Source organism: Doryrhamphus excisus, linkage group LG2 (genome assembly GCF_037039965.1).
Source record: "Doryrhamphus excisus strain RoL-2023G ecotype Guam linkage group LG2, RoL_Dexc_Guam_v1.1, whole genome shotgun sequence".
In the NCBI taxonomy this organism is placed as follows: Eukaryota; Metazoa; Chordata; class Actinopteri; order Syngnathiformes; family Syngnathidae; genus Doryrhamphus; species Doryrhamphus excisus.
This window is the reverse complement of record NC_136358.1, coordinates 21619207-21860985: the sequence shown is the minus strand read 5'-3', so window position 1 is coordinate 21860985 and position 241779 is coordinate 21619207. Positions and strand designations below refer to the sequence as shown.

The following is a 241779-nucleotide window of genomic DNA, read 5'->3' as shown; positions in this document are numbered from 1 at the left end:
TGGTTAATTTTAGTATAACATTAAAAAGGATGCAGATACTTATAATATTAAATTATTGGTCTTGTGTCAAAATACATATTTGTATTCAGTGTTGAAAATTATATGGTGCTCACAGAAATACATTTTTCAAAATTTGGCTGTCATGACTCATAGCCAAAAAGTTTCCCAACCTCTGCTTTAACTACAGTTGTAAAAATATAGATGTAGACATTTAAAATATGTATCTCTATTTCTTGATCTGTCTAAAAATAGAGCTTTATTTCATTTGTATATCTATGCATGTGTGCATATATACACTGCTCACAAAAATTAAAGGAACACTTTTTTTATTGGGCCTGGCATGAATTAAACCTGTCTGATAATTTTGTGGTTGGTTAAGCAGCTGAGGGCCTCGTTAATCAGTTTCAGCTGTACTGGTGTTCATGGAATTAACAACAGGTGCACTTCAGTGGCAACAATTAGAAAACCCTCAAAACGGGACTGGTTTTACATGTGGAGGTCATTTCAAGTTTCTCCCTCTTGATCTTTTTTGGCTGGTTTTCCACTCGTGCTGATTTTGGCTTGTATAATCATCTCTACTGGCAGTATGAGGCCATTCCTTAACCCTACAGAAGTTGCACAGGTTGTCCAACTTCTCCAGGATGGCACATCCACACGTGCTGCAGCAAGAAGGTTTAATGTGTCTCCCAGCACAATCTCCAGAACATGGAGGAGATTTCAGGAGACTGGTGGTTATTCTCGGAGAGCTGGACAGGGCTTGGTAAAGTGTTAAAAGCAAGCTAACTCTTACTTGTGAAAACGCGCCCTTGATGTGATTGAACAGTGGGGGGCGGGGTACCGCGACTACGTGTGTTGCGGGGTCCTCTGCCTGACTGTAAATCATGCGGTGGAAAAATACATCGGCAAACCCACGCGCATATCGGCCGATACCAATACAAGGAAAAAACACAAATATCGGCCGATCCTTAATATATATATATATATATGTATATCTGTGTGTGTATAGTATGTACTGTGTGTATATGTATACACACTGTATAAGTAGAGGTGGATAGAGGCCTCTTTATAGTGGATGGTGAGCATGTAGAAAGAAATGGAGGAAGGTGAGGTGTTTAGTTTAATGAGTTGATAAACAGCACATGAACATGAATTATCATTGGTCACAGTGAAGTAGATTCTATTTGCACATAAAGTATACTGTACAATACAAGTGGTGACCTTAGTGAAAGAGTTTCATTTGGTTATCCAAGAATCATTTGTTGCAACAAATTCTGTCCTCCATCTTCACGCAATCGGATGCTAAAGTTGCTGAGGTTGCTGAGGTGGAGGTGCGTGCAGTGCTCCAGGTGTGGTATTTGAGTATTTCCTTGCCAGTGAGGTAGAGAGATTGCCTTTTGTCTGTACTCCTGGCATATTAAGAGAATGTGTTGCTGCCCAGGTCTGGGTACGGGTCCAGGTATTGCGGGTGCAGTGACACCACACGGCCTGCAGGCGATCTCACCCTGTTTTTAATCAGGTCATCTTTGGTTTTGTGAATGCGAGAGAAAATCTCCCTAAAAAGTTCCTTGTACTCTGGCTGGTGGACGTCATCCTCGCTGCCGAGCGATGTGGTCTGGACCCCTTTGTGAATGACACCCTCCTCTTCATCATCGTCGTTGTCGTCAAGGTGATGCGTCTGGCTGAGGCGTTGTAGCAGCTCGTTGTACTTCACCTGCAAGGCGCTATATTGGGCGTCCACCTCGTTGAGCAGCGAGATGCCGCGGTGTTTGATCACCTCGGCTCGCCTGGCGCACCAGCACTCATGCTCCACTGTGGTTTCGTGCATCCGCGTGCCCTTCAGCAGACACTCGCTGGCCCAGCGCTTCAAAGGACGCCGGCTTCTGAGCGATTCCTCCTCCTCCCCCTCCTCTTCCGGATGCAGTAGCAGCAGGTTGCCCCTGGCCAAGGTTTGGGATTTCCAGAGGTGATGTAACTCCTCGGCCTCTTTCTCCAGCTCTGACACTCGCACCTGAGCACACATGAGGCAACGATTGACTACTACTTTTCTCATCATTTTCATCAACTAAAAGGTACTGAAAAAGCTCATGTGAAACTGAAAGGCTTTGAAAAGGTGCGAAAAGATACATTTTTAATGAATCACACTAGCTGTTTGGAAGCTGAAGCTGGACTGAAACGCTGGGGAAATATGTTAAAATGTAGAATTAAAGTACATGGAAAGTAGCAGTTTGAGCTCAAATCGGGGATTGGGTCTGGATCCAAACACTATTCCAGCTGCGCTGTACACCTTACTACTTTGCCACAATAGGGTATGCCAAATAAGTAATAGTGCAATCATGCTTTGCAGCACTGATTTTTAAACAGTTGTTAATGTGTTTCATGTTGTGCATTAGGTTTTTTTCCCCCATTCTAAATACAGTATGTATTTGCTTATTTGTTCTCTTTATCTGACACCATGACTATAGTTTGTGTTTGACTATAGTTTCTGTGCAGTTGTTACTAGGAAAGGTCGCCATTTAAATCTGACATTCATTTCAAAAATGACACCAGATGTGGGAATATTTTTGAAAAACCCAAATAGGTAGCTCACCTTTCAGCATTCACACAACAATAAGCATTGGTACGTCCTTACCTTGCACGTCTCCATCCCCGCCAGCTGCTGCTCCAGCGCCATGTTCTCCCGGCTCAAGAACCCCGCTTGTAGCTCCGCCTCCTCCCGACGAGTACGCTCGCCAGCATAATGAGCCTGGAGGCTGCGTAGTGAACGTTGCAGAGATGCTTGCTGCTCCTCATGCCACTGCTGCACACCGTAGCACTCAAGGTCATTGGAAGGTTCCTCCGGGTGTCTGCAACAGTCACAACAATAGGTACAGCTGTACTGCCCCATGACATCAAATACTACTTTAGTGAAAATAACCTAATTAGAAACTGTTTTCGATTTGATTAATATAGTACATATAAAATGTGATTTGATAAATACATATATAAAATACAAAACAACAAGACTACATTTTTCAATTCATTTATGATGAGTGGCATTGGTCACGGGGGCACCATTAGACAATTCCAAAGGCAATTCCTGGCAAAACTGCAAGCACAAAATTGGGCTAGATTGCTTTTTTAAATTTGATGCATAATATGAATAAATGGGAAATAAAGTGTTCTAGTTTTTTTAGCTCAAGATAGCATTAACAGCACAAAATAAGGGAATCAAGGGTATATTATTAAGATATGTATTAAGTTAAAAATACTCATAAAAATACTAATTTTAAATAAAATATTTAAGCTAGAAAAATACATTAAAAAGGATGAATAATTACACATGTAAAAATATACAAGTAATTTAAATATTCAGTCAATCCACAAAAATATTACAATAATTTTTAAAAACCTGTATACAAATACTGCTAAATTAATGAAAAGAAAAATAATACAATAATGGCGAAAAAACAAATGGCTGGTAAAATGAAATACTAAAATATATAAACATCTTTGTGAAGGATTAGCATTATCTTGTGGGTTTGTTCAGTGATGAAAGCCCTTCAGTACTGTTGATGTAATACAAATTGTCAGTCGGGTGCTATAATTTCATGTTTTATCGAGAGTATAAAGTCGAAGTGAGCAAAGCACGATGCCAAATGTGGAGGAGGCCGCGATAAGCTGAGAAAAAGTGCAAAGTTTGCGACATTTATCAGCCGGACAGGAGATTAGAAACCATGCAAAGACTTTGACCTGCAACGTCATCCACCTGAGTGGTGTTCTAACACCTGCGCTGACCTGGATGTTTTTAATCCCTGATTACACATGCTGCTAATTAGCCAGACACACTAGCTAAAAGACGTGAAAGAGGCTGAAAGCTCTCGTGACATCATCCAGAATGATGGCACTTTAATGGCTACAAAGACATCAAGACAAGCCAACCTTTGCAACTCCTCCAGGCAGCTCACACTCTGAGCCCCACGTGTCCTCCAACGGCTCCCTTGAGCAAACTGAGACGCTCCCAGCTTCATGTCATCCACTTGATGCTGAAGCTCCTCCACCTGAGTCTGCAGCAGCTCCACCATTTCTGTCAGCCTGCACCCCCAAACATACAAGTCAGTCAGCTTTCCACGCATTCAAAGATGACATGTATATATTCCTACCCGTGGATCTTCTGCTGGGACATCCGGTTGTCCTGAGTCAGCTTGCGGTTGCTCTCCTCCAGCTCTCGTGCCGCCACGTCCAGCTGCTCGTAGACTTTGGCGTGCTGGTCGTTCACCTGCCTCAGGAGGTCCACCTGCTTGGTCAGGTGCTGAACGAGATGACAAGTTCAGTATCATCATGGCTCAGCATCAACTGACTTGCAGTAGTGTTTGCCAGATGGCTTGCTCAACTGGTAAGTAGAGTAGTAGATTCATGCTGCAGGGTATCACGGTTAAAAACCCGCTGAGTGCACGTGCTGTTGTTTGGAAGTCGAGCATGTATCACAATCATCACCTCCGTTATAACATCATGCATGTTTGCCATTTGGTTAGCTCAACTGACAGCACCGCAGATTCATGGTGCAGGGAATCGGGGTTCAATACCTGGTGTGGGGAGGTGGTGTTGTTGGTCATTTTTGTATTTCTCTAGGTCCAGCACGTATGTCCGTTATAACATCATGGAAGAAGATGACAAAGAGGAGGAGACAACAAGGAAAGAATGTGCCTCAGAGATCTTTCCCGCTGGAAAACGTAAAAAAAAACAAAACATAAAAGTAGAAGTAGCTACCAGCTGAGCTAGCCATCTGGCAAGCATGATGATGTTATAACGGAGGTGATGATTACGATAGATACGATAAAAATAAAATAATAAAACAGCAAATCATTTATTTGTACCCGGCGTCATAAGCCTGTAGCTTCACTGCTAATCCAATGTTGGAGTTGTTGTTGGACCAGACCATCTTTTGATTTGGACACAACAAACACTGCTATACTCACCAGAGACAGATGGACAGGCATTTAGCAGCTGAAATAAAGCACCTGGAGTTTAGTTTCCTGACTGGAAATCCTGGTGCTAACCCGAGCTTGCAGGTCCTCACACTGAGCCTGAAGTACCGCTGGAAGCTGCGTCGACCAGGCGGAGCTCTGGTAAGAAGCGTTGGAACCAGCCGAGCTCTGTGCGCCTCCAGAGGGTATCATGTACCCAGAAGTGACAGCGGAACTTCGGCCTTTCAGAGCAGTACAGTGCAGTGACTTTGGTGATCTCAGTCATGGATGAAGAGAGAAAAGCGGGCTTGCTCGCGTATGGGCGGGGCTAAATCGTGTCAATTGTGTCCGGTGTGCACACAGCTTTAGGTTGTCATTTCTGGGTACATGATACCATACAGCATCCATATCAACATTAAACTTTCATATCAAGGCAGGGGCCTAGGCCCTAAGGGCCCTGTGGGCCGCGAGTTTGAGACCCCTGCTATTCATTATGTCCGAAAAAAGATCTTCCTATACATCATGTCCGATAAAAGTACCTTACTATACATCATGTCTGAAAAAATACCTTACTAAACATCATGTTTAGTAAGTCATCATGTCATCTCTCGCCCGAAGACAGCTGGGATAGGCTCCAGCACCCCCCCGCGACCCTCGTGAGGAAAAAGCGGTAGAAAATGAATGAATGAACATCATGTCTGAAAAAATACCTTACTATACATCATGTCCAAAAAAATGTCTTACTATACATCATGTCCGAAAAATAGCTCACCATACATCAGGTAAAAAAATGCCTTACTATACATCTATAATCTATGCCTCTTACGTTTTTTGTAAAAAATCACCACCCTCAAACTTTTGGATGATTCTGGGGCCCCTGTTGAGTGTGTGCGAGGTTTCCCCGTTTTTTGTTGTTGTTGGGGTTTTTTTTTTACCAAAAAAGTGCATTGAGGGTTATAGAATAGATAGATGGATTAGGCAGCTGGTGGTTTAAGAAAAATTATATCAAGATTTTTCTTTCTTAAACCCACATTCAAACCTGGCCGGGATTTGAAACAAGATCCACTGTACCATAAGCTGCAGTGCTACCAGTTGAGCTAAACAGCTCACACACACCATAATGTTATAACAGAGGTGATGATTATGAAGGGTGCTTGACCTGGTGAAATGTTAAAACGAGCAACACCTACAGTCGGCCTCAACAGGTATTGAACCTCAATCCCTGCACCATGAATCTGCAGTGCTACCACTTGAGCTAACCAGCTCACGAACACTACGATGTTATAACAACTGCGATATGTGCTGGACCTGAAGAACTAACAAAATGACCAACAACAACACCTGCCCACACCAGGTATTGAACCCCAAGTCCCTGTACCATGAAGCTGTGGTGCTACCAGTTGAGCTAACCTAATGGGAAACATGGTTGATGATTACGATAGGTGCTGGACCTGGGGAAATATTTAAATGAGTAACAACTACAGTGAGCCTCACAAGGTATTGAACCACAATCCCCGGCACCATGAATCTGTGGTGCAGTTGAGCTATCCATCGGGCAAGCACCATCATGTTATAACGGAGGTGATGATTACGATAGGTGCTGGACTTGGAGAAAGGTTAAAACAAGCAACACCTATATTCGGCCTCATCAGGTATTGAACCTCCATCCCCTGCACCATGAATCTGCGATGCTACCAGCGAGCTAGCCATCTGGAAAGAACCATGATGTTATAACGGAGATGATAATTACAATAAGTGCCGAGAGTTTGATACCCCTAAGTGAAAATGTTGTATTCTCTGTATTGTCATATTAAACGAGTTTCAGATAATAAGGTTTGCTCATTTGGAAATGAGCCCTGAAATGGCTAGTTTGGGAAATCCTTGGGTGGAATACATTAAAACAGTTTTCACGGGAAACACAAAATCCAAAGAAATACAGCTGAATAGGTGCAGATTCTGGAAGATCTAGAAAGCTTTCTGTGCAGGTTATCGTGTGTAGCTGCTCTATAGGAGTCAACAACTCAACACAAAGGGATGAAAAATTAGCATAATAGGTCCCCGTAAGCAGAATGTGTTTTTCAAACATTTTATGTAAAATTTGTGTTTCTCCAGTATTTTTTAAGGGGCCATCCATAATTTTCAACATTTTCACAAGAGTACAAAGAGTACTCTTTTGAGCAACCCCCCCCCCAAAACGAGTAAAATCCCAAATGAAAAATGTTGATAGGTCCATGACCAACTGACCCAATACAGCCAGGAAATTCGAACATATCCAATCCAATAGTGTTCTCTGGCTGTATTTTGGGATCAGTCAATCAGTCACTGCCCATCAACATTGTATTGAACACGAACAAGATAAAACATTATATCAAATGCCTCTTTTTTGTACAGTAAACCTCGGATATATCGGACTCGGATATATCGGAAATTCGCTCACAACGGACATATAAAAAAGAACCAATTTTTCTGTAATGCATTTCCAATAAAAATTCATTGCATATATCGGATTTTTTATAACGGATTTCACCTATTTCGGACAAAATCTCCAGTCCCGTTCCAATTTCCCTCACATACATCGGATGGCCGCATCGTGGCCTTTGATCCATGTTCACAGCCAAAGCTGAAGATTATAACATCTTTGTATGAATTACAGACATGTACAACGAAAAAAAAAAATTCTCAAATCTACAGGCTATTGACAAGTCGGCAAGGTCCCATACATTTCAATAGCAATACCATACATTTCATTATCGTTTGCACTTACGTTTATCGTTTGGTTTCTAAACCTCGCTAATAGCAACAAGAAGGCATTTCTACAGATTTGAGATTTTTTTTTTTTCCGTTGTACATGCTCATGTACATGTCTGTAATTCATACAAAGATGTTATAATCTTCAGCTTTGGCTGTGAACATGGATCAAAGAAAGTTCCCCCATGGCATTGCGCGTCCGTGTAATGAATGTGGCGGACATTTTCCGGTATACGCATATAACGGATTTCGCTTATATCGGACAAAACCAGCGGGAACAATTGAATCCGATATATCCGAGGTTTACTGTATTTTTCTTTCAAGAAAATACAAATGTATTACAAATTTGGTCTTTTTGTATTGTTCTTTCTATCATGTAGAAAAGTCCTGACGCAACAACTGTTTTCCACAAGGGAATACTTCTTGTATACACACATGATTACTCAAGGAGCAGAAGAGTTGCCCATGGTTTCCAAAAGCCTGAGGAGATAAAATCTTCTTAGAAATGATGGACACAACCCTTGAACTCAACTCAATGCAAAGTATGCAATAAAGATGCCACAACTGTTTTGAAAAGGCTTAACAATCACACCTATAGTCTAGTCAGTGTATCACAGGAAGTGAAAATCACATTGATTGTTACTGCACTGTCCACAAAGTCAAATTCACCACCACAGAGTCATTCAGAAAATGGCAATCACAGCCAGGTCCATGCCCAAATATAGAAAATAAACACAGAGCTGGCGAATAGATTCAGGATGGTCGGTTTAGCTTTGATCTTCTCCATTTTCGCAACGGCACTTCGGAACAAATCCGCCCTGCTCGATTCCTTCGATTTGGAACCTTTCCAAGCCGCCTGGCCAGACGCAACAGCGTCCTTCCGCTTTCTTTCCGAACGCACAAAGCAGTAAACATTGATTTATTGTTCGTATGCATTGCTCGGTGAGCGATGAATGGCAGTAATTCTCTTTTTGATGAACGAAAATAGGTAATCGAAATCACCGAGGTCGGCCATTGTCTGATTGTTGTGTTGGAATGCGAAGCGCGCAGAGCTACGTGGAGTATCGCGTGGATTGGTACGTTCTCGCGCGAGCATGCGACGACAGGGGACCAGTCTATTCGCGCTAAAATTTGACTGCGTCCCGCGGTTCGAACATACAGACATCGACATTTTCTGGTTTTCAAAAAAGCGTACGTTGATGTCTTAACCCCCTCTCCCCCTCGTACGGTTTGTACGCTCGTGAAAATGTTGAAAATTATGGATGGCCCCTAAGCACATTTTAATTCTGCATTTTAAAAAGAATCATGCGTTTTTCAAGCAGAATGTTTTTCCGACATTAAGACAGAACTAAAGTTGGTTTTTTTTTTTCATTTTAATAAAAATGTTTTAATAAAATGTTTCTAGCACTTTGGGCTCAAGTCATGTGTTTTAAGGCTTTTCAGGGCAGACAGAAGCATTTTTAAGCAATTTGGTTGCTTGGAGAATCCTTAGAGAAAAGCATCTAAGCTCGACTTACATGCTTTATGGGTGACAAAGAGTTTTTGTGCAGACGTTGGTGACATTGTAGCGACAGGGTATGCGTTTTCATACCTCAATCTCCTGCACTTGCTCCTGGTTGGTGTCGCACATCTGCTGCAGACCTTGCTCCAGCTCACGGTTCCTCTCCAGCAAGGACTTGCCGAGCTCTGCAGCCAGCTGAAGGTCTGAATAGAAGACAGTGTGTATGTGTGTAAGTGTAGTGATCTGCTGACCCATTTTGTGCTAATTTGCGCAGGACGTCCAATCTAACCGGTGCTACTGCTATGGTTTTCTTCAATTAAAGAAAAAGGTTAGATGTTAGGACACAAAGCATGGAAGGAGGCTCCAGCCATCAATGTCAAAGCTGCTTTTTTTCTACATTTTCCACAATTCTGTCAGGTCATCTCAAAACATCTCACAGACGACGAGGAATATTTTACCATATTACATAATAGATTTACATTGAAACTGCTGCTCCTCGCCAGTGAAGGCGTGATAAAGTGTTAAATGAAGGTGACGGAGATAAACCTTACCGTGTTCGAGGTCTTGCTTGTCGTACCAAGGCTCTTCCTCCTTCAGCTCGAACTCTTCATCCACACTCATGTCCGTCAACATCTTGTCTGCTAAAATATATATTTGTAAATTCTCCACCGAACTTACATGGCGAAAACACACTTTAACGTCTTTTTTTAAGGAGCCGTCTGACTGCACCGGTAACCGGCATCATCTCCCCGACAAGACGCTGATGAAAGTCTGGTGTGTAAAGTCCAACTATTTCCGCTTTAATGACCTCAAAATAAGAAATGACAATTTAACCAACCACGTAAATCGGTACATTGACGTCTCAAAACATAACGTTTTTTTCAACAAAACTTTTATTATATTATATTTAGTGGTTAAAATTGGTCTTTGAAATGAATATATTACACCCATAAGTCAGGCATACTTTTTACTTTGAAGGTGTAGCCATACAGTTTCCGGTGACCCTGAGAGGCTAATTACACCTGCGTCTGACGACTGTGCACCACGTGTACTTGCCCACAAGAGGGCGCAAATTCAATGACAAATGAAAGCTTTAACTTTGAAATGTTTTGGATTGATTTGGATTTGTACTGTCATTGGTTGGTACTTTCTAATCTTTGTGTAGTTAGGATAATCACGTCATTCCAATTATAAAAATATACATTATCTTACGTTAACTTGTGTCGATTTTCTTTATTTATATCATTTGCCAGTAAAACAGTAGCATGTTTAATCATCCGGTAATGTAACCCTGCCCTGCTGAATACTTGGTATTACCCAACCCACATTCTTGCCCCTTTTCTGTATATAACCGCGGAATGTGAAAGGAGCACTATAAGGCGGACAGACAACAATCTTTCATTGTTGGTTGACACCCGTTGGGTATGGAGGACCAAAACTGCCAAAATAATAAATAAATAAATAAATAAAAGTGAAAATAAAAACAAAAATGAAAAAAAAAATCAAAAAATTAAATACAAAAAATAAATATAAATGGAAATAAAAACAAAAATAAAAAAATATATACATAAATAAATAAAAGCAAAAATAAATACAAAAATAAAAAACAAGATTCAAAAATTAAAAATAAATACAAAAATAAATGTAGAAATAAATACAAAAATAAATATATAAATAGAATTACATATCAATAAATAAATAAAAGCACTCTGCTCTCATATGTATTTATTTCATGCAGCAGACAATGTCAGCTTGAAATGCAGAAGGAAAAACTATTCAAATGAGGGGGCGGTCCTAAGTGTGTCTTGGGTTGAACTGTTCGCCTATTGGTTGATCGACATGTGAGTGCGAAAATCGACTAGGTATGCCTGCAAACAGCCACAGCAAGAGGAAGTCACCACACCACTCTCAATGGCGGTAAATATGGCTGCAATCTCCAGGGATCTCCGTTTGCTAGCAGATATTTCGGATAATGCTTCCCCGGATTACCTGCTTTTCCGGGTGGAAGCCTTATTGGAGCAGTTAATTCACACAAATGAAACAACAGACTCAGAGGTCGACCCTGTAGTTTACAGGACCTTGTGTGAAGTTGTGGAGTACCTAAACATTCAAATCGCAAGTTCTGGTGACAGTGGACAAGTTGGTCGTCCATCGCTGGAGCTGTCCATGCAAGCCGTGGAGACTTACTTGTAACCAATAGGCGAACAGTTCAACCCAAGACACACTTAGGACCGCCCCCTCATTTGAATAGTTTTTCCTTCTGCATTTCAAGCTGACATTGTCTGCTGCATGAAATAAATACATATGAGAGCAGAGTGCTTTTATTTATTTATTGATATGTAATTCTATTTATATATTTATTTTTGTATTTATTTCTACATTTATTTTTGTATTTATTTTTAATTTTTGAATCTTGTTTTTTATTTTTGTATTTATTTTTGCTTTTATTTATTTATGTACGTATATGTTTTTTTATTTTTGTTTTTATTTCCATTTATATTAAGTTTTTTGTATTTAATTTTTTGATTTTTTTTTTCATTTTTGTTTTTATTTCCACTTTTATTTATTTATTTATTCATTATTTTGGCAGTTTTGGTCCTCCATAGTTGGGAGGGGTCGGGGATGTACCGTGTACCGTGTAGGACCAATGTCAGTTTTGCTGTCTTTGCTCCAATACAGAGTATTGGCTAGCGGGGTTGCTAGTTCAACTACATTTCTCGGTTGAGTGATCGTAACATCGCTGTTTTCCACATCATATATCTTCTCAGTAGGATGAGGGGCCTGGAGGATAAGCGGTATAGAAAATGGATGGATGTTGCTTGTCGAGAGCGGAGGCCCATCCCACTTTGTTTAACAGTCCTTGAACGCACCATTGTACTTCATCACTGAGCTAGTATTTGTTTACTACATCGCCACAAGGTGTTTGCCATGTTTCTGGGGGACTTTTGTCAAGCCTGAGCAGGCTATAGGGAGGGACATGGAGTGGAGACGTCTAATACTAATACTAATACTAATACTAATACTAATACTAATACTAATACTAATACTAATACTAATACTAATACTAATACTAATACTAATACTAATACTAATACTAAATAAATACTGTCGTACTGAAAAATGATGCTAATAAGATGCTATTTCCTATACCTTCTTGTTGCTGGTGTTATTCCCACTACTCCCACTACTCCCACCCACCCATCCATCCATCTTCCGTCCCCCTCCATCTGTGCTTTGCATCTGTCAGCAAGATGAGAGAGCAAAGCCAGAGAGAGAATGAGCATCTGCACTGGGGGGCAAGGGGGGGCATACAGCATCTCTGATCTGATCTACAGTCTTAAAACCCAAATGAAGAATTGGGAGTCCTCTTCATTCCATCTGAACGCCACAAGTTCCCAAGTATCGCACCCCCACATGGAAATGTCAGCACAGGTGATTCAGGTAGCACTGTCGTGTGACAGGAAGTTAGATCAAGCCAGGAGCAGGAAATCGAAACAGACGGACAGACACGGCCAGAGTGTGTGTGTGTGGATCCGAGTGTTAAACTAGCAACTCCGTGGACCTCCTGACAGATTTCTCCTCATCCCCTCCTCCAGCGATGGCGTCTCTCTCGCTGACATTAACTGTAATGACTTGCCAGAAGAGAGAATTTGGTGTCCCGTTTCCATAACAACCATACGATGAGGATTGGATGAGGAAAACGAGCATGAAATAGGATTAGAGATAAGAAAGAAACAAAAAGCTTTGGGTAAGAACTGTAATTTGTAGTCACTTTTGAATCATCTTGCATGTTTCTATTACACATCAACACCCATAATGAAAGATGTGATGTAGAGAGGAGGCCGTGTGTGTGTTGCCATGACAACCCCCCAACCTTTTTTGGCTATGACATGAAAGAATGAGACAATGACACTGGCCAAGAGGCAAACAGATACCAAGCCATATCATTAGGTACACTTGCACGCTGCAGATGCATCGACAAATCAGCCTTTACAAAGCTAATAAGGCTTCATTTTGATTATACCTGACAGTGCGTGTGTTTTTATTGTGGCTGTAGCTTGTACCAACCCCTGTGGACCACAACAGACCATTTTCGCGGGAAACCTGAAATCCAAAGAAATACAGCTGAATATGCCGATTCTGGAAGAACCTTTCTGTGCTGGTTATTGTGTGTAGCTGCTCTATAAGAGTCCACAAGTCAATACAAAGGGCTGAAAAATGAGCATAATAGGTTCCCTTTAAGATGTGTGGCTGCACGGCAACCAAGTGGTTAGCCCAGGCCTCACAGCTAAGAGACCTGAGTTCAATTCCACCCTCGGCCATCTCTGTGTGGAGTTTGCATGTTCTACTACTGTACATGAGTGGGTTTTCTCCGGGTACTCCGGTTTCCTCCCATATTCCAAAAACATGCAAGATTAATTGGCAATTCCAAATTGTCCATAGGTATGAATGTGAGTGTGAATGGTTGTTTGTCTATATGTGCCCTGTGATTGGCTGGCCACCAGTCCAGGGTGTACCCCGCCTCTCGCCCGAAGGCAACTTGGATAGGCTCCAGCACCCCCGCCACCCTTGTGAGGATAAGCGGTAGAAAATGAATGAATGAAAGGTCCCCTTTTTAAGAAAAATCCCAGGATACATCACTGAGAATGCATCCCAGTGCATGAAGGATATATTTCTTTCATAGTGGGAATACATTCAAAATATTATATCACAAAGCTGAGATGCAGTTAATGAACTGTCCGGGGGGGGGCATATGCAGCAAACCGATCCAACAGCAGCAATGAGACAAACAAATGATGTTGGAATAAAGCAAACACCAAGCAGCGATAACCAGCAAGATTTGGGTCAAAGATAGCAAGCTTATAAAAAAAACCAAAAAACAGAAAGCCTGTTAGTGTTGGCAGGGGAAGCCTTAAAAAGGAAAGGAAATCATTTTCCCAAGTAATCTCCCAGCCCGGAGCGTGTGCGGGTAAGACTAAAGTGTGTGTGAAGTGGATAAATTTAATCTGCAGCTCAGAGCTTGAAGGCATCCCAATGGAGGAAAGATAAAGAAGAGGAGGAAGAATGCTCTGGAAACAAAGCTCTTGGAGGAATTCTAGACAGTACTTTGACGCTACGTGAAGGAGGTAGTTGATTGTCGGACGTCGCTGACCCATACGCTGACCCATACGCTGACCCATACGCTGACCCCTTAAATCAGCATCTTGGTTCACATGTTGACAACTTCAAGGAAATTCAAGGAAACAACATATATAAATATTAAAAATGGACCCAGAATGACTCATCACTCACTAAAAACATTAACAAAATATAGAAAAAAGTGAACAAAATATAGCAAAATATTAATATATATTTTAAAATATATAATATATAATATTAAAATAGTAATATAATATGTATATTATGTATTCATTAAAATTAAAAATACACCATGAAGACGGTCATACTGTAATACTAATACTGCCGTTTGATGGGTTCAAACGCAGAGGTCAAATGTGGGTTTATGCATGTAAATATATTCATGACAATAACGTTTTTATGAAATCTTGATGTCTACCCACCCCCGCCACACGTGGAAATGAATTTGCATAGATAGCAAAAAAGAGAGAGATGTTTCTGCAGAGCTCAACACAATGTCACTTACGCTTCATGCGCATGCGTGCGTAATGTGTGTTTGTGTTCTGTTCTCCATCCCATTTTTTTTTACTGCCGCACCCTGAGCTCAACGTCTCGAAACACCGCCCTCCTCATCACCATCCTCCTCCTCCTCCTCACGCAACAGCACCTCACGTCCAGCAGGGGCCGCGCTCGGGTGCACGGCCACGGGGGTGGAGGAGCTTAGTGTGGTCTGACGGACGCGGGCGGACACCGAGCTGCAGGGCGGGTAAGATGGCTCTCAGCGGCCGGGGGCTGTTGTGCTTGATCGCGGCAGCCTGCTTCTGGCTGCCGGTGGGCTGCGGGCAGGTAAGATGAGCCTCTCCGTATATTTTATCTACATGTGTGTGTACAGTTGATGTATTGAGGATGAGGAGGATGAAGGGTGAGGATGATGGTGCCTTTTCTTCGCGCGTCTTCGACTGATTGATTTCATTTCATTGATGATGTCACAGATCAATGGAAAGACAGTAACGGCATGGAAACAAGCTTTGCTTTTATGCATCATATTATCATTTCTTCTAGTGTATGTCGTCATCCATACTGCGTTATGTTTCATTTTTAAATTGGAATTATCTTGTATTACCCATAGGCGGATGTACCACATCTTTATGCATATACTTAAATCACTGTGTAATATATTTATTTTTAATGTCTGTGCAAAATGTATATTTAATAGTGTTTTCTGCACGTTTTAAACATTTACTGTTCCCTATCGATCCAATATTAACTGGAGAGTCAACCTGCAGAAAAACCCCCTTGAGCCAATGAAATCTACTCTACAATCTAACGCACGTGAGTCATGTGAGGCGTGCTCCTCCTGTGCTCCTCGGGGTGAAGCCTGCATGCTACTGCAGCCCGCCACAGCAGGTCACCTGCAAAGAAGATTCAGCCATCCAGGGGTGGGGGGGGGGGTTAATTAGAGAAGTAGCAGACTGCAGAGGACTTCCGCCCCCCCCCCCATCAATTCAACACCGAGTACAACACCCCAAAAGATGTTAACGCTAATATGCTAAAGTTACAGAGCAGGGAAATGAAAGTTTCCGTTATAACTCAAGCTGCCGAAAACACCCGTGATTAATCTGGTATTCTTAACACGTTATAAAATTAATACAGCGTCCCCTCGCAATGTTATGGTTCATTGTGCCACATTGTGTTCTGTGTCCTTGTAGTGTATTAGAGCAGTGATTCTTAACCAACTCTGGCCTCAAGCGCCGCAAAAAACTTTGCACCAGTGGGCCCACAAGGACCGTGGGACTGTGTAGTCGGCTACAAGTGACGACACCAGAAGGCTAGCTGCTATGCTACGATATGTTATCCATTACACACTCAGGCCGACCAGATGGTGGCGGTAATGTGTCTAAGTTGTTTAACAAGCTCACAGAAGATCAGAAGAAGACATTCAACTACAACTAGCAATGGATACGTTCATTCATTCGTTCATTTGCTGGAGCCTATCCCAGCTGTCTTTGGGTGAGAGGCGGGGTACACCCTGGACTGGTGGCCAGCCAATCACAGGGCACATATAGACAAACAACCATTCACACTCATATTCACATCTATGGAGTCACATCTGTCTCTTCAATGGTTCGATACCAGGGGCGTCACTAGGTTCTGAAGGGGGTGGGGGGGTAGCCCCCTGGAGATGCACAGGATATGAATGAATGTAGTAGACATTAAAAAAATAAAATCCAAATAAGGAACAAGAACCAGGATATAACTTTCCCACTTTTGGACAGATTTAGTAGAGATACTCAATAGTTTTAGGCCACCATTAAATGTACACAAGTACACACAATCTACACTGCAAAACCGCTGCAAAAAAAAAAACTACACTGCAAAAATCTATCTATCTATCTGTCTATCTGTCTATCTATCCATCTATCCATCTATCTATCTATCTATCTATCTATCTATCTATCTATCTATCTATCTATCTATCTATCTATCTATCTATCTATCTATCTATCTATCTATCTATCTATCTATCTATCTATCTATCTATCTATCTATCTATCTATCTATCTATCTATCTATCTATCTATCTATCTATCTATCTATCTATCTATCTATCTATCTATCTATCTATCTATCTATCTATCTATCTATCCATCTATCCGTCTATCCGTCTATCCGTCTATCCGTCTATCCGTCTATCCGTCTATCCGTCTATCCGTCTATCCGTCTATCCGTCTATCCGTCTATCCGTCTATCTATCTATCTATCTATCTATCTATCTATCTATCTATCTATCTATCTATCTATCTATCTATCTATCTATCTATCTATCTATCTATCTATCTATCTATCTATCTATCTATCTATCTATCTATCTATCTATCTATCTATCTATCTATCTATCTATCTATCTATCTATCTATCTATCTATCTATCTATCTATCTATCTATCTATCTATCTATCTATCTATCTATCTATCTATCCGTCTATCTATCTTCTTCTGATTATTACTACTATTAGTAGGCTAGTATTAGCCTGCTTATTGGCTTGCTTGCCCTATTATATAATATAATATATAAAAAAAAATATAAAAAAACAATCAATAAAAAATATCAAATTATTTAGGGGGGGCTTAAGAACATTTTAGGGGGACTGAATGTCCCGTGTTATTAGCACCCGTGTTCACGAGTACAGGCCACGTTCCTGCTCTGATGTTGGTACTGTACAGCAGTACCACTGTCGTGTGTGTGTGTGTGTGTGTGTGTGTGTGTGTGCAGCAGTTTGAAGATGAAAAGTCTTGTATTTCTATGCCCTTGTCAACACCCCCCCCCCCCGTCTCCTCTATATTGAGTCGCTGGCATGGAAACAGGCTTTAAGAAGTGGGTACAATATGGCAACTGAAGTGAAATGTCCGTTTAGTGCATTAAAACGCTAACATTTGGGGGGGATTTTTTGTTTTTGTAGGTGGTGGCTGAGGACAGTTACTTAAACGAGGTGCAGAACTCAGGTAGGCATCCCATAATGCTCTCTCCTCAACCAGAACCACTACCACGCCGCCATTACACCCAAGCATCCAAGCACCTTCATTTTCAATGATGCAATGTAAGCCGTATTGACGCAAAGAAGCGTTTCATTCATCTACCCGCCTCTCCTTTTTCAGTTCTGGCTCCTTCCCTTAGAGAAGGGGTGAGGGGGGAGAGGCAACGATGGGGGTGGGGCCCCAATAAATCAGGTTGCTTCCACCAATGAGCACCTGCAGGCATGAATGAATGCATGCCGCAGATGTTAGCATTGCCATGTTATTTATTTGTAAATGTGTGTGGTTTTGTGTAGTCCAAAAACCCCAAATACACACCCTGCCCCCCTCCCTCCTTCATACAGCAAGTGTGAACCGTGTCAAATATTCTTTGGAGGGGAAATGGATTATACGAACAGAGAGGCTGTTCCCATGGCGATGATGAGCAGAGTGCTGTTGTCGTGGTAATGATGTATAATGTGTGTGTGTGTGTGGAGAGCTTCTTTGGGGGGGGCGGGGGGGGGGGGGGGGTTGGAGACAAATTCATTATTATTTCTACATTAATTGTTTATGAATGGTGATTATTTTATTCATCTATTCATTTTATTTGTTTTTATTTACTAACATCTTTTAACAGTATGCTTTTTAGCCTGGATATGTTTATTTCTTCATGGCCACAACAAATTATAATGTTGTTCCATGCAATGACATTAATTAGTCAATTTCACTGCTGTGTTATTCTACCTACCTACCTACCTACCTACCTCCCTCTCTCTCTCTCTCTCTCTCTCTCTCTCTATCTATCTATCTATCTATCTATCTATCTATCTATCTAAATCTAAATGCGTAGTTACATATTTGGAAGTCCTCGGGAGTGCTTGGGAGTGTGACCAATCACCGGGGCCGGGGGATGAATAAGTTAAACAGACTATTTGGGTCGGAAGCAGGAAGTCAATTGAAATACTGCAGAAATAGGTGCAGAATCTGGAAGATCTGGAAAGCGTTCTGTTTGATAGGAGTCTTCGTGTGTACTTCATGTGTATGGAATAATAGGCGAATAGGTAATAACTGGACCTAAATAGTGGTGCTGATTCTCACATAAAGAACGTGTTCAATCACGTGTTTTTTATGGAAATTGGTAGATACTGATCGGTGGCCGATCATCCCTACCACCAAGTACTCAAATATGACATCACATATGCACGAGAAGTCCATTTTTAACATGAGATCAGGGTATTTAAAAGTAGCTATGTTGGAGCTGGAGAGCATCATTAGTCATGAAGTACAAGAAGACAGCAGAGTGATATGAAAACAGTCCTAATGGGGTAGTTGTGTACTTGCTGTTGCAAGCTAAATCCAATCACTCTCAAAGCCTGCGCTGCTACAACAAATAGCAGCAAACCTTCCATTTCTTACCTGTTTGTTTACACTTTGTGTTCTTTATTGGATGTGTGTGTGTTAGAGATTGACGGATAGCGATTATTAGTAGTGTTAGGAAGCCCATAATTTACATGGTTTGTGTCATTGATAATCTTCAGTTTTGGGTGTTGTTTTGTCCTACTGTGTTCGGCGGTCAGTAAATGCACCAGAGTATGCCGTTGCGTCAGATGAGCTATTTATGACTTTATCTGGAAGATCTGGAAAGCGTTCTGTTCGATAGGAGTCCACAACTTTGTGTGTACTTCATGTGTATGGAATAATAGGCGAATAGGTAATAACTGGACCTAAATAGAGGTGCTGATTCTCACATAATGAACATGTTCAATCACGTGTTTTTTTTAATGGAAATTGTTCTAATAAGCGTCATACTTACTTAATTCCCTTGTTGATTTCTGTATGTAATGTGCCTTTGGCTTATCATTACGTTTATGTAATATGAATTACGTTACTTTACTGATCATTTATTTGTGTATTTGTATTGTATGTATGTATGTACACCTTTATACCTTTGACCGCTCCAAACCAGTGCATCCTCCATGCCGAGAACCCTCTCCGTTTCAAGTAGTTAAAGGGAAATTTTGGCCATCATCCACAATCCTTATGTGAAACATGAACACATATTTATATCCCTTTTCTGTGCATTCTACCCTAAGAAATATAAAAAAAAAATGAAAAGTTAATATGAGCTAGGTAACAACAGACCTCATGGGAAATATCTACAGTATTTTGATGCTAAAGCCCTCACAAAAAAACTGTTATTATTGTAGCAGCTAACATGAAATCTGTCAAACGAACACGACACCTCACTCACTCACCGCTCGCATCATTCACAGAAGACGGAAGAGTGGATTCCTAGCTCTCAATTTGGCTACCAAGACTCAACAAGATGCTGGTTTGCTCCTTGTGCTGGAAGACACAGCCATCTCAAGGAGAGCAGACATCGTAAATGTTGTCGCTGTATCTATGCTTCTGTTGTTGATGGAACTAGCATAAGTATGTGAAGTTTGGGTAGTGTTTTAAATAATCAAAATAAGGCAAGATACTGCAACTATTACACGTTATCATCAGTGTACGTGTTAATGCACGATCACAGCATGGACATCAAACCATGCAAAGTTGTTGGAGGGTTTTTTTAGAGGGCTTTGTAGTCGAAATAGGTGTTAATTGTTAGCTAGCTCATATTAACTTGTTTTCTCGTGTTATAATGCATAGAAAAGGGAAAGAAATATGTGTTAAAAAGTGCAGTTTCCCTTTAAGGAGGCCGACAACAAGCCAAAAAAAGTACAGGGCGTCTCAGCTCCAGGCTAAGCCTCATGTTAGTCTTTAAGTTGATGGGTATTTCAGAGCAGTCAGTCACCTTCCTGTTCACTTCAAACAAGTATTAAACGTGACCTAAATATGTCCTGTCTCCTCTAGTCCCTCTGTCCTGCTCCGAGGGATTCACCGAGCTGGGCTACTACAATGGCACCGTGTCCCAGACGGACTCGGGTGTGCCGTGCCTCAAATGGACCGAGTTCCCAGACTATGTCATGCAGTACCCAGGCCGGGGGCTCGGAGACCACAACTACTGCAGGAACCCGGATCGCGAGTCCAATCCATGGTGCTTCTTCCGGCAGAACTCGGGCGCCATTGGCTGGGCCTACTGCGACTGTCACCAGGGTACACGCACAAAGGACACCCACTTTGCTTTAAGTCCTATCAGTCCTATCTGTCACAATCACCCATCAAAGTCTGTGGGCAGGACTTACTCAAATCTAGTCAAATGATAATGATAATTCAGTTTCTCAAGAGTGGGTGAGAGGTATTTTAAACCTTGTGGAGTATGAGGGAGCGGGATCTGCTGACCTGGAGAACGTGGCAATAAAGACATTTAAAGACAAGTATTTCCACACTTGATGACTATTGTATTGACTGAAAATTTAGCAGTACCCAAGCCCTTTTCCACTAGGGTTCATTTGGACCACACACGCAAGGACCAGCGTTTGGCCTTTTACATACCGAATCACGTATATATTTTGATGACAAATAAGCCAAGAAACCATAACCACAAGCACAGATAGTCCTGCAAAAAACCTTTCATGACCAAATGTACACTACTGATGTGTCAAGATTGTCTGGTTGTCAAGATTGTCACTCGAAAAACATGGATCTATGTTACCACTGAGTTCACTGAGTACCGGGAGCTCCTAACTACTTATCAACTCCTATACCAACAAAATTAGAAAGTGGGGTTCGGCAGTAGTTTGGAAGGAATAGGTCGTAGTTAGGAAAAGGTAGTTTGGGTGGAATAAATTAAAACAGACCGTTTTGGAAAGCCAGGGAAATACAGCCGAATAGGTGCAGATTCTGGAAGATCTATAACCACACAAAGGGCCAAAATGACCATTATAGGTCCTATATAATGGTTATTCTTCTGAAATGTTCATTTCTGTGTGATATACTACGTAAAACAAATGCACCTTTCACTCTTTCATCCTTGCCGTTGCACACTGAAGGTCAGCAGACGAACATGCGTGAACGTAACATCTTGTTTTCTGACCTTCAGGCGCGACTCGGCTGGTCGGCGGCACGTCATCCACCAGCGGACGGGTTGAAGTCTACCTGAACGGCCAGTGGGGGGCCGTGTGCGACTCTCACTGGACTGACAGAGATGCCAGCGTCATTTGCAGGCAGCTAGGCCTGAGGTAGGCGGAGCCAGAGCTAGCGTAAATGCCTGATTTGAATGTTCTTATCAGGTTGGATGCATTCTTGACAGCGACATTGGCACGGCGGTGCAGCACACCCAGTTTGGCTCGGGCTCTGGCCTCTTCCACTTTGAGCGTTTGGGTTGCCGGGGCGACGAGAAAAGCCTCAGCGCCTGCAGGAGCAGGACATTTGTCACCGGAGACTGTAACCATGGAAATGAGGCGGCGGCACGCTGTGTGCCTCCTGAAGGTCAGTGAGGACATTTTCCAGTCATCTGACAGGAACACTCTTATATATAGTCATTGGAATTGCATGAATGTTAATATTCAAATATGACAACAATGATCTGAACCTGAACCACAGCCTTTGTTGTTTACGAAAATGTATGTGAGGTTCATTGAAGTATAATGAGTAAATGGTTTACCTTCCTAAGCTCCTATACCACCATGCTAATTTAGGCTAAACTCATAACATGATGGACTTTCAGCTTAAAATCGGCTATGGAAGATCCACTTTATTCCAGATTAAAAAAAAACTTTTTTTTTTTAATCTTTGAAGCATAGTCCCTAATCTCTAAATATATCTTGCTTATAGGTAGATAATATTAGGGAATGCTATTTTTAAAAAAAATTCTCCATGACCCCTGAGGAACCTCTTAGGGTCTCCATAAATGGTGACACCACCTCCGGATTAGTTCAACAGTGAAACAGTGGTATTTTCATAGCAGATTTTACGAGTTTAGCCTAAGTGTGTCATGGAAAAAGTTGCGTCATCGAAAAAGGTCAGAATGCAACACTTGACATTTCTTCCCGTCAGGCAGCGGACCTCCACTGCGACTGGTCGGCGGTGAGGAAGACTTCGAGGGTCGCGTGGAGGTCTTCCACAGTGGGAGGTGGGGCTCTGTGTGCGATGACCAATGGGATGACAGAGATGCAGCAGTGGTGTGCAGGCAGCTAGGCTTCAGGTTGCTATAACACACACAAATATTGGAAGAACATATCTATACAACATGCATTAAATATGTCTGCGTGTGTTGCAGTGGTGAGGCTAAGGCCTGGTCCTGGGCCCACTTTGGTCAGGGTTCTGGTCCCATCATGCTGGACGCTGTCTCCTGCACCGGAAACGAGCTGTTCCTGGATCAGTGTCCCCACGGCGACTGGGAGCAGCACAACTGTGACCACATGGAGGATGCCGGCGTCTCCTGCAGCCCATACACAGGCACAGCACACTTTTCCTTTTACTTCCTGACAAAAATATTGAGAAAAAAAAAAAAAAAAGTGTGTACACAAGCCTAGTAGATGAGGCTCCTGGTGCTGATTAGATTAAGGGTCTATTTACTTCAGCTTTGTATGTTTGAATCTTTCCAAAATACATTTCCGTGCACCTTGTGCCCATCTCTTCATCTTGGGGTGACGCAATACTCTACAACCTGACACACAGACTTGAAACTTCTATTTATATCCTCCGCATATCCATAAATCATTAGCAGTGTTGATGGAGGGAGCGTACTGTAGCTCCAGCATCTCATATATGGAATATAATGTAAACAAGACCCCAAATTAATGTATGCCATGTTCAAGGTCCCTAAATAGAATAAAAAAAGCTAAAATCCTCATGTTAATGTTGTTTTCAGATGGTGTGGTACGACTGGTGGGTGGAGACAGTCCCTGGGAAGGCAGAGTGGAGGTGCTCCACAACGGTGACTGGGGCACGGTGTGTGATGACCACTGGAACCAGCAGCACGCCCAGGTTGTGTGTGGACAGTTAGGCTATAGGTACATACAGCATAAACACACGGAGGCGCTTGACAGGACATCCTGAATCAAAAAGACGACTTTACCTCCCCTGGCAGCGGTCACGCAGAGGTGGTGTCGGACGGGACATTTGGTGAAGGTGCGGGTTTGATCCTGCTGGACGACGTTCACTGCGATGGTTCGGAGACGTCCCTGCTGGACTGCCGCCACGGCATCTGGGGACGCACGGACTGCTCACACGGCGAGGACGTGGGGGTGCGCTGCAGAGGGCAGGGCAAGACAGAGACCAACGAACTGCCTGCCATCGCTCCTTCCACAGGTGAGGAGACCAGTCATGGCATACAGTGTATAGTTACATAACAAAAAAATCAACTGTTCTTCCTGTCAGGTCCACTGGTGCGTCTCATGGGTGGCAGCAGCAGGAAGGAGGGGCGTGTGGAGGTGTATCTCCATGGCGAATGGGGCATCATTTGTGATTCTGGATGGAACGACCTCAATGCAGCCGTGGTGTGTCGGCAGCTTGGTCACAGGTGACCGCTTCACTGTGCACAAAAAGCGAGCTAACCTTCAGGAATTGGAAGAACTCAAAGACAAACCTTGACATCCTTCTCTCCCAGTGGTGGCGCTGTTGCAGCTGGGGGCTTCGGGCAAGGCAAAGGACCGGTCCACCTGGACCAGGTGAGGTGCACAGGCAAGGAGGAGTTCCTGGGCGAGTGTCCCTCTCTGGGCCAGAGCGTCATGGGGTGCAGACGCAAGCAAGCGGCGGGGGTCAAATGTGATGTCATAGCACCGCAAGTTGAGTTGGTGGTTCAAGTTCGGCCTGAAGAGCTGAGTTGTGGCCTGAGGAAGCTGCATGAGGGAAGAGGAGGAGGAGGAAATATGCTCAGGTAGGACATTAGAATTATTCAAAGTACACATCGTAACCTGATCCAAGAGTGGAACTTACAGCCACATTGGTTTTCATTGAGAAAAACACACAGGTTGTACAACAACCGTCCTCTAGGGGGCAGTGTTGATGGTGTTTTTTTACACGACTGCTGACCTGTCATAGGACGGCCTGGCCCTGGCAGGTGTCGGTGTGGCTTCAGTCCCAAAGTAAACATGGCGGCAGTCCTCTCTGCAGCGCCACTCTGATTAGCGCGTGCTGGGCGCTGACATCCGCCACCTGTTTCAGCAGGTAAAGCACACATTTAAGCTTCAATATCAGAGTAGTGCTGTTGAATAGTCTTATTATTGTCGTATTAATCTCTCCTGCCCACTAGGTTCAGCAGAGATCCATCCAAGTATTTGGTGCGTGTGGGGGCATCGTCGCAAACCGTCACCCCGGAGCAGGTGGTGGTCCACAGGAAGTTCAAAGGTCAAAGTGGCAGCCATGACCTGGCTTTGCTGAAACTGCCCAGTGCTAAGGGCCACTGTTTGACCTTTGACCCCAACGTCAACGCTGCCTGCCTCCCCGCAGCCGACACGGCACCTGCCAGTACGTTGTCGTCCTGCGTCGTCATGGTTACCACCGGCTGGAGCGGTGCAGGTGTGTATTCTGTTCAGCCCTACTGTGGTTTGTACAGATAGGATAAGATATAGTATTTGGGGGGGGGCAAGTTCCACCGTGGGTAGTGATGTTCATGTTGCATCCTAGACTCCGTGCTGGCCTCTTGGGTCCCCCTCATGTCGTCATGGCAATGCAAGAAGCGCCACGGTGACAGCTTCTCCAGTCACGCCACGCTGTGCGCCGGCAGCCCCGCGGACACCAGCCTGCTCCACGGCGACGGTTGTCAGGGCAACTCGGGAGGCGGGCTGCTGTGTCAGGGAGAGGCAGGCCAATGGGTGCTGGCGGGTGTCGTTGCTGGCGCGTACGGCTGCGCTGACCCCTCCTCGCCGTCGCTCTACACCAGAGTTGGACGCTTCCGGGGCTGGATTGATGAGGTCACCAACACCAAAATGGGAGGAGAGGAGTTGAGGGTGGAAACGAATGACATCGGCGACGTTAGACGACAACACGCACACGGAAATCACAACAAACACGCACACCCCGTGGTGGACGATGATGCACAGATGGATTGATTATCATTGGCTCACTTCCTGTGCCATGTGACCAAATTCAAATCTGAACTCCTGTGTGCTGACTGGCCAGGTGGCTGGGTGGGCGGAGCTTGCTGTGTTGCCAGTACAGCTCCCGCCCCAGCATGTGTTTTCTCTGTAAAAACAAACCAATTCCTGTACAAACATGCAATGATGTTTCATTCAAACAAACAAAAACAAGAAAAAGAAGGGCTTTTCTTTGCATTTTGTTGATGACTATGAGCCATGACCAAGCTACTTAATAAGGGCCGTACCAGTGTTTCCAATAGCCAATCCTTCACCTTTTTCATCACCAAACCACTTTAGACTGTTTCAAACACCAGCATGTTGGGGTTTTGTTCAGGATACAACAACTATATGCGTTTTCGACAAAGATAATGGCGCTCATTAAGGTATTAGCATAACATTATGTATCCAATATACAATAGTTATACTATAGTAGTGTAGGTGTAGCTAATCTTGTGGCCAGTGCAGCAGTCGTTATGTTTTAAATTGTTGTATTTGCTAGAGTTAGTATTCCGAATGAAGGTCCAAATACTTCAAGAAGTCTTTCATTGGGGTGGCCAAGGGTACCCGTGTAGGGGTGTCGATGAGTTGGCCGGAGACTTTCCATGCGGGGGTGGCCGCTAGCAAAATGTTGTAGAACAACAATCCATGTAAGCCACAGTAGTGTACTAAAAACACTGGTACGGCGATTTAATTGTACAGAATCTGACATTGAAAGCCATTAAAAGCGACTTCTAAGGATTGATGGGATCCTGTTTTGTTGCTTTCCACCACAAGATGGCGAGGTTGCGTTGTTGTCGTGTTAATTTTTTACAAGCCGACAAGGCGGTAAAGTTATTTGGGACTTTATTGTGCTTTGTTGTGATGTTTGTGTGTGTGTGTGTGTCACTTACTGTGTTGTAACTGCAACATGGACCCCCTGTGTACATGAAGCCATTAAAAGTCATCCAGTCAAGGTTCCTGCAGCAGATCCGAGCATCTTGTCTTCTTCAGCGAGACCAAACAAACAAATATGGCCGACTTTCTATTAAGTGGTTTACATGAGCGGCACAACCGACGGTAGCGGCAAGCATGATGTGGGTGTAGCCCCGCCCAGAATTGTGGTGAACAACATGTTTGTTTGCCTCTGGATGCCCGATCAATGATGAAATATGAAGAGCTGTTAGTACATACAAAAATATAGCAGCATTTATCTTTCTGTTCTGAAATACAGCAAAAATGGGCATCTTTCAGACAGTTGATTAATCACGATTAAATATTTTTAAACATAACGATTAATCTGATGACCATTGTTAATCATTTGATGGCAGAATGACGTATGAGACTTGCCAATTCCTGACCGCAGCCATCAGCTCTCTTTCCAAGGTTGCCCCCTGGTCTGGGGGGAGGTGCTGGGCGAATCTGTAAAGGCCGAAGAAGCGGTCCCACAGCTGACAAAGGAAAACATGTCAATTTTGTGAAGTCATCTGTGACCACATCCACAGACTTGTTGTGACTGTTTTCAGCTGACCAAAAGTCAACACACAGACAAACTCTCCTTTTTACTCTCTGGTGGAACCCTTGCTGGAGGCTGGGGTGTCTTGCTGAGAACATATTTGTCAGTGCTTCACATGATGACGGACATCCTTCTCCATATGGTACCAGGAAAAGTGAGAGGGTAGGGTTCCAATGTGTGTGAGTCCAATCCTGAAAAGACAATTTTCTGAAAGTGCCCACTCGACTTGCCTCGACAAATGACCTGACCTGCTGTGATGATACGGCCGTCCTCTTCCATATGGTCTGCCTTCTTTGAAAGCTGAGATGACCTTTGCGTTTTGGTCGACTGAGACAACACTGCTGAAGGGGAAATCATAAGCGAAGTGAAGTCCAACTTGGCCTTGGAGAAGACATCTTTGTCTTTTGTTGCTAGATGTTCCGCCCTGCGTAGTTCAGTCATTTTTTTCTAGTCGGACCTTTTTGAATGACGGACATATCAGTGGAGCAGTCAGTAGCAATGCGAACAGTCACGTGTGAGTGCTTCATCTCGAAGAGTGGTCAGATCTTTGTCTGTGATTAAGCATAAGATTGTGTATTGTTATTGAACATAACAAGATTGTGTATTTTAATTGCATATTTAGTGATGTCTGTAATTATTCGTGACCGTGTTCTAATTTAGTTATTCTCGCGGTGACACTTGCTAGCATGTGTAATGTATAATTCGTCCAGCAGAGGTCGACAGAGCTACGTCTTAATTAGAATTACGTCTATTCAGCCACATGTATGCATACTAGTTGTGAAACCATATAAAGGACATTTAGTGGTTAGCGCGCAGGCCTCACAGCAAGGAGACCCGAGTTCAATCCCACCCTCAGCCATCTCTGTGTGGAGTTTGCATGTTCTCCCCTTGCATGCATGGGTTTTCTCCGGGTATTCCGGTTTCCTCCCACATTCCAAAAACATGCTAGGTTAATTGGCCACTCCAAATTGTCCATAGGTATGAATGTGAGTGTGAATGGTTGTTTGTCTATATGTGCCCTGTGATTGGCTGGCCACCAGTCCAGGGTGTACCTTGCCTCTTGCCCGAAGACATCTGGGATAGGCTCCAGCACCCCCCCCAACCCTCGTGAGGATAGCTATATCCTATAGCTAAAGAATAAGTGTGTTGTCACGTGATAACTTTATGTACATTTTTCCCCATCAGTTTGTTGAGATGGGTTCCTGGCTCCCTAACACTTCATCCAGATGTTCTTGAACCTCGGCTACAGCTGCCCTCAATTGAAAGGACATGGCGAGACCAGGGTCAGGACAGTTATTAATGAACATCGAGATCACTTCAACAGGTTTGCCCCGCCTATGGAGACACTCATCAGCAGCGTCAATGGAAGATACCTTCCAATATGTCAAACACGTCTGTGGGCAGGTCAGTTCCTCTCGATAACGACTTGTGTGGGCTCTGACACCGCTCTGGGAGTTGGCGTGGAGCTTGCAGTGGGGATTGGTTTGAGCTAAGAGCTGATTGATTTATCATGAAGCTGGACCTGCCTGGAGAGGCCAACGTACCCCTTGACCTGATGCTTACGACCAACCCAAAAATGGATGAGCTTTTTAAGCTAATACAGTATAGCAACAGTACAAAATAATGACCAATTATTCACCTTTTATCTCTCCTAGAAGATTATTTTTTTCCTACAGTATCTGTTACATCATACTGTATGCAAACGAGCGACTTCTGGCTATTTCTGGGACAGCCAATAACGACTTTTCTTACTGAGGAGTTGGCAACAGTGCACCCGAGTTGTTGACTTTGAGAAAGCTAAGCAAGGACTCATTAATCATACTAAGAGTGGAGCCAGAGGGAACTGTCCTACATCACATAGACCCGTGGACATGGTCTTAAAATAAAGTGTGTGTGTGTGTGTGTGTGTACATGAGGATGTCGTCCAATGAGGCGGCAGCATTACTCAACGCTGTGGCTAAAATAAAAGACAGGGGGTGCTGAGCGATGAACAAATTTGTTGAGGGCAGTGGTTGTGTATTCGTGCCATGGAGGATTAGTTCAGGAAACAATTTGTACCGCTGACAGATTTGTGCTAAAATCACTATTTTTTATTATTTTTATGAATCTGCACCGTATTGGCAAGATGTGTAATGTAATTTATCACCACTGTACTGTTAAATACCTTCAGTGCTTTTGTCACGTTCATCTCTTACTCTACTATGAATTCTATATTCTATATATATTCTATTCTATGAATATATGTTTATAGTAATTTTCCTTCATAGTAGAGTGCTATCTTTGTTGTGTAGGTATTTGGTTTTACTGTCCTTTTTGTAGCTTTCTGCTGCTGTAACATGTAACGCCACCAAATTCCGGGAAGCTATCACAACAGAAGACTCAGGCACAGGTGAGACCTGGAGTAAGGACGAAGAGACACCAGTTCCACCCGCCTGCGAACTGAATCCAGCACCAACACCAAAGTTAGTGAGAATGGACAAGGGGTAAGACAGTACCCCCCCCCCCCCCCCCCCTCAGCAGAAACTGCTTGAGCAATATGTGAAGGCGCATGCAACAGCTGCATGACACGACGAGTGGTCATCTGGTGGAGAGCAGCAACGACCAGGTAGGAATTGGGAGTTGTCCGTCTTGATCCGCCCCAAGTGGAACAGCACCTCGATATGTTGGAACCACATATGCGTGTCGTTCTGTCAGAACTCCGGGATCTTCACAGCAGTGACTACAATTGGAGTTGGGGCAACATGGCTGACAACTCATCCACCGCTTGAAACATGGACCAGGGGGGGAACCAATGTCGCAGTTGGAAGAAACTGATGGTTTATCACATTATCAAGCTTCTCACAACAACCCCATGACAGAGATGGAACATCTCTTCATAGTGTTAACATTTGCACGTCCAAAACTGGGATACACCCCCCCCCCCTCCCAACCTGACCATGTTCCATCTTTGTCATGGGATTGTTGTGAGCAGTTCGATAACTGCACAAGTTCTGCACAAGACCATACCTTGAGTGTTTCTTGCAACTACCACATTATAATAATACTAGCACAAATGTAATCATGGTTGTAATCAGTCACCGTGAAGTAGTTACACATACTGTAAGTTTCACTTTTGCATCTCACAGCAATGATGGTGTGTTCAAGGACCTTCGAAGAAAGTGCAAAATCGCAAAATTTGACAAAAAAACGTAATCAGTAAAGCATAAAGACAAGAAATTGTGGGCTTTTTAAAAACAGTGACATACAGTGGAAAATTATTTTTTTCCAGAACATCAAATTAACTGAAATAGTCAGTGACAACACAACTGTGAGAATCATTACGCACAAAATCCCAAAGAAGTGCAAGCCTCACCTGCCTCAGTTACGCCGGGATCACATCTAATCATCCGCTGAAGTACTCTCATCATCATATCAATACAAGAAATTGCTAATAATTACAGTGACGATTTGAGAGCAAACAACAATAAAACGTCATTAAATGCTATTTAATAACAATAATAAACATGGAAAAAGTTTTGTACTTATACTCATTGTATGAAGTCAAAAGGCACCAACATCCCCACAATAATCTACGACACTGCAGCTGTGCAGACAAATACAGCTATTGTTTACAAGAACTTCCTGTATGCAAGGCTAATTATTGCCAGAACATCTGCTCGCGTGAGCGCGGCTTCCGCAGTCACAGTGGACGTACAGTCGCCGTAGTGCCTACCGGAGTCGGTGTGATCCCCGCCATGACGTAAGTGTTCATGACTCCACCATTAAAAAAAGCTCTGGGCAAAAATGGCCACTCGTCGTGTCAAGTTCTAAGATGAAAATGACAGCTGAACAAAAAGAATATTTAGGCTCGTCTTAATTTTGACACCCCCCCCCCCAAAAAAAAACTCTTGATGATCCTCAAGAGCTTTGGAAAAATACTCTGTGGTCTGACCAGACAACAGTTGAAGTTTTTGGTGTGTGTCCCATTACATCTGGTGTAAAAGTAAAAAGAACATCAAACCAACAGTAAAATATGGTGGTGGTAGTGTGATGGTCTGGGGCGATTTTGCTGCTTCAGGACCAGGAAGACTTGCTGTGATAAATGGAACCATGAATTCTGGTGAGAATGTGTCGGTGACCTCAAGCTGAAACCTAATTGGGTTCTGCACCAGGACAGTGATCCAAAACACACCAGCAAGTCCACCTCTGAAAGGCTGAAGAAAAAACAAAATGAAGACTTTGGAGTAGCCTGTCAAAGTCCTGACCTGAATCCTATTGACGTGCTGCGGCATGACTTTAATAAGACGCTTCATGCTCAAAAACCCTCCAATGTGGCTGAATTTAACAATTCTGTAAAAATGAGTGGGCCCAAATGAATAGGCCACAGTGCTTTAAGAGTCTCATTAGAAGTTATTCCAGTTATTAGGTTTAGGAGGTACTTTTCACACAGGATCATGTAGGTTTGGATGTTTTTTCTCCCTTAATAGTAGTTTCATTTAAAAAGTGAATTTTGTGTTGTCATTGACTAATATTTAAATTTATTTGAAGTAACTGATCAGGAAGGGTGAAACCACTTCCACACCACTGTATGTCTCCTGCACATTTTACCTGCATTGTCACGGATTTATTCATTAGGGAATATCAAGATGAATTAGATGTGTTTTCGCATTTGTGGAGCTTTTGTGGGGATGTGAGGACCAAAGCGCAGCATGCTGCATTAATCATCATAGTTGTTATTTGCAATATACTGACAGGGCTGGACAGAGGTCAGAGTTCAAGCATCCATGCCTGCTCCTTGCTCTCCTGCCATTGGAAGTCGGAAGACAGGAATAGAACAGAGACCGGTATTGCGTGAAGGCGCTATAAAAAGCCACCGAGGACGGCGGGGTGGGGGTGGGGGTGGGGCGGGTCGAATGTCGAGTGGTGCTGACATAGTATTTTTATTAAATATTTTCAAGATTCAAGTGTGAAGAATAACAAAGTTATGCTGAAGACCGACTAACACTCAGACAAAGACTTTATAGTTGTCAAGTTATGGTTGTATTTCATTGTACATCATGACCATCATGCAAAAAAACTCCAGCGTCCGCATGAAGGCTGGCAAGGGGGAGGTGGGGGGCAAGGGGGAGAAAGCGCAGTCCAATATTCATACCATTACAATGCGGGGAGAAAACATAGAGGGCCTCATACCAAGCTGCGGCTCCTGAATCCTTTTTTTTTTAATGATTTCAATTTTGTTTCGTTTTTTTTTTTAATAAAACCGTCATGTCACCTAGTCAACATTCGAGATGGAGGACATTTCAAAAGATGCAAGTATCATAATAATATTAACATTAGCGCCATCTTCATTCAGGTACGTACATGGTAGAAATGCGTAACTGAAACATGCATAATAATAATCATCTGAATCATAAGAACTAATACACCCCCTTGGCTGCCCGAGGGACCCCCACCCTAACTCACTGAGCAGGAACAATTATTTTTAAAACCATCAGGGGGCAGCAGATTGTTGGTCACGGTAATTGAATGACCCCACCCCCCCTCGAAAAAAACCCCATCTCTGCCTGTTGCGTTCACTTCCTGCCTCACGTGCAGAACTCCAGCATGGCAACTTACTAAGACAAAAGCAAAATAAAAAGACAAAACTCCCCAGGAAAATGAAAGCTCGTGGAGGTGGATGGGGACAAAGAGCACAGCGAGAGTGGGGGCGGTGGTCACACAACATTAAGGAGGACTGGTGGGTGGCGGTGTGAATATGTTTGAACACAGCACCAGGCGTGCTGTGGGATAGGTGATGGTTTAAAAATGGCGGCCTCCTTTGTGGCCAAAGGAATCTCTCTTCAGGAGGGTGGGAACAGTCATGAGGTGAGGTGGGTGAGGTGAGGTGAGTGGGTCCCCCCGCCCCATTGTGTAGGGTGCACAGGATGCATGTACATATGATACACTTTTCTACATACATCTATACACACACTGTTTGCACACAGTGATTAGAACCAAACTACCCTGGCGCGTAGCAGGGGGGCGGGGGAGCAGGGGGGGCGAAACAGGCAAACAAACAAAAAAAGGACGGCTGAGGACGAGACAAAAGGACCAACATGCAAACGCCTAACCCTAAGTTTCCCCGCCTAAGCGCCCTCTACCTGCTGCATACGGACAAGACAGGACGTGCGTGGGAAAAAGCTTACACAATAAAATCCCTTCTTTTTTTCCTCTAAAAAGTGTTAAAAAGTAGCTTAGAATATCAATCGGACAAAACAAAAAAAGGCTCGTCACGGGACGCTAAAAACACAACAGAACACGCAACCTTAAATCATTAAATCAGAGCCCCCCCCCACAGTTCTACACTTTGGTGCTTCATGTTTTTGATATCAAGTTTTATCATCTCTGGCTCAACACCCTCCACCCCAACCCGCTTCCCCGCCTCGATGCGTTTTTTTTTCCATCTCCTCTTTTCCGCAGAGGGACGTGGGTCGTAATGTCGCTCCGTAAACTTCCGGGTCACAAACGCTTCATGCCTTCGAAAAAAAAAACAAAGAAAAAGAATTGAATATAAATGCTTGGTTGGGTTTTGGTGGTTTCTGGAACATCTAGCAATAATTTACAGTATATTCATCATAAGTTATAAACTGTCACAACTGGAAATCAGCTCCTCCCCTGGGACGTCCCATCTCACGAGGGCGCAAGAAAGATGGTTGCCGAGGGGGAGGGTCAAAGGGCAAAGACGCACCCTCCGCAATCAGTCAGGTGCCAAGATGCATGCATCGTCCCACGAGAGTGGGGGAGGAGTGGCGGCGGCCAAGGGAGGGCGGGCTTTGTCTTGTGCTCAGCTGAAACCGCCCCCAGCGGGTCAAAAGAGAGACAGGATTGGTTGGTATTGTGGAGAGGGATGCAATCTGGCCCGGCCGGGCCACTGGCACAAGCCCGTCCAAGCAGGGGACGAGCCCCTCCGCCCCCGAAACACGCTCGTCGAAAAAAACTGCCCCCCAAAACGCCTCCAGCAGGGTGGAGGCTCAGGACCACTGAAGGGAGAAGACAGGGGGGGGACAAAGTGACCAAAATATTAGAAACAGCTCTCAGCATGATGCAGGACTTGGATTGCTTCCATACCCGACCGTATTCCGTGAATTTCCACAAGGTAGGAATGCTTATTTACAAATGCTATATTTTTGTACCACCTTATAAAAATAAAGTTTAACATTATTAGAACCCTCTAGACATAAAATAGTCACCTATAGTCACCTTTACACCCACATTACCCAATATAGTAGACATGAGAGAAAATAAGACAGACATAAATAAGACGTAATATAGAGTCATACATGTAAGCATCAGGAGAGAAACGAATTGCATCACGTTACCTTCTATTTACACTTGGGTGGCCACTGTTAATGTTATCAAAGACTTTGATTGCACCCTTTCTATTCATCACAAAGGCTAGGAGTGCTTTAATATTTTTATATCACACTGGCTTCTTCTTACACTTGTTTCACGACTAAAATTGCCTGTCCAGAGACAGTTCGACCCCGGAAGGGCTTAACACAAGAACAATTTTCTAAGGGACATGTTAAGAAGTCCCTTTGGCCACAAATACACAACACATTGTAACAAAACTGTCTGTGAATGTCACATAATGCTTGTAAATAGACCTAACACCCGCAGGGGCCTCTTACACAAAAGTAGGATTAAGACATCCAGGATAAATGACTGAGCTGAGCTCAACCAACCCAAAACAAGAGCGTCTCGACTTAATTGGTAGCACAAAGCCCAAGGCGGGATTGAATAGACACTGATTAATGAAGCCAGGTGAAACCGAGCCCGGATCAGTGGGCGTACACGTCTTCCTTAAACAGACCCCGCCTATCAATCACAGAGTCGCCGTTTCACCACGCCAACGAGAGCAATAATGTCAATATGGATATTAAAGAAACATTCCAACTTCCATGCCACTTATCGAAATAACTGAGGAACTTAGCAACTCTATAGACCAGGGGTCGGGAACCTTTTTGGCTAAGAGAGCCATGAAGGCCAGATAGATGTTTTCGTAGTCAAACGATCGCTGATTGGTTGATCGCAAACAAGAACGGGTGTGGGTAAAATGCGGACTGTGGACTCCAGACCGCGGTCTAAATAAACGATTCTGATTGGTCTATTTCAAGATCTGCAAGGATTGGTTTGCAAATTACCACCGGAATTACGCAGTCCGTGTTTTACCAACACCTAACAAGAACCGCTTTAAAAAAACTCTTCGCAGTATGGCATGCCAAAGTGTACTTGCCCGTATTGTTATTGTTTTGTACAATTGAAACTTGTAATAAAATATAAAAAAAAAAAAGTGCACTTGCCCGACGGGAATATCACTGATTGGATTTACTTGCCGCAAATTTTGTTTCAACTTTCCCCAGACCATCGGTACATCGTGATTGTCGAGCCCTGACATCAAATATGTCATGTGGCGTACCCCAAGGGTCAATACTAGATGCCAGATATGCCATGAAAACACAGCATGGATAAACTCATTTCTTAACATTCATTCATTCTCTACCGTTTATCCTCATGAGGGTCCCTGGGGTGCTGGAGGCTATCCCAGCTGTCTTCGGGCGGGGTACACCCTGGACTGGTGACCAGCCAATCACAGGGCACATATAGACAAACAACCATTCCCGCTCACATTCATACCTATGGACAATTTGGAGTCGCCAATTCATTCATTTTCTACCGCTTTTTCCCTCACGAGGGTCGCGGGGGTGCTGGAGCCTATCCCAGCTGTCTTTTCGGGCGAGAGGCGAGGTACACCCTGGACTGGTCGCCAGCCAATCACAGGGCACATATAGACAAACAACCATTCACACTCACATTCATACCTAAGGACAATTTGGAGTCGCCAATTAACCTAGCATATTTTTGGAATGTGGGAGGAATGTGGGGAGGATTTTGGCCGTGAGTGGGATTGAACTCGGGTCTCATTTCTTAACACTCCCTGTGAAATATGTCAACCAGGGATGCATTGTGGATTGCATTCTTTATGGGCCTGTGAACATCACATTGTAGAAAACAAGTACACAATAAAACTGGAAACATAATACTTAGAAAAAACAAAAGTGTAAACAGTACAAAAAAATTGACATTTGGCCAACAAGTGGTTAGCATATTGGCTAGCACACAGTCAGGTTCTCGGGAAGACCTGGGTTCGGATCTTGGCTTGGGCATCTCTGTGTGGAGTTTGCATGTGCGTGTTTGGGTTTTATCCGGGTTCTCCAGTTTCTCCCCACATTCCAAAAATATGGTTAGGTTATTTGCTGAGTCCAAACTGTGAACCCACAAAATTCAAAGTGCAAAATGACAAGGGTTTACATAAGTCTACTAAGTCTCTAACTACTTTTTTATATTCAATACCCATGTCACGTGTGTGTGTGGCTACCTGATCACTGTAGTGGCGCGGCAGGCGCTCCCGAGCAGTGGAAGTGAACGTTGAGCCACTTTCCGTCGCGGCGGTGCCACACCCGGGTCTCCTCCGACTGGCTGGAGCGTGGGCGGCCAGTGACGTCTACGAACTGTGTGAGGCGGATGTAGGCAATGCAGGCGGCGTCCTCGCCGATCAGGTGCACGTGGGGGTTGAGCAGTGTGGTGTGCACTGGCTTGTTGTTCTTGCTTAGCACTGTGTGTGGAGGGGGGGGTCGAGAGTTAAGTCACAGGTTGACATGACTCTTGTTTGCAGGGTCACTCGTAAGTGTGCTAGATGTGAATTTTTAGCAAAAAAAAGGCTTGCAGTCACTCGTCTTTGTAGCCTATCTTGCAGTCCATCTGTCAGTTTCAGGCAGTAAATCCATAGCACTACTCTAGGAATCTTAGAATAATAGTATGGGGGCCCATTCCAGGGCTATATACAGTAAGCAACGATCGCTTCTCTACACAATATCAGTATTAATGTTATGAATATGTCACTTTCTTGGCTTTACCGAGTTCTGGTTCCTGGAATGTGTTTTGGTTGTGACGCCACAGCCAAGATGGCTGCGATGGCAGATTTGAAACTTGCTGGGGGCATGCCAAAATCATGTCAAAATCACAGTTCATTTCCCTCCTATTTCATGGTTGTCTATTTATCTTTGGCAGCAGTATGGAAAAAATGATTCATTAAGTGAGTACTTTCATTTTCTTATTGTTTTTGGTGTCAGGAACATTTTTAGGCATTCGCTATTACATCAGGCAAATAAGTCACAACAAATTGACATGAAAATAAAAAACATTATGTTGATAGCCGATGCTTGGCTATAATGCAATAATGTGTGTGTGTGCTCACAGTTGTCAAAGTAGAACTTGTGAAAGTCCATGCCCTCCACCAGGTTGCCCAGGGCCTCAGGTTCAAAGGAAGTAAGTCCAGGATCACAAATCCTTCTGCGCAGGAAACGTCGCGGAGAGAAATGTGTGAGAATTTTATCGGTCTATGAAGTAAAAGATCATCTTGCTCGTCGGCTCACGTGTAGGCATCAAAGTCGCCATTGTTGATGGCTTCGATCAGCTGCTCGGTTATCTTGATGATCTCCTGTTTGCGAGCTAGAAGACGCAGCAGAGAGAGACACAGACGGAGAGGATGGTCAAACAAAAAGGCTAACAACACGCCAACTGTTCTTTATCACTGCGAAGTGGCAGTCCAACACTTGGATCCTTGCCTCCTTTGTGCCGCAAAGGGCAAAAAGCTGACGGGTCACTTGTGACATCCATCTGGCTAACTGAGCAAACGTCTTAGGGGCTTAGTGACAGCTAAGTTATAACGATATCAAGGCAGTATCAGTTCAATACTAGCGTGATGATAGCTATTCATTCATTTTCTACCGCTTATCCTCTTGAGGGTCGCAGGGGTGTTTGAGCCTATCACAGCCTATCCCGGCGAGAGGCGGGGTACACCCTGGACTGGTGGCCAGCCAATCATAGGGCAAATATAGACAAACAACCATTAACGCTCACATTCATACCTATGGACAATTTGGAGTCGCCTATTAACCTAGCATGTTTTTGGAATGTGGGACGAAACCGGAGTCGCCAGAGAAAACATGAGAACATGCAAACTCTACACAGAGATGGCCAAGGGTGGAATTGAACTCTGGTCTCCTAGCTGTGGGGCCTGCGCGGTAACCACTCGACCGGCATGCAGCCCACTTTTCCCACAAATATATGTGCTTTTGTTGTGTTACATTATATTTTATATATAGTATACATTTAATTTAAATATACTGTATGTTATTTAGCAACAGAGTATATTTTTCTTCTTCTTCTGGCTCAGAATATGCTAATTATCCGTTTTTAAAAACCCAAATATTAACCCTTTTCTAACCTGAGTATTGGGTTATGTTTACACCTATTGGGATATCCCCATCAAAAGAAATATTGATTTGTTTTCTGTACATGTTCCATTCGAAAGGAATCTTTGGTGACAGGAAGTATTGAAATTGAAAACATGTCGGCATGCAAAATTGCACAAATTTTGGAGCAAGGAGGAAACTAACCATCTTATTAATGTGGTGAAAGACAGAAAAATGTTGATGTCCTTAATAGACTGTCTATAGACGCCTTTTTTTTTGTGTTTTTGTTTTTGCATGCAGGAAGAAGTGGACATGAAACGCATTGTGTCATGATGTTCTCCGTGTGTGGAGATGTCAGCGGGCCACTGTTTTGATCAGGATATCCTGATTGTTTCCAATTACTGTGTATACAAAAATAACCCTGTATGCTCAGGCATGTAAACGGGTTATTCCGAATGTTTCAGAAACCGCAATATTAACCTTAACCGGAATATACACTGCAACGTAGTGTATGTCTCCTTTTATTCCCATTTCATACTTTTAAGAGTCTCCCTCTGCAATTCTCTTTAAATTGGAATCATGGAATTGTTTGACTGATCTCTCCATACAATTGACAAAATCTTCTTGATGAGAGGCTCCAGTTAAGGGGAACCTGTGTGCCCTGACTGAACGGTCACTGATGGTACGTAGTTGGGGGAAGTGAAAGGCCTGGGGATTCTCATTTCCATGGAGGACATCTACCTAATCGGAACCATGTCAACAGATCTGGTGCTGTTTGGATTATGATCACAATGTAACATATATAATCATATATATATGATGTATTGTGATCATATATATTATATATGATCACATATATGTATATAATATTATAATATTATAATCACAAGAAGGAAAACAACTTGGAGAAGCTTTTGGCAGTGCAAAGGCAGATGGACGATTGAGAGACCAAACAGAGTAGCCAGGTCTATTGGAATGTGGCTACTTGCACCAACACTCCCAAAATCCGCCCGCCCAATATTTCCGCCCACCCCCCAACCCCCCCAACCTCTTTTCCCAAGTCTCCCAGGTTACTGCAGCAGGACGCTCTGACCCTCCACTACATCTTCACGGACACCTGTTATCTGTTGTCCCTGACCCATGGACATCTCCATGGAAACTGCTGTGTGTGTGGTTTTTTTTTCTTTGGGGGGGGGGTTGATGGGAAGAAAGTGAGAGCCCTATCCTGAAACAAAGGACTCATATCAGTATATAATGTAACCCAGCAGCATAGCGTGTCACAGATACGACATGAGAAAGCAACAGCACACAGCATTGGCCAGCAGGGGGAGTGAAGCAGGGTGGTGGTGGGGGGGTGGGGTCAGTTAGTGTGGACTTGTTCTTACTGTGCTTAGTGTTGTTGCTTTTAGTAGGGACAGTGTCACCCGCTATGGAAGCAGGGAGTTCCGTGTCAGGGCAGGAACTGCTGTTGCCCATGCTGTTCCAAGCCATGCGCTTTACATCATGCTGTGGTACTGAAACACACAACGGATGTCAACACACACACACACACAAACGGATGCAGGCTAACAAAAGATGGATGGAAATGAAGACTGAAACAACACGGCTGATGCAAAATGAAAAGAGATTCAGGGTAGTTGCTAGGCATCATTAGACAAAAAAAAAACCAACACACACTGCCAAGTGCATGCGAGGTGAGGCCACACACACACATACACACGCAGCCCACACCAGGATGGCAGCTGGAAGCAGGATGAGTGAAGCTCTGATTATGACGCGGGCGATGTCAAGTAACTGCTGGCCCTATTGTAATGCTCAATACGGTGTCCTCTGACCAAATGTCCACAGCAGCGAGGACACTTACAGGTAAGGGGGGTGCTTAAAGTTTAAGAGGGAGGCAAAAACGGTTGGTGTTCGGTGCAGGTGTGTCTGACAAGAGGTCAAGAGCGGGGAGATTAGCGCGAGGAGAGGACCTCAGAGAAGGGAATTAATAGTTGATGAACACAAAAAAGATTAAAGCCACATACGCCAAAGTGGGGGTGGGGTGTATACTAGACCCCCTAACAGGAATGGGCATACAACGAAGAAAGTCACTCCTGTGAAAAGAAATCGCCATGACGATGACAAACTAAAAGAATTGCCTACACCACCTGAAAATGTATGCCTGTTGGAGCTTTAGAGGAGGAACTGAAAATAAAAATTAACATAAAAAAACAAACTAGTACAGTATATACAGTTGCATTCCTCACTATCTTGAGAAGGTTTATCTAGTTTGTCTGTGGAATAAAATCATAGAGTACCTGCAAACATTACAGAAGTCAGAACAATTAGCCATGCATTTTATAACCGATTATACCCACAAGAGCCCATCCCGGGTACTTATGGTCTTCCAAATAGACAAGGAAGGGGCCTCCTTCAGACCCATCGTCAGCAGCATTAACTCTGTAACTTACAATATTGCTAAGTAGGCGGCCAACATCGGAGAACCCTGCGGTGCAAAAATTTAACTATGATTTAGTTCAATGTCACCTCTCTGTTCACCTGTATTCCAACCAAAGATGCAGTGGAAACTGACACAACGTTTACACCTTGACCACACCCTCCAAGACTCTGCATCTCAAAGAGAAAAAGCAATCTCTCTTGGCAAACTAGGCTTAGCCACCTTGGCAATGACCATCATTACAAACGAATGGGATGCTAACGAATGTGACACCGTAAAACGACCATCATTGGCAAGCAGAGGCACCACTCCACTGTATCGTAACAATCATTTGACACCACTAAAGAACCCAGCATTCCTGTCTGGATTCACCTCCTCCTTTAGAGGATAAATATTGTAGACTGCAGAGCACCAGGCTCTCAGACTAGAGCTGTCCTATCTAGTCTGACTGGTGTGTGCTCCACCAAGTCTTTGAACATGAACTAGACTAGAGCCGTCCTATGTAGTCTGACTGGTGTGTGCTCCACCAAGTCTTTGAACATGAACTAGACTAGAGCCGTCCTATCTAGTCTGACTGATGTGTGCGCTTCCAAGTCTTTGAACATGAACTAGACTAGAGCTATCCTATCTAGTCTGACTGGTGTGTGCTCCACCAAGTCTTTGAACATGAACTAGACTAGAGCTGTCCTGTCTAGTCTGACTGGTGTGTGCGCCTCCAAGTCTTTGAACATGAACTAGACTAGAGCTGTCCTATCTAGTCTGACTGATGTGTGCGCCTCCAAGTCTTTGAACATGAACTAGACTCAAGCCGTCCTATCTAGTCTGACTGGTGTGTGCTCCACCAAGTCTTTGAACATGAACTAGACTAGAGCTGTCCTATCTATTCTTTGAGCATGAACTGATGAAGCCTACTCAGATGGGAGGCCAAACGTCCTCCAAGACAACCTGGACAGTCAAGTTGCGATCAATTGAATGCCCTGAGAATACAATGACCAGCATGAATGAGAATATTCACAGGTCTAGAATGTTAGTACACAAAAGAAACACCCATTAACAGAGCAGAAGAGGGAGGGGTGGGGAGAATGTAGCTATATTATGAAAGTGGCGAAAAGCTTCTTCAGACAGGCCAGACTCGGAGGCCAGTTTGGGCAGGCGGGTGCAAGGGTAGACAGGCTTTGTCCAGCTGGAGCTGTCACGTTAGGGCACAAGAGGGGAAATTGCAGTCATCACAAATGCACACACACACACAGACAGACAGACACACACACTTCAGGGTTCCCACAGCGTCCCTGATGACTTTTGCCTGGATTGCATGAATTGCTCTTAAGGAGTGCAGTGTGTGCGCTTGGAGACTGGATGGTACAAGGCTCTCCCAACGCTTCACCGCTAGTTTGGCTCTTCACGGTTTCCTTTTTCCAGTTTTGAGATTAAGTTGGTCACAATGACATCGTGTGGTGAGATTTTGGGAACACGGTGACACCACCTGAGTGGATGGGACCTCAGCTTGTAGCCACGTCGCCAATTATTAGCAGGGTTCCATGCAGACAAGTCCAGATGGAAGGGAAAGAGGGCAGGCAGATTTGAGGTGTAAAAATTTGAGTCAATCAGCACATTCATAACATTTAATTTACTAAGTCAATCTGATAATTTTACTTGATTCATATCAGTTCATTATTTTAAGTCGTTATGCAAATCTATTCTCTTTATTTGTTTGCCACAATAGTCTTAGAAATTGATGACGACATAATTCCAAATTATGGCAAACAAAATTTATATATTAGGGACACTCCGATTGATCACTACCTGTTCTTTTGAATGAGGCAAATTTTTAAAAATAAGGATATTTTTTAAATAAACAGGGGTCCTCAACCCCCTGAATGATGACATCTTCGTCCAGCCACAAGTGCACACCTGAAGTGAGTGTGGTTGCCTCATGTGTTCTTGCTCAGTCATGTCCGTTCCTGGGTCTGAAGCTGTGCCATCAATTGTCCAGCCACCTTGCATCGCCGCCCTTGCAGGCTCTAGGGGTACGTTCCTTTGTTGACTTTTCGTAGCCATTGGCAAGTATCTCCAATAAACTGAGACAGTATTAGAGATTGTCATCATCAAAATAGTATTTTGCGTTCAGTTGCGTTACCATTGATTTGTTTGATGAGCTGTCACTCATTTTATTAGTAATTAACTATTTTTTGGGCCCCCTGGCAGCTCCAGACCTTAGAATTGTCCTGACTCGCCCCCCTTATATGGCCACCCTAGCCAATAGCACTCATCATGAATTGAAAAATCCCTGATCGGAGCATTCCTAATATATAGGTTCATGTACCTTTTCTATATATTTATTTGCTCACATTACAGGTGACGGCAGGGCCATACCGGTCAAATTGGGGCCCCCAGCAGACTTTTATTTACAAAATGACAGTGTTACCAACCGGGGAAGAAATGCCCCCACTGGGCCCTTCCTGGGCCACTGTGGTCCCCACATCTGTACGACCTAACTGACTCACCAAAAATTATGTTTACACTACATGACTTGACTAACAGACCAGTGAACTGGTTGGTGTGCTGTCAATCACTGCGACAACGAAGGTGGGTGTCAAATTAGTCACTCGTAGCTTCATGGTGCCATGCGCCCCCTTCAGTCTGTTTGCAAATCAAGCGCTCTTCAAACCTTTCAGGCATTTAGAGAACGTCAAGCCCCTGTGGGAACCCATAAAAATTATTTTCTAAAAAGGTTTTTGCCAAAAGCGTTGGGAACCCGAACACAGTAGCTTGGCAGGTCAGAGTGACGGGGGATAGGGGGGCGACTGAAAAAGGTGTAAGAGGTCACTGCTTGGGAGTTTGAGGGGGCACGTGGTGGTGGTGGTGGTGGGGGGGGGTGTTGGTCAGGGTGAGTTGTTAGCTCCTTGCCAGGCACGGGATAGGGTGGGAGTGGGGGCCACCGCATATCTTCCTGTGTTAGAAAACAAACTTACTGGCAGGTGAACTTTGAGGTGAGGGCAGGAGCGGGGGCATCTCCTCAGTGGCGCTGCTCTGACTCAGCGCTGTACTGTCGGCTAGAACACACAATGTAGCCAGACGCACAACATGTACAAACATCTACACAGTCAAAAGAGACACGAGCGGTGGTCCAGGGTATCTCCGCACACCTGTCTGTAACCCGATTTCAGGTGAGGGCGGGAAAAAGGAAAAAGAAAGAGTGGGAGTACCTTGCCTACCTTTCATTTCCTCCTCATCATTGGTGGCGTTGCTCTCTGTTGATCCCTGCAGCAGAGAAAAACACACACACAAAAGGCAATAAAACTATGTGTCACAAGTGAGAGTGTTTATTTGGAGATTCAACACACACACACACACACACACACACACACACAACACACCTTGACACCATCAGGAGGATTGTGCACCACTGTGCTTTGAGATTCCTGCAAAACACAACACAGCAGTTGCTGCACATTGTGGAGATCTTGGGAGTGGCAGCGCTTAACGTAAGCCATGCTTTAGTCCCATAAAAGAATGGATGGGTACCAATTTTTAATACCCTTCATGACTTGTTCGACTCAGATGGGTTGTCAACGTAAACATACTTAATACTTATCGTGCGGAATTGATAGTGTATTAAAGTAAAAAATGAGTGCAATTGTTGGCTGCAACCAGCAGAGGCACTGTTTAGTCCCTAGTTTGTGGTCTAAAGAAGCCCGACGCCATGGCTACAACTCCTCCAGCTAGTATTATAATATGAAGCAGGAGTTCAGAACATTCAAAGAGAATACTACATCACATTTAATATTTTTAAAACAAATTGCCAAGCTATTTACGCCACATAGGTTTTTTTGGTTTGCCCTTTCAAACGATACGGTACTAAACTGGACCCTCGATGGAAAGCTAGCGTTGAAGTTAGTCCATCAGTCTGTGTGGTCTTTCCGGCCATCACTAAACTTCTTAATTTGAAGCACATCGTCCCGCCCGACTTACCCCCCTCCAGCTGAAAGTCACTACCTCAGCAGACAAGACTGCATTACGTAAGCCACAAGATGCAATGCGTGCTAGCTTCCCCCCCACCTCGCACAAAAAAATATTCAATAAATCACAGCATGCCTCTACAAGGACAAGAACACAGCAGTCAGGTTGAGTGGGTTGTTATGGAGGGGAAAGAACACCAGGTGAGCACAGACGTGGATGAAGATGAAGTGAGACGGATGGAGCGATGGCAGAAAGGGTAGTGTTCATCTTGACAGGAAATGACGTTAATGCTGGCAGAATTAATAAAGTATCTACCTAATGGCCTTACAGTCGCTGTGTGGGGGTGTCACCATACACTCAACTCACGAGACGAGATGATATTTTAACATTACTTCTAACAAAACTACATTGACAATACATTTACTTAAAAAAAAAAACTATATTGACAAAATACAGCACAAAGTACTACTGCTAATCTTTTATGTTGTGTAGTTGAAGGGGACCTATTATACTCATTTTCAGGCATTTGTATTATTGAGCTGTGGACTGCTACAGAGCAGCTACCCATGATAACCCGCACAGAAAGCTTTCCAGAACTTCCAGAGTCTGCACCTATTCCTGCAGTGTTTCTGTGGATTTCCTGCCACCTGCCCAAACGGTCTGTGTAATTGACTCCCCTCACCCCGGTCTCTCCTCCAGGCACACCTCCTGCTGAGCCCACTCTGCTGTGATTAGTCACACTCTCGAGGACTTCTAGACAACTGCCGACAGATCCCTTATGTCTGATGACTTACACAAAATAAACAGTTGGGCCCATGTTCATCAAAAGTGTGAAGTGCCATCGACAGATGAGCATATTTTTCTCTTGCTGGCCAATAACCAGCAACTCCAACCAGTTCTGCCGGATGCTTGCTTATATTAAATATTTCCTGGTAGCCATTAGTCCGGGTTGCAGTGACGTAGGTAGAAGAAAAAAACTAACAAACAAACAAACAAAAAGCTTGTAGAGCCATCCAAAACTGCTTTCAGGGCTCACTCAAACGGTCAAACCTCATTATCTGTTGGCAATGTTTAACATGAGAATGCAACATTGCAAGAACATTTATAGGTCAGAAAAGAGGAAATGCATAATAGGTCCCCTTTGAACTTTTGATTATTTGACTATTTCACTTTAATACTTCTAATTGCACACTGCACATTCTTGCATTTTTTTTGATCAGAAGAAGAACTCTGCAATAATTAAGATCATTTGCGGTGGCTACAATACAACACTGATCGGGCTAATGTTCTAGACTGGAGCAAGGCATGGGACTACAGTTCTGTACAGATGGAGATCATGCTCCTTATGCATCTGAACAAGGTGAACATGTACATCCTGACATTCTATGGAATTACCCAAATGGTATGTGGAGAATAGTACAGTGACACACATATCAATTGGTCAGTCTTTATCTTAACAGACATTTTAAATGGAGAACTCAGGAAGACATGTGCACCTCAGAGGGTAAGTTGATGGATGACGGAGCAACAAGCACTGACGATGATGACACAGTGATCATGAGGGTAAAACGTACAACTAAACAGGGTGCGACACTGCGGCGGCCTACTGTACCATCTGGGCGTTGGTGTCTTTCAGGGCACTGATGGCGCTCACTATACTGTTCTTACTGTTGTTGGTGGAAGGCTGGGGCGAGAACGCAAACACTCACAGATTAAATTGGCAGGCCTTGGAGGAAATGGGGCTCATGTTAGTCAAGGCTTGCAGTTGTTGAGAGCTAACAGGGCAAATAAGAGGGTGAGTGCCACACAATGGCCTCTAGATCATCATTTTTACTGCCTCGATAACTCCCTATGCCTCCACCACTTAAGTGCACACACCCCCCAGGGGCAGAGGAGGTAGGCAGGAGGAGAGAAAGACGCTTAAGAGCGGCACAGATGGCCGTCATTGGAAAAAGAGGAGTCTAAGACGAGCTGAAAAAGTATAAAACTCTTAAAAGAGAGTGTTTTGTTAAGGTGTCCATAGTGAGGCTGGGGGGGCCTATTCCAAAAATAATTAAAATAAATGTCAGGGGTGTGCAACCCGCAGCTTTTTTTTTTGCCTACAGTGGCATCCTGTCAATCCACTCATATTTGCAATTCAGAATTCGCAACACCGCAAATTTGAGAATTTTTGGTCCAAGAAAATTATTTATTCATCCAAAAATAGGCCACATCTTATTCACTATAAGTCATCAATTTAAAAAAAAAATTACAGGATACATGTACAACTGTTAGCAAGCCATTTTTTTAAAAGAAAGCCCATCATTTTTTGTTATCCTTCTTTAAAAATGTTTTTCATCTTTCTTTAATATATATATATATATACATATATATGTGTTTTTTTTTACCAAGCGTAGATATTTAGCATTATGTTCTGCGATCCAACAATGGGCATTGTTGTGTCTAGAGAAACAAAAGTTAATCTTATATACAGAACAGTATTCCCTTGCTCTCTTATGCTTCCAATTTGGCAGTTTGGCAAAAATAGATGAATTTGCTACCAGCATTGTTGTGGCCTTTGGTATAAAACGTTTGGACACCACTGATTGGGTGTATTTACCTTATCAGGATGCCTGATTTGAGTGGTAAACAAAAAGGTAAAGAATATATTCTAATGGACATTAACTAATGGAAATAAAAGGAATCCAGTGTGGGGGCATTCTGGAAAGAGTCCACCTGAGCCACAAAGACTAAAACCATTGGAGAGAAAAACAGGGTGGACACAAGGCAACCTTACCTTAGCAGAGTCGGATTTCTTGTTGAGTAAACTTTTGCATGCTGTGAAAAAAGGGAGAAAAAGATGGGGACAAAGGAAGATAGAAAAAGAGAGAAACGGGCAAAAAAAGAAAGGAGTTTAACATTGGAAAGCACTCTGGCTGGGCATTGAAGAGGCAGTGATTTTTCAAAGTGCAAATGCAGTAAAGACTTGAGTGACCAAGGCATCACGTGCTGTATCACCCCATCCCTCCATCCCACCTTGCTCGTACAGTTAGCTAACCTCCGCTAAACACATTCCCATTATAATCCATTGAATGCCACCTGGGGATACCCAGAAGAAACATGAGAGCAAAGTAAACTTCCTGAAAACCATTTCCTGTCTAGAAGACCCCCCAGTACAAACTAAAAAGGAGAGCAGTGAGTTATCTTAATGTAAGCATTGATTTCTCTTAAAGGGCCCTGCTCACTTCCCACACAGCAGTCTTACTTATGACACACGTGCACATACACACTCGCATATCATATATTCTGTTTCTTACCTTCCAATTGGAAAAGGGAAGTGTGGGAGGTGGGGGGGGGGGGTTGGACACAGGAGAACAAAGATAAGGGGCACAGAGTTTATAATAACAACTGGAAAGTCGTGCTTTGTATTCTTAGCTGTTAGTATACTTTTTTATACTTTTTTTAACCTCAACTCTGCCTTGCAGCACCCAACAGATAAATAAAAACAAAAACACTTCATCACTGCAGACAGGAGGAGAGGTGGAAGATGGCTGTGTTCTTATGTTAAACACGGCCCATCACCATCTGCTGGCGGCGGGGGATGAAGGGATGCATTAGAGAGAACATCTGAGACGGTTCCTCCTGAGAACATGCATGTGATACCTCAAAGGCAGAACACTGTAGCAGCTGTATAAGTAGGGTTTGTTTAGCATTTTTTGGGTAGTTTTTAAAAAATTTTGCAGGATGTCTAAAAGTTGCCACCATATTTAAAAAGGTGGCAGAGACCAATATGAAGAAAAATACAGGAAACAGGAAATGGAACTGTCCTGGCTGCTCAGTCCAATACGTCTGAGTATAACAGCAATAAAAAGACCGAATGTACAGTGCAGGGGTGTCCACAGTGTCCAGAATTAACAACTTTTAACGTTTATTCCAGTGAAATTGTGACTTTTATCTGGTTACAAAACTTTTTTCCTTTTAATAATTTGACTTTATTCTCATAAAATTTAGCCTAATTTTTTTTACCTTTCTTCTTGTGAATGTTCTTATAATTATGACTTTATTACCATAATATTTTGCATTTATTCCCATAATAATAGAACTAGCGATGCTCCGATCGATTTCCGTGAAAAAGCATGATTGGCCTATGCCTTTCAACCGCTGTCAGTAAGAAAAGTAACTAATAGCCTGCTAGACGATGTCATGAACTAATTTGCATATTATGTTGTAAAATGCTGTAGGAAAAAAACAATCTCCCCGGAGAAACAAAAAAAGTGAGTAAAAACACCTTCACACCGCACTTTGGACACCCCTGGGTTACAAAATCAATGATATTGCAGTGATGAGTGACACCATTGGAGGAGGAAGCTAAACAATGGAGAGTTGATGGAAAAAAAAAAAACAACAACTTACAATACGTGGTCCAGAGAGCCCGCAAACCTTTCAGGGCTCTAGCTGACAAACCTTCACAAGCACCCTCCATAGGAATCTCAGCACAGCACTCATCAGACATTCCCAAAGCAAACCTGCCTCCCTTTTCACACTTTCATCTGCCTCATTATTCACTCGAATTCATGCACAGTGTAGAGCAAAGGAGATCCTCTCATACGGGGGGGGGCGAGAATGAACCCACTCTGCTCTACACTGTTCTATATTCTATCTATGGAGCCACCTTCGGAATCGTCGACCTTCGTCACACATTCCCACCCAGCGGGATGAAAGCAATCTGATTCGAGTACTTCCAATGCAAGGGAATGCAAACCCTTTACGGTAAGTACTAAAACAGATCTCAGGAGGAAGTGAGATTGGGGAATCGACTCAGGATGCTCACTTCCCACTCCCCCTCTTCCTCCTCTTGCAACATCCATCTTTTTTTTTATCCCTCCCCAGCAAACCCAGGTCCGACGATGGCAGCACGCCAACCCAGCTCTTGCCGGCCCCCTGCAGTGTCAGTGTTCCCGCCCCCAGGATACAGGCCCCTCCTCATCCCATGCCTCCACCCTCGTGTCCTCCCTGAACCCTGCCAGAGGGTGTCGGGGCAAACACAGGGTCAGCTGGAGGTCAGGATGGAGCTTGGCATGATGGAATGGGTGTGGTGGTGGTGGTACTGTAGTGGGAGGGTCAGCGGGGAGGGGTCAGTGGGCAGGTGGGTGCTGGTATGGGGTCTGAGAGGAGGGCGAGGGGGCCGAAGTAGAGTGGGGGTGAGGTGTAGATGTAAAAAAATGAGCATTAAATGATGCTGTCTGCATAGATTGTGTGCATTATGGATGGGCTTCACATGTGCACATGCAGATGTGTGCAAGGGTTGATGGAGGGTCTGCATGCATAAGTCCACCCGTTCCATGGACCATAAAGTGTATGTGCGTGTATAGAGAGGAAGTGGATGGGCGTGTCTTCTGGGACGTACCTTCCTGAGCCAGTGAGGCAGTGGAGGAGGCGGCAGCAGCAGAGTTGGTATGCTGCCGGCCCACTATTGGACAGAAATGCTACAGTTGGGAGGAGCTATGCAAATTCGGATTCAACCATGGGCCTCGGAAGCTGCTGGCCGTGCAGATTAAAGCCCAAATATATCACAAGCGCTTGATAGAAATGGACTGAAAGCAAAGACGTGCACCCCCGCGGTTTCCGAGGCCTGGGGTGGAAATCGTTAACCATCGACGGAGTCAATTATTAAAAACAAAAAGTTGGGAAATAAGCTGGACAAATAAAATACGAGTCACTCTCAGCAGGCTCAGATACAAATCGTAGGAGACATCTTGTTTGTAGCGGCACACTTGCCCCGTCATAAAAGAAAAACTCATTAAAGTTGAGACTAATGTTGCAAACATGCAAATGCTCCACGGGGAGCAGAGGGACACTCACGCAAACACACGCACACGCACAAGCACAAAGGGAGAAACATATTAGCATGGACAAAGACAGCAGTGGCGTCCACATGACGCATTGTCAGCCTACATACATTGGTATACATCAGTTGTTTGCACACAGCTTGTTATTTCAAGGTGTGTGTGTGTGTGTTGAGGTGGGGTGGGGAGGGGGTGGTGCAGAGGACTCTCCTTGATCTGCATGTTCTGCGTGGGGAGCGGAGAGTGAAGGTCACACCCACCTGAGAAGTTTCTGGACACCAGCATGGTGGTGAGGATGGCTCCCTGAGGACACACAAGCGAGGGAGGATGGAATTAATGCCAGGATTTGAAATAAATAAATAAATCATCTCTTGCTTACCCCGCTGTATTCTATTTGTAAATGGAACAAGAAGGGTTTTGATCTACCTGGCTGGGACATGTACTAGTGTACTTGAATCGTTTAGGATTAGGAGGTAAAAAGCAGATCCATGCACGGGCAGAAATGAATGCTAGGCCAGATTCATCCCAGATTCCCCCAATTTGGTGCTAAAAATATATCATACACTTTTTAAAAAATGCATAATAATAAAAAAAGTAAGGTGAAGTAAATGAGCACCTTGAGTTTTCGGCGAGCGTTGAACTTGCGGAGACACTCGACAGTTTCCTGTCTGTGCATCATAGACGCCACTGTGGAGCGGTGCTGCAGAATGAAACAACAATTTCACGTTACGCACCCAAAGGCAAAAAAAAAAACACACAGCAAAGGGGTCCTAATATCACATGGAGTTTCCATCTGAAGTACTCACGCAGACCCACGGGTGCTTGAGAGCCTGCTCAGCAGTGATTCTCTTGGCCGGGTTGATGGTCAACATCTGGTTGATCAGGTTCTTCGCCTCGGGGGTCACCGTGTCCCACTCGGGGGAAGGAAACTAAAGCAGGAGAAGATGCAAGTTCATGAAGGAAGATAAGAAAGGAGACAACACTAATAAAAAATATACAGCTCATATCATGTATCTGTATTGTTATCCAAGTCACATGACTTCAGTCAGCTAAAGTCAAAGTCTCCCTGTGATTCACTGTTGCTGGTCCGTGGCAAAGAGTTTAATTAGATTAATTGGTGACTCCAAATTGTCCATAGGTATGAATGTGAGTAGAAATTGTTGTTTGTCTGTATGTGCCCTGTGATTGGCTGGTCACCAGTCCAGGGTGTAAGACAGCTGGGATAGGCGCCAGCATACCTGTGACCCAAGTGCGGCTAAGAAAATGAATGAATGGATGGATGGATTAAAAATCCTCTTATTGGTTAACCCTTTAAGCGTCAAACCTCAAAATGAAAAAACAAACAAACAAAAATCCAACACTAAAAATTTCCGTATGGTTGCACCCTTACTAATTACTCATCGAATGGCTAATTAGGATGTGCAAATCGATGACAAGTGCATCTTCTTCAAACACGCATGCCTCTGCAATGCGCCAGGGAGGCTGATTGGATCAATAACTGTGGCCCAACTCTCCATTGGACACAATTAAAAATTCAAAAACTGCTTTGCAAAGCCTTGCACTGCACCCTTCCCTAACACACACATACTTACGTCGTAGGCCCCAGCTTTGATCTGCTGATAGAGTTTGTGCTGATCTTCATCCCAGAATGGAGGATAACCAACTAACAATATATAGAGAATAACACCTGATAAAGGGGGAAAAAGTAGAGAGACCTTCATTAGAAAATACACTAAGGAGAGAACTTGACCAATAAGGCGTCTGACACTGAAATAGTGCTCATATAAATAACATAGCTGGGATTTTCACAAAAGTCGATACAGCAATTAAAAAAGGGCAATCCGCTCCTAAATTTTGAATGTTAAGAGACTGAAATTGAGAGTGGAGATTTATAAGAAATGACTAAATTGACAATAATGCTGGAAGGGTATGGACTTGAAACACAACAATAACAATATCAAAAAAAAGAATAATAATAATAAGAGACGCACCACAACATTAGTGTGGCGCCCAGCATCCAAACAGAAGTCTATACCAAAACTCTTTCACCACAGCAAAGTTAAAAGCCATTGCTCATGGAGGACTCACCACAAGCCCATATGTCCACGGGCTTGCCGTAGGGGTCCTTCCGAAGGACTTCCGGGGAGAGATAGCCAGGCGTGCCCGCAAAGCCTGCCAGAAAGAAAAAGCCAAAGGACACAATTAAGGTCTTTTATGACTCATCAAGGCTATTTTACTGTAGTTATGTTGGGGGGGGGGGGGTTCTCACACTGCCACAACCTCCTGCAGTGTGGAATGTAACGCAAGGCCAGATGATGGCAGCGTGGAGTCACAAGCAAATGCCTATTAATCATCTGGCCTGTGCTTTAAAGTCAGCCAAATGCTTGCAAGCTCGGCTCTTGGCCAAGACACTGAACTAAGCATGAACTGGAAAGTGTGTGAGGCGCGTACACGCCCGTGGGTTTTATGGCTTCTTAGAGCCTGTGCTGCAAATGTGCACCATGCAACAGGACCACCAGGGCTGCTATAGATGTTACATTTAATAACATTCATTATTTATTGTACACATTTTCAGTAAATTCCTACATACAAGATTCGGGAGTTAGCTGTAGCCAACATTATTTTAGTTACTGTATTAAACATTATTATATTCATTCATTCATTCATTCATTCATTTTCTACCGCTTATCCTCACAAGGGTTGCGGGGGTGCTGGAGCCAATCCCAGCTGTCTTCAGGCCAGAGGTGGGGTATTTTGGAATGGGGGAGGAAACCCGAATACCCGGAGAAAACCCACACATGCAAACTCCACACAGAGATGGCGGGGGGGTGGATTTGAACCTGGGTCTCCTGGCTGTGAGGCCTGTGAGCTAACCACTACCGTGCAGCAGCTGAAAAAGTTACTAAATCAATTTGGCTCATATCATTGTAAATGTACCAATATTGCCCTTGAATCGTATCGGCAACCACGAATCATGAATTGAATCGACTCATTATTAAAATGAATCATTACAATCCAATCAAGACTTGCAATAATTATATTTATATTTATGATTATGGCAAGATATACAAAACAGACATGAAAAGAACAGATGTGAACAGTGTCTCAGAGTGAACTGTGACCCTAATCGCCCACCCCCCAACCCTTGCCCCCTGCCAACAACCACATCCTGCTTCAACAATGCATGATGAGTCCAGTTCTATCTCCACCAAGACCTGAAGAGGATGCATCACATGAACAGTGTTCAGACTGAAAATGACCGCTTCCAGACATGCACTGTCACTTGTGTCCTGATTGATGCTTAGCCAGTATCCGGTGATTGACGACAAGATGTACAGGATGAGTGGGGCAATGGTGTAAGGAGGGCATGCGGGGAGGTAACAACAGCCCTGCGTGCGTTTAGTCAAGTTCACTTCCCTGACCACTGAAGAGGACGTTTGCTGACGTTTCATGGTGATGACAATCAATGGTATATGGCCTACTCAGAACTGGATGGTGCACTCCTTGAAATCAAGGACAAGGGATGCACCAGAATCCATATTGGGGCTACAGATGGCCTCCTGGAAGAATGTCACCCAGAAGGCATACTGGGACAGCAATATGACCCTGTCATGTGCAACAAAAGGAGACGTTGGATCAAAGACTAGATGGAGAGATTCCTCAACAAGCATAGTGGACTGAGGCAAGGAGATGGGGCCTGACAGTATCATGCCGACTCTGACTCGACTCATCTGACAAACACTGTCCTTTTCTATCTTGGTTTACATCACCTCCTCTTGCTGATAGCTACTGTATGCAGGATATGACCCAGTCTTCTGTTTAAGAAGACGATAAAAGAAGACTACAGAATATGGCAAGGCTAAGCTACTACTAAGTATGGGTGCTCCGATCCATTGGCCATTGATTGGTATCAACCGATATCATTGAAAAAGCACGGTATCGATATCGACCGATACTTGCTGTAAAACACCGATCAGCTCCACCCCGCTGCAGCATCCAGAACAAGCATGTCTGCCATGTGTGGGACTTCCTTTGGGGGGGCGAGCATTTGGGGGCGAGCACTTGGCAGGGTGTGGTGGTGAGTTTGATGCTCACGATGTGATCATCCATCAGGCAGGGGCTATAAAGCCTCGGTCCCAAACCACTGTACTTGCAAGTGTGGGCAACATTTGGGGATGGGTACCACCTCAGGAACTTGCGTCTGGCTACCTGCCCCCTGCAACCACTTCTGATTCCATGGTGGGTGCACGTCGGATTCAGCACTTCCCTAGTTCAGCTGTCCAAGTCATCTGGACCATCATGAGTGAGCGTTGGCGTTGTGTACACGGATTTCGGTATTTTGCTTCCTCTCTGGGCACAGAAGAGGGGAGTCGGCTGCATCTGCACTTCAGAAGGCAGTGGATGCGGCTGGAGGGGCCCAGCAGAGGCGGGCAAACCTGCTTTCCATTGAGGTTTTCAGTGAATAATGTGAGAATACTAGAAATAAATGCATTGTGAAATAGAAAAAGGTGAGTTGTAGATACTAGCATTTTGTTTATGTTCTGGTAAAACTAGCATATCGGCTTTGTTTGGCCTACCATAAGCTAATAAAATAAATGTTAAAAAAATGAGTAGCTTATGGCACATTCATTTTGGAAAATTTACACTGCATCTATGTGATTGGTATTGGTATCTGTATCGGCCGATTTCACTCATGGATTATTAGGATTGGTGTCGGCAGCAAGATTCAAACTGGTGACATGAATGTAGAATGTAATTTTTTTACACGCAAGCATACATGCACACAATATTACTTTTTTCAATAATGGGTAATTAACAAAATTTCAACACCCTGTTACTGCACGTTACTGAAGCCGCCTAAAAATATATCACCGACTTCATAAGCTGCAAGGCCTCGGACTGGATGTTACTGCAGAGAGTGGTGAGGACAGCGGAGAAGATCATTGGGACCCCGCTCCCCCCCATTAAGGACATAGCAAACACCCGCTGCGTATCAAGAGCACTCTGACCCCACACACCCCCAGCATGGACTTTTTTTTCGTTTTCTCGCCTGGCGTCAGGGAGAAGGCTCTGCAGCATCCGCTGTAGAACAACCAGGTTTAGAGACAGCTACTTCCCCCTGGCCATCAGACTGCTCAATGCCAAATAAGCCCCTCTACCTGCCCCCACGCACAACCAAAACTTTAAATTATTGTTATTTATTCTAAATTATTTAAATTATTTGTACAAATTACTGTTTACCCTGTACATTGTTCATATTTGATGTAATCTATTTATTCTCCACATTATTATTCATTATTTATTATAACACGGGAGCCAGGCAACAACATCGTTGGCAATTTCACTGCTGTGTTATTGTGCAATGACAATAACGAAAGTCTATGTCTATAACTAATCTGCAGCGCAATGAGAGTGCAGAATGCAGAGTGACAAGGGAGGGTTGTGAGATAACCACATAAGTAATGAGGATTGGCTGAGGGGCGACTAATGCAATAGTTACTTTTACTGTTAACTAGTTACTTTTGTAGTGGAGTAACTCAGTAAACTTTTTTGGAAAAGTAACTAGCAACTATAACTAATTACTTTTTTAAAGTAACGTGCCCAACACTGCTGAAATATGACAATAATTGTTTAACATGTACTAACTTTAACCCTGTAACTTATAGACATGCATGGTTAAGTCTGTCAAATCTAATTTTACACTGTTTAGGAACCCTGCAAATTGCATTTACACAAGGTTCCACCCTTTTTTCCCTGTAAATTTGGGTCCTGAAAAGCCAATGTGTAAATGCTGCATATACATTGACTATAGTATATAAATATAGACGTTAGGAGGAAAACGAAACCTGACATCTGTTAAATTAAATTTGCATGCATGTGATTATAATAGTCGTCTAGTAAAGAAGCTTGTTTCTAGTATTATGGGTTCGTATTGGTACTTGTAACGTGCATGTAATCAGGCAGACAGAATAACCAATGCGTGGATGGGCAAACAAAAGCAAGAAGAGAGGAAAATAAACCCCTGACTTCTGTGTTTTCTCTTTCTTACCAAACCAAGCCTGCTGGTCTCCTTGCACTTCAATAGCGAGGCCAAAGTCTGCCAGCTTCACTGCAGCTCCCTTCATCTTACTGGCCAACAACAGGTTCTCAGGCTGCAGAAAACACACACACACATTGACACACACGGTGAATCAGAATGTAGGACAGGAGCTCAAAACTGTGAGAGACAGAATCACTGTCTTTTCACTGAAGCTGTTCTTCAACAATGTTGATAATGTGATGTATTCAATGTGGCTGTGTGTGCGTGCGTTTGGAGGGGGGGGTAAAGGTGTGCGAACGCAGCGGTGGTGGGAGTGGAGGGGGGTGTGCATGACGAGGAACTAGTATAAAAGGGTTGGCAAAAGAATCTCCACAGCACCTTATATGGACGTGAGCCTGTAGCCATAGTAACCACCAGGGAGTTATTTAGGCAGCGCTGCAGACGGCATACTAAATGGAAAGTATACTTAGCAAGCGGCGGCGAGTGTGGTGGCGTTCTAAATGGCCGTTGTTTGGGCAGGAGGACATAAAGAAGCTGCAGTAAAAGCCCACTCAGGATAAAAGGCAGACAAATCAGACGGGCGGCGCTTGCAGATAATAGCTGGAGTGTGGGTGGTGCACGCACAGCATGCCTTTTTTTTCCCAGAGACATCATCATTATTATCATTATCATCATCATTAAGCCCTTCAAGATTACACCGTCACCATCACCTTAAAAAAGTAGGCTATGCAGGAAAAGCAAGACAGGAGCCATTTGAGCCAACCAGCATTTTGATGAGGCAAGCCCCTCCCCCTCAGTGCTCCATGGGTGATGTGATGTCACATGGGTTGTCCTGGCAACTCCTGAGGTTCATCTATATCGTCTCTCAAAGAGCGCCCTCCCCACTAGTGTGTGATGTACTGTATGTGTGCATGTTGAGTCTTGGTCCTTTCCTTGCCATAGGTGACACATTTGTCGCATGACAATGACTCATCATCTCTATGGCACACACACACACACACACACACACACACACGTCTGAGAACAAACAGGATGCAGAAAGAAAGAAGAAGCAGGAGAAAGGGGAAAAAAGGAGAGCCATAGAAAGCAAGTGGTGGAGCAACCGGGAGCCATCTGTGTGTTGCCATGGCCACGAGCAGAGGTGTGGGTGTGTGTTTGAGAGAGTGTGGTTGTCACGGAAACGGGCAGTCACTCACCTTGAGGTCTCTGTGCACAATATCATGCTGGTGGATATGATTGACACTCTCCAAGATCTGACTAATGCAATGACTGTAGGGGGATGGGAGGGGAGGGGGGAGGGGGACAAAAAAAGAAGCAAAGATAGATGTGTCAAATGCGATCATTTGTTCCAGAGCCTGCTTACAATACTCATACATTACACTGCATTTGTTAGATATGAAAGAGGAATTGAAGAAAATGAATGAACGGGAGCAGTGGCTACTACGGCACAGGAAACATAATAGGCTGCTATACTTCACGGCTGCTAATGGTTGCAGTAATGTGCATGAAATCCTCGACAAACACAAGAGGGAAAAAAAAGTGCACTCTGCACATCCTGGGCCGCTAAGTTGTATAATAAGCCTTTAGCAAACAGACATTCCAAGAAACAACACAGGCGCTGCAGTTTAAACAATCAATAATACATCTTAATAACGGGGGTGTCCATACGCGCTGCAATTATTCCTCAATCCTGGCCACCGCCGCAACAAGCCAGTTTTCAATTTGTGCTAGCAAGTTCTACGCACCACCAGCAACCGACCACCTTATTACTGTCCTACGCAGTGCTGCATCAAGCCCACGCCGGTCCCTTCGCTCCAGGCTGGTGTTCATGTCATGTCTCTGCAAAGGTTAACATTGGCAAGGTCGCCTGAGAAAGTGGCTGAGGCCTAATTCCAATGTGAATGTGAGCAAGGCACACAACGAGAGAGAGAGAGGGAGGGTTTCGGTGTCTCTAAAGCACCCCTGATGTGCAGGAAGAGACAAAGAGCACTAAACAAGTTGTGGGACAAACTCTCTAAGCTGCATGCCACCCAGACACTGCCAACACGAGGGGAGAAGATGTGAGCAATCGAAATGTCACGGTGTCGAGGAATATGCCAGGAAATGTTGGAGAAAGAAAAAGAAATAGAATAAAGCAAGGTGGTCCACTGTGCGTGGTAAGGGGGGGCGGTCGACGCCTCAGAACGGCTCATTTGTCACGGTGAATGCCAACGTTGAAGCTACAAGGCCGTAAACGAGAGCGGTGCATGAAATATAAATGACGCCACTGATGAAGCACTCACCTGGCGTCGGCCTCACTGTAGTACTCTCTGGCCACGATGTCTTCAAAAAGCTCCCCTCCTGTCACCCTGGGGGGGGGGAGGAGAAAGTGTGTGCTCAGCATACACATACAAGCTGCAGGCGCACACAGACAAAATGTCAAGCCGTGTGTGTGTGTTCACAATATACTCACAGGTCAAAGACGAGGTAATGAAAACCTTCCTCTGAAATGCTGTCATGCAGTCGCACTAAAAAGACAACAGGAAGGGGAGCAGTCAGACCAAGGCAGTAGCTTCAATGCACAAGGGTAAGGACTAACCATAATCATCAATTTAATGATGTGTGTGAGCACTGTTCATTCAGTCTCCACTCAATTAGTCTAAGGCATTGCTTCTCAATTATTCTGTTATACCTCCACTCCACTAGGAGGCAGACATTTCTTTCAAGCCCCCGCTCACTCATTCCTATTGAGAACATGTACACTTTATTTATTGTGCTTTTTCCACTTTTCTGACCTATAAGCGTAACTATGTATTGAATGTTGTATTCTTGTGCTAAACCAGGGGTCTCAAACTCAATTTACCTGAGGCCCACTGGAGCTAGGGTCTGGTTGAGGCTGGGCCGCATCAAATTAAAAAAAAAAAAAAACACGCATTTATAAAAAACTGAAAAATAAATTTTAAAAAGTGTCTTCAATACTTTGCTTCTGCTATTCCTCCACTTTGGTTCCGGTTTTCCACAAGAAAAGCTCTGATAAAACATTCCACTGTTCTCAAATATCCAAATTTTTATTTTTCTACACAAAATAAGATGAAATAAATAAATAAACAAGTCAAAAGAAAATAAATCAATCAGTAAGAAATAGTAATAAAAAGTTGAGCCAAGCCATGGTCGTACGGCATATACAGTACATGTAAATATGAATATAAAAATACATACATACACCCTTAAAGTTGTGTTTTTATTAATTGTTTAGAATTTGTATCATTTGTCGGGTCCGGGTTGCGGGGGCAGCAGTCTCAGTAGGGAAGCCCAGAGTTCTTGGTCCCCGGCCACCTCCTCCAGCTCCACCGGGAGGACACCAAGGCGTTCCCAGGCCAGCTGTGAGACATAATCCCTCCAGCGTGTCTGGAGGGCTTTTCCCGGCTGGGCATGCCCAGAAGACCACACCAGGGAGGTGTCCGGGAGGCATGCCCGAGCCACATCAAGTGGCTCCTCTCCATGTGGAGGAGAAGTGGCTCTACTGAGCCCCTCCCGGATGACTGAGCTCCTCAACCTCACTCTCTCTTAGAGTGAGTCCAGCTACCCTACAGAGGAAACTCATTTCAGTCGCTTGTATCCGCGATCTGGTTCTTTCGGTCACGATCCAAAGCTCATGACCATAGGTGAGGGTGGGAACATAGATCGACCGGTAAATTGAGAACTTTGCCTTCCGTTCTCAGCTCTCTTTTCATCACAACGGTTTTCTCTCTGGGTACTCCAGTTTCCTCCCACATTCCAAAAACATGCTGGGTTAATTGGCCACTCCAAATTGTCCATAGGTATGAATGTGGGTGGGAATGGTTGTTTGTCTATATGTGCCCTGTGATTGGCTGGCCACCAGTCCAGGGTGTACCCCGCCTCTCGCCCGAAGACAGCTAGGATAGGCTCCAATACCCCCTGCGACCCTCGTGAGGATAAGCAGTATAAAATGAATGAATGAATAGTTACATAATGCCTTTGTGCTCTATTTCTACACTTTTGCTGGGTTTTGGTTTATTTCTGCAATGAGCTACTCTTCCCAACATGGCCCCTGCCCCACACTTTGGACACCCATGCGTGTTTAGCAAACTCTGTGGGAGGTTTTTGTTTTTCAGACATGCATTATACGTCATTACAGAGATAGAGCTCGGCTGTTTAGTGGATTCTTCACTTTTGCTGATTGCTTGTATTTAATGCATCAACCAAAAAACACTTACATGCACACCCTCAATCGCTAAATATAGCACTATGGTGTTAAATTGTCAACACGGATCTCTTCTGTGTATGAGGTGTGTTCAGAAACTGAACCAGTGATTGCCAGTAGTTGAAAGTTGGTGCTGAGCCAGATGAGCATCAATAGACCCGCTCAGGGATTAGGAGTGCGGATAAGTCCAAACATCTACGTGGGTTGGTTTGACAAATCTTTAAGTAAAGTTGATCAAATGTAGAATTACTACAGATTCTGCTTGGCCATCAACAAATAGCAAGCAGCCACACATTACTTGCTGACGCTGGGAACCCCGTGGTAGGTTGATTTGCAAGGTTTGCCTAAACCACCTAATGTGCACTTCCGATAACGCCTCGCACACTGCTGCTTACATATTGCGATACAGCTTTTCTCTACACAAAAAATGTCGAACACAATGTTGGAAGCCTTTTTAGCGAAAGATATAAGTGTGTGGCATTAAAGTGATATAAGCCAGCCTGAGACGCAGTTTAGGTCTAGTGTCAGCACATCCTGGCTTATGGTTACGTAAAATGAATATCAGTTGTATAATATGGTGAAGTAGGAAGGCCCTGCAGCAAGAAACGAGAGTGACTGCTCATTCCTCCTCTTCCCATCTTCTCGCTCCTTACTCCATCTGTCTTCTTCTTCACGCTTGTCTCGCCATCTGTCTCTCCTTTTTTTTGATGCCCTCTTTTGTCCAAAGTTTCAACACAGACCATGCCAAAATATGTCCAAACCAAACTAGAGCATCCATACAGCGAGGGTGTAAACAGGAAAGAGGACGGACGGGGGGGGGGGGGGGGGGGCAAATGACTATTCCCGAGCATTGGAAAAAAAAAAAAAAAGGATAATGGGGCAGGGGGAAATGCAGTGAGAAGGTGTCATTGATTTTGTCATTTCCTCCTTCCCTTGACCTTTGAACATCTCCATTAGAGCCCAGGCACCTATTCTACTTTGTAATCATTGGTGCACACTCAATCTCCAACAGGTTAGACTTACCGATGTTGGGGTGTTTGAGCAGCCGGCAGATTCGAGCCTCACGCTCCAGCTTCTGATGGTCTGAGGAGAGAGGAGATGCATTATTAGACTGGGTCCGTGACGGCATTGTGTCAGAATTGTATTAGCTACACCAAGTCAGTTCATGTTGGTAGCACACATATATAAATCCTCACAAGGGTCGCGGGGGTGCTGGAGCCTATCCCAGCTGTCTTCGGGCGAGAGGCGGGGTACACCCTGGACTGGTGGCCAGCCAATCACAGGGCACATATAGACAAAAAACCTGTTTTTGTTCCAATGTTTTTGGAATGTGGGAGGAAACCGGAGTACCCGGAGAAAACCCATGCATGCAAGGGGAGAACATGCAAACTCCACACGGAGATGGCTGAGGGTGGGATTGAATTTGGGTCTCCTAGCTGTGAGGTCTGCGCGCTAACCACTCGACAGAGTCATGAGCATGTTGGCCACACAGTCAGAAGATCGGGAGGATCTGGGTTTGAATCTCTGCTTGGGGATCTCTGTGTGGAGTTTTCATGTTCTCCCTGTGTGTGTGTGTTCTCCAGGTACTCCAGTTTCCTCCCGCCCTATGAATGTGACCCTATGAATGTGAATGATTGATTGTCTTTACAGTATGTGCCTATTGATTGGCTGGCGACCAGTCCAGGGTGTAGCCCGCCTCTCGTCTGAAGACAGGGGGAACAGGCTCCAGACCCGAATGAGGATAAGCGTCAGAATTATTTTAAAATATTAAAAATAAAGACATTGAATAAAACAATTAAAAATTGCCATCGTCCCTGTTAATACCCAAACCTTGTCCGAGTTTGCACTCTTATTTCATGACATGTTTCATGTCCAGAAAGGCAACTCTTCCAGCTCCTTATCATAATGCAATCATCCAGTCGAACATTGAAGTAACGGTTTACCGCTTGCATCGTTCAAAGGTAACTGAACTAGGCTAAGTGGCAATGAATGTGTTCATTGCATCTGGTGCAGCAGTGTGAAGCGCAGGCGTGGAACGCTGTGTATGCACTTTTGATCCACAGACACACACCTGCTGCCTGACCAACATGCACCTCGTCTCCCAAAGTCTCCCAAAATCTGAGCCCCTCCAGGATGGCAGAGTTCCTCCCCCTATCTATCTCTAATAGTCCAGCCACCCTGCCCCCTATCAATTAAAAACATCAAGATGGTTTATTAAACCTGATTTCAATGTATCTAGCCCCACCCAGGCTTGGTTACTGCTGTTCTGACCCCCCCCCCCCACACACACACACTTGAATAGGACCTGCCCAACAAAGTAGAACCAAAGATCCTCAAAAGCTAGACATCATGTTGCGATCTAAAGAAATTCACAAACAAATGAGAAAGAAAGTAATTGAGCTCTATCAGCCTGGAAAAGGTTATAAAGCCATTAAAGCTTTGGGACTTCAGTGCAAAGCATTGAACAGTGGAGAACATGTGTTGTGCCCCCCCCGACCAAACAGCATCCATATTTTGGTGTTGATCACCTGAGACGACGAGGAATGCGCCACAATATTGACAGGACAAGAGCATGTTATGAAAACCCACACCGCCACCGACGCCACCTGTCATGTGGCTTCTATGTTTCATTTTTGCCCAACTTGTTGCTATGTCGGAGAGCTTTTAAGCCACAGTTGGATACTGGAAGCTCTGTTTTTCGCTTTTCCTCCAACCCTCCCTGCAAGGTGTGTCCCCCCCCCCCCACCACCTTCATCTGGGAGGAAGCCAGAGAGCAAGGAAGGAGACCTGAACCACATTCTAATTATGGCAATGATGCAGGATGCCGAGACAGACAGCGAGAAGGAGGGAGGATTACATGCAGCGTCCATTTACGAGAAGAGGATCACAAGCTCCTGTGTGTGTGTGTGTTTGTGCGGCCTGTCTGCTCCGCATGGTGCAGTGTCACTGCACCACTCACTAATTCATTCAATCTTTCCATTAGTTTGGTGTGCGAGCGTGCTGGAAGAAAACAGGAAAGCGAGGGATAGAGGGTAATTATACCGGTACTTCCTGCTGATCTCTAATTGGCCAGCTGCTTTGCCAGGGGGCGGGCCCCGCAGCCATCTTACATCACTGACAACTGAGGAGGGGGGCCCAATGATCCACTTTTGGGCAGCACTGCATCACTGCATCCAAAGGGTGCGGGCCAGGGAAAGGCAGTGCACTGACAATAAGGGAGAGGCAACAGTCATTTGTGGATGCGCCGTAGTTTACTAATAACCACTAAATTGTTAAGAACCACTACATGATTCATACATTATATGAACCATAATGTTGGACCAAGGTGTCGTTTGCCTTTGAGTGTGGCACTAATGCACTGCGGGTGAGTGTGTGGTGAAGCAAGTCAGAGCCACAGGCTAGTAGCTAGCCGCTGTGGCAAAGTGTCAATACACCAGTAACGATCGAAACTCTCTTCCCCCAAGTGTCCAAACCATGTGGCCGCATGTCCAACAACATGGCTCCAAAGTCTGTCAGTGAACTGCGGCCTAGGGTGTCCTGGTGCAATCAGGACACCCTCACTGTTGCTGCCGACATGAGCGTTGAAGTCCCCCAACAGAACAGGGGAATCCCCCGATCCCCCCAATACTCGGTAACACTGCACCACACTTGTGGCAAGGCAGGGAGCAACTACCTCTAAATTCCAGGGTCATTGCCGGTTGTGCTGATGGTCGTAACCATCCACTCAGAAGTGAGTCACATTTTTTGTTTTCAAACTGTTATAGTACAGTCCAATTGTGCAGCATTGCGTATGGTGCCGTGCAAGAACGTATTAAGCTAGCTATCCAAGTGTCGGCGCTTGTAGTCATGGCTTCACACATAACTTGAGTAAAGTCGGCTGTCAATCTAAAACAAGTGTTTTGACTGTTGCTTCACACGCAATTTGCGTGTAGTCTGCGGCCAACCTACAATGCTTGGCAGTAAAGTACAACTCACAGAGTCCGAGTAACACACTAGCATGCTCCACTAAACTAGGCTACCCGGCTAGCCTTGCTTCAAAGTTTTTTTTCCCCCACCAACTTCCCTCTGTTTCTGGTTGCCGCCTTGACATAATTAATTCGGGAGGGGCCTGGTTGGTGTTCATGAGGACATGTCGCTATTAATGAGTGGTCTGATCTAGCTATCCGAGTGCCTTTGTAGCCACGGCTATCGTCCCTATTTCACACACAACTTGAGTGAAGTCGCCAGCCATCCCAAAACGCAGAGTTAGATTAATAAGCACTAAAGCACAACTCATAGAGTCTTAGTAGCGCACCCAGTTGCATTAGCCAACCCAACTGACCATTGCTGTTCGTGAGGTTCACCAATGTTTCCTCGACATGTTTAGTTAAGGAGGTGGCTGATTAGTGGTATGTGAGGACATGTCGCTGCGCTGAATGGTCTACCTACTGTATATGTAATTAACACTCTTTATTTAACCTATATCTTTTCATGTATTTGGACTGCGATTCTGTTTTGTTCATGGCTCCAGTAGTCAAGTCCACATCTGATTGTTAAAGCAGTTGTCATACTCATTTGGCCACAGTCAGTCCTCAGCCCCCAGTGCGTTACATAACCCTACATATTGGAGCTGATGTTTTTGTTTTTGAGTTTGGAATAGTTAATGCTAGGTGTAGGCGTTCATTTCTATGTTGCTATGTGAAATCAATGCACCAAGGAAGGAAGTTTTGGTAATGCTTAAAAGGACTAAAATACTGCAAGTATTACATGTTAATATGAATGTGCCCGTTAGTACATGATTACAACATGTAAATAACACCATAAAACCGTGTTGGAGGTGTTTTAATCGCGGTCTTTGTAAGTGGCATAGCTGTGTCCCATTATGTGCTGTAAGGAGCAGTAATGAGCTGTGTCTTTATCTGTTTTTATATCTTTAGAACACACAGAGAGAAATATGTGTGTTCAAGTCTCACGTAAGGATTATAGGTGGAAAAAATTCCAAAACCAGCGCAGTTTTCCGTTAAATTGAGTACAATTGTGACTTTTTCTTGTAATATGACAATTGTGAATTCTGAAAATTCTTTTTTTTCCCTATGTGCTTGCTTTAATGTTCTTCCTTGTTAAGTTTCCCGCTTATAATATTGTTTTTTACAGATGAAATCTATTCTATTTCCTTGTAAAAACACTTTCTACTCATAATATAAATATAATATAAATAAATAATTCAATATTTTTCCCCTCAAAGAATCAGAATCAGAAATACAAATGTATTCCTGGAGAACTGCATCTTTTTTGTAACATTACATAATTATTCTTTGACAACTTGTATAGCGCTTGTATTGGATCCCTGTGCCTAATGTGGATTCCGAGTGTGTGTAAATATGATCCCCTGTGGTGGTCCTCTGTACACACTCTAAAGCTACCGCCTAAATAACTGCAGGCAGGAAGATCCTACAACAAAATAGAAAAAAAAAAACCCTCTAACCGCACTTCCCTTTCCTTCGCTTTGCTGCCCCCCCTTCCCCTCTCAGATTACTGCAGTGTTTACCAGAGCTTTGAGAGACTTACCCACTAGGCCACGCATGAGGTCACACTTGCCCGATCAAGCTAAAAAAAAAAACCCTAGTCAAATCCTCGCGGGCAAGCTGCCTGTTCATGCAGCGCCTGGCTGGGAGGGTGTCAGTCAGTCATTCAGTGTGCGTACATGTTGTGTTTGTTGTGCATGTAGGTGCATGTCACTGCACACCAACACTTTGCTCTACTGCACTACTCTACTCTCACTCTGTGCACTTTCGCTCCGCCCATCTTCCACTCTATTCTGTTTCCTTGTTTCCTTGCTGTCCCCACTGGGGCGAGCCAATGATCTGCCCCTTTGTAAGCCACTCTGCCTGGTCACGATATTAGGTGCACCTGCATCGTCAAATTCAAGTATGAAAAATGCAGATGAATAAAAAAACAGAGCATATAGTTCAACCCAGTGTTCCCCACAGGACTGCAATCTATTTGTGATGCGACCAACGCAACATTGTTGTCTAATTTGCATAATGGGCCTTGACAGGTGCATGTCAGTGTAATGGATACTGTAGGAGAGAGAAAAAGTTGTTCCTCGCCACTTTGCGGTTGGAATATTGCATTCGAATTTTTGTATTTGAGTAAAATAATAAAACAAATTAAAACGATTTTTACATTTTACATTTATTAATTTTTTTAAATGTATTATTCAATGAAAAAATAAATAAAATACAAATAATAATAATATTGATTAACTGGGAACAAATTGACCAATATTTTTTTCCATAAATCTACCAATGAACCTGAAAGGAAACAGCCATTATCTCATCGATGGCTGAACCAAAAACTACAAAAACATCAGTGTGATCATGAAACCCAACCCCCCCCCCCCCACACACACACACACACTTAACTTTACTTACTGTAACAAATACCACCCAGAAGTGCATACAATTCTACACAAGTTCCCAAGCCTTACTTACTTTAAAGCCAATGTGAACGTTACACTGTCAACAGCCTTAACGTTAGCCAGCTAATGCTAAAACAGGAGATAGCCCAATTGCAGAAGTAAATAGCTACTACGTAAATGCAGCGCAAGAGAATAATCTCCTGGTCAAACTCCGCTATTACTGATGGTTGAAAACAGCATCTGAAACCCAGTTGAGGTGAAAGGTGGTATGTTCACAAAGCAAAATACGGATGCTACTAATTTCAGCCTCCTCCTCTGCCGCAGCTCATTTAAAAATTGTTATTATATTAATCCTCTCCAGGATCAAACTTCTTGACTATTCAGTCACCAAACAAGTGTAAGAAGCAGCTAACCGGTGGAATATAAACATGTTAAATCACTTCTAGATTTTATGATGAATAATAAGGGTGCAATCAAACTTTAACGGTGGCGACACAAGTGTAAATAGACATGAATGTGATGCAATTTGTAAAAATTGGTCATTCAATTAGTAGCAAGCAGCTAATAGCTCACTGGTGCATACAAGGGATGGGCATCATAACAGATTGATCAATCATTAAGAATTCTGTCAAATGTGTGGAAATGATGTTGACTGGAAGCAATTATGGGTAAAAAAATGAAGTGCACTATGTGGCTACAACAAGCAGGGTGGCCGTTGAAGCAGTCTCATTATTCTGCTGACATGGACATGAAAACAGGAGTTCAGAACATTCAGGGAGAGATTGTCATGTCATTCATTCATTTTCTATCGCTTATGCTCACGAGTGTCGCAGGTGTGCTGGAGCCTATCCCAGCTGAGAAAACCCACACATGCACGAGGATTACATGCAAACTCTACACAGTGATGGCCGAGGATGGAATCGGATTCTGGTGTCCTAGCTGTGTGGCCTGCACGCTAACCACTCAGTCGCCATTTTGGACTGTTGGATCTTATAGGACAACTGTCAAAAACTGTGTACGCTAGTTTTAGCCAGTTGACCAGCCCCCAAGTGTTAACAATTCACCTTACTCGTTAGTTTCACGTTGGACATTTATCTATATTTTATAACATCTGTCTTTGTTGCTGTTCATTTCTTGTTGGCAGAGTATATGGCTGCGTAGCAACCGCTGCGTTTACACCGCTACGTAGTTCCCACTCACATACTGGGGAGCGTCAATAAACTACTATTGAGTTGAAGAGAGCTTGTTTTAGTGATACAATCTAAATCAAGCCATCAACCGCCTATTTAAAAAAAATTCAGACATTTCATCCAAGAACTTTGGTTGGCTTAACTTAGGTTAACTTTTTATGATCTGACTGACCCAAAAATATAAAATGATTTTTTTTATAAAAATAAAAATAAACACATTATGAAGAATAATTCAAATTTCATACTCAAGAAGACCATGCTAAATTCTAAATGAAGAATGGATGGAACTTATTTAACTTCATCGAATGGCTGGCACTCATAACTGTCTTTGGCCCCGTGGTGGGTTATTTAGCAGTCACACTCTAAAAATGCATGGATGGTGAGTCAACAAAGCATAGGGTGCTACACTGTGGCTACAGTTTAGCAAAAATTTACAAAAAACGACTCCTACAAAAAGTGGGGCGTAAAAAAAGCATGGGGTAGGAGATGTGAGGCGATTCCAACATGACCACATATTAGCCGCACGTCTTCATAAGCCGCAGCGTACAAAGGTTGAGAAAAAAAACCCAGCAGCTATATACCAGAAATTATGGTGCATATTATGGTATGGCCCACACTTGGTGGAACAGTTGCTTTGCAGGCCATGCTGGACGTCGGCGATAGAACAACACTCGCAGGCATGCTATATTAGTGTTCAGACAACAACAGGGCAAACGGGGAGGCACCTATGGAATCTGTGGGGTCTTAGTGGTTGATGAGATACATTTAGCATAAGTGGATTAGCCTCAATCCCCCTTTTACACCAAGACAAGAGAGGCTGCGAGGAAGAGGAGTGAAAGACAGACTTTGACCAGAACAAAGGCAGCCGTGTGTATGCTAACGTTAGCAGGGAGGCCAAATTGGAGGCCGGGAGGTAAAAAAAAAAAAAAAAGAAAAGAAAAAGAAGGCAATTAGGTTTGCTAAGCCAGCAGAGGCAGCCGCGTCATGGTTACAACATGGCAGCAGGCAGGCAGGCGTGCGCACGTGGGCGTGGAGGAGCTGAGAAGCCGGAGATGCGACGGTATATAAAATTCAGCCGAGAGCTGCAGTGCTACACGGAGACGCCACGGCAACAATTACATTGATTCACATCCTGCCGACTGCAGCGGTTTTATTTCACTCTGGCCCCAGCGCCACCCCCCCTGCTCTCCTAGAAATCCTGATCAATTGGCGGCACAGAGAGGATGCGCGCTGACATGGGCGAGGAGTTATTTAACGCCGCCACTAAAGAGAGGTATTATTAAAAGCATCAAAAGGCTGTTGATAACAAGCCCCGCAAGGCTTAATGATTGAATCCAACGCTGCCACCTCTGATAGTGGAATTACGTGTGCAGCAGTGAAAGAAAATGCACAGAAAATGCTGCATTATTCATTTGTTTTACACATATCTCCCCATTGCATTAAGTACACCTGCACAGCCAACACTGCTGTATGCTTCTACAAACATCATCTCAGTTTTTCAGAGGGATTCAAGATGTTGGGATGAAATAAAGCCAAAGTGCTTTAAACACACACAAAGTTACATTCGGTGAAACAGGCATCTTCCAGGCCTTGTACTACATTTCAAGTGGGTGCATCAACCTTGAAGCTATTTTCATTCTTTCAAAACAAAAGCAGAGCGGTTACGTGTCATTAGCATACCTCGTGCAGACAGCTTCTTGGTGTTGATGATTTTTGCTGCGTATTCCTGTCCGGACGACTTCTTCACACATCTGCGCACCACTGAAAAAGCTCCCCTGAAAAGAGAAGGTGACACAGTCAGCAATCACTTCCAGGCTGTTCACATGTGTAAACAAATGACGGATGTGTAGCAGGTGGACTAGTCTTTCAAGTAAACACGTCACACCATAATATAACTAGTTTGATGCACCATGTCTATTACAAAAAGAAGTCCATTCAGTCTTGTGGTTTTTTTTCTATAATCATCATGCTGTGTCCACCAATCAACAGCCTGCAATGTGTCTAGCTCCACCCCTTTCAGTGCCCTACTGCAGTGATAGCACTCAAACACAACGACCTAGCTAAACTGTGTTTAACTCCACCCCTTTGGTACCCTACCACTGCGATGGAGGACTTAAAGAATTCAAAGAAGTGACACGGATTTGCTATTTAGCATTCTTCGCAAAACCTTCCGGGATCATTCTCTGTCCACCAATCGATGGGAAGCAGTGAGTATAGCTCCGCCCCTTTAGGTACCCTACCACGATAGTACTGAAACAATAGGACTCCCAAAGGTGTATACAAATTGGCTAGTTTAGCATCCGTCACAATATTCTGAAAGGAACTATTCTCTGTCCACCAATTGACGGGAAGCAGTGAATATAGCTCTGCCCCCTTTTACAGTGACAATGCCAAAAAGTGGATGGTATTTTAGCATCTTCATCAATGTTCGAGAAGTGACTTCACCGCCCACCAATCAGCGGGCTATAGCTCCGCCTTTAGGTACCCTTTCCACAAACATGGATGGATGGGGTATTGCTGGTATCCTTCACAACTTGTGACTATAGAAAAAAATGAATGTGTAGCAAAGCATACTTATAGCAAAAGACAATGATATCATCCCAAAGCATTCCGTGCTGAAGTGGACTGGACCACCTGGCGGAACCATGTCCTAAATGCGCTCACCGGTGCCCATGGACTAATAGTTGTCCGACATGCACGGCAATGCTCCCAAAGAAATTACATTTGTGTCCCAAAGCCACAATCTCGGGCAGCCTTGTTGCCTTTCATGGACACACATCACCCTGAATGCAACGCTGGATGGTGGAGGCCTTTGTGTAAGAGTGGTTCTGCTGGTTCCAATTCCGAGTCGCCAGCAACATCGAGGCCAGTGGCCTGTCGCTGACAGGAGAGTGTCTGCAGCACTCAGCTTCCCACCAGCAGCAGCAACTCTGCTATAGCTTTCAATTATTTAGCAGCAAATGAGAGCTGACGGGTGACAGAGGCCCACGTTAAGACGACTTGACGTTAATGACCAATAGCGGAAAGATGCATTAGAGACAAATTTTTAAAAATGAATTAAAAAAAGAAGAGGAGGGGGTGCAGAAGGAGGAGCAAGTGGGCAGAGTGTGTGTCATTGATTACTGTCATTTATTCCACATGGAGCGCAGTCTTGCATGGCTGATGCTGCGTTTTTAGGGCGGACTAGGACAGCTAAAAACGCCTTTATCACATGATGATGATGAGGATGATGATGAGGATGAGGATGAAACACCAGCCAGCGGTTCTGATGTCGTCATCACAATAGAGAGAATTCATGTCAGCGCTTCGTAGTGACGCTAAAATGCTGGATTATTAGCTCTGATGCAATCAGGAAAAAGAGCCGGAATGAGGGTGGCAGCAGGTGGTGCGCGGTGCAAACATGAATAAAAGCAGGCCGGACTGCATGACTTCCTCATTAGGTGATCCAGGGCTATGTAATGTTACTCAACACGCGAGCACAAATCAACTGCAGCTGCTCAAAGGAGGAGGAGGGGACGAGAGGGGAGGGGAGGAGGCGGAAAAAAGCAGCAGGTCGGCCTTAGGACGAGGGAGCCAGTGCAGGGCTGTCAAGAAGCTGAGGGCCAGAGAAATGTCACTGTGTCTCCGGAGGGCCCGGTTGACAGGCTCTACTAGGGCACTCGAACGCCGCGGAGGCGAACGGCTGTTGCCGTGCACCACCGTGACAGTAGGTGCACGGCAAAAAACAACAACAACGAACATGTATGCGCTAACTTGGCTACCAAGAGCGTGGTCGCTCGGGAGCTGGTGGCCGACAAGAGCGCGTTCTCGCCTGCTATTGCGTGAGCGGCTAGTCGCTCGCTGCCATTAGCGCTAGCTGACACATTAAGCTGCGACAGTCGCTCCGGGAGTTATCTCCAGTTAGCATTCGCCTGCTAGCCAGGGCCAGGCAATGATAAAGTGAGCCGAGGTTGTTGCGGGGGTGGGAGACATGACAAGCACGGTGCTTGTACTGGTGTGTGTGTGTGTGTGTGTGTGTGCGCGCGCGCGCGCCGCTTACTTCCCGAGCTCCTCGTACAGCTGGTACTCGTCAGTGAACCGGGTAGACGTAGCGGTGGTCGCCATGGTTGGAGCGCCCGAGCCTCGGGATGATACGACGACGAACAGCGGTGGTGGTGGTGTTGGTGGCTGGCTCTCGTTCGGGGGGTCCGAGAGGAGGGAAGCCGAGCCTCCGACACAGCAGCAGCGAAGTGACAGGCAGGCGAGTCAGAAGACGAGGAGGAGAGCCGAGCGCACAGAGAGGGAGGATGCCGGCAGGAGGAGGAGTGACGGTGGTGGTGGTGGTGGCGCGTGTGAGTGTAGTAAAGGGGAGGAGTTATCGCGAGATTTGGCCCGAGTAGACGAAGTCACCGAAAAAAGCTTTTTGCTTGTACAGTACAGTGTATTGTACTGTATTATAAGCCATCATTTAATAAATCAAACGATATATGCTGACATTTTTTAATAAATTAGCGTGAAAATAAATTGTGCCGTGTACCAACATATCATTTCAACTTTTACCACTGAATACTGGAAATAAATAATTTTGTAAATACCTCAAACGTTATATATCCCTTGTATTATGTTGGAAAAAAACTACATTGATTATGTTGCGGGTCATTTTGACCCATACTGTGTAAATCCACTCAAAACAGTCAAAAAATCAGGTTAACCAATCACAACTTTATTTTAGATTATATAAACATTTAGAAAAGAGACATACAAAACATTTTTAATACAAACACTATGTTTAAGAACTATTTAGTTAACGTATTTCCCTCTTCACAAACACTTTTTTTCCATTTAACTTGCCCAATTTTCTCAGATTTTCAATGTTAACAGTTTCAGTGTTCTCCACATGATGGACAGAATGTAACTGTATGCTTTCTGCAGATGTAATTCTTGCATTTCACACAAGAGGTACTTGTTTTACTGTCTTCTCGGGAGGGACAGACCTGGCATCTTTTCCGTTTCTTTACACCTGTATCCACTGGATCCATTGCAGATTGGTCAGATGACCTGAGCTTGACCTTTTCAATGACAGCTGCAGCTGCTGGGGATTGAGGTGGCCTGGCTCGCCTCTGGATCTTGGGAGTGACGAGTGCTTTGCCGAGTTCTTCCAGGAAAAGTCGACGTCGATACAATTTGCCGGCATTCCACTGCTGGTTGATTTCAGTCCACAGGACATAGGCATTGTAAGCAGACACGTCCACAATGTTGTAGAAAATCACCAAGGGCCAACGAGCAGTCCTGCGCTGGCAACTGTATGTTGCTGTGACTTTGTCCAGATTGTCAACTCCTCCTTTGGTGGAGTTGTAGTCCAGGATCATTTGTGGCTTCATGTCTTCTCTTGTGCTCAGAGATGCATCTGCATGCATTGTGCTCATGACAAGAACATTCTTGTTTCTCTTTGGGCAGTATGAAACAACTGCTGCTTTCTCAGTGAAAGCAAATATTGAGGAGTGCCGAGGTCTGCCCTTCATCTTCAGAATTTCACTGGGAAGTTCTGGCTTATTTCTTCTGACCGTTCCCAACATAGTCAGCTTTCTCTTTAGAAGTTCATCTCCGAGGCGGTAGGATGTAAAGAAGTTGTCACATGTGATGTTATGACCTTGCAGGCCTTCACTCATCTCCAGCACCACACGCATCCCCTGATTCTTCTCAGACGCTCCTCCACGTAGCTTTCCTGTGTATACTTGCATATTCCATGCGTAGCTAGATTTTGCATCACAGGCTGCCCAAATTTTGATGCCATACTTGGCAGGCTTGTTGGGCATGTACTGTCGGAAAGGACAGCGCCCCCTGAATGAAACAAGGCGCTCATCTACAGTAACATGCGGACCAGGATTGTACAACAAAGGTAGAATTTCAACCCATTTATCCCATACATCTCTGATTGCAGCTAATTTGTCTCTTTCACGTCGACCAGCTCTGGTGTCGCGGTTGTCAAATCGGATCACACGAGATATCATGTGAAATGTCTCCAGAGACATTGTTGCTCGAAAGATTGGCCTCCCATTTTCTTCATTCCATAGACTTGCAGTTGCTTCTCCCTTTGACCTGTACACTCCAGCTAATACCAGAATTCCAATGTAAGCATGCAAGTCAGTCTGATCCAGTGGCTTCCATTTCTCTTGACATACACGCCTCCCCTCCAAGTTGGTCATGTCCAGTATAATCCTCTCTATTGGTGGGGATATGAAGAGCTGAAATGCTGATTGAATGTCATCAACTCGTGTGACAGCAAATCTTGTAGGACCAGGAGTCATTTTGATGATATTGGAAGATGACAGTCTGCCTTGGCTGTGGTGTGGTGATGTTGACCATTTTACATTACCATCTTTAGATGCCCATGTCTCCTCTGTGGATGATGATTGCTGCATTCCTTGGTTTTCATCTGATGGAGCAGACTCGTCCTCTGAATCCTCCTCATCACAGGAAAATTGATAATCTGGATCATCAATAACATTGTCCTCAGCCTCTGAAAGATCCTCTGTCTCTGAAATATCTTCCTCTGCATCACTATCACTATTCAATATCTGTGAAGTTTCTTCCGCTGTAAACCTTCTGGAGCTCATTTTTGGTGTGCATCTCAAAGAGATGACAAGAGAACAGTGACAAGGACAAGGGAGAGAAAGTTCCTCCTCTACACACACCTGGGTCTCTGGGTCCGAATGGCTCTTCAAAGGCAAAGTACATCAAAGAGATGTTTTTTTCTGGATCTGAACAGCTATATACCCACATTAAAGTGTCTGGGTCAAAATGACCCGCAACATCATCTTTGTATACAAACTCAGCACAGACATACCACGACACCTCAGAGTGTCCAAATTTTACACACCAGTTCATGACCCTAGATGAGGAAAAGTCACAAAATTTCATGAAAAAAAATAAAGGATAACCAGTACTTTTGTCAACACAAAAACTGAAATGGGTCAAATTGACCCGTAACATAATACAAGGGATATATTACAAATATGTGCTAAGTAATTAAACAAACTTATTTATTAGTACCAACATTTTTCATCATTATGATTACATTTTTTTGCCATTTATTGTGTTGCATGGTATTTACACGGTTTAACGCTAACATACAAGCGTCAATGACGCATCCCAGCTTTGCTGATGACTGCTTACAGCCACTAGGGGGCTCATTGTCATTGTGTTTGGAGATGACTATGGTATGCTGTGATGTATCTCCCAGTGTTTCTGTGACATTTGAAGCTGCACTACAGCTTGTTGCTGTGTCACACTCGACTGCAGTAGCGAGGCGAGTGGTAGCTTGTTGCATAAGTAAAATGCACATAGAGATAGAGAGACAAACACACACACACACGGGATCAATATTGATTAATGCAGGTCTTGTTCTGAACACAGTTGGCCTTTCCGAGCCACTGATTTCGCCTCTTGCATGCGTGTTAGTGAAGGGGTATGTGTGTATGGTTGGGGGGGGGAGTACTAACACTAGCAAGTTATCTAGCAAAGGCAATAATGGGACTGCTGTGTCAGGTGTCCCGCAAGGAGCATGCGCCTATATGTTGTGTTTTCTTCCTTTTCCACGGCAATAGCTTGTATGCGCTAAAAGACGGCTTCACGTGCACTGGAGTGCCTTGCTAAATGTTTAATGTGGCGTGAGTGGGAGGCCATCACAGGCCAGGTTTAGGGTGGGGCTGGATGCTGCACTCCAGAAAAATGGACACTTTAGTAGTAGTTGGGACGTCAAAACAAGCCTGGGTAAATAACATGAAAATAATAAAATACAGCTTTTATTATATGCTTATTGCGGTGATTAGCTATGTTTTTTTTTTCTTTCAAAGGTCCTTTCAAGCTCCTGGTGGAGGATTTCTGACTCTTTTTAGTCGTCTCAAATGTTTGCCTGCTCAGCACTCACAATAAAGACAAGTTTTTTGTCAATATATATTACTTCTAGTTAGTTATACTATCCATACTATCATATTTCCAATGTTTTGCAGCAGTCTTGAATGCAGCATCAGAGGTCCTCTTTCTGCCTGCTCAGCAAAGAAAAAGCCCAAATGTAGCACCCGTTTCTTCCGTCAGCGTGGGAACACAAAAGCCGCATACAACACTGAAAAGTTCCAATATGATGAAGCTATATCGCCATATCTGCATGTGCAGCTTGGCCAATGTGTGATGGAGGAAAAAAAGGCTAGCTCGTGTGTGTGTGTGTGTGTGTGAAGACAAAACCAGCTCTACAACAACGTAGGCTGCTGGCCCGCTCCTGCCCTCCTTTTCCTACGTGCTAACCCTGCCGCCTCTTCTCCTCTTCTTTCTCCACCTCCTCAGCCTCCACACCAGTTACATAACGGCCAACTCCTCAGCTTTTGTTATCTCACGCCGACCGACCACACACTGCGGCTTGGAGAGCCACGGAGGAAGGAGGGGAAAAGGGAGTGAGGCCACGGACGGGAAGGCCCGCAGAGGGAGGAGGAAGTGGGAAAAGAAAGACTCGCTTGTCAGTGAAGGAGCCAAAATGAGCATCATCGTTATCATCGGGTGCACTCGTGTTGTGTTTAAGGTCCCGCCCAATCGTAGTATGATAGCCCAAGGTAAGGTCACAACTTCCCTACACGTTTGGGTCTCCCACGCCTGTCTGGTATCCTCCCCCGCCATTATCCAACTGGTCATTTGACAGCTCAGCCCCTCCTTGTAATCAAGTGTACTCGTGGACATCCTTATGTTCGGACTTGGTGTTTGCTATCAAGTTCAATAACACTGCCGGGGTTCAGATCAGGGAGGCCATTCCTCCCAATCCCCCCCCTTCCAGGTCACACTGTCATTGCCCACATGGGTGTTGAAGCCACCAAGTACAACTACGGACTCACTGGTTGGTAGACTCCAAGAAGGCTGGGTACTCACAGCCAACAGTCAGGACCTTATTGCCCAAAGGCATAGGGGAGCAACCCTCTCATTCACTTGAGATGACTCCAACACGATTATTAATAAGCCCACAGCAGTTCGCTGCAACTCCACAGTAGAACACGGTCCAGGCTAGTGGTGTGTCGGTTATGAACAAACGGATCAAAAGAACTAGTTCGTTTTTGTGAACGGAATGAACGAGGTCACCGACAGATGACAGTGTCGGTCAATCTCTCGGTCTTGGTCTTTCAGTCAGCTAACCCCACCCACCCACAGAGCGGGGCACGACTATGGGATAAGACAGGCAAGCACGCAGATAGCAACTGCACGGACTGAACGGGTATTTTAAGGGCGGTGACCTCGTTCATTCCGTTCACAAATATGAACTAGTTCTTTTGACCCTTTCATTCATGACGTACACACAAAGTTGGGGGTGGTGGCTCAACCTTTCACACAAGCTTGGGCTCCTTCCCCATCAAAGAAGTACAGTAACAGGTTTGTTGTGCCTTGGTGGAGGTCTTCTCTCTACTGATGTTGCAAAATTAGAATAATGCGAGCCAACAGATGTCCATGACACTTCGGAGATGTGTGAGGAAGAAAGGATTACGTTTAGTTCACATTGAGATATTTGTCCCTCTCACTTTTGTGAGTGGGGTGTCCAAAGTATGTAAATACGGCACTTTACCTTGTCAGTGTTACGAATACACATAAATCAGTGTAAAACTGTACATTGTCATTGGAAAGCAAAGCTTCCTAAAATAAATAAGCAGAGTATCATTTTAGTCATTTTAAGTGTGTGAACGTACAAGCAGCGCTAAAGCTCACTTGGAGTAACACTTATACATTTCTTTTGTTTTGCAAGATTTGATGAATCACTGAAGTCCTCGTGTGTGTGCGGGCGGAGCAGCAGCTATTATTAGCGCCAAAGTAGAGGCGTTGAAACGACACGGCTGATCTTAGTGGAGTAGCATCATGATGCATGAACACAGCAAGAGAGTATTTATCTGACATGGTGACTAAGAGGGACGGCGATGCCATCTGTTACATCATCACAACCGGGGGGGGGGGGGGGGACGCTGGACTCAGCCACAGGCAGCTGAGTCATGACACATCACGCCTCTTGTTGTACTTTGAAGACATAATCAGACCAAGGGATGTGAATAAGCGTGCATGACAACAATTGAAAGTGACACATTCCACCGACAGGAGGTCAACAAACAGAAGAGGTCAAAAGTAACTCATACTGTCATACGTACGTACATGCCTGGGCTTCTTCCACACCAAACTCCCCCAAGCATGCCTTTAAGGGTCACACAAGGGTCGCACGGGGGTGCTGGAGCCTATCCCAGCTGTCTTTGGGCGAAAGGCGGGGCACACCCTGGACTGGTGGCCAGCCAATCACAGGGCACATATAGACAAACAACCATTCACACTCACATTCATACCTATGGACAATTTGGAGTCGCCAATTAACCTAGCAAGTTTTTGGAATGACGGAGGACACAGAGATGGCCGAGGGTGGAATTGAACTTGGGTCTCCTAGCTGCGAGGCCTGTGTGCTAACCAGCTCAAAAAGGCAACATTTGAGGCCAACATCAGTGCTTTCGATCATCCGCGGCATTCAGGTTCACCCAGATGTTATTCCTCCACAACACAACCTTCCAAACATGCGTACGATCATCCAAATTGGGGATTGAACCTCAATGTGTAAGAATGACACATGCCAATTGCAGCTACAGGTTTAATACCATAGTAAATCAAAGAGCTACAACTGCAGAATAAGACCTTCAACAGCAGTCCACAATACAAAAATGTGTTCAAATATATTCATAAATATCATTTGGAAGGGACTGGTTGACCAACTATGTGAAAAGTGTGCTTTTGCTGACCTCCAGTGGCTTTCTGCTGAGGTAGCACAACTACAGGCTTTTACAATGGGGCCCTATTGGAGCACATGTATGTTATAGGTTGAAATTATACATTTACATTGAACCTGTCCCTGTGGCAACGAGGGGCTACTAGTGTGCTTTTGCAGCAGAAAGGCCGGCTGTCATCATGTTTTTCTTGACAGCGTCCAAAAGCGTGCATGCTCACTGTGCCGTGCAGTCAAATCCTCGCCAATGTCATCCCAACCCAGAGAGCTTGAACCTGCACAACAACAAAAAAAACCTGACAGATGCAGGATTAATACTAATAACTCTCTCTCTGCTATTCATGCAGGGAACCAGGAGACACCCCCCCCCCCCCCCGTCAAAATTAATCCACTTTTTTTCCTTTCCCCCCCTCCAACAAACAAAATCAGGATAGATTTAAGTATTTTCTTGATTTCCTGTGGCTGCAGCTTAACAGGGCTGGGTCAGCTGCCAAGTGGAAGTGGGGAGGGCCAGGGACTTGTTGGAAATTCCAGCTTGAAGGAATTATTTAAACCCTTTGTGTTGAGTTGTGGACTCCTATAGAGCATCTACACACAATAAACCGCACAGATCTTACAGGATCTGAACCTATTCCAGCTCTAATTCCTTGGATTGGTGCTTCCCACAAAAATGGTCTATTTTGACTTATTCCACCCATTCCATTGTAATTGGTTACACCCCCAAAGTGCTCCCTAACTACGAACAAAACCAACTTTCTAATATAGTGTTGATATAGGAGTTGATGATAAATGAATAGTCTTTGGGGAGCTAATTGAATAGTGTTTAGGAGCTACTGGCTGGACACCCCTAAAGAGTAGGCACCGCTGGTGCTCCTCCAACCTCGCCTGCCTGAGGAGGAGCACTCATTGTCAGACACACTTTGTCAGAGGCAGCACTGATGCCGTGGAGCTCACCGCGTTTACTAATGCACACAATCTTGGCGCAACATCACAGTCGACTAATTCCGGTTATTGTATTTTCGCTCCTGATATAAAATTAACTTTTACAAAAGAACGTTTACGTTAGCAGTGGGAGATCTACCTCCCATGTTAACTGTTCAAAAAAACTCAATGTTGAAACCCCTTTTAACAATCATTTTTATTAGCAGTCCCAAAAAGCAATGAAAGAAACCCCAAAACAACTTAAAGACAAAAAAAGGGAACAAAACTAAAGATTGTAGTCAAAGTAATGGGTTTGAAATCATGTCAGTGGACAGAAGGAGAACAGAGGGCTTCACATTCACATCAGCACTAAAAAATGTATTGACTTCAATTTGGTAGGTGGGTTTGTTTTAGAGGGGCACTCTGTTCCTCAGGACCAAGCACACCCACGTATGCGCGCAAGCACGCACATGCACACACACACACACACACACTTCAAAAAACGCCGCCCTTCCTTATTCGTAAAAGCTGTCTGTTTTATTTATATTTAATCAGTGGTCTTCACTTAAAAAGGTTAATTATTCTATACAGTGTATACTTCGTGTGTGTGTGTGTGTGTATACACACATACACACACACTTCATTAGGTACACCTGCGAGGGCGGGGCCTTCTTTTGGCAAAGACCCTCAGAAATAAGCATAACAAGAATGAAATATTTCTGCTAAAGCTGCCTGCGTTGATGGCGCTTCTTGTCTGGGTGTACCTAATGTTATGGCCATATTCACCATGTTGCCAGGCAAGGAAAACAGGAGCTGAAATGTACATTTAAAAAAAAAAAAGAAAATCACACGCACACACCATTAAGGAGGTGCTGGGGTGAGGGGCTGGGCTGGGTTTACAGCATTTATTTGATTCCATTCATGTCTTGCTAGTAGACATCCTTTAACTCTTAGGATGATTATTGATAATTATTAAAAAATTGCCTTTTCAGTGCTAGTAAATACAGTCAGTTGCATAACACATCATTCTTTACGTGTGTTTGTTTTTATATACATCATTACTCTCCCTTCTCCTCCAGCCACAGTAGATTTGAGGCAGAGTAAAGCTCTATTAACATCAGATTATCTCCTCACGCATGCGCACGCACACGCGGCAGGGACTGCGACAGCGTATCTCCGTATGACAGTGAGGAGAGCTTTAAAGTTTATTAGGTTAAAAAAAAAAAAAAAAACTTAGGAGAGAGGAAGATGGAAGGCGGGACTTTGTGAACCTAGCTGAGGAGCTGGCGGATCTCCTTGTGCATATGACACAGGAAGTCCACGTAGGACGCTCCCCCGCTGGCGCTCTTGTCCTCCACCATAAAGTGCCTGAAGATGAGCTCCGAGCGGTCCTCCTGCTTTACCACCATTAGCTGCGGGGCAAGCCATTGCACACACAGTTATTATATTCATGTACAACACCAAAAACATGATAAACAAACCCTTCTCACACATTTACCTTCATGTATCGCGACCGCTGTGCTCTGAAGGAGTCCACAATTTCTCTGAGTCTTTGTGAAAATGGGTTGTCCAACACCGGCAGACTTGTCTGGAAGTTCACATGAATAATATAGTAAAGCTAGCGATGCAACATTGTAATTACCTTGCTTATTTCACCGAATTGGTCCCAGACGCCACCGCTATAGGTCAAGTTCCGTGTCTTATTACTTGTATGCACACTTTGTATGTCCAATTTTCCCAACTGGGAAAAACAATATACATAGCTGGAGGTGTAACATTGCTATTTGCTGTACGTTAAGCCGTCCGTTGAGGTTTCATACACATGCATCCATCCATTTTCTATGCCATTTATTGTATTTATTGTTGTGTGTTTTTATTGGCATGAGAGATTGTGAGTTTGATTGAAGTGCAATTTTATTTTCACTGGCCGTTTTTTGTCTATTATGTTGTTTAATGCATTTTATTTAAAAGTGCTTGATATTCCAATTACAATGTTAAGGTTAATTGCTTTTTATACAAATTATTCACATTATTATGCCATATAAATAAGAAAAAATGGTAGAAAAATGTTTTCAATAATATCAATTATCACCGTTAACTTGTAGGACAGTTATCTATAAAAATTTAGTATCTATGTCCACTATATTGGTAATAGGAGTGTAAAAGTGACCTTTCGGGGTGTTATTTCATGTCTTGAGGGCTCTAATAATGGTAAAAAGAGTGCTACAGGTTTTCTGCTCTAACTACAAACATATTAAATTTATTAATGAATCCTATTTCATTTATCACGGTTGGCTCTGGACCACTTAACCACGATAAACGAAGGACCACTGCAAACCTAATTTTCTACATTAATTAAATATCAGTCCAAGAGGAAAGACTGCTTTCACCATGGTGGAGTCGATCTGGCTGAAGCTGGACATTCCAAAGATGTTGAGCAGCAGCTCTTGTTGAGCGTTGGCTCCCACCCACAGGAAGAGATGTAGGCCCGTCTCCAGCAGGTAAACGCCGCCTTTGGACAGCCTCTCCTCAGAGTCCCTCACCGCCACCGGCAAAGAGCCACTTTCCAGCTTCATCTGAAATATATCCATATGGTTTGTTTTTTGTTTTAGAATCCCATAAAAGTGAGAATATGGGAATGAGGACAGACCAGTGGCAGCAAGCGAGGGTAGAAAAAGACATGGGTCTCGGCCACATCCATGCAGCTAATGAGCTGCCGCAGGTATGCTCGGTCATCCAGCGACACATCAGCGCCAGGCAGCAGCACGTCACTCTTTAGCACGCAGTTCAGGTAGACTGGCAGAAGCTTCATGCACTCGGGGAGGATCAACTGGAGGGAAAAATAAATGTCTGGAGATCTTAAGATACCAGAGTGAGGTTGAGACCAGGGAGGTTTTGCTACCTGACCAACTGATGAGGGATTTGCACAGTTCTTGCGATAGCAGCCCAGAATCTGAGCACACTGGTTGACCAGAGTGTCCCTCACCGCCTTGGTGGAGTTGTTCAGGACACCACGGAAAGCTGACAAAAAAAACGCTCAGTTAGTAAAAAGATGGGGAAAAAATCTGGCTACAAAAAAAAATAGTGACCATTAAAAATAATCAATTTAAAAACCAGTCACAATAGTACAAAAATATATTTTTAATTATTAACAATTATAATAATAATTATTATTATATAATTTTATTGTGTTCATTATGTTTAATTATTTTTAGACGCATTGATATTATTATTGTACTTATATGGTGATTGGCTGACAGAAGTCACATGGTTCTACTGCACTACAATAAAAAGGCATGTGGCGTCCACTGAATTTGAAGCCGTGTAAGTCCTCACCATATTTGGAGAGGAAGTTGATGATGGTGTCTGTCTCACAGTTGCGGTAGACGTCGGCCAGCTGGGAGCAGCAGTTCACCGCTATGTTGTGGATGCGCAGGCGCCTTTGGCCACCGCAGCTGGTGTAGAGGACAGCGCACTGGGGTGGGAGGTAGGGAGATAACGAGTTTAGGCAAAATCACATAAATCCAATAATAAAAAAATTCTTCTAAAAAAAGACCTGCAAAACATACAACTTTTCCCACCTCTGCTAATAGTATCAGGCAGGGGTGTCTAACTTATTCCACTGATTTTTTTCATTATTTAAATGTAGCTATGCTAAGAAGTTATATATATTATGTCATCTTTGTGTAATTAGTAGGTAAGTGAGATGTCTTTCTTGCACTCACCTGGACGAGCGCCCCGGTCTCCTCACTAAGCTTGTCGTCGTGTTTGAACTCCACCGTGACCGCCTTGTCGCAGTCCAGTCCCGCCAGCTCCACGTCGGTTGTGTTGCTCATGAAGAAGGAGCCGAAGAAGTCCGTCGCTCGAATACCTTAAAAGGATAGACTTGCAGCAAGCTCCTTCTGGCTAGCAGTCTTCTTTGGATGTGGAGACTCACCTGTGCTGGTTCGAACCCTCATGACGGCGTCAAAGCCAACAGGCTTTTGAACGTCTCGTCTCAGGTCGTTGAGGAATCTCTCCTGGTCTGACTGAGCCTGGAATTACAAAGGAACTCAAATGAAAACACGTTGAGGTTTGGAAGATACAGTACATTTCAGGATGAATGGCAAGAAGCTTATCCCACCTCGAAGTAGGTGTACTTGTACACTGAGCCTCCAGTGGAGACAGGAACCACACTTAATGTGGCTACGTCCACATACTGGTTGGGGAAGAGGAAGAGGTCCACGCAGCAGCCTTGAGCGACGCACTCCTTAGCCAGTGTGTTGTAGGAAGATACTTGGGGCTGAAACAGAGACTGAATAAAACCACAAACATCAGTCCATCAATCAAGCCAAGTTTCTACATAGAACACGCCCATATACGTACCTTTTCCTTATCAGTTCCAATCAGCTTCTTGTCGTCCCTGTTCTTCAGTTTACCAGGAGCCTCAGCAATGGGCAACGAGGTGTGGAACACAAACAGCTTCCCTGCGCAGTCTGCGGCCTGAGGAACACAATGCACTAGTACACACGCAAAGCACAGAGCCCAAAGATCCATGCTTGCTCAAAGTTGCACTACTTCCTGCGCAGGTTACCTTTAGTGCCTCCAGGCCGGCCTGTATTACAGGTCCAAAGACTGTCTCGGTCTCTCTGGTGTCTGCAAACATCACCGGGATGTGGTCCAGCAAACTGGAGAACACAACAAGTGCATGTTTGACCAAAATGGGACATTACTGAGGGCCCTATTAAATATTTGGATTTTCCCATATTCCTTTTACATTTTTTTGAATTCCATTTAACTTTTACACCTAATTTACCACCACAGAATGTGTGTGTTCTGACTTATTGAATTAAATGCAAAAATCTTTACATTTATTGATGCATCGCGTCTTTGGACAGTATTGCCCAAGAAAGTCATTTAGAATTGGATGTAGCTTGGCTAACTTTTATTGCCTCTGCACACATTGAAGCAAAATCCCCCCAAAAATGTAAAGCATAATCACAGATGCAATTCCAATTGCTCTATTTGAGTAAGGTATTTTTTGGAGACACCTTTATTTTGGGATGTTGCGCACAGACCTCTTATTCTCAAGGCCAGAAGTGTGCTGAGAATGTCTCGAGTGCTGGGTGCCTGGGCATCCTTGAATGCTTGCCAACATTAACAAGCCGTAAAACAGCACAGCGTGAACACACTCATACAGCCCGAGTCACAAGCACACATCCGAACCAGCTGCTAACCTCAGCTTCCAATAAAGATCCATAGGAGCATTTTGCTCGCCTATTTTAGGTTGCTGAGGGTTGGCTTAGTGGAGGTTTGTTGGGAAAATTCCCCCCCAACATTCCTTTTCCCCACAATGACAGCATTCCATTCACATTACACGAGTTTCCGTGTGTAACAGCAATTTCTATTTTCATCGGCCAATTCTCCAATTCTATTAACGCAGAAATCATAGGCTCTTACTAAGTGTGCTGACCTTTCGATGACCAGGCGGCTCTCGTTGACATTGACAAGGAAGCCGTCCAGCAGTGGCACGAACATGTCCGACACGTCTGACACCACCAGCATCTGTGGCTGTGCCAGGCTGGACTTGACATTGTAGAAATGCAGGACCTTGTTGTAAGTGACAAAGCCCACTCGGACCACTGAGTCCGCGTCTGGGTTCTGTCTGTGGACGACACAAGGGCATCTCCTAACCATCCAAAAAGTGATTGTTCCTTTAAAAGGGGACCTCATATGCTTTTCCCACATTTATGTTGTATTTTCGTGTTAAACAATGCCAACAATGTTTCAGATAATGTGGTTTGCGCATTTGGAAATGAGGATGGAATAACTTAACACAGACCGTTTTGGAAATCCAAGGAAATAAAGCTGGAATAGGTGAAGATTCTGGAAGATCTATAAAGCTTTCTGTGCGGGTAATCATGTGTAGCTGCTCTACAGGAGTCCATAACTCAACACAAGGCAGAAAAATGAGCATAATCGGTCTCCTTTAAATGCATTACCAATACTTCACATTTCCCTTTGTTGCGTGGGCTTGAGTACCTGGGCAGGTGGTCCAGGAGCGTCTTAAGTTCTTGACAGACAATGCTGACCATGCCGCTCTTCACCGCGTTGTAGGACACGTCGATAAAGAAGATGAAAGCCGGAGGCTGAGGAAGCTTGTTGTTCTAAGGACAAAAGCTCCATCAGTGAAAGATGAAGTACAGTCGTCCATCGCTACATTGCAGTTTGAACATCCCTCCCTTACACCATTGTGGGTTTTCAAAAAATTAATAAATGATCACTGTTTAGTGGTTGACGATGGCCTATTACTAAAAGATATTTAAGGCATATTTAAGCAAATTGAACGCATTTTTGCCCCAAATTATGCATTTTAAACATAAAATGGCTAAATGAAGGAAAATACAATATAAGCCAGTAAAACCACCAATTTGTGAAAGACACTGGGACGTACTTTACAGTAGTCGACGGTAGCCTGGAACTCGTAGCTGCCCAGCGAGAGCTCTGGTCGGTCATAGAAGTCTACTCTCTTCCCAGTGTGGTCGAGATGCTGGAAATAATGCGGAGGAACTGCACACAAAGGAATATTAATATAATAAAACCAATATTACATTATTTATATATTGTATTATCATTAACTTACCTTCTGTGACACAGGAGCAAAACCCACACTGGAAGCGACGCCCCCCTTCGATGAATTGCATGTATGGACACATGTAGGCTTTGCAGCGGTTGCAACGGACAGGACCACCTTCTCCGTGGTCCACTAGGTATGGGGGTGTCTGATGACAAAAAAATAACCCATATAAAGTGTGTTTTATTACTATATTCTTGCAATTAAAGCTTAAAGAACAGGAGCACCGGGGTTCACCTCATCTGGCGGCAGCGTGGCAAGGGGCTTGATGACGGCCGCCAGAGGCACCTGAGACTGCTTCGCCATGTCGGCCGTGCACGGCATGTTGTAGGCCGTAAAGCGGATGAACCTGGGGCTGGCGCTCCCTGCATGCAAAACAACATGGTGGATAAGGTGACTCCCCCCCCGTGCCGTCCCCTTTAACTGAGAACCCGCCAGATGTCTGAAGGAGCCACCTTGGTCTTTGACTTGAAAGTTGGTGGTGACCAGCGGTGGGGCTTGTCCCCTAACTCCAGTGCTGAAAGGCTCTGTGCTCTTGGCCTTGTCGTCCTCTATGACTTGGATCTGCAAAAGTCAAAAAAGAAAATAAAAACATAATTTTCATATACATATATTTGGGGTATGAACTATACACACACAGCCTTTTAGCAAACATGCCAACGCACAGTGACAAAACAAATCTTCCAGGCATGCAGACCAACATGCAATGAATAGAGTGTGTGTGCAGGGGGGGAGAAAAGAAGAAGAAAAAACCAGGATGGCCTCTGTACGCCCAACAAGAGTGACAGCGGAAAGATCAAGTGGTGGGTTTGTGGTTGTGTGTTGAAAAGCCAGCACAGACAAGAGCGAGGGGACAAAAGGGGACACACGGGGAAACTTACTGGGCTGGGAATAGCGTCTGGATCTATTCTATGTCTTGATTTCTGCACAGCTGGCATGTCAGATGCTTGCTTTACATTCAAAAGTTTTGTCCGGCCACGAGGTGCAAAACAAGACAAAAACAATCAACACCAGAGAGAAAGAAATTGAAAGAGGGGAGCAGTGTGTGGCGAGAGAAAACAGCCAAACGTCACTGAGTGGCAGGAAGAATGGTTATTCAGATAGGAACTGTCAGTCATACAGCATTGATTATTGTGACTACACAGCGTCAATCATGCTCATTATAGAAAGTAATACAGTAGCAGACAGTCTGACACACATGCTGCCCATCATATGATGCGGTTTTCCATTGTAACTATCCAACCTGCTTCATAGGTTAGCATGTTGCATCATCAGAGTGACTTACTGGCAGTTAAATGAAACAATACAAATATGTCTTAACCAATGTAGTGTCCTCCTTACCGGGCTAGGAATGCTGTCCGGGTCCAGTCTTTTCTGTCCGGGGGGTGCAGGGGTAGGTGCTGGTGCAGATGCGCCGTAGTTTTGCAGGCCAGGATAGGGGCCCGGGTAGCCAGGCTGAGGGCCTCTCGCCTGCCCAAATGCACCTGTGGGGAGTTGACCAACTTCAGCTTTACACCAGTACTATTTCTACACAGTATATAGCATTGTATATTACATATCACATAACAGTGATTGTCAAGTGGTTGGGATGCAGGACCCACCATCACCCCTCAATGAGAAGAGGTGACCCAAACTGCAGGAATTTTTCAACTCAAACTGTCTCATTATGGCGCACTCCAGCAGATATCTGCAACTATGTGTCGGACAGACAGCACGTTAAAGGGGAACTGCACTTTTGGGGGCAATTTTTGCCCATCATTCACAATCCTGATGTGACACAAACACATTTATTTCCTTTTTCTGTGCATTACAACACAACAAAACGAGTTAACTTGAGCAAGCTTACAATGCTGTGCTTGGGAAACACTTGTGCTCTTGTGCTGGAAGACACAGCCATTCCAACATTGTAAGTGTTGTTGACATGCACCTCACAGGCCATAGTAAACGATTGGCATAGACAAGATCATCAAGTGCATTCATGGAAATTGAGTCATTCATTTTTCCCCCCCGCAAAGACCTGACCCACCAGTTGAGAACCACTGATATTAACTATTGTGTACTACTTTCATAAACACTAAACACACCAAGACATTATTTCTAATGGATGTCAGGTACCCTCTGCAGTAAATAGAATAATCTATTCACCATTCTGTTGGGGTGGGTACCCCCCTGGCATGCCAGGCTGAAGTGGGGGATGTTGCATCAGTCCAGGAGGGCCTGGTGGCCCCTGTGGTCCTGGAGGTAAGTGGTTGCTCTGATGCATTGATGTGGGGGGCATCTGTGGTCTGGGGGGAAGGGGACCTGCGGGGAAGGGTGGCGGCTGAGAGGGAAGGTGTTGATGTTGCTGTTGAGGCGGCATGGGGCCAGGGTACTGGCCAGAGGGCAGTGACATTGGAGGGGGGCCAGGCAGAGGATTTGACCCAGGTTGAGAGAAGGAAGGAAGGGGCTCTCTTGGAGGGAAAGAGCCCTGGCCAGAGGCAAAAGAGGTCTGGCTGACAGGTGGAGGGGCTGAGGAGAATGCAGGCTGAGAGGGGGGAAACGGCTGCTGAGGCTGCGACACTGATGAAGAGGGAGCTTGGTTTGGCGGAGAACCAGAATAGGGGCAAAGAGGAAACGGCTGTTGAGTGGAGGGGGAAGGCGGCACAGGGGGGGCAATCTGCTGTTGAGAGGTAGGAGGGAGAGAAGAATTAAATAGCTGCTGGGAGGGAGGGGGGCCTCCGTAGTATTGCAGATGAGCAGCGGGCACACTGGGCGGGGGTGGCTGCTGGGTGGGCTGTGGTGGCTGCTTGGTTGGAGGGGATGACGTGAGGGGCGGAGCTTGCGTGTAGGTTGAGGGAGGAGGTGCTGAGAAGGAAGCGCTGACTGGCGGCTGGGAACTGTGTGGCGGTGCTGAGCAGAGAGTGACATGTCAGTCTTCATCAAATTACTATCATCATTGTCATTCTCATTATTAGGGCTCGAGCACTGACCAGTGCGAAAGCCCTATTGTAATCGTTCCATTTTTTATTCTGACGAAAGGACGGCCATTTTGAGGGCCTTAACATGCCCGAAAACTCACCAAATTTTGCAAGCGCGTCAGGTCTGGCGAAAATTTCGATCTGGTGGGGGTCCCGAAAACAATGTTCCAAAATTGACTCTCTAGCGCCACCTTTAATTTTTGAAAAAATTGGCCCCCGCCACCAGTTTCACCTATCGTCACGAAACTTGGTGGAGACGTCTATCGTGACAGGACGGACCAAAAAGTCTCAAGAACCCATATTGGAAAACGAACAGGAAGTCGGCCATTTTGGATGGCGGCGGCCTTTTTCGTGCCAGAAGTTGGGGTCGTATCTCGACGAACTCCTCCTAGGGGGTTTGACCGAATGAGTCCGTTGTTGCATCAACGGACACTAGACGGATGGCCGACGTTAAATTGCGAAGGATTTTGGGATATTCCATACGATGTGGGCGTGGCACGCCCCCAAATTTTGCCCATTTTCATATGTCCGGGCCTTGCACGCTGAGCGTAACTGTAGACGTGAATAACTTGGCTCCACGTGGTCAGATCTTCATCATACTTGGTACATGTGATCATGGCCCCGCCCCGAAGGTCCCCGTAGGTCACTTCCTGATTTCGTCGCAGCGCCACCTATTGGCGACAGGCTAAAGGCGTGTCATCTACATGAGGCCTTTTCTGCCAGGAGATTCATCAGATGAACATCGGGGTCACAAGGTCACTGCCTGACAGCCTGGTGAAGCCTGTTGATGGACCATGATGCAGGAAAAGCGCACGTGGTGGGCGTGGCCTGGCGGCGAATGCTCAGGCCTCGCCATTTACATAGAAAAGGTCATCATTCGCCCGCAAAAGGTCGCATGGGCTTGAAAACTCATAGGGGGGGTCAGAATCCAGGCCTGAGCGGCCTGGTGTGGCCCCCATATGAAACCAAGCCAAATTGACTCACTAGCGCCACCTAGAAGTTTTAAAATAATTATCCCTCGCCTCCCGTTGCACGTATCGGCATGATTTTCGGAGGAGACATCACTCGTGACAGGACGCACAAAAAAGTCTCAAGAACCCATGTTCTAAAACCAACAGGAAGTCGGCCATTTTAGGTGGCGGCGGCCATTTGGGGGCGGATGTATGGGTCGTATCTCGACGAACTCCTCCTAGGGGGTTTGACCGAATGAGTCCGTTGTTGCATCAACGGACACTAGACGGATGGCCCACGTTAAATTGCGAAGGATTTTGGGCTGCTCCTTAGGATGTGGGCGTGGCACGCCACCAAACTTTGACCATTTCATATCTGGCCCTGCCTGGTGTCTGGCCTTGCCTTGAAGCAATGTACATCAAAGTCAATACACAGTTTGACTGACAGACTGATGATGTCAGTTGATGGACTGATGTGTGTAAAGCACATGTGGGGGGCGTGGCCACGGCGAATGGTCAGCCTTCGCCATTGACCATCAAAAGGTCATCATTTGCCTGCAGAAGGTCACAGGCTGCTGAAATCTTAAACGTGAGGCCTTAATCCAGGCCTGAGCGCCCTGGTGGTGCTCCCATGTGACACCAATCTAAATTGACACACTAGCGCCACCTAGAAGTTTCAATTCATTATCCCTCGCCACCCGTTACACGTATCACTATGATTTTCGGTGGAGACGTCTATCAAGACAGGACGCACTTAACGCTCCAGAAGCCATGTTCAAAACACAGCGCCACCAACTGGTGGAAATGTATATCTGCCGTAACTTCCTGATTCATGGTCAGATTGTCTTGAAATTTTTTTTGGTGTGTTGGGTCAATCTCTGGTTTGTTATACTGTGTGTACATAGACTCTATAGCGCCACCAACTGGTGGAAATGTATATAGCCGTAACTTCCTTCCACATGGTCGGATCGGGCCACAAATTTTTCTGGTGGTCTGGGGTACCCTCTGGTCTATGTCTGTGTGTGTTCATAGACAGTATAGCGCCACCAACTGGTGGAAATGTATATAGCCGTAACTTCCTTCCACATGGTCGGATCAAGCCCAAATTTTTTCTGGTGGTTTGGGGTACCCTCTGGTCTATGACTGTGTGTGTACATAGACTGTATAGCGCCACCAACTGGTGGAAATGTATATAGCCGTAACTTCCTTCCACATGGTCGGATCAGGCCACAATTTTTTCTGGTGGTCTGGGGTACCCTCTGGTCTATGACTGTGTGTGTACATACACTGTATAGCGCCACCAACTGGTGGAAATGTATATAGCCGTAACTTCCTTCCACATGGTCGGATCAGGCCACAAATTTTTCTTGTGGTCTGGGGTGCCCTCTGGTCTATGTCTGTGTGTGTACATAGACAGTATAGCGCCACCAACTGGTGGAAATGTATATAGCCGTAACTTCCTTCCACATGGTCGGATCAAGCCCAAATTTTTTCTGGTGGTTTGGGGTACCCTCTGGTCTATGACTGTGTGTGTACATAGACTGTATAGCGCCACCAACTGGTGGAAATGTATATAGCCGTAACTTCCATCCACATGGTCGGATCAAGCCCAAATTTTTTCTGGTGGTTTGGGGTACCCTCTGGTCTATGACTGTGTGTGTACATAGACTGTATAGCGCCACCAACTGGTGGAAATGTATATAGCCGTAACTTCCTTCCACATGGTCGGATCAGGCCCAAATTTTTTCTGGTGGTCTGGGGTACCCTCTGGTCTATGACTGTGTGTGTACATAGACTGTATAGCGCCACCAACTGGTGGAAATGTATATAGCCGTAACTTCCTTCCACATGGTCGGATCAGGCCCAAATTTTTTCTGGTGGTCTGGGGTACCCTCTGGTCTATGACTGTGTGTGTACATACGCTATAGCGCCACCAACTGGTGGAAATGTATATCTGCCGTAACTTCCTTACGCACGGTCGGATCGGCCCCTAATTTTTTCTGTTGGTTCGGGGTACCCTCCGGTCCGTTACCGTGTGGGCCAACCACTCTATAGCGCCACCCACAGGCGGAAACGTATATCCGCCGCAAGGACCTACCGCGTGGTCCGATCGTCGTGAATTTTTTTATGGCGGTTCGCGGTGTCGGACGGGACGTGACCGCGCACCCGCCTCGCCGCCGCTGTCGCCCCCTCCTGGCGGAAAATTGCAAGTGCCGTGACTCCCTTACCGCTTATCCGCTCGCCGCGGTTTTTCGTACGGCGCGTCCGCGCGCCCGTCCGGTCGCGCGCGCGACCCCGACCCGCGCGTACCCCCGACCCGCGCGTACCCCCGAGCGCGTCGGGGTGCTCGAGCCCGCTCATCACTGCTTGCAGTTTTAATTATGATTAGTATTAAAAATATGTCTGTAATCATAGCCAACCATATCCAGGCACGGCAGGGCTGGAGGAACCAGAGGAAATCTGCATCCCACCCATCTGATTGGTGACGTGCTGCATTGTGTGTGGGGGCCCGTAGTGTTGAGGGAAGGAGGTGGGTGGCCCTGAGTAGGACTGAGACACCGCAGCAGGCCTGGAAAACAAAACAAAAAATGTTTTGGTCACCAGGTATCTTAATGACTGCACTAAATGTTTACCTGGAGGGCGCTTGCGTCGATGGGGGGGGTCCATTCTGCATGTCCCCCTGATGGTGACCATACTGGTTGTACACTTGAGTAGCTGATACTGGCGGGGAGCCAGAAGTGGGTGGAGCCCTGCCATGACCTAAAAATACACAAAATCTAGTCAGACAAAAGAGACTAAATACTGGCACTTGTCTGTTAGCTTGGCACCACTGCTGAAATCAGTGTGTACAATGGGCCTTTCAAGCGCGGCATAAACGCTCACTCGTCACGGTCCACACACGCTGTGCACACTCATTGGACAGCCGAACTGGGGAGGTACCAAGACTGACATGCACCCACCATACGCGTGCTCAGGGAGTCAGAAGTGGTTGCAGAGAGCACACGCGTCACACGTCATCCGCAGACTGACGCAGCCCCGCAAACAAAGTTCCTGCTGCACTAAAAGTGCTACATGTATCAGTATGCTCCCATATCCGTACTGAGGTGGTACCCATCCCCAAATTATGCCCACACTTGCAAGTACAGCAGGTTGGGACCAGGGCTTTATAGCCGCTGTCTGACAGATGATCACATCATGAGCCTCGAACTCACCACAGCCTGCCAAGTGCTCGCCCCCCCAAATGCTGCACCAATCTAAAGCTTTTCAAAGCACCACACCAGTCAGACATTTTTTGCAGGGTGCAAAACTTATATCACTCTCACAAAGACAGAAAGACCCACACGGGGCAGACTGGTTGTGTTGAATTCTACAGTGGGGGGAATCAGCATCATAATTTTTAAAAATGCAGACACACTTGACACGACAGAGCGGCGGCAGTCCGCCCTCCCATGCAGTCCACCACCACAGATTTTAAAAAAATCCTGCAGACGATATGTGGAGTGTGAAACAGGTGAGGAAGAGAAAGAAAGGAGGGTGTTACCTAGGTCAAGAGGAGAGGAGAGCTCAGAGACTGGGTTGGCTGCCGTAGCCTTAGAGGGAAAGGTGGTGAAAGATGAATAACCTGAAATACAACAGAGGAAAAAGTAGGCAAAGGAAGGATGATGTGTTGGCAACACAAAGGTATCCTAGATTTAGATTAGCATGCAAAGGTACAGAGACAAAAGGTTATTAGTGCAAATAGGATAGGAACTTGACTTTCTTTCCCCACCACGATTACAATATAAATATTTCTTTCTTGTGACATTTCGACTTGGCCAATTCACCGTCTAGTCTGTCTATCGCCCATAGTCAGCTAGGATAGGCTCCAGTTTCCACGTGATCCTGAGCAGGATAAGCGATTACAAAAAGTATGGAGTAGTGACTTTCCTCTTTCTTAATTTAGTTCAAACATGCATACGATGTCACATTAATATACATCAGATATACTACTAGGGCTGGCTGGTATAGACCAAAACTAACTGCTACTCCAGAGTGTAAACAATGAAGCAAACGGCAACTGCACACTGCACACTTGCTTAAGGGGTCGGCATGGCACTAAAAACAACACACACGTAATAAATATTAAATACTAAAACACTATTAAAGACTAAAAACGCTGCAGAAGACACAGAGCTGCCTTAACTAGCTTGCACTTGGGCGGCACCATTTTTAAACATGAGGGCTCGGAAATTACACATTACAAAAACTTAATTCTCGCAGTCTTGATACTGACTAAGACCTCTTTCCAGGTGTATGCACTACTTTACCTTGTGGTGGAGCTCCAGGTTGGTAGGCCGACATGGGGCCATTGTAAGGTGCGTATGATGATGGGTATCCCCCTCCATCCAGATGGGTAAAGGTGGGCTGCCCATAGCCGGGCTGAGGCTGGCCGTAAGGAGAGGCCATTGGAGTGTGCCTATTTACATTCATCTTCAGTTCATCCCTAAATCTGAACAATATAGAACATCATCAAAGTCACACTTCACTGCAAAACCATGACAGCAGTCTCCGGAGGAAACACTATTGAGACTGGTGGTAGTGTTGCAGCGACCTTTATTTAGCATAAAGATGTTAAAACTGGCAACACCCTTGTTTGCTTTGCCTTATTTGACCACGCCCCTTTCAACTTGTGTCAAACTAATAAGACGTTTCTGTATTTTCATGGTGGCATTAAGTTATGTATAGCCACTATTTATCGGACGTTCTTTCAACAAATGCACGTGATCTATGACAAGAGCTGTGCGTATCGTCTGACAGACAAGACAGACAAGAGTTAAACGAGCAGGGTTTTAAATAATTCAACTGTTCAGGTGCTACGAGAAACACAATCGCCGCGCTTAGTGTGTCGGGCCTACTCAGTGACACACATCTGGGTTGCGGCTTGTGATGTCTCAACCATATCGTCATTAAACCCGGCTTACACCAGACTAAAAGTGAAATATGTTGCTGATAAAGTAAAAACATTGTACTGTGAACAAAATGCAACACACTAAAGCTCTCAATGCTAGTTAGCAGTGTGCGGAGTGAATATAGCTTCAATGCCGCATTAAAACTAGCTAACTCGGTAGCTAACATTAGCTCAGACAATAACACTGATAAGCAGGTTACAAGGTGCAAAGCAACACTGTCGACTCGGCAAAAGTCTCAACTAGGGGGGGGGGGGGGGGGGCTAACGTGCGCTAGCCGACCAAGTTGTTCGTGGTGACAGCAGCGGCGTTTGAATCAGCTGTGACCGGAGCTAGCACTTAGCATTGAAGCTAAAGCTACTCTCAGCTAGCGTGAAAAAGCATTAGCAAACAGCGGCTGACATATTCAGAAAATCCGGACGTGGATGTCACACGCTGCCTCTGTATTAAATCTAAACCCACCTCCAAAGTGTCGTCAATAATAAGGCTTCACTTGGCCCTTCGTAAGCTTGTAAACTCGACAAGCGACGGGGTTAGAAAGTCGATGTCGTCCCGAGTTGTTTCTGCTAATCCCTTCTTGGAATAAGAAACGGACATTCAGCGGAACTGCTGCAGCGGTATGCCACGTCCACTTCCGGCCAATGGCGCACATACTTCCGCCTTCCCCTGTTGATTAATACATTTACGTGTCGTAACTCTTTGAGCTTCTTTAACACCGACAAACATCCACGGTTGAAGTGATTATGAATTCATTATAATTACTTTATTAGATTTATTAGATTATTAGATTATTAGATCACCCATTTAACCATGTAATTTTTAACCATGTAATGTAACTGAATTATGCTGCCATTTTAGCTGCTAGTGGCTTTTAACATAAATAGTAAACATACAGTAAAATACTTTTGTTTGGTGTAAAACCAAACATATATACGTAAATGCTGCATCACATACAAGGTATATATACAGTATGTATACTTGTATGAGTACAAGTGCCTGGAATCTTTGCTTGGGCATCTCTGTGTGAGTTTGCATGTTCTCCCCGTGCTTGAGTGGGTTTTCCGGGTACCCTGGTTTCCTCCCACATTCCAAAAACATGCATATTAGGTTCATTGGCGACTCCAAATTGTCAATGGAATGAATGTGAGTGTGAATGGTTGTTTGTCTGTGTGCCCTGTGATTGGCTGGCGACCAGCCCAGGGTGTATCCCGCCTCTCGCCCGAAATCAGCCGAATAAGGATAAGCGGTATTGAACACGGATGCATGGATTGATGGATGGATGGATAGATAGATTGAGTATAAATGTGCTGTGTTAAAGTATGGCAGAAGTGTTGCAACAGCGCCTGTTACTGGTGAATGGTGACATGTGCAAGCTGCCGTCGAAACTATCCAGAACTGTGGATTTTACACGGTCCGTGATATTTCGTGGTTTGATGTTTACTGTTTGTGTATATCTTGTCATTACAATGTGATGTGCATTTGAACGCGTTAGCTAATTGATATTAGCCCATACTGCACTTTGGCATGAAGTTACAGGCTGAATGCGCTTTGTTTATTGAACTAACTTGAAATGATTAACGTGCAATTTACAGTAGATTATCCCGTGACACAAGTCGACGCTCACCTGCCATTACTCTGTCAAACTCTATTTGTTACAGGTATTACTCCATCAAACTATATTTATTACAGGTATTATTGTATATAACTGTAATGATTTTGTTCCAATTGTCGCTAATTTGCTAATGCTAAATGTTAGGCATCATTTAGCATAGCATGGTGCACTTTGTGCAGCAGCAGCCATGTTGGCCACGTGAGATATGTTCAGGGACATCACGTAAAAAAGAGTGATGACTTTGTCCTGTCTTTTTGGTTGGATTACAAAAGTTTTTGTTGTGTAGTTGCCAGTTAACCTGTAAGGAGTTGTGATATATTAATAAATTTAAACACTTGTTTTGTAAAATGGAATTCAGGTTGCCATAGAATGCGCTGTTTAGGAATGAGACATGATCATCACCTGATCAAATTTGATCCTCACTTGTCATTCCTCTGTCAAACTGTTTTTCACCTGATCAAAAGTTTAAGACTCCTTCAACGCCACAAAACTGCTCATTTAGACTTTGCCAGGTGGAATCAAACATGGGGCACTGAACGGTGGAAAAATGTTTTATTCTCTGATGAGAAAAACTGTAACCTTGACAGTTCAGATGGCTTCCAACGTTACTGGCATGGCGAGGAGATCTCACCTGAGATGTTTTCTCCCCGGCACAGTGGATTAAGGTGGTTGAGGAGAGAGAGACTCGTCAATGTAGACCCACATAGGCAACAGATACAACCCCTGCGTGGGTGAGACTGCAGAACAGCATTACAGAATAGGCGCTTCCTAGTTTGAGGGTTCTTGTCATGGAATGGACTGAAGTCCAGCACTGAGCTTTTTGACATCTTCCAGACAATTACTTCACTAAAGATTGAATCTCTTCTTGGGATAACCCAACTTATACATTTTCATAATATAGCTGTGTGGATTACGTTAGGTGTACCTAATGTTATTTCTTAGGACAGACAAAACAGGAAACCAATATTGACAATTACCTTCCCTCCCCAACTTTCCCCTGCTGCTAATTTTGACATGCTTTGGGTAAAATGGAGGCAAAGAGCTGGCTGTTGGACAGACCCACGCCCCTTGCCCTGCCTGCCTGAGCCCCTGTTTAAGAGGGAGTCACGGTCTATGGCGGTTATTTTCGGATGGTGTATCGGCAAGCATCCCCTCCCTGCAACATGTGTTGAATAGAGGAACACACACAGACCTCTGCCCTCAAATGAAAGCCAGCAGCGTCCCTGCCCGCCTTATCCTGTTTTTATGGGTGGTGTTAAATATTCTCAAATTGAGTGAGAGGAAGTGAGGAACTTTCTACCGTCACTTGGCAGACCTTGAGCAAGAATGGTGGCCGAGGAGATTGTGGTCTCTCTGTCAGGGGGGTCCCCGTGGGGCTTCAGACTTCAGGGAGGAAAGGAGCAGCAGAAACCTCTACAGGTGGCAAAGGTGGGATGAATTAATAATTACTACATATACCAGCATCATGCTATTGACTCTATTGCTATGGTGAATGTCTTTTGTGGATAGCCCGCTTTAAATAGATGAATGACTGGGAAGTTACTGAAAGTAATCCTTTACTTAAACAAAGCTGTGTGACCATACAGTATAACCTTTAACCACCACTGTAACCAGTTAGAGCAGGCGTTCCCAACCAGTATCACTCGGTATCACTCGGTATACAGAATTTTTTGTTGAATTTTTTGAATTAAAAATGGCTGCCAGGGTTTGTTCAGGCCTCTTTCCCACACTTTTCAGCTTTGTATGCATCCTGATTGTGTCACGTGTCTACTTTTGTAATTTCAGCCATACACACAGTGGCTCATTTGGCCGCAACCAGTGTCCACTTATTAGACGCCATTGTGCTCTTTCTCTAGACGTTCTAATAAGGATGTATCAAATGGATGTCATAGCATTCTATTAAATGATGCTCAGTGTGCCTGCAGAGATTTTTTTGAGGTTTATGGGTCACAAAACATGAACACATGTCTCTGTTGGATCCCGGCTCAGGTTTCATTTCAGTGCAGCAACACATATTCAATGTTTGGCCTTTAGTGATTCAGATTTTATGCTGTTGACAATTGAAAGGCCTCAAAAAAGGAGAATGTTCTCTGGTAAGAATGAACATTTTGCAGTGTTGGATCTTAAGGAGGTTGTAAGTAGGGCTACAGAATTCAATAAGAATTCAATAAGAGTTATACATAAAACCTTTTGAGTAAGCAATTTATTGCAAACAAACCTATTATGCTATTTTTTTGTTGTGGACTCCTATAGAGCAGCTACACACAATAACTTCAGCCCTCTGAGAAGGGCTCACTCCCAAATAATCCTTTTGAATTTTTAAGCTCTATTTCGAACCTCTTTAAGATCCAATAGTGCAAAATGTAAATATGCAATGCAGTTTCTCTCTTTGGGTCTTTAAGGTTGCTTGTGGCTGCTACTCTGGAACTTCTCAATCACAGTGTGATGCAACACTCATGATGTACAAGTGTGTGCATCCTTCTGTTGGTGTGTGTGTGTGTGTGCATACCTCAGATAAGCCTGGGTGGGAATGAAGTGCAGAGCGCAGGATAAGAATAACCTCTTTAAGAGGAGCTTGTATGTGCCGGTGGAAAAACAGCAAGATAGATTATCAAGCAGCATCATTGGTGAACGTTCTTCTGTGTTGTGTTACAATACACACATATCTCTGTCTTGGAATGTGCTTGACATTCCTGCAAGTATTTATTTTTGGATATGTGGATAACATATGGTGAATGACAGACATGACACCCCCCCCCCTCCCGTTTGGTCCAGGCAGCTGTTCAAACACCCTCTTTCATTATGCTCACATGTGTTGCATGCCGTTAGATGGACTTCTTGGTCCACCAATGGAAAGGTTCAGGTGTCTTTGCATGTGTGAGATTATTACTGATCAAAGCCAATCTTACATACATACAATCCAATATGTAGGAAACACATTATCCATATATCTACTATTTGATAAGATGCGTGTTTAACGTGTGAGGATTAATAGGCAGCGCGCTCACATATTCAGACTTCCAAAAAAATCCAGTGATGTCATCTCAGTGACCTCCAGCTGACATTTTAACATAGCGCAAAGGTGTATATTAATTATCTTTATATATAACTTTAATATCTCTTTGTAGTAAGTAATGTGATGGGAAAATTTATATTTCACAGGTATAACATAGGTTACACATTGTGTGAATTACTTTACGGCCTTTTGTAGAGCTTCAACGTTTGCATCCGAGCACATCCTGCTGTCCCTTCAAGGATGGTGGCACAGCAGGAGGCTATCTGTAACCTGGGGTTAGGGACAGTGTCAGAGGAGGTCATTCTTTGATCAAAGCTCCCCCTTCACGGGACAGGGGAGATCAGGAGGTACCACCAAATGGTTGACCCTAGGAGGTTATCTCGCATGGGTGTGACAAACCGTGCCAGAAGGTTGGGTGTGTAGGCTAACCCCATACATGACGGCGGCATCGGGGAGTGACAAGAATGTCTCCTTTCTATTGTAATGTAATTCATTTGCATGCTATGGAGTATAAAAGTTCCCGCCAAGAGACCACTCTTGGCCAGACACCTACAGACCGCCATGCATACTGTGTGTTGTCTGACCCCTTTGTTTTGCAAAGGTAATAAAAACTGCCAGAGTTATGTATTTATTTCAGGCATTCTCTATCCTACTTAGGATTATAGAATTTTTTTCCACAACAGTAACGAGGTACAGTAATAAAAAAAAACTATATACTGTACAGATATTTTCCTTGTGAGGGCAGCACATTGTTGTTGATTGTTGCTTACTTGCAGGTACGCCGGCGCAGCACAGCCTGCAGAGCCGGACTGAAGGAGCATGATGAGCTGGTTGCCATTGGCAACCAGATGTGCGCAGAGCTCAGTCATGCTCAGGCCATGAGCCTCATTGATGGACAGAGCGCTATTCTTCACCTAAGGGTGAAAAGGTGACAACCACAGTATCGCCATGTCTTCTAAATTTTTTTTTTCATCGACAGCACTTCGTTCATTGTGTACTTCCTGTGTTCAGGACTCCTGCTGCATTTCACTCCTCCTCATACTCTGGTCGCTCCTCACCTCCCCACCTCTGTGCTGTTTCCTCCTTGTCCTCCATCCTCTCCCCCTCCACTGAGCCCAGTGGCATCACCTCTCCTCCGGACAGCGAGGCCTACTACGGCGAGACGGACAGTGACGCTGACACGCAGTCGCACACGCTCGGCCGCCAGCAACGTACGCCTCCTCATGCCCGCTCACCTGGTCGGTCTGACAACCACCATGACGATGAGACATCTGAAATGAGCGGGTAAGGGAGATTAGTGCCACTTAATGCTACAATAGACATTTGTTGCAGACTTAGACATAGACTTGTTGCAGACATTCATTCATTCATTCATTTTCTACCACTTATCCTCACGAGGGTCGTGGGGGGTGCTGGAGCCTATCCCAACTGTCTTCAGGCGAGAGGCGGGGTACACCCTAGCCAGCCAATCACAGGGCACATATAGACTAACAACCATTCACACTCACATTCATACCTATGGACAATTTGGAGTCGCCACTTAACCTAGCATGTTTTTGGAATGTGGGAGGAAACCGGAGTACCCTCAGAAAACCCGCGCATGCACGGGGAGAACATGCAAACTCCACACAGTGATGGCCGAGGGTGGAATTTAACTCGGGTCTGCTAGCTGTGAGGCCTGTGTGCTAACCACTCATCCAATGCCAATAGCTTTCAAATCTAATTTGACTTTTCTTAGGGTACTCAGGTTGTTCTCATCTTGTGAATTAGCATAAGCAGTTTCAAGGAGTTGGATTTCATTAATAACTAGAAAATTCCCGTGGAAATTTTGATGGGCTTGCCACCTGTGCTGTGAGCCTCAGGCCTGGTGTGCCAATAGCTACCATGCTAGCACCTAGCAAGAAGGCCTCAAGTACCGAAGAGGTTGATGCAGTCCCATAGTGTCCCTACATCATGCCATGTGTTTATTTGCCTTTAGACATTAGTAAATTAGCATAAATGCTAACATGCTAACGGCTACCATGCTAGCACCAAGCAACACAGCCTCAGGTCCCGAAAAGTTTGGGGCAGCCCCATAGTGTCCCCACATCATGCCATGTGTGTAGTTGCCTTTAGGCATGAGTAAATTAGCTAAATTACTAACATGCTAACAGTCATCATGCTAGCACCTAGCAAGACAGCCTCAAGTCCCAAAAGTGTCCAGGGAGTCCGATAGTGTCCCCACATCATACCATGTGTGTATTTGCCTTTAGACATGAGTAAATTAGCTAAAATGCTAACAGTCATCATGCTAGCACCTAGCAAGAGAGCCTCAAGTTTAGAAAGTTCCAAGGTTGTCCTATAACCTCCCTACATCATGCCATGTGTGTATTTGCCGGTAGACATGAGTAAATTAGTTTAAATGCTAATATACTAACGGCTACCATGATAGCACCTAGCAAGACAGCCTCCGGTCCCGAAAACTTTGGGGCAGTCTCATAGTGCCCCCACATCATACTATGTGTGTATTTGCCTTAAGACATGAGTAAATTAGCTTAAATGCTAAAATGCTAACAGTCATCATGCTAGCACCCAGCAAGAAAGCCTCAAGGTTAGAAAGTGCCAAGGTTGTTTTATAACCTCCCTAACATCATGGCATGCATGTATTTGCCTTTAGATATAAGCAAAATAGCTAAAATGCTAACATGCTAACAGTCATCTTGCTATCACCTAGCAAGAGAGCCTCAAGTTTAGAAAGTCATGCTATGTGTGTATTTGCCTTTAGACATGAGTAAATTAGCTTAAATGCTAACATGCTGACGGCTACCATGCTAGCACCTAGCAAGAGGGCCTCAAGTTTAGAAATTGCCAAGGTTGTCCTATAACCTCCCCACATCATGCCATGTGTGTATTTGCCTTTAGACATGAGTAAATTAGCTTAAATGCTAACATGCTAACGGCTACCATGATAGCACCTAACAAGATAGCATCAAGTCCCAAAAGTCTTAAAGCAGTCCCACAGTGTCCCCACATCATGACATGTGTGTAGTTGCATTTAGACATGAGTAAATTAGCTTGAATGTTAACATGCTAACGGCTACCATGCTAGCACCCAACAAGAGGGCCTCAAGTTTAGAAACTGCCAAGGTTGTCCTATAACCTCCCTGCATGATGCCTTGTGTGTATTTGCCTTTAGACATAAGTAAATTAGCTTAAATGTTAACATGTTAACGGCTACCATGCTAGCACCTAGCAAGACAGCCTCAGGTCTCGAAAAGTTTGGGGTCCCCACATCATACCATGTGTATATTTGCCTTTAGACATGAGTAAATTAGTTAAAATGCTAACATGCTAACAGTCATCATGATAGCACCTAGCAAGAGAGCCTCAAGTTTAGAAAGTGCCAAGGTTGTCCTATAACCTCCATGCATTATGCCATGTGTATATTTGCCTTTAGACATGAGTAAATTAGCTTAAATGCTAACATGCTAACGGCTACATGCTAGCACCTAGCAAGAGGCCCTCAAGTTTAGAAAGTGCCAAGGTTGTCCTTTAACCTCCCCGCATCATTCCATGTGTGTATTTGCCTTTAGACATGAGTAAATTAGCTTAAATGCTAACATGCTAACGGCTACCATGCTAGCACCTAGCAAGAGGGCCTCAAGTTTAGAAATTGCCAATGTTGTCCTATAACCTCCCTGCATCATGCCATGTGTGCATTTGCCATTAGACATGAGTAAATTTGCTTAAATGCTAACATGCTAACGGCTACCATAATAGCACCTAGCAAGACAGCTTCAAGTCTTAAAGCAGTCCCACAATGTCCCCACATCATGCTATGTGTGTATTTGCCTTTAGACATGAGTAAATTAGCATAAATGCTAACATGCTAGCAATTAGCATGCTATTACCTAGCAACATACCATCAAGTCATGAAAGTTGCCAGGCACTGCTGTGGTGTCTGTACATGTCATGTGTTGTTTTCCAATTCGAAGCAGCACTCACCTTGTCATGGAGTACTAAAGAGCAGAGAGTGAGTGACATGCGGGTCGATACTGAACTATTGATTCCTGACATGATGATAACACAGCTTAATGCTATATCATGGATTCTCTAAAAATGTTGATATTTTGATACTCTGGTCTTTGAGGTGCCTGGAGTCACTGTGCATAATTAGAAAAATCAAACTTTTAAAATCTACACAATACATGAGCTGTATGGTATCAGCTGGGAAGGGAATCATTGTAATCGCACATGTCGACACACGGTGGTTTTTGAAGGGAGGGGCTGTAAGGAGGAGGAGATGGTGGCCATGACAGTGAATCAGCACAAAGGACTGAAAAGGCTGAATCGCTCATGTCGAACAGAAGCTTCTTACGGCCAAACGATTTGAGATATCGACACCACAAGATGACCGTGAGCGGCCCGAGGGTCGGGGCTTTGCATAGATCTGTTCGTTTTGCATATCGGTTGAGAAACGACCGCAAGAGGACGAGTCGAAAACATAGAAAATTAAAGATTTGGAGAAAGAAAAGACGGCGTCTTTAACATGGGAGTGAATGGGAGAAATTGTAGACTTTAGTCGCTTCTATGCGCCACAGAAGGAAAACCGTACATCTCTCAGACATAAGAGTGACATGTTTGGAAAGGGGACGGAGATTCCTACGTTTTCACCAAAATAAATCAAGCTAAAACAGTGTGGCCAGGAAGAGGAGTTGTTTGCAAAACAAAAAAGTTATCTTTTCGCCTCCCCTGCCAGAGTGGAAGTCAGAGTGGGAGACGATGGCCCTGCGCACACCTCCTTCTGACGAAGATAGAGCGAAAACTAAACATCCAACGAAAAAAACTAATTAGCCACAGAGAGAGTTGAGAAGTTTATCTAAAAAATGAGCCGTTAATCACGTTTCTACGTGGCCGTATGGCTGAGCTACAAGGCTGTGAAAAGTCTGTAAATTCTCAGTTTTTCTCTGCCATGTGCTGTTCTAAAAATAGAACAGGGTGTACCTAATCTAGTGGCCCATTTTTGAACTTTTTGGTTAATAGCGTTGCCATGGTTACACAAAATGTTCCAAAAACTAAATACCGCTGTAGTCCTGAGCGCCACGTTTCCAGCGGTGTAACAGGTGGGGGTCCTTCTTGCGGTTTTGGCCGCATTACGTGCACAAAAATGGGAAGATTAACATATACAGAATAATAATAACTAAACAGCAATAACAATACAAACAATACAATACAATACTGCACAGCAGCAGTCTATGGGGTTTGCATGCTGAGCAAGCCCATAATAACACTAAAGATAAACAATAAGTTTTGCTACTGGTCTTCAAGATATGAGAGTGCCAACGATGCAGCAGTACTCCCAGTGCAGGCCCAGTGGGATGTTCCAGGTGACTTCGTCTGCCAGCCCAACCAGATGGACTGGACCCCATCCCGCAGCCTCACCCAGATGCATGATCAGGCTTTGACGGAGGCCGAGGGGGAAGGAGACAGCGGCTTCCAGGACACGGGGGGCTGCGCCGGGATGGCCGTATGCCCGCCTTTGGTGTCTCCGGAGCGGGCCAAGGAGGCCCTAATGCTGGAGTCTGCTGGGTGTCATCTGGTGCCCATGGTGGGACCCCAGCAGGGGCCTGTGTGCGAGGAGCTCTCCACCACCTACATGGACAAAGCACGACAAGCCAGTGAGTATTTGTTTATAAAATATTTCAAAATACCCAGATAGTATTAAGTTTTGTCAGTTTTGTGTGGTTAATTCCTGTCACTGCAGCATCATGCCACGCTCCTAGTGTTCTGTATGTGTATGCTTATTACAGTGACAGGGTGAGTTACTGGTATTGAAGCCATGTATGCCACTGAATGTATATAGAGGCTGCATGAGTGCACAGTAAGCTATACTGTATATCATATTGTATGTGAGTGCTTAAATAAACTACTTACTTTATTACTATTTAGTAGTGCTATAGGTATGTTCTAATAACAGATACATGTGTAATTTGTCAAATATATGTCCTAATGACGTAGGTAAGAGCTTAACTATGGGAAAAAAATAGCTCAGAGACCTGCCCTTTCTCATGTTCCACACACATACAGAGCTATAGAGTTTGCAGTGTGAATGCGTGTGTGTGTGTGTGTGGAGTGGCAGCAGCGATGAGTTATGAGCAGGCCAATACAGTCATTATTATCATCTATAGGGGTTGCATGAAGTCACATTAAAGGGAATATCCACCCATCCATTTTCTATGCTGCTTATCCATTAAAGTGAACAAGGGATGGAAAAATAATAAACATAAGTAAGCGTCCATTCATCCATCTTATTTGAAGTTGGGACGCGATGGCAACAGCCTTAGCAAGGAAGCCAGGACTTCCGTCTTCCCTTTCGCTGGCTACTTTTTCCAGCTCCTCCTGGCGAATCCTGAGGTGTTCCAGGTAACCTGATCAGATTCCCGAGGCACCTCATCGGGCGCCTCTCAATGTGGAGTAGCAACGGTTCTACTCAGAGTCTGTGACAGTGTTTCTCACCTTCTCCCTAAGGGAGAGCCCAGCCACCCTATAGAGATCCCCGCGATCTTGTCCTTTCGGTCACAATAGAACAGTAAATGGACATCTGCAGCATTACTGCAGATGCTACACCTATCAATCTTGCATTGCATCCTTCCCTCAAACTGCTGTTTGCTGTCACAACCCGTCCCCACACCCAAAGGCGAACTACCCTTCCGTTCACCGGGTTAACGGGGGGGGGGCACTTCTGCCTATCGCATCTCACTGCTGGCACGAAATAAAGTCCAGTCCCTCTCAGCCCCGTTGCTGTGCATCGAGGTGAGAACAACAAAATCTAGCTGGAACCTCTCCACCTTGCACACCAGCTCTTCCCTGTCTCCCCACCAGAGAGGTGACATTGCATGTACCGAGAATCGATGCTTGTACCGCCAAGGTCACCACATTTGACTACCATCCAGCTCACTCTGCACCCAAACAATTTGGCCCCTCCAATGAGGGGGGTGGGCCCATGTTGCCTCTTTGGACTGTGGCTGGCTGGGTCCGATGGTGTAGGCCCAGCCACCAGACGCTAGCTATCATGTCGCACCTCCAGGTCTGGCTCCAGACCCACACCCAGGCAAGGGAAACAGGAACAGGGAACGGGGGTGGGTGGCCCTATCAGGGACAGAAAAGACCCCCTGACAACTTAGCTCCTCGGCTCATTGGGACACAAACCCCCCCACCGCATAAGGTTGTAAGTAACTCAGGAGGAGACACTACTGAAAAGTAAGTTCTGGGGGGGATCTGGGCAGGCATGGGACCCACCATTGCTCAGCTTCCCTCCATACACATACACCACACACATAGGTCAGCCCTATGGGGGCAGGCCTATTTTTAATTGCACAATCTACACATTACCATCATTCCACACACAGGCGTAGCGGGCTGGACCGGAGAGCCTTCTGCCTACCCCCGCGATTGGTCCGCTGGCTGCTGGGGCTTGGCGGCTCGCTCGGGGTGCCCTGGGCTGCAGGATATTTTGGTCTGGTCTGCGTAGCCTTCCTGGGGGTCCCGCTGGAACCAACTGATGCCGGGGCTTTCCCTAGGGTCATGGTTGGCGCTACCTCCCTCGGTCTGTCCTGGGTCGCGGGCACCAACGACCCCCTTGAGGGGGCGTTCGCCGGCCTCCAGGCAGTGGGGGTCCGCGCTGCTGGTGGCTTGAAGTCTACGGTGGTGGCTTGGGGTTGCTGCACTGTGGTGGCTGCTGCAGGGACCGGGCTGCGTGTTGGGAGGGGGCCTGATCTTGCTCATGGGGACGGGGGCCTGGGTGGCGTGTGGGGATGGGGGGCATGCTCCTCGGAGTGGGGCCTGCTGGGGGGACGGTGCTCTCCCGGGTGTTTGGGTGTCTGCTGCCACTGGTCCTATGCTCTGCTGCATCGCTGTCCCTGTCCCTGCTGGTTCTGGGGGGGGTCGGGCCGGGCCTCCCGGTGGATGGTGAGGTCCGTCGGTGGCCTTGCGCTGGTCTTGACTCCTTGGCTCTGGTGCTTGGCCTCCCCATGACTTGGAGCTATGGCTCTCCCTCACGGGGGTGAGCTGCCCGGCGGGTGTCGGCCCGCGTGGTGGAGCGCCTTACTACTCGCCTGCACGCCCCCTCCGCTTGCTCATGTGTGGGCCTCCTCCCCTCGCCCGCTCCTTTGTCTGCCACACTGTCATAGCCCGGACGCCGTGGTCCAGGGGGGGTCTGGGGGGTGCTATCTCTTGGGACCCCTGGGTCCCCCGCCCTGTGACGCCCCGGACGCCCCACCCGGGGACGTCCACAGTGTGTGCTTGCGTGTGTGCATATTGAGTGGATGGGGTGTGCGCGTGTGTCTGAGCTGATTTTATGTATTTATTGTTTTAAATACTTAAATAAATAATTATTTGTTTTATTATAATTATACGTATATATATATATATGTGTGTGTGTGTATGGCTATATAGATATATGGGGCAGGGGGCTCTGCGGGGGTCTGGCGCAGGGCGTTCCATCTCTGCCGCCCGGTCCTCCATGGGGCAGTGTGCCCGGGCCTCTTCTGTCCTGGCCGGGGGGGTCCTATATCAGTGGTCAGGCCTGGGGTTACCTGGGGAGGGCCGGGTTCTGCTTCCTGGGGGTGTGTGGGGGGCGGCGCCTCCGGCCGTGGACGGTTGGCGGGGGTGCCCTTGTGCCCGCAGGTGTGTGGCCCTCGATGCCCTTCTGCCCTAGTGGGGTATAGTCTCCCGTTGGTCTCGGGGGTGCGGCTCTCCTCCGGCCTGCTGGCGCCCTGTTGCCGGTTGGGATTTCTCCTCCATGGCCTCTTGCTGGTCTCTTTGGGGAGATGCTTCGGGGGCGGGTCTTGGGAAGTCGGCCCTGGCTTTGCCCACACCCACATTGCCGGAGGATCTCTGGCGGTGGGGTCTTGACCTGGCTGCGTGGGGCGGGGTTTGCTGGGTGGTAGAAGGCAGTCCTTCTCCTTTTGTCATTCTCAGTGACAATTACACATTCACACACTCGAATTCACATACACGAGCATACTTATGCACACATATATGAATGTATACACAGAAGTACACACCTCCATATGGACGCGCACAGCATATGGGTGCTTCTCTACACAATCTACCATCTTATCCCTGATGTCTATATGCTATTGGTATGCTATCATTTCAGTAAAAATGATGTCAAGCAGTGAGATTTTAATTACTGTAATAGTATGGCTGTAATTGTGTTTACTATCATGGTTCATGTCTTTATTGTTACTATTGCTACTGGAAAGTTGGACTGTTTCATTTCACTGATATCATCTCCATTGTGACCCTTAGCCATCATTGACATTTAACTGTTCTGTTTGTCACTGTTGTTGTTATGGGAATTCTTGTTGCTGCTGTTTTTGTCTCTCCTTTCCTGACACAGAGCAAATCTGTTTAGCATGTAAGGGCATTTAGATCAACAATACTATCTGCCCCAATGGCTGGACGGGACAAAAAAAAAAAAAAAGTAATAAATGTTCAAAAGTACAAAATACAAAAAAGGGCCATACAAACACGTTTTACATATTATCAATAGTCATATACACTAAATTACACTGCCCTCTAAATATTTCTTAGTGAGGGGATCTCCTTGTGTGTGTGTGTGTGTGTGTGTGTGTGTGTGTGTGAGACAGAGACCAGACAGGTGTTGAATGCCCGTCAGACAGACAGGAATAGTGAGTTGACATCATTGGTTGGTTTGGGGTTGCCACATTGAGACAAAGGTTTTTAACTACTGAGGGAAGAAGTAGCAAGCAGCAGTGAGTCATACACTAAATGAAAGACGGGGTAAGGATGTGTCTGTGTAGTGTAGGAGGGACCCAGGGGTGTGGGGGTGTGGGGGGGTGTTAAAACACACACACACACACACATGTTTAAGCGAAGTTAGTGTAGAATGATGAGGGATCCAACATCTCACTCAGCAAGTGGACACACAAGCCGGAACAAAGGTAAGACTCACTGGCAGGACTGATGTAAAAAGTTTGATTTGTTTTTCAAATGAAGAATTCTGAATAGTTAAGCTCGATTAAAAGTTATTACTGTTGATTCTGTCAAGGAACCGGTTAATAGTATTATTATTGGCGAAATATGATCTCAGGGAAGAACTAAATTTGAATCATTTATATGCTAGGACAACGTTAAAAAGCCATAGCATTTCAGTATGTGGAATCAAACTATGGAATGGATTGAGTAAGGACCTCAAACAATGCACAACGATGAGCCAATTCAAGAAACAATACAAGCAGTTGATGTTTGCTAAATACAAGGATGAAGAGTCTTGAACCAGTCATGATGTGCTTTATATTATATCACTATATTGACACTTACTATGGTACCCATTATGGCATTGGATGCTCATATTACCTCCTACTTCAGTATGTGACAAAAATAAATAAAAATACAAAATAATAAAATAAATAAAAACAACTTATGTTATAATAGATATAAGATTATATTAGAAAGGCAGGACGTGTACAAATGTAACAGTTACTGATTGTAAAAGTACCAGATGGAGGGGTAGGATTTAATAAGCTTTGCTTCTTCCTACTCCTTTTGGACATGTGCAACTGGGAACTGATTATGTGATCTCACTTCACTCAATTGTAATCTGATGCATGTTCAAATGAAATTAACCATTACCTTTACCATTATTTATTGAAGTTTCCACTCTATTTGGAGCTGCACATTTTGTTTTGCCCTTAAAAGATACATGAAATTAAACAATAAACATAAAATAGATACAGCTACTCATTTTGATTTAATGTTGACAAATTTTACTTTGATTTTAGTTTGATTGAAGCACGGTAACTGGAACAAATATTGATTGGAAACTGAGAAAGAAAAGAGTATTTAGATTGGTAAAGTTAGCTTCAAAGCCCTGGCAGATGGCTCTAGTAGCAAGACCAAAGTTATTTGTATCTACTGTCGCGGATTACATGGCCTGCCAGAGACTAGGGCAGTGCAGTTATTGTTATACAGTGGTACCTTGGCATAAAAATGTCCCAACTAACTCCGAGCTGTCTCTTTGCTGATTTTTGCATTGAACTGCTAGCTATACAATTTGTGTTACAGCTGCCATTTACGGGCTAGAATTAGATCAAATTAGGATAAATTAAAAAGCAATTAAAATAACTGAGTTTTACTGGGCTGCACGGCGTTCGAGTCTCGCAGCTACAAGACTTGGGTTCAGTCTCACCCTCACAGCTACGAGTTTGCATGTTCTCCACGTGCATGCATGGGTTTCTCCGGGTAGTCCGGTTTCCTCCCACATTCCAAAAACATGCTAGGTTAATTGGCGACTCCAAATTGTCCATAGGTATGAATGTGAGTGGGAATGGTTGGCTGGCCACCAGTCCAGGGTGTACCTCGCTTCGTGCCCGAAGACAGCTGAGATAGGTTCCAGCACCCCTGCAACCCTCGTGAAGATAAGCGGTAGAAAATGAATGAATGAATAAAAAAAAATTAAAATAATTGAGTTTTACTGATTTTTTTTTTGTTCTGAAAACAACTCCAAACAGTAATTTTTGACTACTGCTTCCAGAGTGGGAAAGTCTTAAAACGCTTTCTTGTCATTATGATGGACAGACGGCTGAACCAGCGTTTTTCCGAAACAATGACATCACCCATCTGTTGCCACCCCATTGCGGTCACATGACCAGAAGTGAACTTTGATAACAAGCCAACATAATAGCTGAATATTTCAACGGACATGACTCACCGCAGTCCACAGTCTCCTAATATTTTGTTGTCTTTTTCTCCAAAATGACTGGAACAAGTCATAAGTTTATATGAGCCTTGGAAACCGGAAGAGGACGGAATTATACGTATGCGTTCTTTCTTCTTCTATAGCTTGGTGTGTCACGTGGTTCTGTTCTGTCTGTTTACATTGTTTTCACACAGTGATCCATTCCCACCTGATTGCAACTGTTTACTAATTTGGACGCTAAAATTTTTCATCCCCCCAAAAAATTAAAAATACAGGAACGTTTCTGTGTGGGCAGGGCCTAAATGCATAACTCCATCCTCACTGTCACTGCCAAGAATATAGTCAGTCTGGTCAGGCTCTATATTGTTCTAACCTGCATCATGACGCTTATTTGGGTTTCTCCTCCATCCCACAGAGCTGCAGCGTGGCCCTAGTCTGGTGGAGAAGCAGGTGAAAGAAGCTCGTTCGAAATGCCGCTCTATCGCCTCCCTGTTGACCAATGCTCCCAACCCAAACTCCAAAGGGGTGCTGATGTTCAAGAAGCGGCGGCAGAGGGCCAAGAAGTACACACTGACCTGCTTCGGCAAGGCTGAGGAGGAGGACAGGGGAGGGGAGACCACCGAGGGGGAGACGGAGGAGGAAGGTGGGAGCTCCATCCAAAGCTCTGAGGTTGACGAGGAGGGCTTCTCAGCTTCGTTTGACCCCACATGGGACAGTGGTTACTTAGACCTGCTGGACAGGAGAAGCGCCGCTTGCCCACCCACCACTCCTACAACTGCCAATCACAGCCAGGGATTTGATAGCCCACACGACCACAGTCAAACGCTAGAGGCACCTGTCAATCAATTCCCAAGCTTGGATGTAATGGAGTTGGAGAGCATGAAGCAACCAGCCCTGCCATCTTACCAAATGTCTGCACCAATTCTTCACAACGAGGGGGCAGTCGCCATAAGTAGGGCTAGTGTTACGCTAAGGTCACCCCCTTTAATCTTCCCTACAAAACAAAATGGCCAATGCACCAATCTCAGTCCAAGTCCTTGCTCTGATCCTCGCTTGAATGCCAGTTTAAATACTACTGCCTCAACTCTCAATCGCACCGCCCGACCCTTCACTCCTGGCCCCACCCCTTCTCGCTCATCTGTCACGTCTGTGATGTTTCGCCCTCCCCAGCCCAGACCATCCTCCACCACCCCAGTGAGCAAACCGGCGGAGGCCGTCATCATGATGACCACCCCGCTGGATGCCAAGAGGGCGGTGTCCAGCACCTCCCTTTACATTCCAGCTCGGAATAACAGTGCCACCTCCTCCATCAGCTCACCTGGTCTCTTATCCCCCACCTTGTTGTCTTCACCTCCTTCCAATCCATTTCCCCCTCACGCCTTGGTTCAAGCTTTACACTTCAACCCTCTTTCCCCCATTGATCCTCAAGGTTCCCAAACCTATCCATCAGCCACTCAATCCTTCTCACCTCCACAGGCATTTCACTCACCCCCTACCTTTTATCAACCTCCCTCCCCTGGAATTTCTGTTCCTCCTATCTCCCAGGTGCAAGTTCCCATGTCTCCTCCTCCCACACAGCTTTCTCCAGCTGCACCTGCTCATCCCTGCGTCCCTGCAGTACCATCCCAAGGTCCCCATGCTGCCATTGCCACTGCACCACCTCCTCAAGCCTCTGGCTTGGCCTCCACTTGGGAACAGCGGACCTCTGTCCCGGACGGTCGCACTGGCATCCTTCATGATGCGAGACAAAGAAGCAACAAAAAGCCAATGTTCAGCGCCATCCAGAGCAAAGATGTGTCCCCTAACCCCGCCTTGATGGCCATGGTGCAGAACATGGATGACTCCTTTGGGAGAACAGTCGGTGCAGATCCTGGTGCTGCAATCGGTGCTGAGGTTGGTCATGAGTCCGGGCCCGAGGAGGACTGGTTGAGGCTGGGGGCCGAGGCTTGTAACTTCATGCAAGCTCAACGGGGACCCAGGCCACCTCCTGTAGCTCCAAAACCACATACCCCTCAGGCAACTCAACTGGCAGGGAAGGGGAGTCAGATGTTTGCTCGCCGCCAGAACCGCATGGATCGATACGTTGTTGAACAAAGCTCCCCTGTGTCTGCAGCACCATTCTCCCCTTCCCAGACCAGGGAGCCTTCACCCACACCTTCTCTCCCGTCCACGTGGAAGTACTCCTCAAACATCCGGGCCCCCCCGCCCATTAGTTACAACCCCCTCCTCTCACCTTCATGTCCCCTTAAAGCCCAGAAGAAGGCAGAGGCGACAAAGATTGGTCCGCCTGGACCCAAAGGGAAGAAAGCCTTCAACAAGGAAGTGGACATCATGAACCACCAGCCCTACCAGCTCAACTCATTTCTGTTCAGCTATGGAGGCGTGACTCCGCAGGGTGCCTCCAATCATCAGCCAGGTAGCCCTCAGAAAACTACGCAAGTGTATGAAGTGAAGCGCTTCTCCACACCCCCTCCGATAGCCACAGCCCCCACACTAAAGCTCATCCAACCTCGATCGGCCACCACCCTCGGGGAACCAATGTGCCGCTCAGACATGGCATCCCCTCCGCTGCAAACTACCCCCTGTCAAGCTTATACACCCACCACACCTTATCAACCTCGGTGGTCCCCTGGACCCTTGTCCCCTCTCCTGCCCCCTGTGCCTACAGCCCCCCTCCCCCAGCTTCCCACTTTTGCCTCAGCGCCACACCCAGTCCGGTGCCCCTTGTGCTTCCCCCTTCAGGGCTCCCAGCCTCAGAAACAACAAGCCAATGGGCAGTTTAAAAGTGCACCGGATCTGAGTCCTCTTGGTTCCTCCGGTACAATGCAGCAGACGTCCACCGGCAGCCAATTTAGTAGGGTGCCCAGGCCCAGGTTCAGCACCTCTAGTCTGGGCTTGCAGCCCTGCGTGTGGTGCCCTGGATCTGCCAGGCAAGCTAACCCATTCTGACCTGGACCCATAACATAGCACTACACTTTAGTTCTAAACACATTTGAGTTTGTTAAAGGGATAGCTTGAATTGTTTGACATTAAGTTGTATGAAATCCCCATCAGCACAGTAGTGCATCAACTGTGACTTTCCCCCCCACTCGATTTGTGAGTGGAAGTTCTGGTCGGATTTCCCAAGTAGCCCTTAAATGTTGTTATTCAAGATTAGGTTAGATTCAATCAATGACAAGAACCTGATCAACGAATCGATCACTCTGTTGATTACTGTTTGATCCTCATTGGTTCTGGTGTAAAGGTTGTTTAGGTTGTTTTGCTGGTTTAGCAAAGGAAAGGTACCTCAGAGAACTCGAGAAAGGCGACAGGATTAGAAAAGCAGATTTTTAAAGGCAGGGAACAAAGACACTGAAATCAGAATGTATAGAGTATGTCGAATAGACTGATTTAGTTTTGGATCTGTGAAGCGATGGAAATATTGTTAAAACAATATTAGTACAATTCAGTTTGCAAACTATATAACCCCGTTGCGTTTTAGTGGGTTTTTTTATGTTACTGAATATAGTGGTTGTTTGTTTTTCGTAATATCACACCCAAAAAACCTAATGTGTCCACATGGGACAGGAGGCAAGTATACCCCCCCCCCCCTCCCTCCCTTGGCTGTGATTTCTATTCCACAGAGACATGGTGGCCAAATAAAAATAGAATTGACTCACCTCAGCTGTCATTCCTTTTCTTCTGGTGTCACCCACGTCATCGCCCACTTTCACACTTCCTGGTCTTCCTTTCATTCATTTTCCAATCTTTTACCGTATTTTATTATATGGTTATTTGGAAATCTCAGATTCAATTCACATCAATGCCAATCACGAACATGTTTTTCTCATTTTTACCACATGGGGGAGGTGTGTTCATGCAGAAGCTGCAGCTTGCTTGACATAATATCTGACAAACAGCCATAGATAGATGTAAAATGAGCAACGGACCGATAGAGCTGGGGGATACACAATGCTGCACTGACGCCTCTAATGTGCACTGTTAGAAAAAAAACAGTAAAAAAACAGTAAACAACTGGCAGCAGGATTGCCAAAAATTAACATCTTTTTACTGTCACTGAAATTTACTGTTTTGTACTGTTCATGAAAAATACAGTATGAACTGGTTTTAAAATTACTTCACAGTATTTTACAATTAAATGACTATTTCGTTTGTATTATTTATACATTTTAATAAACTATTTGGAAAATGTAAATTAATTAAGACATAAACAGTCATATGATTACATACAATTAAAGGCACTTTTGTTAAGAAAACATGTTAATAGACTGGTTGTAGGTTTCACAAAATCTCTGTTTCAACCTGGCTACATGCACATAAAGCAAACCATAATAAAATGTCCTTTGTGAATGAAAAAGATAATTGATTTTTCAATCCGTGATTACAGTGTAAGAGAAAAAACTACACAGCTTGTTATTGCACTTTTTTTAATGTAAAGTTCAAAACTTGAAAACATGCAGAACAAATCCGTTTTAAACTGCTGACTTGACTTGGATCAAAAATATTGACTTGATCAACTTTATACTGTATTGAATATACTGTATTATCCAGCCTTAAAGGCATATCAGTTGTAAAAATAAAACAAAGAATGTTAAATTATCTTAATGAATGATCCTATCTTAATGAAAAAAATGAAACATGAAACATTCAAACCGTTTATGTGTAGTTTCAGAAACAGAACACAATAACAGAGCAAATAGTAGAATGAATACTATGGAGGACCAAAACTGCCAAAATAATAAATAAATAAATAAAAGTGGAAATAAAAACAAAAATGAAAAAAAAAAATCCAAAAATGAAATACCAAAAAATAAATATAAATGAAAATAAAAACAAAATATATATATTTTTTAATTTTTGAATCTTGTTTATTTTTGTATTTATTTTTGCTTTTATTTATTTATTTATTTATGTATATATATTTTTTATTTTTGTTTTTATTTCCATTTATATTTATTTTTTGTATTTAATTTTTTTTCATTTTTGTTTTTATTTTCACTTTTATTTATTTATTTATTTATTATTTTGGCAGTTTTGGTCCTCATAGAAATGCAGAAGGAAAAACTATTCAAATGAGGGGGCGGTCCTAAGTGTGTCTTGGGTTGAACTGTTCGCCTATTGGTTGATCGACATGTGAGTGCGAAAATCGACTAGGTATGCCTGCAAACAGCCACAGCAAGAGGAAGTATACAGGGAGAAAAGTATACATTTACCGGGACAATAATGGCGGGGTCCACCAGGAAGTCGGTGTCCGAGCTTCTCAGGGACGCTGCCAATCGTTTGGATGATTTGGAACGTGGTAAGTATGAAACAGCTGATGTGTTACGCTTTTACTTAATTCCAGTTCAGGTGTGTTGACTCTTTCTTTACTTTCTGCTTTCACAAGCTTCAACTTCGGACGAATCGGACGAGAGTGGTGTGGTGACTTCCTCTTGCTGTGGCTGTTTGCAGGCATACCTAGATAGATTTTTGATAAATTTCTCTGATATTGTAGATGCAGTAGATGACTTTACCACTGCCCAACTGATCATAGTAAGCAACATACATGCATGTTCATCACATGACACAATTGATCAGATATACAGAATATTCATGATGGATTAAATTCTACATTTTAGGTGAAATGGCAGGACGTATTCAGCGCTGATGGTCAGCCTTGAGGGACACATTATATGTGAGAAGATTCAGCCCACGTTCTTGACGGGGCTTGCTGCCTTATTTTCCACCTTCTACACATTTAATCTCCAGTACCAAGAAGAGCCTGCATGCCTTAGATACTTTAATTAAATAGAACCTGAATTTTTCTTATGTTTTCGATCCTACATCTATACGTTTTCTGCCTTTTCCTGTGTTATTAATCTGATTAAGTTCAACAATTTGATTTTTATAAACTAATTAACACAATCATTTTTCAGGGGTTTCGCTGGAATAAACCCGTAGAGAGACACCAAGACTGTACGAGGCAAAGTTGTATCCAAGAAAACTGGCAAAGTCACAACCAAAAAGAGTATAACAGTCAACCCACGTGTCCACTCTGCTAAGGAGACTCATGGATTTTGAAACGGACTTAATTTGAGATGGTGAGATTACTCGATCCCATTAATATGTTTGTCAAAACACCAGTTTGTCTCAATCTTCTAATTCTCTCTCCCTCTTCCTCTCAATGTTACTAACTTTTTTCCTTCATCTCTCTCTCTTACATAGTAGTCTGAACCCCTCTTTTCTTCTCGCTCTCTGATATTTTTTTTTATTCTCAGTCACCACACCACTCTCGTCCGATTCGTCCGAAGTTGAAGCTTGTGAAAGCAGAAAGTAAAGAAAGAGTCAACACACCTGAACTGGAATTAAGTAAAAGCGTAACACATCAGCTGTTTCATACTTACCACGTTCCAAATCATCCAAACGATTGGCAGCGTCCCTGAGAAGCTCGGACACCGACTTCCTGGTGGACCCCGCCATTATTGTCCCGGTAAATGTATACTTTTCTCCCTGTATACTTCCTCTTGCTGTGGCTGTTTGCAGGCATACCTAGTCGATTTTCGCACTCACATGTCGATCAACCAATAGGCGAACAGTTCAACCCAAGACACACTTAGGACCGCCCCCTCATTTGAATAGTTTTTCCTTCTGCATTTCTGAGGACCAAAACTGCCAAAATAATAAATAAATAAATAAATACAAGTGAAAATAAAAACAAAAATGAAAAAAATATCAAAAAATTAAATACAAAAAAATAAATATAAATGGAAATAAAAACAAAAATAAAAAAATATATACATATATAAATAATTAAATAAAAGCAAAAATAAATACAAAAATAAAAAACAAGATTCAAAAATTAAAAAATATATATTTTTGTTTTTATTTCATTTATATTTATTTTTTGTATTTAATTTTTTCTTTTTTTTCATTTTTGTTTTTATTTCCACTTTTATTTATTTATTATTTTGGCAGTTTTGGTCTTCCATAGAATACAAGGTGTAAGAAAAAGAGATGTCATGAGTAAAAGAATGACTGAGAATAAAAAAAATATCAGAGAGCGAGAAGAAAAGAGGGGTTCAGACTACTATGTAAGAGAGAGAGATGAAGGAAAAAAGTTAGTAACATTGAGAGGAAGAGGGAGAGAGAATTAGAAGATTGAGACAAACTGGTGTTTTGACAAACATATTAATGGGATCGAGTAATCTCACCATCTCAAATTAAGTCCGTTTCAAAATCCATGAGTCTCCTTAGCAGAGTGGACACGTGGGTTGACTGTTATACTCTTTTTGGTTGTGACTTTGCCAGTTTTCTTGGATACAACTTTGCCTCGTACAGTCTTGGTGTCTCTCTACGGGTTTATTCCAGCGAAACCCCTGAAAAATGATTGTGTTAATTAGTTTATAAAAATCAAATTGTTGAACTTAATCAGATTAATAACACAGGAAAAGGCAGAAAACGTATAGATGTAGGATCGAAAACATAAGAAAAATTCAGGTTCTATTTAATTAAAGTATCTAAGGCATGCAGGCTCTTCTTGGTACTGGAGATTAAATGTGTAGAAGGTGGAAAATAAGGCAGCAAGCCCCGTCAAGAACGTGGGCTGAATCTTCTCACATATAATGTGTCCCTCAAGGCTGACCATCAGCGCTGAATACGTCCTGCCATTTCACCTAAAATGTAGAATTCAATCCATATTATATAATCCATATTATATAATATTCTGTATATCTGATCAATTGTGTCATGTGATGAACATGCATGTATGTTGCTTACTATGATCAGTTGGGCAGTGGTAAAGTCATCTACTGCATCTGCAATATCAGAGAAATTTAAAATCTAAATACAAATGAACAGTAAATTGAGATGATGCACAATGCAAGGTGGATAAACAATCACAGTTACAGCAAAGCAAATCTTCAGTACTTAATTTGTGATCCAATGCTTATCTTGATAATAAGCTTGCATTTGAATCTCAGCTGTGACACACAACAATTTGCATGCACTATAGTCTTACATAATATTAGCCTAATTCAACTGTTGAAATGACTTACATAGACTGTAAAATGTTTACACAAGGGTATCATAAAGTTTCATGAACTCACTGGCAACATGCAGGCGTCAAATAAAATTGCTACTCACCAAATGATTGGATCAGGAAAGGCAGTATCGAGCTTCACATGTGCAGCTCAGTTGATGCACTTCCCAGAATGCAAAAAAAATACTGTGAGATACAGTTAGTTAAGATGATTTAATGGTAGAGTTTTTAGGAATACATTACAGTTCTGTTAAAAAAAACAGTAAATGGGGTGTCATTTAACAGATTTTCTGTAACGTACTGTATTTTTTAAAAAACATCATAATACTGTTGAAATCCTGCTGTAAATTTACAGCATTTTTTTACAGTGTGAATATATTTTTACGGAACGTATTATGCAAATTTTTGGTGCTCTGTATTGATTTGGCTGCACAGCGTCGAATGGTTAGCACGCAGGCCACACAGCTGGGAGACCTAAGTTCAATTCCACCCTCGGCCATCTCTGTGTGGAGTTTGCATGTTCTCCCCGTGCATGCGTGGGTTTCCCCCGGGTACTCCCACTTCCTCCCACGTTCCAAAAACATGCTAGGTTAATTGTCAACAACAAATTATCCATAGGTATGAATGTTAGTGTGAATGGTTGTTTGTCTATATGTGCCCTGTGATTGGCTGGCCACCAGTTCAGGGTGTACGCCCGAAGACAGCTGGGATAGGCTCCAGCATGCCTGCGACCCTTGTCGCGGTAGAAAATGAATGAATGAATGTATTGATTTGTGGAATCCTATTGAGCAACTAACACGATAACAGCACAGAAATCTTACTACATCGTCCATATTTACCTGGACTTCCTGCTTCTGACCTCTAGGTACGCCCTCTCCGCTGTGATTGGTCACACTTCCAAGCTCTCCCGACGACCTCCGGATAATAGCTCCTTGTTTACTGAGTGCAGGCAATCTGCAGCCCATATGGATCTCATGACAAAGTACCATGAAATATGGCAATTTCTGTTTTTCAGTTTCTCAACACTCAAAAGTTGGCCCCATGGCATGTTAGTTTGCAATCGCACTAAATAAAAAAATGCACGGATAGTGACTTGACAAAGCATAGTGCCTTACTTGGGAACTACATTTCATAGAATGATACAGTCAAGGGCAAACCAACCAGTTTGTTAAGTGCAATATGAAATGCTGTATAAAAACTGGGTCAAACTGGCGGAGTTATGTTCCCCATTGTATTTCAGGTGTAAAAAACTTTGAGAAGCGCTAGTTTAGTCCAGCGAGGAGGACGGACAGTTGGCCTACATGCCCTGGCGACCAAAGGGCTCGCTGTTGTGAAATGCAACCAGTGCCACAAGAGGAGAAGGAAAAAAAAGAATCTAACCTTTGACCCATGACTGGTATCAGGTGACTCCAAGACTAACTTTAGCGGCTGATTTTAAAGTGGAGTTGGCGCTGTGTGCTTTTTAACACCCAAATAGTCAGAAATGTTGATAAAATACATAAAGCCTGCTTACTCTTCACCCTCTCTGTATCCCTCCTTCCTTTTAATTCCTACTCACTCCCTCACTCCCTCACTCCCTCACTCCCAATCGTCCATTTATTCACCTATATTTGGATCCGATAATCTGAGGCTATTTGGCATCGTGCTAAACTCATAATTCCTGTGGCTTTTTTTTCACCGTGCTACCGAGGGGGTCAGGTGAAGGATTAAGGTGCAGTTCAGATCTCAGATCAATGGCATGTACTTGTTTTTGTTTGTTTACAGCTTTCAAAGACAAAAATAAACATGAAAGTGGTGCCAGAAGGACTTGAGAGCACCTTCTAGGGACCCAACTGTGGGTCAGGAAACCAAAGTGGGTTAGTTTTGAATGTTTTGCTCATAATTAAGTTGATGTAACGCCAATACAGAGAACCTCCATTTTGAGAGTTTTTGAGAGATTCAAAATCATAATCTAAAGCAGCGGTCTCAAAATCAACTTAACTGGGGTCCTAGAAAGATTGAGTCTGGAGGTCTGCAGGAAGTAGTCAGTCCGGAATCGATAAACACCACCAGAAGCTGTCACAGATCTGAGCTATGGTGTCGTGAGCAACAGATTCAGGTTTTGAAGCATAGGCTTTGTTCAATGGCCCTTGTAGTAGTGAGCTCTGAGAGGACTCACTAGTCCAAGACTAGAGTGAAAGACTCTTGGACATTCATGGCGTGGATAGCAACCTTGTGCTGGTATACGCTCCTCGTTTGTTCAGATCTTCAACTTTAGCATATTCAAACTTTGCAGACCCAGTCTTAACAGCTGTCTCCCACTTGCCTCTGTCGTTTGCAAGAGTTTCAAGGTCAGTTATGGCATATTTGTTCAGCGTGTTATTCGGTTGAAGAATACTCAGACTTTATGAAAACCATCAGGTAGTTTGCTGTATAATGGAGCTTGTGGTAGACTCTCTGTGGCCAGTCCACCGAAGACAGATTTCCATTATGGAGGCCTCAACCGATTCATGGTTCTCTGAAATCAAGGAGCCTTAGAAGGATGTTTTAAATCATCAAAATAGGGCAAGATAATAAATTACATGTTCACAGCATGTACATGTATATAAAACATTGTAAGAGTTTTTGTTTTAGAGGGTTTTGTAATCGTCCATTGTTAGCTAGCTCATATTAACTCATTTCCTGGCGTTATAATGCACAAAAAATTAAAAAGAAAAATGTGTTCATGTTTCACATAACGATTGTGAATGATGGGGAAAATTCACCAAAAAGTGCAGTACCCCTTCAGGTTTAGAATAAGTAAATTGGAAAGGTTAACTAGTTAGCTTGGTAGCTTGCTATGCTAGCTGGGGCCGTCTCTTGTATGCCTGCAGTGATCCCTGAGCAATGTGATGTAAACAAAGAATTCTAGGAGTGTAAAACTGACTATGGAGGTTTGATTTTATGTCTAGAGGCCTCTAATAATGTTAAAACCGTATTTAGAAAGTCTAACTACAGGAATATTCAGTTGAATGACCATGACTGAGTACAAATTGGATGATAGACTTGCTTTTCAGACATGTTGAATTGTGCAAGTGTATAGGTGATTTACTTACTGTATATAAGTTTGTTAAATAAATGAAATCATTAAGATTACCAGGAATTACCATTGCTGTTGCTTGCATTGCTGTTTTAGTCAAAATGGCAACTGGTTGACTATAAGATTAGCGCTAAATTTTTAACCCTTTTCTGAACTTGAAACACCACACCCCCCTCCTGATCATGACCACCCCACCCCTCCTTTTCACACCCTCCAAAGCGCTGGTCCATAGCACAAGAGCGGCCCTGCTGATTAGGTTTCACTCTCTGCGGGGCCGACACGAGGCTTGGCGCAACAATACCAGGACGCCAGGGCTCAAATCTACCTGGACCTTACTGCTGGGATCTTGTGGGAGCTTCCAGTGGCTTATACCTAAGTTCTGAGGTAAGGCGTGTGTGTGTGTATGTGATAGAGGCCTTGAGTCCTGCATGAACTGGCACTGATGCAATCTGAGCTGTTAAATAATTCAGAAGCCAGTTTAAGTTCAAGGACTTGTTTACAGTCAAATGTATTTGATTTGTGTTGTCAGCACTTTTGCTGAAGATGCCCCCCCCCGCCCCCCACCCGAGAAACATGACAAGGTAGAAGCTTAAGTCATTATTATTCTTATTATTATAATGGAGACCAGGGTACAGCATTAATTGTATGATCAATTAAGCAAAGGTGAAGAGTCCCTTGGGGGGACCATGTGTGGGCTGGGCTGTTAGAGGGGGGTGCGGGAGGAATGCTGCCCACTGCGGTGGAGTTTTTAGTGGGATGGATGGATGTGGATTTGGGAATGTGCTGACTTTACGCCACCCTTCCCCCTCAGCTGTCCCTTTGAGATTTATCTTGGAGCTAAAACAGGCAGGTTATAGCGGGTGGACGGGTGTTAAGTGGGGAAGGGTGGGTGGGTGTATGGTAACAGGACCTTTCCTTCTCCTTGTTGCACCTACTATACCATAAAAGCACCTGCAACCTCGGGAGAAAAACTAGCTAAAAGGATCACATGGTGAATGCCCCATATTTTCCAAATAGCTGAAAATCCCAAGGCAGGAAATTACTTCAATTACCGCAAAAAACAATTACACTTACGTTTCCCACTGGACACTACTTCTCTCTCAGGGTAACGGGGACTCATCTCCAGACTTACATAATTGCTTTTGACCAGCGTACTCGACACAGCCTCCATCAGGAGACCTCCAGCGGATGAATTAGTGTCCTAAAGGGCCACGCGCTCCACCACTGTTGCTCTCAGCGTCCTTAACGTTATTAGGAATCATGGCCGCAGCTGGCCACCGGACTCCACCTGCCATGCAGCCTTACCGTCAACCACGTTGTCATTTATTTATTTTTCCATTACACGGTAAATACACACTGACCTTTTCTGGATCACGTTTTACTGCCACTCACTCACTGTCTTGCTGCTAGTTTTGCTGCCGCCGCCACCCCCCCGACACCACCCACCAACCAAAAATAATGCATGTAAACTTTTAAGCCACAATAACTCATTAACATCATTCATTCATTCATTTTCTACCACTTATCCTCACGAGGGTCGCGACTATGCTGGAGCCTATCCCAGCTGTCAATCACAGGGCACATATAGACAAACAACCATTCCCACTCACATTCATACCTATGGACAATTTGGAGTCGCCAATTAACCTAGCATGTTTTTGGAATGTGGGAGGAAACCGGAGTACCCGGAGAAAACCCACGCATGCACGGGGAGAACATGCAAACTCCATACAGAGATGGCCCAGGGTGGAATTGAACCCTGGTCTCCTAGCTGTGAGGTCTACGCGCTAACCACTTGACCGCCGTGCCGCCCAATAATATTATATTTATAATTTAATTTATTCACATTATTTATTGAATTTCATGAAAAAATATTTACAGGAACCAATTCCCTGTCATTGGATAAATTAATACCTTCATAAACATAAGCAGTAACAGATTACACAATTAGGCATGACACACACTGAGCAGTATACTGAGCCAATATTTTGACACTCAATAGTCAATGTGGATCTTTTCTGTCCTTTCAGCCATGCCGCTGACAGCTGCTGCTCCCTCCAACAAGAGGAAGAAGGCCAACAAGATCATCACAGACTTGTCCAACATCAGCCAGAATGGTAACACAACCCACAAACACACACCACACACACACACAGTAAACCCAAGCGTTTCTGCACACTCTCGTTCCTTCAAGCTCATCACATCCAGTGTATGTCATTGCTCCTGGAAGACAAGCCCGGTAACACAGTATGTTGCTGTACAAGGAACCTCCTGGGGGTGGGGGGAGGGGAGGGGGTGTGTGCACAGGGTCAGCATGGGGCTGTCAACCTGCCACCCCCAAATTCCTGCTTTTTCCTTCCCACTCACATTCATACCTATGGACAATTTGGAGTCGCCAATTAACCTAGCATGTTTTTGGAATGTGGGAGGAAACCGGAGTACCCGGAGAAAACCCATGCATGCATGGGGGGAACATGCAAACTCCACACAGAGATGGCCGAGGGTGAAATTGAACTCGGGTCTCCTAGCTGTGATGCCTGCACGCTAACCCCTTGTGGCCTGTTACTGGAAAAAAGTTTGGACACCCCAGATCTACAGTAGATGGATTGTTTTAGCAGCTGTAATGCTGATATTTTTTTGTTTGAACTGTGGCTTCGGACAGTAGCGCGGCCCTGCTGTCACTTGTATCTGATGACTTTTGTGCGACAACAGAACGTTTCTGTGCGTTTGCACTGGTTCTCTTATGCGGCGGCTTATCCTGTTTATCCCTAATTTAGCCCCACTTAATGCCCACTCATCCATCCATCATCTCTGTCACTTTCGGCCCTCCCTAGTGTCACCCCCCCCCCCCCCTCGCGTCAGTCTGTCCATTTTCAACATTTTCTACCGTCAAGGTCCAGTTTCACATTCTTGTGAATTAACACTCTAATCAATATCCCCATGGGAGAATTCACTTAGCTCAGCAGCCTCAATTATTCTATAAGAGAATAAGAGAATAAGAGAATAAGAGAATAAGAAGCAGGGTTTATTTCAGGAATGTTATGAAGTTCTCCCATCTCTCAGACGACGAGTCAGACCCCGAAGCCTCCGAGCTGGACCTCGGCACCAAGATCAAGACACCGAAAGATGTGATGCTGGAGGAGCTGTCTCTTCTCTCCAACAAGGGCTCCAAGATGTTCAAAATGAGGCAGCAACGGGTCGATAAGTTCATCGTGACCAACGAGAACATGGTGATGCTTGGAATTTTATTATTATATATTTTTAAAAAGCTAAAACTCTTCCGCTCAGATTCAACCTTCTCTTCTGTTCTCCAGCAGAATCTGGAGAACCTCCTCATGTCCCCTCCACCTGTCCCACCAAAGCCTGAGATGGCAAAGGAGGAAGGTGAGGGCTCCCGTTTTGTATCGTCAGCCTTTATTTATGTTTACCATGATAACATCGCCATGTTTTTAAACCTAGTGGTGGTGGAGGAGGTAGCGAACGAGGAGACGGAGAAGCAAAGGAGGAGGAGGGAGTACATCCGCACCTACGTGTCGCCATGGGAACGGGCCATGAAGGGCAACGAGGAGCTGACGGCTACCATGAAAGCCTGCATGCCGGGACCGGTGCGGGGTTTCACAGACCTTCCCCAGTACAAGAGCTTCAATAGGTGCACAAACAACGGCCTGAGTTTACACGAGTCTTGATTTCGTAACACTCTTTTTCCCTGCATTACGGTTGCCGCTAATGTCATTATTCATTCATATTCAGGGCCAAAAAAATCATTTTTTTCAGTGTATAGACAATTTGGAGTCGCCAATTAACCTAGCGTGTTTTTGGAATGTGGGAGGAAATCGGAGTACCCGGAGAAAACCCACGCATGCACAGAGAGAACATGCAAACTCCACACAGAGATGGCTGTGAGGTCTGCGCTAACCACGTGCAGCCTGGTCATTTTCATATTATATACCCTATTTTCCGGACTATAAGTCACACTTTTTTTCATAGGTGGCTGTTCCTGCGACTTATAAATGAAAAAACTTTTTATGTTACATAAACACTGGACAAAGTACATTGTAGTTTGTAAAATAAATTACCCGCAAAAAATGCAATTTATATTCCAGTGCAACTCATGTATGTTTTTTCTACCTAATTATGCATCTGCAAGTGTTTATGTTACATAAACACTGGACACCTTTTCTGTTCATGTTTATATTTTTTGTGTAGCTGAATGTGTTAGCATATCTTACACCTATTCAGCCTGTTCTCTATTCTTTTATTGTTAGAACTTGCCTTCCAAGAGGACGTAATGTCTGTTTTGGTCAAGTAGTTTGTAAAGTAAATTACCCGCAAAAAAATGTGACTTATACTCCGGTGTGACTTATGTATGTTTTTTTCTACCTAATTATTCATTTTTGGCCTTGTGTGACTTCAAATCCAGAAAATACGGTAATAGACTGAAAATCATACATGTGTATGTCAGTGAAAAGTATACAACAACAATAGCTTGCATTAAAAACAGAGATACTTGAGTACCGGTATCGATTGGTGCTATTAAAGTACTATGGTACTATGTTAAAGGTACCCAATCCCGAACCATAAAACACCACCACATTTTTGGACTGTATGAGGCCAAATTCTAATCCAAGTCGCCATTTTTCCACAAAACTAGAAATTATTCCAATGCTTTTCCACCCGCAGGACAGCGCTGCCCTTTGGCGGGGTGGAGAAGAGCGCCAAGCTGATGACCTTTGAGCTCCCCGACCTCAGCATGGCGGCTGAAGAGCCCGATCCCCTGCCCTCCCTACAGGCCGACATCCGCTCACGGCCCTCCTTCAACCGCACACCCATCGGATGGGTGTGCAGCGAGGACAACACGCACATCCACATGGAACTGGACATCCCTTTTGATGGGGAGACCGACGACCTCTGAGCGCACACACACACATGCACGTATACTCCAGTATACACATACTTGGTAGTACACTTAAGTCCATGCTGCCAACCCCCTAATATTTATACTGAATACAAACAGAGAAGCATTAGTTGCAGGCACCCTGTTCGTATTTGGATATTGCTTAAATTGCATGGAGATGAAAAATGACTTGTTGTTAAAACTGTGATTTTGCATTGCTAACATGCTAACGTGTGACAAAAAAAGTACTCTGCACTATTGTAAAAAAGTATTTATTCAATAAACCTCCCCTTTACAGTACCGGTGCTTTCCATGGCTCATTGTAGACCAAAGAAACCACTATAGTACTCTTCACTGATCAGACTTATCTGAGAAGTTGGATTTCTAATTCATAAATGGAATATGTTGGTAATTAGAACATAGAACTACTACTTCTGTCTTTCTTCAAATTATTTTCCAATTTATTTTGGGGTGAGCCATTGGCCCCCGGGGCGTCAAACTTTTTTGTTTCAACATTATTTATTGTACAAGTTTTGTGATGATGGTTGAGGTCACAGGTTTTTTAAATGTTCATATCCACTGGGATACAATATAGAGTCTATTTTGGGAGTAGGCAGGGGTGGCCAAACATAGTCAAGTCTACTGCACTCTCTTATGGATTATCCAAGTATTATAAAACGTTTCTCATTCATTATCAGTCTCTATTTTGGGGTCCTACAACAGTGGGCGGGCACCCTGGGCCTCATAAACTCCTGCTACAGCCCTGTAAAATCTGTCAAGTAAACATGGTTACAATATAGTATCCCAAAGAGGAGTATGATGGTCTGCCGTGCATGGCTGAGACCTCTCACACTGTGGCTGCAAAGCGAGGCTGGCGGGTGTCAAATGTTGGACAGATGTCCTCGGCATGTTGCTGTCAGCCGGTCAAATATGATAGTGCTGTGTGTGTGTGTGTGTGTGTGTGTCCCTCAACCAGGGCTAATGGAATGACATCAGTTGTACAGTTTCAGACCGTACAGTGCATCCTTAACACGGTAGAGCGCCCTTGCCATGTAGAGGATCATTAAGTAGCTTCTTTTGCAGTATTTTCTTAAACAGGAGAATGGATCCGTCATATAGAGGATCTTTGACTCGCATTTGCATTTTGCAGTATGTACTTAAAAACAACATTTTATTTGAATAGCCCTGCCTTAACTATATAAGACTATACGGGGCAGGATGACGTCATTCTCTCGCCACGCCGTTATAGAATTGCTATGCTGCCCAGTAGGGGGCGGCATGGCGCTGAGATTCAGGACACGTCACAGGCGGCTGAAGTGAAGCGGCTGGTGAAAGAGGAAGAGGAGGAAGGAGAGCGGTATCGCGAGAGCGGTGGTGTGGCTCGCGACCGCAGCGCTGGATGGGGAGGACAGAGTTGCCTGCCTCCCTGCCTGAATGCCTGCGTGGAGTGGAGTGGATACGCCCACGGCTCAGCCTCCTCTTTGCCGCTGAATCACACTGTGGGACACGCGGGAGGACGGAGACCGGCGGCGCCTGGCTGCATCCATCCGGGGTGAGTAAGAGCGGGTCCGCGCGCGCGTGTGTGTGTACTGCATGGTTGCTGCGTGTGTGTGTGTGTGGGTGTGTGTGTGTGTGTGTAGTCAGCGTGTTGGCCAGCATCCTCATCAGCGCCATGATCCGTCCATCAGGTGTTCTTGTGCAGGGTCACCACTTCTTTTTTATTACTCAGTCATTTCCGCCTCGGATCTTTCCCTGTCATCCCGCATCACAGGTGTCATTGTGTTGGCGGGTCTCTGTGTTCTGATGTACAGCCCTGGCAAGGTGCAGCACGTTTGGGGTGGCGGTGTAGGTTCGGTCTCTCAAACCGCAGCCTCTTACCGGGCCCATCCACGCGCTACCCACCACTAGCCGGGTGGCCGCTTTATTATTAATTTAACGTTGCGGTTGGAAGATTGATGCTTTTGGACCCCCAATGAGGACCCCGGCGTGGTACGATCCACTACACACACACTACACAGACACACACACACACACGTGCAAAGTAGTCCAAGTCCTGCATTGTCTTCGGGACGTGTGTCTTTCATGATGACATGGTATCAACACTAACACATTTTCACTAAAAATACACATGCAAAATCGGAGTGATCATTATAGGTCATTAGGAACCAATTAAGAAAAATAGCACTGTTTTTGAGTGAGCGATTTATTGTAAACAAGCCTGACAGTGAAATACTGTTAATGAAAAGTTTAAGAGCACAACCTTTATGAGGCAAAATTGTGTCTAAAATGTGGTTTGAATTTAGTGTCAGGTATTCACACTGGCTGTGTTCGAAACCGCATACTTACCTATACTACTCATACTAACTTTTTGAGTATGCAGTGTGTCTACACTGGCAGTATGCGATTTTTGAGTATGTATCGTCAGCTTACTACTCATACCCAAATTACCCAGGATGCAACGCGACATGACGTCACCGGGACGAGATCAGTCGGTGTCAAGCAAAATATATTGCGAGTTGGTTCGCTTCTTGTTTTCAAAGTAAAAGCAGTGATTTATCACTATGTTTTTTTTGTATGAGAAAAGCAAGGGGTGTTTTATTTTGGGAAGTGTATTGCTCACTAGCTAGATTAAATTTTGCTGAATTGAATAGGAGTGCAATGCATTGTGGGTTATCATGTAGTACGCTGTAGTGTAAACGCTTTGCATACTGTCTGATGGATTGGGTATGCAGTATGACGTGTGGATAGTATGGGCATGGAAGTATGTAGTAGTTAGTATGCAGTTTCGAACACAGCCATAGTCATGATCTCTTGATGGCAAAGGCAAAAAAGCGTTCTCTTTGAATGTTGAGCTGGGTAAGCAAGGCCTCTTGCAGCGCACCATTGTTGCTGCGTTTGGACGCCTTAAGACAAACAAAACGGTCAAGTGGTAGAACCGGCCCTGAGATGGAGGATCACGATACGAGACCATTGTTGGCCCAAAGAATATGGTTACGGGGGCCGAATGTTGTCTAATAACCAACCATCAGACGCCATCTGTGACAGAAGGCTTTTAAGAACAATGCCTGAAAAATGCCTTCAAAGCCCAGGAGAGCATCAAACATGGGACATTGAGAGGTGGAAAAAATTTATTATTCTCTGATGAGGAAACAAATGTAACCATGACGGTCCTGATGGCTTCTCACCTGAGATGGCACAATGGAGGGGGCGCCATCATGCAGCTAAAGATTGTGCAGGGGCGTCAAACGGCAGCTGACTATATGTAGATGTTGCAGGGGGGGGGGCATCCTTCATGACCGAAGGTCCTCATCTGTGAGGTAAAGATAACCGAACGATGATGCAGTTGTCGCTTGCCTGAAGAAGGACTTCTTCCAGAGGAATAAGCTCACTCTTTTGGACCAACCTCCATGTTCCCCTGATTTAAATACAATAAAGAACACTTGGGGATGGATGGCAAGAGAAGTTTAAAAAATGGAGTTCCAGATAGTGGATGCGAATGCTGATGCTGATGCTCACATTGGGAGTGACCAGGATGGATAGGATCAGGAAGGAGTACATCAGAGGGACATTACATGTTAGAGGTCTGAGAGATAAAGTCAGAGCGGCCAGACTGAGATGGTTGGGACAGAGAGGAGAAAGAGGAAGAGAAAGAAGAAGACGACGCCACACAATTGGGGCTTACGAAAACCACTTTTATGCTGTCTAAATTCCATCACACTTTCAATACATAAATATAACATATACTGCATGTCTTCCAAGATGTAGAGCATGGTTTACATTGTATCACTGTAGGTTTAAAATGCTGTCTGAAGCCAACGTGCAGCTTTGGAAGTCAGCCATAAAGCTAAACTGGATGTCTTTCAGTGTTTTATTTTTTTTTCACAAATGTTCCTGTGTTTGTTGCCACTGTGGCTCATCCGGGGGAATTGTGTTCAGGGAGACTGGGAGGAAGTTTTATATACTAAGAATATTCTAGCTTTGGGATGATCGAGAAAAGATCCACTTGATTAGACTTCCCTGACTGTTGACGGTTCTGTTTGCAGTGAAAATGAGCCTAAAGGATGACAAGTAAAAAAAAAAGACTTTAAATGGTACATATAGGGCACCTGAGCTGTTTTACGGGCATCTTTTAGTGTTTGCATAACGGCTTTGTGAATTTACTGTATTTTTTTATTTTTACGGCCTATTAAATAACTGCTATCTGTACTCATCGGGGGCAATGTTTGATGGGCGGAGGCCCCACTGCAACCCCTTAAAACAACCTCACCTGCTCGGAAATAATCATTTGTACTTGACTTTTATTATTATTTAGTATTTTGGAGTCATTGATGTGAGAAGGAAAGGTTTTTATCGCTTATCTGATATAAAACAGAATTTGCAAACAATAATATGGGATTACACACATTGGCTGAATGTTTACAATCAGGGGTGTCCAAAGTGCGATATGGGGGCCATTTTTAGCCCGCAATTAGTTTTTTATCGGTCCTCGACATAATCTAAAAATAGAATTAATTAATTATCACTGCGATATATTTATAGGTATTACCGATACCACAAAGCTAAGGTCTCCGGAAGTACTGGACCAGTGAAACCAATTCCTATATTTTAATTGTAAACTGAAAACATTTGGGTTTGACGTGAAAAGATGAATATAAGACCCAAGAGCATCTGGGTCTGATGCACCACCAAAAATCGGCCCGGCGGCCATTTACGGCTTATTCTAAAAACACAATTAACACCAACAAAAATGGAAAAATCATCAGTAAATTGACAAAAACAAAGTAAAAATATTACCACAAAAAAGTTGTGAGCTAACCAAAAAAGTCATAATTTTATGAGACAATAACAATAACATAAAAATGTATTTATAATAGCATAATTTTGAAATATTTAAGAAAAATTAAATTATATTTTTCAAATTGGCAGAGTGGTTAGCATGTTAGCCACACAGTCAGTAGATCGATTCTCCGCTCAATTGGCGACTCCAAATTGTCCGTAGTATGAATTAGAGTGTGAATGGTTGTCTGTCTGTATGTGCCTTGTGATTGGCTGGCCAGGGTGAATCCCGCCTCTCGCCCTAAGACAGCTGGGACAGGCTCCAGCATACCTAATAAGATGGTTGTATGGATGGGAATTTGATGTTTTATTTTTTGTTATTTTTACATTTTAAATACCTGGATCCTGGAGAGTGTAGGTGAAGGTTCCTACATTCCCATCGTTTTTTGTAAGGGAATCAGTTGAATAATGCTGACATGCATGAGTACAAAAAAATGTAAAAACATACTACATCCTGTACACATATGTACTATGGCATTACATGACTGACACCACGTTGCATGCAATTACATTACTCATGGTGTCTTTCATACCTTTTATTTGGGAAAAAATGTCAATTTCTTCAGACTCCTATGTGTCTATGTGACAAGAGTCAAACATAGTCAGAGATGTCTATAAGACTTCCTCTTAAATAAAGTTTGGAAACCCTTGATTTAGACGATATCACCTTATTTTTTTCATGTGAGCAAAAGTTTATTGCAATCAGACTCACAATTATTTGTTTTTTCCCACACATAAACTACTCTCTGTTTTTCATGTTGTTTTCACCTCGAAATCCAATCTCCACAGTCAAAACCTATCCTAAACCAATCTGATACCCACCGTAGACATTGACTGTATTCAGCAACTGGAGGTGTAATGGCGTTACGGGTGCAGTTCCATGTTCCAGTTTACGACACACACATGACCTCCACAGCAAAAGTGTCCGGCCTTGGTGTTCTGGCGTTTGCTAACAATGTGAAAAAAGCAAATGATTCACGGTGTCTATTTGCGGGGCGAGCTGTCAAAAGTGAATCACCGTCTGCGCAAGCTAATTTTTCCCTGGGAGTGTGCAACTGAAGGCACCCCCCCCCCCCCCCCTTCTTGTTGACATTTCAGCTTTTCGTCGGAATGTAGGAGATTATGAGAGGTTGCGGTTTTAAGGAAGAGCAGATTAAACGATAGCAGAGGATGAGGAAAGGAAAGGATAAGGAACGCACGCTCCGCTGTCTCCTTTGACCTTTACCATCAACAGAGTGCCTTCCCACATGTTTCTGCCGCTAAATCTTAAACATCCATTCCTTATTGTCTCCTCGCTGAAAATCCTCACCAATCCTGGCATGTAAATAAGGATGCTTATGTAATAGCCTAAATATTAAACACATTCTGCGGGTGTGATTGGACCTGTGCATATTTGCTGCAACGCATATGCACATAAGTATTAATGTGCATGCATGTGCTCCCTCACGTACGCTTTATGGGAAATGACCTTGACGATTGCAACAACCAAAAAAAAAAATCATCAGCACGTGTGCCTACTGCATGTTTCCACACATTTAGGATGGAAGCACAGAAGGGAGGATGAACCCTGCCTATTGTCAACAGGGGCTATTTGAAGTTACACGTAACCCACTTACAGGGAACCCACTGTGTGTGCACGCACGTGAGGTCATGCATGTGATGTATTTTTTTCGAGGAGGGGTAGATGGAGACAAAAAAAAACAACATCAAAATAATGAATGAGTCGAGGTCACCGCAGGAAATGTGAATGGAGGTTCATTTTGACCTTTGCTTTGCAGTAGGCGTGTGCGAGTGAGCCATCGTCATTGGTGACACCGGTGTCAACGTCCCCGAGCTGCACGGTGACAGAAACACCGACAACAATGCCAGGGCTTGTCAGAGTCGAGCAGACTGTGGGAGGGTGGTGGTGGGCATGGAGAGAAAGACGAGAGTTCCTCATGGGCGACTAATTGCATCCGTTTTGTGACTGATAGGGATCCATGTTGGGTGAAATATCCGTATGGCTGCCAAAATAGCCAAAATGCGTCCTCCGATGACCGGCTGGTCGTACTAGCCCCCTCTTCCCAAGGTGGATTCCAGACGCCAGAAGCCGCTGGACGTGGAACCAGGGAAGGGAGGGGGGGGGACCTGGAGGAGGGTTTTGAGTTCCGCCTGCTCTGCTGCCCGGACCAGCGCTACAAGGGACCTCAGAAGTGGTTTGGGCTCTGGGTGGGGGGGTGGCCTGCGGCGTCAAGCCGCTGGGCACGGGAGCCAGGCCTTGGGAACCACTGGGGCTGCCACTTGGTTGTCGTCTGGTTGGGTCATTCTGTCACGTTCGGACATGGTCATGTAGTGTATCGACCCCAGGATGCACAGAGGACCCAATTGCAGGTAAAAATGTATTTATTGCCGATGCTGTGCAGCAGCACCACTCGCTAGCATGTCCAACATAAAAACCACAATGACCCAACGTGACAGAATGACCCAACCACAAAAGGAGCGTGCACCTGAACCAAATAGGCATCACAGAAAATGGGAAACAGATGCGGGAGATATTGGAAAGCAACGGAACACAGAACAGAGCAACACAGGAAGTGAATACAAAATAAGGGCATGAACCAGGAACAGAGGAAAAAGAGGAAAACTAAGAGAGCTGTCACGAGGGGGTGAAGCCCAATCGTGACAAAGATAGTATCATCTTGGTTAAACCTCAATACCTGACGTCTGAAGAAAAGTGCAGCCAATTGTGAGTCACCAAAGATTTTGACTGACTACCAGATTTGGAGGGAATTTTGGGGTATTAGGGTAATTCAGAGGAGAAAAAGCAGAGGTGATCAAGTATAGGCTCTCACAGAAAGTCCGATTTTTTTCAAAACTCATTACAAAGATGCGTATTTTCCACATTCGGTTGTTAAAAATAGACTTGAGCATTGCGAAGGGAGCCACCACAAAGAGGCTGAAGAGCCACATGTGGCTCTGGAGCCATGGGTTGCTGACCCCTGGGTTAACGTGACAGCAAAAATGGGGGCCATCCATCCATTTCCTAATCTAATCTTCCAATAGAACCATAGCTTGTGCAAAAGTAAGAAGTTGATTGAGGAAAGCGAACATTTAAAAGTGAATGGACGTACCAATATGTGTTTTGTTTACTTCTCTGATTGGTTCATCGATGCCAGCGTCGGCACTACGTCCCTGTGTCAGCGGGAAAGGGTCCAACAGTCAAGTGGAGCACTTAGCGAAGTAGACCAACAACATTATCAATTTTGGAACTCATCGGTGCACACATAAGGTGCACCGGATTATAAGGTGTACCGTTGATTTTTTTAAATCAAATTAAAGACTTTTAAGTGCATCTTATAGTGCAGAACATACAGTAGTCTGTCTGATGGTTGTAAATTGTGAACACTGGAAGATGGTGTCAGTAATTATCAGGCCACTAGTAGTGTTGTTATCAAATTCATTGGTGAATATATTATTGATTAAGTTGGCACAGTGGTCTGTTAGTCTATGACATCATCTATTACCTTATTCATATGTGGATTCAGAAGATCAATATTGTAGTCTCCACATATTAAAATGATTGTGGACTAATGTCAATAAAGGTTGTTTTGATCTGATACTTGAATTTGGAGTTCTCTCCAGATTTCAATGGTTCAATCGTTGTAGTTCCGATTTTTGTCCACATAATCAGCCACTCCTCCTCCCCATGTGTCGCTCTTGTGAACACAGATCATATCGTAGCCTTCCTGCTCAAAGTCCATGCCTTTGTTTGCGTTCATCCAACTTTCCGAGATTGTGATTACTTTGGAAGGTTCCTTGAATTGTAATAACAGTTCGTGTAATGACAACAGTCATACTGATGATGTTTGAGCTGTTTTCCTTTTCCATGTTGGAGTAATTTTTACTATTTTTCTAGGTCTCTGATTTTTTGACAACAAGTACTCTGGCTTCCGGTGCATCATTTAGCCTGATGAAAATTTAGCAGTTGGCACGCCAAGTACTTTGGATCCTTTTCTTTGCTTTCTTGGTGATTTCAGCATTAAGCTTTGTCAGATGCTCATTCATGGAGACGTTTGTCAGCTTCTTTCCCTGTTTCAGTAGAGCTGTCTAGAATTTCCTGACAATGACGGTGACTACAAGTGTGGTACCACACAGATGATGTAGATCAGGGGTGGGCAAACTACGGCCCGGGGGCCACATCCGGCCCGCCCGTTCTTTCCAAAGTATTTCATTTAAACTCAACATACAACCTGGCAGCATGGCTTGTGCCAACCTTTTGATGGTTGAAGTAGCTGTTTTATCAATTTGGTTATTTGTCGTGGTCTGCTGTTTACAAAGTGCTCCTGAAAAAAGGGACAATAATAATGCACTTCACATCAAATAAATGATCTCAAAGTGCACATGTAACAGACTGCATGACACTTTTACAGATACAATAATTCCAGGTAGACTCCATCCATCCATTTTCCTCCGCTTATCCGGGTCCGGGTCGCGGGGGCAGCAGTAGGGAAGCCCAGACTTCCCGATCCCCGGCCACCTCCTCCAGCTCCACCGGGAGGACACCAAGGCGTTCCCAGGCCAGCTGTGAGACATAGTCCCTCCAGCGTGTCCTAGGTCTGCCCCGGGGCCTTTTCCCGACTGGGCATGCCCGGAACACCTCACCAGGGAGGCGTCCGGGAGGCATCCGGAATAGATGCCCGAGCCACCTCAACTGACTCCTCTCGATGTGAAGGAGAAGCGGCTCTACTCTGAGCCCCTCCTGGATGGCTGAGCTCCAGCTACCCTACGGAGGAAACTCATTTCAGCCGCCTGTATCTGCGATCTCACTCTTTCGGTCATGACCCAAAGCTCATGACCATAGGTGAGGGTGGGAACATAGATCGACTGGTAAATTGAGAGCTTTGCCCTCCGGCTCAACTCTCTTTTCACCACGACGGTCCGGTACAGCGACCACATTACTGCCGAGGCTGCACCGATCCGTCTGTCGACCTCACGCTCCCACTTTCCCTCACTCGTGAACAAGACCCTGAGATACTTAAACTCCTCCACCTGGGGCAGGACCTCATTCCCAACCCGGAGGGAGCACTCCACCCTTTTCCGACTGAGAACCATGGCCTCTGATTTGGAGGTACTGAGTCTCATCCCAGCCGCTTCACACTCAGATGCAAACCGTCCCAGTAAATGCTGAAGGTCGCAGCCCGAAGAAGCCATAAGAGCCACATCATCTGCAAATAGCAGAGATGAGATTCTAAGGCCCCCGAACTGGACTCCCTCAACGCCTTGGCTGCGCCTAGAAATTCTGTCTATGAAAATTGTGAACAGAATCGGTGACAAAGGGCAGCCTTGGCGGAGGCCAACGTTTACCGGAAACAGGCTCGACTTACTACTGGCAATGCGAACCAGACTCCTGCCCCGTTTGTACAAGGACCGGATAGCACCCCCCAAAGGACGCCACGAGGGACACGGTCGAATGCCTTTTCCAGATCCACAAAGCACATGTAGACTGGTTGGGCAAACTCCCATGCACCCTCAAGCACCCTCGTGAGGGTGTAGAGCTGGTCCAGTGTTCCATGACCAGGACGAAAACCGCATTGTACCTCTTGTATCAGAGGTTCGACCAACGGTCGTACCTCTCTCTCCAGCACCCCGGAATAGACTTTCCCAGGGAGGCTGAGGAGTGTGATCCCCCTGTAGTTGGAACACACCCTCCGGTCACCCTTCTTGAAAAGGAGGACCACCGCCCCGGTCTGCCAATCCAAAGGTACTGTTCCCGACTTCCACGCAATGTTGAAGAGACGTGTCAGCCAAGAGAGTCCCTCAACATCCACAGCATTGAGGAATTCTGGGCGGAACTCGTCCACCCCCTGAGCTTTGCCACTGGGGAGCGTCTTAACCACCCCAGATACCTCAGCCACGGTGATGGCACTGTCCACGTATGTGTCCTCAGACTCTGCTTCCTCTATGGAAGGTATGTCAGTGGGATTGAGAAGGGCCTCAAAGTATTCCTTCCACCGTCCGACTACATCCCCAGTTGAGGTCAGCAGGCCCCCGTTTCCACTGTAAACAGTGTGGACTGGGCACTGCTTCCCTTTTCTGCGGCGCCGGATGGTTTGCCAGAACCTCTTCGAGGCTGACCGAAAGTCGTGCTCCATGGCCTCACCGAATTCCTCCCACACCCGAGTCACCAGCTGGGGTGCTCTCCAGCACCCCCCTGATGGACTCCAAGAAGGCCGGGTACTCCGAACTGCCATTTGGCGCGTACGCACAAATGGCAGTCAGGACCCTTTCCCCAGCCGGAAGGCGCTAGGGAAATGACCCTCTCGTTCACCGGGGCTGACTCCAACACAGAGGCACCAAGCCGGGGGGCTATTAATAAGCCCACACCAGCTCGACGCCTCTCCCCTGCAGCCACTCCAGTGTAGAACAAGGTCCAGCCCCTCTCGAGGAGTTTGGTTCCGGAACCCAAACTGTGGGTCAAGGTGAGTCCGACTATGTCTAGTCGGAATATCTCAACCTCTCGCAAGTTCAGGTTCCTTCCCCACCAGCGAAGTGACATTCCATGTCCCAAGAACCAGATTTGGCCGCCGAAGACCAGGTCGCCTCCACACCCGCCCTTGACTGCCACCCAACACACAATGTACCGGACCCTTATGCGTGTCTACGAAAGGGAGATCCCGTGTGGCTTCTTCGGGCTGGGCCCGGCCGGGCTCCACGGGTGAAGGCCCGACAACCAGGCGCTCGCCTGCGAGCTCCTCCCCCGGGCCTGGCTCCAGGGTGACGCCCCGGTATCCCACATCCGGGCGAGGTACGGTTCCTCTTCTTGTTATAATTCATATGGGTCTTCTGAATCACTCTTGGTCTGTCCCGTCACCTCGGACCTGTTTGCCTTGGGAGACCCTACCAGGGGCATATAGCCCCAGACAACATAGCTCCTCGGATCACTCGGGCACTCAAACCCCTCCACCACGATAAGGTGGTGATTCACGGAGAGGTCCAGGTAGACTGTTACGTGTAAAATATATAGTCTGGCCCCCCTGTCAATTTTGTTAAATCAATGCGGCCCGTGAATCAAAAAGTTTGCGCACCCCTCATGTAGATGGATTGGATGTATTATTAATCTTAGAAGTCACAGTCTCCCAACAATTGATGCGCAGTGTTTCATTACATTTGATATTCATATGAGGTAGTCTGTTTGGACTACCTGTTATATAGTTATATATAACAGGACCTGTTATATAGTGTCTTTCATGAATTCATTTTTCAGCATGACCTGCCACATCATTGACATTTTCTACGTACATGTGGCCCTCCCTGGGAAAAGTTTGGACATCCATGCATGGAACGACATTACTCCCGATGCTGGAGCACCTTATTCTACTGGTTCCTCCTGGGCGCCAGTGCATGGTCGATGGATTTGATTGACTGGTGCCTTGACTCAGTGTGGCTTCCAGGAACTCTGCAGCATCAATACACATCATCATCACTTGCTGGCCCCATGTGTCTCTACATGTGTGTGTGTCTCAAACCAGCATGTGTTTGTGTGCGTTAATATCACATGGTTCGGCTTTGCCTCCCACGTGCCTGCTCGCTTGGCCTATTTCCATGGTAACTAGCCGACAACACACACACACCCACCAGTACACAGATAGAGGTCGTATATAAAAGCACTTGCCAGAGCGATCGTGCTGGGCTGTTGGAGGCTGTAGAGTGCAGTCAGAAGCAGAATGTGTGATCGCACTCTCCACACCCACTCGGCGGGACATACACTCGTACACAAACAGTTGGTGTATGCTGAAACAGAAGCTCTGAATACTGCTTGGGGGAGGCAAAAATCGCCAACACAGCCATGACTGGCAAATCCTTCCATAAATCCTGTTGGCAAAGTGGATTTGTGGTTTTATGTATGATGTTCTGATAGATATATACCGAAATGTATAGAGAGATTATCTTTACCACAAAGCCCCACGGACCACTGGCCTCTTTCCAAAGAAAAAGGCAGGTTCTGTGCCACCAAAGCAAGCTGGCAACGAGTCAGGTGAGGCAGAGGAAGATGTTGCCAGAAGCGGCAAATGCCCACTAGCCCGAGTCTCGAGGTGTTATGCAATTTTGTGTACGTACATCAACACACGGAAGCAGATTTTGCCGCTAAGTAGTGATTATGAAATGATTTCGGTGCACTGGTGCTATGTCAAGCCGACCTCAGAGGAAAAGCTGATTCATTGGCACCATCTGATGAAAATCACGTTCAGTATGTCGACCTTTTAATATAACGCTCGACAGTACAGTTCAGTGTAGAATTGTTCCTTACTTCTAAAAAAGCCAGTTTTACGGCTCTTTATCCAGCAGTCTTGGACAACAAATGCAACATTTTAGACTGATACCTGACAATACAAGGCTCATTTATTTGATTGGTGAAAGTGGACGCAGATGGACATCAGAGTCCAAGTTTCTTACCCGGACAAGGGTAGAGTCCCAAAGAGATCGTGCCCAAAGTGGGGAAGTTGAAGTACCGCAGGGTTCTTGTACACAGATGAGGGAAAGATGGATCGGGACATTAACAGGTAGACATTAGCCACGTATACATGGACCCAAATATTCCGATTGCATTTGGTTTATTTGCTCAAACGGAAGGAATTGAACCTTTGTATACACCTCATTCTGAAAGAAAAGCGCCAATCCGAATGAATATATAATCAGATTCACAGGGGTGGAATATTCCTTTCCCCAATCTGATTGTCAGGGTGCGTTCTTCTTCTTCTGTTCTTTATTGGCGGTTAGCAAGTAGCTTTCGGTGTGCATTACCGCCACCTGTGGAACAGAATCTAAACTCTTCTTTGCTTTATTCAAGTCCAGTTTTTCTTAAAAAAGAAAATAAATATCTATATAAAACATGTTCTGAGTTTAATTATAAAATATTAGCAAGATTGAATTGAATCTTTTCATGTTTAAATTGATCCCGGGTACATTCTTTCAGCACATGCTCAGACATGACGTAACACGCAGCTCGAGATGTTCTTCAGTTTTAAAAATGGAGGCGCGCAATTGGCAATGGACAGCTATGCAAAGTTTGTTTTTGATCCAAACTAATTTCAAGACTGGACAAACAAAAAACAATATAGAGTTATTCCAACAATTGAAAGTAAAACTCGGGGAAGTCGGTATCACGTGATGTTGATGTTTACGTTTTACTGCACATGCCCCATTGACTATTCTCTTTGATTATAGCGGCGCATGTAGACAAGAGATTGGAATATTCCTTTCCATGTATACCACTGTTTTCGGAAAAGTCATTTTGAAAGATTCCATTTGGAAAACTCCTTATGTATACGTGGCTACAGACTCGTTGAACTAGACCAATGGGTCAGCAACGTTTAGCATCAAGCCATTTGGGTTTGTTTCCACCAAATTAAAACCCAATTGGAGCCACTAAACCTATTTCGTGTCTGGCTTCCTGTTCCTCCTTATGAAGGAGGTGGAGCCATAAGCCAGACCCGTTGTCTGGTTCTTAAGAAGTGTTCACCGAAGTGTTGGAGCACACATCGATTGGTTCCAGTTCCACGACCCTGGGAAGTCTCATGACGGTGTAGTAACTACGTAGTGACTGAACCTGAATCAGTGGCGGTTTCAGCCAGATCATGGACTCCTTGTAAGCCACCATTATTACTTCAAGATGCCAATCAGCCTTCAATTCTGCACAATGACCAGAATCCTTAAGACTTAAGGGTTTGTACCTCATATGTTGTGTTTTTGTAAGATTCTTACTGACATACTTTTTGCTACAAAGGGTGTCTATGGATGTTTACCTGGAAAACGCAGACAGGGTTTGACCTTTGTGCGCTGACACAGCTTGGTCCTTGTGTCTCCCAGGTCCAGTGAAGAGGACATGAGAGGACATGGGAGCATCTGGCCGGCCCAAACAACAATTATCTGACCGAAGTGGTCAACTTGCCAAAGGAAGAGTGACAAACAAACGGCAACAGAGACTCTGGCAGCAAGCACTCAGATTCTAAAGGAGCAAAACCACCGCTGGACAGGGGCCGGCTTGTATGGGGGCCAAATCCCCATCCAAGTCACAGCGCGTCTCCTCGATCCTTCGTTCTCCTCCCTCCTCTGTCTCTGTTTTTCTCTCAATCTCCATCTTTTACTCTTATGGGAGTGACATAGAAACTGCTGCTCTGTCCGCTGCTCTGCCCCTTCCCTACCTTGCCGAGGGAACGGGAGCGTCCAGGTAGGGATGTCGTGGAAGAGGAACTACTTTGCGTCCGGTGGCGGGGTGCAGGGGCTGGCGACCCCGAGAACCATGACCTCCATCGCGCCAAGCAAAGGCCTGAGCAACGAGCCGGGACAGAACAGCTGCTTTCTGAACAGCGCTCTGCAGGTCAGTGACACGCAGTCAGTGATATGAAGTCGCTGATGTGGCCTCTGGGTTTATGCTGTGCTTGTTCTCGTGTTGTGACCCCGATTAATGGGAGGAAATTCTACAAGATTGTAGTGTGTCTGTAGACATGTTTTATCCATTTGTGAGTTCCAAAGCTATGCAAGTTGGGAGCGTACAATTGTACAAATTGATGACAAATGACAAAAAGATTCAGGGGAAACTATAAGGACTATAAGGACCCTAGCCCATGTTATCTATTGATCAATTCATAATTGAATAGGTATGATACAGTGTATAATTTGCCTGTTTTACACAGAGATCCCGAAAAAGCCGGATCCAAGCCATAACAGAGATCCAGTACTAGGCCTCTTAGCAACTTACAGGTACAGCAGGGCTGTCCCTCAAAGAACAATCTACTCTATTGTGTCCCATTTAGACTGATTACTGGAATCCTTTAAGATACCACATACAGTCAAATTAGGCTGGGGTGTCCTAAATCAGTGGTTCTCAACCAGCGGGTTGGGACTCAAAGGATCCATCCGGGGTGGGTTGCAGACAGCTGGTGGAAATCTACATCAAAATATGGCCTCTGAAGTCCAATTGTAAATATCTGATTCTGTGGTCTTTTTGGTTTTTCATTTTGCCTTGGGGGCTGCACGGCGGGTGAGTGGTTAGCATGCAGGCCCCACAGCTAGGAGACCCTAGTTCAATTCCACCCCCGGCCATCTCTGTGTAGAGTTTGCATGTTCTCCACGTGCATGCGTGGATTTTCGCCTGGTACTCCGGTTTCCTCCCGCATTCCTAACACATGCTAAATTAATTGGCGACTCCATAGGTATGAATGTGAGTGTGAATGGTTGTTTGTCTATATGTGCCTTGTGATTGGCTGGCCACCAGTTCAGGGTGTGCCCCGCCTCTCGCCTGAAGACAGCTGGGATAGGATCCAGCACCCCTGCAACCCCTGTGAGGATAGGTGCTAGAAAATGAATGAATGAATTAGTTATAGTTTTACAAGCATAAAATAATACCAACATAATTATCAATGGCAAAAGAATTTATCATCACTTTTTTTCTGTTCTGTGCTTTTATTTTGTATTTGTTTCCTGTTTTGCCACTGTAAGCTGTGCCTTTACTTTCCTTCCGTGTGCTATTACTGCAGCTGGGTCTGACGTATAATTAGCCGTCGTATTTAGCTCAGCTGCTCTGTTTTGTAGTTGTTGGTTTATTCTGCTTCCCTTGGTTGCTCTTTATGCGCCAAGATAATGGTGAATCACCCGCTTCCTGTGATGACGCGGTACTCTGTTACTTGCTTGTATTCCAAAGGTCTGTCTTCTCTGTTGGTTATTTAGTAGTATTTGCTATTATTCTACCTCCTTAGGGTGTGTGTGCGGCTTAGCATCATTGCCATAGTAGTCTTCTAGTTTTGGGGCAGGGGAGAGGCAAACTTTGGGGTTTAATAATAATAGCACAGACAACACAGTAGAGGTGTGTGTCTTGACAAATTTTCACCCTTTTGTGTGGAGTGGTTCAGGAGTAGAAATGCTCTGCTTGTTTCAACTTGACAGCATACTGTACTTCTTTTGTTTGGACCAGGCAAAGGGTACAGCGCCCCGAGTGGACTTTTCGTAGACGACAAGTTAAAGCACCATCATTCACATGCACGCATTTAACTAATAATTAAACGTGACAGCGAGATAAGCGCCATATTAATGAGAGTTTGCATGTTCTGCTCTGGTTTTGGCATCGTTGGAGAGAGAGGGTGTTTGCAGAGATGCTTACTCTGCATCGCCAATGCTGCATCACTCGGCTGTACACACACACACACACACACACAGACCTCAAGACGTCCAGCTGGCATGGACACACACCTACACACACAAGCCCTGACTCTTCAGATGAGGAGAAGGAGAACGCAATAAGCTCTACACGAGATGGAGCAAAAGCTTAGCGGCCGATGATGGAGATGGAGGAGATGATGGAGGAGTACAAGAAAGAGATGGATGAGGAGGATCTAAAAAATAAAAACAGTGCACGCTAGCAGCTGACAGATTAAAAGTTAGGAAGGGAAGGAAGGTAAGACAAAGAATGTGCACAGTGAGTGCACTCTGCAGGACTGGGTACATGAGCACTTGTGTTGACAACATTGTGCTCACCATATAAGTCAGGACGTTTCCAAACCAGAAGCCCTGGATAAACACGGCCACTGTCCTGCGTACTCATGAATGCAATGAAGCTAAGTACAAAGCTGCCCAGTATGAGGGAAGCCATCACGCTTCTCTGATGCTGGATGACTTCTATTCAACTGCTGACTCTGGGCAGATGTGGGGAGGCCTGCAGCACCGACAACACCACCACCGGCACCATCAGCTCTGCAGACAGCCTTCCAGATGACCATGGTGCCTCTCCCTAAGAAGCCACCTACCTGGACCCCTTGCAGTCTACCTACAGTCCCAATAGATTTACTTTGGATGCCATCACTGCTGTTCCAAAACAAAAGACTCCAACATCAGGATGCTCTTTGCGGACTATAGCGCCGCCTTCAACACGGTAATCCCCCACAAACAGTCTATGCTTGGTTCTCACCCCATCCCCACTAGCTCCTGGACTTTCTGACTGCAGCCTCAGTCTCTTAGGATTGGTAACAGGACATTAGCCAGCATCACCACCAACCACCAACACAGGAACTCCACAGGGATGTGTCCTCAGCCCCATCTTCTACACCTGGGATGGGCAAACTACGGCCACATGCGGTCCACCAAGCATTTGAATCCGGCCCGCCAGTTGCTTTCTCAGTATTTCAACTTTTAATATACAAACTGGCAACATGACTTGCACGTTGGATGTCTTATTTAGTAAAAAAACAACAACAAAACTGTCAAATTAAATTCCATAGTTTGATGTGGTCTGATGTTTATGATATAACACTTTTACAGCTAAAATTAGACAAATAATTATCACGACTTGGCCACGTGGCGGAGAGGTCGGATCCCAGGATGCAGGACACAGCAGGCTCAGGTAAGGTTTTACAGCTTTAATTGTCCAGGTGAGCGAGACACAATTAACTAAAGGCGACAGAGCACAAAATAGATAGATAGACTCCCTTTATTGTCATTGCACAAAAACACAGTAGTGAAATTGCCAACAAAATGTCGTTGCCTGGCTCCCATATAATAACAGACGCAAAAGAAGATAAGTAATAATAAATAATAATAATAATAATAATGTGGAGAATAAATAGATAGAATATGAACAACATAATGTAAAGTGCAGCGTGAACAGTAAATTGCCCAAATAATTTAAATAAATAATAATAATGTAAGTAAAGGTAGAGGGGCTTATTTGGCATTGAGCAGTCTGATGGCCAGAGGGAAGTAGCTGTCTCTGAACCTGGTCGTCCTACAGCGGATGCTGCAGAGCCTTCTCCCCGATGCCAGGCGAGAGAACAGTCCATGCTGGGGGTGTGTGGGGTCAGAGCAGATCCGATGGGCTCTAGATACACACCGGTCCTTAATGGGGGGGAGCGGGGTCCCAATGATCTTCTCCGCTGTCCCGCTGTCCTCACCACTCTCTGCAGTAACGTCCAGTCCGAGGCCTTGCAGCTCCCAGACCAGACGGAGATGCAGTTGGTCAGCAGGCTCTCGATGGTCCCTCTGTAGAAGGTGGTAACGATAGGAGGGGAGAGGGAGGCTCTTCTCATCCGCCGCAGGAAGTGCAGTCGCTGCTGTGCCTTCTTCGCCAGAGCGGAGGTGTGGAGTGACCAGCCGAGGTTGTCCGTGATATGCACCCCCAAGTACTTGGTTGTGTTCACAACTTCTACGGCTGTGCCGTTGATGCTGAGTGGAGTGTGGCTGGGTCTGGATCTCCTGAAGTCGACGATGATCTCCTTTGTTTTGTCAACATTCAGGATCAGGTTGTTCGCCTTGCACCAATCCACAAGGTGTCGCACTTCCTCCCTGTAAGCCAGTTCGTTGTTGTCCTGAATGAGGCCCACAACTGTTGTGTCGTCCGCGTACTTCAGGATATGGTTGCTGCTGTACTTGGGGCGACAGTCATGGGTCATTAGGGTAAACAACAGGGGGCTCAGAACACATCCCTGGGGTGAACCGGTGTTCAGGGAGATGACACTGGATGTGTTGTTGCCCACTCTGACAGACTGGGTTCTATCTGTGAGGAAGTCAAGCAGCCAGTTGCACAGGGAGGTCTTGAGGCCCAGTGGCTCCAACTTGCGTACCAGGTCCTGGGGGATGATCGTGTTGAATGCTGAGCTGAAGTCTAGGAACAGCATCCGTACATGGGTGTTTTTCTTCTCCAGGTGCTCCAGGCTCAGGTGGAGAGCAGTGGAGATGGCGTCTTCAGTGGAGCGGTTTGGCTGGTACGCGAATTGGAAGGGGTCGAGTGATGGGGGGAGTATGGAGGTGATATGGTCCTTAACCACCCTCTCGAAACATTTCATAATGGTTGATGTGAGGGGGCTCCGTGACAGAGTGCATGCAGGCACAACACAAATTACCAGAAAGAACAGTGAGCAGTCTTAGAAGCCAACGGGCTACTGGACGGGTAAGAGGGTGCGTGGCTGAGGCGTGAGCAGCGCTGGAGGGGCACAGAGGCAGGGCCACAGCTAGGAGATGGTCTGTCACAGCCACAAAGGAATAATCCAGCACCCTCCTGCCGCAGCTCAGTGCCTTAAGAAGGAGACCGGAAATGAGGACGATTGGCAACAGCTGCGCCCGTCAGGTAGCTCCGCCCAACTCAAGGGAGGTCCACATCTGCAGATGCACAAAGAGAGCAGTAAGAGTCCAAATAACAACAGAAACCGGACGTGCCCACAAACAGAAACACAAGGTAAAAGCACATGTCACTGGCAGCGTGGCAGTATCCCCCCCTCCCAATTCAATGGGTGGTCCTAGGCGGACAACCTGGCTTGTCTGGGAACTTGTGGTAAAAATCGGATAAGAGGGTAGGGTCGAGGACAAGTGACCGGGAGACCCATGAGCGATCCTCGGGACCGTAACCCTCCCAGTCCACGAGGTACTGCACACCCTTGCCCCGTCTCCTGGCATCCAAGATAGACCTGGCTGTAAAGGCTGGGTGTCCGTCCACCAGGCGAGGAGGGGGAGGAGGCACTGGTGGCGTCCCACCTGAAGCCGGTGGAACACCGGGTAGGTCTTGAGAGATGGGGGGTGCTTGAGTCTGGCGGAAGCAGGGTTGACCATACGAACCACCTTTTATGGTCCCACGAACCTGGGGGCCAACTTCTTTGACTCCACGGCCAGGGGCAGGTCCCGAGAAGACAGCCAGACACTCTGCCCTGGCACTCTGCCCTGGGTGCAGGCCTCTGATGGCAATCCGCCAGTCTGGCGATCCGGTCTGGCCAGTCTGCGTTTGGCGATCCGGGATAACGCTGCCCGTTTCTCCCGCCACACCCGATGGACGCGGCGGAGCAACGAGGCCACCAAGGTAACCGATGATCCGGACTCTTGGGGGGGGCAGTGGAGGCTGGAAGCCGTGGACAACATGAAAAGGAGAGAGGCCAGTGGAGGAGCACACCAGGGTGTTGTGGGCGTATTCCACCCACTGGAGATCCCAAGACCAGGACGTGGGATGTTGGTGGCACACACATCTCAAGGCTGACTCCAGGTCCTGGTTTACCCGCTCCGTCTGCCCGTTGGACTGGGGGTGATATCCAGAGGAGAGGCTGACCGAGGCTCCCAACGACTTGCAAAGAGCCCTCCAGACCGCTGAGGCGAACTGGGGACCTCCTTCGGACACCATATCGACTGGAATGCCATGGGGGCGGACCACATGTTGTACCAGGAGCTTGGCTGTCTCCAGGGCAGAGGGGAACAAAATGAGCAAACTTCGTGAACCTATCCACAATTGTAAGAACAGCCGTGAAACCCCTCGAAGCGGGCAGATCTGTCACAAAGTCCAAGACAATGTGTGACCAAGGGCGAGAGGGGGTGGGGAGCGGGTGAAGCAGGCCTGCCGATGGTTGGTTGGACGACTTGTTTCTGGCACAGACTGAGCAGGCAGCAACGAAGCTCTTTGTGTCGGCGTGGAGGGAGGGCCACCAAAAGCGCTGGGACAGGAGGAAGGCTGTGCGTCTGGTTCCGGGGTGACAGGCGATCTTAGAGCAGTGGCCCCAGGTCAGGACCTTCGACCGCAGGGACCGTGGGACGGGGTGTCCCCGCTGGCTTCAGCCACCCTCTTCTCAATCTCCCACTGTAGTCCACCCACGATGCAGGACTGGGGAAAGGATGGCGTCAGGTGTTGGATCCTCAGCTTGTGGTGCATGCATGCGGGAGAGTGCATCTGGTTTGCCGTTTAGGGAACCTGGGCGATAAGTTGATGCGGGTGAGGAAGAGAGCCCACCGGGCCTGGCGGGGGTTGAGGCGCTGGGCAGAGCGGATGTATGAAAGGTTTCTGTGGTCAGTGTAGATGACAAACGGTGTGCAGCGCCCTCCAACCAGTGCCTCCACTCCTGCAGGGCGAGGACCACCGCCAACAGCTCCAATTGCCAACATCATAGTTGCGTTCAGCAGGCGATAGACGCCTGGAGAAAAATGCGCAGGGGTGCAGCATCTGGTCAGAGCTGGAGCGCTGGGAGAGCACGGCCCCAACGCCAGTATCGGACGCATCCACCTCAACAAAAAACGGGAGAGAAGGGTTAGGGTGAACCAGAACAGGTGCAGAGGTGAAGGACTTGAGGTGCCGAAAGGCCGAATCGGCCCCCGGTGACCAGGAAAACGGAACATTGGCAGATGTCAGCTTGTTCAGAGGGTCGGCGACTTTACTAAAGTCGCAAATAAAGCGCCGGTAAAAGTTGGCGAAACCCAGAAACCTCTGTAACAGCTTCCTAGATGTAGGAGTGGGCCAGTCAACCACAGCCTGGATATTGGCAGGGTCCGGTTTCAGTTGCTCCTTCTCCACGATAAACCCCAGAAAAGGAACCGACGGTGAACACACTTTTGAGGCTTGACAAACAGACGGTTCTCCAAGAGCCTCTGGAGGACAAGGTGAACGTGCTGCAGGTGTTGTTTGGTGGATGAGGTGTAAATAAGAATGTTGTCAAGATAAACAAAAACAAAGTGGCCAAAGTGTCGCGTAAGACATCGTTAATGAGGCATTGGAAAACTGCAGGGGCGTTAGTAAGACCAAAAGGCATGACGCAGTATTCAAAATGCCCTAATGGCGTGTTAAAGGCTGTCTTCCATCCCCCTTCCGAATACGGATGAGGTGGGAGGCACTACGTAGGTCCAACTTAGTGAAAATGGTGGCAATGTGAAGTGGAGTGAAGGCGGAATCAAGGAGAGGAAGAGGGTATCTATTTTTTACCGTGATGGCATTGAGTGCCCTAAAGTCGATACATGGGCGCAAGGAACCGTCCTTCTTATGGACAAAAAAAGAACCCCACTGCCAAGGGGGAGGAGGATGGCTGGGTATTCCCTGCAGCGAGGGAAGTGGAGATGTACTCCTCGAGAGCCTTCTGTTCTGGTTTAGAAATGTTGTATAGTCGGGAGGAAGGAAGCGGCGCCTCGGGCAATAAGTCAATGGCACAATTGTAGGGGCGGTGAGGGGGAAGCAAAAGACTTCCCTAAAAGGGTGATACTCCTCCGGAACCAGAGATAGTTCAGGCGAGACAGGAGAAGGGTTCGAAGGACAGACCGGAGGAGAGGTGGAGCGGAGACAGTTAGCATGGCAGAATGAACTCCAGTTGACTATTTTAAAAGTGGACCAATCAATATAAGGACTGTGACGGTGCAACCAAGGGAGACCCAGAACTACAGGAGCGGCGTGTGAGGGGATAACAAAAAACAAATGGACTCCCGGTGGTTGCCAGACAGCAGGAGTGAGACCTGGCGTGTCTGGTGCGTGATGGCGTCTAAGATGGTGTCTAAGTGGCGTCCGTCCAAAGAACGCACATTTTTGCATCTCTCAACACACACAGTGGGGATATTAAGTTCCTTTACCAAGCCACTGTCTCTAAAGTTCTCGTCAGCGCCCGAGTCGGCAAGGGCAGAAATAGCAAGGTCCCCCTCCCCTCCCCAAGACAACGTACCTTCCACTTGCAGGCGGCCACGGAAACAGTGGAGGAGGGAGGGGGGGATCGTCCGCCCACCGATGAGCTCTTGGTAGGAGACGAACGTCGAGCGGCTGGCCGGCTGGAGCAGTGGGAGACTGGATGGTCCACATCTGCAGATGCACAAAAAGAGCAGTAAGAGTCCAAATAACAACAGAAACCAGACGTTCCCCCAAACAGAAACAAAGCGTGACAGTAGTTCAAGAAACGGGCTGCACGGCGGTTGAGTGGTTAGCGCACAGACCTCACAGCTAGGAGACCTGAGTTCAATCCCACCCTTGACCATCTCTGTGTGGAGTTTGCATGTTGTCCCCGTGCATGCGTGGGTTTTCTCCGGGTACTCCGGTTTCCTCTCATATTCCAAAAACATGCTAGGTTAATTGGTGACTCCAAATTGCCCATAGGTATGAATGTGAGTGTGAATGGTTGTTTGTCTATATGTGCCCTGTGATTCGCTGGCCACCAGTCCGGGGTGTACCCCGCCTTCGCATGAAGACAGCTGAGATAGGCTCCACCCCCCCTGACCCTTGGGCTGAATGAATGAATTCAAGGAACGACTGTGTTGCCTCCCACAAGGATGACATCATCCCGAAGTTCGCCAACGACACTACAGTTGTAGGATGCATCCTTACAAGGGATGAAGCGGCCTACAGGATGGAGGTGGCGAGTCTGGCGGCCTGGTGCGAGGACAACAACCTCACCCTCAACACGGACAGGACAAAGGAGATGTAGCGGACATGAGGAAGAAGAGGAGACTTCATCAGCGGGTGAGCAGCTTTAAATACCGCCGGATCCGCATCACTGAGGACATTCAACACCTGCATCGCTGTGTGGTACGGCAGCACTACCGCTGCGGACCGTAAAATGCCGGCAGAGAGTGGTTAAGTCTGCTCAGAGGATCCGCAGAGTCGACAGGAGCTTCTATCATCCAGGACCAACCCACCCACAACACAGACTATTCAAGGTGAAATGCAGGGCAACCCATAATGAGGTGTTCCGAATATTTTGCCCTTCCTCCCGTATGATGCAGTGCACCACGGCACGAAACAAACACACATCTGTATATCCTGTAGCTTATATATGCAAATACAATCAATGGAGATTAACTAAGTGAGCCTCACACGGTAAATTAGTCAGGCTGATGTTGCCATGGCGATGATTTTAAGTTGCTCGCTCGTGATGGTGATTTTTGGGTTACAAATCGTGCGGTTCCTCGTCCAGCCGCTTATAGGAACCAATGATCCTCCCTCGAGGGCTGTCAGCTGTCTGTTCACTATTTTTGACAACGAGGCATGCACCTGGGCAGACAATGTATGGAGAAAACATTTTGTGTTTCCCTCGCGACCAGCTTTACCAGTATCAAGCCACTTTGGATGCTTTTTAGTTGATGTTTGAGTGTTTTTTTTTTGCTTTGTCTTAGTTTATCTCTGTTGTGTTTCAGGTTTTGTGGCATCTGGACATCTTCCGGAGAAGCTTTCGCCAGCTGACCACGCACAAATGCATGGAGGACTCGTGCATCTTCTGCGCACTGAAGGTATAAACATTTCAGCGGCCTGAGGCAGCTGCATTAATGTGTGTGCATGTGTGTTTTTTTACCCATAATGCATTGAAGAGCACAGTGATGACCAAGTGATGAACAGTGACGGTGGCTATTGATTCTTCTGGTAAACCCTGTTGCTTATTCCTGTTCATATTGTAAATGAACACAAGAAAGTCATAACGACAATATGATTCGATTTTACACTGGGTGACACATGATAGAAAAAGGATAATTAAGTGATAACATTGAAGTGTAAAATAAAAAGAGTATTGTATTGTAGGAGCTATTCAGCTAAATTGTTCTGGGTGACACACATGTATATTATAAATACATATACGGCTGCATGACCATGTGGTTAGCGCGCAGGCCTCTCAGCTAGGAGACCCGAGTTCAATTCCACCCTCGGCCATCTCTGTGTGGAGTTTGCATGTTCTCACAGTGCATTCCCCACATTCCACATATTGAGTAGACAGTACTTATATATAGATACTATGTGAACTCTGATGGGTTTCTTGTGTTGCCAACACCTCTGCGCCTCTGTTAGTTCAATTCTATTGTTGTATAAAGTGTAACATGTAGCATTTATTGTTGTAACATTTATAAAGTGTGTGGCTGCTCTAGACCAATTTTCCAATACGAGATCCAATACCAGATCCATGAAGAGGCAAAATGCATTAAAATTTCCCACAATGTGTAATGTTCTGCATGCTTCACTCCTCCTCCTCACTTCTTCCTTCAATTAACTCCTTCCTCCGATTCTTTCCCTGTCATGTAAAAACAAAAAGATGTATGATTACGTTTTTGGGATCAGCCAAAAACACTTAAAAGTAAAAGTAACACGTAAAAAGTTGAACGCTAGTCGAAGATCTTCTATAAGACAAGAGCTCCGGTCTGATGTCACTCATGTTGTTGACTATTACTGCTATATGCATACAATGTATATTCCACACCTTTGCCACAACATTAGGTACACCTGCACAATTCATTGTCGGTTTTGTTAGGTCAAATATTAGGATTGTACTCCAAGCGTAGAAGAAGAAGACAAGTGTGGCACCAGCACTGACCAACGTGTCTGAGTGGAGGCAGAGTGCCATGACTAATGTGGTGTAGTGCAGCAGCAACACACTGTCGGAGTCTCCGGTCCAGCACTCCTCTGTAATTAATTGGCCTGACTGAAAGCGCTGAGCTAGCACAGCCCACGCTGGAACCACACACACACACACACACACACACACACACACACAGTGTGTTCCTGCAGCAAGTGCAGGGACTTGATTTGTGTGAAGGCGCATGCTCGTGTGTGAGTCACCCGTGGGCTTTTGCAGCTGAGGTATTGTCACCGTGTCTGTTCAAACCCGTCGGTTTAAGCTAACACATACTGTTTCCGTCCCACAGATTTGTCTGCTTCCCTGCACGTCGGGATTAAATAAATGTTACATATTCACACAAATATGACAATAATAATGTTCTAATAATAAGATGTTTTTTTTACTTGTCAGATACAGTGAGTAGTAGTAAAGTGCAGGCCTAAATGTGCAATTTGGATCAGATCCGGATTAAACTTGCTTTGGTGTCAAAGGATGTTGTTAGATTATTGTTTTATTATATTTTAAGGTACAACATCAACAATGCTATGCATAGAGACGGTTGTAAACAAGTAGACAGTAAACATAGTAAGTAGCATGGTAGCAAGTGGCAAGCATAAGTAGTCAGTAGTAGCGAACATACAGTAGGTGGTCAGTAAGGTCCGTACGTTGGTAGTAAGTAGTAAACATAGGTACTGAGCAGTAAACGTTGGTAGTCAGTAGCAAACATAGACAGTCAGTAGTAAACATAGGTAGTAAGTAGCAAACATAGGTACTGAGCAGTAAATGTTGGTAGTCAGTAGCAAACATAGACAGTCAGTAGTAAACATAGGTAGTAAGTAGCAAACATAGGTACTGAGCAGTAAACGTTGGTAGTCAGTAGCAAACATAGACAGTCAGTAGTAAACATAGGTAGTAAGTAGCAAACATAGGTACTGAGCAGTAAACGTTGGTAGTCAGTAGCAAACATAGACAGTCAGTAGTAAACATAGGCAGTAAGTAGCAAACATAGGTCGTCCATAGTAAACATAGGTCGTTGATAGCAAACATAGGTAGTCCATAGTAAACATAGGTAGTAAGTAGCAAACATAGGTACTGAGCAGTAAACGTTGGTAGTCAGTAGCAAACATAGACAGTCAGTAGTAAACATAGGTAGTTAGTAGCAAACATAGGTCGTCCATAGTAAACATAGGTCGTTGATAGCAAACATAGGTAGTCCATAGTAAACATAGGTAGTAAGTAGCAAACATAGGTACTGAGCAGTAAATGTTGGTAGTTAGTAGCAAACATAGGTAGTCCATTGTAAACATAGGTAGTTGATAGCAACATAGGTAGTCCATAGTAAACATAGATAGTTAGTAGCAAACATAGGTAGATATTGCCGCAACGCTTCATCTCTATCCAAACCTCAGAAGGAAAGAGAAGAAGAATGGGACGAGATGAGAGTTGGGAGAAAGATGAATGAATGTGGGAGTTGCTGTAGATGGCTGCAAACTTCACAATTAGATGGTCACATGCGCATACACACACACACACACATGCACACACAAACACACTCCTCCCCATCCCTCCTGTTCTCCTCGTCATACCTTCCTCTCTCTGTAGGGTATATTCCCCCTTCATTCTCCTTGGTGCATTGCTGCAGTCATAACACACACACCCACGCACACACACACACACACAGTCAGCATGACTACATTACCTTTCCCAATGCCAGCCTTCAGCTGTTTTATAATGGTGTCTTCCTGCGTGACCCCCGCCATCTTGGTCGGCTGGCTCACAAATGTGGAAATGTGACTTCTGGAACCAGAAACAGGAAACATAGCAAACTAACTACTACATTTAATTTGGATGAAATCGATGAATGCTATTTTCCACATATATTTCAATGGCATTGTTAATAGATTTGATAGACTAAACAAAATAGCTTAAATCGTCATCATTACTGATTTGTCATGAATTAAACTAATCACCCAGTGACAAAAATGAATACGCACTTTGTGATTGTGTCCACTGTCCTGTCCTGTGTTATACTAGTGGACCACAGCTAGCGCCGATTGTGGTTGCATTAGCTGTAGCTGGAATCACCACCATTTTCCTCGGTGCTAGTCCTGTGTTTATGTTGTGTAAAAATGTGCTTACTTGTGCAAATGTATGCTGATGTTTTTTAACAGTCCCACACTGTACTCTTTTCTTGTCGTTCCCTTTCTTGTCCCTCCTTTATTGCCCAATCATCCTGTTGTGTAAATGTTGTGTAATTGCGCAATTTTGCTTGTACCTCTGTATAAGTGACAATAAAGGGCCCATTATTATTATTATTATTATTATTATTATTATTATTATTATTATTATTATTATTATTATTATTACTTAGTCTATGCATTGTTAGCACACATACTATTTTTGTGGAACTTGGAAAATAACAATATGGTCTTTTGGACTGTCTACTAGTGTGTGCCAAGGACATGTCTCACTGTAAAATCCATACGTTAGCCTTACTTAAAAATGCAATCCAATTGAAACAAACAAGTAAATGGAACTTTATAGTTATAGTTGACCACAACAGATCTTTACGTTTTACTTGGTATACTCAAGGGAGATCAACTTAAAAAAATAAGTTTGTTCTACTTATTTTTCCGAGTTCAGAGTGCTATTGGATTTTACAGTGCAATGTTTCTGAATTGAGATCACCAGCCCCATCCCCCATGTACAAATGAATATATAGCTAAAAAAATACTTTCAGCTAGCGACCCACCAGCATATTAGTTCCTTTTAGTTTTTGTTCAAAATAGGTGCGCTTTCTTTGCCTGTTCCAAAATAGACAACAAAAAAATGGGTCAGAATTTTTTTTCACCTTCATCTGAAGTCGCCATGCTTTTATCTCTCTGGCTTCAGTTGTTGAAGTGGTTGGAAAGTGCACCTTAGCTACCTTTGCTAAGTCCTAGCACTCCGTGCAACCCCGCCTCCAGAAAGAGGCTTAATAGTTGAGAAGTTGCTCACTCTCTCACACATGCAGAGTGAACCCTCTTCTTATCCAGCCTGTGTAGCACAGAAAGATGGAGCCCATACGCTTAATTCAATTTATCGAGGGTTCATAATTACTGACCTGTTTTTATTTTTTATAATATACATGGCTTCTGCTATGGAGGCTGGATGCAAGCCTCCTTCGCATTTGTTTGTTCCTTGCCGTCAGTTTCATGCTTCAACAGGCAAACGCGAAGGATGAATGCACGATGTACAACACAAAAACATGGCTGCTGACGAGACACGTTCTTCCTTGTGTGCTTTGCAGAGCATCTTTGCCCAATTCCAGTTCAGCAGCGAGCGTGTGCTGCCGTCAGATGCACTGCGCAGCGCCCTGGCCAAGACTTTCCAGGGAGAGCAGCGCTTCCAGCTTGGCATCATGGACGACGCCGCCGAGTGCTTTGTGAGTCGCATGCCTGGCTTATGCTGGAGATTTTATACAAAAATTCTGCAGTGATTAATAAGAAATTAACATTTTTTTGTCATGGAACTATGACAAAATAAAGCAGGATACAAATGCAGCATTTGAATGCTAAGATATGACATTTTTACCCTGTTGCCACACACTAATTTGAATGTAATGTTGAGCAAAAATGCTTACAAATTTACAATAGCATTTATTCAATGCAATATTTAGCCATTAAGTGAAAATGCTTGTCCAGTAATCCCTCATTTATTGCAGTTAGTCAATTCCTTTATGACATTTTTTCCTCAATAACATTATTAGACATGAAATAACATCTCTAGTCACCATATTCCTATTACCCAATATGGGCGCCATAATAAGAGAAAATAAGACATCTAAGACATACATATGAAAGCTGTTTATGGACTTCTAAGTACACTTTAAAAAAAACAAAAAAAAAACACGCACCCGGCTGAACTAAATACAATCAACAAATTACTAACAGGTGCGTGAGGGAGAGAAAGTGACAGAATACAGGAAATGCAAAATAAGAGCATCAGAGTAGAAACTAAGGCTGACAAAGTGAAAACAAAAACAAGCAACGGTGCGGGTGGCAGTGCCACCCAGGAGGGCGGCCTGAATGGTGAGCAGGCCGACGGAGGCAGGACTCTTCTGGAGGTCTCCCAGAATGGCAGGCCCCGTGGAGTCCATGGATGGGCCCCTCTGGAGGGCAGCCAGGGCGGTGTGCCTGACCGGGGAGGCTGGCCCGACATGGTGGAGGTGATGCCGGGACAGGAGGCGTGGCGTCCCGCTGTGGAAGAGCGGGCCCCGGAGGAGGCGTGGCGTCCCGCCGTGGAAGAGCGGGCCCCGGAGGAGGCATGGCGTCCCGCCGTGGAAGAGCGGGCCCCGGAGGAGGCGTGGCGAGCCCTGGGTCTTGGCTGGACTGTGGAGCAGATGAAGAGGAATGCGAGTCTTGGACAAGAGGTAACATACAGGACAGCACATCCCGGTTAGCTGCAAGAACCGGTTGTACTGGAGGTCCGGCGGGCTGTTCCTCCTCGGCCGACCAGCAGAGGGCATCATCCCCACACGCCATGGACAGTGTGTGATGTGCATCCTCCGATGCACGGCTGGTCGTACTAGCCCCCCCTTCCGAAGGCGGATTCCAGACGCTGTATGCCGCTGGACGTGGAACCAGGGAAGGCAGGGGTGGGACCTTGAGGAGGGCCTGGAGTTCTGGTTGCTCTGCCCTTGACCGAAGCTCCAGAGGGCCTCGGGCTCTGGAGGGGTCTGGAGCATCACACCGCTGGGCACGGGAACCCCTGAGGCTGCGCGGCTTGGGCACAGGAGGAATCCGGGACTCCACGCAGCTTGGCATGGGAGCCAGGGCTTGTGGAACCTTGAAGCTACGTGGTTTCGGCACTGTAGGAATCTGTGGCGCCACGCAGCTTAGCACGGGAGCCGGGGTTTGTGGAACCTTGAAGCTGCATGGCTTGGGCACAGGAGGAATCCGGGACACTACGCAGCTTGGCACGGGAGCCGAGGTTTGGGAACCCTTTGGGCTGCGTGGTTTGGGCACAGGAGGAATCTGGGCCGTCACGCAGCTTGGCACAGGAGCCAGGGTTTTGGAACCCTTAGGACTGTGTGGTTTGGGCACCTTGAGGAATCTGGGGCGTCACGCAGCTTTGCACGGGAGCCCGTTGTTTGGGAACCCTTGAGACTGCGTGGCTTGGGCACTGGAGGAATCTGGGGTGTCACGCAGCTTGGCACGGGAGCCGAGTCTTGGGGAACATTGGAGCTGTGCTGTGCTCCTTTTCATGTTGCACGAGAGGCAACAGGGATCCGGAAGAGGGCGGCGGGAGATCGGTGTGCTTACATTGAGTGGGAGCCTTCTTGCACTCGTGAGCGGGGGGGTGGAGTCCTGGCTTGGCGTGGAGGTGAGGGAGGAGACGGCTTTGCCTGACGAAGCCTTGCTGGAACGTGCATCGTCGGCGGGCTGGTGTGTTAGCGCCGGGTCCGAGATACACCCATGCCATGGGGATGAGCGTGCTGTCCGGCCCCCACACCATGTCCTCCAGCTCCTCCGGGGTGAACTGTGCGCACTCCTCCTCCATTGCCTTGAAAACCTGCACGGTCCAAAAATCCATCTCTGCGAGGTTGTCGTCTGGTTGGTGCATTCTGTCACAGTTTGGCATGTTGGTGTTGCCGTGCGACCCCAGGATGCAGAGATGAAGGGAAGGTGCAGGTAAAAGCTTGGCTTTATTTCCGAAAGAGCGAATGCAGCACTTGCATACAACACGTAAAAGTGATCAATGCACCAACAAAAGGAACACGCACCCGGCTGAACTAAATACAATCAACAAATTACTGTCAGGTGCGTGAGGGAGAGAACGTGACGGAACACAGGAAATACAAAATAAGAGCATGAGAGTAGAAACTAAGGCTGACAAAGTGAAAACAAAAACTGTCACAAGCAACGGTGCGGATTGTGACACGCTAGACTTGAACTGGAAAGTCATGAACATGAGCAGAGTCTAGGGTTGACAGGAAGTGACATCGGGATGCAACAGTAGCGCATGTTAAGAATTATTGTGCAAAAAATAAGCAAACATTTTTTCAATCTACATATTTTTGTACCAACAATACGCCATATTGAACAACAAAACAGCATGATTTTACATTGTAGGAAGTTAAGTGCATAGAAGTAATGAGGGTAATATTTCTAACTGTCCTACAAGTGTAAAAAGAAGTCAATCACTGTTGATGTTTTTTGAAACGTAACATGATGTTGATGGTAAAATGGGACCGTAATGTGTTACAAATGTGCTGGGTCAGGTGATTAGTTATGGAATATAGATACAGCTACCAGTATGCACAGATTAACTCACTTACATATTTTTTTGTCTCAGGAAAATCTTCTGATGCGTATCCACTTCCACATCAGCGCCGAAAGCAGAGAGGACATCTGCACAGCCAAACACTGCATCCCGCACCAAAAATTTGCCATGACTCTGTTTGAACAGGTGACACACATGCACGCCCCTCCCACCACACACACACACACACACACACATACAAGCACAGACACACGTGTGATGCCAGGTTTTATGCTTGCAGTGTGTCTGCAACAGCTGCGGAGCCACCTCGGACCCGCTACCTTTCATTCAGATGGTCCATTACATCTCCACCACCTCCCTATGGTAGGAAACACGCGTACGAGAGGATGCTCATGTGTGGGCTTGCGAGTCCATGAGTTCTGCCACAATAATAATCATATTGTTAGTCAGTTGTTGTAAATAATAATTATTGTTTATGTATATGTTATATATGTATATGGGCTGCATGGCGGACAAGTGGTTAGTGTGCAGGCCTCACAGCTAGGAGACCTGAGTTCAATTCCACCCTCTGTGTGGAGTTTGCATGTTCTCCATGGGTTTTCTCCGGGTACTCCGGTTTCCTCCCACATTCCAAAAACATGCTAGGTTAATTGGTGACTCCAAATTGTCCATAGGTACGAATGTGAGCGTGAATGGTTGTTTGTCTATATGTGCCCTGTGATTGGCTGGCCACCAGTCCAGGGTGTACCCAGACAGCTGGGATAAGCTCCAGCACCCTTGTGAGGATAAGCGGTAGAAAATGAATGAATGGATGAATGTTATATATATGAATGTTATATATACCGTGTTTTCCGGACTATAAATCACACTTTTTTTCATAGTTTGGCTGTTCCTGTGACTTATACTTCAGAGCGACTTATAAAGACCGACTTATAAATGAAATTTCATGTTTATTTTTTGTGTAGCTGAATAACCATTGTGTTAGCATATCTTACACCTATTCGGCCTGTTCTCTATTCTTTTATTGTTAGAACTTGCCTTCCAAGAGGATGTAATGTCAGTTTTGGTCAAGTAGTTTGGAAAATAAATTAACCGCAAAAAATGCCACTTACAGTGCATCCGGAAGGTATTCACAGCGCTTCACTTTTTCTACATTTTGTCAGGTTACAGCCTCATTCCAAACTGAATTAAATTAATCTCTTACCTCAAAATTCTACACAAAATACTCCATTATGACAATGTGAAAAAAAGGTTTTGACATGTTTTGAATTTATTAAAAATAGAAAACAAAAAAATCACATTTATCACTATATATTGCTGCATTCATTTTCCTTCTATCCTGACTAGTCTGCCAGTTCCTGCTGCTGAAAAACATCCCCACAGCATGATGCTGCCACCACCATGCTTCACTGTAGGGATGGTATTGGCCTGGTGATGAGCAGTGCCTGGTTTCCTCCAAACATGGCGCCTGGCATTCACACCAAAGAGTTCAATCTTTGTCTCATCAGACCAGAGAATTTTGTTTCTCATGGTCTGAGAGTCATTCAGGTGCTTTTTGGCAAATTCCAGACGGGCTGCCATGTTCCTTTTACTAAGGAGTGGCTTTCGTCTGGCCACTCTACCATACAGGCCTGATTGGTGGATTGCTGCAGAGATGGTTGTCCTTCTGGAAGGCTCTCCTCTCTCCACAGAGGAACGCTGGAGCTCTGACAGAGTGACCATCGGGGCCTTGGTCACCTCCCTGACTAAGGCCCTTCTTCCCCGATCGCTCAGTTTAGAAGGCCGGCCAGCTCTAGGAAGAGTCCTGGTGGTTCCAAACGTCTTCCATTTACCAATAATGGAGGCCACTGTGCTCATTGGGACCTTCAAAGCAGCAGAAATTTTTCTGTATCCTTCCCCAGATTTGTGCCTCAAGACAATCCTGTCTCGCAGGTCTACAGACAGTTCTTTTGACTTCATGCTTGGTGTTTGTGCTCTGACATGCACAGTCAACTGTGGGACCTTATATAGACAGTTATTATATTTCCAAATCATGTCCAATCAACTGAATTTACTGCAGGTGGACTCCAATTAAGCTGTAGAAAGATCTCAAGGATGATCAGTGGAAAAAAGATGCACCTGAGCTCAATTTTGAGCTTCATGGCAAAGGCTGTGAATACTTATGTAAATGTCATTTTTTTGTTTTCTATTTTTAATAAATTCAGAACATGTCAAAAAAAACTTTTTTCACATTGTCATAATGGAGTATTTTGTGTAGAATTTTGAGGTAAGAGATTAATTTAATTCAGTTTGGAATGAGGCATGACAAAATGTAGAAAAAGTGAAGCGCTGTGAATACTTTCCGGATGCACTGTATATATGTATATATGTATATATGTATATATGTATAGTATAATGGTATGACTCCTAACCATAGAATTGTATATGTTTTATTGTGTCTGTCTACTTTATTATCATCATTATTGTTCATTCATTCTTTTTCTGTGTTGCTTCATCGTCATTAGGGTAGCAGGGGGGTATGCTGGAGCCTATCCCAGCCGATTACGGGATAATGGCAGGGCACATATGAGCAAACAACCATTTACACTCATACCTTCATACCTATCTATACCTATGACTGTGTGGCCAAAGGATGCAAACTGACCGTCTGACCATTTTACAAAGCATTTCAACATGAAAGTGTAGCTCTCATGTCAATTTAAACTGTGATTATGTCGGAAATTTGCCTGAAAATAAGTTTGGTTGTGTTGGTATTAAAACTGTGTGTGTGTGTGTGTGTGTGTGCCGCTCCAGTAATCAGGCAGTGAGGATGCTGGAGTGCAGAGAGAAGGCCACACCGGACATGTTTGGGGAACTTCTACGCAACGCCAGCAACATGGGAGACCTCCGCAACTGTCCTGTAAGACGACACCCAAACCAGTTTCTAATCAAGATGAAATAATAATAATGGCGGCCTTATATAAGATAATCACAGATGGCTTTATCGTGTTGCTTTCAGGGTCTTACATAATCATCAGCAGCTCATTTGCATTTCCCTCACTTTTCCCCGCTGCTTTCCTGAACAGTAAGCATTTTTAAGTGTCCTCGTCCATCCCGCTTTACAGTAAAGGGAAGCCATGTTGGAGAGCTTGGTGTAGCTTTTTGTATAAAAGTGCTTTTGTGGAAGGGGGGGGGGGGGCGGATCTGGACCGCAGACGTGTTGAGGTGTGGTCGTCCAAGTCAGAAGAGGATCGGAATAAAGCGAGGAGGAGTGAATGAGATTGTGTGTGTTGTGTTGCCACGTGGGGAAATGCTTGGCTTCACGCGTCCGCTCATCCCTGCCAAAGTGTCCCCACAATGTGGTTCCTCTCTGGGCCTCTTCACAGGGCCTCCACGGTGAGGCATGGTTGGTCTTCACAAAGACGTTCATTGACACTTTTGGTGTTCTCTTATAGCGCCATATGGCAAATGAATATAAGGAACACCCAAAATAACAATATTACATGCTCACATTTTCAGTTAACTGCAGAGAGTCACTGAGTAGCCACATATACATGAGGAGTTTTCCGAATGGAATCTTTCCGAATGACTTTTCCTAAAGGTGGTATACATCAACATCACGTGAGTTTTTCTTTCACTTGTTGGAATAAGTCCGTATTGCCAGTTTTCCGTTCATCCAGTCTTGAAATTAGTTTGGATAGTAGTTGGATAGTTTGCATAGTAGTGCCGATGTGCCGATTGCTCGCCTCCCGCCTCCATTTTTAAAACTGAAGAACGAGCTGCGTGTTACATCATATCTGAGCATGCGTTGAAAGAACGTACCCGAGATCAATTTAAACAGGAAAAGATCAAATTCAATCTTGATAATATTTTATAATTAAACTCAGAACATGTTTTATATAGATATATATTTTCTTTTTGAATAAAACTGGACTTGTGAATAAAGTATAGAAGGGTTTAGATTCTGTTCCACAGATGGCGGTAATGCACACCGAGAGCTGCTTGCTAACCGCCAATAAACAACAGAAGAAGAAGAACACGCTGTGACAACTTTCCGTTTGAGCGGGTACAAGATACCTCAACCGGATTGGGGAAGGCAATAGTCCACCACCATGAATCCGATTATATGTTCATTCACTTTTCTTCATGGCACTTTTCTTTCGGAATGAGGTGTATACAAAGGTTCAATTCTTTTTGAGCAAATAAACTGAATACAATCGGAATATTTGGGTCCATGTATACGTGGCTAGTGTTTGGTCTAAAATGGTGTCCAAACTTTTCCCACATTTAGGTGGAAAAGTGACTTATTAATGTAAACTTTGGCTCTTTTTTTTCTAATTTTTTATAATAGTTTTTTAACTTAAATATATTTAAGTTGTTATTATTTAAGATGTAAATGATAAGATGTAAATATTTCAACATTCTCCTTAAACTGTCCCTGGAGAGAAACATCCATGAAGCTAAAGAAAAACAATCAGCCATGGGTGACAAAAGGACTAATAAATGCTTGTAAGAAGAAGAACATGTTATAAAGGAAATCAAAGAACATATAAAAATAAGTTGAGTGTGTGAAAAGTTGAAAAAATGAATGTGTCAATATTGCTCCGAACCCCTTATATGTAAATACAATTCATTCTGTACTATTTCATAATGCAACTGACAGGTGACAACAAGCGATAAGAGCACATTTATTTTTGAAAAAAAATGACAAAAAAATGAGCTGCAGGCTGAACATAGCCCCCATCCCGGACTTTGGACACCAGTGGTATAAATCATCATTTAGTGATCAAAGTGGATCATCTCCTCACTGCAGTGTCTAATGATTAGGGAAAATCTGCAAACATGCACTTTCATCTGACCGCTGGTGCAATTACGTAACTTGTGGAAAAGGTCTGCAAAGCCCCCCCCCCCCAAAAAAAAAACCCCAGCATGAGCAAATGTGTTGAGGGGCTGAACCTGCAGCACTTTGCCGTAATGAAGCCATTGTTTCATGAATGATGTGAGGCAGCCTGTGTGGGTGTCGCTTCCCTTGAGAATCAAGACCCCGACAAAGCCTGGTGCTCCTCAAATGTGTGCTGTGGTGCATATGTTTGTGGGGGAGGCTTGTGTTTTTGGCAAAGACGTCCGGTCAGTGGGGTGTTCTCAGGCTGTTTTCGAGTCGGCTCTGCCAGCACTGTGTGTGTGTGTGTGTGTGTGTGTTTGCGGGCTCTGCGGTAGGTCATGACTCAAAGGAAGGATCCAGTACATGCCGTCCTGAACTCAGCAGAAGGCCCGAGGGACAAACATATCTCTTCCTGTGATGGCTTCTCTCGAATAAAAGTATTGGGACACACCTATTGGTGGGTCAGAGGTCACAGAGAGGCTTTTCTGCGCCTAAAAGTGTCTCGATAGGTATGTCCGAAGGGTCAAAGCAAGGCAAATAACCCATAACATGTTTCTCATACCATCCCAGAGTAACTGTGGCGAGGTGCTGCGTATCCGTCGCGTGCTGATGAACTCGCCAGAGATTGTGTCCATCGGGCTGGTGTGGGACTCGGACCACTCGGACCTGGCGGAGGACGTCATACATAGCCTGGGAACCTGCCTACGCCTGGGCGACGTAAGCTAACGTTTTATTGTCCCCGAGCTTTGTGACGATTTTGGCTTCTTGGCACGTTTACAAATGCCCTCCTATTGTACGGTTAGCAGAGAGGGTCGCGGGTTGGAGCCTATCCCAGGTGTCTTCGGGGAAGAGGCGGGGTGCACCCTGGACTGGTGGCCAGCCAATCACAGGGCACATATAGACAAACAACCATTCACATCCATACCTATGGTCGCCAATTAGCCACCCAGCATGTTTTTGGAATGTCGAGGGAAACCGGCAAAGCGGACAAACTCCACACAGAGATGCCCGAGGGTGGAATTGAACTCGGGTCTCCAAGCTGTGAGGCCTGCGTGCTAACCAAACGCCGTCCACTAAATGAGTTATTGGACTATTAATTAATCTAATCAGAATTTTAAACTAGTACACTTTTTGGAATTCTTTTGGATGGGGGGAAAAAAGGATGCTAGTACCAGAGATCCATCTGCTAGAGAAGGGGTGTCCAAAGTGTGGCCTGCGGACAGCAGTAATATGACAAGAATTTTAGTAGACAAAGTTGAATATGTAACCAGGGGTGGGCAAACTATGCACTGGGGGCCAAGTGTTTCTTTCCAAAGTATTTCATTTAAACTCAACATAGAACCTGGCATCATGGCTTGAGCCAACCTTTTGATGGCTGAAGTAGCTTCTTTTATCAATTTCGTTATTTGATGCGCTCTGTTGTTTACAATGTGCTCCTGAAAAAAGGGACAGAAGCACATAATAATAATAATAATAATAATAATAATAATAATAATAATAATAATAATAATAATAATAATAATAATAATAATACATGAATTTATTATTATTATTAAATAATAATAATAATGATAATAATAATATTATTATATTATATTATATTATATTATATTATATTATATTATATTATATTATATTATATTATATTATATTATATTATATTATATTATATTATATTATATTATATTATATTATATTATATTATATTATATTATATTATATTATATTATATTATATTATATTATATTATATTATATTATATTATATTATATTATATACATGACACTTTTACAGATACAATAATTCCAGGTGGACTGTTAAGTGTAAATTATAGAGTCTGGCCACCTGTCAATTTTGTTAAATCAATGCAGCCCGCGAGTTTGCCCACCCCTGATTTAGACTATAAAAACAGCAAAGTGGTCCTGGTATCTTGTCATTTTTCAGTACATGGCCCTCGGTAGAAAACGTTTGGACACCTCTGGCATACATGGTTTTCACGGCACACGCGAAAGTATGAAAAAAGTTGCCCTTTGACCTGTGAAGGACCTGACAGGGAAGGAAGGAGCACTCCTACAAAAGGAAGCAACCTTCACTTTGAGGACAGGGAGGCCGTTAGCCGCCCCCAGCTGATGGAACACCGCTAGACCAAGGACAGCGTGTCAAGGGAGGAGGGGCTGCAGTTTTCACGGCAATGGGCAAGTTCCCCCCCCCCCTGCTCACATTTTGGGGGAGGTCGTGCTATAAAACGTCTCAGCTCCTTGACGGCGCCACGTGACTTGGGGAAGTTCCTGGGGCAGACGTGGAAGTCGGTGTCACGACCAAGCGATGTCATTTCAACGCAGCAACATTCCAGGCGTAGTCATTGTGAAGTGATTCCCATGAATGATACATTGGAGAGCATTAAAACATTCCAGCCTTCCTGTGTCGGCTTTTCTCCGCCCGATGTCTCGTTTTCCATCCCCGGATGAAGCTAGTTGTCGGATACAAATCACAGCCGTAATGCGCTCATACTTTTCTGTCGGCGTGTCGTCACAAGGAGCGGCTCCATCTGGCTGCCTGCCTGCGTCATCTTCCTGCCATGTCTCCTCGGTCTTCTGCCTTTTCTATCCCTGTTAGTGTTGAGATGATTAGCTCCTTTGCGATAAATAGATAACAATTTAGGTAATTACTCGCTTCCTGCCTCTTAAACGAAACAATGCGCCCGCTTAACTGGCTTTTGACGGAATGGGATTGGGCTTTTCACACAAAAGAAGTGCAGAATTGGTTTAATTTGGAATATTAGACATAGCAATGACATCTTCCCATCTGTGTGTGAGTGAGTGTCTGTGGGGGAAAAAACTAGCAAAGTACACTGATTTCATTGTAGATGATTTCATTCAAATTGTTCCCATACAGTGAGAAGCATACAGTTGTCCGAAATTGTGTTGGTTTGCTTTGGAATTAGGTTTCAGACAGGTTCAGTCTGTTTTTTATATGTTAATTTATAGATTTGAAACGTTCCATCTTATAGTATTTTTCACCAAATTTCACCAATACAGTAATCCCCAAATTTATCGGTTCCACACCCGACCACGATAAGTAGGATTTCTTATATATAAATGGAATATTTGGTAGTTAGAGCATAGAAAATCTGTTGACAATCTTCTAAACATGCCTTTTAACATTAATAGAGCCCTCTAGACATGAAATAACACCCCTATAGTCACCTATGCACTCCTATTACCCAATATATTAGACACACAAGACATGAATAAGACTTAGCATAGACTTGTACTTTAGCATTGTGAGAGTTCCTTGTTGTTTTTTCCTGGACAGAGTGGCTATTGTTTAATTAATGTAAATTACTGACACCTAGTGACCAGTGTGGAATACTGCATATCATCACAATTCTGAATGAATCTTCTAAATACCTTATATTTGCATTTTCGTTCTTTTTAGCTATTTGTATGCTTGAAAGTACTTAGGTAGGTTGGTAGGTAGGTAGGTAGGCAGATAGGAGATATGTAGGTAGGTAGGTAGGTAGTAGGTAGGTCGGTCGGTAGGTAGGCAGATATGTAGGTAGGTCGATAGGCGGGTAGGTAGGTAGGTTGGTAGGTAGATATGTAGGTAGGTCGGTAGGTAGATATGTAGGTAGGTCGGTAGGTAGGTAGGTCGGTAGGTAGGTAGGTCAGTCGGTAGGTAGGTCGGTAGGTAGGTACGTAGGTAGGTAGATGCAGGATGCAGATGTAGTAGCAACGGGAGGAGGGAGTGTAGGATTAGTGCATACCGCATGGAGGTGCAAAAATAATGGTGCTGGCATCCACGTGAACTCATCTGTCTCACGCTGCACACTTCTCCCTCTCTGCCCCGCATCCCTCCCTCCCTCCCACTCTCCTCCCTCCCTTGCTGTAGTTGTTCTACCGTGTGACAGAGGACCGGGCTCGCCAGACAGAGCTCTACTTGGTGGGCATGGTGTGCTACTACGGCAAGCACTACTCCACCTTCTTCTTCCAGACCAAGATACGCAAGTGGATGTACTTTGATGATGCCCATGTCAAAGAGGTGAGTGCGGAGTGCGTGTGTGCGTGTGTGCACGTTTGCTTTTCACAGCAATTGATTATGTGTTAAGGTCGTTTGGATTGTGCCCGGTGTCCGACACTGTGAGTCATGTGGAGGGATGTGCGCTTGTCGTGCCAGCTATACCTTCTTGCACATGGAAAAGTGTCATCACATGATCTCAACAGGGACACGCTGCAGCAGCATGCGCGCCGCTTTTGGCAGCAAATTCAACACTCTGTGTTAATATGGATGGATTTACTTTGGTTCATGTTGTATGTGTGTGTGTGTGTGTGCTTCCAGATCGGCCCAAAGTGGAAGGACGTGGTGTCCCGCTGTATCAAAGGCCATTATCAGCCCCTGCTGCTGCTCTACGCTGACCCCCGAGGGACGCCGGTGATACTGCAGGAGAGCGCCAACCCCTCTACCGAATCCAACCCTCAGCTGGAGCTCCAGCACTGCAGCAGAAGCAGCAAAGCGGGCTACGACAGCGAAGACTCTGGTACGGAATCACCACAAAGACAAATCAGATCAGATTACTCTTGTGTTTATCAAGGGTGTGTGTACCAAGGGGTGTGTGTATGTGTGTACGTGGAGGTCAAACAAGGGTACGCCAATAAAGCGCTGACCCTCTAATGCCCGCCTCTGTGTACCGCACAACATATTTTTCTGCTGCCCGTGAAAGTAAACATATGGACACCCAGGATTAATCCAAGGATGCTTTCTTAGGTCGGGAGCCGTCCATTTCCAGCGACACCCGGACGGACTCTTCCACGGACAGCTCAAGCCACCGCGCCTCCTGCAGCCGAAACCTGCACCAATCCACGGGCAGCCACTTGTCCAGTGAATCGCAGACCACCGTGGTCTGTAATTACAAGCTTGGCACGCCATTGCACGGTGCTGACGCCAGAGGTATTCCTGCGGCTACGCTGGCCTGCGTTCTTTTGGTTGTCGTTCAGGTTTAGGAGTCCGTTTTTGTACCCGTTATGCTAAAACTCTACATCTGTGGTACAAACAGTTGCCTTGCAGCACAAAATATGTCAGTTCTACCTTGAGGAGGGCTATTCAACTAACCCAGGGGTCAGCAACACACGGCTCCAGAGCCGCATATGGCTCTTCAGCCTCTTTGTTGTGGCTCCCTTCGCAATTCTCAAGTATTTTTTTAACACCTGAATGTGGAAAATACGCATCTTTGTAATGAGTTTTGAAAAAAATAGATAGATAGATTTATAAGATGTTTTTAAATTATGTTTTGGGGTTCCAGTCTATTTTTCTTTAGTGAGCGAGGGGGTAAAATGGCTCTTTTTGATAGTAAAGGTTGCCGACCCCTGAACTAGCCAAATGCAGCCTGAGAATGATTAATATTAGACATGGCTGCAGTTTGAAACGTTAACTTGTGTTTTTGCATTACATCCTTAAGCAGCAGAGCCCCCTGTCATATACAGTATAGGATCTTTTTTTTTGCAGTAGATTCTTACCCATTTGTGTGTTCCCACAAATCTCTCTGGACTGGGGTGGATGGGGAGTCATACTTTATAACAATCTATTTTAGCTTGCTGTATTTATTATGACAGGAACAACATCGACTTAAAAGCACAAGTGAATAGAGAGGAATACAGACACACCTTCCACCAGTAAGAGCCTGGAGGGTTTTTGTTATTTTTTTTGGAACAGGCTGTTAGCACCGGTGGAGAGAAGAAATAAACTGCTCAACTACAGATCTGTCTATTATGGGTATTTATTCTGCAGAATCAGAAAGACAGTTGAGCATCTGCTGCAATTTAGCACACACCCAATGGTGCATTCAAGGACCGTTTTTTTTTTAAATCATTGCACCTCTGCTACATTTGAAGACCGGATGGAAAAGTCAAAGATCCTCTACTGTATATGACAAATCTGCGCTACTGTTTTTAAGGTGCTACTGCAAGAAAAATCCTACTGACAAAGAGCTGTACTGCTTTTAACTCATGGACTGACATTTTCAGAGAGCTCCATACTGCCGCAGTTTTTGGGCATTTTTGCTGAACTTTCAAGATCCACAAAATATTGAGTTTCAGGACATAAACATTGAAACTATGTAAAGAAACTCAAGAAACTCTTCTGTCATCAGAAAAAAAAGAGTTTGTTTTTAGCCTTTTTGTGTCTTTGTAAATCGGCAGTAGAACATCGGGTGGTTTCAGTGAAAACACCTGATTTTGACCAAAAACCAGAGAAAATTAGCTTAAAATTAGAAGCAAATCCAAGCAAAATGGTGACTGATGTCCATATTTTTTGTTTTAGTGACACTTCAAACATCTGAAAAGTTGTTTACTTCTATGAAACAATAAAAACAACACAGGAAAAAAAATAACTACATTTATTCACAGATATAGCCCATAATGCAAAATAATCATCTATTTACAGGCGTGTGTGTGTGTTTGTAAACTATAGACGTGTTAGACCGGTTTGCATGCAGTTGTGCAAATACGCTACGCCAGTGTAAGCTGCCTGCACTTTTGTCTTTGCTGGATTCGTCGCCATTTCCCTCCGTCAGCAACTTCTGTCTTCGTATCCAAGTTGTTGCTGCCGATCGGAGGAAAATAGAACTGTTGCCCCCCTGCTGGGTCAGAAATACATTGCCTACAAGTCTAAAATTCACACACAGGATGCATAAGACTTTAATCTGTAGCTCCCGTGAAAAAAAAACAATAGACGTCTTTGGCACGGAATGAGTTAAGGACCTACCGCAAAAATACTAGTCAAAGATCTTCTACATAACAGGAACAGGCTGCTGTTTTTAATGACCTCATGCAACGACGCTAGTAAAAGTCGAGTCCGATGTGCTGTTTTTTAGGACCAAATACAACAATGCTAGTCAAAGATCATCAATATATGAGGAGAGATCTGCTGTTCAAAATCCTTCAAATAGTAGAGCGAACAGTAAATGTAAATGTTGCAGAGAGCTCCTGCCGTGTAAATAAAGGTTGCATAGTGCTTTTACAATCAGTCTATAAAACAAGAAGAGCTGTGCTGTCATATACAGGATCTTTGGCTCTTGTATTAGGTCCTTAAAAACAGCAGAGCACTCCTGTCGTCATTGTGTAGCACTTTTATGCTATAAAAAACTTTTTATTGATTGATTATTATATGCCGGCAGCACGCGGGCGAGTGGTTAGCACGCAGGCCTCACAGCTAGGAGACCTGAGTTCAATTCCACCCTGTGTGGAGTTTGCATGTTCTCCCCTTGCATGCGTGGGTTTTCTCCGGGTACTCCGGTTTCCTCTCACATTCCAAAAACATGCTAGGTTAATTGGTGACTCCAAATTGTCCATAGGTATGAATGTGAGTGTGAATGGTTGTTTGTCTATATGTGCCATCCCATCACAAACTCACTTCCAAATGCGCAAACCTCATTATCTGAAACTTGGGTGTCATTCTAACTACATTTATAGGTCAACATTTATAGGGTGTACCCCGCTTCTCGCCTGAAGTCAGCTGGGATAGGCTTAATTAATTTAAATACATTTAAAATGGATTAATTTCATTTTTTAAAGAGTAAAAACTGAGTAAAATCTACTCAAAATAGTTGAGCTTGAGTTTTATGGTATCATTTATTTGACTATACTTAAAAATGATCCAAATATCTAGTTTCAGATACAATTATTTCTTGCAACCACTTCCAATAATAAAATTATGTTCATTCAACAAACCATTTTTTCACTGTATTCTAGAAAAGAATAAATATGATGCAATAATAATATAAATAATATAAAGCAATCAATGAAATTAAGGACTAAAGGGATCAAGATCTTAGATGTGACTTATCAAGAGAACAATTACGGAATTGGACTAATGAGACCCCCTCCTTCTCCTCCTCCCTACAGAGTCAGCAGTGGAGGGTCCACCCCGACCCCCCTCTCCTCCCCTGCAGGAGTACAAGGAGACGGCCGTCTTCCTTCTATCCTCCCGCCGCCCGCTCACCTCCTCCTCATCCTCCTCTCGCCCCCTGTCGTCCTCCTCCTCGTCAGGGGTGGGGGGCTGTGAGGGCGGCGTTGGGGGACCTCACTGGGAGGATGAGAGCACCAGCAGCGAGAGCAAGTCCAGGTACGGTTCATCTTGAAGTCATGAAGTACTAGTTTTGGGTACTGAGGTTGGGGTAACTGAAAGAAGCCAATCAAGAGTGATGTCTGATGTCCCCACGTGGTATAGTTCCTCTGGCGGCTGCTCCCGGCCAACCTGGAGGCCTCGTAGAGAAGCCCTGAACATCGACAGCATCTTCTCCACCCCGAACCAGAGGATCTGCTCTCAGGGCTACCACACACTGCCGCGCCCCTCTCCCCATCCGCCAGTACCACCTACCACGCCCACGCCGCGAGGCTCCCAACAGGCTGCGGAGCTGGAGGCAAGATTCGGGCTGGTGAGGCAGCCCAGGTCATCGGCTGGCAGCCGGCCCACCATGGGCCCACCCGCTCCTCCGCCTCTGAGGGGGGTGGAGCACCAACCTCGCCTCATTCAGAGGATGGAGAGCGGCTATGAGAGCAGCGAGAGGAACAGCAGCAGCCCTGACAGGTTGGAAGAAAAGCAGAAAACCAACGAGTGGAAGCGTGCTCACCTTTGTGTTCCTCCTTCAGGGAGGTGGGGCAGCACAAACGGGTGCTGATGTCTGGACCGTCATGGCGTTCGGTGCCCAAGTCTAAGAGCAGTGGTGCTATCTTGCAGGAGTTACCCTCACCTGAATGGCGTGGGGCCACCAACACTGGTAAGGACGTGCTCCTAATTGTACCATTAGTCCTACTACAAACTGGTAGACTGGGGGGAGTACTGGACAGTCTGAACCGGGGGTGTCCACAGTGTGGCCTGGGGGCTGTTTGCAGCTGGGGTTTTTTGTTTGTTGTTGGCCTGTGACACGTTTAAAAAATGTAATTTAACAAGAAAGCTAAAAAAAATTCAATCCACAGCAAAAATAGAACATTATTGATTACCAAAAGCATAGTTCTATGTTTTAATAAACCCGAACGCCTGATCCCAACCATGTATTTACACAAAAGAGGCTAAAGCAGGTGCTGATGCAACTCCTCACAAATGGATTAATGCCACTTGCTAAGAGCTCGGCAGGGTTAATGAGAGGAAGGAGAAACACAACACAGGAACAGACAGTTTAACACACGTAGTTTAACTCAGTTTAGTTGAGTTCCAAATGTGAACATTGTAAATAGTTTGCGGTGTAATAATTGTAAATAAATTTTGCTAGTCCCAATTTTATTTCATGAAATAATTTCATTAATGAAAATTATATTTGAGTGATGGACAGTTTACTTTACCAATGTCTACTTCAGGTACATTGTTTGTTTGTTATACATTGAGGTACATTTTGTGTTAAAAATAACAAAACATTTAACAAAGAAAATTGCAAAAAGCAAATATATTATCCCGTCTCATGTCCATAGGTGTATTAAAAACTTTAAAATGATCTTGCAAAGTTACACTTATAATTAGGGATGTCCGATGCCCGATATCAGCATAAAAATCGGAAACCGATATTGAAAAAAATGCTGTTTACAACACACATTTGTTTATTCCACCTCAGGAGATATGTCATGTTACAAATATCGGTATCGGAAATTGACAGATGGACAATATCAGCATATTGGTTTTCGGCAAAAAAGCCAATATTATTATTATTATAATAGATAAAAACTTCTATCTGCAATTAATTGTAATTAATTACCTATAGTTAATTGTAATTGGGCTGCACGGTGGTTGAGTGGTTAGCGCGCAGACCTCACAGCTAGGAGACCTGAGTTCAATTCCACCCTCAGCCATCTCTGTGTGGCGTTTGCATGTTCTCCCCTTGCATGCGTGGGTTTTCTCCGGGTACTCCGGTTTCCTCCCACATTCCAAAAACATGCTAGGTTAATTGGCGACTCCAAATTGTCCATAGGTATGAATGTGAGTGTGAATGGTTGTTTGTCTCTATGTGCCCTGTGATTGGCTGGCCACCAGTCCAGGGTGTACCCTGCCTCTCGCCCGAAGACAGCTGGGATAGGCTCCAGCACCACCCTGTGACCCTGGTGAGGATAAGCGGTAGAAAATGAATAGATGAATGAATGAAATGTGAACATACGAGGAGAAATCGTTGCGAGTGTGCAGGCCATTTTCCAATGGTGACAAACAACAGGAAGTGGGCCGAATTTCAACAGGATTCTGAGCACCCACGCTATCCATGCTGGAATTTAGGGGTGAAGCAGGCCCAAGTTTTGTCCCATTCATCTAAAAATTGTCATCCTGACTCATGCTGTTGATGGGTGCTTATTTCCATGACCGTGTGTGAGTGAAAGGAAGAAAAGCTCTGATGAGCTTGGGTAGAAGTCGATTGGTTTGCGTGTATAAATCTCTAGACCCCGAATATAAGACGCTGCAACGTTATTCTAGGGAAAAATCCATGATGTTGTGATATCCGTTATGAGGTTCGGAAGAAAACCTCATCTAGATTGTGTTGGCACACATAATGAATGACTGTATTGTTTGGACTCATCACGCTTCGCTGTTGTGTCAGGGTGCACTGAGCTGGACGAGCTTCAGGAAGAGGTGGCGAGGAGAGCCCGCCAGCAGGAGCAGCAAAAGCGCAAAGAGGCGGAGCAAGAGGCGGCCATGGGATTCAATCCCAAACCCAGCAAGTTCATGGACCTGGATCAGCTCCAGCACCAGGGTACGGCTAACACTGAGAAATAGAGATAGCTTTGTACCCGGTATTTATTTTTGTCGACGTTCGGAGATTTGTCACATAAGATTTAGGCACTGATGCTGACTGTTTGAAGTGGTATCAGTCGATGGGAAATTTGGAACGCTTCCTGCTAGCCCGGCGACGAGCTCAGGCAGCAAAAGAACAGGATGTTATACACAGTTTGGCACTTTCAGTGTTTTAGATTTTTATCGGAGGCCTAGGATTCCAGATTGTTCACATTTTACTATTATTCAACTTTCAGCTGAGAGGTCACTCGTATGTAAATGTCTCTGTCTGACTTTAGTCCTCACATCCCATCTGCTCGTCTGTCTCTCCATCTGGCCACCCTCCTTTTTTATTCAGCTTTTTTACGTTGACCTCAACGTCAGACACATCTTTGGTGGTGTTGTGAGAGCGGGATTTTCAGGGTTTAAATAGCTTAACGACTGTGTTAGAGCAAGGATGAGCTAAAAAAGTATCACTGCCATGATGGTAAGCGTTGGCACTTTAGCTTCCAATAGCATGTACTAGCAGGTCATTGTATAAATACTTCATTTGAATTCATTCATTTTCAACCGTATATCCTCACGAGGGTTGCGGGGGGGCTGGAGCCTATCCCAGCTGTCTGCATGCGACAGGTCCCCAGCCAATCACAGGGCACATATAGACAAACAACCATTCACACTCACATTCATACCTATGGACAATTTGGAGTCGCCAATTAACCTAGCATGCTTTTGGAATGTGGGAGGAAACCGGAGTACCCGGAGAAAACCCACGCATGAACTGGGAGAACATGCAAACTCCACACACAGATGGCCGAGGGTGGAATTGAACTCGGGTCTTTATACCGCCCAATAAAGTCAAAATATCAAGAGGAGTTGCAGTTTTACTAAAATAAACTCATATTATTAAGTGGAAAAATAATGTCATTTTAACTCTTTGCTACTAAAACATTATTTTTACTCATAATAATTTATTCTAAAAAATTGTTTGACTTTTTCCCCTACTAAATAAATAATATGACATTTTTTTTCTTGATATTTTGGCTTTATTGAAAAATTTTCCATTTCTGCTGTTGTTTGTTTTTTCCAACTATTTCAACTCTCTTCTTTCCAATTTTTTTTAATCATAATTATGACTTTATTACCATAATGTTTTGACTTTATTTTAATAATATTATCAGTTTTCCCAAAACTAAATAAATTTTTTAAATGCGAAATAATATCAGATATTTTTTATGACGCAAACCAAAAACTTTGATTTACCTGGCCACACACAAACGCCACTCCAAACCTCCATTTGTGTGTGGACTAGAGGACATGATGGTAAAAGAAGTACATGTATTCGAATGGACGTAGCCTTAGTGTCTCCCCAGAGTGTGTGTGTGTGTTTAGAAATGACTATCAACCCTTTAAAACATGCATCTGTGTGTTTTAGTGTATGTATGTCGTCTCTGAACTGCAGGTGTGAAGGCTTTCCTATCTAGATCAGGACTAACTAAATCTCTCTGTGGGATTATTAGATTGTGTCCTGTCTGTCCTCTTATGTGTGTGTGTGTGTGTGTGCTTTTTTCAAGCACACACACACACACCAAACCAGCCTTGATGAAGTGTGAGGACAACAAGCAAGTGGACAGATGGCTTCACTATCAGCACAATTGCATAAGAGAATTTGGTCTCCTGCAACAATCCGTATCGATGCGTTCAGGGCCCTGAACAATCTGCCTCCGCTTTAGAGGACGCATCGGCTCGCCACAACAGAGCTGGCGCTGCTGTCAGCCTCACTTTATTCTTGTCGCTATCCATCACGTAGCTCTAAGCTGCAGCCAAATAAAAAAAAAGAAGGGACAACAGCTGCTCATTTGTTGTCCTTTTCTGCATCTCACTCTGTAAAAGCTATATTATCCCTCTCACGCTTATTAAACACATTTTGAATACAGTTTTACACATGAACAAACAATTACAGGCATACAGTATGCAATATTGGGCTTACATTTACTCAACATCACATTGTGTCAAAGCATCTTTCTGCTAGCCGATGTTGAGTGGATTGACCTGACAGTTTAATGCACGGGTGTCCAATGTGCAGCCTGGGGGCCATTTACTTCAGGAATTAGAAAGCAACAGATAAAACAACAGTGATTTTACAAGAATAAAGTCAAAATATTAAGGTATAAAGGTGTATATAATAATATATATATATATAAAGGTGTAATGTAATGTTTTACGAGAAGAGCAATATTATGATGAAAAAAAAAACCTGTTTAATTTTTTATGTTGTAATATTGACAAACAAAAAAAACAATGAATAAATTTAGATTTTTTAAGAAATAGTAGTTTGGGTAAAACTAATCTAAAAAGATAATGTTAGGAAAATAAAGACAAAACACTATGGTAATAAAGTCATAATTATGAGAACACATTTTGAAAGAAGAAAGTTTAAGTCGTTGGAAAAAAACAAACGACAACAGAAATGGAAAATTTTACAATAAAGCCAAAATATCAAGAAAAAAATATCATATATTTATGAGGGGGGAAAAGTAAAAAAAAATGAGAATAAATTATTATGAGGAAAAATAATTTAGTAGCATAGAGTTAAAACATTAAAGAAAAAAATATTTGTTTTTAAAAATCAACAAACAAAACAAAATAAAGTTGTCATTTTGGGAGACATTAGGTCTAAGTAAAAGTTATAATACTATGGGAATAAAGATGAAATATCATGGGAATAAAGTCATAATATTATGGGCAGAAAGTTTACTAACATTATTTAAGAAGTACGTTGAAACTACAGCAAAACTGGGGGCTAGAATTTGGGTTGCTATTTACGGGCAGGCATAGCTGAAGGCAGCTATTTGGGGGATTGTGTCAATATGACCATGGCTGAAGTGGAGGGACTCACCATCCACCAGTACGAGCCTGGACCTCGCTTGTCAGGGAGGTTGTGTCCACCTTAGATTGGTCAAAATGGCCCCTTTTGATTTTTTTAGTATGTAAACATTTGGACACCCTTGCAGTAGAAGAAGATGGGTGCTGCACCCCGTCCCCCTAACATAACCACGCTCTCTGCTTCTGTCTCCTCCTTCCACACTTCTACTGTACTTTCCTTCCGCTCTTGTCGCCGGCGCCCTCAGCTGTGCTCAGACCTGTGCATGAGGCTAGCGGTCATAGCAGATTGGCCGTAGCCGCGTGCATGAGGAGCGCCGCAGGGGACCCCGTGGTCAAACGCAGGCAGGAACAGGAAACGGAGTCAGGAAGCAGCCACCCACAGGGGCCTTGCAGGTACACCAACCACCATGACCTCCAACGTTTAACCCTGCACACACCTCCCATCTCGTTTGTGTGAAGACCAGCTTTTGTTGTGTGGCCCTTTGTGTTGTGATGCATTTTAGGTATAAAGTTGCTTGGCTCAAAAAAGACAGGAAGTTTGCTTTTGTTTTGATTTTTTTTGCGTCTGTTTGCGTCACCGCTTCTCCCACTTGCTGATTTGTCCCACTCTGTCTCGCTGTTGTGGCTTTGTTTGTGCGATGGCAGGCGCCCATGTGTTGTGCTGCCATGCTTTACAGCATGTCAGATTGTTGCCGTTGTTGTGTGGGAAGAAGCCCATCACATTTAGTTTGAATAGAAAAATTGTCGATATATTTGCTTTGTCTGAACTTTCTCATATATTTTTTACATTGTTTTTTTACATTTTATTTTAATACAAATATTATAGATTTTATTGAAATAATTAAAATAAAATAATTCAAGTCTTATCATCAAAATATAAAAAATATATTTATCCTTAGTAAGGCACTTACATAATATTATTATTATTATTATTATTATTATTATTATTATTATTATTATTATTATTATTATTATTATTATTATTATTATTATTATTATTATTATTATTATTATTATTATTATTTTTATTTTTATTATTATTTTTTTATTATTATTATTATTATTGTTGTTATTTTGTAACAAAAAGTAACCATAATTATTAAATTTTTCAATAATGATATATCCATTTCATATACGTTTTATTGTATTTATATAATTATTGTAATTATTATTACTTTTGTTTCTGCGCGGAGAATGCAAATCAAATCATTAAAATATCAAGGTCATATTTATCATTTATTTTTATTTAAATTAAAATAATTGTGATATATTTTTTGTTAATTTTCAGCTCGATGAGCTTGATAAAACATTAACACATTTTAAACATTTCCTCTCCATATGACACTCATTGAATGCATACTTGAAAAAAAATCTGAATTTTCTTTAGTAAGGATCTTTATGTACAGTGTGTGTATGTGTTTTCTTAATTATATTTATTATAACCCCCCATTACATCATTTTGTGCTGATTGGCTGTCAAAAGTCACATGGTGTGGGTTACCAAATATGGTTCCTTTTCCTTTAAAGCGTTACTAAATTATCACTGAATCAAAACTGTTAGCCAGGAGGAAGAGGTAGAAAAAAACGCTCTGTCGCACTCTCTTCCCTCTTCCTTGTTAAAAAAATGGACTTCCTTCCTCTTCAGATTGTGATTCTGATTTATAGCACCGCTGCTGCAAAGCCTACTGGGTAATTTCTGAGGCTGAGAAGAGACAGGAGAGTTGATGTAGAATGGGGGTGGGATGCTGACAAACACACACACCCACTGATAAAAAAAAAAGAAAATTGTACGCACTTGCTGTTCTGGTGTATAGCGACACACACACACACACACACACTGATAAGAAGTGCACTTAGGATGTGAATGTGGAGCGTAGATCATTTAAATCAATAAAGTGGCCCACTGAAAGCGACTCTCCACCATGTTGACGTACAACGCTGGCTCGCTGCCGTAAAGGTTAGATTGCTGTTTTGAAAGTCAGATTAAAGGAAGATGTATGTGTTTGTGTGTTTGTGTGCGTGTGCATGCGTGTGTGTGTGTGTGCTTGTACATGGCTGTGAAATTCCATACATCAGAAGGGCGATAAGGCTGGATCATCGTGTGTGTGTGTTGTGACCTTCCCACAATGCACCTGACGTCACAACACCTCTTTTTGTGTGCTTATGTCACACTGCACCCCCCCCATCCCCCACCCCCCTGCTCCCCTCACTTACCTCCTTGTGTCCTCCAGTGAACAGCCTGGACTGGTCCAAGTACTGCTGACACCCAATCAGGAGGAGGTAGAGGACCAGGTGTCAGCCAACCAGGAGCCGCCCCCTCCGCCTCCACCCCTGCCCCCGCTCTATCGCACCCCTGTTTCTCCTCCACGTCCCGCTGCGCTCACCCTCGGCATCACTCACCTGAGCACCCCCTCCAACCAAGGCAGGGTCGGGGACAACGAGGGAGACAGCACGGTGGTGAGGCTGTGTGAGTTACTGCAGGCAGGGGGGGTAAGCATCAGACCCCTGGGAAAGCACTTGGCTATTTCTCTCCCATCGCTTCCTCTGCGATTTTGGGACGCACCCGTCACACAGCCTCCCCCGCCTCCCCCGCCCCCTCCAGAACCCTCTGGACAAAGGAAACCTTTGACCCCTCTCTGGCAGCCACCCCAAACCGATTCTACCACCACCACCGCCCCTCAGCCTTGGCAGTCCTCCGACAGCGCCACCCGCCATTGGTCCTCCTGGAGTCTGGACCGCCCCGACGCCATGGTGACACCCTATGACACCCCTCCGGACCACTGTGCCCCTATCCCACCCAGGCAGAGTGCCAGTGGGCACCCCTCTCGGGGGCACTATATCTCCCAGCATGCCTTGGGGCAACACGGTGACCTCAGAAGCTCTGAGCAAGAGGAAGCAGAGCTAACGGAACTTGACACCCTTTACCAGGCCAGTCTGCAGGCGGGGAGGACAGGTAGACACACAGTGTGCCATGCTCTACAGAAGTGCAATCATCAACATGTTCATTCATTCATTTTCTACGTAGGCTGCAGCCCCTCAGAGCGGCTCATATCCAGGGTGGGTGGCCAGGCTCGCTCCAGAACCCCCAATGCAGACATGGAAAGGAGCGTGTTTGGTCCGGACGGCGCCAGCACCCCTACCTACCTCAACAAGGCAACCCCCCTCTCGACCCCACTTTTGTCTTTCCATTGGCAGTCCCCCTTAAAGATGTCTGTTGTTTCTCCGCAGCCAATGGTGTTGCAGGGTCTGCGTTTGGGCACGGGGCCCGACGAGGGGGGCAACCTGAGGCGGATTGGACGCAGCTTGAGCGGCACAGTGGTGGTGACCCCGCGCCACGGCCGCCTGACAGCGACCCGCAGCTTTGTGAGTCCTTTACTTCCTGCGCTCTGCTGCACCCCTATGGCTCGTGTGGCTCACTGCATGCCATTGTGATAATGCGTGAGCGTGCCCTCTTCGTGCTGTTTGTCTGCTTCTTCTTTTTCACTCTGGCCTCTCTTTCTCTGCTGTCTTCTTCTTCTTCTCTCTATCTTTATGTCTTGTGTCTCTTTCCAAGGCGAAGCAGGCTGATGTGAGTGCCTCGCATTGCTTACTTCCTCTCTCCTGAGTCCCTGTCGCTATTGCACCACTATCACCTCCTCCATCCTCTTCATCACCTTGTCATCACCACCTCCCTCCACTGCCTCACAGGTAAAACCCCACCCTGCGGTACCGTGCTTCCAAATGACAATCAAAGTCTGCCATTGTGACATCCGATTGACAAACTGGTGGAGTAATGGTAGAGCTGCTGGGAGAGGTTGTGGGTTGGATCCCAGCCCCAGATAGTCTGTAAAGGGAATATATATTTTTGAATAGAGCAGAGAAAACCTGTTTATGACCATCTGAATGCGTTTTTAACATTATTAGAGCTTTCTAGACATAAAATAACACCCCTTTACACTCATATTACCAAGACATAATAAAACATTTAAGACTTAAATGTTAATGGCTAATGGAGATGATTATGGGGCAGACAGGAAGTGACGTCGGGGACTCAGAATTTTGAATTTTTACTTGCTGTGGCGTTGCAGCCGCAACAGTATCCCATGTCAGGCATTATTGTGCCTGTTGTGAGATCATTCAAAGCTGCAATAAAGGTCTGGTGCTTGTGTGTCTCATCTAGAATTACAATAACATTACTGATATCTAGCGACCAATGTAGAATACTACATATCATCACAACGTCTTTGAGTGTAATATTTTATTTAGTTTAGAAATGCTCAATTTAGGCAAAAAAACATGCAAAAATGGCTTAAATATGCAAATACCACCACCTACAGCAGGGTGGGCAAACTTTTTGACTCGTGGGCCGTGTTGAGTTTACAAAGCTATCTGGGGGGGCCAGAATATATATTTAACACACACACTATTTTACGCTTATAATTCTAACAGAATTTGAATTTTACAGTTTTGTAGTTGTATTTTTTTTTTTACTGAATAAGACATCCAACCTGCAAGTCATGTTGCTAGCATGTACGTATGTTAAAGTTGAAATACTTAGACTTAGACTAACTGGCGGGCCAGATTGAAACGCTTGGTGGGCCGCATGTGGCCCCCGGGCCATAGTTTGCCCACCCCTGACCTGCAGGACATCATTGGAATGTAATGCCCATTTTTTTGCAATTACACAAGACAGAGGGACATGTTTCCATTTGGTCTGCCTCCACTGAGTGATACTGTAGTTGTCTTTGATTTCGCTATTTGGTATCCGGGTCGATATTTAGTGTGTAATTACGGTCCCCTGCCCTCTGCTTTCCTCTGTGCAGGAGTTGTCGGGCAGCGCCGGGAGCTTCTGGCTGTGTTTGACGGGGGTCAAGCTGTCCCCTGGTGACCAGAGTCCCGCCCGCCTTCACTGATGGCCACCTGGGCATCATCAGGTGGATGGACCCTCTATCTCCCTCTATCCCTCTACCCCCCCCCCCGGAAACGCCATGCAAACACGCCCACACAACGTAGCGCACCCTTGCTTTTCCCTCCCTCACCCTTTAACCCATTATTCTGTCTATGCAGTCACTCTGACCCCCAAACCTTAAACTCGCCGCCCTCCGCCCCCCTGTTCCTTCATGGGCATTTCCAGTTGAACGTAGCAGAACTGGTTTCGATGGACAGCCATATCTTCTATCTTTAGTTTTTTTCTTATGTCCCTTCAAAGCGGTGTACAGACCAACTCATCACGAATAAGACCTGACGGAATGTTGATCATCAAATAGAAAGTGGGGTTCACTTGTGTCCTCTGCCCCCCCCCCCCCCCTCGCAGGACACATGTAGCAAATATCAGGACTCCCGTTTCTACCGGGAGCGTAAACAAGAAAAGCGCCTGTTTTTTTTTCTCCCTTTATTTCCTGTTTGTACTGTCGCTTTCATTCCAAATATGACACGGTAGCAAGGGGTGGAACACGTACAGGAATGAATGTAGAATGATGCTAGTGCACTTTGCAGGGCCTATGTGGTAGAAGTGCACTTTTTTAAATGAAGGACTGAAAGGAGGAAACTTGTGCTTGTTTCACTTTAAAAGGTCTCAGGTCTAATCCACGATACACTTTATATTAGAATGATAATACTCACCTTGGGTCCGAGACGTGTTGCTTTAAATGTCTTATTAGAGGTCTACTTTCTGCCCGTGTGCTGAAGGATGTCAACCATGTTGTACAGTCACACACACACACAGACACACATACAGTATATACACCCTGTACTAAGCAGTAGGGGTGTAACGCTACACTATCATCACGGTTATCATGAATGGTCCTGCTGATGGTTACTTTCAACACTCAAGGGCGTCAAAGTTGTTTTTATTGAGGGCCACATCGCATTAATGGTTACCCTCAAAGGGCCGCTTGTAACTGTCAATATACAGTATATGGATAGAAATGTATAATCACCTCTTATTCTTATTAAACAATTGCCTGTGCATTTGATGATTATATTTTTACTAACAAATTGAGAAGTGACAAGCTGACGTTCAAGTATTTATTTTTGATAGCTTGGAATATCTTGTTGCATGATTAGAACAGGGTAGTTGAAAGTTTCTAAAATTATGATTTCACAAGAAAAAAGTTATAATGTATATTTAAATGTAATAAAGTGAAAATATTATGGGAATCAATTCATATTTCAAAATTTTCAAGAACAAAGAAAATGAAAAAACATTTAAATTAAAAAACAACTGCAGAAATTGAAAAAAAAACAGCTGTAATTTTACGAGAATAAAATCAACATATTAGGGGACCTATTATGCTCATTATTCCACCCTTTGTATTGAGTTGTGGACTCCTATAGACCAGCTACACACAATAACCTGCACAGAAAAATTTCTAGATCTTCCAGAATCTGCACCGATTCCAGATGTATTTCCTTAGATTTGTGCTTCCCGCCAAAATGATCTGTTTTCATTTATTCCACCCATGGCCCACCTCTGCTGTGATTGGTCACACGCCCCAAAGTGCTTGCTAACTACGAACCCCACTCTCTAATGTCGTGGGTATAGGAGTTGATAATAAATGAATAAAGATTTTAAAAATACAGCTAATTGAAAAGTGTTTAGGAGCTACTGGCTGGAGACCCCTGACTTACCGTGAATGAACTCAAAGAGTAGACCCCTCTGCAACCTCAACTGCCCGAGGAGGCGCACTCATTGGCTGACACACTTTGTCAGAGGCACCATTCGTGCTCAGAAGCCAGGCGCGAGTGCACTGCGTGGACATACAGCGTGTCCGACATTAATGCATCTTTACTAGCAAGAGTGCGCTGCTTCTGGCTTCAGCAAGAGTTTGGCGGATATTTCATGTTCATGCTCACAACATGACATGACAGATTGCTCCAATAACTTCTGCGTGAGCTTGCCTCGTGAACAGAGTAGCAGAGCTTGGGCGGAGGGCAGAGAGCGTATTGCGCCTACAGCCACAGCATAAGGAAGCCCGCTCCTCTGTGATCACAAAGGAACAGTTTTGCTACGCCCTCTGAAACCGAGTGTTTTGAGCCATCCCATCACAAACTCACTTCCAAATGCGCAAACCTCATTATCTGAAACTTGGGCGTCATTTAACACGAGAATACAACATTCTAACTACATTTATAGGTCAGAAAATCATAATAGGAATGTGAGTGTGAATGGTTGTTTGTCTATATGTGCCCTGTGATTGGCTGGCCACCAGTCCAGGGTGTACCCCACCTCTCACCCGAAGACAGCTGGGATAGGCTCCAGCACTCCCTGTGACCCTCGTGAGGATAAGCGGTAGAAAATGGATGAATGAATGAAAAACATAATAGGTCCCCTTTAAAGAAGAAAAAGTAGTATTTTTGCCATTTTACAAGAATAAACTTGTAATATGAGATAAAAATAATGTCATATTTGTAGCATAGAGTTGAAATATAAAGGAAAAATTTTGGTATTTAAATAAAGTTGTAATTTTTTGGAAAATAAGATTCAAGGAAAAAGTTGTATTATTATGCGAATAAAGTTCTAATATTACAAAGATAAAATGTAATTAAATGTTGAAGATGAAAGTTGTAATATTTGGAAAACATTTTTTAATGGGGCAAAAAAAAGAGCAAAAAGTGAAGGCTTTTTCACCCACAGTATATGACAAAGCTAAAATGCATTTTTTTCTTATATATATAACTTCTTGGCATAGCTACATGTGTTGATTTTTACGAGAAATATCAAAGTGCCAAAATTGCATCCTTTCATTTTTCATTATGTGCCCCTTGTTGGAAAAAGTTTGGAAAACCCTTGGTTTAGAAGAACTCAACCATGCAGTACATTTCTTCTGTCAAAATGAAAGAACAAATATGCTTAGAAGGAAGAAGTGGTTCTATTGTTCTAGGATTTTACTGAGGCACATAAAAAGATGCGGTGGGCCTTGCTTTTAACACCTGTGCTCAGATCTATAGGTTGTTTTTTTTTAAATGTTTTATGCCTTTTTGTCAAAGAGTCCCCTGTTTTTTGTGGCAAAAACACAAATATGCAATGTTTTCAATTGTTTTCAAGTTTCAAAGTGGAATATTTGATATGAGCTCATCAGAGCCTTGAACATGTCAAGAATTCATCACTGTTGTGTGAGTGCAAGCACAGGAGTGTCCATATTTTATTGGCCTAATTTACAAATAGCATCAAATATGGCCATCCACATTACAAAGGATATCAGATACATTAAATTGTATTCATTCATCATGAAACACAACGTGATGACTTGCATTTTAGTCAAGGAAAGTTGCCTTGTTGTGCAACATTAACACTTCTACCTTCTACCACTGTCAAGCTCTTGCATCTCCTTGACACTTTTTTTTTGTTTTGTTTACCTAGCGAACAGGCACTCATGCGTCCCGTCCCTTAGTCAATACCGGACGACATGTACATGTACTGTTACACCCCTACTATGCAGCATTCGCGTCACGCTGTACATAAAAAAGTGGCCATTGTAAGAATTGATTGCATAAGAAAGAACACTTTTTATTTGTCCTTTTAAGTCGTTCTTTTCGAGGATGCAGGAGAATGTAGCCAATTGTAACGCTATGCAAAAATCAACCCTCCCCCCTCAAGGCCCTGTATCAGCCAGGAGGACAGAATATAACATAACACAACACCGGCAAAGAGGAGGAGGAGGACGAGAAGAAGATCTAATGTTTTGATGCTGTTGGTGAACTTTGTTGTTCTTTGTTGCATCTATTTACTCTTATACTTTCAACCGACGGGAAGGACCAGAGCAAGAATGAATGTAAATGAAAGGACGACTACGATGAGGTGGTTAATGTTTGTGGGGGTGTGTGCTTGTGTGTGAGGGGGGGTGGGGTATAGCCATAGTGTTGCTCTTGGGAAAGCGGGAACCTGTATTTTTGCAATAAAGTTATTACCAATGCACTCCCACAGGGGGCATACCCACCGTGTAATCTCTCTCTCTCTCTCTCTCTCTCTCTCTCTCTCTCTCTGTCAATTGCACCATAAAAATCATGTCATTTGTGTGTAAGATTGGGCACTTTGGTATTTTTAAAGATTCTTAAAGAAACCTGATATGCATATATAAAAACAAACCTTTGTGTTATTAGTTGTTAGTATCACCCCCCCCCCCCCATTTTTGCTCTGCTCAGCATTTTTGCATTTAACTCCTGAGCTAATGCAATTTGCAATTTGCCTGCAACAAAGTATGCAGTGACGTCACACACGCGACCTGTGTTTACGCCAGAACAACAAGAATGCCCACACTACTGCGTTGGTTGTGGCTATTCAAGCGTTTTTTTGCTTGTTCACTTTTGCAAGCCCAAATACTGCTTCAAGTTGACGAGCAGAGCCGAAGAAGCACTTTGAGGTCAGTAATTTTCCCTTAAATAACTGTTCCACGGCCCGGGGATCTTCTTCGTAACAGGCCCTGACGCCGGTTTTGGGTCAGACCGGGATGCACTGCTAGCTGGTGGGAGAACTGTGAGATGGAAGTCGTCCTCCTGGAGGAATGTTGCGACAATTTCTGAATGTCACGATCCTCGCAATTGTTGTTGTCAGTGTTGTTATCATAATAATTATTATTATTTATCCGGTGGATGTTTTTTTTAAAAAATACGAGGTTGTGTGGACACCATTTTTTTCGTAAATGGAGAAGGGGAAATATGCGGTTTTAAAGAAATGCCCCGTTACATGTGGACAAGGCCTGAGTCTCACAGCGTGGCTGATGAAGATCTGATGATTATTTGTTCTCAGGTGTGTACAGGTGGCTCTTCCCCGGCAGGACCAGCAGTGCACTGCAACAGACAACAGACAGGTGGCAGCAGAGCAGCTTAAGCGGAACATGGCAGTAAACGGTAAAACATTTGCATACCTACTAAAACCTACTAAAAACCACTCTAAAACGCCAATAACTGCACGAGGCATCTTTGTATGCTATGGTGTCAAACAAAGTCAAAGAAAAAAAACATTAAACAGTGACAAACCAAAAGGGACAAAGCAGCATTCGCTGATAATTAGTGAAACGTATACATTTCTTATACAATAACCACCCAGGTGTTGCTAAGCGTGCTTGGTGCGAAATGCCATCAACAGCATTGTGTCCCCATGGACACAAAAGAAGTGCCTTTTGTTTCCTGACAGAGTCATACGGCTAATGAGGAGGGTTTGGATTACATTAGGTACACAGACACAAGCTAATGAGATCCCACAGCAAACAATATGCATTTAAAAGTATAACAATTCAAAGAAGATTCATAGTATCAACAGGTTGTTTGTTTGAGCAGTTGCAATGTGTACAAGTTCATCTGTTATACTCCCCCAGTTGCCAAAAACAGTGTCAGTTGCCATGGCAGCAGGCTTTAACTGCTGAACTGAAGTATAGCAATCTGTGTACTACGCTATACATACACATACTCTTTTCCCTGCAGTGAAAAAACTCCTTGTATCTGGAAGGCAAACTACTTACAGGCTGGTTCTTTAGGGCAGGGCCCGGATCATGCATAGGGCAAATACCAGATGGCTAAGCCGTGAAGAGAGGGAGAAAATCCAACCTGAATACAAATAAGCCAGAAAAAAAAATAGAAGGATGAAATGATGGAGTCTAATGAAAATATAAGAGGAGCTGGATGTGTGTGTGCCCGCATCAGAAACTCTAAGGGCAATATTTTTGTAGGCAATTTGCAATTTTTGTTAACTGCGCAGTCCGATACAGCGCACCCACACAGAAAAGGCATGAGAGGGTTTAACACATATTAAGCTGCAGGGGTGTTACATGTACTTACGTATTGGTCAGACTTGTCTACTCGCTGTACTTTTCCATTTGCTTGGCCTTGCATCTTTATCTTAGCACCCTTTGTTCACACTCAGTATCGACCGGCTTCATCCAGTTAAGACGATAGCGTCACACACAGAGACATACGACAGGAGAGGGACCCCAGCTGGATAAAAGAGCATCTGAGCAGACGTGCATTGCTACTGCACCCGTGTAGAAGACAAGCCCCAGTGGTGTATCATTCTTCCTGGTTAAACTGTTCCAATTGAGTTATTGTTTCTAAGACTTATTTGGAAGCATTCAAAATATTGAACCAACAGCAACAAAACTTTCAATTGTAATTGTTTATAGTTGCCATGGTGTCCCACGGTGTGTCACGTGCTTCAGTGTCGTACAATGGTGTGGTGAATGCTTTCATGCATCGTGGATATCAGTAAAAAGAACTGTGGAGCCTTTAATAGACCAGGGTAGTTGGTACTTTGAAAATGTGGCCTAATCCGAGGTGGGTGAGTGACTGTTGCCAACGGATCTGTCAACTGCGTCAAGCAACTGCGTCATCCCAGCAGACTTTGGTATTTACAGTGCAGTTCGTGACATCACCAACAGAGGAAACCAAAGTACTTCGGCCAGACATGAAGCACATGTTACATAAAAACTGTATTTGTGTGTAGTTGCAGGTATAAGCCCTTCTTTGCTGATTATCTGAGTACCCTGTCGCCTGTTTCTGCTTAAAGAATGTTCCCACTGAATTGTGACATGTCAGTACAGAAGTAGTCTTGTAGTAGTATTGTATCAGTGTGAGAAGGGAGCTCGACCGAAAGATTCCCTGTTAGAAACAAAAGAGATAATGACAGCAGAAGAAAAGGAGGGAATGCGCATGCAGGGAGTTAAATGTATTAAACCAAGAAAGTCCAAATGTGAGAAACGTTTGAGACCCAAAATTCAGGAGTTTAAAGAACAGGAAGCAGTGCAAATTGAAAGACAATTCAGAAGTAGCAAAGCCCGGCTTGAGCTGTTGGAAAAAACCTGAAGCAGGAGTCGTCAGAGACTCAATTGTATGACATGATGGACACAATTGAAAGACTTGTTCTGAATTGAGGTACCACAACCTCAGACAAATATCTGCACAAAACCAAGATTTTCGTAGGAGAATCAATGCCTGTGTAGCTCTTACAGCAGATCTATTGGGTCTTATGAAAGTGTGCATAACGGAAGAAGGTGAAGAATTTGACACTGAAAAAAAGGACAATATTGTATATGCTGTTGGATGGAGAGTATGCAAAGTGCATATATGGATCCACAGCCTCCAGAGTCCCCAAGCATTTCAGTCAAGAGAGCAGAATCAGCACGTAAGTTAGCTGCAAAGAAGGCTGAATCAAATCAAATCAAAGTTTATTTATATAGCACCTTACAACATCCTAATGGTACCCAAGGTGTTTCACAAAGGTAAAAACTAGTTACAGAAAAACAACAACAAAATAAGATCAAATAAGATAAAAACACTAAAACTAAATAAAAATACAAGCACAGAATCTCAGAAGCCTATCATCATGTGTCAAAGGTCAGCAGTTTTTAAGTGAGATTTGAAAACTGGCAGCTCTGTGATAAAATGCAATCTGATCTGTTACCTACAAAAGTAACAACTGTGTTGGCAGGCAGTTTTTACAGTAAAGATGACCAATCCTATTAACAAGTATGGGAGAAAAAAAAACTACCAGGTACGGTCATCCATTCACCGTGCAGCGAAGATTGACCCCCTCATGAGTATGAAAGGCTCAGAGTTAAGCGACTCTATGCAGTCTTGTAGCAATGCCCTGCCCCATGTCAGTGCCCTGCAGGTGTTAAATGACCGTGAAGAAAATCAGAAGATACGAGTCAATCTCCCAGACTGGGTCACATCCAGATGGAATCAGTATGCAGCAGTAAACAACAGCTGGACCAAGCCAAAGACTATCCCAGCTTTAAAGAGTTTGCTTCATTCATAGCAAAGGCAGCAAGAATAGCATCCAATCCAGCCTAAACTTAAGTCAAACTTAAGAGGCACCAGCCAACCCCATTGCACGATGCACCCCCAGCAGATACAAATACCTCTGCATTGTCAGGCTGTGTGAATAAGACAGATGATCAATAATCATCAATAATAGTCCCATTTTGCACTTCGTCGTGCAATGCCTCAGAGTCTGACACATTTGTTGTATGCTTTATTGGAGTGACCAATACGTGACCACATATTTGTCAATCAGGCACTGTGAAAAAACCTGAAGGCAGACATAGAGCCAGTAAGACTGAAGCTCTCTACCATGCTGGCAAGAAAAGTTGTTTAGAGTCATGAGGCAAACAGTCGGAGGAGAGTGAGAGGTTTCGCCTGTAATCTTCATTGACTTGTCACCAGCCTATACAAGAGACATATCACTTGAAGGCCCACATATTCTTACCAACAAAACAGCCAACAAGTCAGGGTCGATTCGTAAAAACAGGGAGTGCCCCTGTCATATGTACAGGAAGATATTGGACCATCGTTGTTTGTGGTCATTCATTCATTTTCTACCGCTTATCCTCACGAGGGTGGCAGGGGGTGCGGGAGCCTATCCCAGCTGTCTTCGGGCGAGAGGCAGGGTACACCCTGGACTGGTCGCCAGCCAATCACAGGGCGTTGTTTGTAGTAGATTCTTAAAAACAGCAGAGCATGTCAATTTCGCACATGACACGTTCAGATGTTTTGAAGTAGATTCCTAAAACCAGCACACGTCTGTGAGGTGTAAAGCTACACCTGGACAGGCTGAGTGAGTGAACGCATGGAGAATGGCATAAATCCATCTGAGCGTATGCAATCAACTCCTAAATGGCAAGAAAGGGTTGTTATGGTGACTGTGCAGTCAAGGAGCTTTTCATTTTCTTACAGGCCGACATTCATTGAGAAGCAGCAGCAAAGATAAAGCGATCCGTCCAAGAAGTTTGTTTTTATTCCCGAGTCACGGCTCACTCATGCGCAACAAGGACTTTGTACACCAGGGATGGTACATGAGGGCCGACATAGAAGATAGAATTTTAAAAAGGAAAGTCAGGATGGGGGGATGCTGCACAGGGACACCAGGGTGTAAAAATAACCCTGCAGTTTCTATTTAACATCCAGCGGAGTCTCTTTCCACTCCTCCTCTGCTGCTGAGCTATTTTTAGGCTGTCGTGATTCTCCTCCGGCGAGCGTGAGCGTCTGTCTGCCATCTCGCCGCACGTGAGGACTTTCACACGTGCCCGCCTCATGGTGACGGCCGACCCAGGCGTCAGTCAGACAACTGCTGCATCACTACCTCATCACTGTGTAGGGGAGTCAAGGGGAGGGATGTACGCATGGATGGATGGGTGGGTGAATGCAGGGATGGATAGCTGCTCGTGAACTGTATGAAAGGCCCTCTAATACTGAAGATGAATGGATAAAAGGTGCTATGAATGGACAAACGTTATGAACTGGATGGTGTGAATGGATAACTGAACAGATATGGTAGTAGGTAGACCCAGCTATTGTTGAGCATTCGACTGCAAAATCAAACTTCAAAGATCCTCTATATAACACAAGTTCCAGCTATTTCAATTGATCTGCTGCAAAACAATCAAGAGGTCCTCTATGAACCCTGTGCTGTTTTTATGATTGTACTGTCTAAAATACTCAGTATGACAGGAGAGATCTGCTGCTTTTAAGGACCTATTGCCAAAATACTCATCAAAGATCCTGTAGATGGTAGGTGTGCTCAGCTCTTTTTTTTTAGGAATTTCATACAAAAATGTTGAATTTTAAAAGGAGCATGGTGTTGCCAGATAGAATCCACCCTTCTCCAGGTCACTATTTTCATTGGCTCTTTCACTTGCATTTCTTGCTCTGACATTTATCTATCTCTTCCCTTCAGGCATCCAGCTTCCATTTATCTTTGCTGACAAGCTGAATAATCCTCAGATAGAGATCCTCTTACCCCCAACCCCACTGTGCCTCAGTCGCTACTGGGTATCATCCATGTACCTGGGGGAGCTACTGGATGTCACACTGGTCAGAGTCCAGCTTTATCTGATGTAAGCACGACACAATGCAAAACAGAGAACCACTCATCTTCTTCTGAGATACATTTTTTCTATACAGAAGACATCATCTAATCATGTATGCTTGCATCAACGCCCCCTGTTTAATTTGTCCCATTCAAAGCCCAGTTCCAATTCAACAATGTTGCAATAACATCTTATGCTCGCCCACTCGTCCTTGTCAGCTCTGACATTTGCAAAAAAAGTTTTTTGAAGAGAATTATGATCTCCTGCCCCCATCCATCCATCCATTGATTCGTTTTCTATGTCACTTATCCTCACCAGGATCACTGGAGTCTATCTCCGCTGCCACCTTCTATTTTCTCTCTTACTGTGGTCTGTCTTCCATTTGTCTTCAAATTGAGTTCCAAAGACTTAATTTGCATTGCATATGTGATTGTTGGGGGTCATATCTTCAATAAATTCATCCTTAAATTAGATAATCATTCAATCAAAAGCAAACTTGGCATAAAGGGCAGAGAAAAAGTTGAAATGCCCCAACGGGGTATTAAAGGCGGTCTTCCACTCTTATCCGTACCAACTAGAATGTAATGATGGGAATGCTATAACCGGTAGCTTGTTGGATTCCTAACAGTAATTTAGTTTAGCCCCCAGTAGTCGATACAAGGCCTTTGTTGTTGTGGGGTCTTTTGTGACATCTTGGATGAGTCATCACTGTGCTCTTGGAGTAATTTTGGCTACCAGTCCTGGGAAGGTTCACCAGTCAATGTTCACACTAATTTGTCAAGTGTTAATAAACATAACAGAATAAACATAAACAACCTGAGCATTACTTGGACCTCTGTGAGCACCATCAGACGTGCACACTTGTAGTATCACACCTGTCCAAAACCTGAGAACTACTTGGTAGTACTGGTAGGCTACCGTTTAATTAGCCATGTCGCGCAGTGTTGGACGCTGTTTGGAAAAAACATTCATGTAATGAAAACAGATACAGTAAAGTCTTGTTATATCGATATCGGTTATAACGAATTACTACTTATTCCGATACTATTTTCATTTCCCGGCAAATTTCTAGTCTTTTATGATATAATTAGTTCCGTTAGTACGATACCCGGTTATTATGATAATCCGGTTACTACGATGCCCTTTTCATCTCCCGCCAGCCAATTTGGTCTGCTTATATCGATACAAAAGCAGCTTAAATCAATCTTTGCTTAAGGATTTCAATACCAAAAAAGAACACGGCGAACGGCTGCTTCCAGTCAACTTTATTTTTCACACTTCCACCACCAGAGCGCAGCACACACACCGATTCCCGCACTTCCTGGTTCACAGGTCATGCTCAACCCGCCCCACATAGCTGGCCAAACACATGCCTGCAACAGAAGAACCAACTGACATACAGTGCATCCGGAAAGTATTCACAGCGCTTCACTTTTTCTACATTTTGTCATGTTACAGCCTCATTCCAAACTGAATTAAATTAATCTCTTACCTCAAAATTCTAATTCTAAAAATACTCCATTATGACAATGTGAAAACATTTTTTTTGACATGTTTTGAATTTATTAAAAATAGAAAACAAAAAAAATCACATTTACATAAGTATTCACAGCCTTTGCTTAATACTTTGTTGATCCACCTTTGGCAGCAATTACAGCCTCAAGTCTTTTTGAATATGATCCCACAAGTTTAGCACACCTATCTTTAGGCAGTTTTGCCCATTCTTCTTTGCAATAAGTCTCAAGCTCCATCAGGTTGGATGGGAGACGTCTGTGCACAGCCATTTTCAGATCTCTCCAGAGATGTTCGATCGGATTCAAGTCTGGACTCTGGCTGGGCCACTCCAGGACATTCACGGAGTGGTTCTGAAGCCAATCTTTTGAGATCTTGGCTGTGTGCTAATGTCTACTGTCTATATGGTCAAGGTACATGACCAGTCTACTGAGGTCAAGAGCGCTCTGGAGCAGGTTTTCATCCAGGATATCTCTATATATTGCTGCATTCATTTTCCTTCTATCCTGACTAGTCTGCCAGTTCTTGCTGCTGAAAAACATCCCCACAGCATGATGCTGCCACCACCATGCTTCACTGTAGGGATGGTATTGGCCTGGTGATGAGCAGTGCCTGGTTTCCTCCAAACATGGCGCCTGGCATTCACACCAAATAGTTCAATCTTTGTCTCATCAGACCAGAGAATTTTGTTTCTCATGGTCTGAGAGTCATTCAGGTGCTTTTTGGCAAATTCCAGACGGGCTGCCATGTTCCTTTTACTAAGGAGTGGCTTTCGTCTGGCCACTCTACCATAGAGGCCTGATTGGTGGATTGCTGCAGAGATGGTTGTCCTTCTGGAAGGCTCTCTTCTCTCCACAGAGGAACGCTGGAGCTCTGACAGACTGACCATCGGGGCCTTGGTCACCTCCCTGACTAAGGCCCTTCTTCCCCGATCGCTCAGTTTAGAAGGCCGGCCAGCTCTAGGAAGAGTCCTGGTGGTTCCAAACGTCTTCCATTTACGAATAATGGAGGCCACTGTGCTCATTGGGACATACATTAAATTAAACATTATGAAAATCAAGCAAAATAGAGTTGTCATTTTTGGTGTATTAGGTTGCAGAAAATGAATGTTACAAGATTAAAGTCTAAATATTATCAGAATAAATTCATAATAAAATTTAAGATGATTACCAAACTTTCCGGTGTATAAGACATATACACCCTGCCCACTAAATTTAGATAGCAAAACAGATTTGTACATCGATAAGCTGGGCTATACTGGACTATAAGCACACAAAAATTATGAAAAAACGCAAGAATTGGAGAAAAAAGTTACGTTTATACTAATGATAACTTTTTTCACCTACAGTTTATCACAAAGCTCAGATGTAGTTTTTTTCTTAGCATAGTTTACTTCATACTTTTCCAAAATATCAAAAAAGTTGCATTCTTTCATTTTTCACCATTTGGAATAAAGTTTGGACATCACCGCCTTCAATCCAAACGCAGACCTTGTGATTTGTCAGCTAGTAAAGAAGGAACCACCTGACTACAAGGCATTTGTTGGCCATTTCAATTTCCCTTTGGACGTTTCTGGAAAAATTCAGTGAAAAGAGCTGACTCAGCAGTCAGCTGAACGGCTGCTCCAGGCTGCCGCCACCGCCACTACACTGCTCCGTTCGTATGAATCGCTTTATTGACATGCCACACGCCTCCTGGACACATCCTAGATCTGAAAGTGGGTCGCTTTGGATTTGTTCCACCTCATGATTGCAAATCTCTGAATTAAAGGCGACCTATTTAAACCTGAATGTGGCAAAGCCAAGTGGAGGCGGAGCGCTCTGATGGTACAACAATGGATTATTGTTTCTTACATAGCGACAGTTTGAGCCTCTTAGCATGACGGGAGCAGATCTCGTGTCCAAAGGTTTCCAGAAGTGCGTGCTACATAAGCAGGAAGTGCCAACATGTTATGATGTCCATGAGTGGTTTGAGTGTGGCTTAGAAAAAGGGGGAAGGCCATTGTGAGCCAACTTGACTTCCTTGGATCGAGCCTCGCATACGAGACCCTGCTCTGGAAGTGTTTTCCCTCAGGGATCCCCCTAATTGGATCCAGTGTCCGCTCCAACCATTCTCGCATCAACATCGTAGAGGCCGGGCTTTTTAAGCGTTATTCCACTATTAGTCAGCATTGGGCAGCATTAGCGACATTATTGTTGAAAAGTGAAGGATGAAAGTTTTACATACACAGAAGAGTGGTTAGCGTGCAGGCCTCACAGCTAGTAGACCTGAGTTCAATTCCACCCTCGGCCATCTTTGTGTGGAGTTTGCATGTGTGGGTTTTCTCCGTTTACTCCAGTTTCCTCCCACATTCCAAAAACATACTGGTTAATTGGCGAATCCAAATTGTCCATAGGTATGAATGTGAGTGTAAAATGGTTGTTTGTCTATATGTGCCCTGTGATTGGCTGGCCACCAGTCCAGGGTGTACCCCACCTCTTGCCTGAAGACAGATGGGATAGGTTCCAGGGGGGATGGCCAACAGCTACTCATTTTTGTATTATTTACTTTCATATCTTATTTCAAGCTAAACAATCCAATGTGCTTGTTTTACCAGAACATGAACAACATGCTGGTATCCACAACTCACCTTTTCTATTTCACAATGCATTTATTTCTAGTCTTCTCACATTATTAACTAAATACCTGAATGAGAAGCAGGTTTATCCACCTCTGCTGGGCCCCTCCAGATACATCCGCTGCCTTCTGAATCGAAGATGCAGCCGACCTTCCAGTTATCGTCCAATTTCACTTATTAATGCGGATCTTAAAATAATATGCAAAGTATTAGCTCGAAGACTGGAAAAAGTTACCCCTGAAGCGCCGAAGAACTGGAGTCTGAGGCGGAGTGCCGAATTTGTGAGAAAACTTTATTTTTCTTGCCAACATTAACTTGCACCCTTTTGCTACGTAAAGGCATGAAAGACATGAAAGCCACAACAGGAAGCGGAAAACCCCCGTCCCTCACGCCTACCCCTCTGGGTGGCAACACCTTCCCTATTGATAGTTCCGGGGTGAATTATGTCCCGGTAACCTACCACTACACCACTCATATAATACATCCCGATCAATCAGGATTTATCAAGGGGAGACACTCAGTTAGTCAGTTAATCTCTTAATCTAATTCTCGAAGGGCTGAGTGTGCCTGTCTCTGCCCCTAGCGGTCTTGTTCCTCTGGCTTGGGGCATGGTCTTGGTCGCCGGGTTGCCCTCGAGGTTCTGGTGGGGGGCTGTCCGGATCTGGGGATGGGTGTGGGTGGGGTGGTGGTGGTCATCCCGGGGGTGGTGCAGGCCGTCCCTCGGGGTGGTGGGTAGACGGGGAGCCGCATCCGGTGGGTGGTGGGCGCCTGCTGCTGCTGGGGAGGGCCTGTGTGCGGTCGGTGGCGCTGGTTCCTCCACGGCCTCCCTCGCCCCTGGGGGTGGGCCGGGTTTGCCCTGGGTGCTCTGGCTTGGCTACTGTGTGGGACCATGGGGTGTGGGCATGGGAGGCTTTGGCCCTGCCCTTGGTGTGGGCACGGGTGGTTGTACCCCGCTGCCCTTGCAGAGCCTTCCCCCTTAGGTATGTATATGGCTATATATGTGTGTGTGTAGGTATGTATGTATATATTTATTATTATAGCTAAAAGATCAAAACTATTAGAAAATATATTATATATAAATTATTAATATATATTAAGTATCAATAGTAGTATCATTATTATACATACATAACTACTATTATCAATATATATTATTATTAGCATTATTATTATTAGCATTATTCTTATTATTATCAATTACTTTACTTTATTTTTATTTATTATTTTTATTCTCTATTGTTATTTGTTGGTGTATGGAAGGCATGTGTGATTTATGGGGACAGTGTGCTATCGTCCCACTCTGGCTGTGGCTGTTTCCCGGGTGGGGCGCCTGGTAAGCTCGTACAGGAGGGGGGGTCTCATTTGTGCAGCTTGGGCTCTGGGTGGGGGAGGTGCGGTGCTGGGGTGGGGCATTACCTGCTTTTCTCCCTTCGGAAGGGGGTTGGCTGGGTTGTGGTGGATGTGGGGCGGGCGGGTGGGGGGGGCTGGCTGTGGGTGCGTGGGTACCGGGGCGGGTAGCGGTTGGGGAGGTGCTCTGCGCGGCACAGGCCGGGATTGGCGGGGGGCTTGCTTGTGGGACGGGGTGGTGGGCTCTGGGTCGTAGGGGAGCCTCGACCAAGAGTTGGGGGGTGGGTCTGGCTGGTGGCTCACGGGCGGCTTGCTCATCCACACTGCCGTAGCCCCGACACCGTGGTCGAGGGGGGTTTGGGGGTGCTATCCCTTGCCGGTCCGTACCGCCCTGGGCTCGGGGCCTGGTTGTGGGTCTGGGACCCCTGGGTCGCCCGCCCTGTGACGCCCCACCCAGGGACGTCCACGGTGTGTGCTTGCGTGTGTGCATATTGAGTGGATGGGGTGTGCGCGTGTGTCTGAGCTGATTTTATGTATTTATTGTTTTAAATACTTAAATAAATAATTATTAGTTTTGTTATAATTATATATACAGTAAAGTCTCATTATATCGATATCGGTTATAACGAATTACTACTTATTACGATACTATTTTCATTTCCCGGCAAATTTCTAGTCTTTTATGATATAATTAGTTCCGTTAGTACGATACACGGTTATTATGATAATCCGGTTACTACGATGCCCTTTTCATCTCCCGCGAGCCAATTTGGTCTGCTTATATCGATACAAAAGCAGCTTAAATCAATCTTTGCTTAAGGATTTCAATACCAAAAAAGAACACGGCGAACGGCTGCTTCCAGTCAACTTTATTTTTCACACTTCCACCACCAGAGCGCAGCACACACACCGATTCCCGCACTTCCTGGTTCACAGGTCATGCTCAACCCGCCCCACATAGCTGGCCAAACACATGCCTGCTACTATATGTAGCCTGTTACAGATGCAGCATACTTTGCCAGGTTGGTCTGCTGGTTTTCTGCTGCACCCTCTCTGAACATGTCCCATTCGATGCACTCAAAACAGTCTTGCAGTGCAGACATAGCTCCCTCTGGCCACACCCTCACCTTCTTCACAGCAGGCTTTCCTCTGGTGAGCAGGGTCTGGTATGCAGGAATTAGCATAACAGAAAGATGGTCTGAGGAGCCTATTGATAGTTCTGGGGTGAATTATGTCCCGGTAACCTATCACTACAGCGTAAGTTTATTTTTATTTACTGTAGTACAAACGTTTTGTACCATTCATTGAGTTTTATCATTTAATTAGGACATAAAGGTCAGATTTTGCTTGGACAAAAGTCTTGTCGCATACAAAAAAATGTAGAAATAATACATATACTTAATTTTGAATACACAAATATGCTACAATAACATCAGAACATAAAGTCATTGTACCTTGGAAAAAAGAATTAATATTGTGTATGGCTTCCATGAGCTTGGAGGACTGCATCCATACGTCTTGGCAATGACTCAAATAACTTATTGATGAAGTCATCTGGAGTGGCCAAGAAAGCAGTCTTGCAGGACTCCCAGAGTTCATCAGGATTTTTCGGCTTCATCTTCCAAGCCTCCTCCTTCATCTTACCCCAGACATGCTCAATAATGTTCATGTCTGGCGACTGGGCTGGCCGAAGACTGGGCTGCAGAAGACCTGTTGGAACCCGCATGGACCCAAGATTCACTCAGAAAACAGTCAAGTTTGGTGGAGGAAAAATCATGGTTTGGGGATACATCCAGTATGGGGGTGTGCGCAGATCACCTTGACCTTCTTGGCTTTCAGGAACTTGGATGTTGAGGCTGAAGTATGAGAAGGAGCGCCATCCTGCTGCAGAATTTGCCCTTTCTTGTGGTTTGGAATGTAATGGGCAGCGAGAATTTCTTGATATTTCAGGCTGTTGATGTTGCCATCCACTCTGCAGATCTGAGGGCTTTGCCTTTCATATAAGTCATTTCTGATTCCAATTGAGCAACTACAAGTCAAGTTATTATTTGTTGTTCCTACAACTTGGATAAGCGACAAGACTTTTGTCAGGGACTACAGTGAAGAAAATAAGTATTTGAACACCCTGCTATTTTGCTATTTCTCCCACTTAGAAATCATGGAGGGGTCTGAAATTTTCATCGTAGGTGCATGTCCACTGTGAGAGAGATAAACTAAAAAGAAAAATCCAGAAATCACAATGCATGATTTTTTAACAATTTATTTGTGTGATACAGCTGCTAATAAGTATTTGAACACCTGAGAAAATGAATGTTAATATTTGGTACAGTAGCCTTTGTTTGCTATTACAGAGGTCAAACGTTTCCTGTAGTTTTTCACCAGGTTTGCACACACTGCAGGAGGGATCTTGGCCCACTCCTCCACACAGATCTTCTCTAGATCAGTCAGGTTTCTGGGCTGTCGCTGAGAAACACGGAGTTTGAGCTCCCTCCAAAGATTTTCGATTGGGTTCAGGTCTGGAGACTGGCTGGGCCATGCTAGAACCTTGATATGCTTCTTACGGAGCCACTCCTTGGTTTTCCTGGCTGTGTGCTTCGGGTCGTTGTCGTGTTGGAAGACCCAGCCACGACCCATCTTCAATGCTCTGACAGAGGGAAGGAGGTTGTTCCCCAAAATCTCACAATACACGGCCCCAGTCATCCTCTCTTTAATGCAGTGCACTCGTCCTGTCCCATGTGCAGAAAAACACCCCCAAAGCATGATGCTACCACCCCCATGCTTCACAGTAGGGATGGTGTTCTTCGGATTGTACTCTTCATTCTTCTTCCTCCAAACACGCTTATTGGAATTATGACCAAAAAGTTCTATTTTGGTCTCATCTGACCATAAAACTTTCTCCCATGACTCCTCTGTATCATCCAAATGGTCATATGCAAACTTAAGACGGGCCTTGACATGTGCTGGTTTAAGCAGGGGAACCTTTCGTGCCATGCATGATTTCACATCATGACGTCTTAGTGTATTACCTACAGTAACCTTGGTAACGGTGGTCCCAGCTCTTTTCAGGTCATTGACCAAGTCCTGTCGTGTAGTTCTGGGCTGATTCCTCACCTTTCTTAGAATCATTGAGACCCCACGAGGTGATATCTTGCATGGGGCTCCACTCCGATTGAGATTGACCGTCATGTTTAGCTTCTTCCATTTTCTAATGATAGCTCCAACAGTGGACCTTTTTTCACCAAGCTGCTTGGTAATTGCTCCGTAGCCCTTTCCAGCCTTGTGGAGGTGTACAATTTTGTCTCTGGTGTCTTTGGACAGCTCTTTGGTCTTCGCCATGTTACAAGTTAAAGTCTTACTGATTGTATGGGGTGGACAGGTGTCTTTATGCAGCTAACGACCTCAAACAGGTGCATCTGATTCAGGATGATACATGGAGTGCAGGTGGACTTCTAATGGGCAGACTAACAGGTCTTTCAGGGTCAGAATTCTAGATGATACACAGGTGTTCAAATACTTATTTGCAGCTGTATCACACAAATAAATTGTTAAAAAATCATGCATTGTGATTTCTGGATTTTTCTTTTTAGTTTATCTCTCTCACAGTGGACATGCACCTACGATGAAAATTTCAGACCCCTCCATGATTTCTAAGTGGGAGAAATAGCAAATATTTATTTTCTTCACTGTATATGTATATGTATATATATGTATGTATGTATATATATATATATATATATATATATATATATATATATATATATATATATATATATATAGGGCGTTCCATCTCTGCCACCCGGTCCTCCATGGAGCAGTGTGCCCGGGCCTCTTCTGTCCTGGCCAGGGCGGTCCTATGTCGGTGGTCAGGCCTGGGGTTACCTGGGGCGGGCCGGGTTCGGCTTCCTGGGGGTGTGTGGGGGGCGGGGGGCGGCGCCTCCGGCCGTGGACAGGAAGGGCCTTGTGGCCGCAGATGTGTGGCCCTTGATGCCCTTCTGCCCTAGTGGGGCATGGTCTCCTGCTGGTCTCGGGGGGGCGGCTCTCCCATCATCTCCATTGTGACCCTTAGCCATCATTGACATGTCACTGTTGTTGTTATGGGAATTCTTGTTGCTGCTGTTTTTGTGTCTGTTTTTGTCTCGACAAAAACATCAAATAACAGCAAATAAAATTTCATGGTACAGGTAGCCAACACCTTTCCTGACAGAGCAAATCTGTTTTGCATGTAAGGGCATTTAGATCAACAATACTATCTGCCCCAATGGCTGGACGGGACAAAAAAAAAAAAAGAAGATGCAGCCTACTCCCTCTTCTGTGGCCGGAGAGGAGATACAATATCAGTGTGCACAACGCCCGTTTCAATCATGGCACAAATGCTCACACATCATCCGGAGTCCAACGCAGCCCCGAATACAGCCAAAGTTCCTCCTGCACTGAAAGTACTACATAGTGTCTGCATGCTCCTAAATCAATACCGAGGCGGACATGCTTGTTTTGGATGCTGCCGCAAGCTCATTGGCGGATGGGATCAACGTTATGAAGCAAGTATCGGCCGATATTGATACCGTGCTTTTTCACTGATATCAGCTGATCCCCATCGTTGGCCGATCAATCGGAGCACCCCTAATATCTAGATTAGACTGATACATGGTAGTCATCTAGATGAGACATTCATTCATTCATTTTCTGCTGCTTATCCTCACAAAGGTCACGGGGGTGCTGGAGCCTATCCCAGCTGTCTTCAGGCGAGAAGCGGGGTACACCCTGGACTGGTGGCCAGCCAATCACAGGGTACATATAGACAAACAACCATTCACACTCACATTCATACCTATGGACAATTTGGAGTCGCCAATTAACCCAGCATGTTTTTGGAATGGATTGATCTTTAATGTAGAAAATGTATGATGAAGATAGAGGAGAAAAAGTCTCATTCATTCATAGGCTGAAGACGAAAGCAGACCTCCTGACACTGCCGAGGAGTGTGTGGATCTAGGATGGGACGGAACATCTACACAGAAGCGAGAGCAGGGATGAGGGAGGAGAGTAGGAGGAAGGGTGCCACTCCCCCCCCCCTCCCCACCTTCATCTGCGCACCAACATCAGCTCAGTCACATTTGGACTCCAGAACTGCGCGCCCACTATGAAGGAGCTCCTGGAGAGGGACTTGTAGAGCTGCATCACTCGCAGCCTCCTCCGCTTTGTTGTCTCCTTCTCACTTTTACGCACTGGGGGATGGATTCCAGGCTGCTGATTGGACCAGCGATGCACACACCAGACCCCGGAACTGGGGCACCGTGGAACATGAGCTCCATCAGTCCTCACCGGCTCATGGACCTGGTCCCGATCGCCACAGCAGTGAGTATACTTATATTTTACGCACTGAGTGCTCTGTTGTGCACAATGATCCATCCAAACACTTGAATTTGGAGGAATGAATGGATGAGGATGGAGTGAATGAACCCCCCCCCCCCCCCCCCCCCCCCCCCCCCGAATTCATTCACAAGCAGACCTGAATGAATGGGGTTTGTTCCAGCTAGCTTATTTCCCCTCTTTCGCTCTCTCTCCTGTAGTCGGCTTAAGGCAAACCATCTGTGGGGTGTTGGCATGTCTGTGTGCCACTGATTGGGAAAAAAAAGCCTAATTATTTAAATCTGGGAGGCGCATCAACTTACCTCACAGTGTGTTTAACGATCACCTTGACATACAAACAGCTGTTTACTGAAAGAAAAACAAAAAGACTATTGTACATGCATTGGCTTGGTAGAGAAAGAGTACAGTGAAGTTTAACAGCAGGGTGCGTGTTTTGCTTTTTTTTTTTTTGCTCCCAAAAGATTTAAGCTGGCTGAGAAGCACACACCCTGGAGGAAAGTCTTTTTTCTTCAAGGAAGGCAGCCGTGTAACCATGCTGCAAGTCAACAATTGCATCAACAAAATAAGGAAACATCATGATTGGTTCCAGAAGGTCCAACTCCAACCTAAACGGATGCTAACAGTATATTTTTGTCCTTTAGAAATATATATATATATTGTCCCAATAAATATAGTGTAAATCCAACTTATCCATTCCAGAAAGCCAACAATGTTAACACAAAACACATTTTTATAGTTATAAAATGGTAGCTTTATATGGAGTAAACAATTCCAAATTCATATAAATGATGAATGGAAGCGTTGAATGAACATTTAAGCTTAAGACGTGAGTTTTCGTGTGAGTGTTCCCAAAGACAAAATGTCACAGACACCAACTTCCTGTTTCTCCCGTTGACTCCCGTTTTCTGTTTGTATGTATTACCAGCTTGCTAACCAGGATGTTTAGGATGAAAATTATCTGCATACGGTTGATATCTGAATCAGATTTTTTTCCCCAATGATGAAAACCGTGTGTTAAAACAATTCTATATACAACACGGCTGCATGGTGGTCAAGTGGTTAGCACGTAGAGCTAGGAGACCTGAGTTCAATCCCACCCTCGGCCATCTCTGTGTGGAGTTTGCATGTTCTCCTCTTGCATGCATGGGTTTTCTCCGGGTACTCCGGTTTCCTCCCACATTCCAAAAATTCCAATGCTAGGTTAATTGGCGATTCCAATGGTCCATAGGTATGAATGTGAGTGTGAATGGTTGTTTGTCTAAATGTGCCCTGTGATTGGCTGACCACCAGTCCAGGGTGTACCCCGCCTCTCGCCCAAAGACAGCTGGGATAGGCTCCAGCACCCCCGCGATCCTCGTGAGGATAAACGGTAGAAAATAAATGAATGAATGTATACAACACATGTGGTCATATTGTTACACATATCAGTATAGGATGATATCAGTATCGGAAGTTGAGAGTTGGACAATAATCGGCATATCGGCCAATATCAAACATCCCTAATGAAAATTTTGTCGGCTTACAACAGCAATGTTTTGAATATTCCAAAGCTTTATTAAAGATGACAAGTATCTTGGATTGCTGTTATACAGACAACTGAAGCTGCATTTGTGTGTGGACTTGTTTGGCACAACATTTTATAATGATTTTGAGGCCAATTTCAAATGGCTTTTAAATACCATGAATGACATTTATGCAAAAAGTAGCCAAAGTAGTGGAATTCATGGTTTAGCAAATTATTACTGAGGTATTAAGAAAAATAAATGTATATATATATATATATATATATATATATATATATATAAGAGGGTTTGTTTTAATGATTTTTTATGAATTTGTGACCAATTTTGAATGGTTAAATGAACCAAATGTGTTATTTTCGTAAGATTTTTTTTTTTGCAAAAATGCAGTGGGTTTCATGGTTTAGTGCCTCTGATAATTGAAGATGAAAATAACACAAAAGTTCTTTTTCATAATTGTCTGACCTTTTTTTGTCATGGTTCAAGGATTCAAAGGCTTTAATGACGTGTACTTATTGCAAAACGTAGTGATGATGCTTTGGAATACCACAGAATACCACATTATTAGAAAAAATGAAAATAACTAAGGACGCTTGAACTGGATTAAGTACTTGACATTTTGATTTGTTTGGGCATTGTTTAAATAGCGAAAGCCTTTTTTTTTTTTAAAGACAAGTGATCATTTGCAGGACTTGATATAAATATTAGGCTAGTTACGGAGTCTCGAGACAGACTAGGACTATATTGTTGGGTTTCAATGGTTTTTAACAGTACTTTGTGATTATTTGGATGAATTTTTGACATATTTTGGATTAAGGGTGAAATGGTTTGAATATTCCAAGGCTGCAGTACAATCTTTGTTTACGATATTAAGTTAAGATAACTAAAATTGTATGAGTGTGTGAATTTGTTGGTGTTTTTGATGAATGGCTGACTTATTTTGAATCCTGATGATCCACGATCCTGATCATCCATACATGATCCAAATGCGTTATTTTCTGAAGCATTTATGGCAAAATGCAGTCGATGCAATGGTGTCATTGCATCATAGTTTAATTTGATGAGTCTTGTAATGCTGCAAGAGCACAAAACAGCAAATTCTAACTGAACTATAAAAACAACTCATGAATTTATGTGTATTTTGTGACATTATTTTACAATGGTTCAGGGATTCAAAGGCTTTAATGGCACGTCTATTTATTGCAAAACATACCGAGCGTTGAGATTCTTGGTTTAATACCTTTTATGATACTTTCAAATACCGCAAAACACCACATTATTACTGAAATATTAAAACTGCAATGGATTTGGACATTTTGTGACATGTTTTTACCAAGATTGCATGGTTCAAGGATTCAGAGGCGTTAATGGTTTGTGTATTTGCAAAACAGCGAGTGCTTCCATATTCTTGATTGAATACGTCTTATGATGCTGCAAATACCACTGGATTATTACAGAAATATGAACATAACTAGTGAAAGTTCAACTGAATTTGATGGTCAAAAAGGGATTGTTTGATGATTAGAATGTCGTTCACCATCTTCATCAGAAGGTAAATCAGCCTGGACCCTTTTTTCTCTGTCAATGAAAACCCAGAATGTCCAACAATTTGGTTGCCTTATTATGGTCCCTGAAAGAAGCCCCTGAAAAAAAAATAATGCCAATGGTGAGTCATAAGTATAAGCTAAAAAGAGATAGGAAAATCATAATTATGACATGAAAAGTCAGAATTATGAGAAACATTACCAGATAACAAGTAATTGATTATCATCATTAGGCTTAATCAGTTCATGCTCAAAGGCTAGGGTGGGACACACACCATTTAGACTAGATAGGACAGCTCTATCTACAGCTAGTTTGTAGTAGAGTATATTTACATGCAACTCATGTTTATGATTTTCCATGGAATGGATGGATTGATATTTCATTTTATTTTGTAACTATGGTTATCCTATCTAATAATTATGACTTTTTATGTTGTAATTTTGACTTTTTATATTATAATTTTGACTTTATTTCATGAGTTTTTATCTCAAAAGCATGACTTATGATCATAATTCTGTCTTTTCACGTCATTATTATGTAATTTCAAATTTTTATCTCCTAATTAGGATTTAACTTTGGGATATATTGTTTTTCTGTCAGTGGATGAAAAGGGCTTCCAAAGCTTATTGAGAGAAGCAAGTGGAGGACTGAGCATGTTTCCTGGTCACCTCCGTGCTGCCCCCGTAGGATTAGAAGCACGCGTGTTGCGGTGAAAAAGACAATGATGGATTGCTTGTCCACATGCAGGTGGTCCATGGAGATGGTTGTTGATTATTATTAGCGCCATGTGTTTGCCAGCAAACAAATGAGCTCTGAAGTTGCTGGAAAGCATCAATCTGACAGCCGACTGATGCGCTGTTTAACGGCTCATGGGACGGAGATGTGTGGCACACAATCAGCTCATCCTTGAGTGCAGCCTTCACTCTTCGTCATGTGACTCGTGCACACATGAGTGCCATGAGCTTTTCATAACGGCAATGTCGAAGGTTGGCGTTTTATGTTCCCTCCACAAAGCACTGTGGAGGTTATGTTTTTGCCGGCGTTTATATGTTTGTTTGTTTATCTGCGTTCAAACTAACTTGAAATGTTTTGAAGGGATGACATTTTAAGGAATTGTGAGAAAATGGGATATGCAAGAACTGATTACATGTTGAGTGTGATCCAAAATTCCAAATGTTTTCCAGAATTCACCCTTTCAGGCTACCTGTAATTATACAAAAAAACAAATCACAATTTTCCCAAAATGTACACTTTTCCAAAAAAAAAACATTAACTACTACATTACCTACTATACTATTTCTCAAACAATTCACCGTATTCCAATATTTTTTCTTCCGGAACGCAAAATGCCTTTGATCTAAAGAGTTCTAATTATTTACACATTTCTCAACCGATTCAGACTGTTCCAACGTCAACTCATTAAAGACATTCATGCAATTTTACACTTTCCAAGAATTCCCACTTTTTTTTGACATTCCCACTTTTCGGCATGCAAAATGCCTTTGGTCTAAAGAGTTGTCACCACATTTGTCACAGTTGTCACCTCAACCGATTCAGATTGTTCTTAAGTCAAAATTGTCAAGTCATTGTGCTATCATGCTAGGTGTTAACATGCTAATGATCTAGAAAGCTTTCTATAGTGGTTATCACAACTCAATACAAAGGGACAAAAAAATGAGCATAATGGGTCCCCATTAAATCTTTCAGATCATGAAAATAATTTAAATATTATGACAACACAAAATGCAGTTTTTAAATGACACGTTTTAATATTTAGGGAGAAAAGAACCAACCTGGGCCGCACTTTGGAAACCCCTGTCTTATTTGCAAAAGAAATGCAAAGCATACAGCACCTGTGTTTGAAGCAATAGTTGGTGCAGCTCTCTGTTAAGATGTTTTTTTTTGTTTTGTTTTGTTGTTTTTTTTACACAGGGCAACATCTAGAGATGGGTCAGAAGCAGTATCATGCCCATGAGCAAAAAGGTTTTTCCTTCATGGTGAGATGAAAAGCTTCAAAAGTTCTTCTCTCAAACAAGTAAGGCAGATGATGGATTTATCTCACGTTTGGGGCTTATGAACACGTTCTTTAGAACAGCGGCATCTAAAGTACGGCCGGAGGGCCATTTGCAGACCATGACTCATTTATTATTGGCTCACAGCATGTTGTAGAAATCAAATAAAACACAAAAACATTAAAATTGTGAAGTGTAAAGACAACAAGGTGGATGAAAATGTTTATTTTAGGTTTTTTAAAAATACCCCCCCCCCAAACAAAAAGGAGAATTTTCTAATATTTATACTTGTTGGAAGATGATAAACATTAATTCATTCATTCATTTTCTACTGCTTCACGAGGGTCGCGGGTCGGGGGGTGGTAGCCTATCCCAGCTGTCTTCGGGCGAGAGGCAGGGTCGCCTCTGACTGGTCACCAGCCAATCACAGGGCAGATGGTAAGCATGAATATTTCAAATTGTTTTGAGGGCGAAGCGATACAAACATGGCTATGTAACTCGCAACCTAAACTGACAGATGACTAATAGATTTCAAAAGCAGGAAAAAATTGTGTAAATTATAATGGCTAGTGTAGCGACTTCACCATGCTAAAGAGTCGCTGAGAGGCTGAAGCCGGGCCTTTCCTTTGTCTGATGCGCCGCACATAAAAAATCTCTGAGATACGAAAAATAAGTTTAACCTTTTATTAGAGAAAAATAATGATCTACTTATGATACCGTGCAAGTACCGTCAAAGTAATCACAGAGATTAAAGAAATTAGCGGTCAACAAAAATACGGCAACCCTGCTCTTTGTCTCTCTGGCCACACAGGTGAGCAGGTGCTTATATTAACAAACTATCACCGCCCATATCCATTTGACCTACTTCCCTCATCCACGTGATCACAACAAACCTAAATAATATCATAAACAATAACAAACACCACTATTCAAATTTAAACTGTCATGTACCTACCAAATGAATCTAAATTCATTCATGGCTCCTACAGCTAGCTTTACATTGGGCCCCCAAATGACTAAATACGGTTCTGGCTGAGGGATCAGTTAAAGCCGGGGTCCCCAAACTTTTTCCAGTGAGGGCCACATGACTTTTCCCTCCTCTGAAGGGGGGCCACGGTCAGGGTCGTTTGTTTGTTTAGGTTGTAGTCACGTTGCTCACAATAGGTTACCATTTCCAGTTCTATGACAGAAAAATTTACATGCTTTATTGTTCAAGGGGCCGGGCCAAATGTGGAAGTGGGCCGTGTGCGGCCCCCGGGCCTTAGTTTGGGGACCACTGAGTTAAAGGAAAAAAATGTTTCAATACAGAAGCTGTCGAAAAATGGAGATACATGGAAATAACCATGCATTTAATTGACAGCAATGCAGTGTTGTCATGCATACAGAACACAAAAAGCACGTTCAAGAACTTATTGTTGAATGATTACCTCTCTGAGAGGCTCAGTTAAACCCAGCTTGGTCTATACGATCTCCTCAATTCCTGTCAGAGCTCCTCTGCACACGTTTCCAATTAAAGCGCATGTCATCTCACATTGTGTATGGATGAGCGCTATGGCTATTCAATATTCTTTTCATTGTTGTTAAGTGTTTTTACATTTCGCCATGCATGCATGTACACACACGTAAGAAATCCCGCATTTTTAACATCATTTTAGATATTGATCATTGACATAAGGGGGGGCATGTCTGTCTGTTGGTATACTGTCATGATTGGGTTACTCAGTTCAAGTCTTTGCCATGGCAACAAAACAGCCAAGCAGGAAAAAGCACTTGCTGCCGCTATAATAACTTCCTTTTTCTAAAGCTGAATCCCAATTCTACCTCTTAGCCCTATCCCTTTGTCTTACCCCTACCTATGAAAACCGTGGGCAAAGGCGAAGAAAAGGGACACCACTTGATCATCACCCTTCATCGCTTGCCGGCTGTGACTTAGGCAGATAAGATCATTCTTTGGTTCATAATAAATGTTTCCTACCCCGAATTAATTACCGAGATTGCAGCTTTTTAATGGTCCTGAAGTGCTGTGTGATGTAGCAAAGGGCTGACTCCTGAATGTAATAACATATGAGTGACGTTACTGTGAAAATCAATAATCAATCAATTAAAATATTTGATCGCGATTAATTGCATTTTTGTCCAAGTCACAGGCCGCATTTAATCATAGATAGAAATCAGTTCTAATCTATAAGTAGGGGAAATCTCTTTGTGGTAAACTATTCGATGTGCAACTACAGTAAACCTCGGATATATCGATATATCGGACTCTGATATATCGGAAATTCGCTCACAACGGACAGATAAAAAAGAACCAATTTTTCTGTAATGCATTTCCAATAAAAATTCATTGCATATATTGGATTTTTTATAACGGATTTCACCTATTTCGGACAAAATCTCCAGTCCCGTTCCAATTTCCCTCGCATATATTGGATGGCCGCATCGTGGCCTTTGATCCATCTTTGATCCATGTTCACAGCCAAAGCTGAAGATTGTAACATCTTTGTATGAATTACAGACATGTACATGAGTATGTACAACGAAAAAAAAAAAAATTCTCAAATCTGTAGAAATGCCTTCTTGTTGCTATTAGCGAGGTTTAGAAACCAAACGATAAACGTAAGTGCAAACGATAATGACGTCACATGCTATTGAAATGTATGGGACCTTGCCGACTTGTCAATAGCCTGTGACGTCATTATCGTTTGCGTTTATCGTTTGGTTTCTAAACCTCCCTAATAGCAACAAGAAGGCATTTCTACAGATTTGAGATTTTTTTTTATTTCGTTGTACATGCTCATGTACATGTCTGTAATTCATACAAATATGTTATAATCTTCAGCTTTGGCTGTGAACATGGATCAAAGAAAGTTCCCCCATGGCATTGCGCGTCCGTGTAATGAATGTGGCGGACATTTTCCGGTATACGCATATAACGGATTTCGCTTATATCGGACAAAACCAGTGGGAACAATTGAATCCGATATATCCGAGGTTTACTGTACAATGATAATTCCGTCAAATTTCATGTAAAAGGATATCTATTTCGGAACTATGGGTCATTATTTAAAACAATACATTCAGCAAGCATATTGTAAGTGAGACCTCTCTCACTGACACAAACATGTTTGGAGGAATTTTGACCAGGAGCTGATATTCAGGGCCCCGTGCTTCATGATGAGTTTTGACGCTATGATGCAGTTAAAAGCAGAGCTGAAGTCGATGAACAAGCGGGCGGAGAGGGCAGTGTGGACCTGTTAGACCTGTAGGCAAACTCAAACTTTCAAAGAAAGCCATTACAGAGCAGCCACATGTTGAACTTTGCTGTCAGTGCTTCCTTTTATGATTGCAAAATATAGCAGGCACAAAACTGCAGTTATGTTATTGAGGCTGTATAAATGTATAAATGTGATTTTATTCAGGAAGCTACTGTAGCTTGTTTTCTTTGTTTGGTGGATTGCATTCCGACCTCACTCATCATATTTTATTTCTAGGGCTCCATGGCCCCAAGCCACCCTTTCCCGACAGTAGACGTCCCAGACCACGCCCACTACACCATTGGGGTTGTCATCCTTGTCGTGGGCATCACAGGCATCCTGGGGAACTTTTTGGTTATTTATGCCTTCTGCAGGTAAACTGTTACACCATAGGTTTGCGTTACATAATACCTGAAATACTTAATAGCTGTAATTATAGACATGTATTTATTTCAAATGCACCTACTGCCATTTTGTGTCGAGTTAAAAAAAATATATGAGGAGTTTGCGTTTTATGAACAAGTAGCAACAGAACCAATGTAGTAAGAGCAGAAAAGAGCAAACTGCTCAGCTAGCATTAATAGCGCTGATGAGTTCATTATAAACAACAGTACGGCAAGTCTAACACGCATGATTTTACACTAACAGACATTTGGAAGTGCATGCAGAGGGAGATAGAGGTAGATGTAATATTTAGAATAAAGCTACTCCCACCTTGCGGAGTTAACTGACAAAAACAATACATCAAGAGGTCTTGTCAACTGAAGGTCAAGCCTTCAGTTCTCTTTGACCACATGGTCATTTATTAAGAAGTATACTGTACGATACAGCAGGAACAGAACCAATGTTGGAATAGCAGGTGCAAACTGCTCAGCCAGCATTGGTAGGCGCTGATGACGTTATTGTAAACAACACTATGTCAAGTATAACATGCACACTAGCAGCTGAGTAGCAACATTTTAAAATGGATGTAGAAAAAAATAAAATAAAATAAAAATGGATGTAGAGGTAGATAAAGTTGCTGTATGCTGACCAATGCGCCTACTGCCAGCTTGTGGAGTTTCTAAAGAATACATTGGGAGGTTGCCTTCTATTCTGTCTATTCAGGACAGCAGCACAGAACCAATGTTGTAATAGGGAATGCAAATGTACTTTTAAAATTATTTTATTAATTTTGGTATTGTTTTCAGTATTGGATGGATGGATGAATGGATAAATATTATATTATTATTATATATTATATATTTACTTATATATATATAATATATAAATATTTTTAAATTGTTTAAAAAATCTGCATTTAAATGGAACTATACTTGGACTTCTTTCAACTTAAGTGGAAAATCCAAAATAAATGAAAATTATAATCAAATGGGTAAAAATACCATGAGGTGAATTTATGTGGTTTCACCGGTGGCTCTCTGAAGATAACCATAACGACGTGTCCCATGATGAAAATGGGTTCGAACCCCGTTGTGGAGTTACATCCACGGCTGCTCCAGTTAATGTTGTTAATTACTGACTCTGGCTTTTATTTTCTTTTGTAGCGCACACAGCGTAGAAGACTGAATGGTGTTCACTGGAGCATTATGGGAATATAAAGTGTGTCCATTGGTCTTTTGTGTGCAGAAGCCGAAGCTTGCGGACGCCATCCAACATCTTTATCATTAATTTGGCCATTACAGACTTCTTCATGTGTCTGACTCAGACGCCCACCTTCTTCATTGCAAGCATGCACAAGAGATGGATCTTCGGAAAGAAAGGTAACAGACAACACTGCAATCATCTTGTCATTTCTCTATGATGTTTACAACCGCAAATTCCGCCCTCCCCATTTAGATTTTGCAGGTAGTACACGTGTAAAGGATGCCTGCATCTTTCTGTGATGCTACCATCAAAGATGCAGGCATCCTTAATTCATTGACACACTTGAATACCACAAGGACCTGGATTGTTTTGCTTTGCCTGCCTTGTTGAGCGTGACGTACTCGCATTAACATTCAGTCAATGTCGGCATCATCATCCCCATATTTCCACCACCTGCTTTTATTCCAATTCCATCTATCAAACGGGGTCAACAGGAATAAATTGATCCCAGCAGCGTGTTTAACGTGTGTCGGTGTGTGTGTGTTGTGTACAAGCACTGTACATCCTACTGGGATTGGTGATACACACACGCTGCTGATCAAACACTGATAGTGGGGAGCACTGTGTGTTCCTTCAGGAGTTGTCTTGACCTTCACAAAGACAGCCGATGGCCGCCTCATTGTTGGCAACTAAACGGAGATTTACTTTTTAGCCAGAACTAAACAGCTTATATAAAAGCCATGCTCCTTTTCCTCGCCCATGCCTCAGTAAATCCTGTGGATGATAAATGGAGTCAATGATTAAACATTATCATAAAGCATTATATACAGTATTCATTTCCGCAAACATTTCATTATACTGTATATTCTCAAGGAAAAATCCATATCTGCACTTGGAGTGGGCGGGGAATGAACCACAGCTCCCCCAGTGCTGGCAGCGCTAATGCAGCCACAAACCGACAAGGTGGTAGCATCATGGTGGTAGGTTCACAATGTCACAGAACACATTGTGATTCATGTTTCCCCTCCATAAACCTCAGCTCCCCCTGGTACCGGCAGCACTTGTGCCGGCCCGCACCATGACACCACGGGGGTGTCTCTTTACAATGTCACAGCACATGTTGGAATTCATGTGTGCCCTCAATGAACCGCAGGTCCCACAGTGCTGTCAGCACTCATGCAGCCACAAACCATGATGCTACCACCAACAAGTGAGTACGTAGATCTTCACAATGTCACAGAACACATTGTGATCCATGTTTCCCCTCCATGAACCTCAGCTCTCCCTGGTGCCAGCAGCACTTGTGCGGGCCCCAAGGGGGTGTCTCTTTACAATGTCACAGCACATGTTGGAATTCATGTGTTGCCTCAATGAACCGCAGGTGCTGTCAGCACTCATGCAGCCCCAGACTGTGACGCTGCGCATTACTATTGCGACAGTACATCATTGGTACGGTAAACCTAACCTACTGTGTGGCCCAAGACCATGCCACTACCACCACCAAGGGGACGTCTCCTCACAATGTCAAGGCACATATTGAAATTCATGTTTCTTCTCAATGAACCGCCATTCCCCCCAGTGCTGGCAGCGCTTATGCAGCCCCAGACTGTGATGCTACTACCACCAAGGGAGTGGATCTTCACAATGTCACATCTGACGCTAGAATTCATTTTACCCTTCAGTGAAGTGCAGTTCCCCCTGGTGTTGGCAGCACTTGTGCAGCCCAGCACCATGCCACTACCAGACATCAATGGAGTGCATTTTCTGAATGTCAGAGTACATATTGGAATTCAGTGAACCAGAGCTCCCCCATTGCTGTCAACACTCATGCAGCCCCAGACTGTGACGCTCCTGCCACCAAGAAAGCAGATCTGCAGAATGTCACACCACATGTTAAATTTCATGTTTCCACTCAATGAACCAAAGCCAGTACCGGCAGCACTTGTGCGGCCTCAGACCATGAGATTGTGTCTTCACAATGTCACAATACATAATGGGATTCATCTGTTCTATGAATGAGCTGCAGCTCCTCTAGTGCTGGCAGCACTCATGTAGACCTGAACCATGGGGCTACCACCATCAGTCACAATCATCTTGGTCCTCACTTTTGTACATTTTGACAACACATTGTCTATGTCACATCTGCCACATTCAAGATGCAGAGACAGGAACCCAGTGTAGTCTTTAATTATACTCAAAAAGGAAACTTGCAGAAGATGCAGAAACATGTACATCTCCGAAACATACATGCAATGCTCCAACAAAGGCAAGATGCCACCGACTGAAATAAATAACTACAGCACAATTTAGCGTCAGGCGCTTGTTAACGGAAAAGTAGAGGCAGCAGAAAACAGAATGGAACACAACAGAAAATGTTGCAAGTTAAAAACCTAGACCAGGAAGTAAGGAATAAACACAACTCAAACCTCAACCTGCCACACAGAGCGTGACCACACCAGTGATTAGAATCAGCATTCCCTTTCTAAGCCTTGTCATTCACCAACACAAACTCACCATTGCTACGATATCATGACACAATACGCTGGGACTGAATGATGGACTCACCTGCGAAACATAGTCTGGTCCTCGGGAGGCCAATCTGGCTCCTATTAGTTGCTATGAGGCCGTTGGAGCACACAAAGTATAAGAAGCCAGGGCCCCGTTTCACGAAGCAGGTTCAACCAACTCTGGAGTCTAACCCTGAACACTGAGTTGATCTACTCTGAGACAGGAAACTCTGACTTACGGGTTTCAGAACAGGTGATTTCAATTGGTTCAATCAACACAGAGTTTGTTCACTCTGAGTTAAGCGCGTGCACCACGACTTTAAAAAGCCCTCATCAATGGAGCCCCGTTCCCTCGATTCACCATGGCAACGAGTGAGAAGAAAAGATCGTCGTATTTCAGTCCTCTGGAAGTGGATATATTAATGCAGTCATACGGCGAATTTGAAAGCATTTTTAAAAAGAAAAGCAACACGGCTGCAGCAGCGAAAGAACGCGAGTCAGCGTGGGAGAAGATTACTGCTCGAGTCAATGCGTAAGTTTAAATTTATTATATACATTTATGCAATCACAATAATATTAGGCTACAGATGCAAACAAGTAGAATGGTGTTACAGCTACAATTTATGTTACTTAGATGTAATCCCACCGGCGAAAAAAGAACGTGGAAGCAGCTGAAGATGAAATATAAAAACATTGTTCAAACAGGTAAGCCCTCAGCATAACAGTCAGGGTGCCTCTTTTTAATCATGTTTACCACTAAATATCATTCAGCGGCTGTTTCAGTGTGCATTATCTCCAACATAATATTGTTTTCACACACATAAATGTCCTTGCCTGTATACAGTTAAATCAGACATATGAAAAGCAACATCTAACTTCTACTCAGCCAACAGAAAGCGGGCAGATCCCTGGAGGAACCTCATCCTCGGACATGATTGCACAGGAGCCCCCAGCCTTGATAAGATGTAATAGGCCTCGGCCTCAAACTTCTTTTGGGCCTATAGTTCAATGTTAATTTCCCTTTCATGTGTTTTTCTTTTGTCTCAACAGATTCTGAAGGCATACTTGGTTTAGTGGATCCATGTGCCACTTGAACTGTAAGTAGCCAATAGTCCAGAGATTATGCCATATTTAAAGTATAGCATAGTGAAACACAACACTCTAAACAGGATGATGAAGATGATGGGACCACAATGTCTGCTGCCTTCTCTGTGGGGTCTGAGAGGGAGCCTGAGAGGCCTACAGAGGTAAAATCTTGATGTTACTGATTTCCTCTCCATTCACATGTCTTTACATGCTTTTGTGGATTATTGTGACTTTTAGCCTACACTGAAGTGAAGTATTAACGGATTCTTATCCATTTTAACAGAGCATGGCTGGGCAGCAGGAAGAGGGTCCCTCAACCTCCATAGCACAGATTGACACAGTGAGATATTCAGTAAATTCCAGAGGTTAATTCAGTGGAATTCATGTGCAACTGTATAATGTCATCCTTATGTGTCCCGAGCTGCCACTAAGAGAAATCTACAAAGTGCATTTATTAAAAACAGTCCAAAAAACAGAAAAAGAAATGGTGCTGCTGGACCGCCAGATAACTAAAACGGATCTGGAAATTGAATTATTAAAACACAAGTTAGAGGTGGGTGCATGGTCATAGGTGAATTGTGTTGATGATTGTAACAATTAAAAAGTAAGAAACCATTTTTTTTCTTATTTGTAGGAAATAAAGAAGACCAAATAAAAAAAAAAATTGTCTTTCTGTTTATTTTACTGCTGTTGGTGATGGTGATTATGATTTTAAACGGTTAAATGATTATTGCATATGCTGTCTCTGACTGTTCTTCCGTCCTGCATCTCTGCGGGGTGGATGGGGTTGTCATCATGCTCCTCCATTTGTAGGGCAGGGTGTTGCTCTCCTCTAACAGTGGCAATATTATGGAGAACAACACATGCCATAATTATATCACAGGCCCTCTCAGGGGTCACCCTGAGGTAACGCAGGCACTGGAAACGGGCTTTCAGCAGGCCTATGGTCATCTCCACCCTGGCTCTCGTCCTGCAATGAGCCAGGTTGAAGTTCTGTTGAGGGCCCGGGTCAGGGTCAGGGTAAGGGGTCATCAGTGTTGGCTGACAGGGGTAACCCCTGTCACCCAGCAGACAGCCATCAAATCCTCCTGTAATGAATAGTGGATATATGTGAGTGCATTAAAGGAGGAAGACAAGTGATTGTGCAAAACTTTAGGCTGCTCACCATGTTCCAATATGTTACTGATATTGGACTCACGATACATCCGTGAGTCGTGCACTGAACCAGGCCACTTGGCCTCCACATTTGTAATTATGTTGGCTGCATCACATATGATCTTGACAGTGCAGAGAATGACAGATGTTAGTTGGTCTACATTTCTCATCAAATGTCTTTACACTTAAGACACCACATAAAAAGTAACTGGTTTTCAGGCAATTTTCACTTGTTTCACGCACATTTTCAATTGAAATAAGTAGTAATAACAAACTTGCTCCACTGACAGATTTTTCAAATTATTTTTTTAAGTGAAATGTGATTGAAACACGTGAACATTGTCTAAAAACAATTTACTTTTAGGTGTGATTCGTTTTGATCAGAAATTAGACATTTTGACGAGAAATAAGACAAATATTGTTGGTATGATTTTGAGTTTTTGCAGTTTGATGCAGTCTGACATTCAATCTACCTGCACATTGATGCTGTGAATGGATTTTCTGTTCACATAGACTCCTTCATTTTCTGAAGGAGCAACGATGGGAATGTGCGTCCCATCGATGCACCCTATCACACCAGGGAATCCTAAAAGAAATTAAAATGACAAATCCCAGTGTGAGGTTGCAGCACCATGTCATGTCAACTGAATATGATTTATAATCATACATTTTAACTGATTTCTACATTCACCTGCAATTCTGTGGAATTCCTCCTTGATGACCCCCACGGGTTTATGTCCCGGGAACACAACGAAGGAGTTGATGCGTCTTTTTAGTGCTAGGGACACTTTTCTCACAGCTCTGCAGACGGTGGCCTTGCTAATGTTTTCTGCATCACCTATATTATATAAAAAAACTTCCGTTGGCAAAAAACCGAAGAGCAACACACAGAATCTGGGTGGATGACAGTGGACGTCCACGGTTGGTGATGTTTTGAATGTCCTGACGGATGAGATTATGGATGTAAGTGATGGTCGGTGAAGTGAAGCGGTACCGTTTGAAAATAAAATTATCCGGAAATGATAGCGTGTCCAATCTCGGCCTGTGGATAACTTCCCTACGAATGCGGAGCTCTCTTCTGAGTAGTCGTGCCTCTTCGTCTACAGGGTCTTCTACAAACGGACATGCCATGGTTCAAAAAACAATGCGACACACAGCACACCTTGAAGAAAAACGACCAAACTGGCTTTAAACACGCGCGACAATGAATGAATCACACCGTGTGTAGCGTAAGAGGGCGGAGACAGAAAGAAACTCGAGGTTCATTGAAGATAACCTGGTCCCGACCAGGTTATGTTCACAGAGTCTGTTGCCATAGTAACTGACACCGAGGTTAAGTTACCTCTCTCTGTGAAACAGGCTGGAGTTACTCCTCTGTCTCTGGTTTGACTTACCTCCCTTTTTGAAACGGAAAACTCAGAGTTTCCCTCATTTCAGGGTTAACATACTCCGAGTTTTCACTAAACCTGCTTCATGAAACGGGGCCCAGGACATGTGGGTTAAATGCTTTAATTGGCCATTATTTGTTTGCCAACATTATGAGAGTGGTCCGCAGCTCTGATGCATGCATGTGATTACGTGCTGTTTGGTACTTATACATTGAAGGCGGTGATGGACTGTCGTGGCAGAGAGTGTCTGAGTGTCACGTCTTTTTTGCCATGTATAGTATACTAAATATGCAGAAACTGTGTGAATTCTCCATATATTATTTATTTTGCTTCAACCCTTCCAGCCCGACCGAGCAAGACTCATCATTCATCCTGAGCTCCTCCATGAGTCTGTACCCCCGTTTTCTTTGCAAGTTTGCTCCTGTTACCCATTTCCAAGTCTTTCCACTTCTTTATGGATTCTCCCTTTCCTCCGTTCTTGGCCATCATCCTTGTGCTGTTTACATTTATCTAAAAATATGCTTGGGAATTATTTGATTTATACTGACATTTTCAAGTCAGCCCCTTTACTCAACTTTCAATCCCACCCTCCACGGCAGGTTGTGAGTTGTACGCCTTTTGCGGCGCCCTTTTTGGCATCTGCAGCATGATGACACTCATGGTGATCGCCGTGGACCGCTACGTGGTGATCACCAAGCCGCTGGCCTCACTGGGCGCCATGTCTCGCAGGAAAGCCCTGAGCATCGTGGCTGTCGCCTGGCTCTACTCCATGGGTTGGAGCCTGCCGCCGTTCTTTGGATGGAGTAAGTACCAAAGCTGCCTTTGCCTCAACAGCACCATCACAATTTGTAGGAAAAACAGAAGACTGTTCTGTTATGAAGTTTCGCTTCTTTCTTCCTCTTCTCACAGCTAGACCATTTATGGTGAATTGAAGGCGTGAAAAGTGCGTAACGTGGGGTGGAGTTGCTTATGCACATTTGGACTTCGAAAGGCGAATTACACCCTGAACTGGTCGCCAGCCAATCGCAGCAACTTAGCATAGTTGCTACATTTAGCTCGTAGTCAGACCTGTCTGGAAAAAGCGACTTGTGACAAATCGCCTTCCTTGTGACAAAAAAAGAGGCGAGGGAATAAGAAAGTCCACATAAAAATGACTTGCACATGTGCCATGGCCTAGTATGCAAATTAGACAATAACACCCTCGCCCAAAACTGATGACCACAAATACATTGCAGTCTTAACACTTATTTGACTTAACACACGATTTGACTCACAATAAAAATATGTATTTTTAACATTTAACAGCTTACCTGGAAAACCTTGGTTAGCATCATTAATCCGATGAAGAAGGTCTGATTCTAACCAAAACGTACTGTAACCCAATGCATCTTTACAAACACAAAGCACATTTTAAAATTATTACAGTTATCTTAAATTTTAATTATGTTTTTACATGCAGAAAAAACCTCTGAAATGCGTATAAATACATATATGATGAATGAAAGTGATAAATGGATACATTTCAGGTTACTCAACATGGACACCACCTTCCTGTTTTGCCATGAATTATTTATTGAACTCAACAGTGTTTCTCACTTCAGGTCTCTGCTTTTGTTTTGTTGACGGCTGTAAAATTAGCCAAAATGGAGGCAAGGAAAGTTGCAAATGCCAAGATTTTGATAAAGGAAAGAAATTGAATTAAAAACAAAACTCATGGCAAAACAGGAAGGTGGTGTCCAATCTCATCGCCACATCGTGTTTTTGCCAACACGTCATCACATCTATAATTTCTATAATTAATAATAATAATAATCCTCCGTGAGGACAAGCGGCAGAAAATGAATGAATGAATGAATATAATTTTATAATTCTTCCAGTGTATAAGCAGTTACTTTTTTGAATCTCTTTGAACTCAATGTTCTAATCTCAGCAGAACCGATCACGTTTCTGGGACAGATTGCATAATTGGACTTTTATTTATAAAAGTTTTTTTGTAATTGGTCTGTCACATCCCAGACCTCTTAAAGGCGCATACAGTCACAGATACTGTATTACACTTCATATCACGTCTTTCAAATGCCTTATATTTATGTTATTTTTCATTTTGGCATTTTTATGCTTGAAAATGATTACTTTAGGATATGAATATGTACAATTTAAATATGTACATTTCTTAGTAATAATAGGCTGTAGTCAACCACGAAACGGAGATGTAGCAAGGGACAACTGTACTTCAACTACATTACAAACAACTACATTACAAAGTGGTAAAGAATATGTCAGTTGCTATTGACAATATCCTAGAATGCATAACAATTGAAATCTGTAAAGAACAAAGCAAAAACGTGTACATAAGTTGTTTATACAGAACGCCACACTCAAGGATAGAAATGTTTGAAGATTGGATCAAAACAACCTTTTCAGATAACAATCAAAAAACTATGTGGAGACTTCAATATTGATCTGCTGAATACACACAAGAACAAGGTAATTGACGATTTTATAGATACAATATACAGCTTAAGTTTGTTTCCCAAAATCACCAGACCAAGTAGAATAACAGACCATTGTGCCCCTCTAATCGACAATATATTCACCAATGATTTTGATAACAAAACCACTAGTGGCCTGCTAATCAAAGACATCAGCGATCATCTTCCAGTGTTCACAATTTATAACCATCATTACACAACAGACCAATGGAAACTACAAAGACTGTCCAAAGACTACGTTCAGAGGACAGAGTCAATGCTTTCAAGAAGGACCTAGAAGAACAAAAATGGGAGTGTGTGTCCAGTGCCAAAGACATGGGTGAAGCATACGAACACTTTTTACATACTTATATGAAGCTGTATGATAAGAACTGTCCCTGGAGAAAAAAAGAAGTAAAAAAAAAAAAAAACAGCCATGGATGACAAAAGGCCTTACTAATGCTTGCAAGAAGAAGAACACACTATACAGGAAATACATCAATCAACAGACCAAAGAGTCAGAAAGAACATACAAGACTTATAAAAACAAGTTGACTACAATCCTAAGAGCATGTAAGAAGGAGTATTATAGCCAACTACTAGACAAGCACAAAAACAATATTCGAGCACCCTGGGGCATACTAAATAGTATTATCAGGAAAAGTAACAAGAATACAGACTACCCTAATTATTTCATGGTGAGAAACACCTATAATGATGATATGGATGAGACAGTTGAAAAGTTCAATAACTACTTTGTCAATATTGGTCCCAAACTAGAAGAAGGGATTCTGAAACAAAGGACAAGCGAGGAAAGGACTGAAACAATAGAAAGGCATCCTAATTCTATGTTTCTGACAGATGTAACAAAAAAGGAAATAATCGACATTGTCAATAATTGTAAAGCAAATATATCAACTGATTGTAATGGAATCGAAATGGACACAATAAAAACGTGAGTTAACGAGATCATAGAACTGCTGATGTACATCAGCAATTTATCTTTTCAGACCGGAAGATTTCCCCAAGAAATGAAAACAGCAAAGGTTTTTCCAAAATGGTTCTAAACACCAATTTACAAACTATCGGCCAGTCTCCGTACTACCACAATTCTCCAAAATTATTGAGAAGCTATTCAACAACAGGCTGGATAAATTTATTAATGCAAACTAATTACTATCAGAAAGTCAGTATGGATACAGAGCTAATATTTCTACCTCCATGCCACTGATTAAAATTACGGAGGAAATCACTAACGCTATAGACCAAAGGAAGTGTGCAGCCGCAGTATTCTTGGATCTGACAAAAGCCTTTGATACAATCAATCATGACATCCTAATAACTAAATTAGAAAGGTACGGAATAAGAGGATTAGTTCTGAACTGGGTCAAAAGCTACTTAACTGACAGGAAGCAATACGTACAGCTAGGAGAATACACATCTGCAAGTTCATGTATTACGTGCGGAGTTCCCCAGGGGTCATTACTGGGGCCAAAACTGTTCAACTTGTACATCAAAGATATCTCCAAAGTTACGAAAGACTTAAAGCTGGTATTATTTGCCGATGATACCCCTGCTTTTTCTTCTGGAGGGAACAAAAAGCAGAACAGCAGAAACAGCAGAAAGGACACACACCAGCAAATACAAATAGTCGGTGTGGACATTGAAAGGGTGAACGAAAATACATTTCTGGGGATCACAATAGATGAAAATATGAGCTGGAAACCTCATATTACAAATATACAACATAAGGTGGCCAGAAATATTTCAGTATTGAACAAAGCAAAACTTGTTCTCAATCAGAAATCACTCCGCACTCTTTATTGCTCTCTGGTTCTACCATATCTTACTTATTGTGTGGAAATATGGGCTAATAACTATAAAAGCAATCTTCACTTGCTAAATGTACTGCAAAAAAGGTTGGTAAGGATAAATCATAATACCGCCTACACACTAACTCATTTCTAAAATGACAAATACTTCAACTTGCTGATATAGTTCATCTTCAAACAGCTAAAATAATGCATAAGGCTAAAAACAACCAATTACCTAAAAATGTCATCCAATACTTCTTCTACAAGAGAGGAGAAATATGATCTCAGGGAAGAATTCTTATATGCTTGAAACACTTCTATGCTAGGACAACGTTAAAAAGCCATAGCATTTCAGTATGTGGAATCAAACTATGGAATGGATTGAGTAAGGACCTCAAACAATGCACAACGATGAGCCAATTCAAGAAACAATACAAGCAGTTGATGTTTGCTAAATACAAGGATGAAGAGTCTTGAACAGTCATGATGTGCTATATATATCACTATATTGACAGTTATCATGGTACCCACTATGTCATTGTATCGTCATATCACCTCGTACTTGGGTACGAAGTACATAATTAAAAAAAAAAAACAAACCTTAAACTGTATTATGGAAAGCAGGAAGTGAACAAATGTAACAGTTACTGATTGTAAAAGTAGCAGATGGAGGGGTAGGATTTAATAAGCTTTGCTTCTTCCTATTCCTTTTGGACATGTGGAACTGGGAACTGATTATGGGATGCACTCAATTGTAATCTGATGCATGTTCAAATGAAATAAAACCGTTACCATTACTTCGAAATGTGAGCACCATAACACATGCAACACATGTACACATATAAAGCAGTAACACACAGAGAGGGGCTGAGAACAGAGCCCTGGGGATGGCCAAAGTTCAAATTATTTTCTGATTGCAAAATGATTTAGCCAAACATCCAATTATGACTTTTCTCACTTCCTGCAACCGCTAAAGAAATAAAAGAATGTACACGTTTTTCTAACAGCACAAATGATATGATGCTTTTCATCAGCATAGTGTCTTGTCATGTCCTGTCTTGCGGTGGATGTCGCCTACAGAAACGTCTCCGGGGGTGTGAAGACCTGTCAACACAACTTAGCATGTAATAAAATTGATGTGTAGCTTCCTTCAGTGGAGACTGTATGCTTGCCAAGCGATGTCTACAAAACATCACAACACCGTGCGGATTGTGATATTGTTAGTTGCGTCTGTGAAGCATTCTTGCACCCCATGTGTATTTTTTATGCTATGTGAGTGGAAGGAGCCTCCAGCGGGTGTGCAGAAACAACTTCTTTGGTTTGATTTGTGCTGGCAGATGCTGGACATGTCGCTTCTGCTACAAAGCCACTAGGAAACTGCAGTTTGACCTTTCTACTTCATATGGTGTATACTGTAAAAGCTCAAAATTGTCTAAACAATGCTACATGCTTAAAAAAAAAAAAAAGGTGTGTGATGTACACGTGTTTTTCAGGTGCTTACATCCCGGAGGGTTTAATGACGTCTTGCTCATGGGATTACATGACGTTCACACCCTTGGTGCGCTCCTACACCATGCTGCTCTTCACCTTTGTCTTCTTCATCCCACTCTCCATCATCATCTTCTGCTACTGCTGCATCTTCAGAGCCATCCGACACACAACCCGGTCAGTATACGAGGTCTCAGAACATGACAGGAGACAACACGAGGCGCAATCTCTTTAATTCCTCTCCTAAAATGCTCCGCAGGGCCTTTGAAAAACTCCACTGCGGGGGCACCAGAGACTCCGTTAAGAGATTCCATAGGATGAAGAGCGAGTGGAAGATGGCCAAGATCGCCCTGATCGTCATCCTGCTCTTTGTCGTTTCCTGGGCGCCGTACTCCTGCATGGCTCTCACTGCATTCGCTGGGTATGTGTCACCTGCCACCTCCATGTTTGCCGGTGGCTCAGCAGGATTGCTTTTTGTTTCTTTATTGGCCCACGGCACAATCTAAAATTATTATTTAACAAGAAAAAAAAACAACAGCAAAAATATGTGGTAATTTTACAAGAATAATGACAAAATAGTAACAGAAAAAAGTAACTAAGAAAAAGTCTGAACAAAATATAAGTATCTTGAAGTCATTTTAAACACTGCACCCTCACATCCTGGTTCTCCTGAGCTACACGGTACCAGCAGTGCTTCTGACAAAGTGTGTGCGACAATGAATGGTCCTCCTCTGGCAGGCAAGGTTGGAGGAGCACCAGCGGTGCCTACTCTTTGAGTTCGTACACGGTAAGTCGGGGTCAGGGGTCTCCAGCCAGTAGATTATGAGCTACCAGTAGCTCCTAAACCAGGGGTGGGCAAACTTTTTGACTCGCGGGCCGCATTGATATGACAAAATTTACGGGGGGGCAGACTATATATTTTACACGTAACAGTCCACCTGGTATTATTGTATCTGTAAAATTGTCATGCAATCTGCTATTATTATTTATTATTTTATATTTATATTTAAATATTTAAAAAATAATAAAATATTATAATAATATTATTATAATATTATAATAATTACAATAAAATTTAAATAATTATTATATAATAATTATATATTATTATTATGTATAATAAAATATGCAAATATAACAATAATATTATATATAATTAATATAATAATTAGCATTAATATAATAATTATAATAATCATAATAGTTCTAATAATTATTATAATAATCTAATAATAATAATTATTATTATTATGTGCTTGTGTCCCTTTTTTCAGGAGCACTTTGTAAACAACAGACCATGTCAAAAAACGAAATTGATAAAACCATCAAAAGGTTGGCTCAGGCCATGATGCCAGGTTGTATGTTGAGTTTAAATGAAATACTTTGGAAAGATTGGGCGGGCTGTATTCAAACACTTGGCGGGCCGGATGTGGCCCCCGGGCCGTAGTTTGCCCACCCCTGTCCTAAACACTTTTCAATTAGCTCTCCAAAGACTTTATTAATTTATTATCAACTCAAATACACATTAATTAGAAAGAGTTGTTTGCAGTAGTTGGGAAGCAGTTTGGGAGTGTGACCAATCACAACGGCGTGTGCATGCCAAAAGTCGGGGTGTGGGTGGAATAAATTAAAACAGACCCTTTTGGCGGGAAGCATAAATGCAAAGAAATACAGCTGGAATAGGTGCAGATTCTGGAAGATGTTGAAAGTTTTCTGTGCAGGTTATTGTGTGTAGCTGCTCTATAGAGTCAACCACTCAATACAAAGGGTCAGAAAATGATCATAATAGGTCCCCATTAACAGTAATGATCCAACTGAAGCCCATATTATCCACTCTGCCGATGGAGGAGTAGTTGCACATTTTCTCACAGCTGTGAGTCTCATTTGTGCACTCATTTTTCTTCCTCACATTTTCAGGTACGCCGACCTGCTGACCCCCTACATGAGCTCTGTGCCAGCTGTGATTGCCAAAGCATCAGCCATTCACAACCCCATCATATATGCTATCACGCACCCCAAATACAGGTGGGTCAGTAAAAGCTCAGTGAATCATACTTGTAAAACACAGCGCCGGTGTACCTAATGATGTGGCATCCTCGTGTAGGTCAGCCATCAGCAGGTACGTCCCCTATCTGGGCACGCTGCTCTGCATCAGGGGCCGGGACCGCTTCAGTAGCAGCAGCAGCAGTTTCCAGTCCACCCGCCGCTCCACCGTCACCAGCCAGTTGGAAAGTCACCGCCACTGCATGCCAGCCCGTTCCTCGCAGTCAGACAGCGAACTTGTGAGTGTCGCTCGTGTCTTGTGATGGTATGTCTGCATCTGACACCTCCTCCTGCTCCTTTAACCAGCCGCTCATTGTGCTTGCTTCCATCTGTGTGTGTGTGTGCGTGTGTTTCCTCTGCAGGCGCGCTTTGCCAACATGGATGAGGACAGTTCCTATCAAACGCCGGTTAACCATCAGTTGTCCTCTGACATCAAGCACGGGCGCCGTTCCAGCCAGAGATTAAAGGTGAGAGGTTAAAACATAATTTGAATGATAGAACCATTTGAATTTTGTATTTTTATAACCTTATCAATAGAATGGAGATACAGTATCTTGTAATATCAGCCCACTACGTCTGTAACAATCAAAATAAGAAGACAAACTGACCCAATTCAAGCTGTTCATGTTGGATTTTAGCCTGATCAATGAACAGTCAATATACAGATGACTCCTGCTCAAATGAAGTCACACTGCTTGCAAATTCCCCAAAAACAACAACGAATTGATGGCTGAGACAAGAACGTCTTGTAATGCAGTAGGTCACATTGCTTTGGGCCATGGGGAATATCACAAGGGTCAGTGTGTGGTTACATTTTTAAACATCAAGTTCCTTCACTTTGCCTGCACCATTCGTTCATTCATTCATTCATTTTCTACGCTTATCCTTGCAAGGGTCGCGGGGGGGGACCTATCCCAGCTGTCACCAATTAACCTAGCAATAATAATAATAATAAGGTTATATTGTTATTGTTATTATTACTACTATTATTATTTTATTTTGTATAATAATATATAATAATAGTAATTACTATTATTATTTAAAGTTTTAATAATAATAATTATTATTATTATTATTATCATTTATTTTACATAATTCTGTAAAGCACTTTGTGTTGCATGTCTTTGCAGGAAAAGTGCTATACAAATAAAGTTGATTTGATTTGATTATTTTATTTTATTGTAGTAGCATTATATGTAATTTCACTTTAAAAATGCAATTTAATATATTCCATAAAATATGTTAAAATATGACATATTACATAAATACCATATTTTAATATTTTATTAATGATTTAATATATACATTTGCGTATTATCTATATTTTAAACAATTCAATTATTTTAAATACATCGTTTATCCAATTTTGCTTTTTTTCGTGGATTAATGCATGAATCTTGCGAGAAAATATTCTGTTGAAGGTACAGAATTGTTTTCTGGTTGAATAACCTTGGCGACGTTGGCGCTGAATTGTGAGTGACATTGTGTTTATTTCCAACGTTCTTGTAGGTTTTAATCAGTGAGCTACCAGGCCATCAGAAGAAGGCGGATGGTTCCATTGTATGTGGGCCTTCGCTTCCTATATGGAACATTTCTGTCTCTCTAATCATCCTTGAAGAACACACACAATCATGCAGACACAGAGGCCAGGTTTGCTGAGGTCTCCATTACACAGTGTCCAAAGACTAATCCAGTAATATGGAAGTTTCAGGATTAATCCACAGCTCACATGATTCGCTTTTGTTTGATAATCTCTTATAAAATCTGCTTATGTTGCGTACTTGCACACATGCATTTTTTTTTGGTGAATTGGATTTTAGTTAATACATGTTTATATTAACGTGGGTTCCATTCCACACTGTGTGGAGTTTGCAAGTTCTCCCCGTGCATGCTGGGTTTTCTCCAGGGACTCCAGTTTCCTCCCACATTCCAAAAACATGCTAGGTTAATTGGCGACTCCGAATTGTCCATAGGTATGGATGTGAGTCGGAATGGTTGTTTGTCTATATGTGCCCTGTACCTCTCGCCCAAAGACAGCTGGGATAGGCTCCAGCATACCCGCGACCCTCGTGAGGATAAGCGGTATAGGAAATAGGTGGAAATAAATGGAAATAGATTGGCTGTCATTGTGTTTGGGCTTGTTTAGCAACATTTGATTGGAGGGCAAGGTGAGTAGCAGCGAGGAGACGGGATAATGTCGGGACATGTAAGAGTTGTCCGTCCAATGAAAGGCTAATTATACCATTATTATCTCCAAAGGCACCATTGATCAAGGTTGAGTAATATGCCTTCTTTGTAAGAAAGAGTTTGCGTTCAGACACAACTGACATTACTAGTAAAAGACATTAGTAATTTAGCAAGCTGTAGCAAACTGAACTCGAAGAGAACACCCCGCACATAAGCAAGTCTGTGAGATTAAAAATTACATTCATGAGATTAATTCATTAGAGGTCCTAATTAATTAATGTGTACATGTTTTTAATAGTCGACGGGTGCATGGTGTAAAAACAGTAATAAACAGCAATATCATCCCAATGTACTTTTTTTATTGGAATAATCCTGCGTGGCTCGTGAATTCCTCACTCAATCCGTTCCATTGAGTACATTTAGCAAGTCAACATTGCTTTTATAGTTATTGCCCCATATCGCCACACATTAAGTTAGATATAGTAAAGCCAGAGAGCAATAAAGAGTATGGAGTGATATTTGCTTTGTTCAATATTGAAATATTTCTCACCAAATATAATTATTTTTGTTTTACTTAGGTTAGGACCTAAAAAAACATTTTTAATATAACCATTTCATCTGTAACCTTTTTACTGATCTGTTGTTTGCTTCATCTGGAAAAAAGGCGATAATATAATCCGCAAATAATACCAGCTTTACAGATGCCATTCATATACAAGTTGAACAGTTTTGGTCCCAGTATTGACCCCTGGGGTACTCCACATGTAATATTAAACCTTGCAGATGTGTGTTCTCCTAGCTTAACATATTGCTTCCTGTTATCTAAGTAGCTTTTGACCCAATTCAAAAGTAATGCTCTGATTCTGTACCTTTCTTATTGTTATTGTCTTGTTGTGGGTCTCGACGACGGTGGAGATGGTATAAAACACGCATCGTCTTTCAAAGCTCTCTCCATACATATATAACCGTATTTGGACTGCTTTGACCCAAGCTGCAAGAGCTAGCAGATCTTTAGTAGACCCGCGAGGAGATCCTCTTCCTTTCTCTTTTGACTTTGCCATTGTTGTGATTAGCCCACATACTTCAGCCATAGTTCCTTTTTACTTTGTCATGCACTCCAAAACATTATTAAAATTTATTTAATGGGTTTTCCCATTTAGTGACTTGACATGTTCTGTTTTAAAAATGTAATGCAAAATAAAAAACAAAAATTAACATCATTCCAAAAATGTAATACAAAAGAAATATTAATCCTCCCCCCCAAAAAACAACGCATCGCCCCCTGCTGGTTGTTGAGGACAAAACCACTTCAGGGCTGAATATGATCCAGCTTCATGTTTATGTGCAGATTGCCAATGAACCTGAAGACATCTCCATGTCGGACCTCAGCATCCAACCAAAGAACCCCAATCATCTTCCTGTCAGTGTAAGTCCTAACTGTTTTCTCCCAAAATCACCAACAATGATGCCTGAGTGGATAGTTATTATCCACTATAAAACAACACAATACATTTCTTATCGCACAAATGCTCGCATAAGGAAGTTAAAACAACCTTTTCATGCATTAGTGGCTGCAGATTTGAGCCACATTGATTTTTTTCATGACCTTTCCTTGGAATGACATTAAAATTTGAGATACAGCTGCTATTCACGGGCTGTCAATGTGATGACCGTAGCTGAAGGGAGTTCTGTGCTCGCATTAGCATTGACCTAGCATGGGACACATTTTCAAAACCTCAGTAAAACATCGTAAAACATATATACATTATAGCGATCAGAAAATACATATGTTTAAACTTGAGATTTACCATGAATTTTATTTTTAGTTTGTTTGGGACCAAGTGGGGCATTGCACCACCCCTTCCAGCAGATAGAGCTGTGAGGAAAAAGCAACTTGCTTGTATTGCCACTCTAATTACTGCCATCCACAGGACTGGTGTAGCAGTCATAAACATTTCAAATAGTCAAGCAGGACATATGTACGTATTTTGGATTGTCGGGCGCTCTGCTGTAATGCGGGTTTTGTCTCCTCTCTCAGCTGGGTCGGACAGAGAACGAGTCAGGCCCGTGCACAATCTGTAAGATGGCCCCTGCTGTCATCGTCAGCTCCATATCCAGCCCGTCCATATTGCACAGTCCACCTGGTTTTCATAGCAACCTCAAGTTGACCAAAACTTACAGCAGCGTAGCTAACGATTCCCTTGGCATGGGCAGACTGGAGACCACCATGATGACGTGAGCAAGTTTGGAAACATGTCTCCACAACTTTTTTTTTTTTTATATTTGTTTCAGTGCTTTAGAGTTTGGGAGTGTGGTTCTGGTTCGTAAAGGGCCGTTGTCTAAAACCGGTACATCTTACAATTCTGTATTAGTATTACTGTATCTAACTCTTCTACTCCTTGAGTGCTGCACACAAAAAGGTGAAATTTGGTCAAAACATGTAGCCTTATTATATTGCCTATGCTTCTATTTGTCAGAGAAACGCACCACACGGTGGCACTGTTACAGTGCTAAACCACATTGACATGAAAATTCTGGCATACAAAACACCCACTATAAATGTAAGGTTTTTATCCAAATCATCACGAAATATGGTATACACTTTTAGGGGAATGACAAGATTTTAAAAAATACTAAAATTATGCCTGAGGCACATGCGGCTGTTTTTTTTTATTTTTTAAAGAAAATCAGCAATAATTTTACAAAAATAAAGTGAAACTATTAAAAGGAAAGAGTTGTGTTCTAAGGAGAAAACAATCATCAGATTAATATTATAATAATAATAAAAATAGCATTTTAGTAGCATAAAGGAAAAAGGACAGTTTTTTTTTAAATACATTTGAGAACACAAACATTGGTTGTGGAAAAGTAAAATATGGGTCATCCAGAAAATGTATATAGTTGGAAAATTATAATAAAAAATGAAAAAAACAGCTGTAATTTTGCAAGAATAAAGTCAAAATTTGAAAAGAAAAAAGTTGTAATCCAATGAGAAAAAAATTAAAATTTTACAAGATGTCAAATAATGTCATTTGGTAGCATAGAGTTGAAACATTAAAGGAAAAATTTAAAATAAAAAAATATATTTATAACATGAATTATTTGTCAATAAATAATAAGAAAAAGGCAGTCTTTGGTGGTTAATCCAGGAACTCATGTCACAAGACCATAAATATTTTCTTCCTAACAAAAAAAACAAAGAAAAATGCAACAACTAAAATCTTATTGCCAACAATTGAAGCATATTTGTGGACATCTCGTTAGTGATGGCCTGGAGTCTGTAAGGGCAGTAGCGGCTGATGTTGAGGGGGACTTGGTTTCAAGATAGATTTGAGTGGCAACAATGAAAATGAATGCCAAAATCACAAAAAAAATATCGCAGGGGAAGAAGATAAATTATATAAAAGTAGTGTACTGAGGATAGAACCTTGGGGGACACCGTGAGTGAATGATGAACATGAAGATTTAACAATATGACCATGGATAAATTGCAAACGGTTGGACATGGAAGAACTGAAACACTTTAGAGCTGAGCCAGAGATCAAGATCAGCGCCATGTTGTTCAACCAGTTGTACTCAAATTTTACTCACATGCTTCTGGGCCCCCTAAAGTCATTTATCACATTTTGAGCCAATTTGGCTAAACCGCCTAAAGTTTTCCAGTAGGTGTTTGCGATGAGCTGTGTGAGCAATTTCATTTCCGTGCAACTGATGGGGTGTATTTGTAAAGACAGTTTATGTTTTGCCACATTTTCACCCTTTTGTGTGTAGCGCTACGGGAGTAGAAGCTTTAGCTAAAAGTAACAAATACATTGCCTGCGCCGTGAAGTCAACAGCTGGGTGGAAACATTGCTCTGCCTTGTCACATTTGGTCCGGCCATGTGCCTACGCCTGTTTTATTTCTGTAGAAATTGATTTCATCTCTTGAAGGTTGTATTTTCATCCATTTGTTTATGTTTGAAAATAGGCTACGAGTCGCTCATCTGTCTAAAATGACAACCTCTCATTCACACTTGAAATGTGACCTGCAAAAACCATTCCTGTCTGGGCGTGCCTCCTTCTATTGAAGATAAATACACTGGATATTGCACTAGTTCAGACTACAGCTGTCCTGTCTAGTCATTGAGCATGAAGTGATGAATCCTCCTTGGATGAGAGGCATTCAAAACATCTTCAAAGGAACAGTAGAACACTAACATCCCATCCGTCAATCTCGTCCTCTTTGCCAGTGGACAGTGTTTGCCTCACTTGGACTCAACCCAAAATCAGCAAAACTGCTGAGTCATGAACTGTGATTTAAAAAAAAATAGTCCAGCGTTGCATGTTGTGTGTTTTATTTCCGGCATATTTCACCCTGAATGTACGCTTTTAAATATGTTGTCAGTGTGTGACAAAGACACAGTGTGTGTGCTGTAAATATGATGTATAATATAATATAATATGATATGACATATGAAATGTACATTTTGCTCCCAATGAAGTGATGTTCCATTTGTCGATTCTTTGTACAGAACGTCTACGCTTGTTTTTAATGTATTTTTATAAATTAAACTGTTGCTAAATTGTGTACGGCGTTTCATTTTCTTTGTGCTGACTACAAATATGTTAGGACACCAACAGATAATACAGTAAACGCTCCAATGAATGCCTCTATTCAATCCTCCAATAGTCAGCAGCTGTTGCTGTAGTATACAGCTGACGTCTGCGCTGACATAGAGTGCCAACTTCAGGGTTGTTTCTCCTTTATTTTTTCAATATTCAAACAATAACAAAAGTGACACTGATTCAGATTCAGAAAAAAAAAGATTTTTATTTGAGTGCAATTTCATTTGAAGCATCACCAGTGGTCAGCATCCAGCAGCTTTTTCTGACTCTGCAAAATGCTGCTGTGAAGGTCATGCCTGTTAGACTTGCAAGCTGCAACATTGGTTCTGTTGCTGCGGTTGCGTTGTGCAACATGCTTGTTGATAAAGGACCATGTACTCAAGCTAAAGCGAAAGCTGCTTTTTACTTTTTATTATTATTTTTTATTATAATTTTTTTAATTCTATTTTATTTTATTTAAACATTTTAGACATCTTACAGTAAAAATCTGAATTATTTGTGTCTACCTGTGTGTAAACAGTGTCCCTGCTAATACAGTAAAGTCTTGTTATATCGATATTCTCGGGAGTCTGAAAAAATATCGATATAACTGGACTATCGATATATCCGATCCTGCGCCGAACTGCATTAAAAGTGGGCGATAAATGGGGGATCTTTGATATGTCATGTAATTTTCTCCTTGAGTTCATGGATTGCGTATCTAGCATGCTTTTGTACTGTAGTGAAGTGAAAAATAAACTTATGCATTAAATAAAAACGTCTTTACACTTTTTTAATGACTGATTTATTTTCTAAAATTCAACCAATGCAAAATCCTCACGCTTCAGCAGACAAAACCATAAACATTGTTGCAAAAAATGATTGCATTCATATACATAACACAATTCGGTTAAAGTCAGATGGGTCACATTTTTTTCCAACATTTATTATTTTCATAACGCACTCTTGCAATAGTGACTATGAGTAAATATTCAATAATGCACTCAACATTGTTCTATACACACGAGAGAAACCACGAACGCCAGCATGTACATATGAAAAACAGTAATTATTGCAAGCGATAAAAAGATATCTGAATACAACACAATTAAATACATGTGTATGGAAAACAAAAACTGCAACGTTTACATTACTTATTCTGCAATACTTTAAAAAAATCTTCCATCTTCTTCTGCTTCCCCTTTTCACCTTTCAACACAAAAGATTCAATATTGTTTAACATTTCTAAACAATCTGATGCATTTTCAATAATTCAATTGTTCGTGCGGATCTTATCTCTAAAACGCTTCACGAGCTTCACAACTCCAATTTATACCTGCTTTCATCCCTTTTGATGTTTACTAGTATTGTAGATTTACTTATCATATTAATCTTTAAGATACAAGTGTATTGATTTATTTCAAACAACAAGAGATTGCTTCTTTGATCAAGCAATACCGTAAGTTTACTTTCATAATTTATCAGTAAAGCTAGTGCCAAGAATATTGAACACATCTGAAAACACTAAGTCTATTCACTGAATCTTCCCTCTAAATTATACAAATATTTACTCCTTTACTTCAAAAGATTGTTTAATACTTACCTCATATTAATTATCTGTAATCCTCTAATTACCGTCCGTCGGTGGAAAAGCCGAAATGGTGTTAGCCGAAAATCAAACAATACGCCGTTTACAGATTCCGCTAATGGTGGTATTGAAATCCTTAAGCAAATATTGATTCAGCTTTAAGCTGCTTTTGTATCGATATAAGCAGACCAAATTGGCTGGCGGGAGATGAAAAGGGCATCGTAGTAACCGGATTATAGTAATAACTGGGTATCGTACTAACCGGAACTAATTATATGATAAAAGACTAGAAATTTGCCGGGAAATGAAAATAGTATCGTAATAAGCAGTACTATCGATATAACCGATATCGATATAACGAGACTTTACTGTATTTTACATATTTTTCTCAATTCTAAAATAATTTTTAAAAACTTTTTTCATTGTATTTATTTATTTTATTTATTTATTTCATACATATATTAATGTTATATAAATGTGTTTTTAAAATATTTTTCTCACCTTTTTAAATTTTCAATGTACAGAAAATAACTGCTTATTGATTGTTATTAATAATTATTATTACTTACTAATTATTACAGCATCTTCCTGTGCAAAAGGATGTGTCTCTGTTTTTTTCTGTTTTTTAAACATTGTCTAATATTTTCATATTTTTAAATGATTTTTTTATACCTTTTTTTAATTGTCATTTTATTTATTTTATTATTAAAAAGCATTTTAGACATTTGAAGGGAAAAAAGGCCTAATTATTTCAGCATGTTGCTTCAGTGGCAATGTTTTTTATATATATTGTTTCAGGTTTAAATATTTTTTAGTTTACCAACAGATTTAATTAAATATTTTGTTTTTTTATTTTTTATGTTTTAAAGTTTTTTTATTTCACTTTTATTTTTAAAAATGTTTTTGAGATTTCACAGAATTTTTTTTTTTATTTCTTATAGCACCTTCCTGTTTGTTATCCTGCCTGCCCTTTGACCTTGCCTGCCGGTATTTTGGTGTAGAATTGCCCTGTATTTTCTTTTCATTTAATAAAAATAATTTGACTGACAGAAGAAGAAAAGCGTTTTTTTGTCCTCTTCCTTTGTTTAGGTTAATTGAGGTTTGCAGCTTGGCTGAAATTTTCTGCTGCTTTCATTTTCCTTCTAATGGGTTGCTTTCTCTTTTTATTACGCACATCATTTATGATGCTGCCTTTTAACTGGTGCTGCTGCAGTTCAGCTGTCAGCAGCAAAATAAGAAACACATAAATTAAGAAGAAACTATCAAATAAAATAAAAAATACACCTTAATTGTCTCCTGGGTGCTCCATCATGGGGATAAAAACACTTCCCTAAAATCGTTTGTTTGCAGAACTGCTAATTGAATGACAGGCGTGCATCGGAAGCATGATGGTGGGGGGGTTAATGCAACAAGAACGCAAATGACATCACTTCTGGCTGTGGTTTTTAGCATGTAGCGGAAGGGGGGGGCTTGTGAAGAGAGAGAGTAGCAGTAAGAGGGGTCTATATTGGCTGCAATCGCACTGCACCGGAACATTCTGGGGCTTCTGGTTACAAGCCTTATAAGGGGCAACAGGGCCCCCGATGTCTGCTATTCTTAGGCCACCGTCATCCCCCCATACCCCCCTTCCCCTCCTCTCACTTATCAGGCAAGAAACCCACCTTTATCACTCAAATACTGTATACATTTAACAGTGCTATTATGTCGTATTTTTTGTTTTTCAGACAGAAAAAGGAGCTTGTCCCGTGTGTGTGTACGTGTGTGTATTTATGTACATATGTGTGTAAGGCGTGTCACAGAATCCCACCTACCGGAGCTCCACCCCACCCCTTTTCCAGCCCCGGTGTTTGTCCCCGAGAGAGGCAAGGGAGCACAGTGACGCCTCAAGGCCTGACGGAGGAGCAAGCTGCAAGGGGGGGTGGGCTACACGAGCGCAGCAGAAGGATACCAGGGCGAGCACGGTCTGCACAGGCCCGACATGAGCACGTACACTGTGATGCTGAACGGCCCGGCGCCGTGGGGCTTCAGGCTGCAGGGGGGGAAGGACTTCAACATGCCGCTCACCATCTCCAGGGTAAGATGTTGTCACTCAACGTGACACCCTAAAATGGTACTTGAATGCATCATTGAGTGGCATGGATCTGGGCTAAAACCCCTCTGAGAAGTTATGTTGTTATCACATTTTTTACCCCAGATTTAGCTTTTTTTTTAGTTGTCTTGTGCATAAATATCCCTCGGCCTCTCAGGACCGTACCACAGTGCTGTGTGCATGCATGTGTGTGTGTGTTATGTGGCCTTTAAATCACTTTCATCAACAGCCATTATGGGTGAATTAATCAGCATTAAGGTGGTTTGGCCCACTTTCACTGATCAGTAATTGTGATCTTGCAAGATCTTGGATGCTTTTCCAGCTTTTGCTTTAAATAGCGTCAGAATGGCACAGGAAATATACCTAATGAGCTGCTAACCCGAATAGGAGGTGGATCGTCATTGTCCTGGAAAAGTTTGGCCCCTGATTGATGGTCGCTTTTAAAGCCAAGCTATTGTGTCCCTGATCCTGGACTTGATCCTGTGGCTGGTATTTAAGTCCCCCGATGGGTTCTGACGGGGTTTTGACATAAAATGCTGCCACCATTGAACGCTGATGTTTCCGCTAAGTAAAGAAAAGCCAGGATGGATTTTCCTTTTTAGCGTCTTGTTAGCCGTGACACTTTGTCATCATTACAGAGCATCTCCTCAGGACACTTTCTTAGCATTTGGTAGCTTCGTTGAGAGACAACAGAACAAAAACACCCACAGGTTGTGCTTCTTGCAGTTTTAACTTGATGATTTGGAAATGTGTGAGTCCCAAAATCCCATTAAAAAAGGCAGCAAATGTAAACAGTAGCAACGAATGCGAGTATTATTTGAGAATGTAATCAATGAGTCCAGAATGATGCATTTTGCCGGATGTAAATAGAAGATTGAGACAGGAGTGAATGTCAGGAGCAGGTGTGTGTGTGTGTGTGTGTGTGTGTGTGTTTGTGTGCGTTTGCGGAGGAGGGCGGAGGGCCTCCAGAGGGTCATGCATCCCACAGGCATCAACAGCATTACTTATTTTTAACCCTTTAACGAGTTGACTGTAAACTTAGATCTGATACTGTATGTGGAAGTGTGTTGTTTCACGGCTTTAAAGGAACAGCGTGCAAAAAAAAAAAACAACACAAAAAAACGTCTTGTTTTTCTAGTATCTAATAAGTTAATGAATGATAACACCTTATTAGGTGTTAGTTGGCATCTGAGGACAGTAGTAGTAAATGTGGTCGTTTGTCATCAGCCCTCTGTGGCAGCCATTTTGATTCTTTGTTGTTGTTGTTAGTTGTATGAAAACTACGCTTTTTAGTCATCTAGCTATGAAGCTACTTCCATATAAAATATAATTAATGTAATTATTGGCCCTATATCAGTATCGGTGGATATCAGTATCGCATTATTTCCTGATCCTGAAAACCGATATTTAATTAAAATGTAATATTTATTTTAAAATGTTGTACAGAACATATATGTATTCATTCCACCACAGGAAATAGGTTTTTCCTTCCTGCAGCTGGAAGACTCTACAATAAAAACTGCTCCAAACATTCTGTACAATAACCATGCAATAAACCATGCAATATACCTGTTCAACATGTAGATGACTGTATATACGGTATATTATTTCTGATTTGTATTATATTGTGTTTTTGCACTTTATCTGCTCCTTTGTGCTTTGTACTGTACTCTTGTGTGTTGTTACACATGTTACACATACCGGTATTGGCTGATATCAGTATTGGAACTTGAGAGTTGGACAATATCGGTTTTCTGAAAAAAAAGCTTAATTAGTGTATTGTATTGTTTAGTGTTGTAGTCCTTGCTGTATTTATTTTGAACATATATTTAGCTGCTAATGTGACGTTGTAGTAATAGAGTCTTAAACAGGGGTACAAGTACCACGAGTAGTACTCGGTCTCCATCTAGTGGTACTCTGGTACACCAGACATGTTTTCTTAAATGTGTATAGGTATGGTCAAATATATGTATGTATATTTGTAATATGTATGACATAATCACCATCAGAGCGCATGACCAGCATGGCCAGCATAGAGCAGCATATGTTGTGTTTTCGTGCTGGTCATGCTGGTAGCTGGTCTGGAGGACCAGCGTACCAACATGGAAACACAATGTATGCTGGTCTATGCTAGTAGCTGGTCTATGCTGGTCTGGAGGACCAGCGTACCAACAAGGAAAACACAACGTATGCTGGTCTACGCTGGTAGCTGGTCTATTCTGGTCTGGAGGACCAGCGTACCAACAAGGAAAACACAACGTATGCTGGTCTACGCTGGTAGCTGGTCTATTCTGGTCTGGAGGACCAGCGTACCAACAAGGAAAACACAACGTATGCTGGTCTATGCTGGTAGCTGGTCTATGCTGATCGGGAGGACCAGCGTACCAACACAGAAACACAATGTATGCTGGTCAGACCAGCATACCAGCTTGAAAACACAACGTATGCTGGTTTATACTGGTAGCTGGCCTCCAGACCAACATACCAGCACAAAAACACGACGTATGCTGGTCTATGCTGGTAGCTGGTCTATGCTGGTTGTTGTGTTTTGAGTTACACTGATCTCGAAGGCGTGTCTACACGGCGATGACTCATGGGGCCTTCATAGTCATAATGATAATCAATAATTACACTTTTGCGTCCACAAATGTTTGCTGAGGAATGTGCATCAACATGAACTCCCTACACCCCCACCCCACTTCCTCCTAATAGATAACCCCTGGTAGCAAGGCGTCGGGCGGCAGCCTGTCCCAGGGAGACATCATCTCAGCCATCGACGGCGCCAGCACTGACGGCATGACTCACCTGGAGGCCCAGAACAAGATCAAGGCTGCCACTGCCAGACTCTCGCTCACCATGCAAAAGTAAACAACAATACGGCCAACAAACCAACACGACACTCACGTACAATCAAAGTGCATTTTTAAACACTTTAAGTTGTTTCATGGCTAGATCCAGGCGCCCCGCACCCGTTCCCACAGCCACCCCCAGGATGGATTCCCCCATGCCTGTCATCCCCCACCAGAAGGTATGGACACAACATTAGGTATACCATCTAACGCGAGGCCACATATGAAATGTAAATGTGACCACTGCAGTCATTTATACA

General features: G+C 43.8%; 9 protein-coding genes and 2 long non-coding RNA genes across 51 annotated transcripts in view; 7 read left to right on the top strand and 4 right to left on the bottom strand.

Moving 5' to 3' along the window:
* Positions 1-1081: 1081 nt before the first annotated feature.
* LOC131109565 (cerebellar degeneration-related protein 2-like) lies at positions 1082-9980 on the bottom strand. 2 transcript variants are annotated; one of them, XM_058061720.2, is made up of 6 exons: positions 9744-9980; positions 9283-9395; positions 4140-4288; positions 3919-4071; positions 2630-2843; positions 1083-2008 (listed from the first exon to the last, which is right to left on the bottom strand). In XM_058061720.2, exons 1-6 carry the CDS (start codon positions 9823-9825, stop codon positions 1415-1417), a joined length of 1305 nt encoding a protein of 434 aa, XP_057917703.2. In that variant the 5' UTR covers positions 9826-9980; the 3' UTR covers positions 1083-1414. The 2 variants fall into 2 exon arrangements, with proteins under 2 accessions (XP_057917704.2, XP_057917703.2); XM_058061721.2 differs by lacking the exons at positions 9283-9395; positions 9744-9980 and adding an exon at positions 5512-6225 and having other exon boundaries at positions 1082-2008.
* Positions 9981-14965: 4985 nt separating this feature from the next.
* Positions 14966-26317, top strand: LOC131109722 (neurotrypsin). Its single transcript, XM_078788640.1, has 14 exons — positions 14966-15156; positions 17771-17813; positions 20679-20921; positions 21808-21946; positions 22018-22196; positions 22764-22911; positions 22987-23165; positions 23581-23722; positions 23800-24020; positions 24090-24231; positions 24319-24588; positions 24753-24878; positions 24964-25229; positions 25338-26317. Exons 1-14 carry the CDS (start codon positions 15082-15084, stop codon positions 25760-25762), a joined length of 2598 nt encoding a protein of 865 aa, XP_078644766.1. The 5' UTR covers positions 14966-15081; the 3' UTR covers positions 25763-26317.
* On the bottom strand, positions 22317-25317 carry LOC131109723 (uncharacterized). Of its 2 annotated transcripts, XR_013625590.1 has the most exons (4): positions 24648-25317; positions 23788-24550; positions 23018-23191; positions 22317-22915 (listed from the first exon to the last, which is right to left on the bottom strand). It is a non-coding gene; the product is annotated as an uncharacterized LOC131109723 (long non-coding RNA). The 2 variants fall into 2 exon arrangements; XR_013625586.1 differs by lacking the exon at positions 22317-22915 and having other exon boundaries at positions 22927-23148.
* A 5960-nt stretch (positions 26318-32277) lies between the features above and the next one.
* Positions 32278-72951, bottom strand: LOC131109252 (calcium/calmodulin-dependent protein kinase type II subunit gamma). 18 transcript variants are annotated; one of them, XM_058061000.2, is made up of 23 exons: positions 72656-72951; positions 70297-70391; positions 62050-62109; positions 59275-59329; positions 59105-59170; positions 58019-58091; positions 56832-56934; positions 52871-52954; positions 52375-52469; positions 51589-51711; positions 51399-51482; positions 51043-51085; positions 50344-50406; positions 47734-47774; positions 46570-46641; positions 44375-44419; positions 44204-44258; positions 43970-44050; positions 39943-40071; positions 37736-37811; positions 37558-37652; positions 36679-36915; positions 32278-34279 (listed from the first exon to the last, which is right to left on the bottom strand). In XM_058061000.2, the coding sequence occupies exons 1-22, from the start codon at positions 72718-72720 to the stop codon at positions 36683-36685; spliced, it is 1836 nt and encodes a 611-aa protein (XP_057916983.2). In that variant the 5' UTR covers positions 72721-72951; the 3' UTR covers positions 32278-34279; positions 36679-36682. The 18 variants fall into 18 exon arrangements, with proteins under 18 accessions (XP_057916983.2, XP_057916984.2, XP_057916989.2 ...); XM_058061001.2 differs by having other exon boundaries at positions 44213-44258; XM_058061006.2 differs by lacking the exon at positions 39943-40071.
* Positions 72952-80507: 7556 nt separating this feature from the next.
* Positions 80508-96397, bottom strand: sec24c (SEC24 homolog C, COPII coat complex component). 5 transcript variants are annotated; one of them, XM_058061819.2, is made up of 25 exons: positions 96234-96394; positions 95133-95314; positions 94367-94447; positions 93459-93585; positions 93246-93394; positions 89064-89807; positions 88260-88402; positions 87800-87868; positions 87374-87482; positions 87156-87283; positions 86928-87066; positions 86739-86854; positions 86327-86451; positions 85758-85949; positions 84879-84972; positions 84671-84787; positions 84429-84599; positions 84243-84339; positions 84031-84176; positions 83642-83780; positions 83208-83326; positions 82956-83135; positions 82696-82881; positions 81804-81893; positions 80508-81717 (listed from the first exon to the last, which is right to left on the bottom strand). In XM_058061819.2, the coding sequence occupies exons 2-25, from the start codon at positions 95293-95295 to the stop codon at positions 81577-81579; spliced, it is 3765 nt and encodes a 1254-aa protein (XP_057917802.2). In that variant the 5' UTR covers positions 95296-95314; positions 96234-96394; the 3' UTR covers positions 80508-81576. The 5 variants fall into 5 exon arrangements, with proteins under 5 accessions (XP_057917802.2, XP_057917801.2, XP_057917804.2 ...); XM_058061818.2 differs by having other exon boundaries at positions 82956-83326; positions 96234-96397; XM_058061821.2 differs by lacking the exon at positions 87800-87868 and having other exon boundaries at positions 96234-96393.
* A 1327-nt stretch (positions 96398-97724) lies between these two features.
* On the top strand, positions 97725-115777 carry LOC131109625 (synaptopodin 2-like protein). The gene is made up of 5 exons (XM_058061823.2): positions 97725-98811; positions 101176-101327; positions 101411-101683; positions 105707-106056; positions 112519-115777. The coding sequence occupies exons 1-5, from the start codon at positions 98710-98712 to the stop codon at positions 115050-115052; spliced, it is 3411 nt and encodes a 1136-aa protein (XP_057917806.2). The 5' UTR covers positions 97725-98709; the 3' UTR covers positions 115053-115777.
* A 7732-nt stretch (positions 115778-123509) lies between these two features.
* myoz1b (myozenin 1b) lies at positions 123510-128357 on the top strand. Of its 2 annotated transcripts, none has more exons than XM_058061938.2 (6): positions 123510-123562; positions 125209-125295; positions 126242-126408; positions 126496-126562; positions 126638-126827; positions 127859-128357. In XM_058061938.2, the coding sequence occupies exons 2-6, from the start codon at positions 125211-125213 to the stop codon at positions 128088-128090; spliced, it is 741 nt and encodes a 246-aa protein (XP_057917921.1). In that variant the 5' UTR covers positions 123510-123562; positions 125209-125210; the 3' UTR covers positions 128091-128357. The 2 variants fall into 2 exon arrangements, with proteins under 2 accessions (XP_057917921.1, XP_078645262.1); XM_078789136.1 differs by having other exon boundaries at positions 126493-126562.
* A 1050-nt stretch (positions 128358-129407) lies between these two features.
* Positions 129408-183750, top strand: usp54b (ubiquitin specific peptidase 54b). Of its 6 annotated transcripts, none has more exons than XR_013625455.1 (20): positions 129408-129624; positions 152787-152879; positions 157263-157397; positions 160310-160423; positions 160518-160600; positions 163031-163136; positions 165669-165815; positions 168990-169139; positions 169437-169635; positions 169863-170045; positions 172997-173216; positions 173322-173681; positions 173744-173871; positions 175669-175821; positions 178973-179120; positions 180958-181679; positions 181752-181879; positions 181955-182089; positions 182280-182413; positions 183529-183650. XR_013625455.1 is itself a non-coding variant. In XM_078788558.1 (20 exons), exons 3-20 carry the CDS (start codon positions 143122-143124, stop codon positions 183616-183618), a joined length of 3513 nt encoding a protein of 1170 aa, XP_078644684.1. In that variant the 5' UTR covers positions 137638-139366; positions 139457-139692; positions 142755-143121; the 3' UTR covers positions 183619-183750. The 6 variants fall into 6 exon arrangements, 4 of the variants coding, with proteins under 4 accessions (XP_078644689.1, XP_078644678.1, XP_057918740.2 ...); XM_078788558.1 differs by lacking the exons at positions 129408-129624; positions 182280-182413 and adding exons at positions 137638-139366; positions 139457-139692; positions 142755-143265 and having other exon boundaries at positions 181752-182089; positions 183529-183750; XR_013625453.1 differs by having other exon boundaries at positions 181752-182089.
* A 3830-nt stretch (positions 183751-187580) lies between these two features.
* LOC131110066 (melanopsin-A-like) lies at positions 187581-235542 on the top strand. 11 transcript variants are annotated; one of them, XM_078788577.1, is made up of 13 exons: positions 187581-188067; positions 188454-188554; positions 209350-209414; positions 212921-213057; positions 214313-214446; positions 221006-221209; positions 226185-226356; positions 226439-226600; positions 228097-228204; positions 228284-228461; positions 228585-228689; positions 231758-231835; positions 234377-235542. In XM_078788577.1, the coding sequence occupies exons 1-13, from the start codon at positions 187955-187957 to the stop codon at positions 234398-234400; spliced, it is 1581 nt and encodes a 526-aa protein (XP_078644703.1). In that variant the 5' UTR covers positions 187581-187954; the 3' UTR covers positions 234401-235542. The 11 variants fall into 11 exon arrangements, with proteins under 11 accessions (XP_078644703.1, XP_078644696.1, XP_078644722.1 ...); XM_078788570.1 differs by having other exon boundaries at positions 232448-235542; XM_078788578.1 differs by lacking the exons at positions 187581-188067; positions 188454-188554 and adding exons at positions 203078-203770; positions 203924-204337 and having other exon boundaries at positions 232448-235542.
* On the top strand, positions 217661-218566 carry LOC144894905 (uncharacterized). Its single transcript, XR_013625449.1, has 3 exons — positions 217661-217742; positions 217828-218024; positions 218147-218566. It is a non-coding gene; the product is annotated as an uncharacterized LOC144894905 (long non-coding RNA).
* A 2879-nt stretch (positions 235543-238421) lies between the features above and the next one.
* ldb3b (LIM domain binding 3b) overlaps positions 238422-241779 on the top strand; it is a 9041-nt gene continuing 5683 nt past the window's right edge. Inside the window, exons 1-3 of one of the 2 annotated variants that reach the window (XM_078788546.1) lie at positions 238422-238655; positions 241383-241534; positions 241623-241698. In XM_078788546.1, coding sequence (XP_078644672.1) covers positions 238560-238655; positions 241383-241534; positions 241623-241698 — 324 coding nt within the window. In that variant the 5' untranslated portion in view covers positions 238422-238559. The remainder of the gene's footprint in view (positions 238656-241382; positions 241535-241622; positions 241699-241779) is intronic. The other variant, XM_078788540.1, reaches the window with a different exon arrangement.

What these genes read in the sequence shown, in the direction of transcription:
- myoz1b (XM_078789136.1), top strand. Translation starts at nt 125,211, where the DNA reads ATGCCGCTGACAGCTGCTGCTCCCTCCAACAAGAGGAAGAAGGCCAAC. An exon ending in TCGTGACCAACGAGAACATG is followed by an intron (nt 126,409 to 126,492) that starts GTGATGCTTGGA and finishes TCTGTTCTCCAG; the next exon opens with CAGAATCTGGAGAACCTCCT. An exon ending in CAGTACAAGAGCTTCAATAG is followed by an intron (nt 126,828 to 127,858) that starts GTGCACAAACAA and finishes TTCCACCCGCAG; the next exon opens with GACAGCGCTGCCCTTTGGCG.
- LOC131109252 (XM_058061000.2), bottom strand. Translation starts at nt 72,720, where the DNA reads ATGGCGACCACCGCTACGTCTACCCGGTTCACTGACGAGTACCAGCTG. An exon ending in CATTACCTCGTCTTTGACCT is followed by an intron (nt 59,171 to 59,274) that starts GTGAGTATATTG and finishes CCCCCCCCCCAG; the next exon opens with GGTGACAGGAGGGGAGCTTT. An exon ending in ACGCTCGCCGAAAACTCAAG is followed by an intron (nt 51,086 to 51,398) that starts GTGCTCATTTAC and finishes GTGTGTCCTCAG; the next exon opens with GGAGCCATCCTCACCACCAT.
- LOC131110066 (XM_078788570.1), top strand. Translation starts at nt 187,955, where the DNA reads ATGCCCACACTACTGCGTTGGTTGTGGCTATTCAAGCGTTTTTTTGCT. An exon ending in GCTCTCACTGCATTCGCTGG is followed by an intron (nt 226,601 to 228,096) that starts GTATGTGTCACC and finishes TCACATTTTCAG; the next exon opens with GTACGCCGACCTGCTGACCC. An exon ending in GTTCCAGCCAGAGATTAAAG is followed by an intron (nt 228,690 to 231,757) that starts GTGAGAGGTTAA and finishes GTTTATGTGCAG; the next exon opens with ATTGCCAATGAACCTGAAGA.
- LOC131109565 (XM_058061720.2), bottom strand. Translation starts at nt 9,825, where the DNA reads ATGTTGACGGACATGAGTGTGGATGAAGAGTTCGAGCTGAAGGAGGAA. An exon ending in CAAGCAAGACCTCGAACACG is followed by an intron (nt 9,396 to 9,743) that starts GTAAGGTTTATC and finishes TCTTCTATTCAG; the next exon opens with ACCTTCAGCTGGCTGCAGAG. An exon ending in TGCCTGGAGGAGTTGCAAAG is followed by an intron (nt 2,844 to 3,918) that starts GTTGGCTTGTCT and finishes TGACTGTTGCAG; the next exon opens with ACACCCGGAGGAACCTTCCA.
- usp54b (XM_078788552.1), top strand. Translation starts at nt 129,472, where the DNA reads ATGGGGAGGACAGAGTTGCCTGCCTCCCTGCCTGAATGCCTGCGTGGA. An exon ending in CCTGGCTGCATCCATCCGGG is followed by an intron (nt 129,625 to 152,786) that starts GTGAGTAAGAGC and finishes GTTGTGTTTCAG; the next exon opens with GTTTTGTGGCATCTGGACAT. An exon ending in GGATCAGCTCCAGCACCAGG is followed by an intron (nt 175,822 to 178,972) that starts GTACGGCTAACA and finishes CGGCGCCCTCAG; the next exon opens with CTGTGCTCAGACCTGTGCAT.
- LOC131109625 (XM_058061823.2), top strand. Translation starts at nt 98,710, where the DNA reads ATGGTGGCCGAGGAGATTGTGGTCTCTCTGTCAGGGGGGTCCCCGTGG. An exon ending in CTTCACCTAAGGGTGAAAAG is followed by an intron (nt 101,328 to 101,410) that starts GTGACAACCACA and finishes TCCTGTGTTCAG; the next exon opens with GACTCCTGCTGCATTTCACT. An exon ending in GGACAAAGCACGACAAGCCA is followed by an intron (nt 106,057 to 112,518) that starts GTGAGTATTTGT and finishes TCCATCCCACAG; the next exon opens with AGCTGCAGCGTGGCCCTAGT.
- LOC131109722 (XM_078788640.1), top strand. Translation starts at nt 15,082, where the DNA reads ATGGCTCTCAGCGGCCGGGGGCTGTTGTGCTTGATCGCGGCAGCCTGC. An exon ending in TGCCATCGCTCCTTCCACAG is followed by an intron (nt 24,021 to 24,089) that starts GTGAGGAGACCA and finishes TCTTCCTGTCAG; the next exon opens with GTCCACTGGTGCGTCTCATG. An exon ending in GGAGGAGGAAATATGCTCAG is followed by an intron (nt 24,589 to 24,752) that starts GTAGGACATTAG and finishes GACCTGTCATAG; the next exon opens with GACGGCCTGGCCCTGGCAGG.
- sec24c (XM_058061818.2), bottom strand. Translation starts at nt 95,295, where the DNA reads ATGAATGTAAATAGGCACACTCCAATGGCCTCTCCTTACGGCCAGCCT. An exon ending in CTCCTCTCCTCTTGACCTAG is followed by an intron (nt 93,586 to 94,366) that starts GTAACACCCTCC and finishes GTGTATTTTTAG; the next exon opens with GTCATGGCAGGGCTCCACCC. An exon ending in AGCCGCCTGGTCATCGAAAG is followed by an intron (nt 84,973 to 85,757) that starts GTCAGCACACTT and finishes TGTGTTCTCCAG; the next exon opens with TTTGCTGGACCACATCCCGG.